The sequence below is a fragment of the Rhineura floridana genome, chromosome 1 (assembly GCF_030035675.1).
Source record: "Rhineura floridana isolate rRhiFlo1 chromosome 1, rRhiFlo1.hap2, whole genome shotgun sequence".
Taxonomy (NCBI): domain Eukaryota; kingdom Metazoa; phylum Chordata; class Lepidosauria; order Squamata; family Rhineuridae; genus Rhineura; species Rhineura floridana.
Genome location: NC_084480.1, coordinates 74,202,435 through 74,490,792, shown reverse-complemented (window position 1 = coordinate 74,490,792; position 288,358 = coordinate 74,202,435). Strand labels below are relative to the sequence as shown.

The 288,358-nt window shown below is 41.5% G+C and overlaps 7 protein-coding genes across 17 annotated transcripts in view; 2 read left to right on the top strand and 5 right to left on the bottom strand.

The window, feature by feature from the left end:
- Positions 1-71,830, top strand: part of MCC (MCC regulator of WNT signaling pathway) — a 387,038-nt gene extending 315,208 nt beyond the window's left edge. For all 5 annotated transcript variants that reach the window (XM_061624167.1, XM_061624176.1, XM_061624184.1 and 2 more), the window contains 11 exons: positions 12,500-12,646; positions 12,992-13,081; positions 15,543-15,691; positions 17,585-17,725; positions 18,582-18,682; positions 21,359-21,542; positions 35,008-35,242; positions 39,929-40,135; positions 44,043-44,140; positions 67,440-67,562; positions 67,931-71,830. In XM_061624167.1, the coding sequence (XP_061480151.1) occupies positions 12,500-12,646; positions 12,992-13,081; positions 15,543-15,691; positions 17,585-17,725; positions 18,582-18,682; positions 21,359-21,542; positions 35,008-35,242; positions 39,929-40,135; positions 44,043-44,140; positions 67,440-67,562; positions 67,931-68,111 (1,656 nt within the window). In that variant the 3' untranslated portion in view covers positions 68,112-71,830. The remainder of the gene's footprint in view (positions 1-12,499; positions 12,647-12,991; positions 13,082-15,542; positions 15,692-17,584; positions 17,726-18,581; positions 18,683-21,358; positions 21,543-35,007; positions 35,243-39,928; positions 40,136-44,042; positions 44,141-67,439; positions 67,563-67,930) is intronic.
- Positions 71,831-73,964: 2,134 nt separating this feature from the next.
- DCP2 (decapping mRNA 2) lies at positions 73,965-104,578 on the bottom strand. The gene is made up of 11 exons (XM_061624216.1): positions 104,383-104,578; positions 96,729-96,880; positions 92,072-92,199; positions 91,619-91,717; positions 90,816-90,968; positions 89,362-89,474; positions 89,115-89,222; positions 85,388-85,520; positions 84,524-84,625; positions 81,401-81,452; positions 73,965-79,196 (listed from the first exon to the last, which is right to left on the bottom strand). Exons 1-11 carry the CDS (start codon positions 104,433-104,435, stop codon positions 79,039-79,041), a joined length of 1,251 nt encoding a protein of 416 aa, XP_061480200.1. The 5' UTR covers positions 104,436-104,578; the 3' UTR covers positions 73,965-79,038.
- A 17,876-nt stretch (positions 104,579-122,454) lies between these two features.
- On the top strand, positions 122,455-141,620 carry REEP5 (receptor accessory protein 5). 3 transcript variants are annotated; one of them, XM_061624133.1, is made up of 5 exons: positions 122,455-122,831; positions 124,159-124,252; positions 137,006-137,144; positions 139,696-139,864; positions 141,240-141,620. In XM_061624133.1, exons 1-5 carry the CDS (start codon positions 122,714-122,716, stop codon positions 141,287-141,289), a joined length of 570 nt encoding a protein of 189 aa, XP_061480117.1. In that variant the 5' UTR covers positions 122,455-122,713; the 3' UTR covers positions 141,290-141,620. The 3 variants fall into 3 exon arrangements, with proteins under 3 accessions (XP_061480117.1, XP_061480127.1, XP_061480137.1); XM_061624143.1 differs by lacking the exon at positions 122,455-122,831 and adding an exon at positions 123,470-123,567; XM_061624153.1 differs by lacking the exon at positions 122,455-122,831 and adding an exon at positions 123,782-123,866.
- A 3,653-nt stretch (positions 141,621-145,273) lies between these two features.
- Positions 145,274-153,536, bottom strand: LOC133383418 (uncharacterized). Its single transcript, XM_061624084.1, has 4 exons — positions 149,832-153,536; positions 146,409-146,737; positions 146,067-146,296; positions 145,274-145,738 (listed from the first exon to the last, which is right to left on the bottom strand). The coding sequence occupies exons 1-4, from the start codon at positions 149,908-149,910 to the stop codon at positions 145,348-145,350; spliced, it is 1,029 nt and encodes a 342-aa protein (XP_061480068.1). The 5' UTR covers positions 149,911-153,536; the 3' UTR covers positions 145,274-145,347.
- A 96-nt stretch (positions 153,537-153,632) lies between these two features.
- On the bottom strand, positions 153,633-158,078 carry SRP19 (signal recognition particle 19). 2 transcript variants are annotated; one of them, XM_061624120.1, is made up of 5 exons: positions 157,883-158,078; positions 156,319-156,394; positions 155,740-155,811; positions 155,176-155,287; positions 153,633-154,135 (listed from the first exon to the last, which is right to left on the bottom strand). In XM_061624120.1, exons 1-5 carry the CDS (start codon positions 157,921-157,923, stop codon positions 154,002-154,004), a joined length of 435 nt encoding a protein of 144 aa, XP_061480104.1. In that variant the 5' UTR covers positions 157,924-158,078; the 3' UTR covers positions 153,633-154,001. The 2 variants fall into 2 exon arrangements, with proteins under 2 accessions (XP_061480104.1, XP_061480093.1); XM_061624109.1 differs by lacking the exon at positions 157,883-158,078 and adding an exon at positions 157,553-157,863.
- A 4,143-nt stretch (positions 158,079-162,221) lies between these two features.
- LOC133365813 (uncharacterized) lies at positions 162,222-167,398 on the bottom strand. 2 transcript variants are annotated; one of them, XM_061588521.1, is made up of 2 exons: positions 167,168-167,398; positions 162,222-163,775 (listed from the first exon to the last, which is right to left on the bottom strand). In XM_061588521.1, exon 2 carries the CDS (start codon positions 163,140-163,142, stop codon positions 162,537-162,539), a length of 606 nt encoding a protein of 201 aa, XP_061444505.1. In that variant the 5' UTR covers positions 163,143-163,775; positions 167,168-167,398; the 3' UTR covers positions 162,222-162,536. The 2 variants fall into 2 exon arrangements, with proteins under 2 accessions (XP_061444505.1, XP_061445365.1); XM_061589381.1 differs by having other exon boundaries at positions 162,222-163,446.
- A 12,513-nt stretch (positions 167,399-179,911) lies between these two features.
- APC (APC regulator of WNT signaling pathway) lies at positions 179,912-267,445 on the bottom strand. 3 transcript variants are annotated; one of them, XM_061624054.1, is made up of 18 exons: positions 266,930-267,445; positions 262,619-262,663; positions 239,609-239,761; positions 230,191-230,275; positions 229,356-229,557; positions 224,479-224,587; positions 221,602-221,715; positions 219,991-220,074; positions 218,057-218,200; positions 213,758-213,862; positions 210,624-210,722; positions 204,762-205,140; positions 198,356-198,451; positions 194,082-194,221; positions 190,444-190,521; positions 189,422-189,538; positions 189,026-189,240; positions 179,912-187,287 (listed from the first exon to the last, which is right to left on the bottom strand). In XM_061624054.1, exons 3-18 carry the CDS (start codon positions 239,741-239,743, stop codon positions 180,723-180,725), a joined length of 8,667 nt encoding a protein of 2,888 aa, XP_061480038.1. In that variant the 5' UTR covers positions 239,744-239,761; positions 262,619-262,663; positions 266,930-267,445; the 3' UTR covers positions 179,912-180,722. The 3 variants fall into 3 exon arrangements, with proteins under 3 accessions (XP_061480038.1, XP_061480056.1, XP_061480048.1); XM_061624072.1 differs by lacking the exon at positions 218,057-218,200 and having other exon boundaries at positions 266,930-267,444; XM_061624064.1 differs by lacking the exons at positions 262,619-262,663; positions 266,930-267,445 and adding an exon at positions 241,604-241,711.
- Positions 267,446-288,358: the final 20,913 nt, after the last annotated feature.

Below are 288,358 nucleotides of genomic sequence, written 5' to 3'. Positions count from 1 at the left end.
GCAAACTCATTACAGCGAGCTTCCGATGACTCTATAATGTCCCGAGGGCCAGAATGTAATAGCCCTCGGACAACTTTAAAAAGCTCTGCTGGGCGGCAGAGAGATGACTTGATAGTAGCAGCAAAATATTGCTTCTTTGCTGCTCTCACCGCTTCTGAGTACCGCTTAGTACAGGCCCTCACCAGTGCAAGATTGTATTCGCCAGGAGTTCGTCTCCATCTGCACTCAAGCCGCCTCCTCTCTTGTTTCATCACTCTCAGCTCCGGGGTATACCACGGAGCTGTATGAGCTCTACATAGGAGGGGGCGTGCAGGAGCGATCGTGTCAACGGCCCGGGTCATTTCCGTGTTCCACAGTTCAACCAGGGCCTCGACAGGAGCGCCAGTCTTCTCAGCCGGAAAAATCCCCAGAGCCTTTTGAAAACCCTCAGGATTCATCAGTCTCCGGGGGCGGACCAACTTAATGGGTCCCTCACCCTTGCAGAGGGGAAAGGCCGCTGCGAGTCTAAACTTCAACAAGCGGTGATCTGTCCATGACAAAGAAATAGATGAAAAATTCCCCAGCTCCAGATCACCCTCTCCATGTCCAGTGGCAAAAATCAGATCAAGAGTATGTCCCGACACATGTGTTGGGCCAATAACAAATTGGGACAGCCCCATGGTTGTCATGGAGGCCATGAAGTCCTGAGCCGCCCCTGATTTAGAAGCCTCGTGGTCTTCCTAGAAATCAAGACATGCTATTAGTATCCATAGTTTGCCTTTGTCCTCTTTAATAACATACTGATCTCTATCTCCCTCAAGTATACTAACACTTCTGTTTTTCCTTTGCCTTTGTCTTCAATACCAAAGGGAATGAAATGGCGTGTATCACATCCAACATGCTTGATTTCATCTCATTATATTATATGAGCTCTTGTTCCTATTTTATTCACGAGTTTCACTGGTGTGTTTGACACATTAGGTGAAGGTTTTTTTGTTACTTTTCATTTTATCTTCGTTACAACCATCTCTTCAGGGCTCTTTCAGATAATTTGGTACTATTACTTGGACACTCTTCTTCAAGGATGCCTCAAGCTACATAATAAACTACCAAAAAACTTCTCTTTTCTATGAAGGAGTGCTTCCATAGCTTTTGCTGTTGCAGTTCATAACCTTGAAGTTAATTTCTTCCATCTCCATTCTCTTAATTTGGGATCCCCAGTACTGTAATGGCAAATTCAGAAGTGCAGGGTCCCTTCATGATAGTCACGCCACTCCCCCTCACAGCCATGCCCCATTTTCCACTTCCCCTCATCGCCCTTGCTCCCCCTGACATCTCGCGAGTCCACAGTCCACTACAACAGACCTCCCTTGGAGCCAATCAGCATGAAAGGGGAGGCTTGTGTTAGCTACTGAGAACAGTCTTCTCAGTGGCTGAATCATCTCCTTTCACTCTAATTGGCTCCAATCAGCACAAAAGGACAGAACTCTTCTTAGTGGCTAACACACTTCCTTTTCATGCTGATTGGCTCATACATAGGGATCTAGCTGGGACAACTGCTCCCAAAAAGGTAACAGGTCTATGACCCCCTGCGATCCTGGATGACTACACCCCTGGAGGTCACCCCACTTCTTTTGGTCTTTAGTCATCATTTTGAATGCTTTCAGAAAATAAATTCTAAAGAAAATAATAAAATTGATTAAAGTAGCTAGCTTTGCCCCAGATAAAGATGCATTATTATGCCGCTAGAAGATGCTTGATTGGGCTTTGGTGGGTCTCATTGGAGAGATTTCGTAGCTGATATGCAGCAATGTGGAATATTTCTCTGTGTGACCTGGCTGGCTTGATCTGATGTACAGATGACAGTGCCCTGGAAGTGTTCTCTGACCCAGAGCACTTCCTTGGCAGCCCTGATACTGTCACCTGTAGGAGCGCACAGGTCTACAGCAGACTGACAATGGGGTGGGATTTATATGTGTGTCCTGATAGTATGAAGCAGTGGTTCCATCCAGAGTTCATATGCACAGCTACTGCAATTTGTGCAGTCATGCCAGCTGCATGTAAGGGCCCTATGTGAAAGCACAAGTTCATTCAGTGCCTACCTATTCCTATTGTGTTGCCAGCCTATCAGCAATATCAAATAGGTGTTACCAATACAGTAGGGCCCCGCTTTACAGCGCTTTGCATTACAGCGATTTGCTAATACAGCGGTCTCAATTAGACGCAATTAGACTAAAGCCCCTTTCATACGGCGCTTGTTCCGCTTTTACAGTGGTTTTCGGGCATCGCGCGCCATTCTATTAAATGGGTTCCGCTTTACAGCGGGGGTCTGGAGCATAACCCGCCATATGAGTGGGGCCCTACTGTAGTCCAAAATGGGCCTAAGCCATCCGTAGGGTTTTGCTATGAATAAGAAATTGCCTTATAGATGTGCATGGGGCAGATTGTTAATGCCAGTTTCTTAAGAACCAAATTAACAGCGTGAATTGTTCCTAGAAGACAATAAAATTTGTATGTAGACACTGGAGCCCTAGTGTAATGCTTGTAGCATTCCATCCCCACTGAGGCTGTACTAGAAGAGGCTCTGGAAATATCTTGGGAAGTCCCCATGTAGGCCATGTTTTACAGCTATCTAATCTTAAGGTTAGAAATGCTTCACTCTCAGGGTTCCCCCCCCAATTCTGTTCTTTTCTATGTGCGGAAACAGAGTAATCTCTTTTCCATGTTCACCTTTTGTCTCGAAACATTTTTCTCTTCTTTTTAGATGTGATGGATTATTAGATCTGCAAATCACGCTTTCCATTTATTCCTTAGCTAACTTTTCTTGGCACAGAAAATGTGACCTTCCTTTTTAAAGTTCTTTACAACAAAATTAATTTATGTGGCGAGAAATAGTTTCTCTTTTCTCCAGCCCTGCAGCCAGACTTGTGCTCTGCTTTGCTTCTCTTGCTTTCTCCCAGTAAGCTTCTTACACACTACCTCCCCACTTGCAGTGGCATTCCTCTTTTAATTGTGCCATGTTCCCTCATTGTCCTCCTTTAACCTGCACAATTCCTCTGCTGTGTTAGCTGAAAGTAAAATTCAGTCGTACTTCACAGCAGTTTTATTCTCCAACCTGAAAATTGTGAGCAAAAGAGATCACTCACAAATGGTTTTAACGAATGGTGCACTGAATCCATGGTTTTTCCCCTCCTCAGATCTGTCTAAATAGTTCACAGTTGACTATTGACGTTGCACCTTGAAATATCAAAATGTATAAGGCCTTTACCAACTTTAACATCAAAATATATAAGTCCAACACCGATACTCCTTGATCGGCAAAATCCTTCCAGGATCACCATTGACTTTCCATTTGTATATAATCTGCTGCCAGTGAACTCTGCCCTGTTCCTTTTTGCTATGCTTCAGCAAGCCCTGGCTTCTACCTTCCACTTTGTCCTGTCCATTTGACTTGAACCATAATTCTGTTGGGCAGAGAATTTCTTTAGTATTATATACAATTTTGAGTGTTTGGTTTATATTACACAGTACAAGCAATAATACACAGTTCCTTTTTCGTTTTCGTTTCCTCCTTGGGTTTTGTTTTGTGGGGGGAGGGGTACACTTGAGGTTATGTTTTCACATAGGAAAGAACTAGGGCTGATGGGGGTTGGAGTCCAACAGCATTAGGAGGGCCACAGATTCCCTATCTCTGCTGTAGAATTTCTGTTATCTGTAGTTTGGAAAGTTGCTCTGATGGTGGAAACTCTATTTACAGAGGAACTTTGGGGGCCAAGGAAAAGTTACCTGAGCTGCTTCTCGGCTGTGCACTGAGCAAAGGTTATTCAGTGGTAATCGTCTTTTTTGGTGAATGCATCAGTTCATGAGGTTGACTTTTTGTCAATGGATAAATTGAATTGAATGCACATCTGCATATTTATCACTATATCAATTGAGTACTATGTACAGTAGCTGAAGAGTAAATATAAATGTTTCAAATACAATCCTAATTCCATTATCTGTTTTGTTACTACTCTGGCTCGGAGGAAAGTAGGAAGAACTTTTTGAAGGTTAGCGTATAGTTATCCATTTGGCCTGCTTCATTGGTTTCCAACCTAGGGACCAGGACCCCCAGGGGAGTTGGGAAGTAATCCTGGGAGGCCATAAAGAGCCAAGAGATTAATTTTTAAAAAAAGACTTCATGTCGGCTGAAACAAACTGAGCAGATGCAAGTGACTTTCATTCCCAGCTCCTTGACCCTTCCCTCCTAAGGAGACCAGCTGCTGATTGCTCTTCCTGGGCTCCCATATCCTTCACCCCTTATGGAGAAGGGTAGCCCCAGCCTTTGAACACTGCAAGGACCGGTGGCAGTAGCAGCAATAGCAAGAGGAGCGTGTAGACATGTTAGAGATGGGGTCCTCATTTTCATTCCGATTTGATTGCATTCCGTCAAACAGGAATGCTGTTCAATTTTGCTCTGGCTGTTTCCACTTTTAGCTGATCCCACTGAAGTGTGTGTGTGTGGGGGGGGGGAGATTGAGATAACACAAGCCTAAATAGCCTCATTCACAAGGAGATTAAGGAGATTTTAATGAAGATTTTCTACCCTTTTAATATCTCTGTAGTTAGTGTAGCATGTTAAATGCTGACAGTCCTTTCTCTCTTGAAGCTTAGATTATTCCAGTGGAGGGGGTGGGTGGGTGTAGAGGAGTGGGGGGTTCTCCGGCCTCGCAATCTCTTCCAACCAACCACCAGACTCTGAACAGCAGCAGCAGCACACACTCCCCTCCCCATGCATTTTCCTGTAGCCCCACACAGGCCGTTACCAAGCTGAGGTGAAGGTGGTGTGACTGGGAGGGGGGGATGAGGGAGAGAAAAGAAGAAGGGAAAATCACTTCTCACCCCTTTGCCTCAGAAAGAGAGGAAGAGAAAGGGGGTGGCAGTTGAGGATTCCACCCTTATGCTCACCATCTACTCCCCTGTTCTCCCTCCCCTGTCACAGGACACCCTCCCTTTAAAGTAAGGGGACAGTCGGGGGGAATGAGGGAAAGAAGAGGAATAGGGCCATGTGTGTCTCTTTGAGGCCTTACTGCCACCACATATCACTCTGTGGAGGGGGTAGAGAGAAAAGGATGCACCTAGTTTGGAATGCAGCCCACTTCAATCCTTCTTTCCTCCCTCCTCCGACCCCCCTGCCCTCATGTTCCAAGTGCCCTTCCTTCCAGCCGCTGCCACCTCTTACTTACTGCCTTCTTTTGACTCACTGAATCTCTCCCCCACCCACAGTTTAACACACCTTTCCCCCCTCTTACCCTGCCCCCTTCCTTTGCATTATTTCTATCTCTTTTTCTTCTCTGACCATTCCCTATTGCCTGCCCCCACCCCAGCGCCCAAGTTTGCACCTATTTTGATTTTGCCTATAGGCTTGCATGAACCACATGTTTAAACTCTCTTCTGCCTATGTTTCTCCATGTGCATGCAAATCGTGATGCTGGCCAGAGTAGCAGGAGGAGCAACGATTAGTATGGGGGGGGGGTCTCAGAATTTTTTTAAGGTTACAGAGAGGGTCCCTTATTCATAAAGGTTGAGAACCACTGGCCTAGTGAAAGGTAGCAGCTTGCTTACTTTTACTCCTCCTGTCTTATTTCTCATTTATGCTTACTGTCAACCCACACTGTGCTCAGTTCAAGATTTTAAGTCGCTTGAGACCCAAACTAGACATGACAGTGGCAGCTTCATATGTTCAAACTCAGATCTGCCTCAGTCATTTGTGTGTGTGTGTGTTCTTTCAGGAGTAAAATGAGATGCTCTAGTCCAGTGCCCGCTAGACCCAGGATCAGGGATTTACATTGCCTTGGTATATACATAACACTAAGCCGCGTTTATTAAACCATAATTTAGTTAACCATTGTTCACTACAGTTGATTATCTGAACCTGGCCCTACAGCTGAACTATGGTTTATTAACTGTGGTTTCACACAGTTGTTAACAAAGGTTTGTTGGTGTTTTATAAACCTTGGTTACCTTTAATCATAGCTTAGCATTATGTGCAAATCCAGGCCTCCCCCATAACTATGGTTAAGGAGCCATTACTGCCCCAAAAGCTACAGACCCATGAGAGAAGAAAAAGCTCAAAATTATAGCCATTCTCTAGGCTGTGATGTAACAAGCCATGGTTTCAGTGATCATCTGTGAGATGCCTCAGCTTTAACCATGGTGCATGAGCTATGGTTAACATTAGCTATGAATTAATTACCTTATGTGTGAACTAGGCCATATTCAGGCTTTTGCTGACACTGGGCACCAACAGAAAACATACCGCTGGCTCGTCCCAGCTTCAGAGGAGGCATTCTTTGTGTTTCTTAGGGAGCTCCACCTGCATCTTCTAAGCTCCCCACTTAGCTCCCTTGTCTCCGATTCCTTGCCTATTTGCTCACTTTCACTTTCTCACCCACATAGTGGGATGGCGGCAGTGACTTTTGCTGCTACCAGCTCCCCCTCCAACTCCTCCCTCTCCCAGTCACAGTGAGGAAGAACACTTTTGCCTCTTGCTCACCCGTCCATACTTTTACTTCCTCAGTTACATGCCAGCTGGACCCAATAGAATGGTGGCAGCAGCTGCTCCTTCTCATTGCTATCCACTGCCATCTTGTTGGATCTAGAATAGAGATGTAAAATTTCCAGAAATTTTGAAGCCCTGGGGGGGGGAAACATTTTGGTGGGTTTTTTTGAGGGGGAATTTAGGGGGAAATTGAAAAATATGCAGTAGGGGCTTTGTTAGCACCCCTCGCAAATTGAAAGTCATTTTGTTCACTTTAGGAACATAAAATGTATTGTGTATAACTCTGTTTGCCTGTGAAATTGTAATATTTGGTATATTAAAAGTACTATTTATTCAGACAATAATAACAAATTGAAATTACTTTTTAAATTTTTTGTTATAAATTGAACTACAAGCTGCTGAATTATAAGGAACCTAGCATCTCTTTGGTTTTGCCAGTTTATGAGAAGTGGACAAAAACAATAAAAACAGAAGATTTACTGATTTACTTAGTAAGTTATTTACTTATTAATTTTTTATCCTGGCCTTCCTCCCAAAGGAGCCCAAGGTGGCAAACCTGCAGTAAAACAAAGATGATTGTTATGTATTATGAACATTATGTTCCTTCCAGTCCTCTAAGATGTTAAGCAGACATAAAGCACTCATTTCCATAGAAAGAGCAGAGAAAAGAGGGGGCAGGGAAACAAAAGACTCAATGAATACCACATAATATTGAATCAGTCTCTCTGTCACTTTATGCTTCTTTGCATTGTTCTGTACTTTCTTCCACTCCCAGTCCTTTGAGACCTAGTCAAGGGAACAGAAACGGATTAATCAACTATGCCAACAAGAGGAAGGCCACAAGCAAAAACGGCACTGAATCCTTCTTACTTCTCTTGTGTCAATGACAGTGCCTCCTAGAGGCAGAAATGTTTTAGTGTGCAACTCAGGACTTGCTTGTCCTCATGCACAGGAATTCCAGTGATTGGATACTATTCATAATCTTGCTTCAAAGTCTTCCTTTTGAAATTTTGAAAATTGAAATAATTTTGGGGCAGTAAATATATGAACACTTTGTCTTAAACATTTTGTTCATCATTTTAAAAGAAAATATTTGATAGGCCTAGTTTTGGCACAGAAACTGCCTTGGTCACCTTGTATGATGACCTATTTTGGGAGAGAGATAGGGAGTGTGTCCCTGTTAATTTTCCGTGATCTTTCAGCAGCGTTCAATACCTACCAAAATGGCATTCCTCTGGAACAGCTGTCTGAGTTGGGGGGGTACTAATTTGCAGTGGTTCCAGCCCTACTTGGATGGCCATCTTCAGAGAATGGTGCTTGGGGAATGTTGCTTGGCCCAGTGGGAGCTTTCAGTATGAGGTTCCGTAGGATTCAGTTCTATCCCCAAGACTGTTTAACATGTACATGAAATCGCTGAGTGGGATTATCTGGGGTTTGGGGGTACATTGTCAGCAATATGCTGATAACACACATCTCTGCTTCTCCTTTACATCTGCAAGTGTGGCAGTGGATGTGTTAGATCAATATATTGCCTTGATAATGGACTGGATGAGAGCCAATAAACTGAAGCTTAATCCAGACACCACTGAGGCACTGTTAAATGGGTGGTTCCCTAGACAGGATAGATGGGAACTTGCTCTGGATGGGGATTACAGTCCCTCTGAAGGAGCAGATACATAGCTTGGGAATGCTTCTGGATCCATTACTGTCACCTGAGGCTAAGGTGGCCTTGGTGGCGCACAGTGCCTTCCATTAGCTTCAGTTGGTGACCCAGCTGTGCCCCTATCTGAACAGGGACAGCCTAACTTCTGTTGTCTGTGTTCTAGTAACCTCTGAGGTGGACTACTGCGGGGCATTATATGTGGGTCTGCCTTTGAAGAATGTTTAGAACCTGCAGCTCGTGCAGAATTCGGCGGTCAGATTGTTGACTGCGGCAGGTCAGCCAGAACACACAACACCAATTCTGGCACAACTGCACTAGTTACCAATTACTTTGTAGACTCAGTTCAAATTGGTTTTGACATATAAAGCCTTATGTGGCTCAGAACCCCAATACCTTAAGGACTGCCTCTTCCCACATGAACCGACCCAGACCCTGCAGTTGTCATCTGAGGCTCCCATGGGAATTCTGAAGGGTGGCCTTTTCAATGTGTCCCCCCCCCCAAATAGTCATTGTAGATAATACTGAACTAGATGAACCTATGTTCTGATTCGGTATAAGGCAGCTTCCTATGTTCTTCATTAGAACCAGTTTTAACCATTAGTTGAAACTTGATTTGATGCTTATATAAGATAATTATCCATAAAATATATAGTACACTGTAGTAAATGTCTTCATTTTTGGATGGCCAGATGCAAAAAAAGAAGGCTCCAACATCTTTAATAGTGGTGTAGGAGAGGGAATTTCAGTAGGTATAGCTTGCATGACATGAAGCTCACATAGCTCACTCACAGGGCTGGCACCAGGCATGACTGGGCCCTTGGGCGCCAGCCTTCTCCAGGCCTGTAGCACCTGCCTGTATGCCCCACCTGCCTCTCCTGCTGCAGTGAATGCTTTGCACCCTATGAGCATGCCTATCATCAACCAAGATAGTGATGGGGGCTCCCCTAATGGGCTGATGCCTCCGCTGCCATCTTGGTTGATGGCAAGTATGTGTGCACTGTGCACAGCATTCACCACAATGGGAGAGGTAGGTGGGCATCGCGGGTCTGCACAGTTGTATGGGGGGTACCTGGGAGCTCCCTCTGTGATCCATGGCAGGGTTGGGAGTGTTTCAATAAACAGTTGGACATTCAAGGAAATTTCCCCATAAAACTGCATGTTTATTTCCCCCCCTTTTTTTTTTGGTTAAGGTGTTGTACTACGACCTGGGAGACCAGGGTTCAAATCCCCACACAGCCATGAAGCTCACTGGGTGACCTTGGGCCAGTCACTGTCTCTCAGCCTCAGAGGAAGGCAATGGTAAACATCCTCTGAATACCGCTTACCATGAAAACCCTATTCATAGGATCGCTATAAGTCGGAATCGACTTGAAGGCAGTCCATTTCCATTTTTTAATTTTTTATGCTAGTAATATAGGGAAGATCAGCTCTTGATTTCCCTTGTGGCACCAGTTGCTGTGCTGAAGAAGGCCTTTTGTTTTTGTTTGTTTACATATTTGTCTGAGGCAAAGCTTATGATCTTGTATGAAGAAATGAAATGCCATTTGGCTCTTGCAAGCTTTTTTCTTTCCTTTTCCAGTCCTAAACCCATTTTGAGGTCAGGTCTTCTTTATTCTAATAACTTTGGTTGTATGTTTAATTGTGTATAATAAGGACAGTGGAGCTGTTCAGCAACATTTGGGGTACTGAGTTACTAGGCTGATTTTGGGGGCACTTTTTTCCTAATTGACTGCATTTCTAGCATTTATCCACCCTGCAGTGCTGCATTTTATCTGTAGCTTCTAAAGTATAAATAAATTATTTACATTTCAATCACTTTGGGTTTTTAATGTGATGAGGTCATCCTAGGATGTTTCTTTACAAAGAATTATCTCAAACTACTTTATTATATTAAAACCATTAGCACAATATCCTGTATTTTCGATTCAGTGACCCAGTTCGGATGAACTTTCCTAACTTCATAAGCCATAGTTTATAAGTCCGGGAACAAGCATTGTGTTCAAACACTCCTCCCTCTCATCCTCTACTGTTGCACCAGCTTCAGTACTTGATTCCTGGTTTGTATCAAGCCAGAGTTCCCCATTAAGTCTGAACCATAAAACTCTGTTTTAATCCTAGTTATCAAACCAGAATAATAAACCAGGACCTTATTATGATGGGGGGAGAGGAGGAGCATGCAAGCCTGCTACTTGTTCCCTGCTTCATAAACCATGAATTATTGAAGACACTTTGGAATGCCATTTTATTCTAGTAGCTTTCCAGTGGACTTCTTGAGGCTTGCAGTAAATTTGTTAGATTTATTAGTGTTTTGAGCTTTGTTGTTTAGGCTCAGTTAGCTTACACCTGAGTCTGACTTTTTCAAGGACAGGTTCTGCTTTGTTTTTCAGGAACTGCATTTCTGGGGATGGTGTCTGTGTATGCACAGCGTACTTCGATATTCATCCTTTCTGTGATATAGTAAAGTCAATGTGTGTTTGCTTTTTAAATAATTCATCTTAGATATTGTTAACCCTTTGTTCAAGGATCTCCAGGAGCAGCCAGCACAATGGGGTGGTGCCATGCTGCTGCCTTCCCGGCTGCTCTCAGAAGGGTGGCAACATGACACTGGCCCACCACACCAGCCCCTCCTGAGAATTTTTACCTCTTCAGTCTCATTCTCCCTCCCATCAACCCTTCATGCAGATGTTGGCTGCATCAGTCAGACTTTTCTTGGCTCTGAATTCTCACTTTTCCCAGTTTGCCAGAGTAGTGAGAGGGGAGTCCATTCACTTGTTACATTCTGGAGGGAAATTTCTAATCCATACGATGGCTTGGATTTTCTTCACAGATCCCTCCCTCTTTGCCCTGATGCAGGAGAAGGAAATGAGTAGACTGGAATGTGCTGTGTTTATTTAAGCTTAATATCTTCTCAGTTATCTGATCTGTTTTGAAAATAAATTATTGCTTTGGGCCGATTATCAGGGATAGAATGCATTCAGATAAATATGGAACTGCATGGTTCACTTGCAATTTCTCCTTGCGTTAAAGGGGAAGAGACAGAGCATCCGTGTGCACTTGAGCATCTTACTTGGGTTGAGATCTCTCCTTAGAGGGTAATGAGTGTACAAGCCCCAAGATTGTTTCACCTCGTTGGACACACATGGAACTATTTTTAAAAACAGGAAACAGAAAGTAAGCTCTAAGCTAGAAGTCCATATTCTGTGAAAACTGTAACTGCCACCTTTTAATCATAGTAGGGCTGATAGTATTAGTTTTCCTTGCATTTAGCATTCTTTTTGCTGAATAAGTTGAATGCATAAAACAATTTCTGGCCATAATCCAGAGGCACACCTGTGGATTCTACATGGTTCATCAGTTCCCCCCCCGCCCCCAATGTTTTATTGCCAAGTTGCCTTTGGAGTGATGCTGTGGGGAAGGGGCACACACACACGAAAATGATTTGTGGTCTGGAAGGATTCCTCTGCTGAAACAGGTTCTTATAAAATAATTCCTACACCCATAGCTCTTGTGCATATCTAAATATGGTCATTACTGACTTTCCTCTTTCAACAAGCTTTTTAAGCAGAGACCTTATCCCAGTGTGCATCTGTGCTGGAATTGATTTTTAATATGTTTTTAAAGATGTTTTGTTTTAATATTTTTTAAGGATGCTTTTGTTTTAATATATTTTAAAGTCTGTTTTTATGATGTTTTGGGGTATTTTTGGTGCTTTTGTTTGCTCCTACTGGAAGGGCAGGATATAAATTTAATAATAAAGAAATACTGGTGGTGCATACCTGTATCTTTTGCTTATGCACAACATGTGCCTAAGTTCATGTCATTTTATTCATCTGAACTCTGGGGAGGCTACACTTGTGAGATCCCATACAGTTACTCCTTTCCTTTCTCCACCACAACTTTTGTCAGAATTAACTGTTCATGTTGCTGGGATGCCACACTAGAGTTGCGTAAGACAATAATGGATCCATTACTCCATCCCCTGGCATTTTTCTCTTTCACATATACTTTTTTGTGCTTCTTTCAGTGTTTCCATTGAATCTGACCTCAAAGCAAAGTTATTGATATGGACAGAAAGACAGATTGCTTTCAAGAAATATGTCTGTGTTGTATAAAACTAGGTAGTACTAGAAATTGCTTTGTAGCAGCCAAAGGATCAATGGAAAGCTTTTACATCTGAACTTTTCCAAGCTTTTTTTTAAAAAAAAATCAATAACCACAAGCTAAAGCAGAATTTGGCTACTGCAGCCAGTACTTCTCATTAGACTAAGTACAAAGGAAAACCAATGATTTTGTCTTAATATTGTGTGTTCTTCCAGGTTCGAGAACTGCAGACACGTTTACAAAGTGTCCAGGCAACTGGCCCATCGAGTCCAGGTCGTCTCACTCCTGCCAACCGTCCCATTAACCCTAGCACAGGTGAACTGAGCACAAGCAGCAGCAGTAATGACATCCCCATTGCCAAGGTGAGCCCTTCTGCATTGCTACAGTGCCTCTCATTATTTGGAAGAAGCAGCCTTTGCTGTGCACAGCTGCTGTACAGGCATGCAGTTAACTGGGAAGTATAAGCCAGAATGCCAGGGGAAATTTCAAGGATCCTAAGTGAGCCTGCAAACTTGAGTTGCAAGGAAACCTAAAGTGCTAAGGATGTTAAGCCTCTGTTACTCACAACACACATGCCAGTTTATATCAATCAACTTAACTTAGAATTTTTAGATGTGTCAAGAAGAGGAATATTTTGCGTAGTTGTGCAAAAGCTACACATGACACCTGCATCACTAATGTTTTGTGTTGGGTTTTTCCCTTTCTAGATCGCCGAACGAGTAAAACTCTCAAAGACAAGATCAGAATCTTCAGCATCTGACCGCCCAGTCCTTGGGTCAGAAATCAGCAGTATAGGGGTGAGTGTTAATACTAATAAAGGAATGTTTGAATTTTGCAGCAATATCTGCCTTCATCTTAAAGGAAATACAAATTCTATAAATACAAAATCCTTACATAAGAATTTTTATATATTGTTGTGCATCGCTTTGATATTTTACATGAGAAGGTGGTATATAAATACTCTTATAAAGTATAAATAAATAAATAAATAAGGGACAGCCCTGCTGAATTGGACCAGAGGTCCATCTAGTCCAGCATCCTGTTCTTATAGTGGCCAGCCATGTGCCCTCCCCACTTGTGCTCCCCAGCAACTGGTATTCAGAGGCACACCGTCTGTGATACTGGAGGTAAGTACATGATCATCATTGATAACCTTATCCTTCATGAATTTGTCTAAACTCCTTTTAGTTGGTGGCCACATACCTTGTGGTAGCAAATTCCATAGGTTGATGTGTTGTGTGAAGTTTATTCTGAAGCTTCCAACATTCATCGTTGTTGAATGACCCTAGTTCTAGTAGGAAAAACACTCCTTATACGGGATTTTTTGTTGCTCTTTTCTGCAACTTTTTCAGCTCTGCTATATTGTTTTTGAGGTGTAGTGTTCTATTTTCACTCCTTTCATAATGATCCCTAATATGGAATTTGTCTTTTTGGCAGCTGCCACATACTGAGTTGACATTTTCATCTGAGGATATCAAGCAACAACTTAAAATTAAGATGGTGTACACCCTAAGCTAGATGTGAGAGAATACATTCTTATCTCTTTTCACAGTACTTCCATGTAAAACATTCATAACTGCATTATTGGTTCAATTTTTTATCAGTATTCAAAGCAGCAAAATCCTTGTGTTTAGGGTTTCTTGGTTTTTGAAAGGATAGCACTTTTTCCAATCAATAGTGCTTGAACAACATTACTCTTCAAAAACTGCCTTGCTATAAGGAATTCCAGGAGAAAAACAAGATTATATCCTATGAAGCCTGGTTCGATATCTGAAGCCTAATTATTTTATAATTCAGCTGGTTGTTGAGTTTGTTTTATTGTTAGGATTATTTTTAATTTTATTATTATTATTATTATTATTATTATTATTAATCAATACCATCAACCGTGGTATTCTTCTGGAGCGGCTGTCTGAGTTGGGGGTGGATGGCACTGCTTTGTAGCTATTCTGGTTCTATTTTGATGGTCACTTTCAGAAGGTGGTGCTTGGGGAGTATTGCTCGGCCCCATAGAGCCTTCAGTGTGAGGTTCTGCAGAGTTCGATTTTATCCCCCATGCTATTCAACGTCTGCATGAAACCCTTGAGTGGAGTCATCTGGAGATTTGCAGTATTTTTGGAGTATGCTTCCTTTTTATTTATTTATTTATATATATATTTATATACAGTAGGGCTCCACTCATACGGCAGGTTCCATTCCAGGCCCCCGCCGAAAAGCGAAAACCGCCAGAAAGTGGGGCCGTACTCAGCTGTAGCGTGTGAGCTCCCCACCGTACAGCTGATCGCACGATCAGCTGTAGTGCAGGGAGCTCTAGCCGCCGTGCTCCAGCTGACAGCGATGAGCTGTAGCGCGCGAGCTCCGCATGCTACAGCTGATCGTGCCCTACAGCTGATCAGCTGGAGCACGTGATCAGCTGATATCTGTCAGTTGGAGCGTGGTGGCTGGAGCTCCCCGCACTACAGCTGATCGCCCCGCTGGCGCCACCGTATCAGTGGAACGCCGAAAAGCAGGACGCCGACAAGCGGGGCCCTACTGTATATATAGTTCAGGATCCCAGTACTTCGAGGACAGCCTCTCCCCATATGAACCAACCCAGACCCTGCATTCGGCATCTGAAGGCTTTTGTGTGCCCCCTCCAAGGAAGGTGCAGAGGGTGGCAACATGAGTACAGGCCTTCTCAGTGGTCCCCCCCCCCCGCTTATGGAACACTCTCCCCAGGAACGCACACTTGGCATCATCATTATCTATCTTTAGGCACCAGGCAAACACATTTATCTTCTCCGAGGCATTTATCTTTTAATTTTGGAGGGTTTTTGGAGGCCTTTTGATGTTGTAGCCTATTTTAGGAGGTTGGCTGTCCCAAATCCTTTTAAATTTATGTACTGTCTTTTTAACTTTCTATTTGTTTTAGTATTCTTACATTGGTTTTAATATTTTTAATGATTGTAAGTAACGTTGGGTTCACGTTTGTGAAGAAAAGTGACTAATAAATTTCATAAATAATCAAAATAACAAATACAAATTGTTTTGACAATGTGGATGCTTTCATGTGGGAAGTGATTCCCCTTTTTTGGCTCTGGAATGCTGTAAACAACTTTATTTTACCCACTCGCTCAAAGAGAGGAGTGAAACAGGCATGGTTAGCCTTCATGTGCTAGCATGCAGCTGGTGCACAGTCCCTTCTGCCTTTAAATGATGTTTGCTAACACCTTTCCATTAACACTCCATTATGCGAACTTAGCTCGACTTTCATTGCAGGTATCTAGTAGTGTAGCAGAACACCTAGCCCATTCTCTTCAAGACTGTTCCAACATCCAGGAAATCTTCCAGACACTCTACTCACATGGATCTGCTATCTCTGAAAGCAAAATCCGAGAATTTGAAGTGGAAACTGAGCGGTTGAACAGGTAAGATGAGAAATGTTACATGTAGAGTGGTGTTTTGCTTAGAGTGGATGCCCTCTTTAATTTTAGTTCAAAATTGGGAAAATCCAGCTGGATCATGTAGTCTTGGGAAAATCTGTGTTCAGTGTGAATAAAGTAACAAATAAGATTTGCTTGTCAGGATAACCATACAGCAATGCTTTGGAACCGGGCTTTCAGAGCACAAATCTTTTTGAGTACTTATTCATAGAAAACGTTTTGCATATGTATATAGGCATAGCACTAACTTACAAGGGAAAATTCAACATCTGGAAAACATATCATGGTAATCAGCTCTTACTTTCAGTTGATTAACTTGATTTGTTATCCCCATCATTTTGGTGTGTGTGAATTATGCTTGTGCTAGCTGCATATAAATGTGGAAAAATGTGATGAAAAGGAGAGCTTAATCTGAATTAATAGCTTTCTTTCAACAAGATAATTTAGTCATCAGCATTAGGCCATGAAGTAATTTGTTAGGATTTGCATATTATTCTACTGGTCTTAGCAACAGCTGGTGTTGTCTCCTGAGGAACCTGAAATACAGTTTTCAAGTTAATTTGTATAGATTAGTGAGATAATTTTAGCAGAGGTAAGTAAGTGCTGCTGGCATCATTGTACTTCTTCAGTGTTGACAGTCAAGGCAATGTATTGTATCTAAATATACAGAAATAATACCCAAAATGTATCATGTCCTGTTCCACCTTCTTGGAAACTGCACAGGCAAAGGTGCAGGGCTGATTGGAGGTGCATGCAAACCCCACGTTTGGTAGGAATATGGGTTTTTACCTGCCCCACACCTGTTGACATAGGGGAAACTTTTTTGTACAATTCCCTCCGAGAGCGAATTGTCATCAAGTCCCATTGCTCCTGGGGAGACTTACTCTACTCTATTCAAAGTGCATAGCTGCAGGAAATGCTGCACACTAGCTACACCAGCTGTGTGCAGCTGGATGACCGAGCTTTTTCAAAGGAAATATTTTTTTTACTAACTTACCAGGCAGAAGCAGTACTGCAGCCCTCTGACATCCCATAAGGGGATGCACAGGGCTGCCAGTTTTGAAGTACATTCTTAATCGGGATCAGGATCCATCCAGATCAGATCAGATGAGTCCACTTTGGAATCAGACTTCTGCAGGTTCTTTTTCCAGTGTAGGGCGGGCAGCCAGGGCTTGGCAAAATGACCTTGTGGATCAAATGGGAAGGCCCTGTGAGCTTAATTCAGCTGATAGTCAGGAGGCTGCCCACCACTGATCTGCATCACTGGTGTAGGGAGTTACACAGATTGCTTCCATAGCAGCCTCCTCCTTGCCTCTTGAAAAGCTGCTTTCGAAAAACTTCTCCAATTTTGAAAACCGTTTCAAAAGCAGTTTGTGATGATGCATCTAGGGAGCTGGTTGTGGGGAAGAATAAAAGCTGTAAGCTCCACTCTCTATGCATGAGCTCATGCACACATATCTGAAAGTAGTCTAAGGAACTCAGCCTGTGCTTCCTACCCAAAAAGATGAGTTCTTGATGAACTACTTGGGCCAAATAGCTTCCAAACTGGTTTAAAGCAAAAGAAAACCCAAGGTGGAAACAGAAGAGTGAGATGGGCATTAGTAAATACACTTTCATGACATTTGGCTATATAAGCAAGCTCCATATTGTTACGTTTTTTAAAAAATTGGGTTTTATTAGTGAAGCCCTCGTCTTCATAGAAGTTGCTCACACAGTCTGCAATATTTATTTTTTCCATGCACTTTCAGTAATGGATTAAAATAATTTAGCCCAGATTATCTTTCACATTTTAAGATGGAATCACTTGGAGAATGTTCAGGGCAGGTAGGACTGAGTTTGTGCTTTATGAAAGTTTAAATATGGTTTTCTTCTCCATAGCCGCATTGAGCATTTAAAATCTCAGAATGATTTATTGACAATAACTCTGGAAGAATGTAAGAGTAATGCTGAGAGGATGAGTATGCTGGTTGGAAAATATGAATCCAATGCCACAGCCCTCAGGCTCGCATTGCAATACAGGTATGTTGATGGAGAATGCAAGAGATAAAATAAATGAGGTAATACATTTTCTTGTGTTACTTGTTTGCTATATAGTAAGAGACTGCACGGTTTTGAACTACACAGAGTGTTCTGTTTTTCCTCTTAATTTTATTTACTTCTTTACTTTGTACTATTACGATTAGGACACTGTATTCAGCATGTGTTGGAGGAGATAGAGAGTAGGAAGACAGCTTTACATTTCATGCTCTGTGCTTTGGAGAAGCATTACCAGTTTGTATACATACATATGCAAGAAGAACTAAGCAAAGCTACATGCTTATAAGGGAAAAAAAGTGTTGCCAGCACTGAAAGTTGCCTTGGGGAAACTTAAAATGATTATCTGTTGGCGGTATCTAGAGGCTGAAGCAAAATACAGTAAACAAACCACCAAGTAAATATTTTCTGGCCCTTTAATGCACGTTCATCCCAACCATTGTTCCATCTTTTTGCTATGGCAATCTCTGATGTTTCAAGGGGAATGGGATGAGATTCTCCTATCTCAGAGGAAAATAAAAGCCTTCTAGACTTGAGTATCTCCATTCTGTGCAATGTCTGCACTGAAAGTGGAAGTTCTCCGACCCAAAGTTATTATTCTGTGTTTTGTAGTCATACCACCCTTTCTCTTACAATAGCAAGTCAAACTGTTAATTAAATAAGGTGGAGACTGGCTAGGGACACCATGCCTAGATTGCAAGAAGGTGCTAGTTTCCCAACAAGCAGAGAGAGAGGAAATGACATAGTTCCAGGCATCACTTCCCTGTTGCTCTATCTTTACCTATATTGTTTTCCTCTTTCTAAGCTGCATATCCTTACTGGATTGTTGTTGTTTTTCCAGTGAACAGTGCATTGAAGCGTATGAGTTGCTGTTAGCATTGGCAGAAAGTGAACAGTCTCTCATTCTTGGACAATTCAGAGCTGCAGGTGTCGGGTCTGTTGGTAAGAGCCCAATAAGTCACTTTCTCCCTAAATTCCATTCTGTACTTCATTTGCCATCCATCATCCTCAAAGGGTAAATTGCAACAATGAGTCCTCTCCTGACAGCTTAGGCATACACCCCCCTAGCTAAGCATGTTTGATTTCATACACAATCTCTTGACATATGGATTTTGAACTGAAACCCAAATAAAGCTGTAAGCAAATTGGAGTTGCCATAAACTGAAGGACAGTGCATTTCCTTTGAGGAAAGTTGGTGATCTAAGCTCTTGGTTCCAAACCCACAAAGAAGCATATAAAAAACTGAATAAAGGAGGCAACATAATTTGCATGTGCAATTTCTGAATTAATACTATTTAATTTGTATGACATGTTTGCCTCCCAACATTATAGATTTATAATTCAAATCAACTATTGAAGTCAACTGAATGATTTTCAGTGGTTTTAACGAAAGATGGATGGACACATGTATGTGAGAAAAAGTTAGCATTAAAACTTAGACGTCAGACACATCTTGGCACGCTTTCCAGTATCTTGTCAGCTTGGGCACATTTCTGCACTTCTTGTATTTTATTGTTTGTGCTAAAGGTCTCACTGATTTTGTAGAACCCTGTCTGTCAGTCCTGTGTGTCTTGGTCTGGGAAATTTAAAGGGGGTACACTGAAAGTGGAAGTTCTCTGGCCCATATTTATGTATGCATCATACAATGTTTTTGAATTGTTGGACTTATTATTTGTTTGACATGTTGTGAGCCACTGCAGGCTCAATTTTATGGGAAAGTGGCCTACAAATAAACAGACTATGATTCTGATGATCAAAAGAGCTCATCCATGATATGCAAGCTACCATTATTCTCCCCTTGTGTCTGTGTCAACATGTTTAGTGCTGTGATCCAGTGCCTTGGTGAACAACATACTCTAATTAAGAACCACTTTCTAGACATACTGCTGTAGCATGTAGAAAAAGTACATCAAGAAGGTGTACTTTTTGTTGTTATAGAGGAAGGAAATGTGTGATTTCACAATGAATGTGGCTCTTTCAACTTGCTGAAATGACAATTTGGTGTTTATAATCCAGGGTTGTAGGAGATGGGGGAAGCCTTCAGGAATTTGGGGGGGGGGAGGTTTCAAGCTATAGTGTAACATGGAAACTGCTTGTTTTAAAATCTAATTTATAGCACCAGCTTGTCAGCAGCCACTGAAATGTAATGTGAAAGCTTTTAAGGACCAAATGCCCAGCTGTCTTTAGTGTTACAAGATGGATGAGTTTCGGTATGCTAGAGTCAATGATCCACAGACGTGGTGGAGTTTTGTTTTGAGTGTTGTGGATTGGGCATGTTTTTCTTTATGAGGCAACGTATTTATCTATGAAATTGAAAAATTGTGTTTCTATTATTAAAATCCCAAAGAAGTGCAGATAAAAATTTAAATAGAAATTTTAAAGAGCTACTTAAAAATAATTTAAATGATAAAAGACATAAGCAGCAATAAAACGTCAGAGCAATTATCGACCTAAATAAAAACCAGCAGGAGATTTATTAGTGACTCACTGCAAATACATGATTGAGCGAGAAGGTTTTCACAATCACATAAAATTGAAGAGATGCCTTGCAGGGAAAGTAATAGCAAATACAGCTGGGAATATAGTTTCTGTTTTCTGCAGCCTGTAATTGTATGAGCTTGTTGAGGTGAATTTGCAGGAGGCAAGGTATGTTATGCCTTTTGTATTAGCAGTATGCATATGTGTTTCACATGGAAATGCATAGTGGATATTTGTGTTCCCTGTATCCTGGTTACACAAGAGAGGTGTAATTCACATTTATATAGGTGATAAAATATGTTAATATTTAATATTTTCCTACACCTTGAAATAGAGAAGGTCAGTATTTATATCGTAAGACTGCTTTACAGGAGGCCACAACAGCCAAAACATTACTTTGCTATAAAATTTGTAGTGTTTATTTTAAATTTGAAATGCACCAGCAACAACTTCTCACAAGTGCTCACACACAAACAAAATAAATATGTAGAATAAAATCAGAGCTTGGAAAAGTTACTTTTTTTGAACTACAACTCCCATCAGCCCCAGCCAGCATAGCCACTGGATTGGGCTGATGGGAGTTGTAGTTCAAAAAAGTAACTTTTCCAAGCTCTGAATAAAATACAATAAAACAAAAATGATGAAATGCTGCAGTTCTCATATGGGTTGCACAAAGGGATGGTGAGAAACAATAGTATGAGTGGATAACTTTTAAAGGACCAACCAACAGTTCTTTGCTTCAGGTGATATAAGAAGAGTACTAAAAAACAAAAGACAGCCTACATTAGGTGATTTAATCTATGGCCATGATGGTCCTTAGGCATGTGAATGCAGTTCCGGGTGCCTGTTGTGAACCCCCATTTGTGTGTTTAGCTTGCACTACTCTCATGTAGCTCCTACATTTCTCTCAGCTTGGAGAAGAAGGTGGGAGGGTCAGAAGCCATGCTGTGCATCAGGAGTTTACCTTTGGATCATGGCCTATGAGACTGTTATATTCCCAGTATAATTTTAGCAGACAACTAAGTAGGTGCTAATGCCCTAGTTGGAAGCACAGATGTCAGCTTAAGAGCCCATCTACTCATGTTAAAGCCTATTACCCTCTCCAGTACTGTATATCTCTGATCACTTGCTTTCAAACAGGGGACCAAACAGGTGATGAAAACATCACTCAGATGCTTAAAAGAGCTCATGACTGCAGGAAGACAGCTGAGAATGCAGCAAAAGCCCTGCTGATGAAATTGGACGGGAGCTGTGGAGGAGCCTATGCAGTCACTGGTTGTAGTGTGCAGCCCTGGGAGAGCCTCTCATCCAATAGCCACACCAGGTAACTACAGCTTATTGAATCTGTTAGTCCTCAGACCTTTGCTTTCAGAATGAAGTAGATTATGTTGTTTCTCCATTTATTTATCTATGTAACCTCAAATCATCCTGCTAGGTTGTATTGGTGTTAGAAATCAGTCCAGTGCCTCAGGGACTGAATTCTGTTCAGATTTTCAACAGGCTTCATCCCAAGAGAGTTTTGTGTAAGATTTGTTGTGTGTGGGTGATTCTGATCTATTTCATAAAGAGCAAACCCATACCATTTATTTTACTTGAGTGATTTCTCTGCCCTGTCTTTGTTTCTCATTCCCTCTTCTCGTTGAAACTTAAAGCATGTACTATATGAAGGCCCCACAAGTTTCCACTGAGTTTGCAGGGTTTTGCCTCATACTTTTGAAATGACCGCAAACTATGTGCGAGTTTCACAAATATAGCCATTTGCTATTAGAAGGAAAGATATAAAAAAGTGTTTTTCTATCAGCATTTACACCTTTAGCAAGCTAAGCCCAGCTAAATCTATGACTCTAACTGCAGAAAACAATCAGTGTGTGTTTAGAATACAATGAGAAATTTCAGATTCTAAATCTGCCCTTAGAACTACTTGTTCACTGAAGAAGTACGCAAACATTTTTCAGCCAAAATATACTTGTCTGCCAAATTTTGCCTCTCTTTAAAGGTAAGTGGCAGAACTCCCATTTGATTGATTTAGAACTATAATTTATGAATATTATGTACTTAATTAAGCTTATGCATTTAGAATATATTTTTACTGCATTGTGGCCTTCAGTCTTTAAAAAGACCGGATAAGTCAGTATCTATAAATAATAGAATGTGAATGACCATTATATTTTTGTATTGCATTTATATGCCACCTGTCTTTGGTGGAGCTCAGGGTGGTGTCCATGTGGTTCCCTGAGGCTCTTCCATCCAGGCACTAACAAACCTGCTTCACTTTTAACAAAGGTGCTGCATCATGTGCTCTAGACCAAAGGATTAATAGCTGGTGATGAAAAATACCACTACAGAGTACAACCGAGCAAAACCATCTAAGCCATTTGAATCTGTCTGCCAAACTGTATGCAGATAGTATAACTCAAGATGGTGGGTGGAACTCCTTTTATAAACATGGGGGTGGGAGTGGGGATGGGAAGCCTTTCTCCTTGGCAAGGACTTTTCATGTCAAAGTGAATAATCTCCTCTGCAGTTTGAAGCTCTTCAAAATGGGGGGTTGTAATGGAAGTGTTGACCCAGGCTTAACTGCAGCATCAGGAATGAGTTGCTGAATGTCAAATTGCAGAACACATTACTGGGAACAAATGCAAAAGCAGCCAGTAGTGACAAGGGGGTTAAAGACGGCAAAAGAGAGCAACCACAGCAAAATGAAAAGAAAGAAAAAAGCAGCAGCACAGAGGCTGTTACTAGTGAAGTGAATAAAAATAATAGCTAGAATTTCAATTTGTTGGGCTGGCAGCATCCCAGCAAGACTGCTAATTCCTGTGTGAAAATGGAAGAATAATCTTTGGCATATTAAGAAGTCATAATTGTTTTATCGGAGAAAACCTAGCCATGAAGCACACAAGTAGAACATACAATTGCCAGCATTTTAAAAAGAAAATAGCTGACAGGAGATGACAGGGGAAAGAGGCCGTGTAATGAGGACATGCTAAAAACAACATAGTGTTGCATTACACCATAAAGATGAACAGATTTCTTGTAACATAAGCTTTCATGGACTAGAGTTGACTTTGTCAGATGCATGAAGAAGATCCATAAAACTTAATGTAAATCTGTTCATCTTTCAGTTGCCACAAGACACTTTGTTGTTTAGCTTAGCATGTTGTACAAACTAGGGAATGTGGTTAAGCTCTCTCTTTGTTAACCATGACATGTAACCATAGTTTGTTCTTGACTACATATTGTGATTATGGAGAGAGCTTAGCTGTGATTCTGGGTTCAGACAACATGCTAAGCCAAACTTTGGCTTAGATGCCACACTAAGCTGAGCTAAAAGGACCAGCAAAGAGTAGAGTGGGTGCAAGCAGCTCTCTGGGAGCCAGCATGTTTGCAGAGTTCTAGTAAGCCATAGTTTGGTTTACCATGATATGTAGACCAGGCCACAATATTCCTATAGTAGCCCCAACCTTATGGTGAGATCCATTGTGGCATAGACAGGTGTCCACTCACACAACAGGGCTTTTTCTTGGTCTCCTCCCCCTGCAGTGTTCCATGCACCCCTGAAATCTATTCCAAAGGACCCTCCAGAGCAGATTTTGGGAGTACATGAGGGGCTGGAGGGGGTGGAGAAGACAAATTGGAAGTCCCATTGCACAAGTAGATTTCTGTAGTGCAAATGGCAAGACTTCATTGGCTGTCATCCTATATGCAGATGCAGAACAGTAAAAATGGTTAAGTCTCCTTGCATGCCAGTGGACTCTGGAGGTACAAAGTACTGATGAAACTCCCATCTAGTTTCCAGGAGCTGTATGTGTGCATGAAGCCAACCCTTTATTTATTAATTTAACAAAATTACCACTTGAATGTAGAGACCTCTAAGTAGTTAAAAAACACTTTGTTACACCATGGCCATAAGAGACATTTCTGTGCACTGCTAGTCATATCATAGCTATGAAGATCGTCCACATCTCCCAGCAAGGCATTCAGTAGCCCAGGCTATAGGTGCCCAAGCCTGAAGGGTAATTCTGTTGGAGTGAGGAGGCAAGCCCTTATTGTGTGAGGCTATACCAGGGTATGTTTGCAGCCTTTACTGGTGACTGCCAACTCATTAGATGGCATCTGGATGTATGAGAAGAAGCTGATATAATTAGGTACATCAGCAAGGCGGACCTCCGGGAGCCTTCTGCAGCTGTGCATTGATTGGTAGCTTCAGTGTAGGCACTATGTACCCATCTACCCAGACCCTTACATGCCTGTAAATTCACACAACCCAGTAAATTTAGTACATCCAGTAAGAGCTACAACAGTTGCCTTCTGATCCACATACCATAGGGGATGCTCCATGCCCCCACCAACTGTGACTGATGCAGGGCATTTGTGAGCTTGCTTTTTCTGGGCCCTGTACATTAAGGACAGAATCGTGTCACATCTGAAATTACTCACTATTTTTATTTTATTAAAATATTTCTGTTTCACCATTCTTGTGCAAAAGTACCAGAGTATTTACCAGTCCTGGTTTATTTAATAAATGTTAAAACAAAGGATTAGGCTTGGTTACAATGCAAACTTGTTGATGTATCCATTTCTCAAGAACACACTTCTCACAGGCCTCAGGGATGGAGGTGTTAAATCACCAAGATACTGCTATTTTTGTCTATTATATTTTGCTGTAACTGTACTCACTATAGCAGAAAAGATTGCTCTTGACGTAGGCTGTTTCAAATATGGATCCTTTGGCCCTGTTATATTTGTCCCTTGAGATAACTTTCTACAACCTGACAGGCTTGATTTAAGGATTTAGAGTGTTCCATGTTATTCATGTTTAACAAATACATGTACTACCTTTTGGAATATAAAACTGGGCTAAAACAGTAATTGCTTCAGTTAATGGATTAATTAATTACAAATTTAAAATGTTGATCTTGAGACAGTTTAGTAGAAATGGTTTAAAGGAAGTTATCTTTATCAACAAACTGTCTGCTGTATTGAGATACCTTAATTATTTGAATCATTCAGTTAAGCAATCAATGAGGTCCAGCATAGGACAGAAATCTGAACCTTTCCTCTGCTAATATAAAATGCAGAATTTGTACCACCTAGGCAAAGTGTATGATGTCTTAAAACCTGCTATATTTATGTATTGTTAATAGTAGGTAGACAACACTTACATGATAGCCAATAAATCCTTTATACTGCAGTGTATCATTCAGTTCAATTTTTAGAGGATTCCTTATAGGAGTATTTGTAAGAGCATGTCAAATGGAACATAGTTGAGGTCAGTACAAAGGCATTTCCATTACAACCTCTTATTTAGTTGTGGAAGATGAGAGCTGTGCAGTGAATTTTTATCTGTCTATCAATCTAATCTATCTATTATTGCCCTTTCAAAACAAAGGAGCCACGACTGGCAAGTGCATTAATAACAAAAATATTTTCAAATCAGTTTAAAACATTCTAGAAACAGTTTAAACAATCATGGTCTCTCAGCCAGTGATTTCAGGGATTGCCAGGAACAGGATCTTTCAGCCACCAGATGCCTGAGTAAACAGGAATGTTTTTAAATTCCTCCTGAAAGTCGATAATGAGGGAGACAGACGCACCTCAGCAGGGAGGGCATTCCACAGATGGGGAATCACCACTGAAAATGTCCTGCGGTGGAGCAGTGCCAACTGGGTAGCCCCCATGATGGCACCACCAATAAAGCGTTACCTGCTGATCATAGGGTCCAAGATGGTTGATATAGCACTGGGTTGGTGTGGTGCGGACTCACCTGCAGCTGCCACATGGTCCATCTTCTTTCCTACTAAGGAGAAGGCTGACCTATCTGGCAGCGGCAAAGATGACAACATCTAGGCATGTTGGCTGGTCCCAAGAAGAGCCAAACTCAGAAGAATGGCCCAATGCTGTAGGTCAGCAAAGCAGGTGTCCCCTTCTACTTAAGGGTCCTCTCATCCAGAATAGTGGGAGAGGCAAGATGAATGAAGGAGCTGCATCCTCCCTCCTTGTGTCAGGACTTAGGTAAGAAGGCACTATATTATTCCCCACCCACCTATATCCCAAGCCAAGCCAACACCACAGGGGTTACTGGGGGATGTGTTTGTAGCCTTGTTATTAATGAAAATCTAAGGCATCAAATGAAAAGCTCTGGTCTATGGTCTGTTCTGGGAAGATGCAAATGCGGGGCCCTTTTGGTGTAGAGCTACCCCCATATGAGATCAGTGACAGTTGGCTAGTTTTACATGCTTTTATTTATTATTATTTATTTATTATATTTATATCCTGCCCTTCCTCCCAGTAGGAGCCCACATGCTTTTAAGTCAGAATCACTAGATATAATGCCTTGCATAGCGGAAACTACTGCATGTTTGCACTAGCCTCTATCACAGGGGACAGGAAGATAAAGCAACAGTTCTCTTGTACCACAGCTGCTCTCTGTGCTGCACAGACTGATAATGATGACTTATCAGCAAGTAGAGATGAATCTGGATGGTGCCACTGTAGCACCTGCTGTGTGCTTAAATGCTAGCCAGGGCTACCTCCTCCTGTTTGCTGCAGAGATGGGAACACAAAACCATAGAATTGGTCCACAAGGAAAGGAGGGCTAAGGCAATGTTTGTCGTGGGCTTGTATGCAGACTCTAGGATAAGTGTATTTGTTTTCAGTGGTAGTTCAAATTTTCTACCCTGAATGGACATTGTTGTTCGCATAGGTTGCTATCTCTAGGTATTTTAGCTGCATACCCTTGTCTGTGGTCATTTTCAGCATGCTGTATGGTTTGTGATAAATTATGGATTCTGTTCAAAAAAGAATGCTTATGTGGTTGGTTACCTAGTGGCAACACGGCAAATCCTAGTCTCCATGAGCTAGAGGAAGCCCCCAGCTTTCAAAGCATCACTCTGCCTGTCTGTCCCTTGACCTGAACAAAACCTTATTTTTCAATAACTTAACTCAATGAACTACAAAAACAATTGTGCAGGTAGGAACCCGGCAGGGGTATGGGGGCTTTCCAGTGTTTTGCACTGTCTGTAGTTATCTACCTGTTGGACAGAAGTTGTCAGTGTGCCCTTGGTGCAGTGAGCTCCTGGCTGTTTGGGAATGTTTCCTTGAGGCCAAGGTGGCTAACCTGGACAAGCTGAGAGAGGCAGAGAGCTTTGTGGATGAGGCCTTCAGGGACATTATAACTGTGTCCCACTCCAAGGATGATAGCTCTCCTGCTATCAAGGAGAATAAGAGCCTTGGGAAAGGAGAGCGTCTATCCAAGGAAGAGAGAAATGATCCCTTAGAAGGGACCCATTCCTTGGGAGATGAGCAGATATCCTGTCATGCTGAGGATACTTCTCCAGGGGATGGAAGAATCTTCATAGTGAGTGATTTGATAATTAGGAACATAGCTAGTGAGGTGTGTGCTGGGCGTGCAGAACCTCAGGGTGATTTGCCTGCCTGGCACAAGGGTTGCAGATGTTGCCCGTTGTCTAGATAGTTTGGTAGATAGTGCTGGAGAGAAGTCAGTGGTCACAGTGCATGTGGGTTGCTAGGTAAGATGCCAAAAGCCAGGACCTCCAAGGTGTCTTTCCCTGAAATGCTGCCAGTCCTATGCACAGGGTCAGCCAGACAGGCACAGCTTCGTAAATGCGTGGATGAAATACTGGTGTCAGGACGAGGGGTTTGGATTTGTTAGGCACTGGGGAACATTTTGGGATAAGCCGGGCCTGTATGAAAGGGATGGGCTCCACTTGAACCAGAATGGGACCAGACTGCTGGCACTTAAAATCAAAAAGGTGGCAGAGCAGCTTTTAAACTGATTGAAAGGGGAAAGCAAACAGGAGCTGAGGAGAGTCTGCTTCAGAATAAATCTTCCCCCTTGGATAAAGACAAAAAAGATGAAATTTAAATGGGGTAGGCCTAGAACTAGGCATTGTGAGTGGAGGGGCACAGGATAGCAATTCAGAAAGGCAGAAGTACCACAGCCCAAACCAAAAGTGCCAAAGACACTTGAGGGGAGATACTGTATACAAGTGTCTATATGCTAATGCTAGAAGCCTCTGAACCAAGATGGGATGCTTGGTCTTAGAGGAGAGCATTGATATAGTGAGCATAACGGAAACCTGGTGGAACAGGGAAAACTAGTGGGATGCAGTTATCCCTGGATATAAACTATATCAGAAGGACAGGGAAGGATGTATTGGAGATGGTGTCACTCTATATGTAAAAGAGGACATTGAATCCAGCAATCTAGAAACCCCAAAAGAGAGAGACTCCTTCACAGAATCATTGTGGGTGGAGATACCCCACCCCAAGAATAATACTGGGGACGTTCTATCGCCCTCCGATCAAAATACTCAGAGAGAACTTGAGATGAGAAATGAAATCAAGGAAGCATCCAAACTAGGAAATGTAGTAATGGGTGACTTCAGCTATCCTGACATAGACTGGCTACATATGTGTTCCAGTCACAAAGAAGAATCAAAATTTCTAGATATCCTAAATGACTGTACCCTAGAACATGATCATGGAATCAACCAGAGGGACGGTGACCCTGGACTTAATTGTAAGTAGCACGCAGGACGTGGTGCAAGATTGTAAGTGTTGTCAAACCGATTGGGAACAGTGACGATAGTGCTATTAAATTATACATGTAAATGGTCAATTGCCAAGAAGATCCAACATGGTCACATTTGTCTTTAAAAGAGAAAATTTTCCAAAAATGAGGGGATTGGTAAAAAAAAAAGTTGAAAGACAAAGTCCAGAGGGTCTAATTACTCCAAAATGCTTGGGAGGTATTTAAAAACACAGTAATAGAAGCTCAACTGGAGTATATACCGCAGATCAGGAAAGGTGCCACCAGGGCCAAAAGGATGCCAGCATGGTTAATGAGCAGAGTCAAAGAAGCTACTCAAGGCAAGAACTCTTCCTTCAGAAAATGGAAGTCTTGTCTGAATGAAGAAAATAAAAAGCAACACAAACTCTGGCAAATCAAGAAGACTGTAAGGCAAAACAAGACAGTAAGGGATACGAAAAAAGAATTTAAGAAGCACATTGCTAAGAACATAAAAACTAACAACAAAAAATTCTTTAAATACATTAAAAGCAGGAGACCATCTAGGGAGGCAATTTGACCCTTGGATGACAAAAGTGTCAAACGTGTACTAAAGCAGGATAAGGAGATTGAAGAGAAGCTAAATAAAATTTTTGCATCTGTTTTCACAGTAGAGGATATAGGGTAGATCCCTGAACCCAAACTAACATTTGCAGAAAGGAACTGAGGCAAATAGTGATGATGAGGGATGAAGTTCTAGGCTTAACAGACAAAACAAAAACTGACAAATCACCAGGTCTAGATGGCATCCACTTTAGAGCTCTCAAAGAACTCAAATGTGAAATTGCTGGTCTTCTAACAAAAATAAGTAACTTGTTTCTCAGATCCACCTCCATCCCTGAGGACTGGAAAGTGGCTAATGTAATGCCCCAGAAATTACAGGCCGGTTAGCTTAGCATCTATCCTGGGGAAAATGGTAGAAAGTATTATTAAAGATCAATTAACCAAGCATGTAGAAGAACAAGTCCTGCTGAACCAGAGCCAGCATTGCTTGTGCAAGGAAAAGTCCTGTCTCACTAACCTATTAAAATTCTTTGTGAGTGAGAACAAGCATATAGATAGAGGTGATACAGTGGACATAGTGTACTTAGACTTTCAAAAAGCTTTCGACAAGGTACCTCACCAAAAATTCCTGAATAAGCTTAGCAGTCATGCAATAAGAGGAGAGGTCCTCTTGTGGATCAGGAACTGGCTAGGAAATAGAAAGCAGAGTGTAGGAATAAATGGACAGTTCTCCCAATGGATGGCTGTAGGGTCCCCCAAGTGAAGTCCCCCAAGGATCAGTATTGGTACCTGTGCTTTTCAACTTGTTCATAAATGATCTAGAGTTAGGGGTGAGCAGTGAGGTGGCCACGTTTGCTGCTGACACTAAATTGTTCAGGGTGGTTAAAACAAAAAGGGATGTGAGGAGCTCCAAAAGGACCTCTCCAAATTGAGAATGGGTCATAAAATGGCAAAAGAAATTCAATGTAAACAAGTGTAAAGTTATGCATGTTGGAGCAAAAAATTTAATTTCACATGTACACTCATGGGGTCTGAACTGGCAGTGACTGACCAGGAATGAGACCTTGAAAACATAGCGGATAGCACAGTGAAGATGTCAACCCAGTGTGTGGCAGCTGTGAAAAAGGCAAACTCCATTCCAGGGATCATTAGGAAAGGTATTGAAAATAAAACTGCTGATATCATAATGCTATTGTATAAATCTATGGTGTGGCCGCATTTGGAATACTTTGTACTGTTCTGGTCACCTCACTTCAAAAAGGGTATTGTAGAGTTGGAAAAGGTTCAGAAAAGGACAGCCAGAATGAGCAAGGGGATGGAGTGACTCCCCTATGAGGAAAGACTGCAGCATTTGGGTCTTTTTAGTTTAGAGAAAAGGCAAGTCAGAAGTGATATGATAGAAGTGTATTAAATTATGCATGGCATGGAGAAAGTGGATAGAGAAAAGTTCTCTCTCTCTCATAATACTAGAACTCGTGGACATTCAAAGAAGCTGAATGTTGGAAGATTCAGGACAGACAAAAGAAACTACTTCTTCACACAACACATAGACTATGGAATTTGCTCCTACAAGAAGCAGTGATGGCCATCAACTTGGATGGCTTTAAAAGAAGATTAGACAAATATATGGAAGATAAGGCTATCAGTGGCTATTAGCTATGATGGCTGTGCTCTGTCACCATCATCAGATGCAGTATGCTTCTTAAAACCAGTTGCCAGTAGCCGCAGGAGGGGAGAGTGTTCTTGCAGTCAGGTCCTGCTTGTGGGCTTCCCATGGACATCTGGTTGGCCACTGTGAGAACAGGATGCTGGACTAGATGGACCACTGGCCTGAACCAGCAGGCTCTTATGTTCTTATGTCTTCATCAGTTTGAAATCTAGTTGACCCCTTGATTGTGTAAGCATATCTGATACTAGCAAGCATTGTGAGTTTCTCATAACGAAGGATAGAAAAGTGTATTTATAATCTGCCCTTTGCCACATGGTCTCAGGGCGGAAAATATAACTGTAAAATACAACAGCATAAAATGTATTACGTACGTACTGCCTTCAAGTTGATTCCGACTTATGGTGACCCTATGAATAGGGTTTTCATGAAGCTGAGAGGCAGTGACCGGCCCAAGGTCATCCAGTGAGTTTCATGGCTGTGTGGGGATTCAAACCCTGGTCTCCCAGGTCGTAGTCCAACACCTTAACCACTACGCCACAACCACAGTTAAAACAACAATTAGATGTATTGCAGGAAGAGCTCCAGCCTTCATTTCACATCACTTCATCTTCCACAAAAGGCTTGGGTGAAAAGGTGCATCTTAAACTGCTGATGAAAAGCAAATAACGTCAGGGCAATAAGCACCTCAGAGGGGAGAGCATTCCACAGCCTGGAGACCACCAAAGAATATGTTCTCTCTCACGCCACCATCTCCGGTGTGTGAGGCAATGGTATTGCAAGCAGGGCTTCATCTGTTGATCTTAATGCCCAGGCAGACCAACAGAGGAAGAGATGCTCCTTCAGGTATTTGAGACCCAGTTTGTTTAGGGATTTATAAGTAAATGTAATCATCTTGAATTGGGCTTGGAAGTGAATTGGCAGCCAATGAAGATTTTTTACAATCAATGTAATATGTGTCTGGCCAGTGATTTATTTATTTATTTAATCAATTATTTGATTTATATCCCGCCCTTCCTCCCAGCAGGAGCCCAGGGTTGCAAATGCTCTGGCTGCTGGTTTCCCCACCAGTTACAGTCTCCAAACCATCTTCAAAGGCAGCCCCACATAGAGCACATTGCAATAACCATGTCTGGAAGTCACCAGGGCATGGATTACTTTGGACAGGCTTTCTCTGTCAGGAAAGGACCATAGCTGGAAATAGGTACTCCTAATCACTGAGGACTTGAATAATAATGCTAGGTCCAGGAGAGCTCCAAGCCATAACCTGTTCTTTCTAGGGGAATGCAACTTCATCCTGAACAGATAGTCCTGGACCCATTAGCCTATAATACATAGTACCTTCCATCTGGGTAAGATTCAGCTCCAATCCATCCCTTTGCAGCTTCCAGGCAGTGGTCCACCATCTCAGCTGCCTCTCCTGACTCAAGGAACATAGAGAGTTAGCTGAATGTCATCAATATACTGATGGCATCTTACTCCAAATCACCTGATGACATTTCCCAATGACTTCATGTGGAAACTGGACAGCATGTGGAACAAGATTGAACCTGGTGGGACACCACAAGTCAATTCTCATGGTGACAAGTAATAGTTTTCCAAAGCTATTATCTGGAAATGGCTCTGAAGATAGGAGTGGAGATATTTGTGACTGGGCAACAGTTGTCCTTTTGAGTCCAGGGATGTCCTCTTAGGTGTGTGGGGGGGTATACCACTGCCTCTTTAAGGACAGATGGCACTCGTCACCACCAGGCAATGAGGCATTCATTGTTCTGTGTGATTTAACTTTGCATATGAAAGTTTGGTTGACTAGTGAGCTGATAGAAAGTTTTTGGAAGCTTTGATGTGAATCTCTTGTGTGTTCTGCTTCTCTCCTCCCCTCACCCAACATCCCTCCTCTCTCTGAATTTATGAGACAAAATTAATTCATGTTCATAGAGAGCTTTGAGGGAAGAAAAGGTATAATGGAGGCTTTTCTTACGCCTCTGTGTTTTGTTTTGAAGGGAGATAGTACAGCTATAATTTTACTGCAGAAGGAATTTAAGGGAAGCACAACAGTAAAATTATTTGCTGCGGCTTCACATGTCACCTGTTATCCCTAGGAGGCACAAGGGACCAGTTGAAATTAGTAAGAAGCTGCAATTTAAAACCATGGAAAGGAGCAACTCAGGGAAGCCTTTGGTTCCCAGCCAATTCTGTATGTTCTCTTGGGCTACAAGATGCTTGAAGTCTTTGCAGCAGCCATGCTGTCTGGGGCTGATGGGAGTTGTAGTCCAAAACATCTGGAGGGCACCAGCTTGAAGAAGGCTGCTCTACAAGATCAATAGACTGTTTATCAGATGGACTTTTTACATTCAAAACTATCCGTTTTAGCAGTTGGAAAGGGATAACTAAGACCTCTTCATGGAGTTTGCCTTCATTCTTTGCCTCAAGAGCAAGCCACATTCAGCTATCAAAAACCATGCACAAGATGTCTGTTTCCCCCCTCCCTTTGTCAAAAAAAGACTGAAAAATACTGCAACCCAGTGCAGAAAGTGATTTATTCCCCAGCTGATATCTGAGATCATCCAGCATTCCAGACAGGCACAGCTAATGGATGACTTAACCCTCACCCAGCAGCTGATTACAGGTCCTCAGGAGACAGCAGGCAGCTTTGTTTCTGTGCAAGGCTGTAAGAAAAGCAGGCTTGTTCCTATCCCTTTTTAGTGTTGTTGTAATTATGTTGAAGAGTGGAATGTTAAGGAATGGGTAGCAGCATTGCAATTAACCTCTGCAAATCTTTTCTCTCTGGAAGACTGGAATGGCAGATAGACAGTAATGAAGTCTGCTCTTAGACTGGTCTAGAAGCTATATAATAAATATCTAACTTTTAAAAAAAAAAAAACTCATGTATGAAGTGAGACCAGTTTGTCCTTTTTTGTCCTTCCTAATTTGAAATTGTAACCTATGAAAAGGAATGTTGCATAAAAACAGGCAGTGGATTTTCCATTATCTTGTAAAATGGCCATGCTGGCTGGGGCTGATGGGAGTTATATTCCAAAATACCTGGAATCCATCCGGTTGGGAAAGGCTGGCCTTAAAAGCTCCCAAGATTGTGGCGGATGCAGTAAATACAAGAGCTGGTTTCTAAGCAGCGTCCAGGGCTTGAAACCTGTGATCCAACCATATCCTACGAGACCTGCCTTTAATCCATGATGTGTGAGAAGGGTGGCTCAATGGAAAGGCAACTGAGCACATGTTCAGAGGCATTTTCATCATTAGTTACTTCACATGTTTCATATCTGCCTTTGTATCAGAAAGTGACTTTAGGGCCAACTCTTGCTGACTCGTGGCTAAGATTAAATCCTGACTAGGACAGCCAGGGGCCTGTCTACACATGCAGCAGAATCAGGTGACATAATCCTGAGATGGTAGAGTTGACTGTGCCACTTTAAGATACAGGTGAGAGATGCCCTCTTTCAGTCCTGTCGCTGCCTGGTGGTTTTAAAATCCCATTAGGCAGAAAACGAACACATCAGGGAGAGACATTCTAGCCTAGCCAGCTCGCAGATGGGCTATTTTTTAATGTGCCGGAAGGTATGCAGTCGTGGCATATATAAGGTAATATTAAAAGTGTGATTTCCCCAACTGTAGTTTGAAATGGTGCAGTCCATTTTAACACCTTTTTGTGCTATATGCATAGACCGTGCCTGGGTTTAGAATTTAGGAGGAGGGTGAAGTAGTAGACTGTTGGTTCCCCCTTCCTGCAATTTGGATATAGGTGACTTAGGGAACTTCCTTATAACACGTCTGTCTAGCCCAGCATTGCTACTTGGACTGGCAGCATCTCTCTGGGGTTCAGACAGAGAGAGAGCTTTCCCATCACCTGGATAGGTCAACAGGTCTTAAAACATTTTTTTTAACTGATCAACAAAGGTTTACTTTTCTCCATGTTTGCCTTTGTGTTTAAGAAATAATTTGTTTGTGTTTTGTTTTTACTGAGCACTATTTGGACATACTATTCCCTAAATGTTTTTTCCTTCTTCTAAGTACTACTAGTTCAACAGCAAGTAGTTGTGATACAGAGTTCACAAAGGAGGATGAACAAAGGCTGAAGGACTACATTCAGCAGCTGAAGAATGACAGGGCAGCTGTCAAGCTGACCATGTTGGAGCTGGAGAGCATCCATATTGATCCACTCAGTTACGATGTCAAGCCTCGCGGAGACAGCCAAAGGCTGGATCTTGAAAATGCTGTACTCATGCAGGAACTCATGGCAATGAAGGTATTTCATTTTGTAACTTACAAGCTGTTTGGCTTCTGGTTTTTAAAATGTGGCTGTAGTATATCTGTTACTTGAACAGCATTTAATTTTTAGCAAACAACATTCCTTTCAAAACCTGGCCCAGAAGACCAGTGCCATAGAAGCAAGAGGACCGAGGGCACAAAGTTTAAAATGCAATGTACTTCAGTTCTTTGTAGCCAAATATTAGTGAGCCAACATTACCAGACACTGTGTTGAATATTGTATCCCATTTGTGCAGAATTCTATGATGTAACAATCATAGAATAGTAGAGTTGGAAGGGTCCTATAAGGCCATCAAGACCAACCCCCTGCTCAATGCAGGAACCCAAATCAAAGCATTCCCGACAAATGGCTGTCCAGCTGCCTCTCGAATGCCTCCAGTGTTAGAGAGCCCACTACCTCTCTAGGTAATTGGTTCCATTGTCATATGGCTCTAACAGTTAGGAAGTTTTTCCTGATGTCCAGTCGAAATCTGGCTTCCTGCAACTTGAGCCCATTATTCCGTGTCCTGCACTTTGGAACGATCAAGAAGAGATCCCGGCCCTCCTCTCTGTGACAACCTTTCATGTACTTAAAGAGTGCTATCATATCTTCCCTCAGTCTTCTCTTCTCCAGGCTAAACATGCCCAGTTCTTTCAGTGTCTCCTCATAGGGCTTTGTTCCCAGTCCCCTGATCATCTTTGTTGCCCTCCTTTGAACCTGTTCCAGTTTGTCTGCATCCTTCTTGAAGTGCAGAGACCAGAACTAGACGCAGTACTCAAGATGAGGCCTAACCAGGGCTGAATAGAGGGGAACTAATAGTTAGATTTGGAAACTATAGTTCTGTTAATGCAGCCTAATATAGCATTTGCCTTTTTTGCAGCCACATTGCACTGTTGGCTCATATTCAGCTTGTGATCAACGACAATTCCAAGACCCTTCTCACATGTCGTATTGCTGAGCCAAGTATCCCCCATCTTATAACTGCATTTGGTTTCTTTTTCCTAAGTGTAGAACGTTGCATTCATCCCTGTTGAATTTCATTCTGTTGTTTTCAGCCCAATACTCCAGCCTATCAAGGTCCCTTTGAATTTTGTTTCAGTGTTCCACGGTATTAGCTGTGCCCCCCAATTTTGTATCATCTACAAATTTGATAAGCATGCTGTGTACCTCCTCATCCAAGTCATTAATAAAAGTGTTGAAGAGTACTGGGCCCAGGACCGAACCCTGTGGTACCCCACTCGTTACTTCCTCCCAGTTTGAGAAGGAACCATTGATAAGCACTCTTCTGGAGCCAACTGTGGATCCACCTGATAGTTGTTCCATCCAGCCCACATTTAGCTAGCTTGCTAATCAGAATATCATGGAACACTTTGTCAAAAGCTTTGCTGAAGTCGAGATATACTATGTCCACAGCATTCCCACAGTCTACAAGGGAGGTTACCCAGTCAAAAAATGAGATGAGATAAGTTTTACAGGATTTGTTCTTCATAAATCCATGTTGGCTCCTAGTAACCACTGCATTGTTTTCAAGGTACTTACAGACTGACTGCTTTATAATCTGCTCCAGAGTTTTTCCAGGGATTGATGTTAGGCCGACTGGTGTGTAGTTCCCTTTTGCCGTTTTTGAAGATAGGGACAACATTAGCTGTCCTCCAGTCATCAGGCACTTCACCAGTCCTCCATGATTTCGCAAAGATAATGGAGAGCGGTTCTGAGAGTTCTTCAGCCAGTTCTTTCAATACTCTAGGATGCAGTTTATCAGATCCTGTCTATTTGATTAGGTATTCCTTGACCATTTGTCTATCAGTCTCAAGCTCCAATCTAATAATGTTGTATATAGTTTAATTCAATTTTAAATGCAGGTTTTTGTATGTTTTTATTATATGTATTCATTTTTATTTGTAAGCCGCCCTGAGTTCCAGCTTTGGAAAAAAGGCAGGGTGGTGATGATGATGATGATGATGATGATGATGATAATAATCCTGCCCCTTCTACATCATGTTTCCCAGGAGGGTCACATACCCTTTTTTGGGAGAAGACTGAGCCAAAGTAGGAATTGAGCAATTCTGCCTTTTCTTTGTCATCTGTTATCATTTTGCCATCCTCATTGAATAGATGTGCCACCATTTCTTTCTGTGTCTTTTACTATGGATGTACCTGAAGAAAGCTTTTTTGTTGCTTTTAGCATCCTTCACTAACCTCAGCTCATTCTCAGCTTTAGCCTTCCTGACGCCATCCCTGCAATTCCGTGATACCTGCCTGTACTCTTCCTTTGTGGCCTGGTCTTCTTTCCACTTCCTGAATGTGTCCTTTTTTGTTTTCAGGTCATCTCTAAGCTTTTTGTGAAGCCACACTGGCTTTTTCTGCTGTTTTCCCCCTTTTTTCCTTGTTGGAATTGCTTGCCATTGCGCTTTTAGAATGTCCTTCTTTAGAAACTCCCACCCATCTTGGACTCCTTTGCTCATTAGCGTGGCTTGCCATGGAACGGTACTTACAATTGTTCTGAGTTTATTAAAATCAGCTTTCCTGAAGTCCAGGGTGCGCGTATGGCTACTCTCAGCTTTTGCTTCTGTTAAAATCAAGAATTCAAGTATGGTGTGGTCACTTTTCCCCAGAGTTCCCGTAACTGCCATTTCATCCACCAAATCTTCTCTATTGGTTAGAATCAAGTCCAGGATAGCTGATCCTCTAGTTGCTTCCTCCACTTTCTGTAGGAGAAAGCTATCTCCAACACAAGTCAGGAATTTCTTGGCGGGGCCATGTTTGGCAGAATTTGTCTCCCAACAGATATTGGGGTAATTGAAGTCCTCCATTACTACTACATCATGCCTCCTCGAAACATTTGCAATTTGCTTTTCAAAAGTTACATTTTCGTCTTCTCCTTGATTGGGTGGTCAGTAGTAGACTCCAAGCACCACATTCCTTTTATTACTTGCCCTATTAACTTTAATCAGTCATTACCATCAGGTTTATGTCTCCCTCCCCCTTTAGGATTCAGTTTAAAGCCCTCCTGATGAACTTTTCCATGCTGTGGCCACTCTTCCCAGTCCTTGTGAGATGCAACCCATCACTTGCCAGCAGTCCATCTCCCAGAAAGCATAGCCTATGGTCCCAGAATCGAAATCTCTCACGTTGGCACCACCTTCATAGCTATTCATTCACACGAAGTATTTTTCTTTCCCTTTCTACTCCTCTTCTAAGTACTGGAAGGATGGATGAAAAAACTATCTGGGCCCCAAAGTCCTTGAGTTTCCCTCCTAGAGCTTCAAAATCTGATATGATTTTTTCATAGCTCCATTTGGCAGTATCATTTGTTCCCACATGGATGAGGAGAAAGGGATACCTGTCGGTGGGCTTGATGAGTGATGGCAGCCCTTCCGTCACATCTCTAATCTGTCCTCCTGGTAGACAGCATACTTGGCGAGTCCACAGAACTTCTCGGCATACTTGGGTTTTGATCCCATGCAGTAGGGGCTCTCCCACTACTAGTACTCTTCTCTTCTTGTTGTGGGGTGTGGTTTCCTTGCCCCTGCATGATTGTGCTTCAGCCTCTTGCCTGTTGTCGCACGGGGTCTCCTGTAATTCTTCCACCGCAGGCTGTCCTCTAGTCTCATCCTTGAATGGTTGAAAGTGGTTCCATAGTTCTACTGGTGAAGGGTATCTTCTAGCTCTTCTGCTCCTGTCACCCTTTCCCACAGAGTTTCCTCCACTTTGTTGTTCCTTTCCAAAGCAGTCTCCTCTTCTGCTACCACATGCTGTTGTTCTTCCACCTCCACTTCTCTTTGCTGCTGTTGTTCCAGCGTTCTGTCTAAGAACTCTTCATCTTCTCTTATAGTCCTCCGTGTGGCCCCCTGCCATTCCAGGCCTCTCACTTTTTCTTCCAACAGTACAACGAGCTTGCACTTGTTGCACGTGCATGCCATGTTGTTCTCAGGCAAGAAAATGAACATGGCACACACCTTGCAGGTTACAACCACTGGAGTATCCTTCCCGTTCATACTCTCTTCTACCTTTTGTTTCTTTCTAACTACTTGTTTTGGAGTGGCCTGTGCTTTGTTCTGTCCTCCTTCAAAGTAAACTTGAGAGTCCCACTGATATGCGGTGCACTGTACAAGGAGAATTAGTAATTTTTTTAATTTTTATTTATTTTGGGGGGGGGACCTCCCCCTTGGCCTCCCCTATCAAACTCCTTTGTCAAACTCTTGTTTGCTGTCCCTGTTCACTCGCTCTGTTCGCTCACTCTATGAAAGCTGGCTTGCTTGTATCTCCTCTCCTGTGGACCAGCTGAGACAGCTCCCTCCACTCTGCTCAGTTAGGAGTCAGGAAACAGAATGAAGGTCCCAGCACACACAGCTGCTGCTTGTTGCCCTCAGCAGTTCTCAGGCCACGCCCTTAAGCCAATAGCTATCAGGCCACACCCCTTCGAATCAAGCTGCTATGGAGACCTTCAGAGCACATGGCTTAGAGCACACGGCTTCACAGCCCTCTTGGCCTTTTCCTCACTACAGCTCCTTTGTCAAACTCCTGTTTGCTCTCCCTCTTCGCTCGCTGTGTTCACTCACTCTCTGAAAGCTGGCTTGCTTGTATCTCCTCTCCTGTGGACCAGCTGAGACAGCTCCCTTTGCTCTATTCAGTTAGGAGTCAGGAAACAATCTACCATGTTTTTCTGTGTCTCTCCACCAGGAGGAAATGGCAGAGCTGAAGGCACAGCTGTACTTGCTAGAAAAAGAGAAGAAAGCCCTTGAGCTGAAGCTGAGCAGTCGAGAAGCTCAAGAGCAGGCATACCTGGTCCACATTGAGCACCTGAAATCAGAAGTGGAAGAACAAAACGAACAGAGAATGAGGTCACTAAGCTCATCTAGTACCACCAGCAAAGACAAGTCAAGTAAGGTGAGGTGCTGTCGTAGGTCTTCGGATGATAGCTAATTAGAACCTCTGTGTTCAGAAGCAGTATCTCTCTAAATACCTGTTGCTGGGGAAGGTCTGTTCCCTTTATGCCCTGCTAGTGGACTTCCCACATCTGGCTGGCTACTGTCAGAAATGAAATACTAGTCTAAATGGACGCCATGGTCTGATCCAGCAGGGCTCTCCTTACATGTATATGTTTCCTTTTACAGACACATCCGTTTATTTAATTCCAGCGTGCCAACCATTACTACCCGCTACCTTTATCCTGACTCTACTGCAGGTGTGAAATGTTGACAGGCGAAATATGTTGACCTGTCCATGGTGGCTGAGGAGGAAGGGACTTCAATTCATCCACAGCCAGCGTGAAAAAGGAAGGAGATATCACTCTGCCCCTCCTCTGGCAGCCTGTTGCATTTCCATGTTGGCTGGGGAGGAAGGAGAGTTAGAACAGTTTTTCACTTCTTTTGCAACCTGCTGCAAAGACCCTTGTGGGTTGTATAGCTGCAGCTAGCAGCCACAGTGGGTTTGAAAAACTGAAACAACATGGATGTTTGGATGGGCAAACTAGGTTTTGAGTGCTAATACCTTTTTTGCAAAGCAAAATTTGCAAATTTAAGCCAGAAGGGTTTAAATCAGATAGGGGATGGCAGGGAGAGAACATCAGAAGATGCCTTGTACTGAAGCAGACCACTGGTCCATCTAGCTCAGTATAATCTACACTGACAAGCAGCAGCAGTCCAAGGATTCAGACAGGTGTTCCTGTCAGCTCTATTGTGGATTTATATATATATGTTTTTGTACCGATTTATGTGATTTTATTGTATATACCTTCTGTTGTACACCACCCAGAGAGCTATGCTAGTGGGGCGGTATAAAAATCTAACAAATAAATAAATAAAATAAATCTGGGGAAGCTAGGGATTGATCCTCTGACCTTCTACTGGGCCACGCCCCTTCCTCAACAGAAGGGAGTGCTCCTGCTCACCAATGGCTCTGCCCACAACCAGCTCCAGCCCCTCACACAGCTGGCATGCAAGTACTGCTGAGGTAGATATGGCCCTCTACAGAAAAATAAAATCCTCACTGTTGCCAACTGAGCATCCTTGGAAATGATTTCATTATATTTATAGAAGGGAGAAAGTAACTCTTGAAGTATAATTCTCTGCTCCCCTCGTTCCTGTTACCCTCTGTTAAGGGGAATATGGCAAGAAAAGAAACCTTGAGGAAGAATTGTCCTTGGGACATAATGGTGCCTGATGGCACTAGGACATTCCAGAACCCTTGCAAACAAGCTGACACTCTCACTGCACAACAGCCTCCCACGACTGCTGGAACCACAGGTACAACTGGCGCAGTGGAGGTACAAGAACATAACATAAGAAGAGCCTGCTGGATAAAGCCAGTGGCCCATCTAGTCCAGCATCCTGCTCTCACAGCGGCCAACTAGTTGCCACATCTCATCCCATGAGCCAGGCAGGAAGTGGGAGTTGCTTTGTTTCACTGACAAGTCTCTAAAGTTTAAGGCAACTTGGGAACTGTCAGTAAATTGTGGTTTTTAATCAAAAGCTGAAGCACACTCAAAGCCATCAGAGTCACGAGTGAAAGAGGTGGGAGACCCGGACACCTATTTTTAAGACAGTGGCAGCATAAGAAAGGAAGTCTAATCATGGACTGCTATTTGCTGGTGCTGTAATCAGGAGCAGAACACTATACAACATGCTGTTGCATTTTGTATATTTGCCTCTATATGTAGCAGGAAGTACCATACATTGATTGATTGATTGATTAATATCCCGCCCTTCCTCCCAGCAGGAGCCCAGGGTTGCAAACAAAAGCACTAAAAACTTTAAAACATCATAAAAACAAACTTTCAAACATATTAAAACAAAACATCTTTAAAAACGTTTCTTAAAAAAAGTTTTCAAAACATCATTGAAGATTAAAAACATTTTTAAAAAAGGTTTAAGAACATATTAAAAAGCAGTTCCAACACAGACACAGACTGATAGGTCTCAACTTGAAAGGCTTGTTGAAAGACAAAGGTCTTCAATAGGCGCTGAAAAGTTAACAGAGATGGCACCTGTCTAATATTTAAGGGGAGGGAATTCCACAGGGTAGGTGCCACCACACTAAAGGTCCGTTTCCTATGTTGTGCAGAATGGACCTCCTGATAAGATGGTATCTGTAGGAGGCCCTCACCGGCAGAGCACAATGATCAACTGGGTATATAAGGAGTAAGACGGTCATTCAGGTATCCTGGTCCCAAGCTGTATACGGCTTTGTGCACCAAAACTAGAACCTTGAACTTGGCCCGGTAGCAAATGGGCAGCCAGTGCAATTCTTTCAGCAGCAGGGTGACATGTTGACGACACCCTGCCCCAGTGAGCAGTCTCACCGCCGCATTTTGCATCAGCTGCAGCTTCCAGACCAAACTCAAGGGCAGCCCCACATAGGGTGCATTACAGTAATCTAGCCTGGAGGTTACCAGTGCGTGGACAACAGTGGTCAGGCTATCCCTCTCCAGAAACGGCCGCCTGTCTTACCAGCCGAAGCTGGTAAAAGGCACTCCTAGCCACTGAGGTCACCTGGGCCTCTACCAACAAAGATGTATCCAGGAGCACCCCCAGACTATGAACCTGCTCTTTCAGAGGGAGTACAACCCCATCCAAAGCAGGCATAGAACAAAAACATAGAACAAAAAGGTCCCAACAGCTGAAATATTAACATCTTAATGTCACACAATTTAAAAAATCCATTTTGAATGCACAATTGCTCATGACTTTTTAAAATAAGATAATATATTAATAATTCTGCAGCTTTTATGAGGTGAGGGTGTTGGGCAATGGGCAAACCAAGTATCTTTTATCAAGGGCAAAGATTGCTAAGGCTTTCCGAAAATTACACCCCATCGCCACCATTAGCCCCAAACACTTGAGGATAACTGAGCACCCTAGCTTGGGGCTGCTGGGACTATAACATCTCAGCTCCTGAAGCTTGCACATATGTGCACTGTTTGAGCCATAGCAGGGGGTGGAGGCAGGGCATTCCAGCCAGGCCACATCCCCTGGGCCTGGGCCTACCTTTGCCATCTTGTGCCAGATGTGTCAGCATTTCCTTTATTCCTTGCTCCTGCCACTGCTGATGTTTGAACTGGGGAAAAGGAAGTGCTGTCCAGAGAGCTTTTGTGTGTGCATGCATGTGTGTGTGTGTGTGTGTTGCTAGACTGTTGTCTTCTGCCAAGATAACACCATCTTATCCCAAAGCAGCCATCCCACCAAGAGATGAAAGAGCATTTTTGAAGGCCCTTCTTCCATCTCAGTTCAAAGGTCAGTGATGGTAGCAACAAAGAGGAAGAGGTGAAGATACAGTAGGGCCCCACTCATACGGCAGGTTCCGTTCCGGACCCCCGCTGTAAAGAGGAAATCGCCATAAAGCGAAACCCATTGACGATAATGGGACGCGTCACGTGAAAATGACGTCAAAGTGGCGCACGATGGAAAAAAACCTCTGTAAAAACAGAACAAGCGCCTTAATGCGGGGACTTTCCTTAATTGAAAGCTGCCACATTAGCGAATCACTGTAAAGCGGGGCCCTACTGTAAGTGGATTGCAAGAAGTGGAGAGAGAGGAGTGGAGGATAGCAACAAGAGTGGGATGGGGAGAGAGAGAGAATGAAGTATGGCTGTGGGGAGCATAAACAGGTACGCATGTGTGAGTATCAGTCAAATACATGAATACAGAGCGACAGTGCTATGTTAATGGTATGCGTGGGCAATGTGAACAGAAATGCATGGGAGTGAATGGGAAATGACCAGCAAGACAGTATTGCAAATGATTAAAAATATGTCTGAGTTTTTGACAACCCTTGCTTGCCATGCTTTATTTTGCAGGAATGCACAGATGGCACCACAGGATCGTTAACGCTAACTGAGGTGAAACCCTACAGTGAAAGTGAACTGACTACAGAACTAGCAAATGCTGTTAGGCGGTAAGCAAAATTTCTGCTTTCATGTAGAGAGAGAGATGTGATATTATTCTGGCTTTTAATCAGTCAAATGATAAGTAGTCACATCTTTGCATTTCTAGTGTTTTCTAAGAATACCTTTTCTCTTTTACTTTTCTGTAATGCTCATCAACACAGTCCCTTAGGTTTCTTCAAATCTCTATAGATAGGGAACTTAGTTATTGTTGCTAATTCCCATATCACACATGAGAAGCCAGAGGCATAAGAATAGCTAGCTGAGTTAATGAAAGACCACCAGGCAGACACATAGCAAATCTGGGAATAGCATTTTGATCTTGTATCATGTGTCACCTCCGTGAGATTAAACCCCTGCATGAATAAGCTTCCTAATAGTAGTACAAGAAGTAACTAAAGATAAGGAGTATGTCAACAGTGCAATAGGTATGAAGGAGTCCACATGGCCTCATCCACTTACACAAAGCATTGAGGATTGCCACAAACAGCAATCTCTTTTCATGTACCACCCCTTCTGATTATTTTGTTCATTAGTTTAAAAAGAAGAATAGAATAGCATCTACTCATCTTCTCTTCAGTACTGATTGAGCTATTTCATAAAAAGTGAATAATGCAATATAAATTTTAAAAGCCACAAGCTTAAAAAACAAGTAGCTGAATTATTACAGCAAATACAAAATAATAATAATTTTGTAAACAAGCCAGACATAGAACAGTGTTCCTGTTTGCCAGCAGCACTTCTGATAAACTCTTATCAGATAATATATGAAGTTATAAAACTGTTTAACAAATATAAAAGTAACAATTTACACAAGCTTGAGACTATTCACCCAAGAGCTTTTAAAGGACTCAAAATATTAAGTTGCTGAGCTATTGAATAAAATATATAATGTATCACTAAAATACATTATCCAATCTGGACCATTATCCAATCTGACACCAGTTTTTAAATAATGGATCCAGAAAATTACAGACCTGTCAGCCTAAGTTCCTTCCCAGATAAATTGGTGAAAGTGTGGTTAAGGGAGACTCGTTAAACACAGGGTGAAGAAAGTCATAATATAAAAGTGGGTTTGGAGCACATTCTTCAACTTGCATGTTGAAGAAGAAGAGACTGTTGTGGAGAGCAACACCAAAGCGGAGGAAGCTCCATGGAAAAGGGTGACAGGAGCTAGAAGGCACCCTTCACCGGTGGAACTATGGAACCACTTGAAGGGACTTGATGGGAGTAGAGGACAGTCTGCAGGGGAAGAATTACAGGAGACCCCAAGCGACAGCCAGTGAGAGGCTGAAGCTCAGTGAAGCAGAGGCAATGTAAGCATGCTCCACAACAAGAACAGTAGTGGTGGTGGGAGACTCCCTACTGCATGGAAATGAAACCAAAGAAGATCCATGAATTCGCCAGGTATGCTGTCTCCCTGGAGGACGGATTAGAGATGTGATGGAAAGGTTACCATCACTCATAAAGCCCACTGACAGATATCCCTTTCTTCTCATCCATGTGGGAACAAATGATACTTCCAAGCAGAGCTACAAAGAAATCATATTAGACTTTGAAGCTCTGGGAAGGAAATTCAAGGACCTTGGAGCCCAGATAGTTTTCTCATCCATCTTTCCAGTAAGTAGAAGTGGAGTAGAAAAGGAAAGAAATACTCTGGGTGAATGACTGGCTACAAAGGTGGTGCCAACGTGAGAGATTTGGATTCTGGGACCACAGGCTATGCTTCCTGGAAAATGGACTGCTGGCAAGTGATGGATGCACCTTACAAAGACTGGGAAGAATGTGTTTGGCCACAGCATGGAGAACTTCATCAGGAGAGGTTTAAACTGAAACCTAAGGTGAGGGAAATGTAAACTTGGCGATAATGGCTAACAAAGGCTTGTGCACAGCAAGGAGAATTGAGGGAACAGCTCTAATGGGGCCCAGTAATAGTCTTCATATAAATATAGGAAAGAAGCCAGGCCATAAATCACATGGTATTCAGTGTCAGGATGAACTTGAACTCTTAATACAGGAGAGTAAATATGACTTGATAGGTATAACTGAAACTTGGAGGGATGACTCCCATGACTGGAATGCAGAAATTGAAGGATAAAGTTCTTCGAAAAGAACAGAAGAAATAGAAAGAGAAATACATATCCCTGCACAGAAATACAGGAGGATGAGCTTGGTAGCTCCACCGAGAGTAACTGGATTAAAATAAATGGGGCAAGGAACAAAAGGAATATGATAGTTGGAGTCTACTACGGAACACCAAATCAAGGAGAAGATGAGGATGAAACTTTTGCAAAGCACATTGGCAAATGTTTCAAGGAGGCATGATGTAGTAGTAATGTGGGACTTCAATCACCCCAATATCTGTTGGGACACAAATTCTGCCAAACACGGCCCCCCAAGAAATTCCTGACTTGTGTTGGAGATAACGTTCTCCTACAGAAAGTGGAGGAAGCAACTAGAGGATCAGCTATCCTTGACTTGATTCTAACCAATAGAGAAGATTTGGTGGATGAAATGGCAGTTACGGGAACTCTGGGGAAAAGTGACCACACCATACTTGAATTCTTGATTTTAACAGAAGCAAAAGCTGAGAGTAGCCATACGCGCACCCTGGACTTCAGGAAAGCTGATTTTAATAAACTCAGAACAATTGTAAGTACCATTCCATGGCAAGCCACGCTAATGAGAAAAGGAGTCCAAGATGGGTGGGAGTTTCTAAAAAAGGACATTCTAAAAGCGCAATGGCAAGCAATTCCAACAAGGAAAAAAGGGGGGAAACAGCAGAAGAAGCCAGTGTGGCTTCACAAAAAGCTTAGAGATGACCTGAAAACAAAAAAGGACACATTCAGGAAGTGGAAAGAAGACCAGGCCACAAAGGAAGAGTACAGGCAGGTATCACAGAATTGCAGGGATGTCGTCAGGAAGGCTGAAGCCAAGAATGAGCTGAGGTTAGTGAAAGATGTCAAATGTAGCAAAAAAAGCTTTCTTCGGGTACATCTATAGTAAAAGACAAAGAAACGGCAGTACAACTACTCGGTGAGGATGGCAAAATGATAACAGATGACAAAGAAAAAACAGAAGTGCTCAATTCCTACTTTGGCTCAGTCTTTTTCCAAAAGAGGGTCTATGACCCTCCTGGGAAACATGAAGGGGCGGAATTCCAGCTTGAAATGGATAGACAAATGATCAAGGAATACCTAATCACTTTGAATGAGTTCAGAGTTCTAGGGCCCAATGAACTGCATCCTGGAGTATTGAAGGAACTGGCTGAAGAACCTTCGGAATCACTGTCTATTATTTTTGTGGAATCATGGAGGATGGGTGAAGAATCAGATGACAAGAGGAGGGCTAATGTTTTCCCTGTCTTCAAAAAAGCAGAACCTGGGAACTACAGAACAGTCAGCCTGACATCAATCCCTGGGAAAATTCTAGAGCAGACTATAAAGCGGTCAGTCTGTAAGCACCTTGAAAACAATGCAGTGATTGCTAGGAGCCAACATGGATTTATCAAGAACAAATCCTGACAGACTAATCTGATCTCATTTTTTGATTAGGTAACCTCGCTGGTAGACTGTGGGAATGCTGTGGACATAATATTTCTCGACTTCAGCGAAGCTTTTGACAAAGTGTTCCATGATATTCTGATTAGGAAGCTAGCTAAAAAATTATTTATTTATTATGTGATTTATATACCGCCCTTCCTCCCAGCAGAAATCCAGGGCGGCAAATTATGACTTGGATGAGGAGGTGCTGGGAATGCTTATCAAATTTGCAGATGATACAAAATTGGGAGGGATAGCTAATATCCTGGAGGAAAGAAACAAACTTCAAAGTGATCTTGCTGGCTGGAGCATTGGGCTGAAAAGAAAATAATTAAATTTAACAGGGATAAGTGCAAAGTTCTACAGACAGGAAAAAGAAACCAAATGCACAGTTATAAAATGAGGAATACTTGGCTTAGCAACACTACATGCGATAATGATTTTGGGATTGTTGTTGATCACAAGCTGACTATGAGCCAACAGTGTGATGTGGCTGCAAAAAAGGCAAATGCTGTTTTAGGCTGCATTAACAGAAGTATAGTTTCCAAATCGTGTGAAGTATTCGTTCCCCTCTGCTCAGCACTGGTTAGGCTTCATCTTGAGTTCTGCGTCCAGGAGGCAGACAAACTGGAGCGGGTTCAGATGAGGGCAGCGAGGATGGTCAGGGGACTAGAAGCAAAGCCGTATGAGAAGAGACTGAAAGGACTGGGCATGTTTAGCCTTGAGAAGAGATGACTGAGGGGAGATATGATAGCATTCTTCAAATACTTGAAAGATTGCCACACTGAGGAGGGCCAGGAACTCTTCTCAATCATCCCGGAGTGCAGGGCATGGAATAATGGGCTCAAATTACAGGAAGCCAGATTTCAACTTAACATCAGGAAAAACATCCTAACTGTTAGAGCGGTATGACAATGGAACCAATTACCTAGGGAGGTGGTGGGCTCTCCAACACTGGAGACATTCAAGAGGCAGCTGGACAAGCCACCTGTCAGGTATGCTTTAATTTCGATTCCTGCATTGAACAGGGGATTGGACTCAATGGCCTTATAGGCTCCTTCCAACTCTACAATTCTATGATTCTATGAACCCTGCAGCTAGATCATCTTCATAAACAAATGGTTGGATGTGTCAACTAGCAAGTGCAACTTGAGCACAAGCCCATCAGTCTTACTGCTCCTGCATTCACTGATGATGCCACCTCCAGCTGGTGAAGGTTAACAAAATGCCGCTTCGCTGGGTACCTAAGATGGAAGCTGTGACTGCCGCATCCAGCCACTCTGGGTCCCTAGCCACCTGGAAAAGGGAGATCTGGCCACAAGGGAGTGTACCCCTCTCTTGCACCCTACCACTCTCCATTTGATGCTCTTTCTGCCACCAGATAAGGAATTAAATAGTTTAAGAAGGCCACCCCTTATCGCACAACCTCCAAATTTCACTGGCATCTCTCTGAAGCCTCTTGAGGTACCACAGTATAATGGCTTCAAGCTTGGGTGGTTAAAATAAATAGAGACCACGGCAGGTTTATGAACAAATGTATTTGTTTGTCTCTTTGTTTATTAATTATTTGATTTATATCCCGCCCTTCCTCCCAGCAGGAGCCCAGGGTGGCAAACAGAAGTGCTAAGAACACTTTAAAACATCATAAAGATAGACCTTAAAATACACCAAAACAAAACAACTTTAAAAACATTTTTTTAAAAAAGCTTTTAAAACATCTTTAAAAAAGGGTTTAAAAGCATATTGTTTAAAAAAAACATATTAAAAAGCAATTCCAACACAGACTGGGATAGGTCCCAGCTTAAAAGGCTTGTTGAAAGAGGAAAGTTTTCAAAAGGTGCCGAAAAGATAACAGAGATACCGCCTGCCTAATATTTAAGGGGAGGGAATTCCACAGGGTAGGTGCCACCACACTAACGGTCCATTTCCTATGTTGTGCGGAATGGACCTCCTGATAAGATGGTATCTGCAGGAGGCCCTCGCCTCATTGCGCAATGATCAACTGTAAGACCTGCTCTTTCAGAGGGAGTACGACCCCATCCAAAGCAGGCAACTGACCAATTATCCGAACTCGGGAACCACCAACCCACAGTGCCTCTGTCTTGCTAGGATTCAGACTCAGTTTATTGGCCCTCGTCCAGCCCACCACCGAGTCCAGGCAGCGGTCAAGGGCTTGCACAGCGTCTCCCGATTCAGTAATCTCAGTAATGCACACCAAATTGGCACCTTCATCCACAATCAAATCATGGATGAGAGTAGTCTTATTGTATACCGATCTGGCGTTAAACAACACACACAGGTCAGTGGGCACAGCAGATGAGCCACGAGGAACCCATTCATGAGAGGAGTGGCAGCAAGGAATAAGGCGCAGATAGCCTTGAAGAGTTTACTAAAAGAGAAAGAAAAATATGGGACTTGAGGAAAGATATGCCATACAGGAAAAAAAATCAAAAATTTCAGAGCAAAATAACAAAATAGAGTAACACACCATCTACTTGTCCTTGTCTAAGACACTTGCCTAAACTCACCAAACTGTTCCTATATTATTATTTTTTGCTTATCTCCCAGGCTTACCAAGCTTTTCCTTATCATGTTGAGATCTACCTTGGTCTAAAGGTTTGTTGTCTGAGGAGGCCCACCTTGAACTAAAAAACTCCAGGATGGCTACTACTTCCTTGTCAATCATATGTCCCACCCCAGTAGGTCACAGAATGTCCTGAATGGTCTAGACTAGGCTGTGACTTTTCCACACACATGCAGTGGTAGTTACACTCACTGCCTTGGTAGTTGTGCTCTCAGGCCAGATCATGTGATCAGCCAGAGCATGTGATTTAACCCTATAATCCCAGATAAGCAAACAAGTAAAAACATGCATTCCCATAAAAAGCCATAGTCCAGATTAACAGTCCAAGACAGCTAAATCCACTTCCTTCACAGAAGTAGTTTCACTTTCTCCTGTCTCAGGCACCCAGCAGCAGTGGCTGGGGGGGCAAAACAGGTTGGCTTGAACCACCTTTTGTTTTCCTGGTATGTTCATCTGACTAAAAGTGGGTTTACAAGCTTTTTGAATGTACTTTAAGATTCCTGTTTATGTTACATCTATATGTAGAACAAATATCCTGAGAGAGTGTCAGTATGCTACCTTCATCATCATCATTCTGGAATTCTTGGGGGTACCAAAAAACAATGCTCAGTAAACATTGCATGCTTGGCTTTTCAAAAATCTTTTGTATTTATTTATTTATTAGATTTATATCCCGCCCTTCCTCCCAATAGGAGCCCAGGGCGGCAAACAAAAGCACTAAAAACACTTTAAAACATCATAAAAGCAGACTTCAAAATCTATTAAAACACAACAACCATTAAAAACATATTAAAACAAAACATATTTAAATACATCTTTAAAAAGCTTTTAAAACATTTTAAGGGTTTACAAATATATTAAAAGGCAATATTTATTTATTTACAAACACAGGAGCCCCCGTTGAGTAGATTAAGCCTCCCAAATTGCAGACAAACAGGTCCACTGCCTCAAAGCAGAGCAATGTAGGATTTTAAAAAAAATTAATTGGAGCTTTTAACGGTTACAAATATTCACAGCTCCATAGACAACAGTTTGGACCGCCTCACTTCTTGCCCATGGACCTTCTTGGAGGAAGGCAACCTCCATGTGCCAGTCAGATGTATGTATTCAGCCAGGGAACCTTAAAGATCATGCTCAATCTTGTTATGCTGCCATCTGTTGAATTACTCAATTACATCTTTTGTCAACTAAGTGAAAGTGAAACTTCAAGCTTTAACTCTGCAGAGAGAGAGCAGTAACCCCACTCTGCCCGACTGGGCCCTGCCCAGCCCCACACAGGAAGTGCTTGTGGGGGAGGGGGAGTGAGCCTGTGAGGGAAGCAGGCAGATTTCCAGTTAGACTGGAAATTCAATTTTGAAAATTAAACAGCAATTCTCATAAAATAAATTGGTTCATGCCCACATTTTAAATATTATACTCAGTTCTGGTCACCCCATCTTAAGAATATTGTAGACCAGGAAGCACAGAACAATCTAAAGTCATATTGTTGGGACAGTTTCCTATAAGGCAGGAATGGCTAATCCCTGATCCGTCCCTCCAAGAAGTTTTTGTCCTCCCCCCTCCTTGACCCTACCAATGTGGCTGCTGTTGCAAAAAGAAAGAAAATTAAAGGAGCCACAGCACTGTGGTGGGAGAAGCCCAGCATGCTAATGGGGATGCTAATCATCCTCTCCTCAGTCATCAGATCGATCATTTGAAAATTGGGGTGTTGGGAGAACCTACACATGAATTAGCTGAGGAGGGGGCCTGTGTGTGCTCCTGAGAGTGGAGTGGCCATACCCCCTGCTGGCATGCAGCCCCTGAATGGTTGTCCAAAGGTAAATGCAGCCCTTGTACTAAAAGTGGTTAGCCACTCCTGCCATAAGAAAAGGCTAAGGAGGTTGAGTTTTTGTGTGATGGTGAGAAGGACATAATAAAGATTTATGAAATCATGTGGAGCTAACAAATGCAGAAGGTTTTGCTTATGGACACTAGGTTTAGGACAAATCACATGGAATATTGTGTCATATACAGGGCTGGCACCAAACTGCAGCTGATGTGGGGTTAAAGAGGCCCAGCAGTCCCACCTCCAATGTTGCCGCATCAGTGCACTGAGGGCAACGGTGTGGGAGGTTGTGCGGCTGGGCCTATTTAAGCCCACACCACCTCCTGCATCACTGCACTAACAAGCTGAGAGTGTGTACATGCCTGCCATCTTGGTTGATGGCAGACACAGTGACGCTGGAGATCACACAGCTGGGTCTATTTAAGCCCACAGCGGCTGCATAGGGAGGTGTTGCATGGGAGGGTGGAGCTCCAGCATCAGGTCACGAAGAGTAATTTGTGATTGCAACTCACAACCCAATGCTGGCACAGATCACAGAGCGGGTCCTCCATCCTCCCAGCCCCAGCTGCAGGGGCCCTCAACCAGTGCCCGATCTGGCTGCCCACTGACGCCAGGCCTGGTGATATACATGAAGCGCATAATGAAATTTTGGATTTCTTTACACAGCATGTCATGGCAACCATTGCTTTAGATGGCTGTAAAAATGATTGCATATATTCATGAAGGGACTCACCTTATCAGTAGCTACTATGTTGATAAAATGAGGCCATCTTATTCTGAGGCAATATACTTCAGATTATTAAACGCTGGGACAAACAGATTTGGCTCCATCAATCCAAACAGGGAAACTATAGTTAACAGTTTTGGAACAAACCAGGATATTAAACCAAATTCAAACCATGGTTTAATATCCTGGTTTGTTCCAAAGCTGTTCAACATGGTTTCTCAGTTTGGACAAAATGGGAAACTGTAGTTCTGGAATCATCAACCTTTTTTGGACCAGTGGGCATATTTTGAGAGAGTGCTGAGTGCGCCATGCACAAAATGGAGACAGTACAGTCATGGCTGCTTCTACATACACACATGCACACACCCTCTTGTTTACCATGGGAAGTCAGCTATGTCCTGCTGATCCTGATTGTAGATACAGCTATTACAGGAACACAAACCCTGTTTTCCCCAGTGCCAGTCCTAAACCAAAACCTAGGCTGCTATCCTGTACACTTCGGATTAAGCCCTATTAAACCGAAAGACTATTACTTCTGAAGTAGGCATGTATACCATTGTATGTAAGTTAACTATACAGTGAATTCTTAATGAGTGCCTGGACATCAGCTCCCTCACAGCAGGATCTGTAAGTGCTTCATTGCTAGCCATGATGGCTGTGCTCTGCCTCCATGGCTGGAGACATCATGTTTCTGAATACCAGTTGACAGAACTGTAGGAGGGAAGAGTGCTCTTGCACTCAAGTCCTGCTTGTGAGCTTCCCAAAGGCATGTGGTTGGCCACTGTGAGAACAGGATGCTGGCCTAGATGGGGCATTGGCCTGCTCCAGCAGGCTCTTCTAATGTTCTTAGGAGACATGTCTAAATGTCTTTGCAAAGTTTTCACATTTTGCATTTGCCATTTGGGGAAGGGGATTCTTTAACATCCACCTGCACTTACCGTGTAGTGGTATTTGCATCAAATAACTTCTAGGGAGTACCTGATAACCAACAAACCTACCACATGAAAGATGCATCCTGGTTGCTATATAAAAAGAAAGGGCAAACTATGGAGATTCCAAGGACTACTAAAAGCAGGAAAAGTGCAGTGAAGGGGAGAGAAAAGCAGCAGCTGTTTAGGACCGCAGGGATTCCTATTGCTTGTGTTCAGTCAATTCACTTATTAGTCACAGCTCTGACTTCATTCATTGGCTAAAAATACTAACAGGTGGGATCAGCTAGGCTGGCACATAACACAGAAATAACTTAGAAGGGTACCTGGACATTTTGTTTCGTAACTTTCTTTCTAGGGGCTAGAGACTTCCTTTTTTTAACAATGAAAGCTCAGCGTCTGGGGACCCGCTTGACAAAGCCAGTGAAAGCCCTTGTGAAAGCCAAGGCACCCAAAGGTACCGGATTGGTGGCCCCCACTATATTTAACATAAGACTTCCTGTTTTCTTTGCCGGCTTGAACAAAGGGAAGAGCAATGGGGCTGTGTGCACAGGAAGGCTTCTTCATATCTCAGTTTATTAACCCTAGATATCTTCATCCTTGCCTGGCTATTGTGCTGCACTAGATAGAACTTTAGTCTGCCCTAGCAAGGCATTTCTTAAGTTTTTCATTTGAAATGTTGTGAACGTACAAGATCAGTTTCCATGATAGTCAGAAACAAAAACTGTTCAGTAAACCTTCAATAATAAGTGGAACATATTTTGAATTTTCATCCATTTTAAATTTTCTCCATGATTACTATGTCAAATTCAAATCGTGGGGCTTTGAGCTTGTTGTCAGTAATATATGCTTATATAATTTAAGTATGGACATTCAGAGAGATATAAAAAAGCAGTACATTCACAGCAGAATGTGTTGCAGTCACAGCAAAATTTCTGCAGTCATATCGTCTTCTGGATTTAAGAGAAAACACCCCAGGTTACTAAACCACCACTGAAAAACACATAGACACTCCACAGGAGATAGTATACAACTGAATTAGTTTTAAACCAATTCATGCTGGGAAGGTGTGATGAAATTTTTTAAAAAGTCTGTTTTTAAGAGTGACACTTGGAGACAGAATTCCTACATACTTGGGCACCCCCAGTATATTTGCATGTGCAATTATTGCTTGTGAAGCGCATGTGTTCATTTAATAGGAAAAATAATAAAATGGATTCCAAAGTGGTTTATTCCTTGTATTTAAGAGAGTTTTGTTCCATTGCCTTCTATGGAACTAAGCTAGTGTAAATTCTTCCTCTTAACTGGGCCATAAACTGGGGCTTTGTCTGTAGTATCCTTAGGGCAACCTTTTACTGTCACAGGCATTATGTTTACAACATAATCCTATCTTAGCATGTTTACTCAGAAATAAGTTCCACTGTCTTCAGTGGGTCTTACTGTCATATAAATGTCCATAGGCTTGCAGCCTAAATATATCAAATATCCTTACTATAGAATCAGTATTCCTCTTATTTTTTTTTGTTTATATAAACAGTTGCTCTTACTGAATATTTAGTAGTATTAGTGCAGTTACCAAAAAATTGTCCTTATTTGGACAGGGAGGACCAAAAACATAATCACAAGTTTTGCTTTTCAGGCCGGGTCATTAAATATCACCTCCAGAACCTTTGCTTCTGCTTAGTATCGCCTACCTCTGATATAAGGAACTGGACAAGAAGTCTGTTCCCTGTCCTCTGTCTGTAACATTTCAGTTTATTTGTTTTTGATAATAGTACTTCAAGCACTAACTAACAGAGATTGAACCAGGCTATGGTGTGAAGGCACATGAGGCCAGCTCCCTGCTGAAGCTAAGCAGGGTCAGTTCTGGTCTGGTCAGTGCCTGGATGGGAGACCGCCTGGGAACCATATGTAAGCCGCCTTGGGTTTCTATCATGGAAAGAAAGGCAGGGTATAAATGTAAAAAATAAATAAATAAACAAAGAGCCATAAAGACACTTTGCTGACCAAAGGGAGAGAGACTTTCTCTGCTGTGCTGGGAGTTTATTAGAATTGGTTTTCCATATAAAGGTTTACGAAAACCTTCAGAGAAGATATTAGGGGAAGACAGAAGGATTGAATAAAGGTATACGTAAAATTTGGACATGAAGGAGTGTACAGAATAAGGAAAGGATTGAAGTCATGGCATGTATATGAAATGTGCTTCTCACTACTAATTCAGCTTCCGTGCCCGCAGGGGAAAATATTGCTTTTTGGAGGAAAGGACTACAAGATAGCTTCATGTTGTTGACTGTTTTCAAATCAGAAAGTTTACATAACTAAAAAAACTGCTTGGAACTTGGCTTAGTAAAAACAGTGCTTTTAGAAATAGTTGTAGGGAGATCACTAATTGAGCATAGTGCCAGTAAAGTCCTGAGAACCTAATTAAGGTTTATAGCATCACAAATCCAGCACAGATCCTTTCCAACACCATATCTGTCTAAACTGATGGGTACGTGTGTGTACACAGACACACAAAATGACAGGAAGTATTTAAATGAGTTTACATTTTCTGTACTGAAGTCCCATCCCTGTAGGAAATCCCATTTGCGTGAAACAGCCCTTTAGAACCAAACTAGAGTAGATGCCAGCAGATGCATTTCTTTAACTGCAAATTTGCATCTTTGATCTGTCCCCCCCCCCGCTTCCCCCAAAGTGTTTTTTCCCCTCAGCTTGGCTCCCTTCCAACATCAGAGTCTTGTTTAGAGGAAAGCAACACTGGGAAAGGGGCTGTGAGAAGACAAGCCAGAGGCAGACGAGAGGGTTCCACACACCATTCCTCAAATGCCCTCTTTGCACTTAAAATTGGACTACCCTACCACCCATTTTATACCTGATTTAGACCATATGGGCAGGCAAGTGTGTTGCTGCTGCCATTATGTCTTATTTGATGCTTAGTAGGTATACATCAATGGTCTACCTGAGAGTTCTCATATTCCTAAAGCCACGTTAATAAAATTAGAATTGGCATTTTCAGGGTAAAGGTATATACTTTGACTAGCTGTAGAACTAATTCTGCAACAATGCACTGCTCAGCATGTTTACTCAGAAGTCAGTCCCTCTATATTCAACTGGATTTGCCCTCAAGGCAATAAGTGTGTTTAGCATTGCAGCCTAAATATTCTGTGGATACCTAGCTGATATATACCTCTTTGATGTTCCTTCATGAAAATGAAAAATACTAGGGGCTGTGCCCCTGCTCGCTTCACTCACCAATTCCCCCTATCCCTACCAAACCCCCCAGTCCTGCTCACCCCTTAGACTTTCCCCTTTCCACCTCATGCTACAAGAGCCAAGAAGAATGAAGAGAAAGCCTGGGGATTTGCTGCTGCTGCCTTTGCCACCACCTTTTCCAGGCCGACTCTTCATCCTAACCACAGCAGTAGATCACCAGGCCGGCCAGCTGCCTTCCTCCTCCTCATGTTGCTCCTCCTGCTAGGCCAACTCTTCATTGTAATTGGTGGCAGATCACCAGGCTAGCTAGTCACTATTTCTTGGCACCTTCCATCTCTCCTTGCTGCTACTTCTGGTGCCTGGGCTGACTCTTGTTGGTAATCAGTGGCAGTGGCAGTAGTAGTAGCAGCAGCAGCAGCAGATCCTCAGGCTGGCTGGAGAAGAGGAAGGCAGCCAGTAGCACTGTTGGCTAACCTGGATCCTGGGGGAAAGGGCCCAGAGGCTGGAAGGTGGAGCCAGCAGACTGGAGGGCTGCTGCAGTCTGTTCTGGCTGCCCTCCACTGCTTGCCTGGGCTGCCCAACCATAGCCTCTTGTGACACTGTAGTTTGCAACCCCACCTGTCTGCCAAACAAATCGTAGCATGACAGCATATGGTGCAAATATATATTAGAAGACTAGGCTGTTTCATATGCCAACTAGTTTGCTTTATGAAGTTACATCAGTGCTACTAGGTTTCCAGAATTGCTGGGTAAAGATCTGTACTTTTGTGTTTTCCGTAACTGCACACTAGATCATTTCCACTAGTATGAATTTATAAGAATCTCTTGGGTGGGGTTTCCATTGTGTAACAATGGACAGGCAGTCAATAATATAGTAATAAATTTTGAAGCACATAGTTTCCTGGGAGTAAACCCTATTAAACTTGGTGATGCTTACTTCTGACTGCATTGGTTCAACTTGGCTCTGACTGCATAGGTTGAGCATCAGCAAAAGGTTTCCAACCAGCTGAGATGCAATCTTTAGCTTTTAAGAAGAAATTCAAACAATCTTGTAAAGAAGTGTTATGTGAGCATGAAGTAGGAATCCCATCAAAAAGGAAAGAAGTATCCAGTCTCTGCTTATTTTTCTCATTTACTGACTTCCTCTACGCCAATAGTCTTCAACCCAGACAAGCATTTGGAATCCCATCTCTTAATTTTTACCATGTATTTGTATTGTGGTGATACTGCTGTTGCAATCCACTTTAGAACAGTCTGCAACCCAGTAGTAGCTCCTAACCCATCAGTTGAAGATCAGTGCTGTGTGTTGATATCACATGACTCAATGAAAGCCTCATCACTTTGCTCACTTGCCAGAGCTAGCAGGGTCCATTAGTTGCCCTGGTACTTTGGCAGATGTTATCATCACTCCCGCTCTTTTAAAACAAGAAGTCAGGAGCCTCACGTCCCAGCATTTCCCTTCCACTACATCACTGCAGACAATAGTTTCTGAAGTAAGCTATGTGTAGTAAAATACATAAATATCATAGTATGAATGTCTCTTGTGGTAGGAAAAAATGCTTGCTATGTATTTCAAAACATGCAATGTAAGAGTGCTTTCCTACATAATGGTCTTTGTGTGTGGGAGGGGAAGTACTGTTTGAATGAGCCTTACAGCACAATCCTATATATGTCTGTTCAGACTCAAGTCCCATTGAGTTAAGTGCCGCTTATTTCCAGGTAAGTGGATACAGGACTGCAGTCTTAAGCTCTTGAATAATTGCAGCATAGTTTCAGGAGGAATGCTTACAGTGCATTTTCCTTGCCATATATAGATGGTGACCATTTGCTTTGCAAACTTTTTTGACTTCCCCATCTTGCTTGACAGACGGGTCCTGAATAAATTCACCAACAGGTCAAGAGCACTTACAGCAGTTACTCCACAGGGAAAAGGAAATGAGAGAAATGTCCTGTAGGGAACAATCGTGCACTGGCAGAGCAGAGGATAAGATGACCTAATAGAGGGGTTTTTTGTGTGTGAGTGTGGGTTGTCTCAGATTTCTAGGATTCTATAAAAAATTGATGAGAAGAAAGGAGAGATTTAAAATCTCTGTTACTCATTTGAAACAGATAGGAGTAAAGGAGAATGCTCCCCCCTCCTTCCCGCACTATCTGCAACACAGGAAATTGTGTGTGTGTGAGAGAGAAAGAGAATCTATCCATACTTATTTGTTTAAAAATGCATTTAATGTTGTAGATGATTACCGAGTTTAGCAATAGACAATACATAGGTATTCAGCTTTACTTCCAGTTCAAATCAGGAACAGATCACTATTGACCAAAAGCCATTCCACTTGAGGGTGCATGAAGTGAACAATAGCATGAAGTGCAACAATTTCAGCTTAACTCCTGTGGACTAGTATCTTGGATCACTGAAGCTTCCATGCTGTTTGGCTAGCAGTCTTGTGACCACCTCAGCAGCAAGACCATGGAAATTGGTCTCCTGTACCAGACATTCAACAGAACAGGAAGCGGTACTGTTGACAGTGAATTACAAATCGCTATGGCTTAAAGGTGAAATTTTGACACTGAGATTTTTACCGTTATTGCTTTTCCCTAGTATTATATATAGCATCTTGTCTGTGCTCAAAACTATGCTCTTACTCATATTCAAAACAGCTTTGTGGGGTAGGTTATTGTCTTTGTTTTGCCAGTAGTGAAAACCGATGATAGCGACTTGCTTTGTAAAGCAGTGAGTTGTAGATTAGCAGTGTGATGTAATGACTGAAGCATCAGGTTTAGACATGGAAAATGCCACTTTCAGTAAGCTTGGGCACCTCACACACAGTTCAGCCTACCTCATAGGAATGTTGTGATGCAAAAATTCCTCTGAGCTCCTTGGAGGAAGGCTGGGATATAAAAGTAGTCAATAATAATAATATTTTTTTCAATCATCTGTCTACTGCATTACACTGGCTTGTGATTATAGTTTATCTTGGCCAGAGATATTTTTTTTTGTTTCAGAGCGATCCATTCAGATCTTTTCCTGCTCAGCAGAATAAGCTTTATTGGGTGGATGTGGGTTTTGCTGTTTTGCTCTAGTGCATTTTTATGAGGCTGGCAAAATCTGATCTCCTCTATTGTTAGGCACCACTATTCTAATTTTGGATTGCAGAACAAAAATCTTTTTATGTGCTTCTTTTTAAAACATACACATTTTGTGGGTATTTGGACCGGTTTGGCTCTCATCAGACAATTGATCCTAATGAGCACGATCCTCTCCTAAATCAGAAGAGGAAGCAAAAACAAAGACTATACTGTATCACAAACATACAATACCCAATTAAAAAGTGATAGTAATAGTTTGCACAAGGATGCCAACTCAAATTGTTTATTAAAGCAAATGCATTGCTCCTCCCAAAGCATTGTGTTCACAGCCTCTTGCCAGCATTTATTCCACACTTAGCTCTTTCCATGACCTAATTGCCATGTACATTAAACAGTGGGGGCCCTGGAGGCTCTGCTACAGTTCACTGCCATGTCCTGAGACAAACTGTAACAGCGGCTATAGAGCACTTCTGAAAATGACGTAGCTATGTGCAGAACACAGGGATTCCTGCTTTTTCATTAAACCCATCTTTACATAACCTTTCCTTAACCAAAGGGAGGTTCTTGACCCATTGAGAGGGTTGAGATACATCATACCTGTCTATGAAAATGCCCATATGACAATAAAAGGCTCCCAAGAGAGAAGCTTGTGCTTTATTTATTTATTTGATTTATATCCAGAATTTAAACTGCAAAATAGCATACTCTGTCTAAGCCAGGGCAGTATTTCACTTTTTAACAAATGATTGAATTGCCCTTGTTTTCTGAATTGTTGCTGAATTTGTAAAAAAAGTTTGAAAAATTCCTGCCAGATATACTTCAGAGAAGAATTTTGCAGATTGCTTTGTGGCATTATCAGAACGCTTGAACAGTGGATGCTTATATAAAAGGGGGGGGGGGTTAAGGAAAAGAGAATGATCTCTTTTCTATTCTTTGACACCATACTTTGATGCCCAGTTCATGTGCTGCTGGCAAAATAGTCTCTTGCTGATGTCCTGATGTAGCTGTTATCTTAGCTACAAAGTGTGAATGATAGCAGGGCGGGTTTTTCTTTTTTAGAAACATAAAAAGGCAAAGCTCTTTGTTACACAAGACTACCATTAACAAGTTTGCTGATGCTTCTTTGCGTGTGTTTGGTTTATATTGCCAGACAGGAGAATGAGCAAGTGCTTAGGATAGGAGCTGTAAATCAGAGGCAGAACATGGCCTTTCTATGCAGAAGATCCCAGGTTCAATCCCTGGCATCTCCCAGGGAAAGACTCCTCTCTGAAACTCTGGAGAGCCACTGCCAGTCACAGTAAGATAAAACTGAGCACAGTATAACTGACTTAGTATAACTATGTTCAACAGCATTATTATAGTTTAATAACACATTAGTGTTCGTTATTACATAGCACTACACAGTCAGTTACTCACCAAATTAGAATTGGCTGTTGCAGTAGTGGGTATATACAGGGAGAGAGATTTCTTTCGAAAGGATTTTGGGAAGCGTGTGATGGCATTCAAGCAATTTGTAGTTAATCCAGGTTTACAATTTACTGGCAAAATAGATTCCAAAATACATAGCAGGGCAATACCTTTATTAAGCCAACAGAGAATGAGACAAAATAGTGAGCATTCTTCAGAGTTCTCTAGAACTTTCCTTCAGGCTGAGCATAAAGCAAGGTGGTGGTGGTGGAGAAAAAAACTGGCTTGATGTTAAAGCTATAAAGTTTGCACTGATATCAGTTTTCAGACAATCTTAAGAGTGTGGGAAGAGGCAGCAGACTCCATTTTTATTTTTTTTATTTATTTATTATTAAACTTGTTAGTCGCCTATCTGGCTGGTTGTCCAGCCACTCTGGGCGACGTACAAGATAAAACAATACATAAACAGTTAAAATTTTTAAAAAACAGTAAAAACTAATCCGTCCCAAAAGCTTGCCTGAAAAACCAGGTCTTCAGGGTCCGGCGGAAGCTCATTATAGACGGGGCATGGCGTAGATCATTAGGGAGAAGATTCCATAGGTTGGGGGCTATTATTGAGAAGGCCCTCTCTCGAGTCCTCACCAGTCTAGCTGTTTTGACTGGTGGGATCCAGAGAAGGTCTTCTGAGGCTGATCTTGTTGAGTGGCATCCCTGTTGATGCTGGAGGCACTCCTTCAGATAAGCTGGACCACAACCGTATAGGGTTTTAAAGGTTAAGACCAACACCTTGAATTGGGCTCGGTACACAACCGGTAACCAATGCAACTCCTTCAGCACAGGAGTGATGTGATCTCTACGGCGGCTGCCTGCAATCAGATGCGCCGCTGCATTCTGTACCAGCTGTAACTTCCGAACCGTTTTCAAGGGTAACCCCACATAGAGCGCATTACAGTAGTCTAGGCGAGTGGGGATCAGGGCATGCACCACCGGTGGGAGCAGATGATTGGGAAGGTAGGGGCGTAGCCTCCGTGTCAGATGAAGTTGATACAGAGCTGCCCGGCTCACAGCCGACACTTGAGCCTCCATGGACAGCTGGGAGTCAAGAATGACCCCCAGGCTACGGACCTGGTCTTTCAGGGGCAGTCGTACCCCATTAAGCACCAGGTCTATATCTCCCAGCCTTCCCTTGTCTCCCACAAACAGCACTTCGGTTTTGTCAGGATTCAGCTTCAGCTTATTCCTTCCGATCCAGCCACTCACCGACTCCAGACGCTTGGACATGGTTTCCACAGCCAACCTTGGTGAAGATTTAAATGAGAGATAGAGCTGCGTGTCATCCGCATACTGATGACACTGACACTGCAGCCCAAATCTCCTGATGATTGCTCCCAGCGGCTTTATATAGATGTTAAAAAGCATTGGAGAAAGGATAGAACCCTGTGGCACCCCACAAGTGAGGGGCCAGGGATCTGAGACCTCCTCCTCCAGGGCTACTCTTTGGTATTTCCCAGAGACGAAGGAATGGAACCACTGCAATACAGTGCCCCCAATACCTAACCTCTGCAGGCGGTCCAAGAGGATAGCGTGGTCAACAGTATCAAAAGCCGCTGAGAGATCGAGGAGGACAAGGAAGGTGCATTCGCCTCTATCCCATGCCCTTCTCATATCATCTACCAAGGCGACCAAGGGTGTTTCAGTCCCATGTCCCGGTCTGAAGCCCGACTGAAATGGATCCAAATAATCCGCTTCTTCCAAGTGTGCTTGCAGCTGTTTAGCCACCACCCGCTCATGCCTTGCCTAAGAATGGCACATTTGAGACTGGGCGAAAGTTGTTCAAATCTTGAGGGTTCAAGGAGGGCTTTTTTAAGATTGGTTTTATTGTTGCCTCCTTGAGCGCTGATGGCATTACTCCCTCTTCAAGCAATGCATTTACCATCAGCTTGATCCTCTCTCCCAGTCTATCTTTGCAGCTCATAATGAGCCACGAAGGGCAAAGGTCAAGTAGGCAGGTGGTCGGCTTTAGAGTTGAAAGCACCTTGTCCACTTCATCAGAAGGAAGAAGCTGGAACCGATCCCACGCCACCGGCGCAACACTGATCACCTCTGGCTCACTCCCTGTATCCACAGTGTACAGAATATCGCTTTTAATACAATCGATTTTATTCGCAAAGTGTTTGGCAAACTCGTCACAGGAGACCTTATGTTCCATCGGTTCCGGAGCAACTGGACCGACCAGGCTCCGGACCACTTGGAATAGTCTCCTGGGACAGCACTCTGCAGATGCAATAGAGGCAGCATAAAAAGCCTTTTTTGTTGCCCTTATTGCCACATGATAGGCTGCAGCAGCAGCTCTAACCAGTGTTCGATCATCCTCAGAGCGAGACTTTCGCCACCGGCGCTCTAGCCGTCTCACCTCCCGCCTCAGAGTTCGCAACCGTGGGGTAAACCACGGTGCCGTCTGAGTTCTATTCAGGGGAGGGGGCATTTTGGAGCCACTCGGTTTAGTGCCCCGGTGATCACGGCATTCCAGCCCTCCACCAGGGCTTCAGCTGAGTGGCTGTGTGCTTGCTCCAAAGTATCCCCAAGCGCATTCAGGAATCCATGAGGATCCATCAGACGCCTGGGGCGGACCATCTTAATGGGCCCTTCAACCCCACAGAGGGTTTGCGGCAACAAAAGGTCCATCCTCACCAGGTAGTGATCTGACCATGACAAGGGGATGATGGATGTATCCCCAATTTTCAGACCACTCCCCTCTTCTCCCGAGACAAACACAAGGTCGAGTGCATGACCGGCTACATGGGTGGGACCCATTGAAATAAGGTGCAGCTCCCAGGAAGCCATGGTTTCCAAGAAGTCCCAAGGTGCTCCAGTGAGACTGGCCCCCGAATGCACGATGAAGTCCCCCAATACCAAAAGGTTTGGGGACTGCACCCGTACATCCGAGACCACCCCCAGCACCTCGGCCAGGGAGTCCGTCGTGCAGCGTGGTGGACGGTACACGAGCAGAATCCCTAAACTGCCCTTTGGTCCCAACCTCCAGTACATGCAATCTGCCACCTTGGTCTTATAGAGTGGGGGTCTGGTGAGAACCAAGGACCTTCGATAGATAACTGCCACTCCCCCTCCCCAACTACCGACCCTTGGCTGCTGTGCATACGAAAACCCAGCTGGGCACATGGCAGCTAGAATAGGAGCAGAAGCTGCATCCAGCCAGGTTTCCGTAATATATGCCAGGTCTGCGCCCTCATCCAGTATCATATCATGGATGAGGGATGTTTTTTGGGCAACAGACCTGGCATTGCACAGCAGCACTCGAAGGCCGGAGTATGGAGTCAAGCATCCCCCAGCTATCTGTTGGTTCCGGGCAGGTCTGAAACGAGGGACAGATATTACACATCTCTCTCTGGTTCCTCTTACCTGACATGACCTGCCCCTAGCTCCCCACCAACGTCTACCGCTCAGCCTTGGTATACATTGGCCTCCCACCCTTTCCCCCTCACTCCCCTGTGAGTAGCACATGCCCCAATGTCAGCTTCCGCCACCGTTAAACTACCCTCCCAAAAAGTAACTGGGTTGAATGGCAGCGCCGCCAGGTCCCTTCAGAAGGCCCTCCAACAAAAGGGAGGTGATGCTGCTTCGCACAGAGTAAACCCCCTGGGATTAAGGCCAGTGCCACGGGCGGCTGCAGTGTGGATCCGCCGCCAATCTTCTCCTTCTCCTCCTCCTCCACTGGCTTGATGAGGACCCGGCGGCAGCAGCGGCGAAAGTTCTCTCTCGTTGGCAGGCTAAGATGGACGAAGAGGCCGGCGACCGTATGGTGAGCGCTGTAGGCTGGTTGGAGTTCCACAGCCAGGAGCTTTCTCCTCCGGTTTGGAGAGAGTGCAGCGGCAGCGGCGAGGATTATCCAGACGTCTCGGCCTCGCTAGCCAGCTGGGCTGGATGGAGGAGCCGGCGGCCGTGGTGGGCGGTGCAGGTTAGTTGGACTCTGCGGGCAGAAGGAGAGTGGCAACGGCGGCGTTTCTCAACCCAGTGAGAAGCCGCAGTCCGAAAAAGAAAACACAACGGCCGCAACTCCCACTCCTCTGCCCCGCGCCCCGTTCCCCACCGACGAAAGCTCGACTCAGCCACAGCTCGAAAGGGAAACAAGTCGGCGCCGCCCGGTTGTCCTCCACCACTCCACAGATCCCTCTCTGCTCCCATAGATTATGCAACTCTCCTTGATGCTATGCAGACTTCATGTTATAACTAGAAATGCTAGGATGATTCCCAGTGTTTGGGGAATCCCAGTGGCAGATTCCCCATTTTTGAAAATTACAAAATCCAGCTGTTCTCCAGACCTGGGAAAGAGATCTTTATGAGAGCCTTGTTGAATCTATATGGGGTAAGAAACTGTTACGAAAATAAGCCTATCACTTTGAACAGGATATCACAAAGCAGCAAATCTTAGATTACTGCATTGCTCCAGGCTCCCATGTATCTTCCAGTACTCATCCTACTTTGAGATAAAGGGGATGTTTACAAGAGGTCTTGTAAACTTCTAGTTCAGGGTGGTTAACCTGTCATCCTTCAGATATTTGTTGAACCCCAACACCTTTTCCCTAAGAAAGGATTCTTTCTGGGTATAGAAGAGGCCACAAATATTCATCCAAATGTATTTGACTGCCATGTGCAGTCTTAAGAAAGGGACATTTCTCCCAAGTTGAATTAGGATTCTGACAACTTTTGGGGTATTTTTCACACATGATACAAATGTGTCTCATTGTTTATCTTATTCTTTATTCATTATTATCTCACCAATTGAGCCCCACTTCCTTGGCATACATGTTTAATAGGTTGACTAGTGATGATAATTTAGTTTAGGTACATTTCTAGTGCATCTTTTTTTTAAAAAATGCTGAAGTCCGTGTGCTTGAAAAAGCAGAATGTTTGACTGCTCCTTCTGTAGTAGAACAGTGCCACCCACAGGCCAACCTAGGACTGCACTCTTACTAAACTCACCAAAGTGGCTTGTGTTTTACAAGCTGCAGTAAGCAGTGTCAAATTGTGCTGGTTGATGCTTTATTTCTCAGCTTCTTCAAAGTGGCACCGGGCTCTCAGAGACTTTCTGCAGTGTGGTTGCTTTTCTTGAAGCCATTCCATGTCACTGATCTGTTTTCAAGGAGATAATTGTATTCCTCACTCCCAGACTTAGAACCATGGTCCATTTCCTCCTTTGTGACAATCAAAGCTTAAGTGCTTGCCTTCTCTAACAGAAACTGTAAGACCCTCTCTTCTGAATGCCAATTTCAGCCTTTCACAAATTTATTTGTGGGACAAAAACATGAGGTAAGAACTATGAGAACTCTCTAAAGCTGAAGTGTGCCTTCTCTTTGTATAATCAAAATAGACTGACTTGATTGTACGATCACACATGAGATGCTTTTCCTTTAGGAAGAGCCCTAAGGTGACTCATGTTCTAGATCCAAGAGACCTGACTGTAGATGTTTAACTTTGCGACCATCCACTAGCATGGGAGCTACTGCTGCAGGGATAACTTGAGAAAACTGGATCACACAGAAGAAATCTGTACTGTGGCTCCTTTACACATCAACCCTTGGGAAACAGGGTTAATACAAATATGGGCAGTAGCAGTGCCACTATGGCTTCCACAACTCCAGAGTAACACAAGAACATCTGCAACTTCCAACTGTGTGTATGCATTTCCTATCACTAACTTAAATTATTTAATATGCCACCTATCCTCCAAGGAGCTAAAGGTGGCACACATGGTTCTCCCCCCCCCCATTTTTATCCTCATAACCACCCTGTGAGGTAGTTTAGGCTTAGAGCCTGTGACTGGCCCAAGGTCAGCCAGTGGGCTTCATGGTTGAGTGAGGGTTTGAACCCCAGTCTCCCAGGTCCTAATCCACTCTGAACCACTATCCTACACTGGCTCTTCTTGTCCTACATGCATCACATATGAGATGGTAAATATTATGCTTTGTCCTTTTCAGAGAAAAGAAACTGAAAGCCAGAGTGCAGGAGTTGGTGAGTGCCTTAGAAAGACTAACAAAGAGCAGTGAAATCCGTCACCAGCAGTCTGCAGAGTTTGTTAATGACTTGAAAAGAGCAAACAGGTAAGATTTCAGATTTCTCCCGAAAATGGCAGCATACACTGAAATGGATTAAGTGATATGACTGAAAGTCATATTTTCACTGTGAACCACTGGAGTGTAAGTTATACAGAAAAGCAATATGCAAATAAAGTGACTATAATTCTGCTAGCATTCTGTGAAGCAGATCACAGTTTTGAGTTTATGCCCAAAGAAGCACTGAAAGCTGTAAAATCCTCTCCCTGCTCATAAGAGCTGCATGGCCAACTCGGGCGAGAAGCAGGGGCTACACTATCCAGCAAATAACAGAAAAATCTAGCTCTAAGATGTGAGTTTGAAGTTTTCACAAGAATACCCTTGAATGACCTTCTCTTGCTGCTTGTTTCCAACAGTAACCTTGTGGCCGCCTATGAGAAAGCAAAGAAGAAGCATCAAAACAAGCTGAAGAAACTGGAATCCCAAATGATGGCTATGGTTGAAAGGCACGAGACACAAGTGAGGATGCTCAAACAAAGGATTGCTTTGCTGGAAGAGGAGAACTCGAGACCCCATACTAATGAAACATCACTTTGAGCAGAGGGGAAGGTTTTTGTAAACAGTAAGAATCTTATGTGCCATTGCAAATTTGACTCCTTGAAATACTTGTTTAGGTGGTGGACACGGTGGTTAGTGCCTCAAAGAGAGGTTATGGCTTTGAAAATACATAGCCACAAGGAGGAGCCAAAAAATGAAATGCAGTTTTGGATGGCTGTGCATAATCAGATGGTGCCTAATGGTTAATGTACCTGTTTATCAAGGCTCCGTGTAATTGTTTTTTTATTTACTATTTCCCTTTTTTCTTCCTCCCAAGTTTTTAGGTCAGGAACACTCTTCTGTTCTTAGGCATCAAGCACTCTGTGTCCATTGCATTTTTGAGGGAATGTTTTAAAATGAGCCCCTGTGAGCCAGGGGGCTCAAGATGAACGGTTGCATTGCTCTCCAACCCATCTCCTCTACCTCTTTCCTGACATTCTCACCCTGCTTCTCTTCAGTGGAAATGCTAAGGCACTTCCTAGGGGGACAGTTAGTCATTTATTTGTAGCCAGATTGCTGCTACAGATCAAACCAAGCAACACCACCACACACCTGCAAGAGTGCCAGGCATCGAAGGAAGCATGGGAACTCTTACCTCTCCAGGTGGCTGGAGCCAATTAGCTCTGCATGCATGCAGTTAATGCTGCTAAGTGAGTATTTAAATGGGAAGTGGCCATGCAATTGCATCCACAGGCTGTTTCAAGAGGTTATGCAAAGGTGCTTTAAAACTCACATTTTTTAGTATGCTGGCTCAGTGCCTGACATCCTCCAATTTACTTGGGAACTGTGCTGTTTCAACCTCTTCTAGTCCAAATGTATTGGCAGGATCAACACAGGAACTCCAATGACTGGATCTCAAAACCAGGTGGAATTATTGGTGCTTCTTCTATGGTATATTTTTATATACCAGTTCCTGTTTGTTGCTACTGTTGCTGGGCAATCAGTCACGTTTTGAAAGTGCCCTAAAGATACACTGGTATATCAAATCTGATAAACTTGCCATTTCCTGAAATTTTGTATGTCAAGGGAATGTAATCTATATTCTGAGAATAACCACCCTAATTACTAAACGTTGGTACACGTTATTCATAAGAGGGTACATTACATTGTAGCAACTATACATTTTACAACACTGGACACTGTGGCAAAACTATATCACAAGACACCATTTACCTTTTGTTTTTCAACAAATGGTTTTGAGGGGCTGTTGTGCGAGGTGGGACGAAAGAGTACATTTTTGGCAAAATTTCCCTAAAACTGACTAGATGCAATTCCTGTACAGTGTCAAACTGATCAAATCATCAAGTTCACTTCAGCTTGAAAGCCTGAAAATCAGTTTGGTTATAAGGAATGTTCCTAATCAAATGAATGTAGATAAGCTCCCTAAAAAGTTGTGGTGTGGAGTCACTTGCAAAGGGCCCAGATATAGTGCTAGTTCTGTCCACTCAATCCTGTGTTTTATAGGGCTGAGTGGACAGATAGATATCAACAGGAATGGAGCAGGAGGCTACCCTAAAAAATATTTGCCTTTGTTTTAAAGATTAAACAGAGGCTAGCATGTCTCTTACTAAATTTAGCCAGTTCTTTATATTCTTCTTTAGTCATAAATGCAGCAATAACTCACTGGTGGCATCAAAAGAAGCAGATTAGATGAACAATAGATTGCCGTCTGGAAATCAAGGGAGAAAAATGTGCTGTTAGATTTTTTTTTCCCCTTGTACTGATTCGCTAAACACTTCTGATAAAGCCAACAGACCTAAGATCTTCTAGTGTTCTTCCATATATTTCACTGTAGCTGATCTTGGGTGCTTTTCTGGGCAGATTTTGGGCTTTTGCTGCTGTGCCTCTTCTATGTTGTAGCATTTTATCTGCTTTCAAACTAAGGAAAAATGTCAATGGGGTGTTTTGTCTGTCAGTATCTTTTAAGGTTTAGCTTTCAGGAAGTGTACATTTGAAACAAATATGTGAAAAATAATTTAAGTAATGCATGTTTAATTCATTTATACTTGATTTGTTGTCTGTCTTTCTGCTAATTGTTATTTTCTGATGCAGCACATCTGTCCTTATGGCAAACTTTCATAGTATAGGTGGGCAATATTGGTCATCCTTTGCTCTTCATCCTAAGTAAATTGGAATTTCTTATCAAAACTCAACCACAGCAAGACTGTTTCTCCAAATGAACAAAGTAATGCCATCACAATTGAGATTTGGAGAGGGTGCTGTATAACACTGACTGGTTCACATATTTTGCTCTTTTTGCCATCATTCAGCAGAAGTGGTGGTCTGCAAGTTAACTTTTTAAAATACAGGTTACTCATTCCCATTTTAAAGTTCATAAGTCCCTTGCATTACTTCAGATTCTTCATCATTTGGTTTGATTTAGTGGCCTCAATTTAAGCAATAGCAGTTAGTGTTTGTTCAAATTAATGAAAGCTTAATTTCTTTATTTGTGATAATAATGTGCAAGGAAGCAATTGATTATGTGCATTCCTGATGTCTCAATTATCCTTTTCATCACTTACAAATCTCCAGCATTCTATCAGTGACTATATTGTTCCTCCTATAAGGCTTATTTATAGTTCCTATCAGAAAAGCTTTACTGCTACCCTGTCTGGATGCTCTTCCAATCCTAGAGCCCTAATGCACCTTTGAAATCAAACAAAATCTTAGTTAGATATGCTGCCATTATAAGGAAAGCTGAAGTCTGAAAGTTAGTGTTCCACAGACAGACAAGGATCAAGCACAAAGGCAAATACTTCTGTAAAGCAACTATAATGACCTGTTGAAATGTCAGTAAAGTTAACAATGTAAAAGCTAGCAGTGCATCTTGAATAAGCAAAGTGTTTCAGTAGATCTCATCTTCACAGTAATTTGCTCTGTTGATGGAGGCAACAATTTAATTCAGATATCACATCAAACTAGAGTTATAGCCTTAACTACACCTCAGGAGTTAGCTGTCCCATAGAAAGGAAATTTGAAAACAAAACCAAATAAATAGCTCAAAACTGTGACTTGCTTAAATGTTTGGAAGCTCAAACAATTCCTCGGTCACTTCATCGCTTGCTGCAATACCTGAATTGAGCCAGAGTGAGCATCTTGCACATGCTATAACATCTTGCTTTCATTCATCAGAAATTATGTTCCAATTCTTTTAGCTAGCTGAAGAGAAGGCAGCAAATGTGCTCTTGGTTGTTTGGTCGCACAGAATCCTTTATGCCTTTCCTCTCTACTCTCTTAACAAGAGCATCCACAGTGAGAGCTCTGTATGTAGAAGTAAAAAATATGGCTCTATGCTGGTTCAGGCAGCCTTGGTGCCAACTTCAGGTGCAGCAAGGCCTTTCATCTATGGCCACTGCCACCCAAATTCAAGCACCTGGGGTAGAAACTAGTCCTTCACCCAGATACAACATAGCTATAATTGCATGCTTAAAGGCTGAGCAGTGACACCTTCTATGCTATTTGGCAGCTGTGCTATGGATCATCTTGGTGTATTGTCTTCTATGAATATCTATGAAATGATGTGAAAGATTTGCGTGATAGTGCAGGAACAAAAGAATCTCTTTCACTTGGATTTCAGTTCTGAATATTCTGGTCCTCCTCCAGTTAGGCTTCAGCATCAGAGACAAAATACTTTTAAAAAGTATTTTCTTCTATCACATCCAAGGAGGCCCAAAACTGTTTTTCAGTCCATCATCTGCACAGTATGGGACATTTTTTATCCTCCCACTATCCAGTTTTCCAGTCTTTAGTGCTCAAAGGTCTTACAGAGCCATCCGTTCTGATTAAACAAGCTATTCAGTGCTTGGGGGTGGATATCCTTGAATACAGATGCTTAAAGCGCAGGTGTGAAGCACTACATCAGTTATTTATAGCATTTTTATGTTCCTCTGCAGTTCTCCAAGTTGTTTTTTCTTATATCTTATTTCCCACTGCTTTGCTGCCTACTTGCTGAATAAGAATGGAACAGGGACATCAACTCTGATCAGTGAATGTGGATATTTTTAGGGACACCCCACAGTACATGTTACAAAGGACTGAGAGCTCCCTTCTGCCATCCTCAAGGTTTTTCCAGGTTTGGGGGTTTTTTTCTTCATGCTTTGGGGCATCTTCTAGGCTTTTTTCACCATGCCAAGTTTTATTGCTGTGGTTCCTGCCACAGAAGTTAGCCCTTGCTGTTTGCTGATCAGAAGTTAATTCATAAGACCAAATTCCCATTTTGCCAGTTCCAGCTTTCTCTCCAACCATGTACTATCCACAAATTGTTTATTGGACTCAAAGGGTTTTGAATATTAAATGCCCAGAGGTTGAGCTATGTTTATTGGCAAGACATTTGCCTACTAACTTACTAAATTTTCTTGAGTTCTTCTTCTACTTCTAGGAATGTTACCATCTAATCTAGATATTCTAGACCAGTTGGTTTTCTGTAGATATCATTTTGGAAGATAACCAGCATTTCCCCATAAACTTGAAATGAAGGAAGAATTGCCCTAATCTAGCATATGGCAAGACACAGATTGTTGTCATGTATGCATTTCTGTTGAACTGATGCATGCAAACAAGTGATGTAGTCACAACTTCTGCTTGCAGGAATGGAGTGTAGCCGTGTTTGAATAGCCAGCACTGTTTGCACTACAAGTGTTAATCACTTGGTTGGGGTAAGGTGGAGAAAAATAAGAACTGTTTTCCTTCCTCCCACTTATATACAGATGATTGGCACGAAGATGTAGATCCATGTTTCAGTAAAATACTGCAGGAATGTTATTTAAAGCACTTGTATGAAGCAGCAGTTTAGCAGTTCTCAAACAACCTTTCTAAGTGTGTTAAAAATAAAACAAACCAGCTGCTCCTCCAAAGGCACTACAGGAGAGTGGCCTATTAATTCTAAGTTTTTATGTGTGTCTGTGGCGGTGAGTGGTTTACCCTACCAAGAATGCTTACTTCAACAAGCAGTCACTTCACCTCAGGAAACATAATCAGCAGCTATAATGGCAGACTAAGACATGGACATCTCTACCACCAGTCTAGACTTCAAGGTGTTTAGTTTGATATCATAAATCTGATACTACCACTCAACAGCAGCGTAAATACCAAAAACTGTTATGCAACTGTTTTGAAAACCATCTCTGTGCCTAAGACATCAGGCAATGACCTGACACGATGTGTGTGCTATAATATCATGCTAAACAAAACTTCCAAAACTATCCATTAAATTGTGTTAAGTGGAAAATTTGTTTTAATGACAGATCTAGTCAGCTATTCAGTCATTTTAGTCTAAATGTGACATGTTAAGTTGTATTACTAGAACAGGTTTCTAGAAGTTGATGAGTTTATACGTTGCATGGAACATGTTCTAAACCTGTTATTTTCCAGTTAAGGTATAAAAACCTTTTACACCAGCTTGAATGTAATGTTATTTACAAAGCACATCTAATTTTGCATTAAACGTCAGTGTTCTGCTGTTTATAGTGGCATTTTTCACTGAAAACTACAATTTTCATTGGGTTTTTTTCAAAGTGCTTTAGTTCTTCAGGTGCTGTAAAATAGCTACTTTGTTTTATTTGATATAGACTTGTACAAACTGCATTTATTTATACAGAGGCATTTATAATACTTTTACAAATGTTCTTATATTCTGAATAAATTTCTACTGTTAAAAATCATTAAACCTTCAGGCTTATGGCCCACTTTGTGTTTTTCTTTTTTTAAAATCAAAGCTTACACAGCAATCTCTGCTTCCAGGACAGGAGAATGATCTCCTGTTACTATTTTTTTGTTTTGTATATAATACTGTGCAAATATTTCCCAGCACTGCACATTAAAGGGCTTCCCATTTGTTTACATGAAAAACACATGTAAAAATTAACTGTTTTAATAACAAATAGATGAACTGTACACATACTCAGTACAAAGCTCACATGACAGAATTCTTTTATGTTCTGTTCTCTTTTGGGGGGCTCCAAGTGCAACGCCACAATTTTTAACCAATGCTTCTCTCTCTTCACAATTCACATTGATACTGCTTCCACCTAGGTCAATGCTAGTTGCAACATGTCAGTGTGTTAGCCATGGCCCAGCTGTATTTTGCAGTTCAAAACAGTATTCACATTTCAAGGTATTACAGTTATCCAGAAGTCTAAAACTTAATATCTTATTAGTAAGCATTTTATAATATAAAAGCAGTATTTAAAAGCAAAAACAAACTGCTCAATGAACATACAAAAATGAACACATTAGCTTTCTTAGCACCTAACAGATCAACCTCAGTTTAAACTTACCCAACAAATGAAAAAGTTGTACCTACTTTCTCCTTTAACAAATAAAGCAAGAAATACACACCGAATACCTAGTCCATTGCTCCCCACCCCACCCCATTTAGACCAAACTTTCTTGCTCTCACAAATTTAAGCAGAGGAAATTAACTTCAAATCTAAAGAATGACTATGCTATTATCAATCTTACACATCTTCTCAAAGTTTACCCAGGATTTCTCTAGGTTTAAAGCTAGGCTGCTTAACCCCTGTATATTAAAGCATTGTGAATAATACAAGTTGTCAAATGAGATCATTACCAAATGCACACCCTTCTGCAGCCATGCCATTTTTCACACAACTTAGCAGTGAACAATCCCGTTTAAACATACATTTGCAGCCTGCTAAAGTTTATTTCAGTTAGAGACCATTTACAATGTTAAGTTCCATTAAATAGTTCAAATGTAAAGAATAATTCATCAACCACACAATTTCAATGTCACTTTTATAACATTGGTCCATTTAATAAACTTCATAGCTGAGAAAACATCTTTTTTTGTAAATGCCTATATGCACAATTATTAAACTGAACATGGGTGGGTTTTTACCTTGTGTAATCATTTTAATAGCAGCGAAGCTCTAGGAAGACTCATTTCATAACAGTAACTATACATAGTTTCCAAGTACAGTTCTAATATTTAACACCAAGTAGTTCATTTAGTTTTGTTATTCACACCACAGCAGCAAGAACCTAAAGAGTTGCTTTCAGCATGCCCAAGGGCTGGTATGACCCCTGCAAAAAAATTGTTCACTTTCCCCATTTGAAAAACAGTTATTTGCTATGTAGCATGGAGTGCTACTGCATAAAAAAGTCCAAAGCCTGCTTAAGTGCACAGAACAAGCTGTGTGGCTCTTTGGATTCTTGTAAAAAAATATTAAATATACAGATTTTAAAAACTGGCTGAGGAGTTCAAAACTAGTCAGAATGTTATGATCCTGAAGACGTCAAATTAAGAACCTTCATGTATTTTTTTATTGTTCTTCCTAAGTAGGTTATCTTAATCAAAGTAACAGTGAAATGCATGCTGAAGATAAGCATACAAGACATATTGCATCAATCAGTGCTTACAGCAGATACATAGTTTTAAGCCTGTTCAACTTTCAGCTACAAATGTTTAAAGAGCATACCAAAATTTCAGTAATAGGCAGTTTTTCTGTAAGGATGCCTTCACAGTGCACAGTAAATTGTCACATATAAATACTCTAGTGTAAAGAAATGTGAGCAGAACATTGAATTCCACACTTAAATTACAAGAACAGCTGTGCTCAGCATGCTTGGGCTGCACAGGAACATGCATAAACTCTGCCTAGTCAGCTAGAAAAGCTCCCGGACTCGTAACCGAGAGTGATCTCTGACTTAACACTGCTTCCAGGCAGAGGCAATGCAAATATCCTATGTCCGATGAGACAGAAATGATGGAACAGGAAGGAGGCACTTGTACCACCTGTCACTTCTACATCAAAGGGCTTGTCAGAAACTGCTCTAAGGACTTTGTCAGGAATCTGTCTAGCACTAGTATGCAGTAGCAGTTACATATACATAGCTTGATATGGGCAAAGGGCTACCATGCAGAACTTTCATGTGCTTTTTCTGCAGCCAGCCAATGTTTACAGCCATGTGAACAGGTCCCAAATTCAACAGAAATCAAAGGGACTTTTGCAACAGCTGTATAGCAGTATTCAGTATTACAATTCTGAAAAGCAAAGTGCTAACACCAGCAGGCAAATGTTTGAGCCTAAAGGCTACCTTAATCCCTCCAAAAGTGAAGCACAGCTAAATGTTGATTTCACCTCAATTCTGCTTTCTGAAAAGGAATTGAATACAAAAGCTTTCAATTGCATGCAAGTCTAATGGAAACAACAGACTTCATAAGCCACATAAAAAATCCTAACAGTGTAGCCATAGTTATAAAAAAGATCTAAACAACTCAGAGGCACACACACACATATATACAAAGCCACTGTCCTAGAAAGTCAGTATTGCAGTCCTAAGAATCCTGTTTAAAGGCTTTTGCCTGCTGAGCATTTTTTGCTTTTGTAGCAGAAATAATTTGACCTCAAAAGGGTCAAACAAGGAACACAATTCAGTTAGGTGCTGCAGACAGAAAGGCTTGCAATGTCTCTTTCTAAAACTTATGAGACCAGCAGCCACTATTCAAGCAGTGAGATCTCTCAAGATAATCTCAAATCCATTCACATATCATTTATTCCCATCTTTTAAAATGCCCACAGAGAAACAAAAATTCATTACAGATACCAAATTGCCTGTTCTTCATTGCTTTACAGAAATTATGTAAACCATATATGCCTGGACTTTGGAATACACATGCATAAAATGATTCATTTAAACACTTTGCAAGCAAAACAAGACATCCATACCATACAAAGTGAACAATCTGAAATGTTCACAGTGCAGGATACCCAGGAACCTAGTCTAGAAAGCAGTCATCTCCATAATCTAAGCCATGATAACAATAAAATTAAGGAACACAACTTTATGAAACATGGTATCTTGTAAAAGTGAAAATTATTGCATATTTACCATGTTTCTTTGCAACCCATTTTAAGGCTAGATTTATCAAACCTGCTAGTCTTCTATAGCTTCTGAGTAGCTCTCCATGAAGAAGCCCGACACTGTCTTTGCTGAAGAATTGCAAGATGGGAGTTAATATATCCAGAAGTTAGGGCACAACTTGCACACTCTTTAATACAAAGTTATTTCACTTCAGAGATTTTGTCAAACTGCTAGTACAGCTACTTAAGAGTTTGTCAGAAGAGAATCCATTTTATATTTGAAATTCACGTAACTGTGCCAGAGTTCCTCTTATTTATCAATGGTGCACCAAAAAGGAAGCAGCATAAACAGTAACATTCCTTGGAAATCAAGCTACACATCAGAAGATTGGCACAAGCAGTCCGAAAATGCAATTTGCAATGAATGAGAAGTTGGCAAGTTAGGCACTTTTATTGTTAAAAAGTCAATCTGCACTAAATACTGACCAAAGATCTCCCTGCTAAATAGAGATGAACAGGAAAAGTTGTGGCTCCATCACCAGCCCTTCAACTATCTTAACAAATCAACTGATTCAATGAATTCACTGATTTGAATAGATTCTGGATGGGGCTAGCAGGCATGTAACTACAAGGCAAGTCTGTCACGCAACAATTTTTTAAAAGGGCCAGTAAATAAAACTGGATTTAGTTAGAAATTAATTTGAGCCTCTTCCCCAGCTACAAAGGAGACTTGCAACATAGTAGTTATATGTAAAGTTTCCAGAACTGTCCTTGAGCAAGGGAGATTGTACAGGTTTTGCAGAAGAATAGGATGTGCTTCATGTCACTATGGAAACACAGAAAAGGTTTACTCTGTTCCCCAACTCAAACTTAAAGCCCACCTGGTTCAGATTGTAGAGATCTGAAATACTTATTACAGACTGTCAGTTCACAGTGCCAAGGTACAGGCAAGGCATGGAGAGAGACCATGAAATTCAGCAGCAGCTCTATAAGTGTCATGCCTTCTGCACAGTTGGACGGGGTTATTCTGTAAACCACTTACATTTTTTTTAAGATGGCTTAGTCTATTATATTTAAGATGTGTAGAGTTGAAAATTCCTCTTACATTCCTTGATGTAATTGTTTTCACATTAAACTGTTGTAGCTGTGTGCATTTGCAGCTACTGCTTTGACTCCAAACTCAATGTTAAATCAGATAGTCAAAATAAAGGGTATTACAAAACAATACAATTACAAAAATCGTATCTGTGTCACATGCCATTTGAACATGCTCTGAGTTCTCCCTGTACAGTACCTTAAAAGGTTAGTTTTTGTTCTGTACACTAAAATTATCTTCCCAAATGCACATTTTTCATGCTGCATATTCAAAGTAGTTGCAATTCTTCCAAAAGGAGAGAAACAACAAAATCAACACACACAAAACAAGTTCACCATGGCTGAATATCACCACTGTATCCTGCTGGGGATGGTAAGTCAATCATTGAGTAGAGTTCAGCTTTTCATGTCATTAATACAATTTTAAAACATGTCTTTTTTTTTAATCCAGTACAGTGCAAAAAGAGAGGTCAAAAGAAGAAATTGGTTTCAAAAGTCAGAAGATCCAAGGCAGAAGGATTCTGAACTAGCAAAAACACGTCTTTTTGCATACAAAGTCATAAAAGGTCTAACAATATCCAGAATACAAAACACTCGTGTCCTCAGAAGTTTCATGTGGGTTGCCACCGTGTTGCAACCTATCTCAAGCAAAAGTATTATTGTACATCAGAGCAAATCTAAACACAGAAGAGGTTAAGTTCATCACTAAGGCTAAAATACTTCTCTGAAATCTAAACACACAGAAAAACAAATGAAAAATGCCCTCTAATGCATAGTTAGGAACTAGCAAATGAAACATGGGAAAGCATTTTTTTTCGTTTGCAGGTAAAAGTTATACTGCATTTAAAGTGCAACACTGTGGTGTCACTTCCATATTGCAATGAGAACAAAGCCTTCCAGCCAATTGCTAGGTCCCTGCATTGCTTTAAAACCTGAGAAAGGGTAGAGGCTGGATTTAAGAAAGCTGCTCTAGGCCACGTCTCTGGCAGACTTGTGTAAATGAACAAGCATCAAAGGTCAAAACTTTTCATTACAGCATCATGGTCAAACTTGAAACTCAGAAAAGCTCTCGAGGAGAAAGTGAATTTGCAATGGCCATTGCATGACATTGATTGTCCATGTTCTAGGAGCTGGTCTTCACTGCCACAGCACATGTCATAGGCTGCTTCTGGATTAAAAAGATAAAACAAATATGTAGCAATGGCAATAACAAATCAAATAATCTTATTATTCTGATTAGCTCCATCTCTGCTACCGACTGGGCCTAGCTTAGATCTATCTATCTTGGGACAATAAATCTGGCTTCATCATTCTGAGAACAAGCATCTGCCAATTTGGACAGGTATTATGGGGCTGGGATATTACAGGATTGTTTAAATCAGGGATAGAAAAGCAACACCCCATTGGCTGGATCTGGCCTGCAGGGCTACTCCAACCAGCACACTGTCCTCTCCTCTGAAGTTCCGCCCACTCCTACTGTGTCCCAACACATGAAGAGATTTGAACACAGCACTCAGGGAGACAAGGCTCACATGATGGGACCCTAGTAAGAATCTCCCATGGGGTGTAGCAATTAGGCTGAGGGAAAAAAGTGTGTGTGAATGGATGTGCATGGCTGCACACATGTACGAGAGTGGAGTGTATGTGCGTGAGAGAGAGAAGGGTAGTGATGATACTACATTAAGATAACAATCACCACCACCCTCTCTTTCACAACGAAGGTGTGGGATGGTGATAATCTTGAGAGAAAAGGGGGGGCACTCTGGCTCTGTCTGCTACAAGCAAGTATCCCTTAACACATTACAAAATGCAGCTTTGGGTAGAAAAAAGGTTCCCCATCCCAGTTTAAATTGTAGTTTAATCCCTATCTACCAACTAAGACAGTGGTTCTCAACCAGCGATGGGACCTCCCACTTTAAAGAAAACTTTGGCAGAACCCTTGCAGTTAAAATCTTGTAAAATGAGTTGTGTTTTTAAAAAGGGAGGGAGTTGATTACCGGGAGAGAAAGCAAGGCAGAGCCACCCGGAATGTTTAAAAGCAGCAACTCTGGAAAACCTTGCCATCAGTCTCCTGCTCTCCTCTGATGGGAAAAGCCTTTGTTTTGTTTCTCGTTTTTAAGGCTTCAGCTCTTATCAGAGAGTTTTTATCTCATTAAAGGAAGAGCATAATTAACCCTTGCCACCAGGCTGCAGCTCAATGGAAGGTGCTAAGAAAGGGGGCAAGAGATTCCCCGGACAAGTGCTTGAACAGCACATTTTTAAGCCTGCAGCAGGGCAATAGAGGCAGAGTGGGGAACCTGGCTGCCCCACACCAAGAAGACAGGCAGTGGGAAGCTGCGGGAGTCTCAGATGAGCTCCACTGCTGCACTTGCTCCTCACCAATCTGCCCACTGGCTCGCCCCACCCCTGCAATGTATGCCCACGCCACTGGCCACTACTGAGACTTAACCCTTAGAAAGTGAAGCAAGAAGGGAAGGGATTCCCAGGACAATTGCTTGAGTAGTGCATTTAATCTTCATGGCTCCAGCTCAGAAGTTCCCAAACTGTTGTCCATGGGCCACCAGTGGTCTGCAAGCTTCATTCAGGTGGCCCATGGCATGTCCATATTAAATATTCATATTGATTTTTAATTGTATTTTATTGCTTATTTTATTCCTGATATTGTAATTTATTGCATTACAGCTTGTTGATGGAATGCAAATTGCAATACAATACAAAAATGCAATATAAGAAATAAAAGAAGCAATAAAGATACAGTTAACAAACCAACAGCATCTCTCACACTGCATTACAATTGCTACAACTGGCAGAAAAATCATTAAGTGGTCTGCCAAGGCCCTCAGCAATTTTCAGCTGGTCTAAGGGGTAAAATGTAATGGAAATCACACATTGTGTGTGCTTTCCCGCCATTACAACTTTTTCTTTCACGTGGAACCCAGGGTTCCACGGGACACAGTTTGAGAAATGCTGAACTAAGATAAGAAATCAAGATGTCTCACATCCTGGTTAGCAAGCATGGATTAAACAGTAATTTTCCAGTTGGGCTGTCCTTCAAATAAGTCATGATATCAGCCTGAATCTGCACCCATGGCTAGTTCTTGACCCTATAAACCATGGTTAAGTGGCTTGAAACAACTATAGCTAAACCAGGCTGCCTTTTGTTGCTCAATATACAACTTACAGTACACACTAAAAATAACCACTATATAGGTTACCTTCAGAAATTAGCATATGAAAACAAAGTAATAGTAAACAAAATTACTATTACATTTCCTCTCTGCCCACCTTCTGCAGAAAAATGCCACCCTGGGCTCATTAGGAGGAAGGGCAGGATATAAATCTAGTAATAAATAAATAAATAAATAAAATTACCTGTTTCAAAATTATCTTGAAGTCTTCTTGGGTGTAATTTCTTCTCACATTTCTGATTGAGAAGATAACTGTGTTACTAATCTCTCAAAACATAACAGGGACACAAGCTTTTAATATTTTAATATTTTATCTTTTGTTCGTAGAGATATTTTTTGTATTTATTTGTGTTTTGGTCAATGACCGCAATAAAGATTGACTGACTGACTGACTAACAGGGACAATCCAGCCATAGTTAAACACAACATATCTTTTTATTTCAATGGGAGAGTCAAACATGGGCTCAAATCTTTCCCATGAAAATAAATGTGTCAAGTGGTTAACTTTGACTGCTCTAAGAGCTTTATTATTCCACTTACTTACTGGACTTTTTCGCTAAACAAACGTAAGGAGATAAGACAAAAAATTACGAGTAGCAAGCAAAGACACAGCAGAGGCTGTTTTAAAAACATTGCTCTGAGACAGAGACCTGTACCTAAGCTAAAGTTCCTCACATCGACATACAGACCACCGCCTCAAGGCACCATCCATTCCTCTGAAACAGTCCCAACTCCTGCTGGCTCTCTCCCCCTCTTACGACTTCGCATCAGCCACAAGGGCTCAGCTTCTTTCGCAGCTCCACTTTGCAGCCAGAGCACCTTTTCAAGGATCCATATACTTCCACCAGGACTGCATTGTGCTACCACCACCTCACAGGACAGCTGCCGCGGCTGCTTCTCCTCCTTTACTCCAACAACTTTAAGCGGTCTCTTCCCCTCTACTGCTCCTCCTGGCCTCCCTCCCAGCAGAAGCCCCTCTCCCTCTTATCTAGTCCGTGATCCCTTTGGCTCTCTTGTAATGTGGGTATTCACAGGCCACTGCCTCCATTAGGTTCTGCCATTCATGCTCCCTCAGGCACTGCATGTGACTGGGAGAGGAAATGGTAAACTGTGTGGAGCCTTTTCCTGAACTTGAGCAGCACATCTCCAGCACCTAGGCCACCACTGGCATCAGCAATATGCATCGGGGAGAAGGGAAGGGAGATGTCTCTACCAGGCAGATTTTTCAGAATAATGAATTAGGTTGTGATGTCTTGAAGCCTGAAAAGAAGAATCTCTTCTGCAGGCCAGACTACGGCAGGATTAACACAACCCAGGAGCCTTTCACCACGTACAGAAATCTGAACGCGGGCCTATGTCCTCTGGCAACTCATCCTGTCCACTCTACCCCTTTTACTTTGCCACCTTTCCTAGCTAACACAGCCACTAACCTTTCCCTAACAACTTTTGCTATCCTCCAATAGGATTATTTTTGAGCAGCAGTCTAACAAGAGCCGCAGTCAAACACAGCAACTGCTGTACAGCATAAGATATTCTCCTCAACCACACCTGGATGTATCCAGAGAAAGTTAGGAGAGGAAACTCTTCCCTTCTTGCCCTTCAAACCCAGCCAAAAATTGGACAGGCCTCAGAAGCAGCAGCAAAAGTTCAGAAGCTGAGTCAGTGTCCAGGCTAACATTTTATTTGTCCATAGCCTGCCCTAAGCTGAGTATACATATCTGACTTATAAATCACAGGCCATGTTTATACAGCCACAAGAGTGGCTGTATATTATAGCCAGCATGGATTTTTCACATTCTGCAATGTTAAATTGAAAATACCCCTCCATGCCATTCTGCTGCTTCCCATAAACTCATTTCAAACCAAAACCTTTAAAACCTTACAGTCCTGAACTCAGAAACACGCTTAACAACCCTTTAAGTTTTCATGGCGATACACAAAATACTCAGAGAGAACCGAGAGTTCAAAGTGTAAAGCAGGGGGAAAAACAGACCCCTGCTGGACTTTTTTCTGTCAGTGATCTCAAAATTTGTTGAAATTAATTAAACTTCAGCCATGTTCACAGAGACCTGTAATCCTATTGCTGACTTTGCTCCATACTCTGACCTTCATCTTCTGCAGTTTAAAAGTTTTAAAAAATGCATAGTTGATTTTTAATTAATTAAAGAAATTTAACATTGACATTTATGATAGTGCAGGCATACTCAGTAAGAACCAACTGTCAGTGTTCTAAAAGCCGGACTAACAGATTGGCTAATCGGGGCCCCACCCATACCAGATATTTTTTCCACTTTAAACATTCATGGCTTCCCCCAAAGAATCCTGGGAAGTGTAGTTTGTGAAGGTTGCTGAAAGTTGTTCAGAGACTCCTATTCCCCTACAGAACTGCTGTAGCCAGAGCAGTTGAACAGTCATCCCCTCTTCTTAGAGAATTCTGGGGATTGTAGCTCTGTGAGGGGAATAGGGGTCACCTAATAACTCTCAGCACCCTTCACAAACTACAATTCCCAGGATTCTTTGGGGAAAGCCATGACAGTTTAAAGTGGAATAAATGTCTGGTGTGGATGTAGCCTGGGAAAGCTTTGGTTTAAATTTGGGTGGGAGACTACATTTGTCTGCTGTAGAATAAAAAGGTGAGGGAAACCCTGTTCACAATATTTTCCTTCTGGAAAGGAAAGGGGCTTTCCCTCTGCCCAGTGTCCACCCACCCAATCTGCTCCTGACACAGATTTCTAGGGGATGAATAATGAGACATATATACTTTTCTAAGTTAGATTCTCTGTAGAAACAGTAGTAACACAGGAAAGAAGCAAAGTAAAAAGAACACCAACAAACATACAAAAATCTAATTCTCCATCTTTGGAGATGGCACCACCACTCACCATATGCTCAGAGGCACAGGTTACCAAATTCTTCTAATCCGCACAGGAAGTGGATTGGACTGTGAAAGACCAACTCAAATTGTGTTTGCATTTTGACAAATTTGTAGGGCAGTACAATATCTCAGAGAGGAGGTCAGTCTGCTCCCCTGGTGCATTTACTATAGCTGCCCAATTTCCCTGCTTTTTAAAGTTTGATAGAAATATCTGTAGGCTATAGGTACATTCTTAAACCGCAAGGGGGTTTTGCCTATTAGTGAATTATAGCCAAAGCAGTTGAAAGGAATTTCCCAATGTCTGTGCTGTGAGGGCACCCTTAATGTGTAGCTCCAATTATCACTACCATGTTCTTGATGCCCTCTATGATTCTACAGCCTGCTCACCATTCAACGTTCTTTGCTGTTTTTATTTACCACTGACCAACTTACCAAAGTTTGGTTCTGTTTAGCTGGCTGACTTTGGACTCCATTAGTTCTCTTCTTTTGATTGGGAGTGTCTTGATATTGCTTTCTACCATTGCTACGTGGGTTCTGAGCCAAACCCACACAAAGAAAAAGAAGGAACTGCAGTTAATGATCCATACTGTATGCTTATACATATATTAAACTGAATAAAATTTGCTAACTGTATTACAAAGAAATGCAGTACATGTGTGTGCTTAGGAGTTCTCAGATTAATATGTACAGCCTATTAACACGCCCAGTGCCAGCAAGAGGCCATGTCAGGCACGGGGGCCCCTGTGGCCCAGAAGTGCCCCTCCTTAGTCTGGGGCTAGGAGGATGCAGCTCCTGTTCTGCAATCTGTGGCAGCATTGGGTTGCAGGGCATGATTTGTGGCCAGGCCAGCACTGCTGTGGATCACACAGCAGAAGGTCCCCCCTCCCAGGAACCCCCCCCCGAAGCAGCCAGTGCAAGCTTAGAGGCCCGGCAGCACCACCTATTGTGTCAGCATGCTGGCATGCACACACCTATTATCACCCTGCTGATGCCCCCACCATCTTGGCCAATGGTAGGCATGCGAGCTAGCACACTGACCCAGCAACACAGTACACGAAGCTGCCAGGCCTATTTAAGCCTGCACCGGCTACTTTGGGGGGGGGGAGACCACCATGACTGGGCCCACGGCAGTCTGATGCCCAAGGGGCCCAATCATGCCTGGTGCCAGCCCTGTCTATTAAGAAGCCCCCACTTAAGACATGAATTTGAAATGTTCAAAAAATGTAAATGGATGATCTATACAGGAAACTATACTTCACAGAATTTGAGCTAGCAAAAAATGTATTAAAAGCTCACCTTTAGTTTTGATGTTTCAGACATCTCAAAATGATTGTTATATGGCTTCTGTTGCAGTAACTGCCTATGCTTTGTCCACTGGTCTCCTGAAGGACCATCTATAGACACCTGCTGGCTATAATGGAGTTTGGATCTAGACCATCAAAAAATTAGGGGAGGGGGCTCGTTTAGAAAAGATCAAGAGTAGATTATGATCACAACAAGCAGAAATCTATAACATACTTTTATAACGTAACAGAGAGGAAATCTATAACATATTGGCCCCATCTGCACTATATATTTAAAGCAGTATCATGCCACTTTAAACAGTCATGGCTTCCCCAAAGAATCATGGCAGCTGTAGTTTGTTAAGAGTGCTGAGAGATAAGAGACCCCCTCAGAAATATAATTCCTAGAGTGGTTTAACAATCAGTTCTTCTCAAGGAACTCTGGGAATTGTAACTCTGTGAAGGGAGGGGAATGAGGGGATTGGTAAAAAGAAAGCTGAAAAACAAAGTCCAGAGGGTCACATCACTCGAAAATGCTTGGAAGTTGTTTAAAAACACTATATTAGAAGCGCAACTGGAGTGCATACCGCAGATCAGAAAAGGTACCGCCAGGGCCAAGAAGGTGCCAGCATGGTTAACGAGCAAAGTCAAGGAAGCTCTTAGAGGCAAAAAGTCTTCCTTCAAAAAAATGGAAGTCTTGTCCGAATGAAGAAAATAAAAAAGAACACAAACTCTGGCAAAAGAAATGCAAGAAGACAATAAGGGATGCTAAAAAAGAATTTGAGGAGCACATAGCTAAGAACATAAAAACCAACAACAAAAAATTCTATAAATACATTCAAAGCAGGAGACCATCTAGGGAGGTGATTGGACCCTTGGATGATAAGGGAGTCAAAGATGTACTAAAGAACGATAAGGAGATTGTAGAGAAGCTAAATGAATTCTTTGCATCTGTCTTCACAGTGGAAGATATAGGGCAGATCCCTGAACCTGAACTAACATTTGCAGGAAGGGATTCTGAGGAACTGAGACAAATAGTGGTAACGGGAGAGGAAGTTCTAAGCTTAATGGACAATATAAAAACTGACAAATCACCGGGCCCGGATGGTATCCACCCGAGAGTTCTCAAAGAACTCAAATGTGAAATTGCTGATCTGCTAACTAAAATATGTAACTTGTCCCTCGGTTCCTCCTCCGTGCTTGAGGACTGGAAAGTGGCAAATGTAACGCCAATCTTCAAAAAGGGATCCAGAGGGGATCCCGGAAATTACAGGCCAGTTAGCTTAACTTCTGTCCCTGGAAAACTGGTAGAAAGTATTATTAAAGCTAGATTAACTAAGCACATAGAAGAACAAGCCTTGCTGAAGCAGAGCCAGCATGGCTTCTGCAAGGGAAAGTCCTGTCTCAGTAACCTATTAGAATTCTTCAAGAGTGTCAACAAGCATATAGATAGAGGTGATCCAGTGGACATAGTGTACTTAGACTTTCAAAAAGCGTTTGACAAGGTACCTCACCAAAGACTTCTGAGGAAGCTTAGCAGTCATGGAATAAGAGGAGAGGTCCTCTTGTGGATAAGGAATTGGTTAAGAAGCAGAAAGCAGAGAGTAGGAATAAACGGACAGTTCTCCCAATGGAGGGCTGTAGAAAGTGGAGTCCCTCAAGGATCAGTATTGGGACCTGTACTTTTCAACTTGTTCATTAATGACCTAGAATAAGGAGTGAGCAGTGAAGTGGCCAAGTTTGCTGACGACACTAAATTGTATAGGATTGTTAAAACAAAAAGGGATTGCAAAGAACTCCAAAAAGACCTCTCCAAACTGAGTGAATGGGCGGAAAAATGGCAAATGCAATTCAATATAAACAAGTGTAAAATTATGCACATTGGAGCAAAAAATCTTAATTTCACATATACGCTCATGGGGTCTGAACTGGCGGTGACCGACCAGGAGAGAGACCTCGGGGTTGTAGTGGACAGCACGATGAAAATGTCGACCCAGTGTGCAGCAGCTGTGAAAAAGGCAAATTCCATGCTAAGGATAATTAGGAAAGGTATTGAAAATAAAACAGCCGATATCATAATGCCGTTGTATAAATCTATGGTGCGGCCGCATTTGGAATACTGTGTACAGTTCTGGTCGCCTCATCTCAAAAGGGATATTGTAGAGTTGGAAAAGGTTCAGAGGAGGGCAACCAGAATGATCAAGGGGATGGAGCGACTCCCTTACGAGAAAAGGTTGCAGCATTTGGGGCTTTTTAGTTTAGAGAAAAGGCGGGTCAGAGGAGACATGATAGAAGTGTATAAAATTATGCATGGCATTGAGAAAGTGGATAGAGAAAAGTTCTCTCTCTCTCATAATACTAGAACTCGTGGACATTCAAAGAAGCTGAATGTTGGAAGATTCAGGGCAGACAAAAGGAAGTCCTTCTTTACTCAGCGCATAGTTAAACTATGGAATTTGCTCCCACAAGATGCAGTAATGGCCACCAGCTTGGATGGCTTTAAAAGAAGATTAGACGAATTCATGGAGGACAGGGCTATCAATGGCTACTAGCCATGATGGCTGTGCTGTGCCACCCTAGTCAGAGGCAGCATGCTTCTGAAAACCAGTTGCCAGAAGCCTCAGGTGGGGAGAGTGTTCTTGCACTCGGGTCCTGCTTGCGGGCTTCCCCCAGGCACCTGGTTGGCCACTGTGAGAACAGGATGCTGGACTAGATGGGCCACTGGCCTGATCCAGCAGGCTCTTCTTATGTTCTTATGAGTTGGAGCCTCCTAAAAACTCTCAGCATCCTTAACGAACTACAGTTCCCAGAATTCCTTCACTGTTTAAAGTGGTATGAAACTGCTTTAAATGTATAGTGCAGATGGCATTACTGTTGCAATGACCAACTGACAACAATAAATGGAACTTCTAAGCCAGGGCAGCAAACCTTTTTCAGCCAAAGGGCTGCACTCTCTTCTGGGCAACATCTGGGGGCCCCATGCCATTGGTGAGCAGGGCCAGAGGCAAAAGTGGCCAGAGTGAGGAAAGTGAGATTTTGGCTTTCTGCAGTAGGCTAGTTTCTTCACACTCACACTTCCCTTTGCCTCATCCAGGCAAGCAAGAAGCATTTTCAGAGTTCAAGGACACATTTCCAGCCAGACAAAAACACTCAAGGAGGGTGTAAAACAGAGCTGGTCTGGGGTATGGCTCAGGAGAGGCTGTGGCTTGGGCAGAGACCCATGGGCCAGTTAGATGGGCCTGAAAGGCTGCATTTGGCCCCCAGGCCTGAGGTTCCCCATCCCTGATGATGTCAGGTGTAGGGCGGGTAAACAATAGTTTCATGGGCCAAATGGGAAGGTCTGGCGGGCCAATTTTGGCCTGTGGGCCAGAGGTGCCACACTCCTGCCCTACTGTAACTAGGCCATAATATGTGTTATTGAAATAGCTATACTATATATCCCTTCCACCCTTTCCCTTCTCTTCCTCTGCTGTTTCCCTGTTGTTGTTTTTTAAGGTATGGAATTTCATTGTAAGTCTAGTTATTTAACATCATCTGTACTAATCTACATTTCTGTAAAATAAAGTTTTTCCCCTTTATGGAACATTCCATCACAATTTCTCTTCCCTCCACTTAGATAGTAAGGACAACCCCCTATTTCCAGACAAATTAAACTTTTGGACAGGTAACTTTATTATTATTTATTTCATTAGTTGGGGTGTGTGGCTACTGGCAGATGTAAAATTGGGCTACTTTATTACCTCATTTTTTCTATGTTGGGTTTAGGTGGCGTGCTACTAGTAGATGAAAATCCATTGTCGCTATCAGAGGAATCTCCATACCGTCGAGAAAGCCAGTCTCTCAATGGTCTGTGGGGAAGTTAATATTGGGTCAGCAACATCCAGCTTCTTGGAGTAAGTTTTAGAATACAAAAAAAATGTGGGGGGAAAATCTTCAACACAGAAATGAAATATAAAGGATTGTTTTTTTCTTTCATCCTAAACACACCTGATGAAGGGAATGGCCATAAAAAACTTGTTAGGTGCCAAACCCAGCTTGGACTTCGGGGTCATGTCATTTCTATGGCAAGGCAATTTGTCAATTGAGAACCATTCAATGTTCTGGAACACAGAAAAGAGATTTCTTAATAATTCATAGAAATAATTATTGGGAATAATACAAAATAACTTTGCATTAGTCAGGAAACAAGAGCATGCTCTGCCAATATCAGAAAATTACTTTTCAACATTTTGTTCTGTATGTTGCACACCCATCTGCAATAGGAAACTTCAGGATAACCAAAAGAAACCTGATCTAGTTTACACACAATGCTAAATCAGTTGATGTTAACCATAATTAATAAGCCATTGTTAAAGCTGAGGCATCTGGCAGGCAATCACTTAAACATTGGTTTATTACATCACAGGTCAGTTAAAAGCAATAGCACCCAAGCCTCAAGAGTGGTTTCAATTATGCCCCACTCTTCATTCATGGCTCTGTATTTTTGGGGTGGTGACGTTTCCATAACCATAGTTACATGCAACACTAAGCTTATTAACCAACCTTGGTTAACAAGCAACCTTTAACCATGGTTAATAAACCATAGTTAAGCTGGTTTGGGTTCACACGTAACACTAGGCCATGGTTCAATAAACCCTGGTTCAGTATTATACGCAAACCAGGCCACTTAGACTTCAAATCACCCCAAATATGCATATGCCCTCATCCCTCTCCTATGTTCCTCACCTACAGATTGCAAACTGTGCAAGTTGCCTAGGGAATCACATTTTTCTTCATCTTTTAACACATAGAGCTTTACAGAAGTATTCCTAATGAGCAGGTAAAGGCTAAAATGGAATATACAAGTAATATGAGAAAGCACCATGCATTCTGCTGTTATAAAATAAATGCTTCCTTGTGAATCTAACAAGACAGCAATATAATACTAGTATCCTACATATCTGAATCGTACTCTAAAGAAGGGATGTAATAATTTCTTATGGCACTTGGATACTGGGGAGGGGGGGGAGTGGAAGCAAAAGGGTAGGAGAAAATGTTTGATGTCCAATGCACTACAGAACTCTCATGTCCTACATCAGGGAATTTCAGTTACAGGAGTTAAATCTTTTGTTACACTGTCTCTTCTTTCCTTCTACTGTGAGTTTTTTGCTGCACTTAGTCTTGTACAGATCATTATTTGCTCAATACCTGAGAATTCATTTTTGCTGCTCAAACTACACGCAAGAAGAATCTTCTTTTTAGATACCAATGTTTAATTTTAATGCTGTATTACCATGTGTTTTGTCACCTCCTATTTTATTGTATATGTTTTAAACTTTCTAGTTAAATCAATTGTATATTGGGTCTATGACCGTACAATAAAATTTGATTTGATTGATTTGATATGAATACCTGAGAATTCAACCAGACCTTACCAAAAAATTAAAAGTTCAAAAATTTACCCGAATCTCTCTCCTTGTTTTGGGATTAAATTTTGTGTCCTTTGGAATTCCTGGAATGATGTACAAGCGTGCCAGCTGATCATTTATACGTAATTCAATATAGTCATCTTTATTGATGTAATCTTTAATATCAAAACCAGTTTCTTCAAAAACCTGAAAACACACAGACCAGTGCAAAAATTAGGCACCCATATTTTAGGTGTAATGTAGCTAGTAATTATATATATGTAAATATAAAATGTTCTTGTTCCAGCAAGCAGTTTAAGGTAATATTTGGTTTTATTATGATTTTATTGTTCATGTATAGCTTGTTATGTACACCACTTAAGAAACGCAAATGACTAAGCAGTGTGTGTGTGTGTGTGTGTGTATTATATATATATATGTTTAAATAAAATTAACAGTTATTTCAACTTATAATTCAAAGGAATGAAAAGTCTGACTAATATTTTATATGTAGAAAACCAGACTTAATAATTACAATATGTGAATAAAAGTACAAGCTCTTCACTACAACTTTACACAAGTTAAGATGAAGGTCTATGAAAAAGCAGATATATACCTCAGAATTTTTCAAAAATATTCAGCAACATCTACAGCTTTAAGAAAAGCTTTCCCCCTCTTTGTAACCTAATCGTGAGATCCAGGAATGCTAGGATGGGTGTCTGGAATTAAACTATCCTCCACTTTTATCCCACAGCAGAGAGCAGCACTCATTGTGTTGCTTAATACTGTACATGCACTTGGTATATGAACGGAAACTGTCAGAGCCATCATTTTGAACATGAAAGCATCTCAGTCACCTCTCTAGCAGCACAGTCGTGTGGAGCCTCCTCTTTATTCACTTTCCCTTTTGGAAATCCCCAGCCAGACTTTGCTAAATAACCCTGGACCAGCAATACCTGCAAAATGTAAGCCATCATTTAAAGACATAAACAATCACTTATGAAGAGAAAGTTGGAGGAAGTCAACTTGTGGTAAGTACCAGCGATGTTGGGAAAGTTTAATATAAACAAGAATTATATACCAAAATAAATGGTAAGAAGAAAAATCCACACATTTTCTTATAGTGAGGAAAAGAACAAACAATAAATGTTATTCCATTATAAAACCAATGTTTACATTTAAAAGGTAGTGTTTAAAAGCTGTTGAAATATTCACACTTGAATAAGCTGACATGAAATGTTAAAATCTAATCCACTGTTCATTCCATTTTACAAGACAAAAAAAATCCTTCAGGTCAGTTTCACACTTACATTTTCAAGGGTCTCATCAAGAATAATGGCACCATAGGTTGGCACTCCCATTTTGTACTCTTTCCATTCATCTAAAACCTTCTGCACATCTTCACCTTGAGGCAGTAAAAAAGGGCAATGGCTGAAAAGTACAGGGAGTCAAGGAAATTCATTGCACCAGGACACACGTCATCACTTCTCAAATTGTATGACCGCATCTCTGTTGAATGTTTCCTTTCTTTCTGCATGCTGCCTCCAGAAAAACACAATCACTGATATTAATGGAAGAAATCTTCCTGACCTCTACACCACAGAGGTTTAAAAGCAATAGCAGTTTTAAGAAACAAGACAATCTGTAAGGGAAATAACTGAGGAAAAGCAAGTTTGTAAAAAGTCACTTAGGCTGTTGCCTGTTAAAGACTCTCTATAAGGCTTAGAGTCTAAGCAAGCACAGGGAAGCCTTTATAGTCTAGAACAAACTCCACCCAATTAAAGGCACATATGTGTAAACAGGCAAGCTGGGCACCCATTTTTAAAACCACACAGTTTAAGCTATGGAAGGAAAAAGGTCAGATATAGGACATGGCGAAGTCTGCCAGATCAAACTGCTAGCAGTGCAAAACTGGCCAAGGGTGGTATGTGATCCTGATGTCCTGAAGGAGGCAGCTGTGAGACCCATTCAAGGAACCAAAACCGAATCCTGCTGGTGTCAGTAGTAGTTGTAAGCTGATCTCCATCTCCCATTTTGCCTCTTTGTTTTTAGACAAGGTGCTAGAGCAGTAGCGGTCAGGCAATTCCAGGTGCTCTTAACATAAGAGCCATGCTGGATCAGGCAAAAGAGCCATCTAGTTCAGCATCCTGTTCTCACAGTGAGCAACCAGATGCCTATGGGAAACCTGCAAGCAGGACCACAGTGCAACAGCACTCTTGGATGCAGCTGAATATAGATTCATTTCAGCCTGGTTTTGCGACAGAACACTGCCTTGGTTTCCCTGCTTGATGACCTATGCAAGTAAAGGGACAGATGAGTGACACCTCTCTCTATCTATCTGGACAGTCTGTGGGTGGGAGGGTTCTCCTCCTTCATAGAATTTCTCCATGGGAATTGCCCCACACTGTTTTTCAAGGCTGAATTCCATCTTCTGTGCTGTTCAACATCTGTGTATCCCAGATGAATTCACTATCCCCATTAAAAGACAGCTCTCAGCCTGTGGTGTGCTCTTGACTTTGTCGCTGGGTTCCCAAATAGCTGCTGCAGCCCAGGATGCTTTTACCAACTTCAGTTAGTTGGCCAACTGAAACCACTGCTAAAAAGAAAAGACCTGCCCACTGTCATTCATGCCTTGGTGACCGCTTCATTAGAGAATGCACTCTGTGTGGTGCTCCCTTTAAAGACTGTCCAGAACCTTCAGCTAGCACACAACATCTCAGCCCAACTATTGCCGGTTAGCTTTGTTTCTAATTCAAGTCACTGGTAAAGCTGTAAAGGCTCTGAGTTCTCTCTCATATGGCATTTTCCCTCCCACTTCCAGGTGTTGAGATCTGCTACAGAACCTGTCCTTTTTTAGCATTAGGTTAATAACTAGGAGCAAGGCCCTTTTCTGTTGTGGCCCTGAGACCTGGCTATCTTGCTCTCTTCTCCTTTCAGAGATAGATGAAGACAATTTTCTTTTCTAGATCTATTTCAGTTGGGAGTCAGGCCTGGTTTTGGTACAGAAACCGCCTCAGTCGACCTGTATGATGGCCTGTGTCTGGAGAGACACAGGGTGTGTGCGACAGTGTTGATTCTCCTTGAACTCTCAACTGCTTGAGTATGGCATTTTTCTGAGACAACTGGATGAGTTGGGAGTTAGGGACACTTTATGTTGTGATGGTTCTACTCCTATTTGGACAGAAGACTCCTGAAGGTGGTACTTAGGGAATACTGCTTGACCTCATTGGTTCTTCACTATGGGATCAGTTCTGTCCCTCTGTGATATTTAATATCTACATAAAACTGTATATAGAGTCATACAAAGGTGTATTGTCATCAGTAGGTATGCTGGTCGTGATAATGGACTGGATGAGGTCCAATAAACTGAAGCTTAATCCAGACAAGACTTGCTAGTGGGTGGTTCTCCTGTCTGGCTAAATGGTGCGTGGCCTGCTCTAGAAGTAGTCACACTCCCTCTAAAAGAGTGGATCCATTGTTTGGGAGTACTCCTGGATCCAGTGCTGCCATTTGGGGGTCGGGGGCCTTGGTGCATGGTATCTTCCACTAGTTTAGGCTGGTGGCCCAACTATATCACTATCTAGACAAGGATAACCTGGCTGTAGTAACCTATGCTCTGCTAACCTCAAGACTGGATTAGTGTAATGCTCTTTACATGGGGCTGCCTTTGAAGACTGTTTGAAAACTGTGGTTAGCGTATACTGTAGGTGCCCTATGCCCGACAGGATTGAGGTGAACAGATAATATAGCATTGATCTTGGCACAGCTGTACAGGCTGCTTCTATGTTTCCAGGCCCAATTCAAAGTGCTGATTTTGACCTATATAACCCTGTACAGTTCAGGACCCCAATATATTTTGAAGCACCTCTACTGCTGTGAACCTACCCAAACTCTTCAATCTTCATCTGCAGCCCCTCTTCTGGGTGTCTCCTCTTAGGGAAGTTTGGAGGGGGGCAACAGAGGAAAAAGGCTTGTTCAGTTGCCACTCTCAGCCTGTGAAAAGCTCTCCCCCAGTGAGGTCTGGCTGGTGCCATCATTAACATCTTTTTGGCATCAGGTAAAAAAATCTCTTCTTCTAAGCATTTGACAGATTGATGACGACTTTGTTAGACAACAGGTTTTTCCTGCCAGTTTTTTGCTACTATTTTACTCTGTCTGTTGTATGGTTTCCATTGCAACATACAGTAGGATCCCACTCATATGGCAGGTTAGGTTCCAGACCCCCGCTGAAAAGTAAAATCCGCCGAAAAGCGGATCAGCTGTAGTGTGGGGGTCTGGAACCTAACCCACTGATCACACCAGAGGAGGAAGAGATCCGCTGTAGCGTGCTACAGCTGATCTTCCCCTCCTCCGGTGCAATCAGCTCGAGCGCGGGAGTCTGATCGTGCCAGAAAAGGAGATCAGTTGTAGTGTTCTACAGCTGATCTTCCCCTCCTCTGGCAGGATCAGCTGGAGCGCAGGGAGCTCCAGCCCCCCCTCCAGCTGATCGCCCCACTGGTGCCGTATTAGCAGAATGCCAAAAAGCAGGGTGCCAAGAAGCGGGGCCCTACTGTATTTTTTTTTCTAATTTATGTTCTGCTTTATTTTTAAAAAATTGTAAGTCACTTAGGGTGCAATCCAACTTGCATTTATGCCGGGCTGAGGGACGTTGGATGTGGTGGACCTCCAGCTAAGACAGCTGGGTCCTGGCTCAGCCAGGCTACGCCGGCATAAGTCCTTCATCCTGGCTCAGCCAGAGAAGCCCAGCCAGGCATAAAGGAGCCAGCAGAAGCCCTGCAAAAGGAGCCTTCTGGGGATGTGTCAGAGGAAGGGCGAGAGGGGCCATACCCAATCTCCAGGTCATTTTCAGCTCCCTCCCATGGCTGTCCATCGCGGCAGCCAGCATGCCAGGCAAGTGGGTGGCAGAAGGAAATATATATTTTGCCCTGCTGGCACAGCCAGCATCCTCCCCTCCACAAGGCCTCCGAGCAGCAGCTGTACGTGACGGCCCCTTCTGCCAGCTCCACCTCCTCTCCCACCGGCCTCCAGCAAGTTGGAATGCTCTGCGCAACCCTTTATTTTAGCAAGTAATTTATTACTATTATCATTTCTACTAGGCCTTTAGGGAATAGGTTACCCGTTTGCAAATATCGCAATTTAAAAGTAAAATATAAATATGGTAAATAAATATGGAACTTATTTTTTAAAGCCTGGTATGCAGCAGTACAAATCCTAACACTTGGTTGTGGCCAGGCAGGTAAGAAATAATTGCTTAAAGCATCCAGTGCACACACACCCCAAAAAACCCCTCATAAGCTGATGATTAACATTTTCCAATCTTCAATGCATAACATAGTAATAAGTATAAAAAAAATCAAGAATTTACATGCAATGCCTCCAATCCAGGGCTCTGTGTGCATTCCAGCATACACAGAGGCCTCCCAAACAAAATGGATTTTCCAATGCCCTTCAGTGGAAAGGGTAGCCCTTCCTGTATAAATGATGTCTGAAATTCTGTACCATTCCCTTCTCCAAGCATGTAGAAATTACATAATACGCACACTCAAATGGAAGCTCCAGAAGGCATAAAAAGTCACAGAAAGCACACATAATACACTTGCAGCAGTACTTATTGTGAAACACACCAGAAGTCCCAATTCTGGCAGCCCCTTGCCTTATAACCAATCCCACTGATTTCAAAGGCATTTACTCTTTCATAGCACAGGCAAATTGGGAGAGCACATGCTTTGCATGCAAGAAGTCCCAGATCCAATCCCCGGAATCTCCAGGTAGGGCTGGGAAAGACTGCGGTCTGAAATCTGGAGCACTACGGCCAGTCAGTGTAGACAATATTAAGCGGGATGAACCAACAGCCTGTTCTCTGCATCAGGCAGCTTCCTGGGTGACATTTAAGAACAAAGTTTCACTAGTTATGTTTTTGCACAAAGTTCACCCACAACAAATGGCATATTAATATAAAAAGGATATCAGCTTTAGCAAAATCTCTTATCCCACACTGAGGTAATCCTGGTGTGTTCTGCATGTAGAAATCCAAGTAAAACCAATGGGCAAGCTCAATCTGAAAACACACTCGGATGGCATTATCTCGTTCCTCGCTGGGAATGTGCAAAATAAATCGACTGTTGGGACAGAAAAAATAATTTTAAGCACTAACCTTGAAATGCGTGAAGCATAAAGAACTCCTGAATTACAAAGAAACTAAACACAAGGTCATAAATATATTATTTGACAACACCATCAGGGGAAATAAATGTGTATTTATATATGCATGTGCATATGTACACAAAAGGTGTTTAATCCATGTATTCAAGATCTAGGACATTTTTATGCTCAACTCCCAGTGGCCACCATGAGATTAGATTCCTTAAACTTCATGCAAATAAGTAAAAACTATGGATTATATAGGACCCTCACTTGCTTTCAAGTCTTCTGAATTCAGTTCCACTGAACGTTACCTGAAAGCTTTGAGGGGGTTATAAAAATGCAGGGATTTCCAAGTCATTTACAATACTCAACAATACCTATTTTTTATTTTGCTTAAAATATTTGTATGTTGCCTTTTCATAGCTCAAAGTGGTTTACAATGACTGCTAAAACATAAAAATGCAGTGTAAGAGGGAAATAAACATAGTGATCAAACAACAACAAAAAGTTAATGGACTAGCCAGCCAAGATTAAAGGCCAAATGAAAAAGCTGTACCTTACAAAGGTTCCTAAGTACTAATACGGCTGGAGAGTCACACACATCCTGAAGGAAGATGTTCAACAGCCTTGAAATTACTGAGGTAAAAGCCCTATTTCTGGCCATTATGGTTCATGTGTAATAGGTATCTGAAGCAGAGACCAATTAATGATGAAAGTTTACATACATGAGTCAGTGGGGAGAGGTGATTTCCAAGATATGGGGAGCCCAGGCCATGAAAGTTAGCACCAGCACCCTGAATCAAGCATTCTGGCTGTACATTCTTGCATCACCCATGATAAAGACAAGCACAGCCGCATTCTGCACTTCCAAGCCATTTTCAAGGGTAGCCACACACAGAGAGCATTACAGCAGTCAATCTTATGGATTACAAAATGTATGAACAGTGCTGCAAAATCTTCTCTATCCAAGGAGTGACATCTGTGCAATAAGCAAGCCAACAGAAAGCACTCTGAGCCACTGCAGCAATCTGCTTATAAAACAGCAGGACCCGGTTTGAACAGGACTCACAGACTCCATACCTGTTCTAATGGGAAAACTAACTGCATTCATCACAAGTATACAAAGATCCCACAAGCATCACCTCAGATTTGTCAATCTACCCTCATCCACCAAATCACTGCTTCCCAACAGTAATTAGGATAAAATGTTCCCACATACTTAAAAAAAAAAAGAAGGAAGGGGAGATTGGTAGCCTTGCAGTGAGCACTCTGCTTTTAAAAGGCATGCGCACAAAAGTTTCCAACATGAAGCCCCAACCCAGTGGGAGTGACTCAGCTCCCTCTTTCTATAGTTTGCAGTCATTCTAGAGCTGAGTGAGCCCGAGGAGATGGAGATGGAAGAGTTAGGAAATACAGAATATGTCGGTGTCAGTGACCTCCTCCTGCTCCTCTTCGGGCCCAGTGTCAGCGCTGCCTTCGGCGCTGGCAGGTCTTTGGGGCCGCGACCTGGAGTTTGTGATGCGTCGGGTGTCGGTGACAATGGGCCGCAGCTCCTCGCAGGACTCAGTGGACTTCAACATGGGCCACTCCAGCTTCATCTCACGCCGCCACGTGGAGCTCACCTTCTGCACCCCGCACTTCTACCTACACTGCTGTGGCAAAAACAGCGTCCTTGTCGACAGCACCTTCCAGCGCAGGGGCGGCCCGGGCCTCCAGCTGCCCCCGCATCCTTCTGTTCGCCATTTTTGGGATCCCCTGCAAAGCTTCTGAGACTTTGGGGGCGATTTGTGTGTGTTAGACCTTGGGTGAGAGCCAGGGTGGATGGGTGGAGTCCTGGGTGAGAGCCAGGAGATTGAGAGATGTTGAGTGGAGAAGTGCAAGGCAATTGTTTTAATGTTTATTTGTTAATTTGTATTGTGGCTTTACTGTATATTTTTATAATATTTGCTGTTGTTTTATCTTCTGTACACCGCTTAGACTTTTATATATATTAGGCGGTATAGAAATGGCTTAAATAAATAAATAAAATATTTAGTAACAGAAAAATTGAGAAGGGCCATAGCGTAGTGATTTAATACATGCTTTGCATACAGAACAGGTTCAATCCCTGGCATCTTCAGATAGAGTTGTTGCCAGTCAGCATAAATCCTGAGATAGAGAGACCACTCATCTATCTCAGAAAAACGCAACTTACTATGTTCCTATCTGATGTGATGACACTCCAAAACTATGGTATGGTGTCTACCAGAAGCTTCATAAGGATGTCATGTAGAAATCACTGCTCATGCTAACCCTTGTGAGATATCAGAACCCAATCTCAATAGAGCTGAGGTAGTATCCCCAATGTCTGTACCTACCTGAACAGAAACTTTCTGTACCTACCTGAACAAAAAAGAAGCAGGATCAGAGAACCAACTCTGAAACCCCACTGGAGAATAGGACATACTTTAAGACAGGGATGGCTAACCTGTGGCCCTCCAAAAGCTCCCTGTTCATAAACCCCACATTCGACATGGAATTTTGGGACAGCTATTGCCCAGTTACTAACATTGCTTTCTTGGTTGAGACAGTGGTGGCCATTCAGCTTCAGACATTCTTGGACAAAACAGACTACCTGAGTCTATTCCAGCCTGGGTTCAGGCCTGAAACCAGCCTTGCTTATCCTGACAGATAACTTGTATCAGGAAAGTGCAAGGAAGAGTATGACCCTGTTTATTGTCCTTGATCTCTCAACAGCACCTGATACTACTGACCACAGTGTCCTGCTGGTTTGGCTTGGTAGGTTGCAAGTCAGAATCAAATGATATGGTTTCTACCTATAGCGCCATTTCCAGAAATTAGCATTGGGATACTGTGTCTCGGCCCCATCAGTGATATGCTATGGATTCCACAGAATTCCATCTTGTCCCCAATGCTATTTAACATCTATATAAAGCTGCTAAAAGCTGATATCAGGGGATCTGGAGCAGAGTATTGTCACTATGCTGATGACATTCTGATCTATGTCTCTGTAACTTCTGAAACAGGAGAAGCTGTGCAGGCCCTAGAATGCTGCTTGGATGCACTGGTGGGCTGGATGAGAGCCAATAAGCTGAAACTGAATCTCAGCAAGAAAGAGGCCCTGCAGATGGGCAGTTCCTTGGTCCAGGAATTAGGGAGGTTGCCTGTTCTGGACAAGGTTGCAATCTCTCTGGGGGAACAGGTGTGTAAACAAGGGTGCTTCATGGAGAGGAGCACCTTTTGTCACCTTTGGTTACCAGCTATGGCCATTACTAGACAAGAATAACATAGCCACAGTGATCCATGCGCTGGTAACCTCAAGGTTCGACTATTGTAACCTTGATTCAGAAGTTGCAGCTAGTGCAGAATGCTGTGGATAGGCTGTTATGTCAGACAGCCTACTGTGTACACATTACATCAGTTTTGAAAGAGCTCCGCTAGTTACCTCTGGCTACTGACCCAAGTTCAAGGCGCTTGCACTGACCTAGTAACCTAACAGAAATTCAGAATGGAGTAATGCAAGAAATGGCCTTTTCACTATCAGTGTGGATTATAGAATTACCTCCCCTCTCAGTTATGGTTGGCACTTACTTATTGATCCAGATGCTGGAGGAATCTGCTGAATTGTTGTTCACCCTGTTGATTTTAGCCTGTTCTGTTATTTTGTATTTATTTTAATGTAACCCACTCTGGCATTGGATTGGCAACGAAGAGCAGGTAAGAAATGTTTTAAATAAATAAATATTCAGCATTAAATAGAATGACAAAACTGCTGTAAAGACCAGAGCAGTCAGAATCTTTGTTCAAACAAAAAAGCTGGTCTTGTGGAAGTCAATTTGCATAAAGGGTATCTACTACCTAATATTTACTGGAAGGAAAACCAACATGAGATGGGGAAAAGCCCCAGCACTCTAATCCTAAATTCTTCATTTAAGCCACATAAAGTGAAACTAGAAGACTCAGTCATAAAATACAGAGAGAAGACTCTCCCTTCCAGTAGCATTTCCCCATCCATACTTCATCATCTGTCTTTGAAACTCCTGCAAAACACAATTCCAAAGCTGCAAACCATGTTTGATGAGGACAGACCCAGAAGAAAAAGATTTTTCTAGAAGCACTATTTTAGGACTTTTAAAAGGCCCTTAAGCTTCTGTATTTACCAGATGCGGGCTCTTCACAAGGCAAAAACTCTTCCTACATGCACATGCTTTTCTAGCAAAGCCTGTGGCTGCAGACACTGATCAACATCTTTTGTGACAAAACAGCCCTAAATGCAATGGACCTACATGTAATTTAAAAAATAGCATACTTAACACAATGTCTCAGAATGGTTTCTCAGTTGGTAAAAAGCCACTTTGAAAATAAATATATACTACTTAAATAGAAAAATCATTTTTTGAAGTGACAAAGAAAAACACCTAAAAAAGAATGGCATCCTATCAGACTTCAGCCCTTATCTTAGAAAGACTTCACGAGCCACTGTTCAAGGCTATGCCCAGGAACTGTTAAGCAAGTTGGTACCAGCAAATAAGTTGAGGGCTGGGGGCGGGAAGAGAGAAAGATATGACAAAGACCTTTATTCTTTTGTTCCCTGAATCCTTTCTCCCCACCACTGAACTTCCAGTTCTCTTTCCACCTGTGATTCTTTTGGCCTCCCCATTTGCCAAATGCATCTGGAGGAAAGGACTGGGATCTGAGTACATGCACCACAGGATGCACATCCTTGAAACTGAGTTACCCCTGCCCAGAATTAACCAACCAAAGCTCTAAACTTTAACTTACTAAATTTACTGGCAAAAGTTTGCAAAAAAAAAACCCTCAAGAAAGGGAAATCTGAAGTTTTCCAGAATCAGTGGAGAGGTTAATAAAGGTTGACACACTACATCATGGAAAATTGCAGTGTATTGTTCATAAGATACAGATGGCAGAGATAGAAAGCATGTGTTTGCATATCGTAGTTCGAGTTTAACAACTGATCCTCGATACAGGGGAAGGGTTTAGCAGTATTTTGGACGACAAGCATTAAAGAAATTTGCCAGGTAATACCAGACTGAGCTCTACAGACACGTCAGGGTGATGTTAAAGGCAGAGGAGCTTAGCAGACATCATTTATTGCCTCCTGCCCCTTTGACATCACCCTGACATGCAAACATTAACCAAATGAAGTTTTTCCTAGTGTGGAAGCAAAATGATGTGAAAAGCATCACGTGCTTCCCCCCACCCACCCCACCCCACCCACCCCACCCCACCCCACACACTTCAGGGTGTTGTCAGAAGTGACAAAGAAGCCAGCAGCCCTTCTTTGAAAGGCAGCATTTTCAGGGCAGCAGTATCTTTGATATTCTCTTTTGCTCTCTCACTTTCCACACACACTCATTATCTTTAAGTACTTCACTGATGAGCTCTCCCTGTGAATACTATGCCAGGGGTAAACCAGGTATCCTGCATACAGATCCACTAGGCTGAGGGCAAAAGTGGCTTCCTGTGGTATATATAAAAATCTTGGGTGTTTGTTTTAAAAAGGACTGCCAGCTCTTCCCCAAAAGTAATAGTGTTGAGAGCTACACATGTATGTTGCTCTCATATTATGTCTGCGCATGAGCAGCTGAATGCAGTGCAGAGATGTCCGATCTATGTGTTTCAAGGCTGCTTGCTTCGTTTTGTCCTGCAGCCTAAAATGGGAGACTGGGCAACTGCACCTCTTCCAAGCCCAAGCTCAACTCCCCAAAAGGATCCTTTAAAACTGTCCCTTCACAGTTAAAAATACCACAGAGGGAGACAAATTGGCCTTGGAGGAATGCACATTCTTTGGTGCATGTTCTCCAAGCCTATTCTTCAGCCCCAAGGCTTTGGCACCCTGCTGTCTTCTCATTAGTCTGAGCACCCTCAGTGCAAAAGATGAGCAACATCTTCAAAGGTTTGTTCTGTGAGTCCACGACAAAACCCATAATATCTTTGGGGCTGAAAGGGTTAGAGGAGCAAGCTCTCTCAAAGCCCTTCCTCCCCTGCAGGGGCTAGAAAGGCCACTACTGCAGCTTCTCGCCTCTGTAGAGCTAGACCTCAGGGGACCCACCATAGCCCCTCTATTTAACCAAGCTGAAGATTCACACAGGTGCTGCTGCAGCTGTCCCCAGGGCCAACTCCATGCTTCAGAGTGGGACCACAGCTCAGCGTCACCTGCTTTCCATGCAGAAGATCCTAGGTGCAATCCTTGGCACTCCTAATTAAAAAGGATCAGGCAATAGGAGAGACTACATACCAAGACACTAAAAAGCTACTATTAGTCAGAGCTATGCTGCTATGTTCCATGAATGCGGTATCACCTGGGCTCCAAAGTAGACTTCTGCATGTGACTCTCCTCAGGCTGAGGTGAGAAATCACGGGTGAGAGGCTAAGAGGGAAAGGAAACATTTCCTTTGCCCTGCCCCTCTCCTTCCTCTCTTCACATTTTTGCAAACATCCACAATATTTAAAATAAAAATACTGCATAAAATGTATAGTTTTAAAAGGGGGTGAAGATATGACAAAAAAAGAACCAGGTATGCAGACCTTGATTTTTTTAAAGGGCCTATCGTTATATTTATTACTGCTCTATAGCAGAGGTTCCCAAACTTTTTTCCTACAGACCACTTGAAAATTGCCGGTGGTGTTGGTGGCCTACTTAATTATTTTTCTGCCAGTTTTAGCAACTGTAATGTACTGGGCAAGATGCTGTATGATTTCTAATTGTATTTTTATTGCTTCTTTTATTTCTTAAGTTGTATCTTATTGTATTCTATTGTACTCTATGGAATAAGATGCAAGCAAAAAAAGAAGCAATACAAATACAATTAAAAATCAATATATTTAATACAGACATGTCACAGACCACCTGAATGAAATCCATAGACCACAGACCACAATTTGGGAACCCCTGCTCTATAGCGAAATGTATCTCTGGTTGGGTTGAGTGTTTAAGGTATAAGGTGAGCTCACCTCGCCATTTAGAGGTTTTCATAGACTACTGCTATGTCGATTATATTTTACCCAGGTTTTGTTTTACTGTGTGTTGATATGACAGACAAGTTCTCGACATTTATTACCATCCTCTTGGCAGCTATAAACGGACCTGGAACATATTTTCCACCCAACTCAAGGTATAGATAGCTAAAATACACACACGCATCATAAGCGCACACACTTGAAAGTGGTCTACACACAAAACAACTCTCTCCCCTTCCCCACGTTAGTTCAAAAGGGTTCAACCAAAACCACCGTGTCAGATGCAATTCTACACCCTAGAGTCCCCTGGCGGGACTTTTAACCAAGGAAGACACCTCTGTCTCTCTGCCATCACCCGCACGGGTAAGATACCTGACGGGCGGCAGCTGCTCCCGCTGCTCCCAGCGGAGGGACTTCGGTTACTGACCGGGGAAGACCTGGGTCCGGTCCTACCCCACAACCGGCCCCCATGACGCTTCGGGGGCGGAGGTGTTACCTGCACAGGTCGTCCAGGACGCTGCTGGGAATGTCGGCCCGCTTGGTCTCCATAGGGAAGCAGCGCGGCTCATCCCGACGTAGCGGGGCCCACAGCAACGCGTGAGACGGACCTTCAAAAGGGGCGGGGGAGGGAAGAGAAGGGAAATGAAACAAGGCGAAGGGGAAAAGGCGGGACCACTCCCTTTCTGGCCCGTAGGAAGGAGGAGAAGGGGGAAGATAGGAAGGAGTCTCTCAGCCAATCATCGTAGCAAAAGACGGGAGATATTGTCCAATCAGCTGCCCGCTGCTCACGACGGCCAACGGAGGTAGCCAGTCGCAAGCAGGACCGTGAGTGACAAGAGCGGAGGTGAAATGAGGATTTTTTTCAGCACCAGGAGAAACGAGAGAAATGTTAAACCTCTGCTTTAACCTTAAACATCAGGGTTTTTAAGCTCCAGAGGCGGAGCTTTCGAGGTGTGATTACTGCGTCATATCCAAAATGATACTTGCCGAAGCATAAAACCGCCTGGAAGTTACACCCTATGACCTGGAAGTTCTTCCTTTTACTCGACTCCGACCGTGTGGGCTCTGCGGGTACAGTAGTTGGTCAGAAACGCACGCTCTGCACATGCTCAGAGAATACGTGAGACCAACTAACACTTATTAAGTTGAAGTTGAAGTCTCACGTTCTTGTCCAGCTCTCTACCTCTCACAATAAGCAAGATTCAGATTTGTAGCCGGATCAAGCCTATGGGGGGTGGCAAATGAGGGTGCCCCCCTCTAGAATTTTTTTTGAGAAGTTGTCTTTTTAATTTGTGACCTGACAGACAATGACAGTCTTCATTTAAAGAATGATAGCTTGTTTTTAAGTTCAGGAGCAAGGTAAGAATAGGACCCTCTGAAACATTCAGTTGAATAAGGTGGGGCAAATGTACAACAAAAGCCTCATCTGGAAGAGCTCCCTAAAGTCTGCCCACTCAAGACTTTCCCTGAATGAGGGTGGATTTTTCATGATCACAATCACCCTATAATTACTTGTGATCCTGAAAAAAACAGCCTGTATAGTAACATGACCCTTAAAGAGTTAAATATTACTTTGTGCTATACATAATAATTTGTATTATGGGCTAGAGTTAGACTCCACCCCTAGGACTTTCTTTCGCTCTGCTTTTCAGTTTCAGTTTTGGTTGTGCTGTCTATCCATCCACCAATAATTATGAATCATGATTATTTGCCTGAAGTAAGAATTTGCTTATTTTGCAGTTGTTATAATGAGTAGAGCAGGGTTGTGTGCCTATTACTAAACGGTGAAATAAAGATATAAGTGATATGAAAAATGGCTATCCTTTACTCTTTTATAGCACTCATATTCATAATCATAGTGGGTATTTTGTTTTATTATTTTTCTTGATTACTTGGTAAATGATGAAAACAGCCCTACAGGAATATTGCTGTATACACTAGAGTTAACTGGCTGGCTGGATACCTAGGCTGTAATTCAGGCCTAATTTCTAGTTTTCCCAATATGTGCAGCTTAGCATGAGGCTTTTTCAGGGTTTCTGGACAGAAAAATCAACCCAGCAACCAGTAAAAAAAAACAAATTCCAGTTGCTTTCCACAACTAGTTTCCAATTGTTTAGTTAGTCTTTTATATAGCAGCCAGTTAAAAGGTTTTCCTTTGATTGTCCAACAGAAAGGAAAATCTAAAGGCCAGGAACAAGACTAGAAGGAAGGACTCTCAAGGAGGAGTAAACAAACACACCCTGCAGTATTTTTTTTCTCTCAGCGCTTCCCTAAACTTGTAGTATGGACAAGTTTGTTTTTCGGGTGGGGTCTAAAACTGAGATGCCTAATGCATCATCAAAGCCAAGCTCAGAAGCTCACTGTCTTTACCAAAGTAGCTCAGTTCATGAAGAATCACAACACAGGTGAAAGGGACTGTCACTATAGGCAAAGTGAAGCTTTTGAGTATGGTATTCCTAAGGATCTCACAAAAAAGAATGAGATAATTCAACCGATTAAACTTCATTCATGTAAGTTAACACTCTGGATGGAGGAGGAGTGACGGGAAAGGTCCCTTCCCCTGCCACATCCTGTCCACCCGTGCGGGAGTAGTTGGCTGGCGCTATGTGCCTCTCCCGCCCAAATGCCCCACATAGAAATGTGGCTGCCCCACCTACCAAGGAAGGCTGGCTACAGGGCTAAGCCCAATCCTGTGCAGAGTTAGGCGTGCCTGAGTTCATTGATTTCAGTGAGCTTAGGCACATCTAATTACATAGGATTCATCAGGCTGTAAATATCTTAGCCCATCTGCTAGGCTTGTTCCATGATAAGAACTTTTCTGATATCTTTAAGAGCTTCCACAGCTCTGGCAAAGGCACATCACTCAAAGGATAGTAAAAAACGTGCCTGCTAGTCATATGTGGCAATACAGCTTTTCTTTTGTTAAGTAGCTGCACAGAAAGCCCCACCCCACAGGCACTTGAGAGGCCAGTATTTTAGAAATGCTCACTATTGTGGTTTGATCTGCAACTAGTTAAGGCCGCTCTTGTCATCAGAGAGAACTTGTTATTCCACCTCTCACTAATTGAACGTGTGTTAGCTAGATTTATCTATTACTATGGAGAGTTTCAAAGAAGAGACACTTTAATAATGTTGTCAATTCAGAAGTAACCTGTTGTGAGCTAACCTGGGAATTACTTCTAGGTTTAGAATTGCAACATACACACCAGGAGTAAACCCCACTAAACACAGACTGTCTTCTAAGGAGGCATGCAGAGGGTTAGTTACACGGGGGTGGGGGGGACAGAGGGGGAATAGGCTAATCTGAAAGTTATATTTGCTAAAGGTATTGTTTCCTTCAAGCTGCATCTGTTGGATTATGCATACAACACAGTATAGTCAAAAGCCTGAAACTACGGGTGAAATCACATACTTCTTGTAATAAAGCACTTGTAAATATTACTTCAGTATAGTAATACAATAGCTGTACTGAAGGTGGTGCTTGGGGAACATTGCTTGGCACCCTGGACTCTCCAGTATGGAGTTCCGCAGGGTTCAGTTCTGTCCCCCATGCTGTTCAACATCTACATGAAACTGTTGGGTGCAGTCATCCGGAGCTTTGGAGTGCGTTGCCATCAGTATGCTGATGACACGCAGCTCTATTTCTCCTTTTCATCTTCTTCAGGTGAGGCTGTCAATGTGCTGAACCGGTGCCTGGCTGCAACAATGGACTGGATGAGGGCTAATAAACTGAGGCTCAATCCAGACAAGACTGAGATGCAGTTAGTGGGTGGTTCTTCTGACCGGATGGTGGATGTCCAACCTGTGCTGGATGGGGTTGCACTCCCCCTGAAAGAGCAGATCTGTAGCTTGGGGGTTCTCCTATAACCATCTCTGTCACTTGAGGCTCAGGTAGCCTTGGTGGCACGGAGTGCCTTCTACCAACTTCGGTTGGTGGCCCAACTACGTCCCTATCTGGACAGGGATAACCTGGTTTCAGTTGTACATGCTCTGGTAACCTCCGAATTAGATTACTGCAATGCACTCTACGTGGGGCTGCCTTTGAAGACGGTTCGGAAAATGCAGCATGTGCAAAATGCAGCAGCCAGATTGGTAACAGGGACCAGACGGTCCGAATATATAAAACTGATTCTGGCCCGCTTGCATTGGCTACCTGTATGTTTCCGAGCTCTATTCAAGGTGCTGGTTTTGACCTATAAAGCCTTACACAGCTTGGGACCACAATACCTGTTGGAACGCCTCTCCCGATATGAACCCACCCGTACACACGTTCAAGATCAAAGGCCCTCCTCCGGGTGCCTACCTCCTCCGGGTGCCTACCCCAAGGGAAGCTCGGAGGGTGGCAACAAGGGAGAGGGCCTTCTCAGTGGTGGCCCCCAAATTATGGAATGATTTAGTTGACAAGGTGCGCCTGGCGCCAACACTGTTATCTTTTCGGCGCCAGGTCAAGACTTTCCTCTTCTCCCAGGCATGTTAGCATGTGTTTTTTAAATTGTTTTTATATTGTTTTGAATTTTAAAATTGTGTTTTAAATTGTTTTTAAAATATGTTTTTAAATTGTGTATTTGTTTTAATGTTTTTCATTGCTGTAAACCGCCCAGAGAGCTTTGGCTATGGGGCGGTATACAAGTGCAATAAATAAATAAATATTCATTAATATTCTTTTTATCTACTGACAGCCTGAATTCATTTCGTAGCATTACAGTGGCACAATTTTCAATTCAAAACCAGGGACTTAAAATCTCTAGTATGGATGTCACCTTTCCACACAGCCATGAGAATATGCATCATTTTGGTGCTATGTTCAATATATACCTGTTCTTTACATTCCAGATTATATATACACAGCAACCTCAGTTGATATTCACATATAAAAATATTTCTGTTTCGGTGGCAACCACCAGAGGGTGACATGCACTGTCTTAGTATTCAGGCAGTATCTCAATCTTCCTTTCCATCAATAGCGAGGCCTTTAAGAGAAAGCAAGCGGCGGTGGGGGAAGGTCTGAAAACAAGGCTATGAGTTTATATAATAGATAGCGGACCTAGTTAATAAAAATGTTTTCACTATAGCGCATCCTGTTTTTTTAAAAATCCACAAGTTATATACCTCCTCTTCTTACTAGCAGCCTGCCTTTGTTAGCATTTAATTATTTCATCATATTCGTTTGTATTCCCCTCTTTCAAGATAATCTTTCAAAGGTTGCTTATATTATGAGTAAAAACTACATAATGGTACAACAGCTATTGTCCCTATAGTCTTAGTTGGTGCAGGATTATTAACCTATCGTTGCCACTGACTCAACACTGCTCAGTTTGGTTAGCTGGACTTGATTCCCTATGCCTATTCTGAATACTGATCTTGTTTTCTTTGTTGTATCATTCATTGGTTGTCAGCCAACAAAGGGTAGCTTCTTGCTCTATTTTGCATGTAGATATAGTGACAAAACACACTGTGCTGTGTCAGTTGTGAAGGACACCTGTGTGAAGAGCCAGTGTGGTGTGGTTAGAGTGTTAGACTGGGACCTTAGAGACCCTGCTCAGCCATGAAGCTCACTTGGGCCACTCACTGTCTCTTAGCCTAACCAACCTCACAGGGCTGTTGTGATGATAAAATCAGGAGGGAGATAACCATGTTTGTACGCCACTTTGAGTTCATTGGCGAACATTGGGATATTAAATAAATAAATAAAGTAAGTAAGGTCTACTTGCCCCCGGAAATACATCTAATACCTAATTAGTTGCCACTTTACATTTGTTTGAATTTTAATTTTGTTCTTTTCAAACCTGGTTAACCAAAAGTAACACATTATATTCCAAAACACTCTTTGCTACTGTTTAAAGAGAAATAGAATATTATTTCTGAAAATATCACAGCTAATGACAAACCGTGAGTTTATAGTTACCAACTGACTTGGAATAAAAATTCCTAGCCTGCTCCTGTGCTTTTAACATTAGCTTGAAATCTGGTTTTGAAGCTTTTCACCTCATAGATATAAACATGAACACCTGCTCATGTCAGCAGAGCAAAGTGCTCATAAAGACACAGAAAATAGTATCAATATGCCTTTAATGGCCGCTTGGCATGCAGAAATTATGCAGGTAAAACTTTTCCAAGTATGGAGATAGTGTGATGGGGAAAGCTTCATCTGTTTACTCTCTGTATGTCACATTATATGACCAGCTAAAAAAGCTGACGGCACTGCTATGAGGAGCCTTGATAAAGACTAGTGTGGTGTAGTGGTTAAGGTGTTGGACTATGACCTGGGAGACCAGGGTTCGAATCCCCACACAGCCATGAAGTGCACTGGGTGACCTTGGGCCAGTCACTGCCTCTCAGCTTCATGAAAACCCTATTCATAGGGTCGCCATAAGTCAGAATTGACTTGAAGGCAGTACAATGCTCAGCTACTTCAGTTTCCTGTTCTGATAGGCTAACTCTACATGGAAATGGGCCAACACACACAATCATGGAAGGAACATATGCACTTTATACAATAAGTTGTGCATTTCTATGTGATGTGCATACAGTACTTACACAGAGGCAAGGATTTCAACCATGGCCATCATTGTGTCTGTTTTGACCCCAAGTAGGAAGATATGGCAATCAGAACTTTACAATATCACCTGTCTCACCAAATGTACTTCCAGGACAGCAGCAATACTATAATGTCCCTCACTGGAGGTTCATGATGCCAGCAAGCACTTCAGTTGCTATCATCACTTCCAGGAACTCTACAATTATGCCAAAAAAACCTCCAGATTGTGCCACGTGCATTATCATTTCAACTGTAAATGCTGACTCGCTGTACTTGTCACACATTCTAGGATGCTTGAAGAGAGGGATCTCTTTTCAGTTCTGTACTTCAGTACTTTGGAAAAGTAACCATCAAATTGCACAAGATAAATAATAATGGAAGGCACATGTGCGTTCTACAGAATTGAGCAAATATATAGGAATAAAATATCTAACATTCCACATTACAAAATAATCAGAAATCTGCAGAAAGTAGGTGGTGCAGGAGCACACAAATGAAACACAGTCTGCAGAGTAGCAGCTTTTGCTGAGGCTTCCTGTGTACCCTCTGCAACCCCAACTCTAACTTTAGCTCTGGAGTTGAGTATAAGGGATATGGGGTTGTGGAACAATTATGCTATGTTATCCTTCTTTCTAATAGTTATCTGGTGAGTGTCGACAGGAATTGAATTAAAATGGGGTTGCTGTGAAATAAGAGAGAGGTATTACCATGTTCAGGATAATCCCAAGGCTTGCAGAAGTGTACATTTTTTAGAGAAATCCAAAGGGAGCAAAAATGCCCTAAAACAGTCCAGTGAGGGGACAGAGTATGCTCGGTGGTTACAGAATGCTGAATGTTTACTGGAAGGAAAAATGGACAATCAGGTGAGGTGAGGGAACAGAATGGATAGGGAAGATATCTCATTTAGTCAACTCCTTTGCCTCAACTCTCCACTTTGTTTATTTGGCAATCTGGAAGGGAACTGCGGGAAGTTTTTTCCTTCTTCATTTCTGCCCTAGAGAAGGCTGAGTTACAGAACGAACTGCATGGCTTTACCAAGTAAATCAGATGTGGGGCACCACTGGCCCTAAAGATGTTGATGAACTGCAAACCCCATCGTCCCTGGCCATTAGCCATGCTTGCTGGGGCTGATAGGAGTTGTGCATCAGGAACATCTGGAAGGCCAAAGGTTCCCCACACCTGGACTAAAATAAGGCCCTTACTTAACTATTTGTAGAAGTGCCCTTGACTTGGATCACAGGGTGGCAGGTGATACTGTGTAAAACCCTAATCAAAGGAGGCTGCTTTCACACACAAGGAGAGGTATCACTGGCATTGGCTAGGATAACTAGATTGTGCTATAACACCAAATAAAAGCTGTGAGTTGAGCATTCCTAGTGACTATGTCCATTTGTACAAAGGAAGAGAAGGTCTGTGGGAATGGAACAAAGTCCCTTTGACATATCGTAAGGACATAAGGCCTGCTAGATCAAGCAAATGGCCCTTCTTGTCCAGCATCCTTTTGTCACAGTGGCCAACCAGATGGCTGTGGGAAGCCTGCAAGCAAGACCTGAGTGCAAGAACATTCTCCCCTCCTGCAGTTTCCAGCAACTGGTATTCAGAAGCATACTGTCTCCGAGTATGGAGGCAGCGCATAGCCATCATAGCTAGTAGCCATTGATAAGATTATCCTCCATGAATTTGTCTAATCTTCTTTTAAAGCCAACCATGTTGGTGGCCATCACTGCCTCTTGTGGGAGTGAATTCCATAGTTTAAGTAGGTGCTGTGTGAAGAAGTACTTTCTTTTGTCTGTCCTGCATGTTCCATCATTCAGCTTCATTGGATGTCCACGTGTTCTAGTGTTGTGAGAGAGGAAAAACTTTTCTCTATCCACTTTCTGCATACCATGTATAACCTTATACACTTCCATCATGTCACAGAATTGTAGAGTTGGAAGGGGCCTATAAGGCCATCGAGTCCATCCCCCTGCTCAATACAGGCATCCAAATTAAAGCATATCCGACAGGTGGCTGTCTAGCTGCCTCTTGAATGCCTCCAGTGTTGGAGAGCCCACCACCTCCCTAAGGAATTGGTTCCATTGTCATTCAGCTCTAATAGTTAGGACCTTTTTTCTGATGTTCAGTCAAAATCTGGCTTCCTGCAACTTGAGCCCATTATTCTGTGTCCTGCACTTTGGGACGATCAAGAAGAGATCCTGGCCATCATCTGTGTGGCACCCTTTCAAGTATTTGAAGAGTGCTATCATATCTCCCCTCAGTCTTCTCAAGGCTAAACATGCCCAGTTCTTTCAGTCTCTCCTTACGGGGCTTTGTTTCTAATCCCCTGATCATCCTTTATGCCCTCTTCCAAACCTGTTCCAGTTTGTCTGCATCCTTCTTAAATTGTGGTTTCCAGAACTGGACCAATGCTGAATAGAGGGAAACCAATACTTCACACGATTTGGAAACTATACTTCTGTTAATGCAGCCTAAAACAGCATTTGCCTTTTTTGCAGCCACATCACACTGTTCATTCATATTCAGTTTGTGATCAACAACAATCCCAAGATACTTCTCGCATGCAGCATTGCTGCACCAAGTATCCTCCATCTTATAACTGTGCATTTGGTTTCTTTTTCCTAAGTGTAGAACTTTGCACTTATCCCTGTTAAATTTCATTCCATTGCTTTCAGCCCAATGCTCCAGCCTATTGAGATCCCTTTGAATTTTGTTTCTGTCCTCCAGGGTATTAGCTATCCCTTCTAATTTTGTATCATCTGCAAATATGATAGGCATTCCCTGCACCTCCTCATCCAAGTCATTAATAAAAATATTGAAGAGCACTGAGCCCAGCACAGAGCTATGCGATACCCCACTCATTACCTCCCCCCAGTTTGAGAAGGAACCATTGATAAGCACTCTTTGAGTTCAATTCTGTAGCCAGCTGAGGATCCATCTGATAGTTGTTCCATCCAGCCCACATTTCACTAGCTTGCTAATCAGAATATCATGGGGCACTTTGTCAAAAGCTTTGCTGATGTCAAAATATATTGTGTCCACACCATTCCCACAGTCTACCAGGGAGGTTTCCTGATCAAAAAATGCAATAAAATTAGACTTGCGGGATTTGTTCTTGATAATTCCATGTTGGCTTCTAGTAATCACTGCATTGTTTTCAGATTGACCACTTAATAATCTGCTCCAGGATTTTCCCAGGGATCAATGTCAGGCTGACTGGTCAGTAGTTCCCACGTTCCTCCTTTTTGCCATTTTTGAAGACAGGGACAATATTAGCCCTCCTCCAGTCATCCGGCACTTCACCCATCCTCCACAATTTCGCAAAGATAATGGGCAGTAGTTTTGAGAGTTCTTCAGCCAGTTCCTTCAATACTCTAGGATGCAGTACATTGGGCCCTGCAGATTTGAACTCATTCAAAGTAATTAGGTATTCCTTGACCATTTGTCTGTCAATTTCAAGGTGCAATCCCACCCCTTCAACTTCACATTTCCCAGGAGGGTCATAGACCCTCTTTTGGTAGAAGACTGAACCAAAGTAGGAATTGAGCACTTCTGCCTTTTCTTTGTCATCTGTTATCATTTTGCCATCCTCACTGAGTAGCTGTCACCTCTTACTCACCTTTTCTCTAAACTAAAAAGCCGCAAACACTGCAACCTTTCCTCTTAAGGGAGTCGCTCCATCCTCTTGATCATTTTGGTTGCCCTTTACTGAACCACTATATCCTTTTTGAGGCGATGCAACCAGAATGGTGCACAGTTTTCCAAATGCCACTGCACCATAGATTTATTTATGTATTTATTTGTTAAATTTATATCCTGCCCTTCCTCCCACAAGAAGCCCAGGGAGGCAAACAAAAACACTAAAAGCACTTTAAAACATCTTAAAAATAAAAGAATTTAAAACATATTAAAACAAAACACCTTTAAAAAACAACTTTAAGCAATCTTAAAAAACAATTCCAACACAGACGCAGACTGGGATAAAGTCTCTACTTAAAAGGCTTGTTGAAAGAGGAAGACCTTCAACAGGCGCCGAAATATAACAGAGATGGTGCCTGTCTAATATTTAAGGGGATTTTATATTTATATAATGGCATCATTATTATTTTTTATTATGTATACATATGTATATATGTATATATATATATTGTATTTTATATATTTTAATTTATTTTAATGTTTTTGTGATTTTATTGTTTACAATTTTATTATACACGTTTGATTTTATTTTTGTAAGCCGCCCTGAGTGCCCTATTACAGGGCAGAAGGGTGGGACAGAAATATTTTAAATAATAATAATAAATAATCATGATACTGGCAGTTTTATTTTCAATACCTTTCCTAATGATCCCTAGCATGGAATTTGCCTTTTGTCACAGCCGCCACACACTGGGTCGACATCTTCATTGAGCTATCCACTACAAGCCCAAGGTCTCGTTCCTGGTCAGTCACTGCCAGTTCAGACCCCATGAGCGTATATGTGCAGCCGGTGCAGACGTTTTAAAACTGGTGTCACATGTTGTTGGCCATGTGCTCCCATCAGCATTCTGGCCGCCGCATTTTGCAACAGCTGGAGCTTCCAAACTAGGGCCAAGAGCAGCCCCACATAAAACGCATTGCAAATTCTAGAAGGGACAGCAGCTGATACATGTTGATCTACAATGCCTTTGTGGGCTCCTTGTCTTGGCCAGGGAACACGTACATTCTGTTTACAATTCAACACTAAAATAGAACTTGCTTTTGTACCATCCAAACGTCTATGGCAATGATTCTTGCAGTGCAATCCTATACATGTCCACAAAGAACGAAGTTCCGTTGTGTCCGATGTGCTTATTCCTTAAAATATAAGAGCCCTGCCGAATCAGGCCAAAGACCTATCTAGTCCAGCATTCTGTTCTCAGAATACGCAGCTGCTGATAGTAACCTTAAATGTATATGGGAAACCCACAACTAGGACCTGAGCACAACAGCATTCTCCCCAACTGTGATTTGCAGCAACTGGTATCCAACTACTGCCTCTGAATAAACTGATCTGTGAAACAGCAATGAACATATGAGAAAATTAAGGCCTGGTGTGATAGCCTGGCATATCACTTGAACAAATTATGTGTCTCTGTCTTTGTGTGGAGCACTCACTTGCATAAACCTGTATTGTTTTGGCTCCCCTTACGGCTGCAGTCCTAAACACACATATTTGTACATTCTAATTAAAACAATGGGATTTGACTTTCAGATAAATACATTTAAGATAAAGATGTTAAAATTGAGTTACAAATACATTGTTGGGCCCCTACTGATGTCAGTTCAATAGTATTGGCAGAGGTGGGTGGACATTATGAGAGCATTAAGGGGATATGTGGGGGTCAAATTCATTCCTACCCCATTTGTAGTTAAGGGGTACAAATCGTTGAGCTTATATCAGGGCAGGGGGCATGAAAAAAAGAATTGCAGGAGGAAGTCAAAGCAGATGAAAGTGGGTGAAGTTCTGTCAGTAATATTACAGCAAGTGGTCCTTTGTCAGACTCCAGTGATGGGAGCAGCGGCAGCTGGTGGCTCCATGTCAGTGGGGCAGTGGAATCCACTTCAGGTTTTAGTACAAACTTTCAAGGAGCTGTCCAAGATGCATCTTGGACAGCTTCTTGAATGTTCGGACCAAAGCCTGGAGAGGATTCCACTGCCCCACTGACATGGAGCCACCAGCTGCCACTGAGGTTCTTCTTCCCATTTAATAGATAGCCTGGCACTCGCTTCTTCCATAGACGCTGCCAAGTCTACACCATACATTTTTAATATGGGCATTTTCCCAGGCAAAGCATGGCAAGGGTCTGAATTCCATGCTGATGTCACTATGAGGTGTTCCCAGTATCTGAATATGACTCATGATGGAATAACTATTTTAATCCTTTCTTCTATCTATATAGGAAAGGGATCCGGAAACTGTTTGTTCATCCCTTCAACTCACAGAGAGTCATGGTGTATGAAAAGCAAAGGTGGCTGTATTTGTCTGGAAGAAAAATAATCCAAAATCCACTGTTAGGCACTACCTTTCATTAGGACCAACCAAAATGTTACAAAATAGCAATCACACTTTTGAGTTTAATAAAACTCTTCTTCATCAGGCTGTGCATTAAACAAATGGGTGGGGAGAGAGAGAAAAAAACTGCTTTTTTTAAAATATATGTTTATTTAAGTTTTAACATCTTACACAAACCTGAATAGAACAAAACATTAACCAATATCTAAAAAAGGAGGGGAGAGGAAGAAAAAAAGAGAAGAAAATAAAAAAGGGGGTAGGATAGGGGTAAAGCCCCACAAACATTGGGTAACCATACATTAGGAAAATACAGTAAACCAGCAGCCTAACATCAGCGTCCAGTAACTTCCATATGGAATAACCACTTCAGGAAACTATAATATCTGAATCATACTCATCCAAAAGACTGCTTGTGCCCCTTTAGGTTTAAATAGACACTTATCACTATTAGAAAATTTTAGAAGCAGCCACCATGTGCCCTCAAAAGTATTTTTTAGTGGAAGCTCCCTGTCCAGATGGCTTTGGTGCGTTAAGCGTTCCATAAAAACAAGATGCCACACCATTTGACACTAGAGTTCTATTTTGAGAGGCAAGGTAGAGCGCCAGTGTTGCGCTATAACTAATTTGGCAGCTGCTAACAGAGAAAAGATGAAGTCTTTATGTAGTAAACCCTGCATTTCCTGCGGTGTGATAAATAATAAAGCCATCTCTGTTTGGGGCCACAATTTGACCCACTATGGCTGTGACTTCCTGGAACACTGTGCTCCAGAACCCTGCCACAACAGACACATGCACCATATGTGGAAGTATGTGTTCCGTTCACGACAGCCACGACAGCAATCAGGTGCTATAGTCGGATTAATTCGATGTAGTTTCAAAGGAGTGCACTTCCACCTGACTACCACTGTCAATAAAGATTCTTTCACCCGCACTGAAATAGTGCGAAAAGGTGGTCTTCTCCACTGACTGTTCCAACTATTTGTATCTATTTCTTTGCCTATATCAGCTTTTCACAGCAACTTTAAACCCAAAGTCATCCCAAAGCGAACTGAAAAAAGACCCTCATATATCAAAGAAATTATCCATTTCAGGTTTTTACTAGAACTCGCACACAGTTCTTTATAAAATGTCAACTGTCAAGGAGGTCCATTTATGTGATACTTAGCAAATGATCAAACTTATGCTATCTGGAGCCAAGAAGGCTTTATTTCCCAAGCTTGAGCCACATTTGCTCTTCTGTAATAGGGAAATCATTCGCAAACAAATCTAGTATTCTATAAAGCCCGTTTGATTCCCATTGTTTATACTGATTAAATGTGGCCGGGTCTCAAAATCTGGGGTGCTCCAAAAATGGGAGTAGAGGTGAGTCTATAGTAGTTAATAGCATTGCCCATCTTTTCCAAATCAAAATAGTAGCCTTAAGATAAGGGTTCACAAGTTCTTGTAGCCTGAGCTCAGTTTACTGAAGGGTATAGCTCTAATTGATGTTTGCAATCAGGGTGCTTCCATTCTGACCCAAACCACTTCATAGTTACTCCTGATTATCTGCAGTAATTGCTTCAGATTACAAGCCTCATAATATAGTTGTAATTGAGGGACACCCAAGCCACCCTTTGCTTGCAATTGATACAGGAGAGTTTTGTTTATCCTCAAGCGTTTTCCAAAATTAATGGAGCCATTTATCAATTGTTGCCAACTAGCAATATCTTTTGGCATTAATATAAGTAGGAGCATTTGAAATAGGAACAAAAATTGGGGTAGCACAGCCATTTTTATTGCTGCAACCCTTCCCAACCAAGTGAGGTTTACCTTAGCCCACTTATAAAAGTCCTTTTTAACATCTTTGACCAGGGGCCCAAAGTTCTGTTTTTTAAGTTGTATCAGGTCTTTTGGGAGAACTACTAAATATTTAATACTACCAGGTTGAAGAAGTCCATATCTTGAGCTAATTTTTGTTGCATTTCCAATGGAGTAGCAAGACAAAGCATTGAAGACTTCTGATAGTTCACCTCCAGACCTGACACAACCTGAAAATCGCGAATAATGTTTTTTCAGTTCTGGTATTGCTCCAGCAATAACATCATCAGCAAACATATTAATGGTATGTGACTTGCCCCCTATTTTGATTCCCTCTGTAAGTGTACTCTGCCTTATTCTATTTGCTAATGCTTCCATAGCTAGAATAAATAAATGTGGAGATAAAGGACATCCCTGATGAGTTCTCCTTTGCAAAGGAAAAGGAGGTGAGTCCATACCATTAACTCTAACCATAGTGGAGACATCAGAATAAAATTGGTAAATAACATCCATAAACCTCACCCCGAAGTTCATTTGTTGCAATACTCCATATAGGTATGGCCATGTAATCCAGTCAAAAGCCTTGTAAATGCCCAGTGAAACAAAAACAATCTGATCTTTTTCATGTCTACTATGTTGCATCACATTCAAGGCCTGTCAAATAGAGTCTGCTATCTGTTGGTTGGGTACAAACCCCTGCTGATATTTTTCCACATATTGCCCCACCACCCTACTCAATCTATGGGCTAATATAGCAGGTGGAAGTTTCATATCTTGATTGATCAGGGCAACTGGGCGATACGATGTCAGATGAGTGGGGTACCAACCTGGTTTGCAGATTGTAATAAGTCTTGATGCTTTCCATGAAGATGACATTGAGCCTCCATCCATAATCTCATAAAGCAGCCAAAATAGGTGCTAAACTGTCCTGGAACTCCTTATAAAATTCCCCCCCCAAAACCATCCAAACCAGGAGTTTTACCATTTTTTAGCTTCTTAATGGCAGCCAATACTTCTTCAGTAGATATAACTTGATTTATCAGATCTACATGATCCTGCAATAAAGTTTTTAAGTACGAGCTGCCCAGATACTCTGCAAGACTTGGTGGGCCAGAGGCACTAGAACTATATAACTGAGTGTAAAAGGCCTCAAATGCTTTGTTAATAGCCTGAATTGAGTAACAAAGAGCTTCTCAAGCGTCTTTAATTCAACTTACATGGTTGCATTCCCTTTTCTTCTGCAAAGCTCATGCCAGCATCCTGGAGTTTTTATTACCGAATTTATGGTACATGTGGTTGGTGTAGATCATTGCAGCACTAACCCAATGGTCATCCAGAGCTTCCAACTCACTGCGTTTGTGTAGCAGCTGTTGAAAAATTTTCAAGTACCATGTTGTTTATGAGCATTCCCCAAAGTTTCAATTTCAGACAATAAGACCTGTCTAGCAGCTAATTTTGATTGCTTAAAAATAGAAGCTTCCATAATGCATTGTCCCCAAATAACTGAATAAATGCATACCACACTACTGCTGCACCAAGGTCTGGTGAGATGTTTTCTATGAGGCACTGGGTGATGACTTCTTGTAATCTGTCTTTGATTTCTTGCCTAAATAAAAGACTATATGATAGGCACCAGGAAAAGAGTTATGAACAGGTGAGTCCAGTTGTAAGGATATTGTGACTGGAGATACAGACACAGAGATCTGTCTGTCTGTATCTCTCTGTCTGTGTCTGTCAGACATAGATAGAGATCACACCCATTCCTGCCTCCATCACCTATTGCCTGAAGCATCTTGGGATGTGAGAATGTAGTTAATCCTTGAATAGGATTTATGCCTGAAAGAGAAATGGATGTAGTCCCTCTTCTTCTATGACACCAGACATCAATTAAGCTGAATTCTGATATTAGCCTAGAAATAGCTGTTGGGCCCTTCTGTCTTGTCAATGAGGATCCGCTTCTATCTAAGCGCTCGTCTATGACGGCATTCAAATCCCCACCAAGAATCACTGTGCCTTGTTTAAATGTTTCTAACTTATCCAACACCCTTCGTAAAAAGCATTCTTGGCCTTCATTCAGACAATAAAGAGAGCCCAATGTAATAACTTCTACTGTACCTCTGGCATAAACATAGTGACCCTCACAGTCTGTCAGTGTGTCCATGATCGTAATTGGGCATTTCTTTGTCAGTAAAATTGAGGCACCCCGTGCCTTTGAAGAGCCAAAAGAACTGCTCTCTTAGCCAGTGCCTTTGGATCATGTTTTTATTAGCCAATTTCTGGTGTGTTTCTTGTAAAAATATAACGTGCAGGTCTGCTGATTTGCTAAGTGTAGCTACTCTAGATCGTTTTAAGTGCAGTACCCAGACTCTTCACATTTAAAGATAATATCTTGAGTTTATTTGTCATCACTCTTAAAAGTAGAAAAAGCAAATTCATCTTTATGGACCTATTTGGCAAAAAGAAAGTGGAGGGAGAAGAGAAAGGGAGGGGGAAGGGGGGATAAACAGTAACCAAGTAAGAAACAATGGGGAACACCCAACAGAATGCTCATGGTGGATAACATTCCATCTCTGAGTGCCAGAGGGTATGTCAACAAGGGTCAATTGTATCAGCAAAGACACCTTAAAAATAATATTTCACATCTTATGGAGGCCGTTTATCTTTAGCAACATCCTCATGGTAACAGAGACATTAATATTGGTTCAATTTTTCTGTGGACCTAACATTGAGAATAGGAACAAATACAGATTCAGTCATTGTTTCTCAATCGATCTCTGTGAGATCCCCCTCTTTTATCTTTCTGCACTTGATGGTCTTCTCTAGAATCATGCATACAGGAACGAGCCTCCCCCCTCTTAATGGACCACTCATTAGCGATGGCATCATTGTCTGAATCCACCTCAGAATCCTTTAACTCTCTATACGGAGCTTTGTAAGCAATTTTTTAGCTTCAGTGTTAGTGGAAGCAGCTAAGACTTTATCTTTGTGGTGCACTATTAGTTTGAAGGGAAAACCCCATCTATAGGGCACTTCAGCTTGTTGCAGGGCTCCAGTTATCAGCCCGAAGTTGCACCTGCACTTTAACATTTCTAGGCTTAAATCTTGGTAAACGTGGATTTCTGCAGCTCCACATAGTAAAGTACAAAAATTATATAGCGCTTTGTAAATTGCCGCTTAAAAACTGTATTTCCCAAATCTTATGATATCTTCAGCACTGCTGCCATTTTGGGTCCTGAGACCTGCCACTCTATAAATTTGTTCAGTGACTTTTGAGGCAACATCTCCTGCCATTTGCAAATCTCTGAGCCATTGTAATATGTACTTACAAAGGGTAGCCCCCGCCTCTCCATCAGGCACCCCCCTCAAGTGAATATTCAATTTGCGATATTTATCCTCCTGCTCCTCCAAACATGAAGGCTATGTGTAGGTTGATGAAGGTTGGCCTAAAACATTTTGGTATCTGAAGTGAAGGACAAGATGTCACCTTCCCCATTCCGTGTACAAAAGCTGACTAGACTGGCAGCTGAATCTTACCTCAACACTGGTGATGGGACAGAGTTCTCCACTGCACCCACAGGCAGCAGGGTAGCTTAGGGGATGCAGAACAGGTCATGCAGCACACAGCTCTGTCCTCTCTGCCCCTTAGCATCTGCGTCCAGAGGCAGATGCCTCAGTCTTCCTAATAATAGGGCTGGCCCATACCCAGTGCAACATCATACAACATGCGCATCACCCTGACAAAAACCGAGTATCCTCTTGGCCCACCAAGTTGGGAAATACTGTAGAATTAAGGAGGGGGAGTTCATACAAGCAGCGACCAACAACTGACCACCTAAAAGAGAGCTGAAAAACACCACGTTGCTCCAAAGAAATACATTCAAATCCTGCATCAGCGTAGTGATTTTTCGTGTCTTCTTACAAGGTCTCAATGTAGCAAAGGCCAATTTGTGGATTTCAAAGGAGCGGGTGGGAGAAAAAGAAAAGGCTTTGCTGCTCAGTTCTGCCATAGCCGCCGCCAGCCATTCTGACGACGGTCTGGAGAGCTTCTGCGCTTTTTTTGTCTCGTTATATCACTGTTCTCGATCGGTCCGTCGGTCTCTCCGCCCGCTCGCTCATCCACTGCAAAGGCTGTGCCTGCCAGCTACTTTAAGGCCACAAGCCACTTGGGGTGGTGTTGGGTGTGGCATCTTTGCAGACTCCAGGCCGGGGGGGGGGGAGCTGCCGGATCGCTCGCCGAGGGCCGGGTTTCTGCTGACGCTGAGCGCACACACCTATCCCATGATGCTGTTTCTGACGTCTCTCGCCTTTCCCCTCCCCAAGCAAAGCAAGGCAGGGTTCGTCGCCTGGTGGTAAGGAGCAAGAAGCCTTTGTTTTTCCATTCCGGCTCTGCTCTTGGGGAAGACGAAACCGCTTTCTTTGGCTTCGAGGCGAGCCGGGAGCTCCGGGAAGAATCTCGCCACCATGGCCGCGTCCATGAGGCAGAGGTTCGACAAGTTCCTGCACGAGAAGAACTGCCTGACCAACGTGCTGGGGAAAATCGAGAGCAAGACTGGCGTGAACAGGTCTTACATCGCCATTGGTGAGTGCCGATGCTTCTCCGTGCCCAGCTCGAGGGCTGCCTCTTTCCCTGTTCTGCAGCCTCCCGGAGCCTCATGATTCTCAGTCTCTCTTCCCCCCCCGTTCCCCGCGTGCTTCCTCCTGAGGCTGCCATGCCAAACATCACACTGGAGGACCTGTGATGTTTGCTTTTGAAAAAGATAGAAAACGGGAGGGATTCCTGAAGGAGGAGGAGGAGGAGGAAGACCTCTTGATTTGAAACGGAGCGATGGCATTATGTTACTTTCTTTGATTGGAGCGCTTGCGTCCCGCATTTCGGCCCCCAAAGCCCCCCCCCCGTGTCCTTCAGCACTAATTAAAATGCAAATTCAAATCATTCTGCAATCTTCATAATAATGCTACTAAGAGGCGGCCGCTTTGCATCAGGAACATCCTGCAGCCCATTCCTCACCTTGGCTTATTTTGGCCTTCTGTTGCAATAGTGGGGAGGGGAATCTCTGTTCTCTTGCATTCCCCCATCCCGCTAATGCCCAGGATCCTCGGTAGCGGGTGCAAGAGGTCCTGAGCCTCACTCAGCACCTGTCTCGCTCTCTTCCGCCACATTTATGGCAGCAGGAGGAGACGCCGATAGGCAGCTTGCTTCCGCGGGGAGCAGGGGGAAGTGCGGGGGCTTCAGGCCCCGGGATTGAATATCCAACGGCGGCAGTAAATGGCTGGTCTCAGGTTACCATCGACCAGCTCCTCCTCCTCCCTCATCTGTGGGTTTTCTCCTTGAGGTTTCTCCTAAGCCGTGTTGTGCAAACACTAGATTTGTGTGTGTGGTTATAAGAACGTTTCAGTAGAGACGGGGACCGGGGGGGGGGGGAGAGAGAGAGACCCAAGTCTGCTTGTAATGGCTTTGGAAGGGGGAGTCCCGGGTGTTTGCTGAGAAATGGGGGGAGGGGAAGAGAGTTAGTTACTCCCACTAGATGGTAATTTTACTAGCTGACGTGTCTGGGCTGAACCCAAGTCTCTTGTTTGCATCTCGGATCTGGCATGTACCCCTTCGGTATTACAGGTTAGCTTCTGCCTCCATCCCCGTTTCCCTCCCTTTGGTGTGCGTTAAACTTCTAGGTAAACAGTGGGCAGGATGTGGTGCCTGAATTCCGTTTCTTTATGGTGGGGGCTGGAGTTGTTGGGGATTGAGCTCCTTGGAAGGAATTGATCGGTTTATTTCCTGCCTCTACCATTAAGAAAACACTTCCATCTTTATATAACTAGGCCCTGCCTTATTTTGTGTGTGTGTGTGTGTGTGCGTGCGCTTGTAGGCCTGCCTTCTGCCCTGACTGACTTTCTGCTTTCCCTCTCAGCCATTGTTGCCGTGCTGGCCATCTATCTGGTGATCGGCTATGGAGCATCCCTGCTTTGTAACCTGATCGGGTTTGCTTATCCTGCATACATCTCGTAAGTGTTCTGAGGGACAAGCCTATTCCTCTTTTGGTACATTGGGAGCTGCCTTTGACACTGATAACCCAAAGTTAAGGGGTGGTAATGCCACAGGTAATGTCATTTCTTCCCCACTTTCTTTTGGGTTGCAGATAGCTATCAAATCTTCACATTGGGAAGGACTTGTATAGGATTATTCTTAAGGCAGTTGTCTGAACTTGACAGGCTCCTGCATCCTTGGAGCTTGGTAGCCTCATTTATCTGGCATTAGTCCCTGAATTTGACATTATTCTCTTGCGAGGACCTTACTGCCATAAAGCTTTTAAGAATATCCAAGCTCTGTCTGGAATGAAAGGTTACCTTGGCAGTTTCTCTTGCATTGAAAATGTTGGCTGTGTTCCCTGAAATGCTGATGATGTCACTTTAAAATACTTTGGGGGTATTTGAGCAAATGCGTAGGCCTCTACAAAAAATTAAGCATTTATTTCAATAGAGAAAGTGCTTGCTTAACTTTGGGGAGGGGGTTGACTTCTTTACAACATGTAACCTTAATGCACATAAGAACAGGGCATTTTGCTGGATGCTGAGACACTGGGCTCTTATGGTGAGAACCTGATCAAAGGCTGAATGCTGTTAACAGCTTGTATGGGTTAGGAGGAGAGCCGCACCTTAAACATGATTGAAAAAAGACTGCAATTTTGCCAGGAGCATCTTGTTGTGAAATGAGCACTGAATTGAGTAAGAATGGCGAGAACTCTCATCTGAATACCCTGTCTAAGTGGTTAGTGCAGAGAAATATTTTGGGACTTGTGCTCCCTTTGCTGTTAAGTATGAACCATCCTCTGCATGCTCCTGAGCACCTGTACATTCCAGAAAAGCTAAAGGTGCTTTTTCACATGTGTGTGTTTTTATCCCTTAACTGCAGCATCAAGTGAGAACTTGTACATGTGAATGGTCAGCACAGATCAAATGCCACAAACAGCTGTGGCATCACTTCTCAGACAACTGAAGTTGCTTACATAGTCTGTTGTGAGTAACTGAATGCTGAGCTTTCATGATGTACATGCATGCATGAATTGATCTCAGGTGTTTAATCACCAGTTCTTTTACACACAAGCTGATTTGTGGCAGGTCATGAATAACTGGAGTGTGATGTTTTCACAAGTTTGCAAATCAGCCTTCCCCAATCTGGTGCCCTCCAGATGTTTTGGACTACAATTCCCATCATCCCTGACCAATAGCCATGCTGTTTGGGACTTATGGGAGTTGTAGCCCAACAACGCTTGGAGGGCAGCATGTTGGCTACACCTGCTCTAAATCAATATAATGTCATTTTAATAGTCAGTAACTTATACATGTGATAACATATGTCTCTCCAGCTGAATTAAAAATGTAGTGAGTGTTGTCCTTGGTAAAAGTTTCTAGACATTAAGGACCAAAAGAGATGTGATGTGAGAGATCTATGATTGGATATCCTGATGTCTTTTTCTTTGGTTAAAAGCCTCTGGGTGGGATTGGATCAGGGCCGTGATGGTGTTGTGAGAAGGGTGTTTAACCCTTTCATCCCACATTGCTTCTCTGATAACATTCACTCTGAAGCTGCTATTTGTTACTTTGATGAAGGTAAGACAACATGGGTTCATGTATTCTCTCCTCACCCTGGGATAATAGCAGCTTTGCTATACTGTCTATTTAAGTTGAAGAAATGGCATCGGGGGTTGGGGACAATCAAACCCTTCTCTCCCCCAGCACTGTTGTCACTTTAGATCCCAAACCTCGGCCCAGACACTTTTAACAACACCAGAAAAGATACCTGGAGATTCAGTTGTAGATTTCCCACTTTGAATCTAGTTTGGTCCTAAAGAGGGTATTATTGGGGGGGGGTCTCTCTCATAAATCTGCCATTTATGTTCATAAGCTGCAGCTCTGCAGTCCTGTGTCATGCGGTCTGCCAACCATTGCCTTATTTGTAACTTTCTTTGTCCATGGGCGTGCTTGGGATCTTTTGAGTGTGGGAACATTTCACACGTGCATGTTTGTCATATTTAATGACTTGCATGTATAAATGGGCCATTGTAGATCTGACATCAAGAGACAGAGCATTCATATTGTCCCAAATCCAGTGCCACTGAGTTCACTCACCTCACAACTTCCTAGTGCCAGTAATCAAGTCACATCTATATGTATGAACCAGGCAGTTTTTTCTTCTTGTTGCTTAAATACCATTGTCGTACAAGGCTATTTCTATAGCAATAAAAGGGTTCTAACTGGTAATCTCCCTTTCTGCTTCCAATGCCCAGTTCAGTATATCTGCATGCCATTTAGTATGGTATCAATTCTCTTCACATTATATGGTTTCATAATGGGTAAGATTAATAAAAAAATGTCAATAAATTTGCTTATGAAGAGTGACAAAAAAACCACATTGCATAAAAGGGTGAAAGACAATGCAGTCCTATATTTGTTAAGCCCCATTGGATTCACTGGGACTTTCAGGTAAGTGAGACAGAAAAGATACAATGGTTAGAAATGAGATGAAGGGAAGACAGACATCCTGCAATGCTGGTTCATACATAATAAAAGTCCCCATGTGAGAGAGAGAGACAGAGATACAGAGAAGCTTCTGGAGTGCCTTGTAGGGAGGTGGTGTATGTGTTTGAACTGGCACCTCCACATGAAATGCTTATGTGAAACTACAGAGATTTCTGTGATGGTGACAACTTGAAAAACTGCCTTCGCCATCACAAGAATATTGGTGGCCTCATATGCTGCAACCGTCTACAGGTATCCGTTCACTAAAACAGGGCCTCCATGTGAGCAGTCTTAACTCCAAGCTCAGTGGTGCGAGTGAGACACTTGTCATGTGTGAACTAGTGCACATTTGAAATCTTTCAGGATAAGACATCTGAGGACCAAAGTCAAATACTTGAATGAGCAGAGGCAGCTTCTCCCGTTTTCTCAGGTCTTAAATCTGACTTCAATTTTAAAACTACAAAGAACAAATCCATTCTGCAGAAGTAGACAATACATTTTTGTACAAAATTTGTGTGCAAAAATGTCCAGTAGAAACCAGCTATTAAGTGGATGTTTCCATGATCGTATTTTTAAAATCTGTTTGTTTTTCACATAGTAGTCATTCGCTAGAGAGAGAGAGAGACGGCCTCAGTGGCCTCTGTACTTTCTGCAAAGTTCTGTGTTCCTTCCCACCAGTACAAATCATCCTACAGTGTGCTCTCTGTTTATGGAAGGCTTGTTGTAGCAATCTGGTGAATTGAAACATTTTCATTTAACAGTGCAGGGCAAAAGCTAGTGAGGAAAATACTTGTCAGACATTCGTCAGAAGCACAGATATTTTCTCATACAAGTTTTACACTATATACAATCCTAGTTCAATATCCCTTGTGCTTCCAAGCTTTGATACAATAATGAAGACCTCAAAGGGGACTGGTGTTGGAAAGCAACATTCTTCAGGGGACAAAGCTTGGACAAAAGTCCCTATTTATCATTTGTCTTGGCTTTCCTTGGGCAAATATACACACTGCTGAAGTATTAATAAAGACTGACATGAGAGGACATGCATTTTTGGACACAACAGGCAACTTCATGTTTTGAATCAGTATATAAAAGTCAGTTCTTCTTATCTCTTTGCCCCCCCCCAGGCTTTCAAATGTTCTGTGTGAGGCTCTCTCCCAAATAACATCTTTTAAAAGTTGCTAAATCTTGCTTTGCAACATGCTCCTGCATCTGTTCCATTTTCCCCAGTACACTGACTTGAGGGTTGTCATATAGAATCATGTGGTGAACATTGTTTGAAAAGCATGTGTCAAATCAATGCAGTTAGTCCTTCCACCCTTCCCCCGCTCTGCCACACTTTTTGGGTTCTTTAAAAAGCCTTTTAGATATGACTAACTGTATTTGTGGTTTGATAAGTCACATGGTTTCCTGTGAAACCTCAGTAGAAGGCTAGGAGAGCCAGGGCGATCTTCCTGGAGAGTGTAGCAGTGGAGGGAAGGGTTAATCCCCCCCACCCCAGCTACAATCTCCAGGAAAATCACCCTCCACCCAACAATTAAGCTTGACAACAGCTAAAATGCTAATTGCAGGAGGGAATCTGTGCATCTGAGTGTGATGTATATATGCATCTGAATGCATGGGGGGGGCTGTACCACTTTGGCCACACCTACTTTAGTCTTGATCACACCCATTCTACACCAGCTGCATCTTCTGGATCAGCCTTAAAGGCAGTGTCAGACAGAGCACTTTATAGTAATCCAGTTTTGAAGTTATGCATGGGGCACTGTGGCCAGGCTATACCTATCCAGAAATGGTTATAGCTGGTACACCAGCCCAAACTGGTAAAAGGCATTTCTTGCAACTGTGGCCACTTGGGTCTCCAGTGACAATGTTGGATCAGGTAGCATCCCTAGACTACACACCTGTTCCTTTTGGTGGAAAGCAATTCCATGTAGAACAGGCAAATTAGCCAGTTCCTAGACCTGGAACCGCCCGTCTACAAGGCCCCCATTGTGTCAAGATTCACCCTCAGCTTATTGGCCCTTATCCAGCCCACCACTGTACTGAGATATTGTTGTGAAGTAGGAACGGAAGGTTACCTTTCTCACCCAAGTTGTTTTCCTGTTGAGAGTACCCCCCTCCATTTGTTAGTTGTCCTGCTAGTAATAACAATAATAATAGAGGTGGGATATCCAATCACAGATGTCCAGTATCGTATATTTTAGCTTTCATTCTCTTAGGTTGAAATCTTCTCTGCACATAACCGGGAGTAAGTCCATTGAACTTTCCAGAAGACATAGATTGCATGGATAGGCTGATTTATCATTTGCCTACAATGAATTTAACATGATGATGTGAACTGCTATTATCAGATACTTTCAGACTACAGTGCTTGCCGTAGGCATAGCATGTCAGTAGGAGGAGATGAATGAACCACAGCTTAGTGTACCTAGTGAAAATGCAGAGAGATCTCCATTGCACATAAGAAAGTAAAGCAGAAGTGGGTTACATTTTTAAAATATATATATTCCTACTCTGTAAACTGCAGGACTCAGCCTCCAGAATGCCAAGATGATGCCTTCCTTAATATTTGAGCCTGTGTTATCCAAGATATTTTAAGTTTGTTAGGTCTTAAATTGCCTGTCCGGATGATCCTAGCTATTTCTCAATCTTTTGCAAGACCAAACAGCGTTTATGGCATTACTTTGAGAATGTGAAGATGGTGCAAATACCCAGCCAGAGCATTGCAACATTGTTTGCTTCATCTTGGAGTTGCATAGCAGACCTCTGTGGAAAGTGCTTGCTTATGACCATGTGCTAATTTCCTTACCCCTGTAATGCATCTCACTGGGGTGTCAGACACTTTGTGTAAGAGATAGGACTAACGTTTTCTCCCCACAGTCAGCCAGTGCTGTAGGTTGCGACTCACTGATGAACTTCCTGCCCAAATTTAATGATAGGTGTCTCTGGTTTTGTCTCTGTAGTAGTGGAGTGCGATTCCTGTGGTGTTGTCTTCTGGGTCTCTGACCACATGTGTGAGAACTATTTTCCTCTCCTCACAACCTTTCCAGATATTGTATGTGGCTGCCTTGACATGATTTGGCTACCTAACAACACACCAGTCTGTGGAAGAGAGAAACAGCCTAGAGCACAACTTCCAGATTGCAGCCCTGAGGAATGCAGTAGAAGCCCTCTCTATTTATTAATTAATTAAATTTATATCCTCCTAGTAGGAGCCAAGGGCAGCAAATATAAACACTAAAAAATCATAAAAGCAGACTTCAAAATATATAAAAACAAAACATATTTAAAAATAACTTTTAAAAAAAGCTTTACAAACATGTTAAAAAGCAATTTCAACACAGACTAGGATAAGTTATCTACTTAAAAGGCTTGTTGAAAGAGAAAGGTCTTTAGTAGGTGCCGAAAAGATAACAGAGATAGTGCCTATCTAATATTTAAGGGGATGGAATTCCAAAGGGTAGGTGCCACTATACTGAAGGTCTGATTCCTATGTTGTGCAGAACAGATCTCCTGAGAAGATGGTATCTGCGGGAGGCCCTCACCTGCAGAGGGCAGTGATTGACTGGGCATAGAAGGAATAAGACGGTATTTCAGGTATCCTGGTCCCAAGCTGTATGGGACTTTGTACTCCCAAACCAGAATCTTGAACATGGCCCAGTAGCTAATGGGCAGCCAGTGCAAATTTTTCAGCAGCGGGGTTCCTTGTTGGCAATACCCTGCCCCATTGAGCAATCGGGTTGCTGCATTTTGCACCAGCTGCAGCTTCTGAACCAAGAGGTCACTAATCACAGATGTGAGGGGAGTGATGTACGTAAGTGGCAGAGTGCCTGTTTTGCATACAAAAAGTCCCATGTTCAGTTCATGGCAACTCCAGATACGGGTGATAAAGACTCCTTCCTTAAATGCTAGAAAACAGCTGCCAATCAGCTTAGACCAGGACACACAATTCCTTTTTTCTGTCAAGGACCATGTTCCCCCAGGAATAATCTGAGGGGCTCATGTTTGTGGTGGCAGGGCCCACAGCCAAAAGTTGAACGAGCCACACCTTTTCTCACGTCTCCTCCCTGCCCAGCAGGCTACCAGGGGAGAGACATATCACTCTTGCTAAAGATCGGAACTTGCAGGAGGCTTTTGAAGCTAGGCACATGGCCACATACAGCCTCAGGGCCATAGTTTACCCACAGCTGTTGTAGACTGTATTGAGCTAAATGGATCAATGGGTTGACTCTGTGTTGCAGATTGTACAGACTTAAGTGGTTGGCCCATGCAGTCCTCTACCACCTTGAATCATCTTTTCCTAGGTACTTGTGGTCTTGTGCCAAAGCTGTTAGCCCAGCACCATAGGAATCTCCTATACAGTGAGAGCCAGTGTGGTATTTATTGGTAGGGTAGGATATTATATTCTGCCCTTCCTCCCAGAAGGAACCCAGGGTGGCAGTGTGTTAGAGTGTTGGAAAAGCACCTGGGAGATCAGAGTTCAAATTCCCGCTCAGCTGTTAATCTTGTTGAGTGACCGTGGGCCAGTCACAGTCTCTCAAGCCTTCCTCACAGAGTTGTTGTGAGGATAAAATGGGGAGGGAGGAGATCCATGTATAACACCTTGAGTTCCTTGGAGGAAAGGTGGAATATAAATGTTGTCATTATTATTCTATTCATTGTTAGGCTTTTTTCTTTTCCTCAAGAAGAAGCAATACATTATTGGGAAGAATTAATATGTGTGACCAAATTTAAAACAGCATTTTAGTATAAGATGAGAATGAAAGGAGAAATCAGTCAGGAAACCCTGACCCACTTGTTTAATTTTGTACCTGTAGAACCTTTTTATTTTTATTTATTTATTTACATAAGATTGAACTGACTTGCCCTGCGGATTTCCGGACTCTCTGATAAATCCTTTTCCATTATATACATCAACTATTTTTGTATTGTTGGACAATGCCTAAATAATCCAGCAAAGCTAAAAGCATTTGAAGGCTCATGTAGTATAGAAAATCTCAAAGGTATCTCATGACATACATAGAACATAGAGGGAAAGCATGCCTGGATTAACTTTAAATACAGTATAAATGTGGGTCAGAGCTCTTAGAGAAAAAAGTGATCCTAATTGACCATGTCAAAAGGCTGGGACTCAAAGCAAATGAATATAATCCTCTAAATTCTGGAGTTTTTCTATGCCAAGTGCCTTAGAAACAGTAAGTGGAGACCCACAATCACTCATAATGGGTGGGAGAGGGCAGAAGCAATCTGTCTCTCACATCTGTCATCCTTCATTTCCTTCAAGGAGCTCTTCATACCAACCGAAGGAGAAAAGGTCCATAATTCTACTCGCTCCTCTTGCCGTGCTGAGTGTTTCCCAAGGTCAGGAGCAAGGGGAGGGTCCCCTTTTGGCTTCTCTACTAAAGTGCCCTGTCTACAAGGCTGGCCAAAATGTGTGGACTGCTGTTTATCAGATAGGTTAGACTGGGTCACCTCGTTAATTTTATGCCTCAGTGAAGAATATTTTAACCCAGATCTTCCTTTTCTTTCTGCAATGCCACACTGCCAGTGAGTGTGCCTCCCTGTTCACTGTGTCCCTGAAAAAGTAAATGCTTCATAGGAAGTGACTTGTAGGGAGAGACAGCCACCCTTTCTCCTTCCATCAAAATTGCATCCCCTGCTTTTCAGTGTCCTGCTGCTGATTTGGAGTATTCTCAAGCTGGCCAGAAACCCTTCTGTTCGGCTCACTGTGTCTCTAGCAAAACAGCTGCTGCCTATAAAAATATATGGGCTGATGGAGTACCATGCTTATGTGGCTTCTCTTGTGTTAGGCTGCAACAAACTTAATTGAACCTCATTATTGCTTTTTCTGGATATAGAAACTGAGAATGTTTTTGCCTAATTTCAAATTGCAGTTGTTGCATGTCACCTTTTGCCCACCAGGCTGTTTTGGGCAACCCACACATACCTGCCCTACACCCGATGGCATACACAACATCAGGGGAGGGGTAGGTAAAGGTGGGACTTGGCTGAAAGGGGCTTTGCAAGCCCTGCCAATTGGCAGCGCCTGCAAAGACCCTTCTGCAGCACCTAAGAATCACCTGGTTGTTGGGTTCTCTGGAAGCACTGTGCAAAGTGTTTTTCAAGTCCTGTCTGGAAATAAAAAATGCTCTATTTTTATAAGGAGCTCTTCTTTCCAAAGGACAGCAGGTAAATCCAAACTGACTGGATTGGCTGGCCCACCAGGCTGAAAAGGTTTTCCGCCTTTGTGATAAGCTATATATAGTTAATGGTTAATGGTAAATATTCTGGTCTGGGCTGTTTTGCCCCTCCCTGCAATTGCAAGGGGAAAACACATTATGATCCCTAGCTCAGTGTTATACTCCAGGATTGTGGTTTGTTTCATTCCCCAAAAAACATGATCTGTACCTAAGGTTTGTTCTTTACTTACTGATTTGTTTCACCCAGACAAACCATGATCCTTGGTTTGAACATAATACTAAGCCAGGGATAGTGGTATTTCCCCCTGAGTGATAGCGGGGCAGAACAAAGCAGCCCAGATCAGTGTGTTCACAGTGACCATGATTTCTCATGATGTGCAAACTGGGTAAGGACTGAAAGGGGAGGCTGTTTTTTTTTTTCCTGTTCAGTGTGTTGAATTCTTCTAAGTGTGGCCTTGATATCAGCCTTCTAATTTGATTTGCGTATAAGATCAGCAAAAAGACCTCCATGGCGGATAACCATTCCCACAATAAAATATAAGGCTGTGATTTATTGAGTTTAAAGCCTGCCTTATTCTTGGGAATAGCTGCTATAGTGTAACTAACCACTTGACATTAAAACAAGGCTACATTTACTATAAATTGTATCATATTACAGTACTTTTAGCATAGCCCAGCCTTCAGTCTGCTTGTTGTCCTCTGTTCCTTTTGGCCACACTGGATTGTTGTTCTTGAACATCAAGTTATGAGAACAGTTTGACTAATTGGAGCTACAATCCCAACTCATTTACTCAAGAGCAGTGCCAATAAATTCAGTGCTGAAGGCTAACTGGATTGGGATCTCTAGGTCAATGAGAGTCTGTTAATTTGAATTTTGAATTTGAATTGCAAAATGTTCCTCCCCCCAAAGCCTCCTGAACACAATTTGCACTCTCAAATTTGTTTTCTGGTTATTTGTCAAACCAAATTATGTTTTGAATGTTATGCTGTTAGAATCAGCCCCAGTGAACAGCAGCCTGGAATCATAATAGTTTGGGAAATGAAGGGTTCTCCATGGAGTTGGAGGTATAAATTAACAGGTTAAGTGATATCCTGATCCAGCAAGTCCCTGCCTAGGAGATTTATGCACTTAGAGAGAACAAAATGTTTCTTTGGCAAACATATTACACTGTGGCTGGTTTATTGGCAACCACTACTTGCCCCAGGTCAGCAGGCAAATCACTTGACTGCAATTGCAAGGCATCCTTGACCCATTCGTTTTTCCTCATGAGTCAATGGGAAAATCCTCCCTTTGATCTCTGTTAGACAACGTGTCGTATCACTGGAATAGGGCTTCTATAAAAGTGTGGTGGTAGTTGTCCAGAGAAAAAGAACTCAATCCAGTGTGTGCTATCTGGTATCTTTTCATACTCCAGAAGACTACTGTGGGATATACGTTTGTGATCCCTGGGGCGCTGGAACTTACACACACGTATTTTAGTAGGAGAGTGGGAATTAAGTGTCTGTGTAGGATTTCTCCCCCTCCCCCCATCCTTAAACCCTGTTCCGCCAGTTTCAGCTTCTGTTGTGCTTGAAGTGCTACATGTTTCTGTAGGCCAAACGTGTGCATTACAAGTTGGTTTAAGGTTCTTTTCAGATCTTTCCTGTCCCTCTCCTCCATCAAGGACTGGTTTTAACTTATTCACTGTGTTTAAATATAATTCTCTGAAAAACACTAGTAAGAACATGGACACTTAAAACAGGAACAAGCAAACACCTGTTAGCCAGGGAACCACCAGAATGCTCCTGTGTTGCTTGAAGCAGAAAAGCTATTATGAGAAGACGGCCAGAGGCCACTGACAGCTGCCTCGCAAACTCCCATACCTACATTTATCTTACGACAACAGGCACACATTTCACCTTTAACACATTTTCTGGAATGTCACATTGATTTAACTAAGTCTGTGTAATGCCGTGAACTTAAAACATATTAGCGCACTCCAGTCTGATGCAAGTTTTAATCCCCTTTCTTGCAACCCAGATCACATAATAAGAATTTGCTAATAACTTGATTTTACTTTGCACTGGGTTTTCCTATCTACTAGATATGTTAGCATTAGCAAACAGAATAATTACATACTTTGTCTGATCTTGAAAAGAACTGTGTTTTCCAACAGAATAATGTGGCATAAGTGAACATTAAAATAATTATTCATATTTAACAGGCAGCAGCATTATATTTTGGCTTTGACTGTGGTTAGTTCTCAATAGCTCTTGCTGTTTAGGTTGTTGTATTGTACCAAGGTGCTTCATAGCCTTTGAATATGGGGTACATTTCTTATTAGACTTCCTGAATCTGAGCTTGTCAAAGAGCCTCCTCTGGTGTGGAACTCCTGAGGTTTGTGAAACATGTGGAATCTAGTAAGCGTGTTTTAGCACTGAAGTGTAAGTCCTCATGACATCATTGGAAGAACCTCGTAACCTGTTCCTACTTATCCGCAAAGCTAAAGTGGTGAAAACAGTAGGTTATGCTACCACACTTAGTAACAAACCCATCCATACAAACAGATTGCAGAAGCGTAGCCATGTTAGTCTGTGGTAGCAAACAAAAGTCAATCTGGCACCTTAAACTACCAATTCCATTTAATTTTAATTGGCCAGAGTCCAACCACACGATTTTCTAAGACTGAAATAGATCCCATGAGGATCTATCAGAAAGTTCCTAGGATTCTATAGAGAGTAGTTGCTTAAATCTAGTAACATTGCTGTTGCAGCATGGTACAGAGTCATCAACTGTGATACTGTGCCAACACAGAAATCTTACGACTCCAGTGCTATGTGGTACAACTACTTCAGAGCTTAAGATCAGCTGCCAGCTTTCTTGCTTGCTGGCTATTAAATTGGCAAACAAATCCCCCCCTTAAGTCTATGGTTGCCTGTTGTAAAAGTAGAAGGTATACTCTGAAATAAACTCATGCATTTGGAAATATTGTCGGGGTTATATACTCAGTATCTTAGAAGTGCATCATTTTCTATATGAATCTGTTTATGATTGACATTTGGTCACTTCAATTTTGTATACTTTTGTATTTATATTATATAAAATGCTATAAAATTAATACTGTGCTTTGTCATTAAGTGGAAACATAAAATTCTTTATAACCATGTTAATTTCACTGCACTTCACATGTTACACAGTTGCAAATGTGCATTTGTTCCTGGCTATTTGGAGGCTATATTCCCATCATAGACTATAGCTAACAACACACTCTTTTCACAACTGCATGTTATTCATAACTGCATGTTACAGTGTGTTAAGCATACATTTTCAAAATGGGTGTATCTCTCATCCCTACTGATAAACGATAGCTCCTGTGAAGGGTGAGAGGCAGATGGATGGTATTATGTGCAGAGGAAGAGGTCTGCTGTTTGAGATGCCCTGGTGTGGCCACAGGAAGTGCCACCACTGTTCTATGGGCAAACAAACTGTAGTGAATGTTAAATAGGACATTCTAAGGGTGTGTTAGGGGAAGGTCATGGATCTGCAGGATGTTATGCCCCCTTGATCCCCCCCACCTTCCTAAATTACCTGCAAAACCACATCAGCCCTGGAGTTGGCCTAGCTTATCCCCCACCCCCATCGCTCCCGGTGGTCTTTTTTTTTTTTTAAAGAGAAAAATAAGAAAAAGCTGCTTCCTCCACCTTCTGCTGGCAGGGCTTAGGAAGTGGTAGTTCTCTGTGACAGAATTTCACCACCACCATATTAAGATTATTCTGTGGATTATCATTATTACTAGTAAACCAGATTTTGGTGGGAAAGTGATGTAGAAATTCTAAAAAGTAATGCAAGTTTTGTAGCCTGTTCATATCCCCAACTTGAAAATTTATACAAGTTTATATCTGAGAATCAAACATTATGTAAAAAGAAAAAAAAATCTAGGTCAGCTGCTTTTTATGTGAGCACTCAGATTTAGATTGGATACAACATAATTGAAGTAGAGCTGTTATCATGTGTGTGACCTGTAGATGGAATGAAACAGCTTACCTTTTCTTTCAGCATCAAGGCCATTGAAAGCCCTAACAAAGATGACGACACACAGTGGCTGACCTACTGGGTTGTGTATGGCATCTTCAGCATAGCAGAATTTTTCTCTGATATCTTTCTCTCCTGGTTCCCTTTCTACTACATGATGAAGGTTTGTTCCGCTTGCACTCCTGCTGTAGTCTCCAACAGTATCAGGAATCCCCAGTGGGTCTCTGATATTGTAGGAAAATGTCAGTTCATCTAGACTTCATTTGGCTTACCAAATGAAGTTGGAATTTTGTTAGTGGGTTCTGTAGTCAAAAACCTGGAAGTGACTACTTCAGCATGAAACGCCAGCTTGGGGGCAGGTGGAGTGGGTTTAGCCAAACATGGTTTGCCTCTAGTATATGCACTGGCTCTTAAAGCATGCAGTAAATTTGATCCACAGTAGTGATTTAAGGTTCTGGAAGGTTAGAGGTGTACAATCATGCAGGAGAGGAATGGCAGGATTTTCCTGATTCATACAAGGATGAAATTCCAAAAGGAAGAGGGGGAAATATAATTGGAAAAGTGAAAGGAGGATATTGACATCATAACTTCATGCAAATTTTCCTTTGCTACTGAGTTTTATTTGGTTTTTGAAAACCTAAACTGGCTGTTGCACTATTTTCTTGCTGCAGCTGTATTAGTGGAATCTTGCATGTCTTCAGAGCTGTGAGCTTTGTCATACAGACCCTCTGCCATGCAGCCATACAAATTTGTGCTATAGTTTTTAAGAACAAGGGACCTACTGGGTCAGACCAAAAAGTCATCTATTCCAGCACTTTTTCCCTGCCTTTCCCCACAGTGGCCAGACAGCTGCCTCTAAGAACCTTTGTATGTGGCTTGAGGGAAGTTGCACTACCAGTTTTTTAGTATCTAGTAATTTAGTACTGGGGACATATTATCACCACCTTGACCAAAATGTTTAGGGTGATCTTGAGATCGAGAATGAAATCAAGAGGGCAAATGTTGTAGTGACTTCAGTTGCTTTCACATAAACTAGTTACATGCATGCACCAGTCACAATAAAGAAGTAAAATTTCAAGATACCCTAAATGACTGTGCCCAAGAACAGTTGATCATAGAACTGACCAGAGGGGTGGTGACCCTGGACTTAATATTGAGTTCTAGCCAGGACCTGGTGCAAAGTGTAAGTGTTGTTGAACCAGTTGGGAACAATCGCCATAGTGCTATCAAATTCAACGTATATTTAAGTGAACAATTACAAAAAAAAAAAATCCAATACAGTCACATTTGACTTCAAAAGGGGAAATTTCCCAAAAATGAGGGGTTTGGTAAAAAGGAAGTTGAAAGGGAAAATGAAAAGGGTCAAATCTCTCCAAAATGCTTGGGAGTTGCTCAAAACAACAATAATGGAAGCTCAGCTAGAATGTATACTATAGACTGGATTAGGTTCCATCAAGTCCAGGAGGATACCAGTGTGGTTAATAACCAGAGTCAAGAAAATGGAAATTTTGTTGAAAGGAGAGAACAAAAGCAACACAAACTTGGCAAAAGAAATCCAAGGAGACAATAAGGGATGCCAAAAAAGAATTCTAGGAGTACATTGCTAAAAGCATAAAGACCAAGAACAAAAGTTCTTTAAATACATTAGTAGCAGAAGATCAGTAGTGGGGGGGGGATTGGACCTTTGGATGACAGCGGAGTCAAAGGTGGCTGAAGGAGATTGCAGAGAGGCTGAATGAATGTTTTGCATCTGCAGAAGATATAGGGCAGATCCCTGGACCTGTACTTTCTCTGGAAGGTAGTCTGAAGAATTGAGGCAACTAGTAGTGACAAGATATGAAATTCTAGGCCTTATTGACAAATTAATAACTGATAAATCACTTGTGGGCTTCCCATGGGCATCTGGCTGGCCACTGTGATCCAGCAGGGTTCTTTTTAGGTTCTTATGTTCAGTTTTTAAAATCGTGACACAGGCGTGCACTGTTTTTCTCACACAGGCACTTCACATATGCCCTCTGTCATGCAGACATACATATTTGTTCTTTAGCTTTTAAGAATAGAAGGGACCCACTGGATCAGACCAAACAGCTATCTATTCCAGTATTTTGTTTTCCACAGCAGCCAGACAACTGCCTCTAGAAAGCTTACATGCAGGATATGAAGGCAATAGTCCTCTCCTGCTGTTGTTTACCAGCAGCTAGTATTCAGAAGCATACTGTCACTGACCTCGAACATCCCATAGCCTTGGGCAGACATGATATCCTTTTATTAGCTTACTAACTGTAACTAAACCAATTCATGTAACTCCTAGGTACATGTTACACTGTCCCTTGTGGGGTTTTTCAAGTATGAATCACGTAAATAGCATTTATATAGTGCTTTAGAGAGTTCAAAGTGTTTCAAATGCACTATTATAATCATTACAACAGCCCTGCAAGGCTTTATTGGCCGCATGTTGGAGTGGAGGAGGCACCAAAGCTAAACTAGAGTGACACAGTGGTATAGAGTTGTAACCTATTGTCACAGCAGAGGTGAAATGCCTAGGATCATGACAAAAGGGAAATTCAAACGAAAGGACTCCTGATCAGTATCTGAGCCGTTCTGCTATGCTGGCTTGTTCGGACATCAAGATTACAGATCTTTCTATGCCACTAATAGTGGGCAGGATTATAATACATAATTTCCTGTTCCCCCTCCCTCTCTGTTTTGTGCAGTGTGGATTTCTGTTATGGTGCATGGCTCCAAGTCCCTCAAATGGAGCAGAACTTCTTTACCACCGAATTATCCGCCCTTTCTTTCTGAAGCACGAGGCTCAGCTGGATAATGTAGTAAAGGATTTGAAAGACAAAGCTGCAGAGACAGCAGACACCATTACTAAAGAAGGTGAGGTGAGGCCAACAGGGCCAATTTCTTCCAAAGATTTTTCTGCTCCAAGATAGTCTACTTTGTGGATAATTGTGATTTTGTAACTGGATTTGGACAAAGGCATTGAAAGGTAGAAAGGTGATGTAGTGAGACATGCTGTGGGATATGTGTCTGGTTTTATTGGAGTAATTTCTTCTAACCATAATTGACCATAATGAATAGCATTGGCTTTGACCTGAGCAGTGGAGACAAACTGCATGCTGGTCTGTGAATCCATGATTTTTACCATATAAGCACAGAATCTGGTACTAGATGCTGAGAATCCCAGCACCCATTTTTTCAAAGATAAATAACAAAGTCTCTAGTCCAGGGGTGAGGCCTTCCAAATGTGGTGTCGCAGCCCCAACCTGTGGTCAGAGATGATGGAAGTTGGAGTTTAGCAACATCTGGAAGACCACAGGTTCCCATCCTTGCTCTAGCCCTTGAAAGCTGCAACAAGGGTTCAAGTTGTATAGACTAATCCTAATGGATTCTCAAACATGGGAGAAGAAAGCAACATTTCCACTGAGCAAGCGAAGCATGGTTTCCTTAATCTTGTTGCTCTTCCCATGAATAACAGCAGAGGATGAACTATCCTAGGAAGCACATCTATGCAAATATATTTAATTTGCTTAATTTATATAGCTTACAGAATTTTGAGTGCTGGGCCACTAAAAAACAACAACATCAACACTCAGAATATAAATGGCATTTCCAGGGCTGCAACAGTTTCAGCTGCTTAGAAATCTGATGCCTGTTGACATCCACCCACAGTATCTGCCCAGTTGTCTTAAAAATGCATGTGCTGGCCCCTTTCATGTAGTCTTGCATCTCTAATCATTCAGTAATGCCATCATAGTTAAAACTTCACCTGAAGGATCACCTCCTTCCATGTTATTTACCTGGACTTTAAGATCAATTATCTGAGGCCCTTCCCTGCCAAAGTATGGCAGGTGGCTATTGAAGAGGGTCTTTTCAGTGGTGACACCTCTTTTGGAATGCCCTCTCCAGACTTAACTGACACCTCCCTTGTGGTCTTTTTACACGGGGCTAAGACCCCTTTATTTTCTCAGGCTTTCCAACTTTATTTTTTATTTAGTGATCTACAAATTCTTTGGATACTTCTGAAACTTTATAAGATTATTTTATTTTATTTATTAGATTTATAAGGAGCCCAGGGCGGCAAGAATTAGCAATCATTTTGTTACTGTTGTGAGTTTTGCTACATTTATTTTATTCTCTGCTGTTTTTATGAGTCTTTGTTATGACTCCTTGTTTTACTTCTATTGTAAGTTGTCCAGAACAATATTATTCTGCAGGATACAAATGTCATATTTTTTTCTTCTTCTTTCAGCTAAAAAAGCAACAATAAATTTACTGGGCGAGGAGAAGAAGAGCACTTAAATCAGTTAACTGGGAGATAAGTTTCCTTATCTTTTCCCTTATGCAGCTTGATGTTGTTGGGGACCGTGATATAGTAATTTGAATAATGTTGCCTTGTAAACATTTTTTATTTTATTAAAGGAATGTGTTGTAAGATTGCTTGCTTTTGCAGTTCTCTGTATTGAAAGTAAGCATTTTTATTTAAAACCAGTGCAGTGGGTAGCATCTAAAGCTTACACAGATTAGTTTGTCCATCTTCCAAGCTGAGATGGGAGATGTAAGTACCGTCTTGTCTTGCAGTTAACGTAAACTTTAAATAAAATATGCTCCAGGCTCTGACCATTACACTTTGTTTTTTTGTGCATGCAGTGTCCATATGTAAAAGTTCTGTATCATATTTGATTGGTTTTTACTGTAATGTAGAGTTTGATATCCAGATACAATGACACATGATTTCTATGCCGGTGGGTTTATGTGTATACAAGGACAATGATCAGAAAGTGTTATATTATGTATGCCCTCTCACACCCTTGCCTCCAACAGTGTTGTAAACAGTGCTGAAAGGTTATATACGTGCTGAACACCAATATTCCTTATTGTTGCACAGACAGTTTGTAATTTGAAGTATTTGATCCAGAGTATGTGTAGCTGTGCAAGCTGTGCTGAAAACACTGAAGCACTTCGTTGGTGGTGATGACAGGCCAGGAAGTTATTTGTCAGCATTGGATATACCAGTTGGCTGAAAGGGTTGAATGTACATACCAAATGAATGTTCATGAAGAGGGAATGGGGTACACTCCATCTGGGCCCCATCCTGTTTCATTTAACATGGTGGGTAATATAGGAGTACATGCTCTATAGCGGGGCCTCCAGATGTTACTGCACATGTGTGATTTGAGCTGAAGTATGCTCACAAACAGTAGCTTAAGATACAATATTGCTCTTTGGCAGAGGTTTCACTGCATGGCAGCTAACAGGTGCTCCTTGGCCCTTCTCTGTTATTTACTCTGGGCCTTAAAAAGCCTCACTCTTTTCTTTTTAATTAAATGTTCGCAGCATAAACAAAGAATGATTATGTGTCTTATAAAGAAAAGCAGGTAGATTGACACCTATCATGAGGGTTGCTACATATACTAGTTTTTTAAAAAAAAAATAAAGCCCCTTGATAGAGTTGTGGAGACAAGAGACATGCAGAAATAGTTTTCTATAGAATTTAGAAAACTTGAGACAGAATTTGAAAACTTGAAAAAGAAGTAATAAATACTACAGAAGCTAAGGAAAAGCAGTGGGAAAATAGGACACCAAGTCTGGAACAAAAAAAGGGAAGAATAAAACCGAGATGATTGAAAACACATTAAAAGAGAGGGCAGGAAAAAAGGCTGAAAATCAAGGCATTTTGTTTGTTGGAAAACAAATATAGTCTCTATAATGTATATGGAAGACACTGATAACAATCAGAATTAATATACACCTTAGATGTTTGGAAAAAAGTAGAGATAATTTGAAGAGATACCTAGTAGAATTTAAAAATATTTTATAGGTAATGAGACAAATGCTGAAATATATATAGACTCTGCCTCTAGGATAAATAGCAGCTATGCAAAAACTAAGGTACCCAGATATGTTAGTGAAATTTGTTGGTTCTGAATCTAGTTGTGGATGCATTTGAGTATTTCTGTTTGCAGACCTTCTACCACTAAAAAGGAGATGGATTTCTAATAAGAGAATTGAGTGAAGAAGGTGTAATGTAAATAGGGTGCTTTCATTTTTAGTGATGCTTCATTACATATGAGATCTGTAATCAGATAGTACAGGAAGCAAACCAGTTCATGGAAACACTAAAAAAAAGAAGTGGTTGCAAAAAGAACTTAGGTAAACAGAGCTTCTGCCAAAGCCAAAACATAGCTATACTGGCCTGATTTTAAACTGCACAAGCATAAACTCTGCTAAATTGTCTCTGTGCAACACCCATTCATTCCTATGGGGCTTACTCCAGAGTGTTACTCACTGGATTAACTAGAACATGGTCCTTTGACATCTGCTTTACAAGCAAAGGTAGAATGAGCTCTCTTCAACTTTCTATTTGTAGGAAGGAAACTATTCCTCACCTCTAATGAATATAAGTACTGCCTTGCCTGCTTCAGTCAGAACCATCTAGGCCAACACTCAGTCTTTACCACTGAATGGTCACATGCCCTTGGAAGCTTGTAAGTAAAACAGAATGGCAATAAGCAGCACCTATCGTTTGAGCCTACGATTTGGTAGCGAGACAGACTGTTGTATTTATTTTGGTTTTATTCTTAAACTCATGGCAAGGCTTCTCTATACAGATTATCTAAGCTAGTGTTCACCACTATGTCTTGTGGTAATTAATTCCACTGCGTAGTTTTCCCCCTATTGACTGCTGGCAGAATGTGTTACTTATGCATATCAACAGAGAGCTCATAACAAGATATGGAGCCAATTGCAGGGGTGGGGAGAGAAAGAATTGGACCTTTTACTTAACACAGATTTAGTAGTAGGGAAAGGCCAGACTACCAGAATGTTTCAAACTTAATGTGTAGTACAAACTCTTTTGCTGTGCATTCAATCAAGTATGTAATGTAAAGTATGTATTATACTGCTGATAAAAGACAGGTGAATGCAGCTCTGGCAGTCACACACTGGTTGCTTTACATGTTTCTCAGTCAAGTTTGTTTCGTGCCAGTGGAAGACCTATAAAGTGTTGGCACTACCTATTATAAAAGTAAAACACAATCGCACTAAAGGTCTAGTCTAATGGAGGAACAATATAGTTAGTGCAACCACCTCTTACCAGGTGTTCCTAGTCTGAAAATAATTTGTGCCAGCCTTGTACCACCATGGAGTTGATAACAATATAAGCTTAACTAGAATAGATGGTAAGCTTCATCTCTGTTCATGAAGCATTTAAAGCCAATCTGAGATTTAGAAAATGTTAACATTTTAGCTGCAGAACAGCCTTACATGCTATGACATTTCTATTGCATTTGTATGTGCTTTGAGTAAATTTTGTGGAAGCTGAATTTATTAAATGGTGCCATTATGTGGAATGTTGGGTAGATCAACAAATTATGACATCAGACTATCAAGGCAAGGTACAAAACTTAAAATATGCAAGCAAGTGTAGATTTTTAAAACTAAGATGGCTTATCCTTACATAGAAAGATAATCTAGTTAAAAATATTGAAAGGTACCTCTTCAATTTGTGGCATAGCAGAACAGCATTGGCAGCCTTACATCAGTGTTTCCATCACCTGCAAACAACTGCACTGAACTTGATGGAGCCAAAGTTATGAACTTTTGACAAAATGTACCCTTCAGCAGAAGAGGGTGGAGGCAATTTGTAGATTCTTCCTTCCCCTTGCAGCTACCTGTTCCTCCCAGATATCTACTGTAAAGGGTTAGAGGACTCTCTGGAACTATGAGGGAGGCACAGGGGGGAATCAGTAAAATCACCTTACCCACACTTCCTTTAGCAGGGGTCTCTGGTGGATCTCTGTCCCCCCTGAGAATGGAACGTGTTCTTCTGTTTGTAGAAAGGCAAGTTAGATCCACAGACAAAAATTCTTGGCAAGCACTGGGAAAAGTTAATATACCGTACCAGTTTGTGCTGAAGATGTAATGTACTTAGAAGAATGCAAACAAATAAAGAACAGTATCTTAAACTAATGTGATGTTTAACATTTCTTCAGAGCTTGGAAGATTACTTTTAAAAAGTAATAAATTACAGTTACAATTACTTGGCCCAAAAAGTAGCAATTACCGTTACAATTACAATTGCTCTGAAAGTAACTGATTACGTTACTTTTTCTCAAAAGTAATCACTACAATTACATTTCAGTTACTTTTTAAAAAAAACTCCTACGAGGTGCTGGCCTTGGCTGCTGCACATCTAAGAAGCCTAAAACAATATTAAAAATAAACACACACACACAGGGGGTAGTAGAATAAAAAATTTTATCCATAAGATTAATATAATGGCATAACAGAATCTCACATCCCCCCAAGCAATGAAGATACCCCAACTCTTGAAATCAAATTTTACACTTGAAATGCTTTTATAATATGTTTCTGTTATGTCTCAAAAGAACAAGATGCTCAAAGAGCATGTCAGACAAGGAATGTCTTTTTACAGTCATTACGTTGCCACCAGTACTGAACAGGCATTCTACTGCGGCGCTTGAAGGCATGCCTGTGTTGTGCTGCAAAAAACACCGCAGCACACGTGGAAAGCCATGGAGTGATGACACTTCCCTGCTGGGAGACCTCAGGTACCTCACCAGTTCCTCCTTAGCAGTGTCCACTGCTGACTTCTTGCCCTGGGGCAGAAAGTTAAAGAAGTCATCTTCTAAGTCATCTCCTTCCTGGTCTTTATCTGAAGACTGATCACCGTCCTCATTAAGTACACCCATCTTTATTTCAGCTTTCAACAAGGGTTCCATTGTGTATCTAAGAAAGAGAGAGGATATGTTAACATATATGTTAGGAAACCATCATCTGCTCTTCATTTCCTGATGCTTGTCATGTCCCCTGGTTCAGGGTCCAGCCTGAGCCTGTGGATGATGACATGGAAGGTAGGAAGGTGACCAAGTCACCACACACATGGGGCAGCACAGCAGACCCTTAAGGATTACCTGCAGCAACCCAAGGTTGTGATGAGGAGCCCCAGGAAGAAAAGGCCCAGCCCCTGCCTACCACCTTAAGCCCTCTGATGCCTCCCTTGAGACAACATTTCCCTTGGAGTAATCCACCCAAAGGGCTTCCCTAATGTTCTTACTTGTTGGTATGGGTGGTGGCCTGACACGATTCCAGCCGATCTAGTTTGAAGCGAGGGTGTACGCAGGCTGCCAGAAGAAGCAGATCCCTGCCAGATCCCCACCTCTCAAGGGTTGTCTGCTGCTGCTTCAGCATTTTGGGAGGAGGGGTGTCACGCATTGGTTCAGGAAGGCCACGTCTCCTTGCCTTTATTGCTTCTTCAATTGCTCTCAGCTTCTCAGGGTGTGCCCTCTGAGGAAGAAGAACAAAGCATGAATCCAAGAAAAAATGGAAGAGGAACTTCACAATTTAAACATAAATAGACAATGGACACTCTTTGAGGACCAGCATGACAAAGGCTTACCTCAAAATGTTTCTTCACATTGGATGAGGAGGAAACAGCTGATCTCAGATTTTTGATCCTTGGAAGGCAGTAATTGCATCGTACAACAACATTTTTCCCACTCTGGCTCACAAATGTACAAGCTTTCTCAAAGCCAAACCATGGTACTTGCTGTTCTGCAGATGTGGCTGTGGGCAACTGGCACTGCTTCATGCCCTCCTCCTCGTGCACAGGGCCTCCTTTCTGAACCTCACTTTCTAGTTTTGCCTCCTCAGGATCAACAAGCTGTGACGCAAGTGGCCGCACTAACTGACTGCTGCTCTCAGCAGCAAAACCTGCAACAGGCGTCTCTGTAATAAACAAGAGATAATGCTCCTATGTGGGTGAACTTCAGCTGTGATGTGCCCCCATCTCTTCCCCATGCTGCAAGATGCCCCAGTCAGAGTGGAAGTAAGCAGGTCGATAGCACAATTAAAAGAGATCCTATTTGCATCATTTTTGCTCACTAAATAACCCTGCCTGGGCCAGTCTAACCTACTATCTCACAGGGTTGTTGTGAGAACAAAATGAGACTAGGGTTCAAATCCCCACATAGCCATGAAGCTCACTGAGTGACCTTGGGCCAGTCACTGCCTCTCAGCCTCATGAAAACCCTATTCATAGGGTTACCATAAGTTGGAATCAACTTGAAGGCAGTACATATATTTTTTATTTTGAATATGATGATTATGATAATAAATATGCAGCATTTCAAATTAATTCTGTATGAGAAGCATTCCATGCCAAGCTTGGAAAACCAAGGATGAGGTATAAAATGTAGACAAAAATACTTTTGACAAAATGCCGTTTATCTTTTATATATATGAGCCTGGGTAGGGAACATTTAATCTAGCCTACTTGCTTTCAGCAAGAAGGGTTAAGTGCCTTCAGGCTAGGGCAGTCACCAGAAGGCCACAGCAGAGACAAAGGAGCCTAGTGTTGTGGAGATGTTAGATGGGAGCTTTGGGGAGTAAAGATGGAGGCTCCTGAAGGCTGCAATTCTAAACGCACTTACTAAGGGATTAAGCCCCATAGAACTCAACAAGACTGACTTCTAAGTAGATATAGTTTGGACTGTGCTATTGGTAAACCTTGACTAGGGTTCTTCTGCAAAGACATCCATATCCAAGCAGGGTTGGCAACCCCCTGCCTGGAATACCCTGCCCTTATCTTTTAATGTGGCTGCTCCAAATGTTTTTACAGATTTGACCCTTTACTTCAGAAAGAGGTCTGAAAAATGAGTAAGAGTAAGAAGTATCTTTTAAAATTGTTCTTTTCAATTCACTCTTGAATGAACATCATACCTAGGGCAGATCCACACCATTCCTTTAAAGCACATTCAACACCCATTTGAAGCACATGAATCCCACCACAGAATCATGGGAACTGCAGTTTGTTAAGAGTGGTGAGAACTATAACTGTGAGGGGGAAATGACACTTCCCAGAATTCTTTAGGGGAAGTCATGCGCTTTAAATGCGAGTTGGATGTGCTTTACACATATTGTGTGAATCCGCTTAATAAATTTTGCCTGCATGTAAATTGTTTTAATTAATTTTTCAAAATGGAAATAAGCTATTAAGTGTAGTGGGTGACCATGGGCTACTCACCATTTCTCAGCCTATCTGCCCCTCAGGATGAAAACAATGGAGAACCATGACTACCCCAAGGCATACTTAAAATGTAAAGGAAGTATTGTACAACCATAGTATGCAATTGGATACTTATAGGGACACAGCATGACAAAACTGGGTGGAAGTAAAAGTTCTACACTTAGGAAAAAGAAACCAAATGCACAGTTATAAGATGGGGGATACTTGGCTCAGCAGTACGACATGCAAGAAGGATCTTGGAATTCTTGTTGATCACAAGCTGAGTATGAGCCAACAGTGTGATGTGGCTGCAAAAAAGGCAAATGCTATATCAGGCTGCATTAACAGAAGTATAGTTTCCAAATCATGTGAAGTATTAGTTCCCCTCTATTCAGCACTGGTTAGGCCTCATCTTGAGTGCTGTGTCCAGTTCTGGTCTCTGCACTTCAAGAAGGATGCAGACAAACTGGAACAGTTTCAAAAGAGGGCAACAAGGATGATCAGGGGACTGGAAACAACGCCCTATGAGGAGAGACTGAAGGAACTGGGCATATTTAACCTGGAGAAGACTGAGGGGAGATATGATAGCACTCTTCAAGTACTTGAAAGGTTGCCACACAGAGGAGGGCCGGGATCTCTTCTCAATGATCCCAGAGTGCAGGACACAGAATAATGGGCTCAAGTTGCAAGAAGCCAGATTTCGACTGGACATCAGGAAAAGCTTCCTAACTGTTAGAGCCATACAACAATGGAACTAATTACTAGAGAGGTAGTGGGATCTCCGACACTGGAGGCATTCAAGAGGCAGCTGGACAGCCATCTGTTGGGAATGCTTTGGTTTGGATTCCTGCATTGAGCACGGGGTTGGACTTGATGGCCTTATAGGCCCCTTCCAACTCTACTATTCTATGATTCTATGAAAATATTTATATAAGCATGACTATCAAATGTTTATTTATATAACCTGTAAAGATATTTATAGCGCAATCCTATGTTTGTTTACTCAGAAGCAAGTCCCAATGTATTCAATGGGGCTTACTCAACCAGGGAAAACTGCAGCCTCAAGTGATAAGGAACTTGTTCTTTTAACAAGTCCTTTAAGTTGAGAGCTTATCCCAGTCTGCGTCTTGTGTTGAAATTGCTTTTTAATATGTTTTTAAACTTTTTCTTAAAAAAAATGTTTTTAAAGCTTTTAAAAATGTTTTTAAAGATGTTTTGTTTTAATATATTTTAAAGTCTGTTTTTATGATTTTTAAAGTGTTTTTAGTGCTTTTGTTTGCTGCCCTGGGCTCCTACTGGGAGGAAGGGTGGGATATAAATAAAATAATAAAAATAAATAAATAAACTTCATTTTTTTAAAAAATGAGTATTAGTTTCCTACATAATAAAAACTGTGATAAACCCTGCCTAATTTCTTTAAAAATAGGGTTGGAGGGAGAGAGATTTACAACACAAACACAAGTCTGCACTTTACTCACAATCATGAAAGGGCGGGGTTGCAGCCAGAGCTTTGAAAAGTTACTTTAAACTACAACTCCCATCAGCCCCAGCCAGCATGGCCACTGGATTGGGCTGATGGGAGTTGTAGCTAGAGCATGATCTGTTTAAAAAAAAGTTGTGCAGGGGGGGTTACGTTTTGGTGTATATCTCGGGAATTAGACCACCTAGAAACTTAATTTTTTTTTTAAATTGAAGCAGAGAGTCCAGAGAGTAAGGGGTGGTAGCCAGAGAGCCGGAGCCCCCCTCCAAAACCAGATACTCCAGCCGAAAACACACACACCGGGGCACACACACACACAAATCATCATCACTCACCTCCACAGCTCTTCACCATTCTGCTGCAGCCTTCTCCTCCGTTGTTGTCCGTGCCCTGGCTTTTTCCTCCGGCGTCCATTTTTTCCTCTCAGAGTCAGACGCTAGCAGGCTTCCCCTGCCTATTCATCTCTTCCCTCGTGCCTCCTAACACAGATCACGAGGGAAGAGACAGTCTGCGCAGAGGTCCAATCAGTGTGAGGCACATGTCTTGTGTTAACCAATCACAGCCAGTAGCTGACTTCCCCTTGTTCCCGCCCCCAAGTAACGTCCAACCTAACATGGAAACGTTAAAGTTGAAGCTGAAAAGTAGGGAAATTACTATTCGTTCCGTTACTTGCCAAATGTAATGGAATTACCCACTCGTTATTTAAAATTGTAACGAATTAAAAGTAACTCGTTAAAAATAACGAATTACTTCCAAGCTCTGCATTTCTTCACAGAATGTATTCACACTGCATGTAGGAAAACTTGAGTAATAGGAGTTATGAGAACATTCATTTTCATCCAATATCCTATTGCAAAAACTACTATCAATGAGCACATAAGGAGAGGACATAAACCAGGGAGAGGACTGGTGGCCCTCCCAATCTTGTTCACCTACAACTGCCATCATCCCCGACTATAGCCATGCTGGCTACGCTATAACTTATGAGAGTTGAAGTCTAACAACATCTAAAGGGCTACATAAAGCCTATACTAACAATGCTCATTAATACTTTTTTATTTCTTAGGATAAAATATTTGTATTTATTAAAGACATTTTATACCTCCACCTTCCTCCTCCAGTTAGGAACAAAAGTAAAAGCAACTAATTTATATCCCACCTTTCCTCCAAGGAACTCCTGGTGGTGTACATGATTCTCCACCACCCCATTTTATCCTCACAACCACCCTGTGAGATAGGTAAACGCTGAGAGACAGTGACTGGTCCAAGGTCACTCAGGGAACTTTGTGCCCAAGTGGGAATTTGGACCCTGGTCTCTCAGGTCCTAGTTACCAAGCGTTTAACAGTTTTGAAATGTCTGCTCATGCTTCTCAAGATGTCAAAGCAGCCACAACTTATGGTGGCCCTGCTATGATGGACTGAAACATCAATTTTTCATCCTTCCACAATAGAGAATTCAAGCAAGGCCATAATCATAGTATCTTGCTCAGCCCCAAATTCTAATGTTATTTTTAATATAGAACAATCAGTTATTTTTACTATTTCAGGTAAGAGTCACATAGTATCATAGATGCTGCTGCTACAGTCTGGGGTTAATTCACAAACTCCTACTATAGCACTTGCCCTTGTCTTAATAACTCAGCTATTTCTTCAAACTGACTACTTTTAAACTTTTAATTTTATAGAAAATGGAGGGCACTGTCTTGTTTGTTCATTATTAATGTATTAATTGATGTTTAGCTTCACAGGAAACTTTTACTATTCACCAGATGGTGGAAATCCTGTTTACATTAACTGACCATAACTTAGCCAACAAAGCAAGGCACAATCTGCCAGGAAGCTCAATAGGTAGTTTCAAGGCCTAATTCTGCCTCCCCTAACAACTCTTTTGTAAAAGCAGCTTTTGCCAATAAAGAAGCAGTCAGACCTATCTCATCCAGGAAGACTCTATTCAGTGTTCTCACACTATCATTTGAGTTGATTTTTTAACTTAAACACTGTCTTACACACAGGGCTGGCGACCCAGAGGGGCTCCTCCTTAGGATGGGAAGTTGGCGCTCCCCTTCTGTGACCTCCAGCAGCGTTCGGTCTTGCAACCGGACCCTGCCGCAGATCGTGGAAAGGGAGCTCCCAGACACGCCCCAGTGCGGGCTTCAATAAGCCTGCCCGCATGCCCAATCAACCTCTCCCATCAGAGTGTATGCCAGGAGCACATGCCTGCCATCATCCAAGATGTGGGCGGGGTCTTCCCTAAGGGGCTGATGCCCCCTCCGCTATCTTGGTTGATGGCAGGCATCATTCACACAGCATGAGGGGTAGATGGGGCATGAGGGTGGGCTTATTAGCCCTGTGCCACCTGTATGAGGGGTGTTGAACTATGGCATCACAGGCCTGGGGCCAGCCCTGCCTACACATCAGCCTTGTAATGCTAGGCTGTAAAAGGCAGTCCTATTTTTAATCACTTTGTTTTTCTAAAATTGCCTGTTCCTTGATGCCTGCATCACAGTTATCACTAATACACCTTTTTCATGTTATGGGCCTGGGCCTGATGTGACAAAGCAACTTTAAAATCACATCGGTCTAAACATGCTCTACTTTACCGATTTAAGAGGAGTTCATATGGAGACGGCCTAGAGGTTAGAAGTCTGCCCTGAGAATATTCTGCAATGACTACAAATGCACATCCTATCTTGTAGAAATACAAACAGTCCAGCGAGGGTTAGTAGCAACCCTGGCACACACAAGAATAAGTTCAAGTCAAGAATTGTGATATTTGCTGAAAAGAAAGAGCGCCGAAGCCCTTCCATGATAACAGCAAGTTACAAAATACAGCATTTTCTGTGAAAGTAGAAGGTATGAGGCAGTCCTTAGTGTCAACTGGACGTTTTGGAAATATGACAATAAGAAAGCAGTATTTGCAAGCATGACTTCAACCTACTTAAAGACTAGGATAGTAGGCAATTTAAAAAAAACTGGCCATCAGGTCAGGAAACAAGAATGAGCCAAACAGAGCTTGAGAGACTGATCAAGTATCTTTAGCAATGCTGCCATCTACAGGAATTTGGCAAAAGTTTCATAGGTTACAAAAATAAAATCAAGAACTCTATGGGTTTGATATTTAGGCCTAAATCATTGGTCTTCAGTTGAAAGGTCAGGACCCACTACTGGGTTGCAGTCTGAATTAATGTGGGTCACAACTGCAGCAGTAAAACCACTTCAATCTATGGTAAAAGATTAAGAAGTGGGTCCCCAAATGCATGTTTGGGCTAAAGGGCCCAAGCTCTGTAAAAGTTGAAGACTAATGGGCTAAACTACACAAAATACCATGAAAGCTGCAAACTGGAGCAGGACTGTGAATAATGCAATATATCTGATGTGACAGGTGCTTATGTTGCCCCATTCAGAATCTAAATGCTTTGTTAAATAGTTTATCAACCCAAATGTGTCATAATTATGTGATGATCTAATCAATGTAGGGTCTCAGTAGTAACGGAGTATTCAAACTCATGTAAAGCAGAGAAAAAATATATGTTTTGGCCTAGAGAGCCAGTGTGGCATAACGGTTAGAGTGTTGGACTACAACCTGGGAGACCAGGGTTCAGTCCCCCACACAGGCATGAAGCTCACAGGGTCACCTTGGGCCAGTCACTGCCTCTCAGCCTCGGAGGAAGGCAATGGTAAGCCACCTCTAATACCGTTTACCATGAAAACCCTATTCATAGGGTCGCCATAAGTCGGGATTGACTTGAAGGCGGTCCATTTCCATTTTTCCATTTGGATTCTCCAGTTATAAGAAGTTTCCCTTTATCAATTTTTTCTAAAATACATTATGCTGTAAACATTGTGGAAAAAGCATCAAATATTTCTAAAATTATAGACAGTTTAAAAAGACTACTGCTAAATGTGCTAATCTGACTGACTGTAGTTTGCATTTCACATTCACTAAAAGAATATTCAAATTCTATACAACAATTTATACAAGTGCTACATCTTCCCCAGTCATGAGGGAGCAACAGATTACTTAGCTCTCTCTATTGTAGAATAATTTAGTTGTAAATTTATAATAAAATAAAATTTTAATATACCAATTAAGATCAGTTACTTTAGGAAGTTTAAAATTGTCCTTTCTAAACAGGTTAATTCAAAGATGGAATTTCCTTTATTTTCATAATGGGGGGGGGAATCAATTTGGGAGCTCCATACAACATATTCCACTGTCATCTTTACCAATCTCAATCTAAGCCAACCAGCCTTATAAAGTATTAGCTGCATGCATTTTAAATGAATTTTTACATACTGAGAAGACAACCTCTTTTGCATTTGTTGCAAGTACAAAAGTAGGTATTCCTAGATACCACAAATTGATCAACTGCATTATTAAATGCAGTCCAGTCCAGGAAACAATGAAACAGCTTTGACAGTTCTTTGTTTCTTCAGCATTCAGGTAAGATGTCAATGTCTTTCATCCATAGTTATCTTGATATATCATACAGTGCCAGTCACTCTCATTTCTTCTTCTTTCCTTTTCCTTTTTTACCTCCCTCTCCTTGCTGTAGATTCTGGTCACTGCTTCCCATTTTCTGTGTCCTTGTTTTTAGTTTAGGAATTGTTTCTGCTGCATATAGCATCACTGCCTTACCTAAGGAGCGGACAGAGAAAGAAAAAAGGAGTGAGAAGGAAAACCCTCCTGTTTTTCCACCACCACTGCTGCCCTTAAGAGGATCAACTGAAAGCTACAAAGGAAGCCACCAAAACTAGTCATTAAAGCAGAAGTGGAGAACCTTTTTCAGCCCAAAGACCACATTCCCTCACAACTAACCTTTTAAGGGCTGTATGTCAGCAGTGGCTGTGACCTGAGCAAAATGTGAATGGGGTTCATATGCACACCCCTTCGCTACACCCTCCACCCCCCTCAAGGAAACTCGCATCGCCAGAGCCTTTTCCTCATTTCTTCGTTGCATTAAAGGAGAATTTTACATACATAAAAAAGTGTTTATTGCAATTACTTGACACTATTTTGCTTGATAGCCACTGTCGCTAGGTTAACAAAAGTAGAATATAAATCAAAAAGGAACCAATGTAGCAGAAACATACTACGAAGTAAAGCTTTGTTAGCAATTGATCATCCACCATATATACATATCAGTACAGTTGTCACTTCCGTACTTTAACCCAGAAATATTATTTGAAATAAAAGTTATGGAGACCATGTTTGCATTTCGACTTCCTTCATTAGGGTACATCTATTGTATTCAGTACCATTTTGTTTTAGACTTACACAGTATTTGAAAATGCTCAAGAGTTCTCACATTTGAATTGACAAAATTTGTTTTTTTTTTAAAAAAACCTTGTGCATATGAAACACACCAAGCCCAAATCAAGTTTGAGAGATGTTGGGGGGGGGGTGTCTTGCAGAGAAAGGTGCCAGCAGTCGAGCATGTGTGTAGTTTTCACTACAGAAACAGCAGTCCTTGGGTAGGCAGTCACATTTAGCTGTTAAGATTGCAATACTGGCCCTAACTGCTACGAAGAGACCCTTCTTGTAAGGAGAGTTTTTGCAGACACACACACACAATTATGTGACAGCTCTAGCGTGCATGTACACAGACACACTTTCTAGTCACCTAAATTTAGGAACCTTTATTAAGAAGTTTATGTAAGAAACTTAATCTCACTCACGTGTTGGAAACTGAGGTTGACATGGTTTATCATCTTCTGTCTTGAGCTGAATGCGCACTCTACCTCTATACTGTGCATCACGGTTCCACTCCCTGGGATACATTTTGTTTTTCTAGCATTTGGAAAAGGGGTTAGAATTTTATAAGCAAGCATAGTTCAAAATACACATACACGGTGACTGAAATCTGTAGTGGAATTACTATTAAGACCCCCTAAACTCAGTGAGTAAAAATGCTTTGATTTGAACTATGAGTTTCAACAAGAGTAAACCTTACAAAAGTTCTGTAAGGTAGGCCATTATTCCCGTATCACTGACTGAAAAGTTAGATTGCTGAAGACAATCCAGAGTTCATGCTAACATCAATTTTTAAGAGGGGATTTCCCAGGTCATAGCCAACTCTTAAATATTATGGTGCATTACTACAAACCTTTTCAATCTATGGTTCTCTGACTGCCATTAACACTGAATAGGTATATTTTGTAGTACATACACTAAAGTATATAGACATATATACTTGGGACATATTCTCCAACTACAATGGGAACTAAAATTTATCATATTACCTCCAAAAGTACATTAAGTCCAACTGCTGCACATACATCTTGGATTTCTGTAGATGTTGGATTTTCAACTGCCTAGAAGTCAGACATTTTTAGTTACTATCAGGTGCAGCTAATTTCTTTTTACTATAAAGAGCCTTTACTTATTTACTTAATAACTATAGCAGTAGCTTGGTAATATCAAATTATTGCACCAACATTAGCCATAAAAATATGGAGGCAACAACCTGTGCATTGAGCTGATGAGCAACATCCAATAAGAACACAGGGCTACTGACAGCAAGACACTGTAGCAGCTATAACAAAGACTCTGGGAACTGAATTAAGAAATTGTACGTTAGGCTTTTTTTCCTCCTCAATCTTCCTCTAGATTAATTTTATATATGATATGCAGCTGTATGTAAATAAACAAATTTGAAATTTCTTTACCAACTTTACTGACGTTACTAATACTTTCCCCAATACTATTATTGATGTTGTATTATGTTTTTATGTTGTATATTACCATACTATATTTCCTATGAAAGTGTGATTCATAAATATCTAAATAAATAAAATGTGACACCCGCCATGTCAAATTACTTTATCAAGAGGTATTCTTCTTCCTTCTGCTATTGTCTTCTTGTTATTTATATAGGCAGGATATATACAGATGAACCTAAGCCAAGAGAAAAGCAAGACAAGTTGGGAGCTGCTACAGTATGTTTAGAATAATATTTATTATCCCACCCTCAAGGCCCATGCTGAGATTTAACCTGTGCTTTCCCTAGGTTGAGCCAATCAAGGTGGAATTATAGTTGCCAAACAATGGCACAAGCAACTTTTTAAATAAAATACATTTTTCCTCTTCATCAGACGACAAATAGCAGTTACGAAGCTAAAGGCTTAGGGTAGTTTTTTTCTTCACCAAAGGCTGCAATATTAAAAAAATTAATAAAGTAAAACTTTTAATCAACTAAAAAGATATCTCATTTATCAGGCAGTATAAATATTGTATCGTATACACCAATAACAATCAGTTCTCCAAATGCTTAACCTTATATAATAAAACAGCACCATCCACATACAAGGAGGCATTGGCAGGATTAGGGGAACCTGAAGGTTTACACGGGGGGGGGGGGGAGGGGGGGAGACTCAAACCAGTCTAGTTAGGACTCAGCTCGCTTTATGGCCACTGCATGGAGACAAAGAATGGACCCTGAAAACCAGGGAGGGGGGATGGAATAGAGTAGCCTGGAAAGGTCCTGCCAGGCACCCTGAACAGGGACACTCCACACTGCAACACTATGTTGCAGTCTCATTTACATGGTTGTAAATACACTTGCTCGTAAAAAAACTGCAGATGTGAATCATCATCTTAAAAGGGATACTCTCCACTCCTTTCACACAAGGGGAATATATCTTTTAACACTCTGCTGTTCAGCTGTGGGGTTGAGACCTAAAGCTGGTTGCAACAGTAGAACTATCATCATACAAATATATGGTAACAAAAATTAGTAAGTGGGTGGAATCCCCAAATGCATGTTTGGGTTAAAGTTAGGTACCGGTTCTTAAACGGCTCAAGACTACTACTATAAGAGAATGCTTAATACCACATATATTTATTTTATTTTTATTATATTTATATCCCACCTTTCCTCCCAGAAGGATTATACGCATATTCTCTAAAAAGGAAGTACCTTTCTGAGTTCAGAAACAGTTGCAAAATTAATCAAACAGACAACTTTACTAAAGCCCGTATGATCAAATATATTAAAATTAATTTTAACGAGGTGCAGCTGTATTTCTCCTCCAGCAGTGGCTGCCACCCACCCACCGTGTTGTTAAAGGGCTGTCGCAGAAGCAGAGGACCAAGAGCGACACCACCAAGCGAAGAACAGCCATGTAAAAGGCAACAAGCACCCTCTCTTCCCTTCCTCGGCAACGCGTTCGAGCGCCAGAACCTGGACACACTCTCTGCTGGGGCCCTCCTGTCAAAGGGAGGTCTCGTCCCACAGTCTGAATTACCGGCCCAGACACTTCCCCGTGAACAAGCCTGCGGCCCATGAAATCCCCAACCCAGAGCCGGCAGAACTGGCGGGGAACCGCCAAAGAAAACCCGTAAGCGGGGACCCGGGACCTCCTCCTCTTCCTCCCCCCAAGTTACCGAGACTTATCGTTGGGCAAGGAGGAAGCGGCCCAAGCCATGGTGTCCGCGCCAGCAGGCCGGCAGCGCCTATCGGCTCGGCTTGAAAGAAAAGCTCAGCGATAAACCATCAGAGCTGCCACGGGGAACGGGAAAAGAGGAACTGGACCGGACATCCCGCCCTCACGCGGCGACGTTCTCATCTTCCATAGGGTCATAGGGCCATCTTTCAAAAATAATGAGCATATACCTCCTTGGTTTTGAGTAAGCCAATGGGAGAATTAGTGGTTGCGTGTATCGCGAGACATTCAACAAGCGGGGCTAAACCACAGACCATAGAGATAAGAAAAGTAGAAATACAATTACTCATGTCTGGAGATCGTTCCGCCCCCCCTTTCTTTTATTTCCTACTCCGTGTGGGGAAGTGCCCCTTTAGAATTTTAGCATGGCTGTGACAGACTAGAAGTTTCTCACCAGCATAAAAGATAACAACAGAGCAGTTCTGTACATGCCTATCTATATGTAAGCCCCATAGAGTTGAACGGGGCTTACTCTCATGTAAGCGGGTATAGAATTGTTGCAGGCTAAGAGTTCGTCTAAATGAGGCTAGTGAAGGCTAGCAGGACTAGTACCACCGGCTGGGCCAAGGAAGTGATAAATGCTTCCTTGAGTGAGGGAGTAGTCCCTAGTAGTCTCAAGGAGGCAGTAGTGAGACCTCTTTTAAAGAAACCTTCCTTAGACCCAGATAACTTGAACAATTATAGACCGGTGGCGAATGTCCCCTTTTTGGGCAAGGTTCTGGAGCGGGTGGTCGCCGCTGCCAGTCAGCTCCAGGTGCTCTTGGATGAGACCGATTATCTGGATCCGTTTCAATCCGGTTTTAGGCCTGGTTTTGGCACTGAAACAGCCTTGGTCGCCCTGTGTGATGACCTCTGTCGGGAGAGGGACAGGGGGAGTGTGAGTCTGTTGATTCTCCTTGATCTCTCAGCGGCGTTTGATACCATCGACCATGGTATCCTTCTGGGGAGACTCGCGGAGTTGGGAGTTGGAGGCACTGCCTGGCAGTGGTTCCGCTCCTACTTGGTGGATCGTCGCCAGAAGGTAGTACTTGGGGAACATTGCTCGACACCTTGGACTCTCCATTGTGGAGTCCCTCAGGGGTCGGTTTTGTCCCCCATGCTTTTTAACATCTACATGCAGCCTCTGGGTGCCATCATCAGGAGTTTTGGAGTGCGTTGCCACCAGTACGCTGATGACACGCAGCTCTATTTCTCCTTTTCATCTTCTACAGGTGAATCTGTGGACGTGCTGAATCACTGTCTGACCGCGATAATGGACTGGATGAGAGCTAATAAACTGAGACTCAATCCAGACAAGACTGAGACACTGTTGGTGAATGCCTTCCCTGCCCACATGGTGGATGTTTACCCTGTTCTAGATGGGGTTACACTCCCCTTGAAGGAACAGGTTTGTAGTCTTGGGGTTCTTTTCGATCCTTTCTTGTCTCTTGAGGCGCAAGTGGCCTCGGTGGCAAGAAATGCGTTCTACCACCTTCGGTTGGTATACGCCCCTATCTGGACAGGGATGACCTCGTCTCAGTTGTTCATGCTCTGGTAACTTCTAGGTTGGATTACTGTAATGCGCTCTACGTAGGGCTGCCCTTGAAGACGGTTCGGAAGCTTCAGCTAGTGCAAAACGCAGCAGCCAGACTGCTGACGAGGACCAGCCGGTCAGCACATATAACACCTGTTCTGGCCCATTTGCACTGGCTACCCATTTGTTTCCGAGCCGGATTCAAGGTGCTGGTTTTGACCTATAAAGCCTTACACGGCGTGGGACCGCAGTATCTTGTGGAACGCCTCTCCCGCTATGAACCGACCCGGTCACTTCGCTCAGCATCTAAGGCCCTCCTCTGGGTACCAACCCATCGGGAAGCCCGGAGGACAGTTACTCGATCTAGGGCCTTTTCTGTAGTGGCCCCCAAACTGTGGAATAGCCTCCCCTAAGAAGTACGCCTGGCGCCGACGCTTCCATCTTTTCGGCGCCAGGTTAAGACCTGGCTATGCTCCCAGGCATTTTAAGCGTTTAATGTTATAACTTTAAATCTTTTATTTTTTGTTTGCTGCTTATGTTTACTGTTGGTAGGTTGTCTATTGTGATATTCTGTATTTTAATCTTTTTGTACACCGCCCAGAGAGCCACTCGCTATGGGCGGTTTAAAAATGAAACAAATAAATAAATAAAAATACAAAAAGTCATGAATTTTTGAGGGGTTTGCAGAAAACTGCCCAGTCACAGCTACACCAAAATCCTCCATTGCTCAATTGTTGCCATTGTTTTCTGTTGTGAGCTCTCACGTCCACTGTAGGAGTAAAACATAAATTAATTAAATGCAAGGGCCTGTGTGCATCCGATGTAATCTTGTATGGCAGGGGTGCATTGATTCAACCTATGATATGAGTCAATGTGCTTGATATGTCCCAGTCTGCATCTGTGTCAGAATTGTTTAATATGTTTTTTAATAATGTTTTTAACCTTTTTTAAAGTTGTTTTTTAAAATGTTTTTAATGCTGTTTTGTTTTAATGTATTTTAAGATCTGTTTTTATGACGTTTTAGTGCTTTGTTTGCCACCCTGGGCTCCTGCTGAGAGGAAGGGCGGGATACAATTAATTATGTGCTCAACACTCCCCCTCCCAGCACATATCAAAGTGGGCAAGGCCAACGGGGAAAAGGGGGTGTGGCGAGAACTGCAGTTCTCAAGTCTGCCTGCAAAAAGCTTTTCCACCAGCTATCTGTACTCTACCTTGTTTGAAATCATTTTATCATTCATTCTTAATTTTTTAAAATAAAATAAAATAAAATGGTACACATCGGCGGGGCTTGGGTGGCTCACAACACCTTTTAGCATCACACTGAGTGACCTATAAGAGCAGTCAGTTAATTTGAAAATATTTTTAAAAAATTAAAAGGATAAATTTGAGTGGGGAGACTTGTGGGGCCAACAAAACTTTTTGGCATCACAGCATTGTAGCAGGGAATCTACAGGAGCAGTCAGTAAAAAAAAGTTGATGAAGATAGGCACCATAAAAATGTCTGTCATCATAACACAGAAGTGGTCAGTAATTTTTTTAAAAGCCTAACAAGTATTTAGCTTTAAAAAAAAATTTTTTTTGAGGGAAGGTATGGAGAAGCCAAAAAACTTATTTTTTTTTTTTTGAGGGGAGGTAATACAACCCTAGGTTTCTGTGGGCAGGTGCCATTTTTGAGTATGTGGATGAAGGCTTCTGTAGCTGGCATTAGAAAAGGATGATGTGGTAGTAATGTATTATTTGGATCCATTCCATCCTGGCTTCAGGCCTGGCCAGTGCTCTGAAAACTGCCTTAGTCGCCCTGGTTGATGACGTGTGTTGGGTGAGATCTTGGGGAGGGGGGGGGAAGCAACACTGCTAGTTCTCCATCTTTCAGTATTGTTGACCATGGTATCTTCCTGGAGTGCCTCAGGGAGAGAGGGGTTGGGGCCCTGTACTTCAGTAGTTCTGGTCCTACCTCCCAAACCATTTCCAGGAAGTAGTTAGAATGCCACCATTCAGCGCTAGGGTGCTGTCCCATGGTGTTCTACAGGCCCCATCTTGTACTCTGTATTATTTAACATCTATATGAAGCTGCTGGGAGTGATCATCAGATTTGGAATGGTGTCTCAGCAATATGCAGATGACAACCAGTTCTGTTTCTGTTGCATCTGAATCAGGATTGACAGTTGAGGTGTTAGACCAATGCTCAGAGGCAATGATGGGCTCGATCTGGGCCAATAAATGGAAGCTGAATTTATCTTAAAAAGAAAGAAGTGTTATGTGTCCTGAGTTCCCAAGTCCAGGAAAAGATAACTTATCCTGAATGGGATTGCACTCTGCTCAAAGGAGCAGCTCAGTGGGCCTTGGTGGTTAGGAGTGCCTTCTGCCAGCTCCAGTTGGTTCATCAGCTACAGCCCTGTTGGACAGAAATGACATGGATATGGCACTCCATGCTCTGGTAACTTCCAGACTAGATTATTGCAATGTGATCTACATGGGTCTGCCCTTGAGGACTACTCAGATACTTCAAGTGGTCCAAAATGCAGCAGCCAGATTACTGGCTAGGGTTCCTTTTTTTTTTTACAATAATTTTTATTCAAATTTTCATAAAACATACAAAACAAAATCATAAAACATTCAAAGACAAAAAACAAAACAAAACAAAAATGATTAAACAAAAAAATAAAATGTTGACTTCCCATTTGTCGCAGATCAAATCAGTTATAGGTCTACAATATATAACAATCCTGTCTCTTAAATTATATTATAAGATCACTTTCCTCCAGTAGTTATCTTAATTAATCATCAAATCTCATAAACATTACTTTATTCTTTCCACAAAAAGTCAAAGAGAGGTTTCAATTCTTTAAGAAATATATCTATCAATTTTTCTCCAAATAAACATGTCGATTAATCCATCTCAATAATAATAATCTTATTGTCATAACCATAGTCCAAATAAACATATCGATTAATCCATCTCATCAAAATCTGTTAGGTCCAATAATTTCAATAGCCATTATTCCATTATCCATATTAATTCCATCTTCCATCTTCAATAGTCCTGTTAAGTCCAGTAATTTCAGTGTCCAATCTTCCATTATCAGTATTCCATAATAATCTTGCTGTCATAGCCATAGTCATATAATAAGAGTCTGATGGGAATTTCCTCTATCCCAAATATTTTCTTGCCATCAATTCTGAATAAGTTGCTGAAATATTGTTGTAAAGTCATATCTCTGTTCTTCTTTTTTACAAAATGCACTGGCTCATCTCTTGAGAGTTTTTCCATTGTCACATGGCTGCAGTTAATTCCATAGATTTTCTCTATATCAAGCTCCATCACGTCATTCCAGTCCAGAAGATTATCCAAGCCATTGATAACTTTATCTCTAATATCTTCATTAATTTCTTCAGAGATAACGTTAAATTCCAAACAGTAGATTTTATTTCTAATATCCATAAACTCCAGATCTTTTTCCAATTCCACATTTGTTCCAATCTCCAGGGCTTGTATCTTCCCTTTATTTTTTCTTTTCTCATCTCTGATCTCATTCTCCTCTCTCACAGGATCCCCTATTTCTTTAAGCTCCTGCGTCATTTTGCTCAGTTCAATTTTCAGCTCCTTACTGCCCTGTCGCAGGGTTTGTTTCATTATTTTCTGAAACATAATTACTTCCAGATTCTCAGCCACTTTCTTGATTGCCATTTTTAAAACCACGAAAACAAAACAAAACAAAAATAAAGAACCACTTCTTATTTCAGCAACAATTGGGTTAATATTCCAGGCTTGATGACATCACAGTATAAACAGAGCAGCCTGCCTTATCTCTCTATGTTCAAGAACACAAAACAAATTTAGTTCCCAGCATCAAAACAGTTAGTGGCGTCGTGAAGAAGCAGATTCGTCAAAATAAAATAGACCAAAAAGAGAATAGTCCCAGACAATATAATGTTCCTCGGAATAGAAATCCCTCTTCTGTTTATATCTTTAGAATGCACTTCCAGGACAGCTTTTTGCAATAGAAACAGAGATAAGCTGTTAATTTCGTGAATAACAGAGAAGAGTTATAGCTCACCCAGAAGTTCTTTAAAGCTGATACATTTGACAAATCTCTTTTTGCTGCAACAATTTAAACCAAGTAAAAAAAATAATAGAAAGAAGGGTGCTTGCCTGTTAGTCCGTTTTCTCTTTGAAGAAAAGATAAACGTATCGCATTAATCAGATAGAGCTTGTTCGGAAGTCCGTCCGGCATTGCTGGCTGGACCTTTTCTCATAAATTAATGAAATCCAGTCCTCCCAACAAAAACAGGCTTTTGAGGTTGATCTCTACGTTTCTCCCTGCCCGGGAGAAATTTCATCAGTCAAAAAAAAAATGTTCTGACTAATTTATATCTGAATAAGCTTCTTTTGAGGCGGGAGCCCATCTCAAAAGCAGGCACAAGCGAAGTCACCCTTCCCGGAAGTCATTACTGGCTAGGGTTCCATTTAAAACTCATATAGCCTGTTTAAAACAGCTGCCTTGGTTGCCAGTTTGTTACCAGACCCAATTCAAGGTGTTCACATTAATGTTTAAAGCCCTAATAGGTTTAGGCCCCATTGCCCCAAATATCTGAAAGAGAACCTCCTGCCCTACAGACCCTCTTGGGTATTAAAATCAGCAGAAAGATGGGGTGGTGGTAGCCTGGGAGAGAGCATTCTCTGTGACAGCTTGTAAGTTGTGGAACTGCTTCCCCACAGAAGTGCATTTGGCACCTTCTCTACACAGTTTTCATCACATACTGAAGACACATCTCTTGACCCTTGGCTTTGAGACTTAAGACATATAGCTTTAGGACCTACCCTATCATTGTGGTTGTAATTTGTTTTGAACTGTTTTTAATGTTATATTTTAAATTATTTTGACCTGCTCAGGGACCTTAAGGTGAAGGGCGGGTTACTACTACTACTACTTATACAGCCATGAGTGGCTGTATACTATAGCCAGCATGGATTTTCTGCATTCCGCAATGTTAAACTGAAAATACCCCCATGCCAATCTGATGCTTCCCATAAACTCATTTGAAAACAAAACCTTACAAAACTTATAGTCCTGAACTCAGAAACACTTGCTTAACAACCCTCTCAATTGTCATGGTGATACACAAAGCAGTCAGAGAGAATCAAGAGTTCAAAGTGTAAAAAAAGGGGGAAAACCCAGACCCCTTTTGGACTTTTTTCTGTCAGAGTTCTCATAATTTGTTGAAATTAATTAAAAATCAGCCATGTTCACAGAGTACCTGTAATCCTATTATTGACCTTGCCCCATACTCTGACCTTCATCTTCTTCAGTTTAAAAATTAAAAATGCCTGGCTGACTTTTAATTAATTTAAGAAATTTTGCATTGAACTCAATGATGTCAGGCATGCTCAGTAAGAACCAACTGTCAGTGTTCTAAAAGCCAGACTCACAGCTGCTGGGCTTGCCTAACCGGGGAGCCATACCCACACCAAACCTTTATTTCACTTGAGACAGTCATGGCTTCCCCCAAAGAATTCTGGGAAGTATAGATTGTGAAGGGTGCTGAGAGGAGACTTCTATTCCCCTGACAGAGCTCCAGTAGCCAGAGTGGTTTAACAGTCAGCAGCTCTGATTGAGGATCTGTGAGGGGAACAGGGCATCTCCTAGCAACTCTGAGCACCCTTCACTAACTACATTTCCCAGGATTCTTTGGGAGAAGCCATGACTGTCTAAAGCAAAATAAAAGTCTGGTGTGGATGTGGCCAGGGACAGCTTTGGTTTAAATTTGGGTGGGAGGCTACATGTGCCTACTATAGACTAAAAAGGTGGGGGAAACACTAAAAAGCAATGATACTGTTCACAATGTTTTCTTTTTGGAAAGGGGCTTCCCCTCTGCCCAGTGCCCATCCACCCAATCTCCTCCCCTCCAGGTCTGTTTCACTTGTCCTAAACATTATTGTACAGAAATAAATCCCATTGAACTCAAAAAAGTATGCAAATGATCAAACCCACCCTCCCTTCTCTTCCCTGCTATCCCCCCTCCCTCTTACCCCTTCCCTCCCCCTTCCTTTGCCTCTCCCTCCCCCTTCCCATCCCCTCCTTCCCTTCTCTCCCCCTTCCTTTGCCCCTCCCTCCCTCCCCCTTTTACAACAGCCCTTAAAAAATTCTAATGAAATACTTTTGCAGAAGAGCCTTTTAACATTATGCTCTTACAGTGTATTCCTATGCATGTTTTTACTCAATAGTAAATCCAGTCTATGCAGTGGAATTTCTTTTCAAGTAACTATGCATACAATATGCCTTAAGGATTTTTGCCAGGGAAGCGAGCAAACCTCATTTTGCATTCATAGCAAGGCTTTGCGTGTGAATTTCACTGGATGCCTTGGTCATCAAATGTTACTGCAAAGAAATGACACCAGGCACACCTGTGTAAACTGTAATTGCTATTTAAGATGTTAACAGATAATGCTGACACTGGGGAAAATGGGATACACCCGTTTCACGCTGCTGCAGTCTGCTATGGTTATGGCTCTATATAAAAGTTCAGCTGTGCTGAGAATGTAACATTAACGTTTGTCTGTGGTTACAGGTGTCAGTCACGCCAACTGTCAATGAAACATATAAAATTATGTTTTTAAAAAATACATGTCAGTGCAGGAAACAGAACATCAAAGGCTGCATTTAAAACTTACATAAACATAGAAGACATCAGTTTGCTTTAACATTCCAAATGCAAATTCCTGTATGCTTGACTCTGCATTCTGTGTTGCATTGCACTTTACAAATAATTCCTAGACCTCTCTCACAAACTTTGTTAAGTATAAAGAAGCTTGTGACACCCTAAAAAATAACAGTTATGGCAACACAAGTTTTTGTGGATTATGCATAATACATTTGTTAGCTTTTAAGGTGTCACAAGATTCTCTATATCAGCCTTTCCCAACCAGTGTGCCTCCAGATGTTGTTGGACCACAATTCCCATCAGCCTCAGCCAGCATTGCCAATGGTCAGGAAAGATGGGAATTGTGGTCCAACAACATCTGGAGGCACAGTGGAAAGGCTGCTCTATATTAACTATGTTTTCCCAGTCAGGTAGAGGTTTTACTGCAACCTTAGAAAACATTTTCTTAAAATCAAGTGTCAAGTTTTGTGGATGTTTTATTACAAGCAATAATTCAACATATACAAAATATCACAATTCATGTAAGCACATTTTATTCCTTGGCCACAATACAAAAATCACAAAAGCCCCCCCCCCTCCTATATTCCTTCTGTTACATATTTTCCCCAGATTATCTTTGACAATTCTCTGTAATATCCAGTCAGTCATCTAAATTAAGAGCAATGCCAGATGTGCCTTTTCACACTGTCCAAGTTAATTTTTTTTTGTTTTGAATCAATAGTAAAACTCTACCATCTTTCTCACAAATAACTTTATAGCTTTAACTTTGTCAGAACAAAATTTTTACAAGGAATTTTATGCAGCCTTTTTTTTTTTGAAAGCTATTATACAGATGCATTTTACTTTTACTTCTGCAGCTGGGAGACCGCTATACTCATGTAGACTTCCCACATGGTTTAGATCCTAATCACTGTAGTACAGCAGCCTCCCTGCTGCAGAAGTTCAGCCTCAATGCATGGAGAGTGGGAAAGCCAATAAGCACATGAAGGGGAAACGTGAGGGAGGGTGCCAGAGGAACAGGGCTAACATTTAAGGGTAATACGTACATACCTAACAGTTTTCATGAATCCAGTTGCTGCAGAGGCCTAGTTTCCTTTGAGAAAGTGCAAATCTACCAGATATACACAATTCAACAGGTAGACACAAATGGGAAGCTGCTTTTGTTCTTCAGTCAGATGATGCCTTGGACTCTTCAGAGAAGTTTCAACAGATCAACTGTGGGTAACCTTTGGCCCTCCAAATGTTGCTGGATTTCAACTCCCATCATCTAATGCTTGCAAAGGATGATGGGAGTTGTAGTTCAACAGTATCTGGAAAGCCAAAGTTTATCCACTCCCACAATAGATGACTTTATAGGTGACTTGTTTATTTTGTAGAGTGGTCCTGGATTGCTAGGTCTGAAATCACTTCTAATCACTCGTTTAGAGCTAAAACCACATTGATATTGAGGCAGATGTTGCTCTGTCAAGGCTCTAGCAGACAGCAGTTAGCTCACAGCAAAATATATACTTGTTTTTGAGCTTTTCTTAGTGCTCTGAATTTATTCCATCAAAAGGCTAGAGATTGTATAGTGTTTGATAAAGCTAAGAATATTGAAGCATTGCTTTGTGGATGTACCTCTGAGCATATGGCAAGTGGTGGCAAGGGGAAGAGATTGGGTGGGTGGGCACTGTACAGAGGAAAAGCCCTTTTCCTATCCAAAAGGAAAACATTAACAGTATCATTATTTTTTGTAAAAATGCAAACACAATTTGGGTTGGTCTTTCACAGTCCAATCCACATCCTGTGTAGCTTCAAATAATTTGGTAACATGGGGTTTTCCCCACCTTTTTATCCTCAGCTGACACATGTAGTCTCCCACCCAAATTTAAACCAAAGGTGTCCCTGGCCATGCCCTATTCCCCTCACAGAGCTACAATCACCAGAATTCTCTGGGAACAGGGGCTAACAGTTACTCCATTCTCATCACTGGAGCTCTATCAGAGGACAGGACCAACATCGCTCAGCACACTTCACAAACTACACTCCCCAGGATTCTTTGAGGTAAGCCATGACTGTTTAAAGTAGAATAAATGTCTGCCTTGGGTGTGGCCCCGATTAGTCAAGACAAACAGCTGTGAGTCTGGCTTTTAGAACACTGACAGTTGGTTCTTACTGAGTATGCCTGCGCTATCATAGACTCCAATGTTATATTTTCATAAATTAAAAACTAACAATTTTTTAAACTTTTAAACTGCAGAAGATGGAGGTCAGAGTATGCGGCAAGGTCAGTAATAGGATTACAGGTACTTTGTGAACATAGCTGATTCTTAATTAATTTCAACCAATTATGAGACCACTGACAGAAAAAAGTCCAACAGGTGTCTGGATTATTTTCTCATTTTTGACTTTGAACTCTGGTTTCTTGGTTTTGTGTATTACCATGAAAATTTAGAGGTTGTTAAGCAAGTGTTCCTGAGTTTAGGACTATAGGTTTTGTAAGATTTTGTTTTGAAATGAGTTTATGGGGAACAGCAGAATGGCATGGGGGATATTTTCAATTTAACATGGTGGAATGTGAAAAACCCATGCTGGCTATAGTATACAGCCATTCCTATAATAAGGCTTGTGTGTTCTCTGCAATTGTCTGCTATCAGGAACCAAAACTAAGAAACTAATTAAGATCTTGTGTCTTTTGATTTCTAGAAACATGTAAGACAGAATTAAGACACCATGAACATACATATTATGATATTTTAACCTATTACTTATATGGGAGCTTAGGATGCATTGCATGACAATAAAGTTGCAAAAGCATGGATGACAGCTGCCATATTTGAATCCATAACGTTACAGCCTTTTTACCAATTGGAGCTGGTGGAAAACATTCTTGGCTATCACTTCAATGTAGATACAACAATAAATTCAAGAACAACCAACAGATGACAAATGGTGACCAGCAGAATCCAGAACCAAGCATCATCTATGATGTGGGTTTTCCTGTTCTGGGATTGGGTGGGAGGACAGTGCTGCACTAATTTCCAAAAACATCTAGTCTAGGCAAATATCAAAAGCACTAAAAGTCCTCTTTATTGAAGCACTCCTGAAGGCTTATTATGGTAAGACCATACTCTTGCTTTCATAAATGGGTGTCTTTATTGATCACAAAGGAGGTGATCAAACAGGGTCTTTCGATTAAGGTAACTTGTGATTCTTTGGTCATGCCCCTAAAAGCAATTCATATCACCTAGTTAAATGCCACCTTTGCAGACACTCTCAGGTCCCAGCGTATGGTTTGAAGGCACTTGAGACCAGCACCCTGCTGAACCTAAGCAGAGTCAGGTCTGGTCAGTGCTTGGATGGGAGACCACCTGGGAACCATATGTAAGCTGCCTTGGGTTTCTATAATGAAAAGAATGGTGGGGTATAAATAAATAATGAGAAAGTGTCTCACGCAGGAAATATGGTTATCAGCAAGAATATATTTAAGACATGGGAGCTGTTACAGGAAAATATCTAAAGCTACAATCCTGCTCATACCTCAAGTTCCACTGAGTACAATGGGACTTCTGAGTAAGATGTACATAGGGTTGCATTGTAAGGGACACAGATGTTTCTCTCAGAAACCTTACATTTCTTTTTAAAATGTGCATATCTATTTAGGAATAAGCAGTAGGTAACATACCTAACATATTTTACTTCTGTTTCTACCCTGGTTCATAAACTTAATGAAGACGACAAACTGTCTTGATTGACTGAATGTTTAACCTGTAAGCTAATTATGTTGTGTTTAAGAATTATTCTTAAACTGTATTTCTGTATAGTGAATCTTTTAGTCTTATGCATTCCATTGCAGTTTTGTGAACTTTTCTGGTATATTTTTAGGATTTTAAAGAAGGTTGATGTTTGAATTGCATCCAAGCAGAAGTAAAATGGCAACCAATGTTATACCTCAAAAACCCTTGCACAAGTTTGCAATGCTATGCTAAGCAAGTGCTAAAGCAGTTCTCGTGCTTCTGCAAACTCTTGCACAAGGAAATAATAATCTTTCCTTCAGCTCTTCCGTGGCAAAACAGGTCTCCTACATACAGAAATGCATCTTTGGATGCAACCCATTATCAGATATTTCTATTACTGAAATGATTTTTACAATTGCCTCTGAAAGGTTGCTGCAAAGTCTCAATAAATTCTTTTTAAAGACAGACCTTACAAAGTCCAAGCTACATTAGAAGCTAGATTGGCAGAAAGCTGAGATCCCATATATTTCACAATCTTCTTTCATAAAAGAGAGATTGGAAATAGGATTGTAACTAATCAAGGTGTTGATAAGCAAATACTGAACTGCATGTTTTCAGGATTTTGCAGAGACAAAACTATGACAGAATGTTAGACTTTGACTAAGAAGAACTGGGTTCAAATCCTTCCCAGTCATGAAACTCACTAGATGCCCATGGGCAAGATGCCATCTCATCCTATCTGTCTCACTGATTTATTTATTTATTGCATTTGTATACTGCCCCATAGCAGAAGCTCTTTGGGTGGTTTACAAAATTACAAACATTAAAAACAAATATACAAATTTAAAAACACATTCTGAAGACAAAATATAATCCCCGGTCGTTGCTGTGTTCTTTGGACATATCTCTCACTGGACTGACTTGACTTCATGGCAGTAGTCAAACTTTGAAAGCCAAAAATCCTGCTACAAAAGTAGAAGACACTTCCACTCTTGCAAGGTTTCCCCCCCTTTGGCTCTTTCCTTCTCTCCTCCAGCCCCGCCAGCTCCCTGTGCCACTACAGCAGTGGTGGGGAACTTGAGGCCAGGGGGCTGAATGCGCTTCAAGCCTCTTTGTCCAGCTCCTAAGACTCTTCCTAGGCCACACCACTCTCTGGCCCCACACCAACTGCTTTTGCTTGGCTGGGATGCAATACTACCACTTGCTTACCTGGATGGAGATGCAGAGGGGGGTGCAGAAACCTCTCGCTTTTGCATGGCTGGAATGCAGTCTGCTGTACAAAGGGGAGTCACATCTTTTGTGCCACAACACTGTGCCTGTAGTCCCACCTATTGTTTGACTCTGGCCCTGCCAAATACTGGCATGCAGATCCCAGAAGCTTGCTGATGAGAGAATCCAAGTCTCAGGCTGAAAAATGTCCCCTATCTCTGTCCTTGAGGGTCACTGACCCTCTAGAACCCATTTGGTCTGCTTGTGTGTATGCATCAGCAACTCCCCAGAGGAAAAATGCCTTTCACTTGTGCAGCTAAATCTCTAGGTCTGAGTCACCATATACTACTTAATGAATACCTTTTTGCCTTCTAGTTTCTCAACTCTTTCTATTGGTATTTTGGGGGGGGGGCAGGGAGTGAAGAGGAATAAAAGGATGCCTCCAGGCAAGAATAGTAGCATTCAAGGAGCAAAAGTAGCAAGCAGGGATTTAGCAAAAAATAAAGACCACTGTGCTATATGCAGAAAGGGATTATAAATTAGGTCAAGGATTTGGACAGAGGTATTGTGTGGTCTGAGTGACATCTGTGGTGCATGGTGACGAAGCTATGGAGAGAGGCAAGAGCTATGAAGTGAGACAAGAGAAGGCCAGAGAAAAAGTTGCAGAAATCAAGGCAGGACAGGACTAGGCTATGAACCAACATTCTGACAGAGGTGGCAGAGAGGAACTTCTCTCGTCCTATGCAATTGGACGTCACTGCTTATATACATTCATGCTAGAAACTCACCGAGGTGTACAAGCACCATCTACACAATTTAAAAGTTAAAGGGTAATCTGTGGAAAATTTTGTTCATGTTCCTAGGTCTCACTAGACTTCTCGAGTGGAACTCAAGAAGTAGGGCAGTGATGTAGGACAAGTATGGGTTGCAATCAACAAAGTTGTCCCATTCATGCAAGGACTCCCATTTGTGCAAAGGAATTTCCCTTCCCTCTCCTTTCCCTGAACCCCTTGCCTCTATGCCAGAGGGTTTGGAGAAAAACCCAGAACAGAATTGAGGGGGCAATTTCCATTGCACAAGAGGAAATCCTTGAGTGAATAGGACAACTTCATTGGATACAACCACATCTCTAATGCCACACATGGAATAATTATGCGCAAATTATATTTATTTCAAAGTTATTGTTTATTACAATATTTCAGTGTCATATCCAACTGAGTCTCTCTGATGATAGAAGGCTCTTTGATCCACTAGAGATTTCCTTGAGCAGAAATGGGGTGGGTGGGTATTTTTGCTGTTTTCCCTTCCCTTTGCAGCTTCCAAATCTGTTCCAGATTTGACAGACCCTTTGGACCAGCATGGGAGGTGGCACAGTAGGGGTGTGTGCAAAAATCACCCCCCTTCCCACTCCAAGAAGCTTCAGCTGCATCGAAGAGCGTTCCACCAGCAGATGGACACACCTGGCTACAATCCTCAGTTCTGGTATTTTCCAGTCTCTCAAACATAAATTGCTAGCCAACTTCACAGTTCAATTAGAGTAATCATAAAGGAAACACATCTTTATAAATAACACAGCTCTACACACTGCTAAGGTGCAATCAAAAATACGTTTTATATAACATTGCAAGTAATAAAAGTTGTGCATAGCAAGACAACATTAGCATTAACATAGGGCTATGCTGTTAAGAGAATGATCACAGTTAGGACAGCAACACTAGGCCTGAATATCCAGCATATTTTGATGTTATGGCCTCAGCTTGCTCGACTTGTTACAGCTAGGAAAACAGGCAATAATGAATAGGGGAGGAAATGAGCCCCCATATTTTGGAGCTTTCTAGGAAAATGTATCTTTAATATTTAATCTTATAAGCACACACATCTCTCCTCGAGTTAAGGACAAACACTGCACAAGATTTGTGCTCATGATCTTTCTAGAAGGAAATGTAATCAAGAGAAATGGCTCATACAGGAGTTTATTATAATCCCACACTAAAATTCACTAGAATTAAAGCTGAAGGTTGATAAACCAAGTATATTTAGACTTCGTATTTTCTGGAAGTTCCAAATAGCAGCTATACCAAATGTAGTTTCCCAAATATTTTGTTAAGAGGAATTGTCCTTTTAAGACCACCTGGATTCAATCAGTACAATTTCAGTCCTACTTGCTAATATTTTAATATCCAAATATAAACAAATTAACTGTGCACAGCAAGTCTGAACAAGCAATTATTGTTTCAGCTGGTGCATTGATTGTCACACTGTTATTCTGCATACAGCTAGGGCAAATCCCAAGTCACCAAATCTTCCCACTTATTAATCATTAATTGGACTAATACTATTGGGGGAATGAAATCAACAATTAGTTTAGAAGAGGAAATGTACCTGAACATTTTAAATTCCCTTGTATCAAGAAAATGGAAACTTAGTTCTAATTAACTGGCTGAAGGTAAACTATATGGAGGTTAAAAATAATCTGTGCTATACAACTCACATTTCTCTAGCAAATTCACTGTCAAGTTTACGACCATGTTCCTTCCATTTTCAGTAAGCTTTTACATTCTTCATCTTTGTCATTCTTTCATTAAACACACCTGCTGATCAGAATGTCGATGGGGATGCTTAAGCAAGTGAAGCACATGCCAATTTCTTTAGCTAATGGGGATCATTCTACTCAATTGAGAATGAGACGAATTAGAATTCCTTATAGATTCTTCACTGAATCTAAAATAGAATGCATCACACAACAGTGAGCATTAATTCAAAATATTTGCTTGTTTTACTGTAATGTACTATACAGAGAAGCTCACCATTACAAACTCCCCCCCCAAACACAAATGTGTTAAAACTCAGCTGTTCAAAAATTGGCTGTATTTATAATGTACACATTTGACAGAATCAGAGGAATACATCTAGCAAAGCTATGCTGCTGAACGACCATGTCTTACCAGACTCTTTTCACATTATGAAAGCAAATCTTTTGATGTTTTCCAGGGAATTCCGCTTCCTAAACTCTCAAAAACATGGGAAGTAGTCCTTAGAAGCAGAACATAATTTACTACATATGCAGTCAGATTGCATATTTGTAGGTCAAGCTTTCCCAAAACAATCTGCTGTAGGGGAAAGGGAACAATGGATGCTTAAAGCTTTGCTTCCTTGAGTTTTCCAGCACACAGTTTGAAAACTTTGTGAATGTTTTTGCTCTTGTATAGCCTGAGGTGCTCATTAATGTTTATCTGGCAGGAATGGCTGGAGATAAGAGAAATCTGTAAACACTGATCAACTATAGATGGGACAGGGACAGAAGACTGACAGAGTGTTGACACACATTCCAACTAACAGCTGACCAGTGCTGAAAAATGAATATGCATGTGTCTTTAGTTTACTCCAAGCAGAACGTTATTTGCAAACATGCATTTCTGTATCGATTTCATTTTCTGGATTGGGGCAAAAGCAGTGAAAGTGCTAGAATCTCCTAATTGGGGGGGGGATCTAAATGCTGCACAAAATCCATAACTCATTTTTTTTAAAGGAAAAGATTGTAATTGTTCTAATTCTTTGAATTTTTTTGACACTAAGGATTTGAAGCCTACTCTAGCTTACCCAGAATGTAACTATCATTAGGACACTTATATAGACAAACCTTGAAGTGTCTATATAACTGACTTAATTATTTTGTGAAGCACACTCTAGAACACTGACATAATAGAGCTTGATATCTTGAAAGACAGAAACCTCATCCAGACATTAGAACTCAAAATTATGGTTCAAACAAGAAGATTGCTGAAACAGGTGAATATATGTACTCTGTTCATAGCTAATATTAATACTGAAATTTTAGTTGAAAAAACCAGAAGTCTCAAATATGCTGAGTTGCTATCTAGCCTAAAGCTTTAAGCGTGATATATTTCAATGGTTAAAATACACAACCATTTTACACAAATACTTGGGTAAAATAGTATTTTACACAAATACTTAAACTTTAAATAAATGGGAGAACTTAACTCTGCCTAGATTGTGCACAATATGATTTTCACAGCGAGAACCTGGGAAGGCTGTAGCTCAATGGTAGAACACATGCTTTGCATATAAGAAGGTCCCAGGTTCAATCTCCAGGTAAGACTGGGAAAGACTTCTGCCAAAAACACTGACTGGAGGGAGCTCCCCAATGTAGACAATATTGAGCTAGATGGAACCAATGGCCTGAAAGACAGCTTCGTAAATATCAAACTACAATTGATTTTTTTTCATGTTCTCGCTACAGGAGTCTTGGTTATGCTCTTCAATGTCAACATTAGGAGAGATTTTTAAATTATATATATCAAAACAAAATTTTCATTTTGAATCCCAGCCTAGGATACAGTGCTGAAAAGACCTTTGATAAAGCATCTGACAGTGGCTCTAAGGATAGTGATTTTAATGCAAGGATTTACACTTGCACAATGGAACTTTTGCCCTCTCTCCCCCCACAAGTCCTTCCCAAATCTGCTTCAGAGGGTTGGGGGAACCTCCAAAACAGATTTAAAGGGGGCATGGAGGGGAAATGTTCCACTGCAGAAAACAATCTTTACTTAGTGCTATACTGCATACAAGCCTTTATGTATACATCATTTAAGCTGAGACAACATGGTAGTGGAACCATTAGAACGGATGTACAATTAAAAATGGAACAAGTTACAGCTCAATGCAAGATTGTTGGAATATCAGAGTATAGGTGGGATCAGACCATCTGATGTTGCTCTACATTGTTTTATGGTGGAATTTTAAGGAATGCACGCTTTATTTAGAAAAAAATGACATAACACTGGGAGGAACTGCAAGAACTTTAGATATGAGAATTAAACTTCAAAAAGGACTTGCATAAAATAGAATGAAAGGAACAACACTGTTCAATTAAAGGCACATTTTAAGTATTAAATTAAATCAATTATATACAGGGGAAAATTGAAAATGTTTTGAGAATTATCTGATCACAAATTATGAGATCAAAGTTTAACTCTGTTACAAAGACTCTAATGATAGGTATGTAGATCTCTCCTATTAATATGGCTGGGCAGACCTACATGCATCATTAAAAGGTACAGGCCATATTGGGTTGCATTAACAAAAGCATTTTAGGCAAGACACACAGGATTATATTCAACTAAGTCCTACTCAGAGTAGGCCCACTGAAATTAATGAACATAAGTTAGTCATGTCTATTAATTTCAATGGGTTTACTCTCAGTAGGACTAGCACCGAATACCAACCATACAATTAATTCATTGTTCCATTTTTCTTGGTACGCTCATCTTTACTGGAATTCTAGATCTAATTCCAGATTCCATTGTTATGAATGCAAACAAACGATAGTAAAGGTTAAAGCATATTGATGGTAAGGAGGAACAATATGATCAACTATAGCTACTGATTCACAGTATATATGTATATACGAGACTGAAAAAAGTTAGTGAAAAATTGCTCTAAAGGAACCATTTAAAGAGAACTTGAGGAGTAAAAAATCATACACACAGAGATGTTTGTTTATTTACTGGTGTGTTGTTGTTTTTTACGAAAAAGCATTTGGCCAGATTAGTATTTTAGCCCTTTTTTAGGAGGAGACTTATATAAATAGGGACTTTTAACATCCCTTCTTGACCCAAGATTTTGGAGACAAATCATGGAAGTTACCATGAAGAAGCTTAATGATACATCAAAAAGATAAAGTGGATTTTTCCATATAAAATTTGTCATGACATTTTGGTCCAGAGTGGAACATTTTTAAGAGTGCTACGGACAAGTAATAACGGTGTTGTGCATTCACCCTGTTTAGAGTCTAAGGTTTGAAAATTTGTTTCTTATACTTGAAAGGAGTGTTTGTCCAACAGTTAACAACAGATAACGTAAAATGGATTTTATACTGAAGAATGAGACTAACTCTGAAAGTTGGCATGGTAAGCAAAGGTCTGCATAGGGCATATTAACCATCTGGCCCTATTAAGTATAGTTTATCATCCTCAGATTCTATTTTACATATTCTAGCTTTGTTCAAAAATACCCATTCTTGCAGATATTTAAAACTAACTAGAAGTAGAACCAACTATGGCCAATCTGGAATTTGCAATTACTTGTCTATCTCACTTAAGAAAGCATTAAGCTTACCTATGAAGGATACACTTAAATATCCTGTGTTTTGTTAACAGCAGTTGTTTATTTATATGTAGCACACACATATTGATTTTTGGACTGAACATGCTCACTTTGGAAGTGTGACCCAATGGGCAACATTGAGGAACTGAGAACTTTAGCCCTGAAATCATACAACTAATGCAGTTATAAATTGATTTGTTAAACACAAAGCTCCAAATTAGAATTTCTTCATTTTCATACATTAAAAATATACACAGAAATTCAGGTTAACTTCTCAAACATGTTAACAGTCAGAAATATTACTTTGAAAGTGAGTACCTCAGATCTCTGAAGTCATGGTGGGTTTGTCAGAAAGATAAAAATGTATCAGAACATTGACATTACATAATGAACAGTAAAGGATAGCTTACAAGATTCTGAGAAAGTATAGATTTTAAGAGATACATAACTTGGAACAATAAATTATTTCATTTAAGAAGCAAGTTAACCACAGTTCAATGAATACTCTTAAAAGGAAAAGTATGGGCAATAATAAGCTTAAAACACAGATATGATCACAAGCTTAAAATCAGTATGTCCATGTGCCACATACATGGAAACTAAAGACACACTTTACTATAAAAAGACACAGAGAGGGGAAACACTACATTTTGCACATTTCTTGTTTTCCTGGATTTTTTCTTTATTTTATTTTTAGGTTTGTCAAATTATTAGTTTATTTCAATGGAACTCTTGGCTTGTACAGTGACTCACACATAATCAAGGGAATGGAAAAAAATAATAGAAGTTCCAGAGCTGGGGTAGGAAGTACAAAAGCTTTAAGAGAGTCAGTCGAAGCTTAAAAAAAGATGTTTTGAGTTTCTTGACTTAGTTTTGGCCATACTGTGCTGTGCATCAGTCTTATAAACTAGTGAGTACAAATTTAAGAGTGTTAGTGACATCAAGTTGCCATTAAAGCTTGGTAGTCAACAGCAAAGGATATATGCAACTCCTTTGGTGGATTTTCTCCCAGCTGTGCTCCCCATTTTAACAGCTGATGGAAGGGAAAGAAAATGAATCATACTGATGAACAAATACTGATCTTGTTTATTGGTCCATATTGGATACTGTACATAAAGTACATTTCAAAAGACACCTTAATGATACATTTATGTATCAGATAGGCAGGGATCATGCCCACATAAGATATTCTACCAATATGGTATGCCACTAAATATGCCCACTTAAAAAGGCAAGGAAGAAATAGTTTTTGATGAAGAATCAGAAATAACGAGTTGTGTATGTTCTTATACAAGACATTTTGAGGTACATCCTACATATAACCTAACTTATTGTTATGATCTTAATAGTGTAAACTGGTCTTTTAAGCCTTATTGGATTAATCAGATCATCTATGTGGCATTATTAAATTGGGGGAGGGGGAAGAATGGCTGTGTCTGTACATAATGCTAAATCATGGTTTAGAGTTAGGAGGATGAGCCACAGTGAGCCATGGGCTTGCATACTGCCTTTCTCCCTTTGGTGTTGCTATGAGGACTGCAGAAGCTTTCATTTCTGCTTTAAACTAACAGCCGAACATTTGTTGTGACATCCAGACCCAGACAAACTGCAAATTGGCTTAACTATGGTTAGTGGAAACAAGCCAACTTCAAACTATAGTTTATAAAGCTGGCTTGTTTTCATTAACCATAGTTAAGATTGACCACAGTTCAGGATTAGGATATAACACTAAACGGTGACCAATCTAAAGCAAAAACTAAGCTTTTGATTTCTCCTGCACAGCCATGCCAGACAACAAGGCGTGTGAGCTTGCTACATCATGTCTTCTCAACATCATGATTTACACTAAGTATAAACTGGACCACTGAGTTGTCTGAAAATGCATGTTATTTGTTAACACTACTTTAGTCTACTATAAAGAGATTAATATCTGCTTACATTGGCATATTTGATGATATTTGTCAGCAGATTCTGAACCCAAACAAATACCTGTATGATTGTATTACTGGAAACCAGCCTGAGAGACAAAAACTGACTTGCTTACTACTGTTTAAGTAACCATATGCACACGCATTTTGCTGTTTTTGAATCGAGGCACTTAAGTTTATCAGAGTACTTCTGTTGTAAACAGTCTAACGAAGGTCTCTTAAATCAAAGCATATGTGAATAAAAATTTAGTTTATCCAGAGTGGTTTAATGTACAAATATTATTTTCTAGTAAGACACTTGAATTTAGTTTATTAGTCTCAAGGAATTGAAAAAAGAAGCCAAACATACACTTGAAATTAACTTCCAATCTCAAATTTCCCCCAAGTTTTTTCAGAATTTAAAATTTTTTATTTGTACACCAAATAGCACTCTAAGCTTGTACAACGTGAAAACTATGCCTTCTGGCATTAATATATATTTTTATATGGAAGTACTACTTTTAGCCTCTTTCTGTGCCTGGAACCAATTAAGATCTCAACTAAAAACTCTAAATGCTCTATCTGAATGCCGCAGCTTTACATGAGTCTATTAACAGCAACTATAAACTGAACCAGTGTGTGACTGTAATAGGCAATGGTTGCAATCCAGAACCATTATAATTGATATTACTATTTCTTCTGGCTTCAGCATAATAAAGATTATCCCCAACAAACCTTTTAAATGCATTAATACATCATATGAAGAGGATTTCTCAAAAATACCAAAATTAAACATTGATTTCTTATGTACTCCAAAAGTAACACACAACAAAATGTACATATCGCAATAATTTATTCTGAAATGTTCATTTAGTTTTGTTGAGACCTTATCCATGTCTCATTAATAAAAGAGCAGCCATCTCACCTCAAATACCAGAATATACAACAAGTTACAGCATAGCAAAAATCCTACCTACTGTCAGTTAAAATCTAGTTCTGGTAAAATAATTTTGTTCAAGGTTTACACTTACACAGATTTCCTTTTTTTCTTCTTTTCAGAGCACAAAACCAAAAGGTAAATCATTACACCATAACTATCTATGCACATTATGTGACCACAGAAATGCTTACCATCATTTCAGAAAATGAACCATCAGTTCTATCCATGCAGAAACAACAGGCTTGTTCAGCAGAAACCATATTACTGTGAATTTCACAGCCACATGATTAATTATAAGGTTAGGTGGCATCACTTTTTTTTTTTGCATAAACACCAATTTCTCCCTGATGTAGTTTAGTCATTTTGCAAATCCAGAAATGAGTGATCTAGCAATAGATTTCTCTTTTAATCTCTGTTCATCTTTCCTGAAAGATTTCCCCACCAAAACAATTAAAGGTATGGGATGTTAATTAAATATATGTAAAACATACTGTACAAATATAATAACTTTAGCAATTTTATTGCTAAATTATCAATTGGGACTCCCTCAAATATTATCAGTGAAGACAAAGAATATCAAATATGGCTTCCAGAACAAGGACCCTCTACAAGAAAGAATCAAATCTATTTACAAAAAGAAAACCCCCTATCTTGTATAGTTTTATTTAAAAGTTCCACATATAGCGTAACAGATCAGAATTTTTTTGTTAAACAGAAGTCACCAGGTAGGAACCTGAATGGCGCTTAGGACTTTGAGCACCACTTGAATCTGTGCCTTCAGTCTTTGAATCTCGTTTTTTTGTGCTGTTATTTACTGGTGTTGGTATCTGAGATGGCCGAGCAGAACTGGAACTATTATCCACACTGCTTTTTCTGGGGCTTGGATTATAATTGAAAGGAGTCACTCTTGCTGCGACAGTACCACTGGGTGAACTGTGTTTGCTGGAGCTGCTAGAACTGAACGGTGTACGCTCATTAACAGTGTTTTCACTAGTCTCTGGGGCAGGGACAGGATTGCTTAGTAAAAGTTTTGTTTCAGTTCCTTTCTTGTCTGGACTATCTATTTGAATAAATGAATTCAGACGATTTTCTAAACCTACAATGCGAACAGGGACATTTCCATTCCCTGCATTTTGTTTTCCATTAAGATCTTTACAATTCACATTCCCTTTCTCTGAAACACCGTCAATAACAGGAGGACTGTTTCCTGTGGGAGATTTTCCAGATCTAGGATTATTAATAGGGCAGTCTTCAATCCTCACCCACACATCCTCTGTCTTTGAGACAGCAGGTGCCATCTGGTAAATGAGAGTTTTTGAATCAGCACCATTGGTAGCACCTGATGAGGAATTCTGAGGAGTTGTCATTGTCTGAGGAATTTCATTTTCTTTTATCTTCCTCCAAGTACCTTTTGTTGGTGCTTGATTCTCTTTAGATTGCTTCAGTCCAGAAAAAGAACTCACATGTTGCTTTTCATCCTCACTCTTTGCCTTCTCACTGGATTCTGAAGAAGCTGAAAGTATTGAGGAAGAACTTCCAGTCCTTCGCCAAGTGCTTACACGAGGAAGTGATGAGGAATGCTTACTATGCTCACGCTTCCATGTCCCTGATCTGTTAATTGGCAGCCTGGAAGGACTCTCTGAGTGAGACCGAGTTATGTCATGCCGTTTTGTTGGTCTCCCATCATTGTATTCTAAAGAAGGACTCAGGCTAGGAGGCAACTTTCGCCAACCACCAGCTTGGATGGTTGAATGAGTAGAGAAAGACATATCAGGAAGTGACGGACTTAAAACTGGGGTCTGTATTTGAGACTGGATTGGAGAGTCTGGTCTAGGAGGAGACAAGGACTCAAATGAGGCAGACTCTTCTAATTTCCTTCTTAGAGTAGGACTTGGAGTTTCTTTAATAAACGTTGACTGACGTACCAAAACAGGTCTCTCTGATCTATCAGATTCACTCCCACTGGATTTGGTTGATGACATTCTAGATATATCGGCCTTTTTGTTTGATCCACTAATACCAGAAATTTGGTTTAATCCTTTTGAGGCAGATTCACTTCTGGGAATACCACTGGTACTTTTGGGCAACCCTGTCTGTTTTCCCACAGTTTGCTGACTCATCTGTCTGCCTGGTGATGTGTATACCATTCTTCCAGAGCCAGAAGACTTAGTGGAAGCCGTACTCGGAGAGGATGTTCGTGGCAGTTGGGACAGCTTGTTAGGAGGACTTATGCCATTTCTCCCGGGTGAAATTGAATTTCGGCCAGGAGATGGCAGCGGTCTTGTTAAGGGCTGCTGTTGTGGTCTGGAGGGTGTAGAATCTCTAGATCCTGATCTAGAAGGTCCTTTACTTGATCCACTCTGTTGAGATGGTTGTCTGGATACAGGGCTTGGCTCAGATTTTATGGAGGGTTTGGTGACTCTGGGAGAACTAGTGGAACTCTGGTTTTCATTAGGACTTTTGGATGTTGCACTCTTTAGTTGAGGCCCTTTTTTAGAAACTGGACTTGTACTTGAAGAGCTATTTCGAACTCCAGGAATATGAATCATTGTCCTACCACGGGAGATTGAGGGCATATTTGTTTGCAATGGCTGTTTCAAATGACTTGTAAGTTCTGAATTAGAACGAGCTTTACCTGTAATCATACTTTTATACACTTTCTTTCCCCCTTTGATACCTTTATTTTCACACTCTTTCTTTGTTTCCAGTGTACTCTTCTCTCCTGGTTTGATAATTCGTGGACCCTTATTACTAGTAAAAGGTTTTTCTTCTTGGTCTGGTGTAAGATGAAAGGGTGAGCCTAAGGAAATTCCAGATTTTAATGAAAGAATTGAATCAGAGTCTGACGATGCTTGTCTAGATAGCGATGCTGCTGCAGCAGCTTGATGTAAGCTGCTAACTATAGAATTTGCACCTTCTTGAATAGCCTTCCAGTCAAAATTCTCTGAATCTGGTGAGAAACCATGCTCTGAATCAGGCCTTTGTATATCCTTCAAATCTAGCGTCAGGTCCTCTGCCAAAATGCCGCCCATATTTCTAGAGCTATTTTTTTCACTGTCCCCTTTTGTTCTTGACGGTTTTTTCTTTTTAGGCATGGCAGAACTAATACATTCCTGTAGAAGATCATCTTCTGAGTCAATACTGAGAGAACTGAGGGAACTGTTTCTTGAAAAGCATACTGGAGTATCTTCAACATGAAATGATTTAGGAGCATAGCCAGAAACTTGTGGCCTACTTGATTCTATCTGTGCATCAGATGGTTCTATTTGTTCTATAGATTCACTTTCTTTATTATTGTTGTTTTCTTGATCAATATCACTGAGAGAACTAAGAGATGAATTACGAGAGAAACAAACAGGAGTATTTTCTATTGCAAAATTTTGTGTTTTCTCATCTGAAGCTGCAGCCCTATCTGAAATCTCTTTGGATGACTGAGAGAAAGGTATTTGTTTCTGCACCAGATTTTTGGGTTGATTTCTTCCTGTTGGAGTGTGTTTTTGGCACGCTTGTGTTCTACTGCCTGACTGCTGGTTTGAAATCTGTTCTGTATTGCTGTTGGATTTAATTTCACTTTCTTTTCCCTTTCTCAGTTCTGCCTTTTCCCTTGAAAGATCCACATCGTCATCAAAGTCTAGAGAACTCAAGGAGTCATTTCGTGAAAAACAATATGGAGTTCCCTCAATTGGAGTGTAATGATGGGGGGAATCAAATGCAAAGCTTCCTCTTGTACGATCTTCATTATTTGGAAGTTTATCATTGAACTCCCTTGAGTTATTTTTAAGGTTCTGTTTCTTTGTATCTTTGTTGTCTGTATAGGTCCTTTCACTACTAAAATTACTTTTTGGCTCTGTGGTTCTTTGTAAGCGTGCTCTGTACTCATTACTTTGGGGTATAGGTTTTACTGGTGATGTTGGTTTCTTTTTCTCAACTTCTAGCTGACTTTTAGTACTTATTGATGAGGATGTAGATGCTTGCTGGATTTGATCCATTATCTTTTTCACTCTGAAAGGTTTGTGGCTCTTCCCTTTTGGCATAGCAGAATTAATGCATTCTGCAAGAATATCATCACCTTCCTCTGTTTTGTCATTGCCCAGCACAACAGGAGTCCCAATTGACTTTTTCCCCCTCTGCGCATCATCTGTATTTCTGCCTTCTGTGGGAATGGTATCTCTTTTTTCAAACTCAGCAGATTCCATGCCCGTACCAGCAGTTTCTGTATTAGCCAATTCATTTGGTGGCGATTCTATTGTGAGATCACTCAGAGATGTAGCTGTTGAGAAATTTATTGGTGTTCCCTCAACACAATACACACATGGCATATCATCTCCAGGTGTAAAACTAACATGCTTTTGGGAATGTAATCTGCTTTGAGAAGGCAGAAGTTTATATACAGGCAATTGGCTTGGTTTCCTAGCTACAGCTGGAGGTATTTTTGAAGCAGTTATCTGTGAAGGCTTTTTGGCTTTATGTGAAGATTTTGTAGGCATAGCAGAAATAATACATTCCTCTAATATTTCGATATCATCGTCATCTGAATCATCCAGGATACCTTTTTCAGTTTCTGTGGGCTTCTCCATCTTTTTCTCTTGATTATCCTTTGTATCATTTGGCTGTTCTGATTCATTGCCATGGTCGTTTTCATGTACAGGGGGCATTATTCTCAACTCTACATCTTTCTGTATAAATGGTTCATCAAGACTCAAAGCACTTAGGCTTGATGAACAAGAAAATCCATCTGGGGTACTTTCTGTAGCAAAATGTAACAAAGTGTCTGCATCTTGCAATACCTGTACTCTTTGAACAGCTGTATTTACAGCTGTTTGTCTTGGTCCAGACTCTCTTTTTTCGGTATTGGGTATTTTAGTTTTGACTGCTTCTCTCTTTACTTGGGTTACTTGTGGAGGGGGTGGAGTTTTACTTCTGCTTGGTGGCATTGTTTGCCCTGGACTATCTGGAAGGTCACTTGGGCTTATAATACCACTTACCATCCCACTGCAAGGCTCACTCTGAACAGAGCTAGCAATTGAACGGCTCTCAAAACTATCCAAGGAACTTACAGAGGTACACCTGCTAAACATGAGTGGAGTCTCCTGCACATAATGTTCTGGTGGGCTCTTAGGAGTTTGAGCACCACTTTTTGAAGGAGATTTGGCACCTGAGGAAAACTCTACAGCTTTATGTCTCGCCGAATCAGATGGTGATAGACTAGAAGTCTGAAGTCTATTTGATTTTGTTCTAATGTGCTGTGAGATTGGTGAGGTTTCATTTACTGTACCTGCTGCAGACAGACTCCCACTATTTTCTTTAATTCCTGCTATCTTCAGAGAGTTATCAGTATCCCCTACCCGTGTGGCTTGATCACGTCCTGTTTCATCTTCAGCTGATGACAAAGATGACAGAGAGCTACATCTTGAAAAACATATTGGTGTATCTTCCACACAATAGGTTTGTATTGTTTCTTGGTTGATGGAGGGTGCTTTGCAAGACCCAGATTTCTGAGTGTGACCCGCTCTACTTTGAGCAGAATTTGGATGAAGCTGGTTAAGTCTCTTTGAGCCAGCTGAGGTTGATGTATTTCCACTACTTGATGAAATATGGTCTGTTTTAGAACTCTGCACTGATGGACTGTTTGAAAAAGAAAAAGATGGCTTCTGTGCAGAAGAAGGAACATCTGTTGAATATTTTAAACTGTAATCAATAGGCTGATCTACATGATGCTCCTCTTCATTGTATTTTATGCTATAATTAGTTGGATGATCTTCTTCCTCATGCTGTTCCTCCTCTGAGTAACGCTCACTATAGTTAGTTGGCTTATCATCCTCATAATCATCAACTTGACATAAGGACTGGCTCACTTTTGGATTTATTCCATGACTGCAGGCAACTCTGTTTTGTTCTGAACTATTAGATTCTCTTGATCTGAAAGGTGACACACACTCTGTCTGTCCAAAACCTGACTGGTAATTCATGTGCTTATTATCACTATTCTCAGTGAACACAGGATATGCTCCACTTTGACTTCTGGACTGTCTTTGTTCGTTCTGCTTTATTTCCTCTTCTATTACATGTTTGGGTCTTGCCCATCTTTCATTTTGTGACGGACTTTGCCTACCAGAATTTAATTGCTCATCAGAATATTTTAGACTATAGTTTATCGGAGTGTCTAGCTCTCCATCATTGTCATCCATATGGTTAGCACTGTGTATTTTATGGGCTAAATCAGCAGGGTACTGTCCATAACTGCAAAATTTACTTTCCTCATCTTCAGAATAAGATTCAATAGGCTTCATTTGTCCTCTTTTACCATACCCATCACTGCTACTGACACTATTTAAGCTATCATTAGAAGCTCTCTTATACTCCACTTTCGCATAAGGCACAGGACATGTCCTGTTCTCAGATTTAGGAAAGTTGTAAGTATTTGTATGAGAGTGGGCAGCAGATGTTCTTCTTAAAGCATTCCTATCATCTGACAAACAATGCATTTCAGTTACAGATCCATTGCTTCTCTCTTCTTGTGAAATATGCATGCTTGTTACTTCTTCCATCACTTTGGAAATTTGGGCAGCAGCAGTAGAAATCTGCATCCCTATTCGTTTAGTAGAGCTTCCAGAATTTTCTGTTGCTGAATGGTAGCTACTTAATCCCATTGCACGCTCTCTATCCAAGCTCCTGTCTTTTTCGGACCGAGAACTCTCTGTATTTCCTCTGCTTGAGGAAGAGGAGCTTGGCAATACTGTAGTGTTTAAATATGGTGAAAGGACAGTTACGGTACCACTATTAAAATTCTCTGACTTGCAAACTCCATCTTCATGTCGATTAGCATCTAAAACATATTCACTGTACAGATTCTGTTTATGTCTTTGCTTATTACGATGAGATGTTTTGGGACTTAAGTTATCAATGTTGTCAAAGGTCTCAGATAAATGTTGAGCATCTAACTCTGCTTCCAGTGCTTTTTGCTTTCTGACATGAAGAGATGGTAAGCTTGAACCTGGAGACATGATGTTAGCATCTTTATATTTTGCAGGTCTGTTTGCCATTAGGTTCCTTAAAGCTGCAGCACTGCCCATGGCTATCATCTTGTGCTTTGAATGTATGAGATTTTTGAGCATACTAACAGCTCCCATGTCCCATAGCGCTTCCTGGTCCTTTGCATTCCGTGCAGAGAGGTTCCACAAGGTTCCACATGCATTACTGACTATTGTCAAACTATGAGATTTCAAGTGATGCAGCAAGGTTTGCAAACAGCTGTTGTCTCTTAGAATTTGCCTGGAATTAAGAAAGGGGGGGGAGAAACACATCAATTACAATTTAATAAATAAATAAATAAATAAATAAATAGACAAACAAAATTAATGTTTATGTCCTGCTGGTGTTGGTGTCCTTAAGCCAGCCTCTCCCAACGAGTGTACCTCCAGATGTTGTTCGACCACAACTCCCATCAGCCTCAGCCAGCATTGCCAATGGTCAGGAAAGAAGGGAATTGTGGTCCAACAAGATCTGGAGGCACACTGGTTGGGAAAGGCTGCCTTAAGCATATGTTCAATATTATCAATTCACTTAAAGGCCAGGATCCAAAGACAACTATTTGTGTACACAAACATTTTGTAGGGCAATATGGGCACAAGATGCCCCTACTTTACCCACCCTGCTTCTCATAGCAAATTGGGGTAATAGCTTTGATTCTGGCTTCGGCAATGTTTCCAAGGGAAGGGAAGCACTTACCATGGTGGTGACGGAGATGGCTTCCTGTTCTTTTCTCCCCCACTCAGTTTAAAAGTTTCCAGCATGGCAGCAGGAAGCTTCTCTCCTGTCACTACTTAAGCCAGCGGCAGCGTTCAGAATTTTAATTAATATTTCAAAAGGGGGAAAAAAGTGGTGGAAGGACATTAACCAACTAAGTAATTAATGAACTAAAATAAGGTTGATAGTAGAATGGACTGTTGGTTTCACCTGAAATATGATTTTCCTATTATGTCTTTGTCATCAAGTAGTCTGTTTTTTTTAAAAAAAAATCTGTTTAGAGCTTCTTCTGTCTTGCTTCGTGCCTGACTTTGTGACCAGAGACTAAAGTGGGCAGCAAAACCGAGAGAGAAGGCTGAGGGGAAGTGATGAAGGCCTCAGCAGCTTGGGTGCCTTAGAAAACTGGGAGATCTAGGGCACCCCCCCAGGGTACCACACACACATGTGGGCACAGAGCTGCAGGTGTGAGCTCTGGGAGGAAGGAGAGACCTTCAAGAATGCTCAGGGGAGTCACCGTTGATAAAAACTATAGGGTGCAGGCATAAGCTCTGGTGGCGAAGAAGCCTTAAAGGCTGCTAATGGGAGCCGCCACCAGACCTAACTGCTGCAAAGACGGAGCTGGAAGTGAGAGCTCTGCAAGATCCCAAGCAGAGGATAGTCTTGGTGCTGCAGCTGAAACTTGGGTAGACAGCCGAGCGACAAGAGAGAAGAGAGGAGGCCGTAGCCGCAGGGCCAAGCAGCAGAGAAGAATGGAGGAGACTGCAGCCACAAGCCTTGGGTGGGTGGGTGGGTGGAAGGAAGCTGACCAATGGGGGCTGAAGGAAAAAGCATGTCAGTGCATCAAAGACAGGCATAAAGCAAGACAGAAGAAGCTCTACTAAGAGCTTTTTTTAAATAACAGAAAAGACTACCTGATGGCATGCTAACCAGAAAAATACAAATACCATTATAAAAATAATGCGTATTATGTTTTAATATTATCTTGTTTTTGTAAATATGTGACTGATTTGGGTGAAAAGCAGTACAGAACTAAAACGCTACTTCACTAATTTTACACAGAACATTCTTAATGTGCAGCCATCTGAGCTGTGGGCTTTTTACAATAACACTGCAACAACAATTCAGCATGCAACAACATCAAGTATAACTTTGCTCATAATAGATGCCTCCTTCATTATCATTTCTAGTAAATGTCACCTGCTAAACCAGCAATTTTGCATAAAATATAAAACTTACGGCTTATGCAACTAGATGACAAACTTACCTGTGGTCCTCATTTGTAGCAATCAAGCTGGAGACATTACGTAGTATTCCCCCTCCACTTTCAATGATAGCTAAAGTATTTGTTTGGCTCCGGTAAGTTAGTGTGCCGACTAAAAAGGCAAGAGCACCATCCACAGCACATATATCAGCTTTATTCTCAGTGCAGTGTGCTGACAGATTCCATAAAGCACTCAATACACTTTTTAGGGTAGATTCCTGCAGAGACAGCAAACACACTGAATTATTTTTGGAATGCAACCTTAATCCAAATGAATTAATGGGTTTCTTTTTGTTTGTTATTGGAAGGAGAAGTTGCACTTTTCTTCTAAGAACAAGGAAACCAAAAAAATAATTATGGATACTCAAATATTGAAAAATATTCTTTTACATATGGCACCTTTTTAACTTCCAAAGCACACTCCATCAATGCTTTCACACTTCCAACCTCACGCAGCGTCTTCTTACTGTTCACATCTGCTCGCCAAGACAAATTTCTCAACACACTTGCAATGACCTGTAAAAATGGAAAAATTAAAAAGCTCGATCTGCTTTATACACCTTACAGTTTTCTATCCTCTGCTACTTGCAGACTGCCTGGAAACAGATTAGGATGCGTGATTTCCATGATAATAAGCTATGTGATGTATACTATTTTTTAGTTTCAAATTTAATTCAAATCAGGAGCCTAAATCTTCATTTCAAATTCTGTTTTACATATAGTTCCACAGATGAAACGTTGTTCTGCTGAGTAATATTTTGAGAATTGTTTTATGCATCTGTGGTAATATTACGTATTTTATTTGCACTTTACAAATATTTTCATTGTGCATGCAAATAAGTCGTAATCAACCTGAAGGCACACAACAACAACATATTTGTGTTGTGCAGAAATTTGCATCTAAATAACTGTGCTTTTTTCTTTTAAGAAAGGTTTGGATCCAAACATGGCAACTGCAAACTGGAGTATAAGACATAATATACATACATGTCTTCAAATTAAAATATCAAATTAAGGACTTTCAGACTATATGGACCAACTGATACCAATAAGCATCCTGGTATAACTTGTATTAGATAAAGGGACACATGAAATAGGATATATACTTGGCCTTCCTAATCTTAACATTAGAAGTTGTATAGCTCTACTAAGAGGTGCCCAAATCATGTTTCTCTAATCGAAAAATGAAATACGGACTACCATGTCGCCAAAAGCAGATTAAGATAATGTTAATAAATGTGTGCTAACTTCGTTTGATCTTCAAATTTCTCAAAGTACATAGAAAACATTAAGAAAATAAAATGTGGGGAGGTTTAGAAAACTGAGAGCCAGAGGAGAGTAGACCAAGGAAAGCAGACTCAAATAAATAGCAACATATGTGCAATACACAGCGGGGAAAATGCTCCACTAATAAGATTTACCTGCTGCAAGTCTTCACTTTCAGATTTTAACTGGGCAACAAGAGCTCTCATGCAACCTTTCATGGAACACAATGTAGCCTGATCCAAAAGAGAGAATATGGTGGAACAAATTACTAATCAGTATTATGACAACAGGAGGTCACATGTTATTTTTTAAACAGCAGAATTAAAGGACATAAAGCATGAAAATTATTTCTATCTTGTTTTTCTGCACTAAGTGCACTCAAGGCAAGTAACAAAGCTAAAACAGTAAGTACACAATCGGACACATAGTAAAACAATACAATAATAAGTAACAGTGGTTTAAAACATTCTTAAGAGGGAGGCCAGGTTTGTTTCATTCTAGCATATGTTTGACTGTCTTCACTGCACACTAGAAGGACTTATTTAGGCAACTTATTCCATAATCTGAGCATTTCAACGGAGAACGCTCCACAGCGCAGCCCAGAGGGCAAGGGCACACAAGGAGGCCCTTTGTAGTGGAATGGAATTCTCATGCAGGTTCATATGGGAAGAAACCCCAGTCAGTTTATGGATTTAAAAGGTCAACAACAGAACCTTGAATAGTGACCCAGTGTAATTGGTACAAAATCAGAGCAATATGCTCCGATCTCCTTGGCCCTGCCAAAACCCTGGCAGACCCATTGTGGGTAAGTTGAAATTTCTGAACTGTTTTCAATGGCAGTCCCACATGAAGTGCATTACTGTAATCCAACCTAGAGGTGACTAGCACAGGAGTGACTGTGCCCAAATCTGATTTCTTCAGGTAAAGACTCTATTGGCTTACCAGATGGAGTTTATAAAAGGTGCTTATGGCCACTTGAACATGTAGAAGTGATGGATCTAGGAGCACTCCCAAACTGAATTAACTCCCAGATAAGTGATATTTTTCTACTTACCCATCCTAGCATGCAACAATAACACCTAATGGGTCTAGAGGAACATCCAGGACAAGAGAAAACACATAGATGTTTATCTTACCTTCCCCTTATCCGGCTTGTCCCTTCCCCATCACCAGATTTCCCTCTGACCAAGGCCAACCCTAAAGTGGTAAGCCTCTCTTTGACTGGTTCCCAAGACACATATATTGATTTCTGTCCCAGATTTCAGGACATAAATCCTCTCAAAGTGGCCTACAAGTTAACATTCTATTACATATTCTAAAAACATTCCCACAAGGCAGTTGATGGCAGACTGCCCTGAGGTGAGGGGAGGAGAGAGAGGAGGAGTCTCGTCAGAGCAGACCCTGAGGTGGACTTTGGTTGCTTCCCTTTCGCCCAGCAGTTACATACATAAACATGCATATGACAAAGACTAAACATTCCAAATAGTAGCACATTCAAGAATTGCAATAAAGCACAGGGGTAAAAGTACATTAAATTAATTCATGAGCTATATAAAATACCTTTAAAACAGGCAGCAAAGCAGAACACTAAAATATTCCTCAACAATAGCAACAGGACAAGAGTACAGAGTATAATCTAATAAAATCACACAGTGCCAATTTAGGGCATCCATTTTCCAAAAACTGATTAGGCAGTTTCCTAACAAAAAAAATTCAATCTATCAGAAATCTTATTTAATTTCTGGGATACCTAGATTCTAGACTCTCACCTGAGATTATCAAAACATATTCAATGCCATTCCTCTTTTCCACCTGAAGAATCGGAGACAGCCTACTGTCCCTTCTCAGTTAAAAATGGGGTGAAACTTTTGCGCAGTAACCAAAGGGTTGACTTTGACATTGCTCCTTTTGGTGTCACCCCTTCTCTGTTGATAATCTACCACCTGTGTTAGGTCAGGGGAAATCTTCCTAGAGGTGGAGTCCCAGTGGTTGGGTGTCAACATCTGCTGGGAAGGTGTGGGTGGGTGGTCCTCTTGGCAGTGCCAGCTATAGGAGGAGTAGAGGGCCTAATGTAAAAGTCAAACGTATCTCCTCTTGTCCCTCAGTTTTTGGCAGCTAATCTGCTGCTGCAACTGCCATTGATGTTCTTGGGTCTGGGGAAAATTCCCCTCCCCAAGAAACGGGGGTAGAGTTCCAGTGGCTGGGTGTCAACTTCAGTTGGGGGATGGGGTTTTCACTGCCCAGTCATATGTTCCAGATGTCTCCTCCTGCTCTCTGCAGCAGCTATAGAAAGAGCAGGGAGCTAGGTGTAAAAATCAAACATAGCTCACTATTCTTCCTTTTTTTTTTTTTTATATAGTTTTTATTCAAATTTTTCCAAAAAACAAACAAAACAAAGTAAGAAAAAACATAACAATACTACAACAAAAAATAAAAATAAAATGGTTGACTTCCGATTTGTCACAGATCAGCTATAAGTATATAATATACATCAAACCTGTCCCTTAATATGTACATACAGAATCCCTTTTCTCCATAAGCTGTCTTAATTAATCATCAAATCCCAGTATCATCATTTTATTTTGATCTTTCGACAAAAAGTCTAAGAGAGGCTTCCAATCCTTAAGGAATGTATCTGTCGATTTTTCTCTAAGTAAACACGTCAATTTATCCATTTCTACTAAGTCCATTAATTTCAGTAGCCATTCTTCCATTGTTGGTATTGATTCCATTTTCCACTTTTGTGCATATAATAATCTTGCTGCCGTAATCATATATAATAATATTCTTCCATATTTCTTTTCTATTTGTTTATCCATAAAACCCAGTAAAAAAAATTCTGGTTTTGACTGAATATTTATCTTTAAAATTTTTTGCATCTTCCTACCTATCTGTGCCCAGAATAATTTCGCCTTTTTACATGACCACCACATATGATAAAAAGATCCTTCTTGTTGTTTACATTTCCAACAAACATTAGAGACATTACTATACATTTTTGACAGCTTTTCTGGAGTCATGTACCAACGGTACATCATTTTATAAAAATTTTCTTTAAGATTATAACATAATGTAAATTTCAAGCCTTTTTTCCACATATTTTCCCATTGATCCATTTGTATGTTATGACCAAAATTTTTTGCCCACTTTACCATGCACTCTTTTACTTGTTCTTCCTCCATATCCATTTTCAATAAAAGTTTATACATTTTTGCAATTATGTTTTCATCATTTGTATACAAACCTATTTCAAAATCAGATTTACTTATTTCAAACCCATACATTTTCTTGTCCATTTTATATCTTTCTAACAATTGTAAATAGGCAAACCAATGAAAACTATATCCTTCCTTTATCAATTGTTCTCTCTCTTTCATTGTGTATTCTCCATGTACATTTTCTAATAGTTCTTGATAAGTTAACCATTTCTCTTTTCCAGACATTTCTCTTCTATAAAACGCTTCTTGACTTGAGACACATAATGGTATTTTCGAATAAAACCTTGGTTTGTATATAGCTCACTATTCTTCCAACTGATATTTAACTCCACTACTACTGCTGTTGCCATTGTGCCAATTGAAATGACACCCACAAAAATAATGAAATGCTGTTCAGCATAGTTCAAATGGTTAACTCTAGCAGACTTAAAAACAATCAAGAAACAGAACTACACTTTTCTGTCCAAACTCAGCTGTAGTTTCAAATTAATGTCAATAGCCCTTTATATATAGAAAAGCTAAAATCTCAAAGTTCTTAATATTAAAAATATTAAGCATTAAAAAAATTAACCTACCTTATTTGCTACATCTCCAAAAGTTAAATTTGTCAGAGCCATTCCAGCATAACGCCTCAATGTGACACTGTAGTGGTCATTAGTAAGCCCATACATTTCACAGTCCACCTGAAGCAATTCTGCAATGGCCTGCAATCCTCCTATAAAAATAGTTGAAGTGTTTGTAAAAAAGAATTATTTTTCTAAACCAATGTATTTATTCTCCAACGCCAAAAACAAAGCAAGGAAATAATTACATCCATACTATATCATACTACATACCACATCAACTGAGGACTGGTTTTAAAGACCAGGAATATTTCGGGAAAGTATTAAGAATCCAAAGAGAGCAAACATATTTGTTCCAAATCAAACCAAACCTCCTATCTCTACACACTGCATTATCCAGTTTAGGATAAGAAATACTGGGCAGTATCCAACACTCCCTTTCTGCTAGTGTAAAAGATGTGTGCTAGTAGAATGGAACTTTCCTCTCCATCCTCGTGTGCCCTCAAAATCAGCTATGGAGAAGATATTGGGGCGTGTGGGGGGAGAAGAGGAAATGGAAGTGCCGCTGTGCCAGCATGTTCATGAGAATATAAGAACAGCCTGCTGGATCAGGAAAATGGTCCATCTAGTCCAGTATCCTGTTCTCACAGTGGCCAACCAGATGCCCATGGAAAGCCCACAAGCAGGACCTGAGTGCGAGAGTGTTATCCCTTCCTGTGGTTTCCAGCAACTGGTATTCAGAAGCAAACCACCCCCAATTACAGAGGCAGAGCATGGCCATCATGGCTAGTAGCCATTGATAGCCTTATTCTCCATGAATCAGTCTAATCCTTTTTTAAAGCCATCCAAGTTGGTGGCCATCAATGCCTCTTGTGGGAGCGAATTCTATAGTTTAACTATGCACTGTGTGAAGAAATATTTTCATTTGTCTGCCCTGAATCTTCCAGTATTCCACTTCACTGGATGTCCACAAGTTCTAGTGTTATGAGACAGGAAGAAAAACTTTACCCACTTTCTTCACGTCTTGCATAATTTTATACACTTTCATATCACCTCTTACTCGCCTTTTCTCTAAACTAAAAAGCCTCAAATGCTGCAACCTTTCCTCTTAGGAGAGTGACTCCATCCCCTTGATAATTTTGGTTGCCCTTTCCTGAACGTTTTCCAGATCTACAATATCCTTTTTGAGGTGAGGCTACCAGAATTGTAGAGTATTCCAAATGCCGCTACATCACAGTTTTGTATAATGGCCTTATGATATTGGCAGCTTTATTTTCAATACCTTTGGAGTGATCCCTAGCACGGAATTTGCCTCTTTTACAGCCACTCTACAGTGGGTTGACATCTTCATCGAGCTATCCACTAAAACCCCAATATCTCATTCCTGGTCAATCCCCACCAATTCAGACCCATGAGCATATATGTGACAGTATGATTTTTTTCTCCAATATGCATAATTTTTTTACAGTGAACTGCATTTGCTATTTCACCATCCATTCACTCAGTCTGGAGAGATCCTTTTGGAGTTCTTCACAATCCCTTTTTGTTTTAACAACTCTGAAAAATTTAGTATCATCGGCAAACTTGGCCACCTCACTGCTTACTCCAGCTCTAGATTGTTTATGAACAAGTTAAAAAAGCACAGGTCCCAATATCGATCTGTGGGGACTCCACTTTCTACAGCCCTCCATTGGGAGACCTGTCCATATATTCCTACTCTCTGCTTCCTGTTTCCTAGCCAGTTCCTGATCCACAAGAGGACCTCTCCTCTTATTATTCCATGACTGCTAAGGTTACTCAGGAGTCTTTGGTCCTTGTCGAAAGCTTTTTGAAAGTCCAAGTACACTATGTCCACTGGATCACCTCTCTCAATATGCTTGTTGACTGAAGGAACATTCTCTGAAGGAAGCCTTCTTGCCTCTAATAGCTTCTTTGACTTTGCTAGTTAACCATGTCGGCACCCTCTTGGCCCTAGTGGTACCTTTCCTGATCTGCAGTGTACACTCCAGTTGAGCTTCTAATATTGTGTTTTTAAACAGTTCCCAAGCATTTTGGAGTGATATGACACTCTGGACCTTGGCTTTCAGCTTCCTTTTTACTAATCCCCTCATTTTTGGAAAGTTTCCTCTTTTGCAATGAAATGTTACCAAGCTGGATTTTATTGGCAATTGGACATTTACATGTATGTTTAATTTAATAGCACTGCAGTCACTGCTCCCGACAGGTTCAACAACACTTACATCTTGCACCAGGCCCTGGGTGCCACTTAAGATTAAGTTCAGGGTTGCCGCTCCTCTGTTTGGTTCCATGATCAACTGTTGAAGGGTACAGTCATTTAGGCTATCTAGGAATGTTACCTCTTTGTCATGAGTGCAACACATATGTAGCTAGTCAATGTCAAAGTAGCTGAAGTCACCCATTACAGGCGGGCCCCGCTTATACGGCAGGTTCCGTTCCGGACTGCCGCCGAAAAGCGGAACCCGCCGAAAAGCAGAACCCATTGAAGATAATGGTGCGAGTTGCGCAAAAGTGGCGCACGATGAGCAAAAAATGCCGTAAAAGCGGAACAAGCGCCTTAAAGCGGGGACTTTCCCTAATTGAAAGCCACCGCATTAGCGGAACGCCGAAAAGCGAAGCGCTGTAAAGCGGGGCCCGCCTGTACTACAACATTTCCTAGTTTGGATACTTCAATTTCATTTTTTATCTCCAAAACTCCCTGAGCAATTTGGCCAGGGTAACGATAGAATGTCCCCAGTACTAAGTTACTTTTGGGGCCTGGTACACCCACTCACGATACTATGGAACAGTCTGCCTTTTTTAGGGTTTCTAGCTTGCTAGATTCAATGTCCTCTTTCAGATATAGAGTGACATCACCTCCAATATGTTCTTCCCCGTCCTTCCAATATAGCTTATATCCGGGGATGACATGTCCCACTGGCTTTCTCCATTCCACCAGATTTCAGTTATGCTTACTATATCAATTCTGCTCTCTGAGACCAAGCCTGCACTCGTTTGGATACAACCCACTCAATCTAAACATTCAAAGATACAGTATTTTTCCAATGTCTTATATGCAATTGTCACAAGTGTAAGAGCTATGGTGGGCGGTTGGCGGAGACTGGTGGAGTTTAAAAGGACTTTTTGTTACTAGAAGAATGAGACTGAATAATGTCATGGGTGGGCTGGTTCTAGTAGCTAAGTTGAAATTGTGTTACTTCTCTTCTACTTTTGCCATATTGACTAGTTGTGTAATAGGATTGTTACAATGTGTTATGTTACATTTATAGTGTTGGTATGGTTTTTGTGTTGCTGTTACATCTGCCATTTCTTTTTTCTCTATTATTGTTGTATTATTTCGCTTGAAATTGTTTTTGCCATTGTTTGACTTGCTGTAACCTATTTCATATGCAGTGTGTTTTTGTTTTCCTTTTTGTACGTCGCTTTGAGTCCTATTTTTGGAAAAAAGCAACTAACAAATGCTATTAATAAATAAATAAATAAAATAAGAGCTAAACAACATGCAGAGGATTGTGCTGCATCTGGTGTAACTATGCTGTACTGGTACAATATTCACAACACTATTTAAAAATCATAAGAAATCATGCACTGAAAGACTAAGATCTGTATCTTCTCAACTGTGAATACCATCAGGCTGTCAAAGTGTATAAAGTGGTAGCTAATCCATATGAAGTGATACTGAGTATGTACTCAAGACACGTTTGGTCCACTGTTCCTAACAGAAGAAAATACAAGACTGGTGCTTCTTCAATTTATCTGTAGCCATATATTAACAACTGACAGGATGAAGGACCTCTTTTCTTGGTCTATTCAACCTACTCTCAACTCTCTGGCACATGTTTTAAAGCAGTGTTCCCCAAAATCAAGTGGGCATTCTACTACAGCCTATGGACTGTGTGCCAGACTTTACCTGAGCGACCTGAATTCCAATCCCTGCTTAATCATTAACCACTTGGTAACCTTAGTCAATTAATACTCTTGGCCTCATGAACCTTATAGTGATGTAGCAAGGATAAAGGGGGATCACATATGCTGCTCTTAATTCCTTGGAGGAAGGGCAGAAGGTTGATAGGATGGACAAAGGGCTCTTTCCCCTCACTGATAGATGACCCATCTCTTCCTTTCTCTGTGCACTGGTTGAGTTAGGATGCCTTCACAAGCAATATTAATGAGCTTCCTGAATTTTCCTGATAATAATGTGAGGCAATGAATTATTTATTAAAAGATTTATATTCCACCTTTCAGGACAGACGTTAAACTGGTCTTACCAAGTTCATTCATTGCATGCCTGTGCTCTTCATCAAATGAAAGCTTCATTAGAACACATACTGCCGGACAGATCTGATGGTCAACTGGAGCTGGCACTGTATCAGAACAAGGAAAATGATTACTATTTGCTTCATCAAATAGGTATTTAACAAAACTAAATTCAGAGGTCATGTCTTAAAGCTGTTTTAGACAGCTGACAGGCAGTCTAATTATTGCCTAAGTATGTAGATTTTTTCTACATAAAAACGTTTGAAGCGCTAATTAGTTATCCAGTGTAGTAGTAGTGAAGACCAGTCAATGAATGACACAAGGAAATCAATTGCCACAGGACCCATGAACCATAATCACTTCCATGTACATTAGATTCAGATTCAGTTTCATGCAGCTGCCAGCAGCGGTTAATGACAGAGACTTCCAAGCCTGGTTATATTAGGTGGGAGGAGGTGGTACTGAGCTGGGTGTTCTGCTCAAAGCACAAAACTTTGGTACTATTTTCGTTTACTACATGGATAAAAGCCCCATGCAGGAAAAAGCAACCTTAAGGAGAACGCAACAGAATTCTCTGGAACTCTGTAAGATGATGTCAGCTTACTATCACCCCCCACTTGAACTACCCTTGCATATATGAGCAGAACTGTCCCTGGGAACTTCAAGCACACCAACTAGATTACAAAGTCACATCATCAATAACTCAGAACCTAACATATAAATTACTGAAGAATATAACAAAGCCAACAGTAAGCTTTCATTTGTTGATATGTAGATGCATATTTTTCACTAAGGCCACTAACGTGCACTATTTGCAAAAATTACAGAGTAGGGAAGGCAAACAGTCCTGAGTCAATGTCTAGATGTCATTTCAGACTGGATGAAGTTTAACCATTTGGAACTGAACAATAACAATAAACAATTATTCAGCACATTAAAACAAATATAGCATCATGACAGGTTAGAAGTTCTCCCTGTCCTTGATGGGATTACACACAATGGCCCTGTACAAAATGGACAGACTCCACTTGAACTGGGCAGAACCAGACTGTTGGAGCTTAAGATAAAAAAGATGGCAGAACAATTTTTAAACTGATGGTGGGGGGAAAGCTGACAGGAGCTGAGAAGGGTCTGGTTCGAGACTAATCTCCCCCCTGGAATGAAGAAGAAAAAAATTAGGAAAATTAAATGTGGATGTGTAGAACTAGGCATGGTGAGTGCAGGGGCACAGGATTGCAATTCAGAGAGACCAAAGCACCATAGGGTGAAACGCAAGTGAAAAAGACACTTGAAGAGAGAAGCTTCCAATCCAAGACGGGAACCTGGACTGCTTGGTTTTTGAGGATAGTATTGATATAATGAAGACAATAGAAACCTGATGGAATAGAGAACCAGTGGGACACTGTTATCTCTGGATATAAATTCCATAGGAAGGACGGGAAAGGTGTACTGGAAGTGGTAACACTTTGTATATCAAAGAGGGTATTGAGTCCAACAAGCTAGAAATCCCAAAAGGGGCAGACTCCTCCACAGAACTGTTGTGGGTGGTGATGTCAGGCTCAAAGAGTAATTTAGTACTGGGGATATGGCAATTGTACCCTGATCAAAGTGCTCAAGGAGATCTTCAGATGAAGAATGAGACTGGGGAAGCATGCAAAAAAGGAAATGTTGCAGCAATGGGTGACTTCAACTACCCTCACACAGACAGGCTACAGAAGCATTCATATCACAATAAAGAGGTAACATTTCCTCAATACCCTAAATGACTGTACTCTTGGTCATGGAACTGACCAGAGGAGCGGCAACCTTGGAATTAGTCTTAAGTGGCACCCAGGACCTGGTGCAAAATCTAAGTGTTGTTAAACCAATTGGGAGCTCTGACCACAGTGCTATTAAATTAAACATACATACACGTTTGGATTACTGTAATGCGCTCTACGTAGGGCTACCTCTGAAGACGGTTCGGAAGCTACAGCTGGTGCAAAATGCGGCTAACAAGAACGAAGCGATCGGACCATATAACACCTGTTCTGGCCCGCTTGCACTGGCTTCCAATACGCTTCCGGGCCAGATTCAAAGTGTTGGTATTAACCTACAAAGCCTTATACGGCGCGGGACCACGATATCTGTCGGAACGCCTCTCCCGTTATGAACCTGCTCGTACACTACGGTCTGCTATGAAGGCCCTCCTCCTGGTCCCGACCCATAGGGAGGCCCGGAGGGTGGTGACAAGATCAAGGGCCTTCTCAGTGGTGGCCCCCGAACTATGGAATAGTCTCCCCGAGGAGGTGCGCTTGGCGCCGACCCTATCATCCTTTCAGCGCCAAGTTAAAACCTTTCTCTTCTCCAAGGCATTTTAATTTTTTGTTAATGATGGTAATGTTTGTAATTTGATCTTAGTTATGCAGTTTTTAGATTGTGAAATTTGATTTTAGATTGTGATGCTTTTGTATTTCCGGGTATTTTATTGTATTTATGTTCACCACCCAGAGAGCTATTGCTAGTCGGGTGGTATATAAGTTTTAAAAATAAATAAATAAATGTAAATGGCCAATTGCTAAGAAAATCCAGCTTGGTCACATTTTACTGCAAAAGAGGAAACTTTCCAAAAATGAGGGGATTGTTAAAAAGGCAGTAAAAAAGCCAAAGTCCAGAGGGCGAAATCACTCCAAAATGCTTGGATAAAAACACAATATTAGAAGATCAACTGGAGTGTATACTGCAGATCAGAAAAGGTACCACCAGGGCCAAGAGGATGTCAGCATGGTTAATGAGCAGAGTCAAAGAAGTTATTGGAGGCAAGTAGAATGAAAGTCTTGTCCAAATGAGAAAAACAAAAGGGAACACAAATTTTGGCCAAAAAAAAAATTGCAAGCAGACAAGAGAAGCTAAAAAAGAATTTGAGGAACACGTTGCTAAAAACATAGGCAAACAACAACAAAACGTTTACATTAATAGCAGGGGACCGTCTAGGGAGCAGGTTGGACCTTTGGATGACAACTGAAACAAAACTGTGTTAATGGAGGATAAGGAGATTGCAGAGAAGCTGAATGAGTGTCAACAAGCATACAGAGGTGATCCAGTTCACATAGTGTACTTGGACTTTCAAAAAGCTTTTGACAAGGTATCTCACCAAACACTCCTGAGTAATCTTGCAGTCATGGAATAAGAGGAGAGGCAAATGAGATTCAACGTGAAGTGATGCATATTGGAGCAAAACATCTTAATTTCACATATACGCTCATGGAACCTGCACTGGCAGAGACTGACCAGGAACGAGATCTTGGGGTTGTAGTGGATAGCTCAATGAAGATTTTCACAGCTGCTGTGCACTGGGTGGGATCATTAGGAAAGTAATTGAAAAGAAAACTGCTGACATGATAATATAGTTATACAAATCTTTAGTGCAACCACATTTGCAATACTGTGTACAGTTATGGTTACCTCACCGCAAAAAAGATACTGTAGAGTTGGAAAAGGTTCAGAAAGGGTAACCAAAATGATCGAGCTGGAACAACTACCCTATGAGGAACGGTTGCAGCATTTAGGGCTTTTTAGTTTAATGAAAGAGCGACAAAGAGGCAACATGATAGAAGTGCATTAAAATGCGTGGCATGGGGAAAGCAGATGCAGGAAAGTTTTTCTTTCTCTTGCATAACATTAGAACTCATGGATATCCAATGAAGTTGAATGCTGGAAAATTTGGGACAGACAAAAGGAAATACTTCACACAGCGTATATTTAAGCTATGAAATTCACTCCCATAACTTGGATGGCTTTAAAAGAGGATTAGACAAATTTATGGAGGATAAAGCTATCAATAGCCACTAGCTCCATAGTTGGAGGCAGTATGCTTCTGAATACCAGTTGCTGGAAACCAGAGGAGGGGAAACTGCTATTTCCATAGGCATCTGGGTGGCTGATGTGAAAACAGGATGCTGAACTAGATGAGCAATTGGTCTGATCCAGCAGGCTGTTCTTATGTTCTTATGCATTACAAGAGGAGGTTTGCAGTTTGGGGATGCTATTGGATCTAGTGTGGCTTTTGGATAGACAGCATCAGCTGCTGAACACCTGTTCCAATCTATTTATAGTGAACTGGCTTGGAACAGGATTCAGCATGTATCATCCATGTCTTGGAAACTTGTTTTGACTACTTGAACGTACTTCACCTGGGATTGCCCCTTGAAGATGGTTTGGAAGCTACAGATAGTGCAGAACAAGCTACAGGGCTAATTTCTCCACTGCATAGGCTGCCTATATGCTTCTAGGCACAGTTCATAATACTCATAACGATATTCAAATCCCTAAATATCCTGGGCTCAGGTTAACTTTAGCATATTCCTCCTTGTTAATTAAGATCTGGCAGCAAGGCACTGTTCTATGTTCTGAAATTAGGGGAACAGACAGAACTCCACACCAGACCTTAGCCCCCTCTCAGGTCAGAGGGCAGAACTGGGAGCCAATCCTGGTCTCTGCTCTTGGACCCAGGAGCCTCAACTCATCATAGGGGAGCGTTGACGACTTGTCTATCCCTCCTTGCTCCTCACCCCCAGACAAACTACCATTCTTAGCTTTCCTTCTTCATTAGTCATGCTGCTGCTAAATTTCTTCCCTCACACTTTCTGTCTGGCCTATACATAGTTCTCCTTTTCTTACTCAGCATAATCTGTTTATAAAGAAAAAGCTGCCCCTCCTGCTTGTCTCATATCTCTGCTTTCCAACCTCCACTCACATCCAATCCACCTGGCTTAATGTCAGTCAGCTGCCATGGGAGGGAAGTCCAAGTGTCTTGCTATATCTCCCAGATTCACCATAGTACAGCTATGCTTTGTATTGATGTGCTGAAGAACTGACGTACATTGTTATTATGTGGTTTTATTTTATATGATATGTAGTTGGTTAGTGAGTTCAGATGCCGATGTTGTCAGAGAATATGGTGTACAAGTACTGCACAAAAATGGCTGAAATTTACTCACAAGAAGTGAAACTTTCCCTCTTATATTACACTGAAGTGTAAAGAGTATAAAACACTATTGTTATAATGAAAACATTTAGCATCACACTAAAAGATTCTTGGCCAAACCTGGATCAGTCAGAAAGAATGTTATTTGTACCTTCCAACACATTACCACTTGTTCCTACCTCAAACTCAGTATTTCCAGAGACTAGCCTAGTATAGGAAAAGTAGCAGGAAACAATTATATTAAATAGTAAATTATAGTTGTATACATCTCTTGGATTACATCCAAATATAATATCAAATATCATAGAATCATAGAGTTGGAAGGGGCCTTGTAGGCCATCGAGTCCAACCCCCTGCTCACAGCAGGAAATCCACAGCTAGAGCATCTCCCGCAGATAGCTGTCCAGCCTCTGCTTGAAGACATCCAGCGAAGGGGATCCTTCCACCTCCCTAGGCAGTCGGTTCCATTGCCGAACTGCCCTTACTGTCAAATTGCTGATAAAAAATAGCTTTGTTGTTTTGTAGGTAGGGATGATTCTTTCCTTGCATTCTTATACAAAATGACCTGATCTGCACCCCTTGAATTGATGCACTTCTCCAAGTATTGCAACACAACTCTCAGAAATTAAAATGCATCAAAATTCACTTTTAAATACATATTGAGGGATAATTACTACTACTACTTTTTATTCATTACCAACCCTCCACCCTAAGGTCTCAAAGCAGGTCACAACTATTTAAAATACGTTAAAAACAGTTTAAAACAAATTACAATCACAAAACTAGGCTGGGTCCTAAAAGAGTATGTCTTCAGCATTCAATGAAAACTCTACAGTGAAGGTGTCAGATGCACCTCTGTGGCAACAAAGTTCCACAACTTATAATGCAGATTGAACCATTAGTTCTCACCTGTAAGGTGATTTTACTGGATGCCAGTCCATCACGTGGGTAGTAATCTGTCATCTGACTCCAAGGACAGGAAATGCGCTGACGCTTGCAGCTTGAGGGGGCGTCGCTGACTTGCAGACCCCAGTTCATTTCCTGTCTGGTCAAAGACAGACGTATCAGAACTACTCTCCACGTGAGTTCTCACTGATCCTTTACTTTCCGATTTTTTGTTCCCTTTTTATCCAGGGCGGTGGGGCTGAAGACCCCTTCCCCCCTTTGTTATCCCGTTTTCACCCGTTTCTCTACTTTTCATCCTTCTAAAGTTTTTTGGCGTGAACGGGCGCCATTTTGACTGGCTCCGCTGGGGTCGCGAATTATAGGAAGAACAAGCAAGAGTGACATGGACCAATATAGGCAGTTTTGCCCATCTTAATTGGATCTCACATAAATTGCTTGTAAATGTTGTTCTACAAAGGACTCAGATTCAAAGCCGTATGTTTCAAAACCATTGTGAAGTGTTTTCATGCTATCAGTAACAACTTGAAGCACTGTGACCAACATACTTGGATTTTTGTCCTGGTCCATGCCTTGATCATGTGCTTCTTGCCATTCCCAACATGTTTCACAGTAAGCTCGGATTTGTTCTAGAAGATGGAGGACACGTATTTCTCGCCTGCCTCGCTTATCATCAGGCTGCGAGTGAATGATATTATGCAGTGCTGCACTAGCTCTGGCTCGGGCCTCCTTGCTGCCCCGGGAGTTTCCCAACAACACAGAGTCTTTATCATTGCCATGTAGAAGTTGAATAAGGAGGGGAAGACATCCAGACTGGCGCATAGCTATGCAGCTGTCCTGGGAGCTAGACATGGCTAGCAAAGTTCGTGACATGTCATCTTTATCATGAGTACCCAACATTGACAACAAGGAATACACCATTTCAACCTGCAAAATAAGTTTAAAATAATGTTACACATTTTTCAAGTGTAAATGATGGCATATGCCACCAATATTTTGGTATTGCTTCAAATAATTGTGAACCATATTGGTCTTTAGTTATTTATTAAATTAAGCACATTTTTGTAGCAATACAACAGAACAAAGGCATCTACAAAAGTTAGAAGCATTTAAGAACTTCATTGGTTTTAATGATCAAATGTTTTGGTTGAGAAGGCAAATTTAGAGTTATTTTAAATTTGTTTGTATCTATATGAATATGTAAAAGTTATTTTCTAGAGAGCCATAATCAAAGTGATTTTTTTAAAAAATCTTTGCTCACTGAGGATGAATGCTACAGGAATTCAGCCTATGGGCCAAATTTTAAAATACTCAAGATATAATAATTACAGGTACTGTATTGCACTATTCTTAAGTAACTAAAATAAAATTAACTGAAAGCAGTTAGAACTCTTACCAATTAGTGAAGGATTCACTGTATTCAATAAATCTTGTCCATACACAAAATAGGCCATTCAAAAACAATTATGCATTTTCAGAAAAGCTTAACAATCTCCTGAAACTGATAATTTAGCAGCAATCTAATGTCACATCATGAAACATTAGTAATAAGCTGCTTTAATTGTCCCATTCTATAATGCTTAGCACTAACTAAAAATTGCCAGAGTTGCTAGATATTATACATGACTTAAGTCATTTGACATGCTGAATATACAAGTACAAACTGGACAGCTGAAAACATCTCAAGATCCAAAAAACCCCGCAGAGTTAAAGACATTTCTCATAGAATGGACTGCCCGGTTGAACAGGGGAAAAAAGGAATCAGCGGTTAGCAATGTTTTTGGGCCCATGGGCAAATTTGGAATTTTGGAAGCTTGCAGTGAGCTTCCTCCAACAGAGGAAGTGCACACACACAGTCAGCCCTCCCTCTCTCTTCTCCTCTGCCCCCCAGAACAATGCAAAAGAAAACTGTACAGTTCAGTTTCTTTAAGACATCTCTAGCAAGGGGTTGGTTGCTGATACTCTAATACATGTTCTGGCATAGTGTTAGCAGAGGAACTCTTAGGCCTGACCCTATTGGTTTGGTACCAAAGAATAAGAGCCAAGCTACATCAACTATATTGCTTCAGACTAAAGGGAAGGAATCCAATGTTTTAATATTCCCAACACATACAAAGCTCCCATGCATACTAAGTTAGTAAGTCAAGTTTCCATTAGTAATTAAGATTGGCAATATAGTTACAGAACTGGTTCAAGGATTCTGTTAGGATCCTGTCCAACGCAGACCCTGGGGGAGACCTCTTCTAAGAAAAAGGTGAGACTCTATGGACAGCCTTAGTACAACTGAGGTCCTAGAAAAACCCACAATAGCCCACAGGCAGCCTCAAATGTCTTATCTCATGAACATCTCATCTGCCACTCCCCCCAAGTAGCCTCTGGAACAGTATCCTAGGCCTGCCTTATCCCTATCCTCCTTCTTTGCATCCAGACCTCAAGAATGAAAATGGCAGCTGATCCAATGGGAAGTCCAGAGTAACCACAAGAGTGCCTGGTTGCCAGAAAACTAAGCAGAGGTATCTTTCACGAATGCAGCTCTGACCCATAGTAGAGCATTGCTGAGAGGAGATGCAGCCTCCCAAAAATAATTTAGCAGCCACGAGAGTGGCTGTATACTATAGCCAGTGTGGATTTTTCACATTCCGCAATGTTAAATGGAAAATACCCCCCATGCCATTCTGATGCTTCTCATAAGCTCATTTCAAAACAAAACCTTACAAAACTTATAGTTCTGAACTCAGAAACGCTTACTTAACAACCCTCTCAATTTTCATGGTGATAAATAAAACAGTCAGAAAGAATTGAGAGTTCAAAGTCTAAAGAGAGAGAGAGAGAGAGAGAGAGAGAGAGAGAGAGAGAGAGAGAGAGAGAGAGAGAGAGAGAGAACCAGATGCTTTTTGGACTTTTTTCTCTCAGAGTTGTCATAATATGTTGAAATTCATTAAAAATCAGCCATGTTCACAGAGGACCTGTAATCCTATTACTGACCTTGCCCCATACTCTGACCTTCATCTTTTGCAGTTTAAAAGTTAAAAAAAAATGCCCGGCTGATTTTTAATAAATTTAGGAAATTTTGCATTGAACTGAATGATAATGTCAGGCATGCTCAGTAAGAGCCTGCTGTCAGTGTTCTAAAAGCCAGACTCACAGCTGCTTGGCTTGGCTAATCAGGGGGCCACACCCACACCAGACTTTGATTTCATATGAGACAGTCATGGTTTTCCCCAAAGAATCCTGGGAAGTGTAGTTTATGAAGGGTGCTGAGAGGAGACTCCTACTGAACTGACAGAGCTCCAGTGGCCAGACTGGTTTAACAGTCAGCTGCTCTGATTGAAGGTCTGTGAGGGAAACAGGGTGTCTCCTAGCAACTCTCAGCACCTTTCACTAACTACAATTCCCAGGATTCTTTTAGAGAAGCCATGACTGTCCAAAGTGAAATAAAGGCCTGATGTGGATATGGCCAGGGACAGCTTTGGTTTAAATTTGGGTGGGAGGCTACATGTGCCCGCTGCAGAATAAAAAGGTGGGAGAAACCCTGAAAAGCAATGATACTGTTCACAATGTTTTCCTTTTGGAAAGGAAAGGGGCTTCCCCTCTGCCCAGTGCCCATCCACCCACCCAATCTTCTCCCCTCCCTGCTCCTCCTACCCTCCCTGCCCCACCCCCAGGTCAGTGTTGGACTATGACCTGGGAGACCAGGGTTCGAATCCCCACACAGCCATGAAGCTCACTGGGTGACCTTGGGCCAGTCACTGCCTCTTAGCCTCACAGGAAGGCAATGGTAAAACCACCTCTGAATACTGTTTCCCATGAAAACCCTATTCATAGGGTCGCCATAAGTTGGGATCAACTTGAAGGCAGTCCATTTCCATTTTCAAACATGATTGCACAGAAATAAATCCCACTGAACTATGCAACTGATCAAACCCACCCTCCCTTCTCCTCTCTCCTCCCTCTTGTCCTTCCCACCCCGCCAATCTCCTCCTACCCCCTCCCCTACCCCCTGTCAGTTTTACCAATCCTAAGCATGATTGCATGGGAGTAAATACAACTGAACTCAATAACCATGCAAATGATCAAGCCTGCCCTCCCCTGCCCCTTCCTTTGCCCCTCCCCTCCCCCAATCCCCTCTTTCCCCCTCTGCCCCCTGTCCACTCCCCTCTGTTTCTCCTTCCCTCTCCTGTTCTCTCCCCCATGGTCAGTTTTACCTATCCTAACCATGATTACATAGGAGTAAATCCCATTGAACTCAATAAGTATGCAAATGATCAGACCTGGCTTTCCTCTCCTTCCCCTCTCCTCTCCCTTCTTCCTCCTTCCCTGCCCACTCCAGCCATCCCTCCCTCCCCCCCGGTCAGTTTTACCTATCCTAAGCATGACTGCATGGGAATGAATCCCACTGAACTCAATAAACATGCAAATGATCAAACCTGTCCTTCTCCTCCCCTCCCCCTCCTGCCTGCTCCCATCCCAGTCCTCCCCTCCGCCCTTCCTTCCTTCCCTCCCTCCTCCTCCTCTCCTCCCCATACCCTGTGGTTAGTTTCACCTATCCTAAGCATGATTGCAGGGGAGTAAATCCAACTGAACTCAAATGATCAATCCATTCTCAGCAAGCTTACACAGGATCCCATTTCTTACCTCCCAGATTAAAAAGCAGAGAAATTCACTAATAGGCAAAAAACCTTGTGGTTTAAGAATGTACTTATAGCCCACAGATACTTCTATCAAACGTGAAAAAGCAGGGAAACTGGGCAGCTATAGTGAATGCACCAGGGGAGCAGGAGACTGACCTCCTCTGAGACTGAGCTACAAATTTGTTAAAATGCAAACACAATTTGGGTTGGTCTTTCACAGTCCAATCCACTTCCTGTGTAGCTTGGAAGAATTTGGTAACATGTGCCTCTGAGCATATGGTGAGTGGCGGCAACACCTGCAATCAGCCCAAATAATAGAAACAAGACATGTGCTGTGCTGATGTTGTTTTAGCAGGGAAGAAGCAACATTATTAAGACAGTTGACATAGTTCAGATAGTCACGTTAAATATGTCTGATTTACTTCGCAATTTTAGTGTAGTTTCCTATAGGAAATCATTTTCTTTTGCTTCTGTTTCTGTGAATATGTGAAGTACAGCAACACTTTGCAAAATTTACACTAAAAAAACTCCAAAAACAACTGGAATAATGGCACTGACCATTCTGCAGAATATTCTCCAGTGGACATCAGGAGTGTCTCAGTTTGCACAAGATAAAACAGTGGGAGGTGAAATAATATTCTAGAAAAATTCTAGGTGTGCTCTATGTTTTTAATTGACCCTGCCCACCTTGCCTTAAATGAAGGGATTTAAACATAGCGGACTGAAAACATGCGTCTTGGGCAGGCTAACTTTGTTTTTTTCCAACAGCTAGAGTTATTCCTGAAGTAGCAACATACTGTAATCAGTCTGATTTTACATCAAACTGCAGTTTCAGATTCAACTGTTAATGCACCCAAAATAGAAACAGAACATAAACTCCAATTTGGAACACAAAAGGCTGTCTTCACCTTCATATGACAGTGACTAATAAAAAGGCTTTGAAATTAATAAAAATTTCTAGGATAAATAATGAGAAATAAATGTTTCTAGATTAGATTCTCTGTAGAAACAATAGTAACACGAGAATGAAGCAAAGTAAGAAGAACACCAACAAACATACAAAAATGTCATTCTCCATCTTTGGAGATGGCAGGTATTGCCACCACTCACCATATGCTCAGAGGCACATGTTACTAAATTCTTCCAAGCTACACAGCAAGTGGATTGGACTGTGAAAGACCAAACCAAATTGTGTTTGCATTTTGACAAATATGTAAGGCAGTACAATATCTCAGAGACGGGGTCAAGGTGCCTGTTCCCCTGCTGCATTCACTATAGCTGCCCAATTTCCCTGCTTTTTAAAGTTTGATAGGAATATCTGTGGGCTACAGGTACATTCTTACACCCCAAGGTTTTTTGCCTATTAGTGAATTGCAACTCAAGTACATTAAATACAAAAAATAGCAGCACCAGAAACATAGCAACTTAAAAGCAGCAACAGCTTATACAAAACCTCTAAAAGCAGCAGATTACCAGACATTAAACACTTTTTGAAATAAAAATAATATCAATAGATTCTAAAAACAAGTGTGCCCTGTGGATGTCCACTGGAGGGGCATTCCACAATTTTGGGGACAACACTCAAAAGGCCCTGTCTTTTGTACCTAGTACCCTGTTTTGGTTAACAACTGGATGGAAAGGAAGCCTTCTTTCATTGTAAAGGTTCATAGTAAAGTTCAGATAACTTTGACTGGAAATATGAATATTAATATCCTTTATCAAAAATAACATTTTAAGTGTAAAATATGGTGTTAGCAACCTATGGCAAACTTTGGTTACCTTTGTACCTAGGTGACTTGTCAATCTTCGAGGAACAGAGTAATTACTGCTAGAACTCATAACACTTGATGTCTCATGATCCATCCGAGTAGCTGACCCCTAAAAGCAACAATTTGGTGATAAAAGTGTTCAGCACAAAATCATTTTAAAATGTTGGCACTTTCGAATTCAACACAGTTTGGAAATTAAGCTTACAAGTCAACAAAAATCTAATTGGGCCAGTACAGAAAAAGCATAATCATTACTGAGTTACAAATGCAAGCCACAATAAGGTCCCTTTCCCCCCCCACCAATGAAATGAACAGTAACCATCTAGTTGTCACAAATTAACAGTGTAATTTACATAGGGGGAAGTGTTCTATTCACAATGTCATGTTTATGGGGAAGGTTTTTTCCCTTCAACATAAACCAGCCAATTCTCTCTCAAAGCTGTATTAAGCCACCAGATGGTATTTCCAAATACCATTTCAGCATGTGCCTACAAGCCCCTCTCAATGCTTCATCACACCAGCTGCTCCTTCCAGTGTCCTCACAGGTAATAAAAAGACTACCTAAATTTCAGCTGATTTGTACAGCTGTTACCCAGTTAAAGGGACTTTAATATATTTAGGGCGGTATCCAACTAACACATCCTGTCAGCACAAGAATCTATACTTGTGCAATGGACCTCCCCACCCCCCAAAAAATCTGTTGTGGGGTACCCCAAACCCTCAGGAGCAGATTTGTGGAGAGCATGGGACACTTAAAGGAGACGGGGAAGGTTCTGTTGCACACGAATAAATCCTTGTGCTGACGGGATGTATTACTTGGATACCGCCCTTACTGTTTGGCTTTTAAATTATCAAATATGTTTAAATTACTGCAAAACTAAATGAAGATGCCTCTTTCAAGGATTCCAAAGATGACAATTTTTCCTAAACATTAGATGGGTTTTCCCTTAGATCTGCAGACAAAGTGAGCACGTTGTAAGTTTCTAATATTTTTCCTAATTTGACACAGGAAAGAAGGAATGCATCTGAGTAGCCAACACATTAGTAGGCTCTTTCAGATTCCTACATCCCAGATGTTTTGCTTGTTGTCAGCCTCTAAATTTAAGCTAAAGACTCCATACTGATCCCACCAATTAGCAGTTTAACAATTTTTACTATCCACTTTTGGTGCTCAATAGCTAACTTTTAAAATGATCTGTTAAGAACACCCATATGTGAATCTTGTGCCTTGACTGGCTACTTGCCTGCAAAGTGCCTTTCAAAGCTCTCAGCAAGGTGAGACAACCAGCCAATTGTTAGGGCTTAATGAAGCTCATTGCAGAGCCCTTTGCACAGTGAACAGGATTGATTGACCTGTACCAATCCCCATCTCTCATTAACAGTCATTCTCACTATCTTCTGCCCACCGAACTTGACCCTACTTATATATACTCATACTATTTTCTCTCATTAACCCAACCAGTTCTGCCGCATTCCTACCCCATTATCTTCACCTTGTCTCGTGCTACAGATCTTATTCTGTTCCTGTGAACACATTATAAGTGGATTTTCTCTTATAAAAAATGAAGTTCATTTATATCCACCAGCTAACTTGGATACATCCACATTTCTACAAATTTAATTTGCTCTCGCCAAATGCAGCAGAGCAGAAAGCATGCAGAACAGTTCAGTCATGCAGAAAAAAGGGTTGCCTTCTGAAAAATACTACAGTGGGCAAATCTTCAAACATAACATTGCTGATTTGACTACCAAAACCGTTTGGATTGACTAGAAGTTTTTTGCATTCTGGTAATCTCCACTGCCACAAGATAGACTGACCTGAGCTCCAGAAATAAGATACTGGTGCCCAATCCATTAAGCCTTCTCTCCCTGGCCTTGCATAAAAAGTAAGTAATCCCTAGATGTCTCAGAGCAAGACAGATTGAATGACTCATATCCATAAAGCCAGCAGTGGAGGGAGGCGGGGAGAGAGAATAAGATTAATACTTTAAGCACCATTTTTATGAGGAAAATTCAGAGTTGTTCTAAACACAAAATCTACAGGGTTAATTTTTTCCTATATTCACACCAAGCTCATTGGCTATAAGCCACTTTCCCATCCATGAGTTTATCCACATTAAAGTTCCCATTCATATCAGAATGAAACATATATATTTTTACAAGGTGCGCCACAGCTTATTTAACAGTAAGAATTGGGTTTTGCTGATTTTAAAGAACAGCTGAAGTTTTCATTATGATTTAGAGTGTAGTGCTTGGCTATTACTCAGAAAAAGCAGAGAAAATAAATCAAAATATGTTTTAATGCTCCTTGCCACTCAACTCTGAGCAGTCTCAGTGACATTAAACAGGATATTGTAGAGTAAGAGAAATGCAGTCCAAATAGGTTAAATTTGACATTATTTTGAAGTATAATGCTTTTGTATTATACAAATAGAAATAATGAAAAAATTATACAATAATTTCAGTTAATGATTCTAAAGCATACTTGCATTTTATACAATTCTCATCAAAGCAAAATACAAAATCAGACAATATCCCACTCTAAATGAATGATAAAAATGTTCCACACAAGATAGAACTAAACATTCAAATTAATATATATAGCAAACCAACAGCAGCAAATAACAAAAAATAAATCCACTTCCAACGTAAATAACAATCTGACCAATGGTAATTTGTTATTCTAGTGGTTTATAGGACACTGCTTTTCACAAAAATACAACAAATTTACTATCAGAAATTTCTATTTCAAAACCATAAAAATAATGCAGCATTAGTAGCCATTTTAAAATAGTATCAAAGAAAATTCCTTTCATTAAAGATATCTTAATTTGCAAAAAGATGACAAAATCAAAGTTTAATTTGACAGGCGTATGTGCTCCTTTCCCTCTAAATTACACATAATGGGAATTTGACCACATATTGTACTAGCTCACAGTGTCCAATATTTAAATTTTATTTAGAAAAATCCTTTGTAACAGATTAAAGAACATTTGTCTCCTCCAGTGGCAAGACTTCTCTGATTTAGTGCACGTGAAGGAATTCATTCAGGCATAATTATACTGCCATAGCAGAATTAATATATACCACTCACAAAAGCACCATATGTTGAAGCATTGTTTATAAATAAAATGCTGGTTTTACCTGACTACTGCCAGCAGTTGCCACACCGATTTCTCCTGCTCCTTGACCTTCATTTTGCCTCTCTGATTCAAGGGAGCCTCCATCATGCTTGCTTGGAGGTGCCCTCTGTCAATGTAAGAGTTTACAGCATTATGTATAGAAATGGAGTACAGTATCTCTCACAGCTTAAAACTGTGAATGCGTTAATGCTATAGCTTCAGAAACCACTGAACTATGCTCTATATTTCATAACCTCTAGCCTCAATAATTAGCAGGCGAGATCAAGTGCTTTAGGAAAATTGCAGGATGAAAGTGAAGCATGTCCTCTGAGGATTATAGCCCTAGAAGACAAAGGATTTGCTGTGAGATACAAAACACCATCCTCCACCAGCTGTGCTCACATCACTATCAAAAATGTAACAGAATTGGAGCAAACAACTGTCTTCTCTGCAATGTCACATGATCTGTGCATTTACTGGAGACTATGACTAGAACAGTTACAATATTACTTATGCTTTGCAATCAAACAGAACCACCTTTTGGGCAGATAGCCCAAAATACACATAATACATCAGTTTCATACTATTGGCTTATCACAATTCAGTTACAATGTGACCAAAGCTGAAGCATCCATCTTAACAAGAAAGAAATTTAAACAAGTCGTTTGTCCCTAACCTAATAATTCTCTAACTTGAATAAAACTGTACAGCATAACTGCCTTGGGCTCCTTCTAGGAGGAAAGGCAGGATATAAATGTAATAATAAATAATTAAAACAAAAAAAACCAGTAATTTTTGTTCTTACAAAACCAAACTCACATACAGAAAACGCAGATTTTTTTCATAGTATCTTCACTTACACAGGTAGTATGATTATTAAAAATACCCAGTGACTCAAGTACACACAGAAGTGCATATAGGACTATATGGAAAAGTTCCTATAGAACATAGTTTTAAAGGAATCACAGTCTCCACTATATAGAACAGGTTAGATTCATTCTGCTTACAAACATTTTATGGGCCTGTTCATTCCAAGAAATTCAGTCCTATATCAGACTGTGTGGATCTATGGCTGAAGTTAATTGCAAGAACTAAACTGAACATGGGATTCTAAAATAATATTCTGGGGCACAGAATAATCCACACTATAATCCAGTATGTTCAATTTTTCTGTCTCCGACTTCATAATACTACAACTAAGGGATATCCAGTGAAGATTCAGGACAAACAAAGCAAAGTATTTCTTTACACAGTGTATAGTTAAATTATGAAAATCACTCCCACAAGAGATAGTGATCGATTTGGGCAGCTTTAAAAGAGGATTAAACAAAGAGAAAGCTATCAGTGGCTAGTAGGCATGATGGCTACATTCTCCCTACACTATAGGAGGCAGTATGCAATACTATCAGTTGCTGGAAACTGCAGGAGGAGAGATTGTTCTTGTACTCAAGTCCTGCTTCTGGACTTCCTACAGACATCCGGTTGGCTGCTGTGAGAACAAGGTGCCACACGATATGGGCCTTTGACTTTATCCAGAAGGTCTTTTCTTATGTTTTTATTTAAATGCACTTGAGTCACACTTTTATCGTATGTGACACTACATAAAGTTAGAACTATATTTACAGCAATTTATCAATTATATTCCAGTATGAGCTTTTATTCCAAATCACCCATCAAGCAGACATGACTTCAAACATTCAGAAAGAAACTACTGAAAATAACTTAAGTATCAGAAGTCAAACACAAGTGGCATAGGCACTAACCCGATTTAGGCAAGTGAAAAAATGAAATAAAGCCAGTGGAATCTTGTTCTACGTTGAAGGTTCTGTGTTTCAAAAAGGCAACACTGCATTCATGACCTTGTGTATTAGTTCCCCATCCAATTCATAGGAAATGGAAGTTGCCTTATATATAGTCACACCATTGGTCCATCTAGCTAATATCTCGCAAGCAAGCTCGCTCAAGGCTTGAGTTGCGGTCCCGTGCGCGTTTATTTGGGAGCAAAGCCCTGTGATTTCACTGCGGCCTTCTACGGCGTGAAGATGCGGGAACGGGGCTCTTTACGTTCCGCGACGATTTCACCGTTCCCTTGTTAGGACGGCATACACCCTCAGGTTGCACAACTGTGCTCACTTATCTACGAGTAAGCCCCACTGAGCAGTGAAATTTATTGCTGAGTAAACATGCATAGACTTGCGCTTTGAAGCCTCTAGTCTAGTCCTCTAGGCTTGGGTAGGGGACAAAAAGAGAACAAAAATGGTTCCATTCTGTGTCCTGACCACTCGGGAAAACAGTACATTACAAAATTTGTAATTAAAACTTGGATGTGCCTTACGGCAAGTGGTTGTATTTGCTATGTCTATGGGGGCACCCTAAAAGGCATAAGGCTCAGCATAGCTTAACTTTGCATTTTAGTATTTTTAATGTTTTATTATGTTCATAATGTTGAAAAGTTGTTTTTGCTTATATTTATGTCCCTGTTTTATTATTTTTTGTTATTAGGAAATTGTTTTTGCAATTGTTTTTGAGATGTATTTTTGTTCACCTTGTTGTAAGCTGCCTTGAGCACAATTTTATGTGGAAAGGCAGCATACAAATAAAATGATAATGATAAATGATAATAATAATATCTATGCTGACTGGCAGTGTCTCTCTAGGGTTTCAGACAGGGGACATTTCCAATTCTACCTCAAAATGCCATGGATTGAACCTGAAGCTTCTGCATACAAAGCAGATGCCCTGCTATAGAGCTATGGGCCTTCTCCAAGTTCACCGATGATAGGGTCAAATGACCATTCATACTGCCTATTATCTGATTCCGGCCAAATGTCAGCAGTCCATGAAATCATGACGTCTTTTAAGTGGAACTCTAGCTTTTCAACTGCATCAGATCTTAAAGCAAAAGCAGCAGAACACGCTCCTTGCTCACAAGATGGGAGGGCTCTGGGTACCAAAATACCTGAAAATACACAGGTATCACATGTACTGCACGTTTCAGGTCAATGGAAAGTTAGCCTTACTGTGAAATGTCTTCCGGTCAGCGGAGCATACAAGAACAGGTTAACTCTTCCTGAAAGCAGAGTCAAAAAGGACTTTTTCCCCAGTAGCCAGCTGGAAGGGAACCTTTCTTCAACTTCCAGTCTGTGACAAAGCCCTACCAGCAACAGGCTGGCCACTTGTGACTTGCTTACTTTGTAACTGTTAAAACTTGAAAACTTTTAAGTATCGAACAGTAAAAAAAAATGTTAGAGGGGAAAAGGAAAGAGGGCTGTCGTGGGAGGTCCTCTCTACCGTGGCCTTATTACCACAAAATGCCGGGAGAGCTCCCTCCCCCAATTAGATTCGAATGAAAGGGTGGGGCTCTATGCTCCACTTTCCGTTGACCAGAAGAACACTTCACAGTAAGGCCAACTTTCAGTTCTCATCTGCCACTCCTGTGCCCCCAGCTTAAAGGAGGCGAAAAGTGATTCTGACTTCCTGATGCCTTGATGGAATCTATGTAGACCCGGAGGGTGTGCTTGACATCGAGTTTGTGCCATCTTTTCTCCGTACTCCAGACCAGGTTGGGAAAGAAACTGGAGAATACAATGTCCTGGGCTTTGGGGAGAAAGCTGGGGTTGGGTCACAGTACAACCATGTTGGGATGGACCATGCACAACTCCCTCTTGATTGAAAGAGCTCTTAGTTCCCCCATCCACCTGGTCGACGTGAATGCCACCAGGAAGATAGTTTTGAGTGTGAAGACTCTGATGGTTATGGATCTGACTGGTTCAAAGTATGGGACTCTGAGTACTGGGGTGAGATCCCAATGAGAGAAATCTGTGTGTTACTGGGAAAGACAGGGGGGTCACCACCCTAAGAAACCTCTTGATTTTGGGAAAAACACTGCCTAGGTCCATTGGTTGCCTCCTGAGAGTGCTGGAAGCCAGTCCTTAATCCAAGGTCAAGCTCTGGTCAAGCTCTGCCCTCCTACCTTCCCTGGGAGAAAAGAGTGAGACATGTGGCCCCCAGCCCATCAGACTGACATTGGTTGCATTGATTGCAGCAGATGGCACTTTGAGAGTGAGACCTATCAAAAGGTGAGCGTCTTGCACCACCACTGGAAAACTGAGACCTCTTCTGTTATCTGAACTGTCCAGTTCAGTTGTCGGGCAATTTGATCCTGTAAGGGTTGAAAGAGCACGAGAGGGCTGTGGCATGGAACGGTGCCCAGTGAACTGATGGAACAATCATGGAAACCTGAAGCCTGGCCAGGTCCACCAGAGGAGACTGAAGGGAGGAAAGGCAGACCAATACTTGGATCTATATTTTGGTCACTCACTCCTGTAAGAAGAAGATCTGACTTTGTGAGGTGTCCAGGACTATCCCCAGGTGCTGTAGCAGTTGCAGAGAGCTCTTGTCTGTTGACCACGAACCTCTGTGCTTCCAGATAACATAGGGTGGTGTCCACATCTCCCCTGGCTCTCTGAAGAGACAACGCCCACAATAGAAGATCATCAAGATATGGATACACGTGCACTCCTTGAGGGCAAAGGTGGGCTACCACTGCCACCATGACTTTGGTGAGCACCTGAGGATGTGAGGACAAGCTGAAGGGCACAGCCCTCTCCTGAAATTGCTGCTTGCCATGTGCAAAGGTTGGCTACCTGCAAAAGATACCTGTCTGAAATCCTACAGAACCATTACTAGTCAATGTAGACCTGGGGGGAGGGGGGACTAGATCTGGCAAGCAGGTCAGATCCTGGGTTCCTTCAATCTGTGAGCTACTTTGACAGGTGGGTGGAAATCCATCCACCTGTCAATCACCTGATGTCAACATGCAATTTATCTCCTTTGTAGCATTACAAGCTGCACTCCAAAAGAAAATCTAAGCTAAGTGAGGCTTGATGTTACTGATTATCAGCTGTTAGGCAGTGACTTCAAGCCTGCTTTCTGCTGAGATCAGCACGGGGAACTCAGGTTGTGCAGTCAACCCAGCAGGCTTGGAGTCATAATTAGGTGGTGACATCAAGGCCGCTGGAGTTCCCCATGCCCTGCTTTCGGCAGGGGTCAGCTGTCCTAACTAGCATACCCCACGGGGAACCCAGTAGCACAGCTGATCCCATTAGCTGATTGGTGGTGAAAGCAAGCCTCCCTTGCCAACGCACAATCAAGAACGCACTTTGAAGTATCCTGATTGTGCACTACCAGCAGTGTCTCTACTAACCTGCTAATGGGTAAATTTGCTGTTTAAGCACTTGTCATGGGAATCCCTAGTCCACCGCTCAGCACATTCCATTGGCAGTAAGAGTTAGATGTGATGTTTCTTTCAAAGTGCGGGAACGATAACTATTCTCTCTGATAAGAGTCCAAGCCTTAAAAATGAGAACTAAAACAAAGGCTTCTCCCATCAAAGGAGACCAGGAGTGTGACAGCAAAGTTTTTCAAAGTCTCAACATTGTTGCTTTGAAAAGCTGCTGCTCTGACTGGCTCTTCCTTCTTTGTTCTCTCAATAATCAATTCCCTCCCATCCCCCCTTTAAAAAAAATCTAAAAAGATTTTATTGCAAGGGTTCTGCCAAAGTTTTGCTGAAAGTGAAGGGTTCTGCCACTGCAAAAAGTTTGAGAACTACTGGTGTAGACAATCCTGTGTTAGATGGATTAATAGTGTAACTCAGAATAAGGCAGCTTTCTATGTTCCTATGAATATTAGGACCTCATTACAAAACCTTTAACACTTCATTGCAAACATGAAACATAATAGAACAGCTAGCAAAGAGTTTCAGACTCTTACAATAATCCAGAAGACAATAGGTGATCCTGAAAATCTGAATTTTGAGCATTTCCCTCTCAGAAGCCTAGATCTGCTATTTTTGCTCCTCCATGTTCATAAAGCAGTCTGGAACTTGGCATAGGAATTCTTCAAAAATGGTGAAGGAAAACCTAGGATTACCAAGCACTGACTACTTTGAGTTTCTCTCCTACGATGAGGTCCATGTAGATTCAAAGCAAGAGGCAGTTGTATTTTATTTCTTATTGATCTGTTTAATCATGTGAGCTGCCTTGAGTACCTCATACTGGAGGACGAAAAGCAGTATACAAATCCTTTAAATAAAGTTCTTTCTTGATTGAAGCAAGACAATATTGCTCAGCCACAGGTGACCAACCATAAGGAATTATTGATTACTTATACAGAATGCGCTCCCTGTTAGTCAATTCTACTTATTCGTTTTAAACATGCTTGCACGTAAATAAAGAGCACAAAACAAACACTGACCTCTGCTTCCACGACTTGTGACTGCAGGAGCTGTCTTATACGTAGAATATCCTTCTCAATTTGTTGAATTCTAGCTACTCTCACCTGGAACAATATGAAGTGTCAAGTGGTTACAGGGGGAGGAAGCACCAATACATGGCTCACATTTAGAAAGTGTATTAACTTGGTACATAGTACCAAGTTGTCAGAAAGTACAACACATGCTAGGTATTGCCAGAACACACTGAATTCAAAATCTTGTCCCTGGTGCTAGGATTTGGTACCCTTAAGTAAGTTAAGGTCAACTGTCTACCTGACTCTTCCAGGTATAAACAGGAATTAAATGAGGTACAGCCAATCTACATGTTCCTTTCAGATGGAGTCTTATTTTTCAGTAGCCACAGCCCTCCATTACTTATTATTTATTCCTAGCCCTCCTCCTGTTGCTATACCAACCCTTGCACTTCCAATTTACAAGTTCAGAATGGCTGAATAAGATAAATATGAACAAGCCTTTTCCTCGCACATGCATCCTCTTTGCTCTTCCCTGTGTGTCTGAATACAATGCAGATGTTTCTAATTAGTCTTCTGTTTCACCAGCTGCCCCCCCAAAAGCCACTCTAGAAGGTTGCACAGGTGGGCTACCATTAAAAGACAAGACTAGAATACCCCACTCTCCAACTGGGAGTTTTTCATCCTATTTTGGATCCAAGCCAATTTCTGGATTATTGGGCTGTTATTCCTCAAATAAAGTAAAATACCTGGTACAGTTCACAGCGCCCCCGGATACTCCTAAAGATCCCTCATACTGGTGATACTATTAACTTTACTGTGTTTTGCTTCTTTTGTTTTTTTACATTAGAGTTTAAGTTGTGGTTCTCACAAGCGGTGCAACAGGTGGAGGCTCATACAAAAATTCTCCATACATAGAAAATTAGAAGTCAAGTTTCTAGCCTAGTATTCTCACTGACATGTTTTGTTTTAAAAAAACCTTCCATATGTGGTGCTACTCAGTCACATGAGCCCACACCTGCAAAGTGAAGTGCTGAAATTCAGACACAGGTTGATAACCTTGTTGCCCACCTCCCCACCCTCAGCACTTAGGATTTTCAAAAGCTCCATTGCTGCCAAAAGATGCAGTTTTCTGAGGGATCTATCCTTCCAACTGTCCCCTTCCTGAGCAGTGTGATTTCCCCCTGACACAAACGTGAAAAACCATACCTCTAAATAGCAATTAACCTTTGTAAAAGCTCCCACTGATGCCTAATTGCTGCAAGGGGGGCAAGGCCAAGGAGGAAGACAGCAAGCATGGGTGGGGAGGGGGGAGAGAATGGCGTGTGTAAATGAATGGATGTGTGTGAAAAAGGAGCGACTGGATACCTCTGCCCCACCACTTTTAGTTCTGGTCCCCCACCCCTGGCATGCAGCGCCCAGAAGATTCCCTATCAGGGAACACAGCTTCCTCATTCTTGCTATAGGAGAAGGAATATTATTTGGAGAGGCTGTCATAAATTTAAACTATAATCTTTTTAAAGCTGATACAGATGGCACAGACCATCTTCCCATTGATTCATAGGGTCGCCGTAAGTCGCAATCGACTTGAAGGCACATAACAACAACGAACATAATTACCTGTGCTCTCTTCTCCATGTCTTGGCAAGTACCTAGCTGTTCTTCCATGGCAGCTCTAATCTGCCTTGCCTCATACTCCAATTGTCTTCTAGTCATATCTGTCTGCAAGGAGAACTAGAACCAAACAGAACAAAATACTTCATGAATGTCTCTTGCTCGACATGACAAACACTGCAACCAACACTGGCAGAAGAGGCCATTCATAAAAGGAAATCTATAAACATGTAAAAGACCATATTGGCATGCATTCTCCCCCCCCCCCCGCAATGTAATAAGACACCACCCTCATGTCTGCAACTTGCAGATCCTAGTGCCCCTCCCAGTTCCTTCTTGAAACTTCTTGGGATGATGGATGGACAGATATAGAAGAACACAGTCAGGGAAGGGATCCTTTACACGTTCACAGTCTCTCTTTAGTCTCATCTTTCTTTAGTTTTGTGGAATATGGAGAATATATGAAGCTACCGTGCCTTGCAAAAGTAATCAGACCCCTGACTAATGCTCTCATATTACTGAATTACAAGTGGTACATTGTAATTTTGTTTTGTATGATATTTTATTTTGAAACACTGAAACTCAAAATCAATTATTGTAAGGTGACATTGGTTTTATGTTGGAAAATGTTTGTAAGAAACAAACTGAAACATGTTGCTTGCATAAACATTCAACCCCCACACACTGATATTTGGTAGAGCCATCTTTTGCTGCAATAATAGCTTGAAGTCTTTTGGGATAGGTACGTACCAGCTTTGCACACAGCGTCAGAGGATCCTGGCCCATTCTTCTTGGCAGATTCACTGCAGCTTGTTCATGTTGGTTGGATGGTACTTGTGGACTGCAATTTTCAAAGAGCGCCACAGATTCTCAATAGGATTGAGTCAGGACTTTTGACTGGGCCATTGTAGGACATTCACCTTTTTGTTCTTGAGCCACTTCAGTGTTGCTTTGGCCTTGGGCGTAGGATTATTGTCTTGCTGAAAAGTGAATTTCCTCCCTAGCTTCAGTTTAAGTGGACTGAAGCAGGTTCTCTTGCAGTATTTCCCTGTATTTTGCTCCATCCAGTCTTCCTTCAATTTTAACAAGATACCCAGTCCCTGCTGATGAGAAGCATCCTCCCAGCATGATGCTGCCAACACCATACTTCACTGTAGGGATGGTGTGTACTGAGGGAAGGGCAGTGTTGTGTTTGCGCCTCACATAGTGCTTTGAGTTTTGGCCAAAAAGCTCTTTCTCGGTCTCATCTGACCACAAAACCCTTCCCCACATTGCAGCTGGGGCACTTCCATGCTTTTTGGAAAACTCCAGATGTGCTTTCAGATGGTACTTTTTGAGCAACGGCTTCTTTCTTGCCATCCTCCCATGCAGGCCAGTGTTATGCAGAGCTCTTGATAGAGCTGACTGGTGCACCATTACTTCACTCCTAGCCACTGAACTCTAGCTCCTTCAAAGTGATGGTTGGCCACTCTGTGGCTTCTCTCACAAGTCTCCTTCTTGTTCGAGCACTGAGTTTTGTGGGACGGCCTTTTCTTGGCAGTGCCTGGGTGGTGTGATGCAGCTTCCACTTCCTGATTATTGATCCAACTGTGCTGACTGTGATATCCAAACACTTGGATATTATTTTGTACCCTTTTCCTAATCCATGCATTTATATTACATTATCTCTCACTTCTATAGAATGCTCTTTGGTCTTCATTTTCCTTCATATCCACAGCCTGACCAATGATCCTTGAACAGTGGGGGTTTTATCCTGACAATGTGAATGCAACTTTAATTGTTTACAGGTGGAGGTCAATGGTAAGGTAACTGTGTCCTCGATAGGGCAATTTCTTTCATCTGTGTAAACTGGGAGCTTCCACAGCACAGGGGTTGAATACTTATGCAAGCAACATGTTTCAGGTTATGTTTCTTACAAACATTTCCCAACATAAAACCAATGTCACCTTAAAATAATTGATTTTGAGTTTCAGTGTTTCAAAATAAAGTATCATACAGAACGAAGTTACAATACCATTTGTAATTCAGTAATGTGAGAGCATTGGTCAGGGGTCTGATTGCTTTTGCAAGGCACTGTATATAATCCATAAATTGTTTTTAATACTGAATGCTCAAGATACAGCGAGTTACAAATTTAAACAAATTTAAAAACCAACAAGGATGCCTTGAGACCTTGGATACAAATTCAAACGTTCATATTTTTAGATTTGTTTTAAAAAAAGGAGTTCTCAATAAACTAGGCATTATGCCACACTCTTGAATCCAGATAGTATATACAGATTTAGAGAATACACATAATCCTGAATCATACTGTGGTGACAGCTCATCCAGAGATAACTGGCTAATCTCCCAACAAAGTCTAACAACATAGTCTATAAGGCACACTAGTCATAGTTGCAGGTTGGTGTAACCTAGAGTTCCTCAAATTCAGTATCATCAGGTTCCATTGTTATTCTAGGAAGCAGTTTTATTTAAGGAAAATGAAGACTGCCAAAAATGGTTAATGATGCATTATTCCATTATCCAGAATGATGGATAAAAATTCTACAGTACTCACTCTTAGGGTTGGGATGATGGACCAAATCTTGTGGGTGTGTTCTATGTTGCTGCAGTGGGAGGGGTGAGTTGCCCAAAATTGGGCAGCAGAATCTTGCAAGTGCAAGTTTCCTCTGCTCAATTTTGAACTATTCCCTCTTCCCATAGCAGCCCCATGTGACACATCCCATGATGTCTGGTGGGCCCCTATCCCCACCATCTGGAAAGATTTCTCAGGGGCTGCAAGGAAGAGGATCCATTGTGTGAGCTTGCCTTCTGCTGGAGCAACCCATTTAAAAAAATGGGATCTAAATTATATTGGTTGTATGAGGCATAATTACCACTTACATTTTCAGTAAGAGGAAGACTGTCTATCCTCTTAGTCAGATTCTGGAGCTGAGCATAATACCAGTCTTTCTCTTTTTCTTCCTTCTCAAGCTCAGCAAGCAAGAGAGATCTGTAAATGAAGAAACAAGTATTAGTCATTAAGCTCTATTTGTTACCAGAAGTTGGCTAAGAGCTGAAAAAGTAACAAACATAAAAACTCTTCAAAATCAACAGAGAGAAATAAATGTGACTTCTGTTCACACAATGGGGAAACGAGTTTGAGAGCATTATGCCATTTTATGTAGGACAAACGATAGCTGGGAGCGCTACAGTTTAGTCAAACAATTTTTGCTGTATTTTATCTAACTAGAAATGAAATGCTCATGGTTTGATACAAATCATCTGAGTTAAATTGCCTCCTACTGAGCCAGTTCAACAAATATACACATTTTAAGCACACTAGTGAATTGACTTTACAGCTATGCTTCCATAATTCCTGATGCTCAGTTTTCAGCCTTCATTAGAGGCAAAACTGTATGAAACATACATAAATTCATTTATATGAATATAGGCAGGGGGTTAAGGAAATCATAAATCTCCTGAAAATAATCATTGTGAAGTTTAGTAATTTATAAACTAAGATACAAAGGTAAATAGTAAGGTGCAAAAGAATATTTTGGTTTAACTGAAGAAACTAAAATCCAGCATCTTAAATTCTGAAATACCAGAATGATATCAATTAGATCAACTCTGGAATTTCTCTGGAAACAAAAAAAAATCTTGAAATTTTCTAGTGTTTTGATGCCAGAGAAGTTGTAGACATAATTAAGAGATTGCCTTAACTTGTATACATGGACTGATTACTTCTGTTTGACTTATTTATGAAACATAAAGCACCAGCCTCCAAAGATTACAAGAAAAAAAAAGAAAGGGAAAAAACTTATAAGCAATCCAGAGCAACACAACTGAGTCACATTCTTTTAAATACCTGGGAGAAGAAGAGTGTCTTAACTAGATGCTAAAAGAAGTCAGTGCCAGCATCAGGCAGGCCTCACTCAGAAGTGCATTCTACAGGTAGGAGACTACATCTCAGAAGACCCTTGCCCCTGTTGTATCCTCAGTATCTCTCTCAGAGGGGGCACCCAGACACAGGTCTTCAGAGGTACTCAGGTATATTATTATATAAAATAAAAACTAGATATTAATACAGCAAGATCAGCAGCAATAAATGATTTCAGCTGCCAAACATCTATGCTTCATTTGGTAAAAACAGATCAAATTAGGTTTCGAAGAGCCAATAAAGCATATGGGATAGAGGGGTGGACTTGGATGAGGGGGAACTTGGATTTAAATTCTCACTCACTGGCTGACCTTAGGCAAGCTACTATCTATCACCCAAGCCTCTCTCATGGGGTTGTTGTGAGAATAAAATGGGAACACTCCATGTACGCTCAAATTCTCTGGTGGAGAGACATAAGTTAGCCCCAAACACATGGCAAGTGGGACAGCATTCCAAAGCCTCAGGTCTACAACAGAAAACCAACCTGCTGCTGTTTCTACATCTTTCAGCAAAATATACTGTCATAATGAAGCCATTACTGTCATAATGAATCACCTTTTAAAAATGAACTCTGTTAACCTTGATAAATCCATTTGCTGGAAAATATACCATAATCTCGTTTAGATCCAACAATCCCTGTTCATAAGCACCTTGTTTGTAAGAAAGCTCTTCTATGAGTGTGCCAAGTCATGTCTAGTTCCCCCAGTCTTCCCTCTGCAGATCCTTACGTACCGAAAAGCCACTCTTGAGAAATGAAGGACCCTCCATAGTGACATACATTATATATGTATATACATGTATGAGAGAGATTGCAGCTAAAGGACACTGCCATTCTATGTCTTCTGCTCATGTATGATGACCTTTGGATGCAAGACCTTGCTATTTGCAATTATTAAATAATTAATTGGTAACTATAACATTCATATATATACATATTCAGAAATAGCCTCAATGAAGTTAATGAACTTTACATATTAACATTTTATTTTTTTTAATTGTTTTTATTGATTTCATAGTAATTTAACATGAATAATATAATGATACAAAAAGACATCAATTTAACTTTAATACCCTCCCCCCTCCCCCCACTTTAGAGCCAATTCCTGTTTTGATTCGGTTTATGTGCTATGTTATGGAAAGTATATTGGTAAGTATTGGTATACAGGTGATTATTGTAGTGAATGAAAATTAAATACAATATTAACATGAGATGGTTTAAAATTGTAGGAGTATTATTATTCGTTTAGGAAAACCAGATAGTTTTTGCAGATGAAGAAAGCTGGGTATGTAGGTCTCGTTGTGAGGTGTATTCCATGTAGTTCCACCATACTGACGTGAACAATTCCGGTTTTGCAGCACCTCTTAGAAATCGAAGATGCAGCGTGATTTTGTCCAATATAGCTATCGTCCATATTTTGTTGAACCAAATCTGCAAGTTAAGTCCATCTTGATTTTTCCAGTATTGTAATATTGTTAGTCTCGCTGCTATGAGTAGTTTACATAGCAGATGTTTTGATTTTAATGTTTTGTTTTCATCTTTGAATAAAGATAATAAAAATAGTTCTGGTGTTAAGTGTATTTTTTCTTTCGTAATGTTGTTAAGTTCGGTATGTACTGAAGTCCAAAATTTTTTGATCTGTGGGCAACTCCACCATAGGTGGAAGTATGTTCCTTTCTGATTGCATCCTCTCCAACATAAGGGAGATGTTGATGAAGATATATGAGAGAGTTGTACTGGTGTATAATACCATCTGTGAATTGTTTTCAGCATAGTTTATGTGTTGCAGAAATTGTTTTGCTGTGTTTAGAATGAAAGATTGAAGACCATTCAGATGTTTCTAGCTGATATCCCAGATCTTTTTCCCATTGGTTTTTCAGACCTGTCAGTTTTCCCATATCAATTTCTAGTAATATTTTATATAGGTTAGAGACTATTCCTTTACCAGAGCGACCACTATCTAGTAATATTTTTTCAAATTGTGTGATATTTTTAGTAGCGTATGTTTTGATTTGAGGGTCCTTTAGGGTAGTTTGTAATTGGTATGTAAGTAACCAATCTAAGTTCCAAGATGGAATATCAATTTTTAGTTGTTGAATAGTGATTGGGTTACCTTGTGGGGAAAAATCTCTCAATCTAAAATAATTTTTCTCCTCTCCTATTTCTATATATTTTTTCAAGAAGTCATCTCCTGCTTTCGGGTAAGCAGGTAAGGGAGTTAAAGGGGAGTATATTGAAGATAATTTTAATTGCCATTGTTTCCAGATGGAGAATGTGGATTTTGTATATGGATTATTAATAGTTTTAATCCATGCGTGGGTGATTGGTAAGAAGGGTAGATTCCAAATCTTGCCTTTCGATAACATATTTTCTTCTAATCTAATCCAAGATTTTTTTGATTTCATTATGATGAAGCTAAGTTGGCGAAGTTGAAATGCTATGTAATATAATGTAAATTCGGAAGACCCCCAACCTCCAGAACTTGTGTGTGTGTAAAAGGATGTCATTGCTAGTCTTGGTCTTTTATTTTGAAAGATGAAGTTATTTATCATGGTTTGCCATTTGCGAATAGTGGTATGTGTAATAAGAAGAGGGAGTACTTGAAATAAATAAAGAAATCTGGGGATTATTTTCATGCGAACGGTCGCTATTCGGCCTAATAGGGTTATATTGAGTTTTTTCCATTTATTGAGATCTAGTTTCATTTTTCGTATTAAAGGGTAATAATTAATATAAAACAGTTTTGATGTATTTTTGGGAATTAAAACTCCCAGGTATCTAAAAGCAGAGTTACATATATTAATTCCCAGTATTTTGCGGGTGGTCAATTGGTCTTGAGGGCCAACATGAAAAAACATTATAGAGGATTTGTTGAAATTTATTTTAAGACCAGATATTTCTGTAAATGTTTCAAGCATCAGTTTAAGTGCTGAGGCTGATTGTGATGGGTTTCCTAACATTAATGTCATGTCATCTGCATATAAATTTAATAGATGTTCTTCGTCAGTCGTATTAATTTTATATCCCTGTATTTGAGCATGTGAGCGTAATTTCATGGCTAGAGGTTCCAGAGCCAGAGCAAATAGTAATGGAGAGAGAGGACATCCTTGTTTCGTGCCTCTTTGTATTATTATGGGGTCAGAATCCAGATTATTAGTGCGAATTACTGCAGTGGTGATGTCATATAATCGATTAATCATGTTTAGTATCCTATTTCCTAATTTATATTTATCTAGTACTTTAATTAGGTAGTTCCAGTTTAAACAATCAAAGGCCTTGTATATATCTAAGGATAAGATGGTTTTTTGTTTGTTTTGGCGTGATATATGATGTTAAGCAGTCTTCTGATAGGACACATTAACATTTTAATTCAGAGGTTGGGGGTGCAATAGTGAGTCCAGATTTCCAGCTAAGCAAATTACTGGAAGGAAATAGTGAGTTCATACATAAGTCAGATCCCCACTGACTACCAATAAGGGAAAGAAACATGGAGCTCCTGTGGTTTCAGAAGATCCCTCCCATCTAGAAGATGTGTTGACATGGGTAGTTTTTGCTCAGTACAGAGATCTACAAGAAGAGCAGCAGACTGTTCACTTGCTGATGCACATTTGAACCACCACTTTTGCAAAGCATTTCATTAGTGCAGATTTTGTTTAAACATAAAAATTTGTGGAAATGGAATCACACAACAAATTTCTTCAAATTATCATGCCAGACACAGGACTGGAAATGTTTTTGTATGCCCCCATTCCTCAAAAAGGAAAGGGAAACCTAAATTACATATTTTGCTTAAAAGTTTCACAGACTGATGAACAACAAACAACTAGGATGAAAAATTACCTCTCTTTCTCTAATTCTTCTAGATAGCCAGTGCTCTCTCTGCTTCCATTCATGAAAGCTCTTCTGGGAAACGATGCCGTAGGAACAGGGCTGCACTCTCCCGATCGACTAGAAACTGATCCTTCCCGGCTTCCATATGGACGCATGGATATCTTTGGCCTTAACTTCACTCCAGGGTAGTTATTGCTGTCCAAGTTTAATTCTGAATAGAAAAAGAGAAAGTGCTGAATCAATGACATTTTATATTATTATTTATTTAATTTATGTCCACCCTTCCAGAAGGAGCCCAGGGCGGCATCATATGTAAAAGCTATTTACATCTTAATTTCTCATATGACCTTTTTTTTCCCCCTAATAAAAACAGATGGAACAGGTAGCAATTGCCCTTATAAATTCTAAAGGCAAAATGTTATGCAAATAAATCAGAATGAGGAGGGATTATTATGACTCTGAGACCAGGATAATCAAACAGCAGTCTATGGGCAAGATCCCCCTCTACCTGAAAGTATTTCACCAAACCCCTTGCAGTCCTACCAATTTTTAAAGCATAACACAATGTTTGCTTAGAACCCCCTCATAAAGGAAGATGATTTTTTTCCAAGCTGTAAGAGATAATATGGTTAACACATGAAATGCCATGGCTATACTTGAATGTATAGTATATGCTTCATAGCTATAAGGCCCATATTGCTAGCTGACACCTGCACTAGGTATAACTGTCTGTCAAGTGGAAAGCTTATGTGGAAAATATACTTTTAGACCATCTCTGTTCTAAGATAAAGAATTTTTTATAGCAACAACTTTTGACAAACAGGCAGTCTTTTTCCACGTTTACCTTTAAGACGTTCCAGGAAATCAATCTGTCCAGATGAAGCCATTGCCTCATCTTCAATACTTCCTTGCAGCTGCTTCAGCACCTCCTAGAGAACAAGCAGCAGTACTTTTAAGAAAACCACACCACAATGAACATCTATTGACAATAATGGACCAAGAAGTACTCCCACAGTATATACCTATTCCTTCAGAGGGAGTTCAACCCCATCAAGAACAGGTAACTGACCTTTGTCCCAGAAAGAAAAGCCATATACACGCAGGGCCTCCCACATAATACACAAATGCCACAGAATATCAAGTTAAGGATCAGATTTAAGAAGTCTCTCTCAGATATACATTTCTGAAATTTGTTTGTATGCATTTGGACAACACTTAAGGTATCAAACTAAATTTTGCATGATAGTTCCTCAGATCAAGGGTCAGGTTTTCATCTACATTTGGATGCAGTTGAACACCTTTTTGAATCAAGATGGTGGAGTGAACCTTTCAAAACTGCCTGGATTTCTTGGTTTCTTGGAATTCCTGAGCAATGCTGGGCACAAGGCTCTCTACAATATATTAAAAGTAGGAAAACAGTGCAAAGGAAAAAAAGAACATAACAAATGGAACAGTGTTTGATGGATTAGGAGAGGCCACTAGGCTTTCAGGTTCTTAATGCTCAATGGCCTATATAAAGGGGTTTGCAAGACTTTCCATTGCAGAAGCTCTATCAAAAACTAAAACAAATAGAAAAGCATGGCCACAAGGAAAAAAGTTCACAGGATTCAAAACTTAGTTGACTCATCTTTTTAAATTGCTTTCATAAGAAGCAGAAGACATAATGAATCCATAAGCAAATAATTAAAATAATATCCCTCAGCTTTTTCCGTGATCATAGAATCATAGAATAGTAGAGTTGGAAGGGGCCTATAAGTCCATCAGGTCCAACCCCCTGCTCAATGCAGGAATCCAAATCAAAGCATTCCCGACAGATAGCTGTCCAGCTGCCTCTTGCACACCTCCAGTGTCGGAGAGCCCACTACCTCTTTAGGTAATTGATTCTATTGTCGTATGGCTCTAACAGTTAAGAGGTTTTTCCTGATGTCCAGTCGAAATCTGGCTTCCTGCAACTTGAGCCCATTATTCCATGTCCTGCATTCTGGGATGATCGAGAAGAGATCCCGGCCCTCCTCTATGTGACAACCTTTCATGTACTTGAAGAGTGCTATCATATCTGCCCTCAGTCTTCTCTTCTCCAGGCTAAACATGCCCAATTCTTTCAGTCCCTTTTCACAGGGCTTTGTTTCCAGTCCCCTGATCATCCTTGTTGCCTTCCTCTGAACCTGTTCCAGTTTGTCTGCATCCTTCCTGAAGTGCGGAGACCAGAACTGGATGCAGTATTCAAGATGAGGCCTAACCGGTGCTGAATAGAGGGGAACTAATACTTCACACGATTTGGAAACTATAGTTCTGTTAATGCAGCCTAATATAGCATTTGCCTTTTTTGCAGCCACATTGCACTGTTGACTCATATTCAGCTTGTGATCAACGACAATTCCAAGACCCTTCTCACATGCCGCATTGCTGAGCCAAGTATCCCCCATCTTATAACTGTGCATTTGGTTTCTTTTTCCTAAGTGTAGAACTTTGCATTTATCCCTGTTGTTTTCAGCCCAATGCTCTAGCCTATCAAGGTCCCTTTGAATTTTGTTTTTGTCTTCCATGGTATTAGCTATGCCCCCCAATTTTGTATCATCTGCAAATCTGATAAGCGTGCTCTGTACCTCCTCATCCAAGTCGTTAATAAAAATGTTGAAAAGCACTGGGCCCAGGACCGAGCCCTGTGATACCCCACTCGTTACTTCCACCCAGTTTGAGAAGGGACCATTGATAAGCACTCTGTGAGTACAATTCTGGAGCCAACTGTGGATCTACCTGATAGTTGTTCTATCCAGTCCACATTTAGCTAGCTTGCTAATCAGAATATCATGGGGCACTTTTTCAAAAGCTTTGCTGAAGTTGAGATATATTATGTCCACAGCATTCCCACAGTCTACAAGGGAGGTTACCCAGTCAAAAAATGAGATAAGATTAGTTTGGCAGGATTTGTTCTTCATAAATCTGTTGGCTCCTAGTAACCACTGCATTGTTTTCAAGGTGCTTACATATTGACTGCTTTATAATCTGCTCCAGAATTTTTCCAGGGATTGATGTTAGGCTAACTGGTCTGTAGTTCCCTGGTTCCTCCTTTTTGCCCTTTTTGAAGATAGGGACAACATTGGCTGTCCTCCAGTCATCCGGCACTGCAAGAACATCATCTATAGACTCCTTTCAGAATTAGAAATAAAGTTTTAGCAAAAAAAGGCACGTATCTTTATCCACAATGGCTCTCTGGTGATTTCCAGTTTTGTTTGCTTTTTTTTTTAGGAAGTGTCTGCTGCGTCTTAATGCTTTCACAGTGTGCAACATATATAAAGCAGAAGTAAAATACATTTTCTACTTCCAAAAGGAAAACTGAAAACCAATTTATGCATATTAGAATCCAAATTATTGTTACAGGAATCATATTCATGTCCTAAAAGCAAATTATTCTTGCAAAGCATTCGTATACTAGTCTTTTATAGACACACAAAAAAGGTGGATGCAATTAAAGCATTTAAGCCCAAAGTTACATTGCAGAATCTTAACTAGATGTTTGTATAGTGTGGGTAAAATATCTTTTTTTATTAAAAAAAAAGAAAGAATGGTATAAGCCCCTGCCCCCAACTTTAATTCCCCTTCCAGGATATTATAAGCTGTTAGGTCTTCAAACTGGTCATTCCCTCCAATTTTGTTTCTTTTCTCCTTCAGTTGACATCCTCAACATTCCACAGGTCCTGGAAGGCACCAAGAATAAATTGTTTGTTGGGTTGTTTTTAAAAAAACTTTTAGTATATAAATAATATTATTCTGCACTATGCAAGCTTTGCTAATGGAAAAATGCTTTTACCCATTTTCAGCAACTCCCCATTCCTACAGCATCATCCATGCCACACTTTCTCTGTGCAAAAAGGCCTCCCCAAACCATAGGAGAGGCTTTTCAAATGGCACTGGGCGCCCCACTTTTTTCCATTACCTGTTCTTAGGCAGCTTCAACCCAACATTTACATGAAGAAGTAGCCTTGCACAGATCCATAAGCAGGGCACAATCAGAAGGGAAATTAGGTTGAGACAGAGTAGTACTGAGTATTGGTATAAACCTGGGGTTGGGAACCTGCAGTCTGAGGGCCACATCCAGCCCTCAGTGGCAAACAGCCTTTCAGACCCTGCAAGCCAAACTCTTATATTCTGGACTGCCCCTCTAGGAATTGCTTCCCCTACTGCTCTGTCTGCTTGTGCATGAGAGAAAGGAACAGATAAGGGATGGGGCGGCACAAAGAGAAAACGAGTAATGCAATCCTGCAGTTTTGGCTCTGGATCTACCCACCATTCCTTGGTTACAGCCCCAAACTGACTTTCCTGATGGGTCAACAGCCCTTCACAGGAAAAAGATTCCCTATCCTTGGTATAAACCCTCAGCAATATGTTAATATTGTTATATCTGCTACTGCTCACCCACCATTCCTGTGTACCTGATCACCAGATTCTAGATACTTGGGCATTGGGGGGAGGGGTAGAAAAATATAAATATGTGTACAGTAGGTAAAAAAACACCTTTGCACCTTCAAAGTTCTAAACATACACCATATGTCTAGTGTGTCTAATTCTGCTGCTAACCACCACAGCCTTGACTGGTTGACAGAGCAGATACACTGTGGTTCCAATTTTAGAAACTGTCTTGTAGCCAGAGTATGACAATCCATTGCCTGCATACCATCCTAATTGCCAGTTTGTTTGGATGTTAGTGCAGTCCTCCTGCTGATCCCCAACTCATATACCATCTCTTGACTTCTCACTGATTTGCTGCCTATGCCTTACAAATGCAAGAAACAGACCACAATTTCCCAATAAATTCTTATTTTCATTCCATAAATAGAGCTGGCTTTCATGAACACTTCCATATTAAACCATAGCTTACTCTAACCAGGACTCTACAATGTTTTTTGGCTGGCCTTGTCCATGAAGTGAAACGTTTTGGTCGTCAGGTTCCTTCGCCTATCCTGCTAGCTTGGCAGAGGCACCCTCCTCTGTTCAACAGAATCCAAGGAAGCCCCCACTGTCAGTCTTTCCTGCAGGACAGGCAGGTGGGGAGCATTCCAGGTTTGGACACTATTCCATGGAAGGACCTGGAGCACCTCTGCTAAACAGAACTATTAGAAGTGCACACTCCGCCTCTCTATCCTGTGGGAAAGACAATGAGAATGCCAACACAGCTGATGCTGGGTTGTGCCCCTCAGATTACCAGCACTGAGCAGTGAACAAGGAAGGTCCCACTTTCCTGCTTCAGGGAGGACAAAGTGTCAAGAAGCTTGCTGGTTTGGCAGCCAACTTGACCATTCAGCTGCTAACCAGCCCCCAGCGTTCCTCACAAAATTGGAGTTGGGAGGGTGAAAACAGCCATGCAGCTGCAAGAGTGACCCTCACTCACTCCTGCAGCTTCAGCCAGGAGGAAAGCTGGTTGCTCTTGACACTTGCCCAGGACTGGTGACATTTGCCAAGGCAAACAATCATGTCAGAGTGTGTTGCCAAGGCAGAACATGTTTCCATTGATTTAAGAGTAGTGATTTGCCTTACACAGGCTGCAATTATTATGATTTATTAGAAACTCTAGAGCCATAGCATTAATATACATAGTACAGACCAAGAGTGGACAGACTTCAGGTATGCAAGATCTAATTTGTTTTTATAAGAAGTCCAAGATCCACCAACTGGAGCCAGGTGCAAAGGACATGCACATAGAATGAAAGAATTATTCATCCAGGAATTTGTTTTGAGCCCAGATCTGAATTGAGCAGTCTTTCCATACAAAAACCAGCTCTTGGTTACCCTCCCTGCCAGCTTTCTTTATTTCAACAATATATTTTTGGGGGGAAGACAACTGAGTCAGAAGTCCTTGCTCCCAGAGATCACCCAGAGATCTATCAGTAGATCCTGATCTGCCTTCTGCCCTTCCCAGGTACAGACACAATGATTATGTTATCATCATGCTACAAAAAGCACACCAGAACATAAGTTTAAATAATCTAGGAAGGTATTCTTCATCACTTCATTTGGTTGTCATGTTCTTCAGCCCAGCAGGTTATGATGCTTTTAAATCATCCAGTTTGGTGTTTTTTTAAACAAGGTCTTAACTGAACTACATTTTCCCCTGAATTTTGCACAACTGTATTTCAGAACTGTCATATTCTACACTACAGTTTGGTATTACTGGCATCATCATAAATCACAATGATGTTAGGAAAAATGGCCACATCTGAAGTCATTAGCAATACCTCTATCATTCACATTGCTTCAGAATAGGCCCTGATCTCCCACTATGTAACCCATCCTGCCAGCTACTAATTTATTTATTTAATTAATTGATTTATAGCCCACCTTTCCCCCCAGCAAGAGTCTAGGGTGGCAAACAAAACACTAAAAACACTCTAAAAACATCTTAAAACAGACTTTAAAATATATTAAAAAGCTTTAAAAATATTTTTTAAAACTTTAAAAACACCTGAAAAAGCAATTCCAACATAGACACAGAATGGGATAAGGTCTCAACTTAACAGCCTTGTTGAAAGAGGAAGGTCTTCAGTAGGCACCAAAAAGATAACAGAGATGGCACCTGTCTAATATTTAAGGGGAGGGAATTCCAAAAGGTAAGTGCCACTACATTAAAGATCGGCTTCCTGTGTTGTGCAGAACGGACCTCCTGATAAGATGGTATCTGCAGGAGGCCCTCACCAGCAGAGTGTAGTGATCAACTGGATATATAAGGTGTAAGATGATTTTTGAAGTATCCTGGTCCCAAACTGTATACGGCTTTGTACACCAAAACCAGAACCTTGAACTTGACCCAGTAGCTAATGGGCAGTCAGTGCAATTCTTTCAGCAGCAGGGTGACATGTTGGGAATACCCTGTCCCAGTGAGCAGCCGCGTCGCTGTATTTTGCACCAGTTGCAGCTTCCGGATCAACCTCAAGGGCAGCCCCACATAGAGTGCATTACAGTAATCCAACCTGGAGATTACCAGTGCATGGACAACAGTGGTCAGGCATTCCCGGTCCAGAAACAGCCACAACTATCTTAGCCAAAGTTGGTAAAAGGCACACCTAGCCACTGAGGTCATCTGGGCTTCTAGCAACAAGGATGGATCCAGGAGCACCCCCAGACTATGAACCTGCTCTTTTAGAGGGAGTATGACCCCATCGAAAGCAGGCAATTGACCCATTATCTGAACTTGGGAATCACCAACCCACAGTGCCTCCCTCTTGCTAGAATTCAGACTCAGTTTATTGACTGTCACCCAGCCCACCACCGAATCCAGGCACTGGTCCAGGGCTTGCATGGCCTCGCCTGATTCAGATGTTACAGAGAAACAGAGTTGGGTATCATCAGCGTACTGCTGACATCTCGTCCCAAATCTCCTGATGATTGCTCCCAAGGGTTTCATATAGATGTTAAACAGCATCAGGGACAACTGCCAGGGGCTGAAATACAATCACTCAATGCTATTCTCTGAAAACGACCCTTGAGGTAGGATCAGAACCACTGTAAAACAGTGCCTCCAATACCCATCTCACCAAGTCAACTCAGAAGGATACCATGGCCAATGGTATCAAAAGCTGCCAAGAGATCAAGTAACAATAACAGGGTCGCACTCCCCCTGTCCTCCTGATAAAGGTCATCCATCAGGACGACCAAGGCTGATTTAGTCCCATAACCAGGCCTGAACCCAGATTCGAATGGGTCAAGATAATCTCTTTCATCCAAGAGTACTTGCAATTGCTGCACCACATCCCTCTCAATCACCTTCCCCCAAAAAGGGGTATTTGCAACCAAGCGTTAGTTGTCACAAATCAGTGGGTCTAGGGTGGGCTTTTTGACGAGTGGTCGGATCACCACCTCTTTCAGGTGGCTGGGACCACTCCCTCCCACAAACACTTGTTGACCATACCCTGGATCCACTCGGTCATACCCCCTTGGCAAGCTTTAATAAGACAAGAAGGACAAGGGTCAAGAGGACATGTTGCTAGTTGCATCATTACAAGCAGATTACTTGTCCAGATTGTCTGGCCACATCAACTGAAACTGATCCCAAGAAGTTGTAGCAGACTTTGCACTGGACATCTTCACTAGTGACTACAGTAGATTTGGATGGGGCATCAAGACTGCTACAGAGGTGAATAACTTAACCCTCAAAGTGCCTTGCTAACAATTCATAGTGGGCCTCCGAAGGGTCTAACACTCAATTTCCTGGAGGAGACCCCTGACAATACAAAAAAGCTCCACTGGACGGCTACTTGAGGATGCAATGGAGGCAGAGAAGTGGACCTTCTTTGCCACCCTCATTGCCACACAGTAGGTATGGTTATGATGTTTTACTTGTGCTCAATCAGCCTCACAGCACATCTTTCACCTCTTGCACTCTAGCCATTGTCCAGCCTATTTCATTGCCCTTAGTTCACTCATGTAAGCAACAAAGAGGCATGGGCCAACTCAGAGAATGATTCCTATAGCAATATAGAAAGGCATAGACAATTCAAAAGGCAATGCAGGACCAGGACACCATGGGGAGTCTTTGCTGGTCCCAGGCACTTCATCTTTTCCCTGTGGATTTGGGACTGAAAGATTAAGAAGAAGTGTGGGTGCACTGAATCTAAAGTTTTAAGCAAGGACAATATGTGGCACTGCACCATCATCATCAGTTTATTTTGCGGTCATTGACCCGTCTTGTTAGACGCATAAAATACAAGGGGTAAAATAAGACAACAGTATTATCTTGCATATATACATAAGATAAAAATATAGAAATGCTTATCCTAAATGATCTGAAGGCGGATTCGTTGTGCTGCATACATAAAATTAGCAACTTTCAATGTAATTCCTTTGTTATTTCCTGTGACAAGAAAACGTACCTTGTTATCAGGGGTCATCAGAGCAATACTTTGCAATATGTTCGCTAAAAACTTAAAACGTATAAAATCATACATAGGACAGATTAAAATAACATGAGCAAATGTTTCGATAGTATCTTTCCCACAAGGGCACAAGCGTTGGTCATAGGGAATCCCCTTGTATCTTCCCGAAAGTATTGCTGAATGTAGGGAATTAAATCTAGCCCTGGTGAACGCTGAGCGAAGAGTTGGAACTTCAAGGAAGTCCAGATAAGAAGCATGCTTAAAAGGTTCAAATTCCAGTTGGAAATATATGGGTGAACAGAATTTTTTAGCCTCTGTAATGGCTGATTGGAAGTTAATATCCTTGAACCGCGTACGAATGGCAAGTTTGGCCGAGGGTAAGGTTTGGGTCGAAAGATATTCGGGAGATAAACCTATCGTATAGAGTTGTTCTTTATATTGTTGTTCCAGCTGGAGGTATGCGTGTCTCCCCAGATATAAGTTAAGTAACCCGGGGGAGGGTCATACGACACTCTGCCCCAGTAATTTGAGGCAAGCTGCCATGCATGGCATTCAATAGAGGGCAGACCGGCTTCAAGCCTGAGGGCAGCTGCCGGGGCACATCTTGGTAAACCCAATGTCTGACGCAAAAAGGAAGAGAGAACCGATTCTATTGTGGAATTAAATGCTTGAATCCAGAGTTGTGTTCCGAATAGTAATTGGGGAATGATTTTGGTCTGAAATACCTGGATTATAGCTGGTAAGTATCTTCCTCCTTTATGGTAGAAGAAACTGAGAATTTTTTTAACAGTAATGCGTGCTAGAATAACAGCAGCTTTTATATGAGGAGCCCAGCTTAAAGATGAATGAAAAATGATACCTAAATATTTGAATTGTGACACTAAGGTCATGTGCTGTCCATTGACTGTCCAAGTGCCTGAATGTCGGCGTCTAGAGAAGACTAGGATTTTGGTTTTTTGGTAGTTTATAACTAAATGGTTCTGAGTACAGTAGGCCATAAAGACTCTAATTAACCTTTTTAATCCAATCTTCGAGAGTGAGAGGAGGGCACTGCACAACATTTCTGTTCATGGGATACATATCTGAAGGCATCGGCCTTACCTTCCAATTTCCTTGCTTTGTAGAGCTTGAGCCTATATATCTCAAAGCCACATTTAATGTGTATCATATGAGCTTCCTAAACAATGTATTGTTCTCTTGCAGAGGACTAAGCACAAGAATGAATTTATAGCCTGAACTTTTGGAAGAAATTGTAGGGTAAAAGAACAATAAATAGGGTCCTATAAGAGATGAAACAATGGTATCAATGCACAAGGTTCACTTCTATGGGAGACATTTGTGAGACTATGATCTGGGCCAACTCAAAATATTACTTAAGTTAAATTATTTTTATACCTTCATATTGGATGCTTCAGTTTCCAATTTTGTAAGGTGATTTGAATTATCTTCAAGTTCTTGTCGAAGGTTTGAGTTCTCCATTTTTAATGCCTCTACTTGTTTTAACAACTGATCATATGACACTGCAGCCATTCTGGGCTACCCCAGGACCTACAGAAAACAGAGAAAATTGGTTGGTTCATTTGTTCCAAGAAATGTATTGTAAATTTTGTGAGAATGTTTGATTAGGACACACAATCATTTCCCAGCTGAAGAACATGGAAATCCAGTGGTTCCCAAACTTTAGGAATTAGTTAACGGCCAGAAATATTTTAACAGGTTAGTCATGCTTATACATTTCTATATGTCCATCTATTTAGTAAGTTTTATTCAGCAAAGAACTTCTAGGCTTAATATTTAGTGAACTAGAATCATGCTGAGTTTGAACTCCAGAAAAGTCTATATGGCCCAAAACCTCAAGGATCAATTCCTCTAAAGCAGTGGTTTCCCCCATGGCCCACTTCAAAATTACAGAGGGTCTTGGTGGACCACTTAATGATTTTTCTGCCTGTTATAACAATAGTAATTCCATAGAATTACAATTGTAACACAATAAAATACAATATATGAAATACAAGAAGCAATAAAATAAATAATTAAAAATCAATATAAATATTCAATGTGATGGATGTGTAATCTCCCATCTTCAACCATAAATCCACAGGTATGTCATGGACTATTTGAATGAAGCTCATGGACCACAGTTTGGGAACCTTTGTTCTAAATCACCTTAAACAGGGTTAATCTTGAAGATATCGCAGAAACTCCAGCTGATGCTGTATGCCATAACCCATATCCAACTTGAGGTGGCAAGGCTGGAATAAGGGCAGCCAGCTAGGCAATAGCTGTACTGATTTCCAGTTAATTTTGGACTCACTTCAAGTTACTGGTATCAACCTCTAAAGCCTTTCAAGGATTGAGATCCCAGTATCTCAGAGTGCATCTCTTCTCATATTAGCCCTCTTGCTGCAGCTTGGTCAAAACATTCGCCCTGGGCTCCTACTGGGAGGAAGGTTGGGATATAAATCTAATAAATAATTCAAATAAATAAATAAAATGTATTGTGGCAAGCCTCAAGGTTTACAGTCCCCAATCCCCACTTTTCCTCCATCAAGCATGAGGAGTATGAAAGCTTCTGATTTCATTTCTCATTATATACAAGCTCAGAAAACTGTGATTTATTCCAACTCTGTTTTTTTAAGTGTTTGATATCCTGATCTGTTGAGTTAAACAAGCCACAGTTCCAGGAGTTTGTAGATCACAGGAAATGAGAGCTCTTCCCAATCCTCCTCCTCATGTGCAAAGGTAACAGTGCAAGCCCAAGGCTTGAAGTGGTTCATTTGTGATTTTCTAAGTCATGGTTTAGAATCATAGAATAGTAGAGTTGGAAGGGGCCTATAAGGCCATCAAGTCCAAGCCCCAATCAGTTTAGATGACTGATCACACAGTTGCCTGATAAAGACAATCAATTTATTTAAGCTTTTTATAGCAAGGTATCAAGAAAAACAGTATTCATATCCCAGGCATTAAATATCTCCCAGACTGTGAAGGGTTTTCAAGAATAAAACCAGCACCTTGAACTGGGTCTGAAAACATAGCAGCAGGCAGTATAAATAATGTAAGATAGGCTGAATATGTTCATCCCTCTTAATGTTCATGAAGAAGCAGGCAACTGCATTTTGCACTACCTGAAGCTTGAGTCTTCTTCAAGGGTAGCCCTATATAAGAGCACATGACAGTGATCAAGCCTGGAAGTAGCAATCCTCTGTGCCTGAGCAGGTTTGTAGATAAACCTATACACAACAGATACACTTGATCTCTAGCATTCACAGTCACATGCTTAACAATATGAAGTGCAAGATACAAAAATACTCCAAAGCTCAGCTCCTGTTTAGATAAGGAGATGACACCCAAGAGTTCATCACATTAAGCCAGCCTCTGCCAGTGTCTCACCAGTATCACTTTGGACTTGACTAGAGCCAGCTTCAGAATGTTTGCCCTTGCCCTTCAGACAATCATCTCCAACCAGTGGTTTTGGACTGAGTCAGCAGGTCCTGGATGTTTGGTCATAGAAATGTAGAACATCAACGTACTGATGATGCCTCACTCTAAAGCAAAAATGGGTCACTCTTCAGCCCAAAGGTCCTATTTCACAGTGCCAAGCCAACATTTTTAAAGGTAAAGCAACATGAGCTTCAATAGCAACATGGTGAAAGTACAGGGAATAGGGATCACAGCATTTCTCCTTGGCTAGGATAAAGAGAAGTTGAAGTGCAAGTGGACATTTCCCCAATATATTTTGTTAAAATGTCTCTAGAAGGGATGAGTGAAAGAGGACTGTAGAAAGATGAAGGTTAAGAGTATGGGAAGCACTGAAGCCAACTCTGGCAGAGGACACAGAAAAGCATATACGTCAAGAACAATCTAGCCTGAGCCTATTGCATAGGATCAGGCATAATGTTAATTATAAATAAACAAAGCAATCCATCTTAATTATGAGTCATAACAAAGGATATTCTGGATTCAACCAACCCTATCCTAACACACAGGCAAATTAACCCTGTTAAAATCTTGTGTAGTCAAGCCTTAAAAAAGGAAATGAATGAAAGGAGCAGCACTGTCAGTACTAGCAGTAGAACATTTCACCTTAGCTACCGCTTAACAGAATGTTTTTCTCTTCAAACTACACTTTGAGGCTTTCATCCTTAAGTTTGCACTTTGCTGAATTAAAAGTTCAGAGACCAGCATAGTCGGTTGTATTCAACTAAGTCCTACTCAGAGTAGACCCACTGAACTTCATGCACCCAAGTTGGTTATGTCTATCAACAGTCTACTCTGAGTAGAACTAGCACTGAATACCACCCAATGAATACACTGGAAGCCAGAGACTGACGTCCACAATAGACAAATCTTAGTGGACTTATTTATACCACTGTGAAGACCTCAGGTTAACAGTCTTTATACATAAAACAAACTCTTTACTGTACAAATTTCTTAGCCATATGACCATCTTGAGAGCCAGTGTGGTGTAGTGGTTAAGGTGTTGGACTACGACCTGGAAGACCAGGGTTCAAATCCCCACACAGCCATGAAGCTCATTGGGTGACCTTGGGTCAGTCACTGCCTCTCAGCCTCAGAGGAAGGCAAAGGTAAACCACCTCTGAATACCGCTTACCATGAAAACCCTATTCATAGGGTTGCCATAAGTCGGAATCAACTTGAAGGCAGTCCATTTTTCCATGACCATCTCCCTTGACCAACGCACTATCCACTGGCCAACACTCATCAGAAAAATCAATCTGTGTGCACTCTACTGTACACAGACAGGTCAAAACTGCATTAATTTGTTAATCACAGTGCATTCAGAAAACCTTTTAAGAGCGTCTGCATTTTAGCAACATAATTCTGACTTCACATGAATCATGTGCAATACAGCCTCAATATAGTAAATATGCTCAATACAACCTAGAGATGATTCAAACATTCTAATAACCATGATGCTAGTTTGCTTATAGCCAAATCTCTTGGATGCTTCGTATTTGTGTTTTAATAATAATAATAATAATTTAATTTATGTGTCGCCTATCTGGCCTGTGGCCACTCTAGGTGACGTACATCTCGGTTACAATAAAATACATCATAATAATACAATACAAACGATAAAAACTATGAACAATGACAGTTCAGAGTAATGGGCAATTTGTCATAGAGATTAACCCTCCCCGGAAGTCCCGAAGGCCTGTCTGAAAAGCCAGGTCTTCAAGGCCTGGCGGAATATATTCAGGGATGGGGCATGCCGAAGATCATACGGGAGGGAGTTCCAGAGAGTGGGGGCCACCACTGAGAATGCCCTCTCTCTAGTCCCCACCAACCTAGCTGTTTTAGTTGGCGGGATTGAGAGAAGGCCCTGTGTGGCTGATCTTGTCGGGCGGCATAATTGGTGGCGTTGGAGGCGCTCCATCAGATAAACTGGGCCGAGACCGTGTAGGGATTTAAAGGTTAATACCAACACCTTGAATTGGGCCCGGAAAACAACTGGAAGCCAGTGCAGGTCGAATAGCACTGGGGTGATATGCTCCCGGCGGCGACAGTTTGTAAGTAGTCAAGCCACCGCATTTTGTATAAGTTGTAATTTCCGGACCGTTTTCAAGGGTAGCCCCACGTAGAGCGCATTACAGTAATCCAAACGAGAGGTGACCAGGGCATGTACCACCAATGGGAGCTGATGAACAGGAAGGTATGGTTGCAGTCTACGTATGAGGTGTAATTGATACCAAGCTGCCCGACTCACTGCCGAGATCTGAGCCTCCATGGACAGCCTGGAATCAAGAACAACCCCAAGGCTGCGGACCTGGTCCTTTAGGGGCAATCTTACCCCATCGAACATCAAGTCAATATCTCCCAACCTTCCTCTGTCCCCCACGAGTAGCACCTCGGTCTTACCGGGATTCAGCTTCAACCTGTTCCTTCCCATCCATCCACTCACGGATTCCAGGCACTTGGACATGGTCTCCACAGCCAACTCTGGTGAGGATTTAAACGAGAGATAGAGCTGAGTGTCATCCGCATATTGGTGACACTGCAGCCCAAATCTCCTAATGATTGTCCCCAGCGGCTTCATATAGATATTAAATAGCATGGGAGAGAGGATAGAACCCTGTGGCACACCACAATTGAGAGGCCAAGGGTCTGAAACCTCTTCCCCCAATGCTACCTGTTGATGCCTATCGGAGAGAAAGGAACGGAACCACTGCAGTACAGTGCCTCCTATTCCCAACCCCTCCAGGCGATATAAAAGGATACTGTGGTCAACAGTATCAAAAGCCGCTGAGAGATCGAGGAGGACAAGAAAGGTGAATTCTCCCCTATCTAATGCCCTCCTCATATCATCCACCAGAGCGACCAAGGCTGTTTCAGTTCCATGTCCAGTCCTGAAACCCGATTGGTATGGATCCAAATAATCCGTTTCATCCAAGTGTGTCGACAGCTGATTAGCCACCACTCACTCAATGACCTTGCCCAAGAATGGTAAATTTATTTATTTATTTGTTAAACTTATATACCGCCCGGCTAGCAATAGCTCTCTGGGCGGTGAACATAGGAAATACAATAAATCACAATATGATACAATAAAACAAAAGACAGTCTAAAAACAATTACAGCAAGATTTTAAAATTAAATTAACATTAAATTAAAATGCTTCAGAGAAGAGGAAGGTTTAACTTGGCGCCGAAAAGAAAACAGTGTCGGCATCAAGCACACTTCCTCGGGGAGACTGTTCCATAGTTCGGGGGCCACCACTGAGAAGGCCCTAGATCTTGTCACCACCCTCCGGGCCTCTCTATGAGTTGGAACCCGGAGGAGGGCCTTCGTAGTAGAACGTAGTGTATGGGCCGGTTCATATCGGGAGAGGCGTTCCAACAGGTATTGTGGTCCCGCACCATATAAGGCTTTATAGGTTAATACCAACACTTTGAATCTAGCCCGGAAGCATACTGGCAGCCAGTGCAAGCGGGCCAGAACAGGTGTTATATGCTCGGACCGCTTGGTTCTTGTTAGCAGTCTGGCTGCCGCATTTTGCACTAGCTGTAGCTTCCGAACTGTCTTCAGAGGTAGCCCTACGTAGAGCGCATTGCAGTAATCCAAACGCGGGGTTACCAGAGCATGTACCACTGATGAAAGGTCCTCTTTACTCAAATAGGGACGTAGCTGGGCTACCAACCGTAGTTTTAGTTCTTGTAATTTACCTTTGAAAGTTTCTTCAAAACAAAACCACAAACTTGCATCTTTTTAAAATGTCATTTTAACTTAATTAGCTTTGTAATCAGGAACTCATCTGGTTGACTGAGATGAGTAAAAACAGCATCTAGGTCAAAGATAGGGAACTTTAAGCCCATGGGCTAAATGCAGCCCTTCAGCATTCCCTGTTGAGTCCTTGTGATGTTCACCAGGCCACATGTTGCAAGTCATCCTAAAGAACTTCTGCCTGCCTGGAATGTATTCTTGAACTGTGGCAATGCCTCTTGCTTGCCTGGATGGAAGATGGCGCCTCCTTCCCTATAAACCTCCTCTGGTGTTGAGATCAGCAGAAGAGTCCCTCTTGGTAGTTTCACTGTCCTCAAAAGTTCCGAGGGGTGTGCTAGGGAGAACATTCTCTGTGGCAGCCCCTAAGTTGTAGGATTCCCTCCCTGCAGAGATGCATCTGGCACCTTCAACTTTCATACGCTGACGATGCACCTCTTCACCCTGGCTTTTGACACTTGAGATGTGTATTTTATATTTTTAAGACCTCCTCTAGTTTTGGATGTAAATTTGTTTTCAACGGTGCTTAGTAACCACAGGGTTTAGTGTACTCTTTCCAGTTTGCCTGTGTCAGCAAAAGCGGTTTTGCGTCCATACAGCAACCCAAAGTGAAAATTGGTGAAACTGATGCAGATTCCAGTCTCTGGAATCAGAGGACAGCCAAATGGCAGCTCCTGCTCAGCTATCCCACCAAACGTATGCCTTCCAGAAGGAAATCAAAAGAGGCAGCTTCAGCATCAGTGCAAACAGTGCAGAGAAAAGCTCTGCAGAAATGCTTTGGCATTCACGATAATCCCCTGTAGGCAAGAAGACAAGGAAGCTGTGGTCCAGAAGTACCACATCATTTTTAAAATAAAAAAATGTATTTTATACTGTTGTGATCTGCCCTGGGACCTGTCGGTAAAAGGCAGGTCACTTTTCAAAAAACTGACTTTGGCATGGCTGGAATGTAACATACTTGGTCCACCGTCTTTTGCCTCTGGCCCTTCCTCCCACTAGCATACGGTCCCTACAATAATGCCGCTGAATGGCCCCATAGCCAGGGACCCCAAAAGTCTGCTCACTCAAGGCTTTCCCTGAAGGTGCATTTTTCATGATCACAATCACCCTATAATTACTTATATGACGGGGTTCCCAGATGTTTTTCCCCATGGACCACTGAAAATTGCTGAAGATCTTGGCAGATCACATAATAAGTTTTCTGTCCATTGCAGCAACTGTAATGCACTGCGCAAGATGTTGTATGATGTTAATTTTAAGGATTAAATGGAACTGCTCTGATTTTCTAGTAGTAACTTTGTTTTAATTTGTTATATTTTTTGTATGGTTGTACTGGTTATATCCAGAGCTTGGAAAAGTTACTTTTTTGAACTACAACTTCCATCAGCCCCAGCCAGCGCATGCTGACTGGGGCTGATGGGAGTTGTAGTTCAAAAAAGTAACTTTTCAAAACTCTGGTTATATCTATTGTTTACCGCTCTGAATTTGGATTTTTCCGAACTAGAGCGGGATATAAATCTGCAAATAAATAAATAAATTGTATTTTTATTGATTCTGTTTTTTATATTGCATGACAATTTTAATTCTATGGATGAATATTAAATGTGATGGATGTGCCTGCTGTGTTAAACAAAATTCTTTGATGTTTGGTGTGATGCTAGTCAACTGGAATCTCAGATTCAGCATCCTTTCGGCTTCTGTACGTGAACTTGAGATGTGCTGAAAACCCAGGCTGGTTAAGACTTTTACAGTAAAATCCTCTTGAAAAGTCCACAAAGCATGTCAGATAAGCTGTTACCTGTCCCTAATTCATGGCAATCCTTTCAATAAAATTTATCTAACTGGCTTCTTAACATAGTTCCATTTGTTCCCCCACTATAATTATAATTTGACATTAAAATACCCTTAAATGGCCCTCAAGTTCAAAACACTAGTGCCATGAGCATATGGAACAGAAATGGGAGGAATTTACTGGAAATTAGGTAGGTGGCTGGGTGGATTTGATTGCAAAAAGCAAGTCATCTGATCGAGAGGTGGGAAAGGGCTGAAAAGGCTGTACTCAGACTATTCCAAAGATATGATCTGATATCTAGAAAAATCAGGGCCGGCCCCAGGCATGCCAGGGCCCTCGGGCACAAGCCTGCCCCGGACCACAGCGCTCCCCTTCCACAATCCACGGCAGGATCACTGCTATGTATTACAGGGCGGGAGCTTCGGAGCCCCTGCCATTCCCTCATTCAACCTACCTTTCTTGGCTGTGTTGTGTGGCTGGGTGCGCAAGGTACCCTTAACCAAAATGGAGGCTGAGGTTTCCCTAAGGGGCTGAAGCCTCTGCCGCCATCTTGGCTGATGGCAGGGATGTGCGTGCTTAGAAAGGTAGGTTGAGTGGGGGCTCTGAAGCTCACACCCTGTGAGACATTGTAGTGATCCTGCTGCAAATCACGGAAGGGGAGCAGAGGGGCCCCTGTAGCCCCAGCAGCCCTCAGCCAGGGCCCCACCTGGCCACCCTTTGGAGCCAGCACTGAGAAAATCTTTCTCCTTTGCCCTTTCCCTTCCAAACATTATCCCAATTTTGTGTTTCTCCAGAAACCTGATCATGCAGCTGATCCCTTGCATATTTACTCAGATATAAGCCTCCCCAAGATCAGTGGTAGATACACATAGGACTGCAGCCTTAGAAGCTTAGTCTCATGCATCTTTACTCAAAAAAAAGTCTGTGTTCATATGGTGCATACTTGCAAGTAAGGATCATGGTCTGCAATCTGGAAATCTATATTGGTTTACTCCTCCTTACCTGGTGTCTTTCAATGATACCACTCATATGACCGAGCTGTTGAGGAGGAAAGGAGACTTATGCTTTGGGGGGCATTAAAGGGGCTATTAAACAGGAAAGGAAGCATGGAGAGTATAAGAGGGGAAGGACAGCAGCTGCAGTAAGAAATTGAGAGCACTGTTTTGTCAAGCTCATGCTTCTGTTACTGACTCTGTTCCTGGACAGACCCTTCGCATGCACAAACCGCCAAAGAGAAAAAATGTGGGAATGGCCACCAGACTAGACCTCAATCCTTACAAGGGCTAGTGCAGCTAGGGCTGGGTAAAAGAGACACTATCTCCTCCTACACATATACCTGGTGAAGAGCAGCGCAGGGGCCCAATCCTGTGAGGTATCACTTCACAAGAGCCTTCCCTGTAGGGATGGCTCTTGAGAAGCAGCACCCTGCAGCCAGTGTGGAGGCTTTGGTCCTGAGACCTGCTGCTTTTTAAGAGCCTTCCCTGTAGGACTCTGGACAAGCAACATCCAGGGATGTAAAGCCCCCTTGCACTTGGTTGGAGGGAGTATCTTTGCAGGCAGCCTGCTGGAGCTTCTCCTCTCATATGATCACTTGTTTTATAGGGGTTTAAAATTCACATTAATGCAATCAGAAAGGGGAAACGAGAAGAGGCTTCCATTCATCTCCCCCCCCAAAAGCCCCTCATGTGAGCCCTGATTAAACATGCAATCAGAAGAGGAAAAGAGAGGCTGCATGAAGGCACTTGCAAAGGAGCATAAGCCTTCCTGCTCAAGTCCCGCCCCCTGACAATCCTGGATCACAGAATCAACAGTTCAAGGCGAAGGCTAAGAGATAATGAAGAGCAGCTGCAGCAGCCGCTGCTGCTCTGCAAAGACATGCCACAGACCGCTAGCGTGAAGCTTATAAACCACCGATGGTCTAGGGACCACAGTTGGGGAACTTCCGACTTAAGTGATCCTGGAAAAAACAGCCTCTATAGCAACATGATCCTTTAAGTTCCTATTAGAATTCTGTATTATGGGTTAGACTTAGCATCTACCCCTTGGACTTTGCTTTCCTTTCCTTTTCAGTTTCATTTGTGTTTTCTACCCAACCAGAAATAACGAAACGAACCATGTTTCTTTGCCTGCACTAAGTAGTAAGAGTTTGTTTATTCTGCAGATTATAATGAGTAGAACAGAACTGGGTGCATATTGATACAGGGTGAACTAAAGAGATAGTTTTAAAGTGCTCTGACAAGATATCTACCCTAAGGTACCCTTTACTCTTTTAAATCACTCAATATATTCACAATCATAGTGGCATTTTTGATTGATTGATTGCATTTGTATACTGCCCCATAGCTGAAGTTCTCTGGGCAGTTTACAATATTCTTCTTTTGCTTGAAGACTTGACGGCAAAATACTCAAATGACAAAACAGCCCTAGAGGAATAGAAACACTGCTGTGCACACTAGAGGTAGCTGGCTGGTTGCCTACCTAGGCCTAATTTCTGGTTTTCTCAAAATGTGCAGCTCAGCATAAGGCCATTTCTGGGTAGAAAAATCAATCCAGCAACCAGTAAAAAAAAAAGCCCTATTGCTTTCCACAATTAAGTTTCTATTGCTTAGTTAGTGCTTTATATAGCAGCCAGTTTAAAAGTTTTCCTTGAGTGATCAACAATAAAAAAAATCCAGATCAGGAACAAGATTCAAAGGAGGGGTTAATATCTTTTGGCATCCCCTTATCCACTGTATCTTTAACATCCTCTTTTCTTATGGAACAAAAAATATGCCTGTCATTAAATATCTGGTGTTCATACTAAATTTTCTATTAACTTGATTTTTACACAGTCCATTATGTGAGTTAACAAACATTCTTCATGTAGGAGAAGTGAGAGGGAAGGTCACTACCTTCCCCTGACCTGGCCCTCACATTCTCTCAGCCAGTGTGTAGGGGCAGGGCACTGGCTGATGCTATGTGCCTTCCCCCCCAAAAAATGTCCCACCTAGAAATGTGCCTCTCCCCCCCCCAAAACAATTCCCCACTTAGAAGTGTGGCTGCCCCACCTAACATGGAAGGCTGGTTACAGGGCTGCCCTGAATAAGATTCCCTACCACTGATCTAGGTGTCCTGATGGGATCCAACTGCAGCTGCATGCAAGCTCCTACTCCTTTGGTAGCACAAACGGCTGCAGCATCTGTTCACTTATGCCTCAGTCATGGGGGGGGGGAAGTACATCCAAAGTGAGAGCAGCCCTAACTTGCTGTCACATGCTGCAATGAGGGGAACACAGTGTATGCTATGAATACTGTTTCTGCAGGGTCTCATCTCTCAGTCTCTCCCATAACAGACACTACACAGCCTGGCAGCATTGATATACAACTCTGATGTTTCCCAGAAGCACACAACAGCTGCTGCAGAAGCTCTCTCTGCTGGCACAAAGAATGGGAGAGCTCATACACAGCAGGCAAGGGTGTACAGTTTGTTCAAGTGAACAGAAGTCAACAATATTTAGTTTTAAGGCTAACTTATGGGTAAGGGGGTCTCAAACTTTGCCTCGCAAGTGCCCATGTCAGAAGGAAATGTGAACTACTTCAAATGTGCCTATGAAGAACATGAAGCCACAAAGGGCCACTCAGGCACCTGTTAAAGGATAGTTTGGAGACAGGATGAGTGGGACAGGAACGCACATGGTTCAGGTAGGAATCCTAAGCACTCCTATTTCTCCTTAAGGTGGTATGGTTCAGATACTGGAACACATGTAAAAGTATTAAATCACTCATCACAAAAAATAACCATACAAGTGATCCAACGAAGTGACCTTCACATAACAGAACAATTGAAAATAAGTTATATTTGCAGGTCTCGTCAGCAATTGTTAAGTACAGTGTCAGGAATGCCACCATATAGTAATCCAACACCACATTGATTTCTCTTTCTCATTGGGCCCTATTATTATAGCAGTATGGTGAAACTAACTGAACTAAATGTCTACCACAAATACTTTCTATGGGTATGTTTTGTATATTGAGAACACACCATGAATTATCAACCAAATCCACTCATCAAGACAAGTGAAATTTAGTGTACTAGCTTATGTAGGCTTCATCCTTGTGGACCATAAGACTAAACTATATGCTACTGTCATTTTAAAGAGAATATCTTCTGCATATACCTAGTTTGAAATGATAATTGGAAAACAATCCAAATGAATCTCTTTACCACAACTGCTATTCCAGATTTTTTGCCTCCCCCAGCATCTGCAGTTATTAAATAACTGCAAATAATTCCACCAGAGTTTACCTTTTCTGAAATCACACCTTGTTGGTTTTTCTTGTCACATACTCAACTTTAATTGCTACTTGTGTCCATATGCCTGAATTGTTAAGAGCATATTTAACAGAATGCATTCCATCAGGATTACCAATTTTGTTTGATGAATCTGAAACTGCATATATTGATAGATATTTTAAGGGAGTCCAAGTAGTCACAGACCTACTACTATCTTTGATATAAAAAAAATTAGCCCACTAATAAAAAACTGAAGACATCACTAAAATTATACATGCTAAGCAGAAAAAATGCATTCTTGCTATATATAGTTTCTGAAGCCCCATTATCTCCATCAGTAAGCAAGAATGTTAAGTTGATATCTTTAAAACACGACAAACAACACTATTAAAGTACACAATTTCTTTTTAAAAAATGTCATGAAAGGCTGGCAAATATAACAGCTCTCAAAACAATTAAACTACAGTTTTAGCATTTCTGGGCAGAGTAAATACAATACACAATTACTCATTAATTTTCTGGCTGATCTACAGAAAAGGCAAATTATCCATAAAATACTGCCTGCTATTTATATTATTGAATATGAATGTAAAACTTATTTCTTCTACTTTAATTGTTTTGCTGCTATATTATTTCTAATTCTGCTGACACTTAAATAAAAATTCAATTTTTCTTCCACAGTGATGCACCAAAACTGACCAATTATTACACTTAAAACAGCATCTGACAGAAAAAGGAGCCACTACTTCATACATAATTAATTAAGACTACTAATAGTATCCTGGACTGGATAACTCTCAGAATCTCTTTTGATGATGAATAGATCAAGTTTAAAAGTCTGGGTGGATGACTGGGTGGATCCTTTTCTTTCATCTTGATTTTATATTTCAGCATTTGCTTTTGTGGATTGGCAACTGCTTTATTGCATTCCTGGGTGCAGCAGTGCAGCAGAACCTCTCGCCTCTATGCAGCTTTTTCCTTTCAGTAAAGGAGCAGAAGCTGCTGCAGTAAACTGCAGAAATGCCAGCAACACATCATGTCACTAAACAAAGGCGCTGGGATTTTGCAGCATTTCCAGCAGGGAGTCTTCATGGCTTTGCAATATTATGCATTCCATCCAAAAGCAAATCTTAACATTTCAAAATTACAATAATCCATTCTCTACAATACCTTCCACATCCTCCCCCTCCAGCCTTTGCATTGTGGGGTTGTTAGATTCAAATCAAGGCATCTCCTCTGCTGCTTTGTGTCCCTTTTTCTGGCTGCTGCTACTGTGACAGAAGGGAGGAGGAGGAGAAGGGAGGATTTCAATGGGCTCAGCTCATTCCTCTAAAGCGATGAATGTTTCATTCTTTGTTGCCCTTTATCCATCTCCTAAGATACTATTTTCTCCTTGTTTCTATGTGAAACCTTTAAAACAACCATTTTTGTGCTACAAAGGTTTCTTTTTTCTTTCGCTACCAAAGCTTGCCACCACCATATCCTCTCAATCTGTCAAAAGCATGGATCACAATCCTAGGATTCAGTTCCTAGTTTCCCTCTGTAAAAGCTAAAAAGCAGTCGCATGGAGAGAGAACCAAGCTACCTTCCCTAACAAATATCATGCAGCAGCCAGATAGGGCGCATCATCCTCACAGATACTAATGCTCAGTGCTCATTTCCGACAAGAGTACAACATTAACATTCACCTACCCCATCTCCGACGCCAACTGCACCTCCATTCAGTCTTCAACACCCAGTACCCTCCTGTATTCTCTGTCTGCGCTAGAGCCAGAGCCAATACAGCTACATTCCAGTCACGTGTGCACCGAGCCCAACCCAGCCAATGGCCCTGATCACATCAGAGAATGTAACATAGTCTTGTTTTCATCTTTTTCTCCTACCTACCCCAACTTTTTTCAATTTTCTGTCTGGTCCATCTAACAGGAGGGAAGGGAAGAGTAACTTATCAGTGAGAACAAGACAGGGCACCAATCTTTACACAGCAAAGAGGGAAAGGAGAAAGTGAATGGGGTCAGGGAGAGAACAGAAAGAAAGATGCCCAGCATCAGTTTCTCTTTTTCCCATTCAATTGAACAATTTTTCTTTGTATTGAGATTGGGTTTGCTGTCTAAAATGCTAAGCAATGAATCAAGATTAGTATTTATACGTTAACAGTAACTGATAACAGACACTTGGTTGTAATTATGGAAAGAATCAGTTCACATGATAGGAGAGAGGGCTAATGTAATTCAGATCTATTTTCTGTAACTGATCATTAAGAGACGTCTAATTCATTTCAGTTCAAACTGCAGGATCCTGCTTTAGGGTAGAGCACTGAACAAGATGACCTTCAAATCCCATTCGGACCTCTACGTCTATGTACTAGTGGTAACAGATAGAAATACACAGGGGAGGTGTTGAGCAGGAAAACTGTACATTATAAAGGTAGTTTCATTCCAAATTTCAGCTGTAGTCTAATTGCTATTATATTTTTATGAAATGTAAACACTTATACAGGATTTAACAATAAAACTTTCTATTTCCCACTTAAAGAGTTTACATTCACTATGAACTAAAGTGTTTTTTTAAATCTAACAATGTCCACATTAGCATTTTTGTTACAGGTAAGAAAATTACTAATGTTGCTTGCAGTGTTCATGCAACAACCACATCACTTGCCTCAATGCACACTGTATGCATATGCACACAGGAAAAATGAAGCTAACGTGGGTCATGACATTTGCAGCCTAAAGCTGCAATCCTAAGCACACACATAGGCAGAACTTATTTCTGAGTAAACACGCATAGGTTGCTGTGTCAGTCTTAACTAATAATTAAATATAAAATAGAAATTATGAATCTAATAGGAAGGCAGGTATTGCTGACAAATATATCTGAAATATATCCTTTCAGAGGAACAGTGATTAATGTCAACAGCATGTCTCCCTTCCTGTCTGAATAGGTGGCAGACTACTGTTACATACTGCAAAGGACAATTTAAATTTGACATACAAGTATCATGCAAGTATCTCAGATGTGTAGTTCTCTGCAATTCAGCTGGCTTAAGTAATTTGTTTTCATGTTATTATGCCTATTTACACTAACTCTCTCATCTTATCTAGTGATTAAAGTTGTCTGAGCAAAGGAAGAGTCACTATTCTAATAAAAAACGCAACATTTCCCCAAGTTTAGAAAGGAAATCTGTAGACTCATCTGTTTCCCAGAATGTTACCTCATAATATGAAAGGCAAATTTAGGAACAGATGTCTCATGACCTGCTTCCTTAGTTTCAGGCAGTTTTCACATTTACAACCTACATTTTTAGTTAATGGTAATTACTGCAAAAGTGAAAATACAACAATGCTTTTGTCTCTAGAACTAGTAATAGCAAAACTTAAACAAGTTATTAACTGTCATACTGAGCAAAGGAGAGTATGATGTCTTTCCTGCTTTTGTCTAATCCAGACCACTTGGGAAGAAGTGCAAGGGCAGCCACTGCAAATGTGTGAATGTTCTTCCTGTTTGAACCTGACACACTGACAATAAAAGAATGCCATCTGAGTGTGACCATTGAAATAAAATGGAAATATTATTTGCTTCACAGAATGAGCTACAACTTCTGATTCTTCAGTATTCCAGAGTAAACCATATGCCCCCATAACAGTTATACTTCAAGTAACGAATACATTGTTGAATACCACAAAAAAAAGTTATGCCTAAGCTGCTGGAAATGGGGAACTTTTTTTTTGTACCATGGAGCTAAACACCAAATTAGTCCAGAGTGCACGTAATTTAAAAAATCACTGCATCATTCACTTCCTCATGCTCCTAGGATCTTGATTCCCTGTTATTCCCTCCCTTGTTTGTAAGCTGTTTCCCAGTGGTTGGGGCTGAATGCTGGCTTTGAAAGGACATGAGAAATACAGTTACTACTAAGGTTTTCAGACATTCCACTATTAACCACAGTCATGCCATGACAATTCTACCAACTCCAACACCCATGGCCAGAACTTTATTTTTACAGATTCACATACTGTTTGTTCCTTCTACATACTGTGGCCCCACCATTAAGGCCCTGTGCTGTACATGTAAAGCAAGATTCAAAACATTCTGTATATCATTTTTTCCACTTATAGGACTTGTATTTCCTCTCCAGCAATTTGTGTGCTCCATTTTTTTGTAACCTGAGCAAGTCTTTTTCTCTGCCAGGAAGATGTTCAAGAAAATGTCACATAAAGAAAATATTAAGTCATTCATTCATTCTTACATTGAGAATATTACTGTATTTATAAAATATAATCAAAACTCTTCATATTTCCACAAACTGAAGACATGTTGACCAAACCTTCACTTTAAAAAGAAAAACAAATTCAAAATGTGATTAAATGGTAGAAAATGGAGTAGTAAGCAAACAGAAGCCAACAATGGATTGGCTCTATTCTTCTCATGAGTAAAGCTCTGCTCATTGGACACTCCTCTGAAGGAAGGGGAGGATTTTTGCTGATTCTTCCTTCTCCATCATTTTCTATGACCCCTGAAAAGCTGCTCTGGAGGATTGGCGGATCCTCTGAAACAGCATGGTAGCATTTGGAGCAGCAGGGAAATCAGGAAAAAAACACCCAAATAGCTGAAGCTTCTGCTGGACTGGAGATCCAATCCAATGACATACAACCCATATATTTAAAAATAAAAGAAAAACAACTGAACTTTCATAACTAATTACCAATAGACTGACTTGCTTAAAAGTGGGATATATTATCGTGAAAGAACCAAAAGTCTTATTCAGTATTTACTTAACAGAATTTGTATACTGCTGAATTATAAATAAAACCTCTAAGCAATTTCATCATGATCTTCTTTTGCATGAGGTATCTTTCCTAAATTTGCAGTGTTTCACCAAAATTATCTCTAGGAATCACATTTCCTAAAGGCACATAAGGCCAGCTCCCTGCTGAAGCTCAGCAGGGTCAGGTCTGGTCAGTTCCTGGATGGGAGACCGCCTGGGAATGATATGTAAGCTGCCTTGGGTTTCATGAAAAGACGGGGTATAAATGTAATAAATAAATGATAATAAATAAATGCTATTGGAAGATACGAATTCATTTCATTTAGTAACCTAGACTTTCTTTCAGCCAACTTGTTCTTCAAATATTAGATTACCTCCACTCTACAGTAGTTAAGCAGTTTGAGACAGAGAAGTCATCATTTTATAAGTTCACATAAATGCTACATCACTCAATTAATCCAACACACACGGAAGAATACTAAAGCCACATCAAATCAATGCATATGCTTATAGAGTGAATTGATACAAAGAATCTGAAAATAAACTCATGCATGTAGAATACTACTTCTGGACATTTAGTAGTAAGATTATTCTTCCATTAACAGAAAATAATCCATCAAAAGTTTAAATATCCATTTGTTGGATTTTTGAATAAAGATGATCAAACAATAGCCTCTTACTCATGTTTTTTAGACATGTTGTATTCGAGTATGCTGTGAATTAAATGCCATAATTTAATTGATTTTAAAACTTTATTAAAATAAAGCCACAATATCAGTCTACTTACAAGAGACTACAGAAATAAAGCTAACATTGATCTTTATTACTGTGTATGTTTATCAAGTTAATATAAAGTTACTGAGGACTTTGTGAACCAAACTAAACACTATTTAAGACCTAAAAAATCAAGACATTTTGTTTCCCAGTAAAACAGAGCAGTCTAAAGACAATCATGTACAGAAATCTACTTTTTCATGCAAATAAAGCAGTACACAAATCCATTGCTTAAAGAGGATGACAAGCACTCCTTTCCCATTCACTTCACTCTTTTCAAGTTATTGCACTTGAAACATTTTTTTTGGAAAAAGCTTCATGGACCAAGTCCAGTTCTCAAGGTCTAACAATGACATTTAATTAGTGGGCTGTCACTTGAACTTGCATCCAAACTTTTGTGAAATACTCAATTCCACACTAATTCAACATTGTACAGGTCTAACTAATAGAAAACCAATTCTTAGCATGTCCAATAAAAGCAAAGAATTAATGTTAGTATAAAGTAATTTAAACATTTATGCTTATAATCTACCCCATCATGCACAATGCATAGTCCATTTTCAAATTCAGACTGTAAACCTAAAGTAATTCCACCCAAAGTGTGTATTTGTAGAACAACCAATGCAAATCCTGGCTCTAGAAGGCAACATGGTCAGGCATCTGCTAGGGGCCCAACTTTATTGCCATTCTCACTTTGTGTAGAACACTGAAAACGGTCAAAGACAGTATGAGAAAATTTTCAGTTTGCACACTCCATCTCTTTCAGATCAAGCAGTGAAAGCAGTTCGTGCCCAAGGGTCCCCAAAATGTTGAAGTTATACTGACCAATACACTGGTTCAACATTTTAATGTGACATTCACCACAGCCAAGAGTTCCCCAAGATGTTAAATAAGAACAGTCATATAGGTAATTGTCACTTCACCACTGAGCAGTGGTAGTCTAAATGAATGGAGGGATGGGATGCACAGGTAGAAAGAAAAGAGTGGCCTATGAACCCAGTGATAGTCTAAATGGATGGAGGGGTGGAATGCAGAGAGTACTGGAGACAATTCACTTATATGTTATACTGTGGAGATCTTTTCGGTGCCACAAAACCTGTTATATTAGAGAAACGCTACATATCTTCTATCATACATGAACTTGCTGGAAAAGGAGTACAACTCACAACCTAAAGGGTTTACTCCTAGGCAAATATACACGCGACTCTCATTGTTTTGGGGATATTTTCTATCTAGCCAAATATTTTTATCCTATACTTCCAATTCTCAAGAACTTTCAAGGTGGCTATCAACTATGTATCCCAAAGAAATGCTAGATTCAACAATACAGGGTATTTTATGGTGTTATGTAGTAGCTTTGTCACCTTTGCCCCAAAAGGTCTATTATACCTACCATCCATGAAAACAAATTACAGTCCATTTAGGCTACATAATTGTTGTAATTTCTTTGTAACTTTTTTTATTGGGGAGCGATACATAAATTCAGGAAACCTAGCCTAGATAAATTATTATTGACTGTTGTTGTTATGTGCCTCCAAGTTGACTATGACTTATGGCAACCCTATGAATCAGCGACCTCCAAGAGCATCTGTCATGAACCACCCTGTTCAGATCTTGTAAGTTCAGGTCTGTGGCTTCCTTTACAGAATCAATCCATCTCTTGGTTGGCCTTCCTCTTTTTCTATACTTCCTTCTGTTTTTCCCAGCATTATTATCTTTTCTAATAAATCATGTCTTCTCATGATGTGTCCAAAGTATGATAACCTCAGTTTCATCATTTTAGCTTTTAGTGACAGTTCTGGTTTATTTTGTTCTAACACCCAATTATTTGTCTTTTTCGCAGTCCATGGTATCCGCAAAGCTCTCCTCCAACACATTTCAAATGAGTTGATTTTTCTCTTATCCACTTTTTTCACTGTCCAACTTTAACATCCATACATAGAGATCTGAAATACCATGGCCTGAATGATCCTGACTTCAAGTGTTCAGTAAATTGAATTAATTTAATTATTTCATTATATTGGAGGGGTACTGAAACCATATCAAACATTGGCATTTTGTTACTAAATGGCCATCTAGCATTATATATAGCAGTGTGCCCACACAACAAATACACAAACAGAAGAAATCACAGGTACTTTTGCTACTTTCTCCTGCAGTGTTCCATTTTTTCTACTCTCGGAGCAAGCAAATTCTTCTCCTACCCCAAGGTGGGGCCCTTCCCTTCAGTTATTCCTTCACAGGCCTCCACCTCCAGAGGATGAGATCCTCTCTTTTACGGCTGGCATTACACCCATCATGCCCTTCTTCACGTTAGCAGTTTCAGATAAGGTCTTCTACAGCTCATACTCGGAAGCAGACATGGGTGAGAATTTTGATGAAATCATAACTAGAATCAAACTCCCTGATAACTTGCAGGTCTGTTATCTTTGTGGACAGATCCTGAAATCGGTGAATTTCCGCTGTCCGTCCCCCCTCCTGGATTTTTACCACATCAAATACAAGTTAAAACTGATCAGTCTGTTTGGCTTGCTAGCTGAAATTGACTAGGAGAAGGGAAGGAGAAGTGTCCCTAATTGATCAACCTGTCTTTGCTTGCTAATTCCATCCCTCCTGGTGCCATGTGTGCAAGTGAGCATGTGCGCATGAGTGTGTGAGGTGTATTAGGCAGAGAGGGGGCACAGTGAGTGGCTGCATCACAGGTGGTGGAGGCATGTGCTCCAGGCAGCATATGGGCTAGCCAGGACCAGCAATGGAGAGGCCATCTGAGTGGGTGGGGGAGGGCAGAGGGACAGATAGACAGAAGGACAACAGAGGACTATGATGGTTGGATGGATTGACCAACGGGCAGACAAGATAGTGGAGGGAGAGCACTGAAAGCTGCTTTCCTCCTTTCCAAAAGGAAAACACCCTGTCTCTCTGTGCTAAACTGACTAGCCTTAGTCACAGAGGAGGATGAGACGAAGCCACTTTCCTGTCAAAAGATTGATACTCCCTTTCAAAATATATTAATATTGATATTTGCTGGAAGAAAAAATCACACTGGTAAAAGCAACGGCTAGCAGGCAAAGAACATTAGGTTGACGGAATGCTTTTGAAACAGCACTGACCAATAGATCCCATCCCTACTCAGAAGTGCATTAATGAGCACACATAACTCTTTAAGTTAAAGCATACAGCACACAGTACATCTAGACTATGCCATTCTGAAATGGCATTACTGAAAAGGTAGGGGAATGACGACCTCAGGAAAGTGAGGGCACCAGACAGGACAGAATGACGACCTCAGGAAAGTGCACACACACGTTGGAGTGTATTATTGGTAAAAGGCCTATAAACAATTAAGGTTCAGGAATTCTGGAAGTGTGAATCAAAACATTACCAGGACCGTTAAAGAGTGAACAATTGAGTTCCTGAATGCTGCATATTCCATTGTCTCAGACTGGAAGATGGCAGGAACAAGGACTGGAGGAGGAGGAAGAGCAAACGTTTTGGGGGGAGGAACTGGGACAGCTGGAGAAAAAATAGCACAAAGACATGCAGGAGCCAAATCAGAATATCCAGAGAGTTTTATGAAGCAAAGGAGGAACAGAAATCTCACACAATTCAGAAGGTGTGCAAGATTTCATTAAGCAATGCTGTAGTGCAAAAACTTCAAGCTGCTTCAATTTGATTTCCAGGCACTTGTGACCAATTCTGCAAAAGCTCTTTACAAATGTGAAGTATGCAAAGAGTACAAAATCAATAAAAGCAAATGAAAGCAGTGTGGATAAAATATATGGTATTACCAATGCAAGCGGAACTATACATCTCAACACAAAGCAAACTAATTATAAAATGTGATACAGGTTATGAAAGAAGAACCTGGCTGTAACTGAGTTTTTTTGCAGAGTTACATGTGTATATGTAGGACTATAACACAGGGATTGCATTTGCTTCCTACCACCACCATCCTCTTAGGTTTGGACATTATGCTAAACCACGGGATTGCAGCCGATAAAGTAATTGTGCTCAGGGAACAACTTCATAATGGAACTTCCTTTCCTTTGCTTGCAACCTCATCCCTACAATCTGCTCGGGGAGATCCCCTAAACCTTGGAAGATATGGGGAGAGGAGAAGCAGGGAAAGTTCCATAATGCAAGCAGATGACATGCCATGAACATGATGACTTTACTGGATACAACTCCATGTTTATTAAACCATGGCTAGCGGTATGAACACTGAACAGCAGTTTAACTATGATGTGTTTACTGCCAACAAGTCATAATCTGAAGCCATCATTTGGTGTTGGCTTACAAACCTTGGCTTGTTTTAACTATGGCTTGGCATTACATGTGAACCCAGAACTCTTCCAAAACCATGGTTTGTTTGATGACTTTATCCTACAGGCATGAGGCAAGAGCAGCTGGAAAACACATCAAACTTTGGAGAAACAAGCCATGGTTTGCATAACTGTCTGTGGAACAACTCTTGGTTAGCCAGTGCATTATTAAACAAACCATGATTTGGCAAGCACTGTGTGTGAACCAGGCCTCAAGATGCATCACATTTCCAGGCACACTAAAATTCTCAGCTTGTAGATGTCAAGAATACCTGATATCATAGTTACTTTTCTACCCAAAAATAAAACGTTCTGTTCTGAAACTACTCCCTTGGGATATGCTTATCTTTAATGGATTCTTTTATGAAGGGGAAGAGAAGCAGGATATCAAGAGAAAACAGGCCCAGGTGTCAGAGTATGTTAAGGGACCTTATGACCTTCACTGAACTAAGATTTCCTGACTCATTAGGAACCAAAGTCACTTGGTAAAGCTCCTTAGTAAAACTGAAGACTAATATGTACAAGATCTCTAACAAAATAAATGAGGTTTTAACTCTGTAGAAATTATCTGTTCCACATTTAAATGTTTTCAACCATTTCTATAAGAGCTAAAATCATGTAATTTTAGTTCTTTAAGATTTTAGTATTTAACAGGTTAATGCACACCACGCAACAAATTCCATATCTTCATTACACCACATATGCTGGAGTAAAGGACAACACTCTCACACAAATGAACAAAGATAGAATGGTAGAGAAAAGCACATATATCACTATCCACATATTATCTTTGCATAAGATTGTGAATAGATACACTTGTGTATAAAGTTTCATTGAAATAAAACGTACTTCCAGAGATAAATTTCAGCGGATTTCAATTGGTAAATAGGCCAAGGGTGACAATTAGGCTTCCACTATTACTAGCATTAATAAGATAACATTCAAATATTGGGTCCAGAAGAACCAGTCTACAAATTACATTCTCTACACAGGTTACTACTACATAATTCTTCATGCCCAGTTGCATTATTTAACACAAACTGCCACATGGAACATCCTAATAAGGAGAGCTTCTACAGATGCCTTCAGCAACAACTGTCTCTGGTGTGGAAACTTTTCATGTAAGTTACAAAAACGTGCATCATGCAGAAATAACAGCTCCAGTGTTGGAACCATTCATGGGAAGAATTATTCCAAAGAAAATGCAAGCAAGAGTAAAGCAATTGAGATCTACTCACCAAGAGGAAAAGTTAGATTGCTCCAGTCTCCATACAGTCTGATATCTAAGTAGACAAAACAAACAGAAAAATTAACACCACAAACACTGACTGGTTCTATAACATGAATGGGGAACCTAAGCCTCTCCAGAAGTTCCTAGGCTATAAATACCATCTCCCCCGACTACTGGCTGGTGCTGAAGGGAGCTGCAATCCAAAGTATCTGGAAGACACCAGACTGAGGAAGGCTGCCCAATATCACATGGTTAAGAGAGTAACTAGTACTCACTGTTTTTTATTACTGAAGGCTTATTCAAACATCGCTGTTTCTGGCATGACATGAAAAATGCTTCTTCTTACTGGTAGCTCCATGTAAGTGCTTGACCCTAAAAAATGACTTAGAAGTACTTAAATTGGATAAATGTTTACCATATAGACTACCTCAATTGCCGAGATAGACTCCACAAGTACACAAAGCCACCAAAAATGTACAGTGCTGCTGCAGAGGCTTTCTATGCAATTTGGGTAGCCTACATGAATGACACAACTGTAGCATACAAGTGTTAGCCCCACCCCCAATAGGAACAAAACAGCTGAGACCAAAAGTATATCTAGTCCAGCATCTTGTTTTAAGTGGCCAGCCAGATTATCTATGTGAAGCCTGCTAACAGAACCTGAGTGAAACTGCACTGTCCCCGCTTGCGTTTCCCAAGTATTCAGATCTGTGTCTACAACACAGCTATCACAGATAGTAGCTATTGATAGCCTCATTCTCCTTTTAATCTAATCTCCTTTTAAAGCCATCCAAGTTGCTGGCCATCACTATTTCATGTGGGAGCAAAATCTATAGTTTAACTATTAAAAGGGCTCCTTCTGGGAGGAAGGGCAGGATATAAATTTATTATTATTATTATTATTATAGAAGTCAAAGACATTATCAGGGAAGTATGCAAAAACACAATACCTCTAGTTAAAAAGAGAAAAAGACCTTAATGGATGACTGAAGAAACTCTTAAAATGGTTAAAGAAAGGAAAGCAAAAGCAAAAGGAGATAGTATAGAATCACGGTCAGAACCCTAAGTGCAACAATACAGCGACTAGTATGTAGGGAGAAAGAGAACTATTACAATAGTTATTGTATAGAAATAGAAGAGGACAACAAAAAGGGAGGAACAAGAGCCCTATTCCAAAAGATTAGAGAAATTAAAGGGAAATTTAAACCAAGAGTAGGGATGTTGAATAATCAACAGGGGAACACACTGAAGGAACGAGATGAAATAGAAGGCAGATGGAAGCAATACACTGAAGAACTAAAAGAGATGCAAGGATGACAGATTCATTCATGGAGGAACCGTATGATGAAGAACCAGAAATTTTGGAATGCGAGGTGAAAAGCTGCTCTTAAAATACTTGGAAGAAACAGATCACCAGGAACAGATGGCATACCAATAGAGTTGCTACAAGTTACTGAGAAAAAATTTGTCAGCAAATATGGAAAAGAAAACAATGGCCCACAGACTGTTCAATATATATCCCAGTTCCAAAGAAAGGGGATTGCAAGGAATGCAGTAATTATCAAAATATCCCATGCAACTAAAGTAATGCTCAAGATTCTACAACAGAGGCTCTTACCGTATATGGAGCGAGAAATGCCAGACGTCCAAAATGCATTTAGAAAAGGAAGTACCAGAGAGCATATCGCAAACATACATCGGATAATGGAGTGGAGCAAGGAATTTCAGAAGAAAATTACCCTGTGCTTTATAGATTACAGCAAAGCTTTTGATTGTGTAGATCATGAAAAACTATGGAATGCTTTAAAAGAAATGAGGGTGCCACAGATAGTCCTGATGTGCAACCAGTACTCTAGACAAAGGGGCTACTGTAAGGACAGAATATGGAGAAACCGATTGCTCCCCAATCAGAAAGGGTGTGAGACAGGAATGTATTTTACACCCTATTTGTTTAATCTATATGCAGAACATATCATACAGAAAGCAGGATTGGACCAAGATGGAGGTGTGAAAATTGGAGGAAGAAATATCAATAATTTAACGACACCATACTACTAGCAGAAACCAGTAATGATTTGAAACGAATGCTAATGAAAGTTAGAGGAAAGCACAAAAGCAGGACTACAGCTGAACATCCAGAAGTCTAAAGTAATGACAACAGAAGATTTATGTAACTTTAAAGTTGACAACGAGGACACTGAACATGTCAAGGATTATCAATACCTTGGCACAGTCATTAACCAAAATGGAGACAATAGTCAAGAAATGAGAAGAAGGCTAGGACTGGGGAAGGCAGCTGTGAGAAAACTAGAAAAGGTCCTCAAATGCAAAGATGTATCACTGAACACTAAAGTCAGGATCATTCAGACCATGGTATTCTCAATCTCTATGTATGGATGAGAAAGTTGGATAGTGAAAAAAGTGGATAAAAGAAAAATCAACTCATTTGAAGTGTGATGTTGGAGGAGAGTTTTGCGCATACCATGGACAGTGAAAAAGATAAATAACTGGGTGTTAGAACAAATTAAACGAGAACTATCTTTAGAAGCTAAAATGATGAAACTGAGGTTATCATACTTTGGACACAATGAGAAGACATGATTCACTAGGAAAGACAATAATGCTGGAAAAAACAGAAGGGAGTAGAAAAAGAGGTAGGCCAAACAAGAGATGGATTGATTCCATAAAGGAAGCCACAGACCTGAACTTACAAGATCTGAACAGGGTGGTTCATAACAGATGCTGTTGGAGGTCATCGATTCATAGGGTCGCCATAAATTGTAAGCAACTTGAAGGCACATAACAACAACAACTATGCAATGTGTGAAGAACTTTCTTTTATCTGTCCTGAATCTTCCAATGTTTAGCTTCACTGGATGTCCCAGAGTTTTAGAGTTATAAGAAAGGAAGAAAAGCTTTTCTCTATCAATTTCCTCCACACTATGCATAATTTTATACACCTTTTGTCATGTTTCATCTTACACACCTTTTCTCTAAAATAAAAAACCAGAAATGGTGCAACGTTTCCTCATAGGGAAGTTGGTCCATCCCCTTTATCATTTTGCTGGCCCTTTTCTGATCCTTTTTGAGCTCTATGGTATCCTTTTTGAAGTCAGGCAACCAAGTGTGGTCTCCTGTGGATTTGCACAATGGCATTAAGATATTGGCAGTTTTATTTTTAATCCTTTCACTAATGATCCCCAACATGGAATTCACCATATTCATGATGCTATCTAGCACAACCCCAAGGCCTCATTCCTGGTCAGTGATTGTCAGTTCTGACATCCCTTTGAGTTTACGTGAAATTAGCATTTTTTGTCCCAGTGCACATCACTGTACACTTGCTTACAATGAATTGCATTTACCATTTTACTGCCCATTCACACAGTTTGGAGAGAGACTCCATAATGTAGACACATTTTTCACCCGTTCCTTTCGGGGGCTGCAACATTTGTATTACACCGAACTCAAAGAATCACTATTTCATTATAATTACATATGGATTTAACATGGCAGATGAATTAAATTCTTTAGGATAGGAATGCTAACTTCAGTGACCAAGCTGCACAGAGCTACAATACCAATGATTGTTGCAAATTTGTTATTGTCACAATCTGAGCTACTACATTCAAAACTTCATCCAAGTATACTGCTCTGATTTCCACAACTTCTGCCAATAGTACATACAGTTAGAGGAAATCTGAGGTGTTTGAGACTCATCTGCTTGTTACAACCTACTCTCAATAAATGTCTCCATGCAGTTTTTCTCCTTTGTGATCCATTGTTGCTTACAGTGGAGACCTAAACCCTCAATGATAACTCCATCCACAAAAAAAAGAACGGATGTAGCAGAAGGCCTATCCTGTTTCCTACAGTGACCAACCGGATACCTATGGGAAGTTCACAAACAGGACATGAGACCCCCTACCTCAAAGTGGAGGACCCCAATCCACCAACTCCTCAAGAAAACGCAAGTCCATGGGCCACAGATTGTTACCAAAGTCGGTCTCACCAAACAATAAGCTCTCGAAAACTAGGAAGGGGCAGAATTCCCAGCCTGGCAGACAATGGGGCAATGGTGTCGGCTACCCCGTAGAGATGGGAGGTTCTGGAAGACGGAACGCCCCTTAAAAGCCTAAATCTCTGACCCTCTTTGGCTGGCAATTGAATAGCAAAGGCTGCCTATAGCTCAGCCTAGGAAAAGGAGAAAGGCACCAAAAAAGGCAGCGGTCTACCGTCGCTGCCACCGTGCCCGCGGAAGAGGTGCGTGCCCGTCTACAGACTGACGCCGGTCTCGAAGCCGCAGCAGCACACTTACCTGCCCGCCTTTTCACTTTCCACCCCCAGCAGCGCCGCAGCCGCCGCACCTTCCCGGACTCTGTCGCTACCTCCGTCGCGGCCGGTGCTCGGGGGACTTGGCCCCACCACGAAACAGGGAGGCAACCGCCCACACATGCGGGGCGCGGGGAAGGCCCTGAGGGACACGATCCCCCCTTTACAGGCAGCAGCAACAGACGAGACGGGAGCTGGTCCCCCTCGTCCCGTCGCTCCGATTCCTCATTCCGAGCTGGGACGGAGATGAAGAACCCCCGCGCTCCTCAGTTCCACTTTTGCTTCAGTTGGTACCAGCCCGCCTGCGGCCTTTGCCCTCGACACACTTGTACCTGCTACCGTCACCGCCCCCCTTCCCTTACTCCGACTTCCCGACCAGCCTCCCCACCGCCATCTTGCTTGGGGAGACTACTTTCAGACGCATGCGCAGCGAAAGGAATCCCGACGCCACTAGAGCCCATGCAGTTTTTGAGGTAGACCTAACTAGAACGCGAGAGAAGAAAAAAACCCGACGCGCCTGCGCTGAAGAAGGTGGCGTTCGCTTTTCATACTCTTTCACACCTGCTGAGAGAGAGCAGCTGGGAAAGGGGCGGGGCTTGGGTGTATCCGTGGGTTGACAATGAAGGAGGCGAGGACCAGTCTGGAGTTAGGCTTGAAATATGCACAGATTGTCAAGGCTCTCCTGCAGAATTTGAGAGGGCGAAGACATAGGGAACACCACGTGGGAGCGGCGGTAAAACTGAAATTGCAGTATAGTATTTCAGCCACACACACATAAAGTTTCAAATGGAGTTTTCAGAATAAAGCTGCGGAGTTGGAATTCATATGCAGATATGGCACTATCGAAATTAGTCTGAATTTAGATTGTTAGCCTACACAAAGTAATTTTATCTCGTTTACGTACACGCTATCAGCTAACTTGTGTAATTGGGAGCGGCTCATTCGTCGCCCTGGTTGGATATTTTATCTTTTCTCTGAACCTTGTGTGCACTGACTACATAGCAATTGGACATACCAGGGATGTAGTCAGCCAGAGTCCTAGGGAGTCTTAGACCCTTCACTTTTTGGAGAGCAGGATCCCAATTTCTCCAGCAACCTTTCCTGCTGATTGGATGCAATCAGAGTGAAAGGAAGCAAGATACTGCCGAAGCCCTGGTCAATCTCTGGAATACAGAGGTGACCCGGCGGTAGACACTATTGCTCCAAAGTGCCCTCTCCCACCAAGGAAGGCCTATAATACACCTTGGTTTACTCAAACCTGATTTTATGCTTTCTACGTTAAATTTTACCTGTGTAGTCCCTTTAGTACCACTCCCTATATATATATGTATATGTGTGTGTATATATAATATATATTGTATTTTATGTATTTTAATTTATTTTAATGTTTTTTGTGATTTTACTGTTTACAATTTTATTATGTACGTGTTTGATTTTATTTTTGTAAGCTGCCCTGAGTGCCCTATTACAGGGTAGAAGGGCGGGATAGAAATATTTTAAAATAAATAAATAAAATAAAATAAGTTAGCCACTGAGTCTTCTCAGTGACTAACACACTCTCCTTTCATGCTGATTGTCTCCTTAGCTTAGGATGTCTGTTGTTGTGGAGAAGGTGTGGGGGGGAAGGACTGAGGAGTGTGGAGATGGCAAGGAAGAGCAAGGAAAAGTGGGAAAGGAGGTAAGGGGGGGAGAACTTGAGCCAAAAGAGTCTCTCTGCTGCACGGCCTCCAGTTTGTGTGTTAAAGATCTTATTCTCAACCCAGCACCAAAACAAAAAGAGAGGGGATAGAGAAGATATGTGGTTTTGTTGCAGCCCAAAGCCAGTAGTAGGGGGGAGGAGGAGAACAGAAGAGAAAAAATACATGGGGGAAGGGGAGTGTGTGTGTGTTTGAGAGAGAGGGTGTTTCAGTTTTTAATGTATGGCATGGTGAAATGCAAAAGAATATGCCTAAGACTGCAGTCCAATACACACTTACCTAGGATTAAGTCCCATTGCACCCAATGGACCTTACTTCTGAGTAGACATGTATTGGATTGCAGCCTAAGAGTGTGTTTGCATGTTGTGCAGCCAACAACAGAAGTTAGGATCAGGAATTTCCATGCTTAAGTGTCCTCCTAAAACTCATAAGCTCTGTCCATATGCAGTTAGTATGACAACCAAGAAGGGAAACTCAGCAGAGGAAGTTCCTTACCTTACAACATCTTAGTACATTTGCCCATGAACATGCACAGAAAATAGTAGATGTAGCTGAAAGGCAACACGTAGAGATCTGTATAGATTGTTGCAATACATCACTAAGGGAAAGTACGCCAAACTAAGTAAGAGACTGAAAGCTCATTTTATTGTGTAATCTTATAAAGGTGTATAATCTTAGAAGGGGGTATGGCTGTGTGAGGCAATGGTGTAACTATCATGAAGGGACCCTGCACTTCTGAATTTGCCACTACACTACTGGACATACGTATCTCTTTTTTTTGTAATAAAGTCCCCCTTCTGTCTGTACCCATCTTACATACCAATAGTGCCTTGTATACCATCTGATATACCATAGCAAACTGTGAGTCGTTATGTAGCAAAAACAGCATCATCTGTAAGCCTCTAGGTGCAAAGCAAGAAGGGAGAACCTGTTAGTTTGGTAAGAGTGGTTTAGGTTTATTTATTTCATTGAGGTGCAGAGCATTCAATTACGGTTTGGTGTCAGCTGCTATTATGAGTGTTGTTTGATATTGGCTGATGTAAGGGATTAGTGAAAAGGGGTGTGTAAAAAAAAGCCTGAGAAATATGTAAAAGTATATAATTCTTTAGAATTTTATATTTATATCTTTACTTATAAGGGAGATACCAACAAGCTTGGGCAAAAGCCAAGGTTTGCAGAAGTACAAAAAGTATGTAAGGAAAGAAAACTGGGAGGGGGGAGGAAATCCCTCAAAACAACCCAATGAGGACTGAGCATGCGCAGTGGTTACAGAAAGTTGATGACTGTTTGAGGGAGGGAATGGGGACTTGAAGTGTCCTGGCAGAGGCCATAGCTGACTGGCACACTGAACAGAAGCACGCCACACAAATATTTTGTTAGGGGTCCCACATGGATATCTGCCAACTGGGATATTTCATGCATCTGACACAGTGGGCTTTAGGCCACAAAAGCTTATGACACAGTAAAAAGAAGTCAATAAGGTGCTACAGGACTCTTCTTTAGTAGGCAGATCCCAGTTCTGTTAAATCTGTGTCTAGATACATTTGACAGACACATTTAAGCAAAGGCATCATCCCAGAAAGAAAGGAACATCTGCCAGTCAGTGAGAAGATTATTTGTGAAAAGAAAGCAGATACTGATATTCCACCCTCAGGCATTTCAATATGTCATAGTTTTGCTGCTATTGACGCAACTTAGTTCTTTAAAAGAGGTATCTCCCTTCTTCACTGGCAAAGACATGATGAATAAGAGAGAGAGGTACATTGGTAGTACCTACCTCTGGTTTCGTTTTGCTATAAAGATGGATCTTGATCTCAATTTCATGCATGTTGAGTCAAATAGAGCAGATGCTACTCAAACTTTTCTGGGTGAGAGCAATACTCAGAAAGATACATCAGATCTTAATCACTTCCCAGCTTTATATATTTTGTTGTTTAGAGAGGAAATTGTTGTTTTGTTCTTTAAACTCTTTTGGAATTTGGCATTTAGATTTGCTAAAACCCTGCTAAATTGATTTATTCTGGGGAACATTTGTTAATGATTCTTGGGTTATTATTTTGTCAAACATTGTTAAGACAACTTCTCGATTGATTTTTCTATTTTCACTGCTTGCAGCAGTGTATGATTATAGGATTGAGGGATTCATCTGAATGTCCTCTAGGAGTCCCATCCAGTCCTGTGATCTTGTAGATGTGAGACTGGATTTTGCAGAAAATGAGCCTCCTAAAGAGTTCAAACCAGTTTCTTTGTTAAGCAAATTGCCCTGGCCAGGTTCTTTGCATAATTAAGGAGTACAATAATAATAATAATAATAATAATAATAATAATAATAATAATAATAAATTTGTGTGTCGCCTATCTGGCAGATAGCCACTCTAGGCGACGTACATTAAAATGGGATAAAATACAATAGTATCAAATGCAGTCACATTAATCTCAATAAATAAAATACTGGACAGTCATCAGTACATTTATAAAAACATTTACATATACAGCATATAATAGATGACAAAATCATGGAGATTAACCCATCCCAAAGATCTCAAAGGCCTGTTGAAATAGCCACGTCTTCAGGGCCTTGCGGAATACATCCAGGGAAGGGGCATGTCGGAGATCAAACGGGAGGGAGTTCCAGAGAGTGGGGGCCACCACAGAAAAAGCCCTCTTCCTAGTACCCACCAACCTAGCTGTTTTGGTTGGTGGGATTGAGAGAAGGCCTTGCGTGGCTGATCTGGTCGGGCGGCATAATTGGTGGCGGTGGAGGCGCTCTTTCAGGTAAACTGGGCCGAAACCATACAGGGTTTTAAAGGCTAATACCAACACCTTGAATCGGACCCGGAAAACAACTGGCAGCCAGTGTAGATCAAATAACACCGGCGTAATGTGATCACGGCGGCGGCTGTTGGTAAGTAAGCACGCCGCTGCATTCTGTATAAGTTTCAATTTCCGGGTCGTTTTCAAGGGTAACCCCACGTAGAGCACATTACAGTAGTCCAATCGAGAGGTGACCAGGGCATGTATTACAAGTGGGAGCTGTTGAACAGGGAGGTAGGGTTGTAGCCTACGTATAAGGTGTAACTGATACCAAGCTGCCTGGCTCACGGCCGAAATCTGAGCCTCCATGGACAGCTTGGAATCAAGAATGACCCCAAGGCTACGGACCTGGTCCTGTAGGGGCAGCCTCATCCCGCCAAACACCAGGTCAACATCTCCCAACCTTCCCTTGTCTCCCACAAGTAGTACCTCGGTCTTGTCAGGGTTCAGCTTCAGCCTGTTCCTGCCCATCCATCCACTCACGGATTCCAGGCACTTGGATACGGTCTCCACAGCCCCCTCCGGTGAAGATTTGAATGAGAGATAGAGCTGAGTGTCATCCGCATATTGGTGGCACTGCAGCCCAAATCTCCTGATGATCGCTCCCAGCGGCTTTACATAGATGTTAAATAGCATGGGAGAGAGGATAGAACCCTGTGGCACACCACAATTGAGAGGCCAAGGGTCTGAAACCTCATCACCCAATGCTACCTGTTGATGCCTATCGGAGAGAAAGGAATGGAACCACCGTAAAACCGTGCCTCCCAATCCCAAACTCTCCAGGCAATCTAAAAGGATACCATGGTCGACGGTATCAAAAGCCGCTGAGAGATCTAGGAGGACAAGGAAGGTGAATTCTCCCCTATCCAATGCCCTCCTCATATCATCTACCAGAGCGACCAAGGCTGTTTCAGTTCCATGTCCAGTCCTGAAACCCGATTGGTATGGATCTAGATAATCCGTTTCATCCAAGTGTGTCTGCAGCTGATTAGCCACCACTCACTCAATGACCTTGCCCAAGAATGGTAGATTCAAAATTGGGCGAAAGTTGTTTAATATTTGGAGATCCAAGGAGGACTTCTTTAAGATGGGCTTTATAATAGCCTCCTTGAGGGCTAGTGGCATAACACCCTCTTGCAAGGATGCATTGACCATTGCCTTGATCCCCTCGCCCAATCTCTCTTTGCAGCTCATGAGGAGCCACGACGGGCAAGGATCAAGTAGACAAGTGGTAGGCCTTACAGATGAGATCACCTTGTCCACATCCTCAGAAGGAAGAGGCCGAAATCGATCCCATTTGACCGGTTTGCAACTGGCCAACTCTAGCTCACTCACTGTATCCACGGTGCATGGAATCGAGCTCCTCAGGTGCTCGATTTTATCAGCAAAGTGCTTTGCCAAATTGTCACAGGAGGCCTTGGACTGTTCCAAGGGCTCCTGAGCAACTGGACCGACCAGGCTTCGGACCACCTGGAACAACCTCCTGGGACAGCACTCTGCTGATGCAATAGAGGCAGCAAAGAATCCCCTCTTTGCTGCCCTTACCGCCACCTGGTATTGCTGCTCTAACCTGTGTCCGAGCATCTTCAGAGTGCGACTTCCGCCACCGGCGCTCTAGTCGTCTCACCTCCTGTCTCAAAGTACGCAACCGTGGTGTGTACCATGGTGCTACTTGAGTTTTGTTCAGGGGGAGAGGATGTTTCGGAGCCACTCGGTCTAACGCCCCGGCAATCCTCTCGTTCCACTCCATCACCAGGGCTTCGACTGGGCTACCTTCAGCAGGTTCCAATTCCCCAAGCGCCATCAGGAAACCATCTGGATCCATCAGGCGCCTGGGGCGGACCATTCTAATAGGACATTTACCCCCGTGGAGGGCGTGTGGCATCGAGAGATCCATCTTTACCAGATAGTGGTCTGACCATGACACGGGGGTAGAAGAAATAACCCCTAATTTCAGCACACTACCCTCCTCCCCTGGGACAAATATAAGGTCAAGAGTATGACCGGCTACATGGGTGGGCTCAATATTACTAAGGCGCAGTTCCCAGGAAGCCATGGTTTCCAGGAAATCCCGAGGGGCTCCAATGAGAGTGGTCTCGGCGTGTATGTTAAAGTCACCCAGAACTAACAGCTCTGGGGACAACATTCGCACATCCAAGATCACCTCCAGCACCTCGGCCAGGGAGTCTGCCGTGCAGCGGGGTGGGCGGTACACGAGCAGGATCCCTAAACTGCCCTTCGAGCCCAACCTCCAGTACATACAAGTGACTGGTTGCCACAGAAACTGTCAGATGGGCAGAAGGGGGACATGCCTCCTCCCCTGTCCTGGGTGGAGATGGTGTGTTGTGGAGGAGAACTGGCAGGCTTGAACTTGGCTGGGAAGAGATGCAAAGGGGCTTGTCTTGCTCTCTGTGCTGACTCCAAATCTATGGTTTTATGGGGAGCTAGAAACCTAATGAGCAAGTGAGATCTGTGGAATGTTAATGCTCTGAATCTTCCATCTTACACTCAGCCTGTATATATGTGTAAATAAAACCATATATTAAAGATACCACAGCCACCAGTGACCTTCATTCCAAGGAAACCAAACCCAAGGTATGTACAGAGACCACTGAGATTTCTTACCGTTTGAAGATAGTTGTTATGTGCCTTCAAGTTGATTACAACTTATTGGCGACCCTATGAATCAGTGACCTCCAATAGCATCTGTCATGAGCCACCCTGTTCAGATCTTCTAAGTTCAGGTCCGTGGCTTCTTTTATGGAATCAGTCCATCCCTTGTTTGGTCTTCCTCTTTTTCTACTCTCTTCTGTTTTTCCCAGCATTATTATGTTACCTAGTGAATCATGGCAATTATAATACAATGAAAACCACACAGAAATATAACACAAATCACCAGCTATTCTGGAAAAGGTTTTGTTATGTGCCTTCAAATTGATTTTTACTTATGGCAACGCTAATCGGCGACCTCCAAAACCATCTGTTATAAACCACCCTTTTCAGATCTTGTAAGTTCAGGTCTGTGGCTTCCTTTATGGACTCGATCCATCTCTTGTTTGGCCTCTGCTCTTTTTTTACTCCCTTTTGTTTTTCCCAGCATTATGGTCTTTTCTAGTGAATGAGAAGACATGTTTCACATAATGAGGTGTCCAAAGTATGATAACCTCAGTTTCATCATTTTAGCTTCTAATGATAGTTCTCGTTTAATTTGTTCTAACACTCAATTATTTGTCTTTTTCTCAGTCCATGGTATGCGCAAACGTCTCCTCCAACACCACATTTCAAATGAGTTGATATTTGTCTTATCTGCTTTTTTCACTATCCAACTTTCACATCCATACAAGAGATTGGGAATACCATGGTCTGAATGATCCTGACTTTAGTGTTCAGTGATACATCTTTGCATTTGAGGACCTTTTCAAGTTCTCTTATAGCTGCCCCACCCCCCAGTCCTAGCCACTTTTTCATTTCTTGACTATAGTCTCCATTTTGGTTAATGACTGTGCCAAGGCACTAATAATCCTTGACAAGTTCAATGTCCTCGCTATCAACTTTAAAGTTACATAAATCTTCTGTTATTATTTTAGTCTTCTTGACATTCAGCTGTAGTCCTGCTTTTGTGCTTTCCTCTTTAACTTTCATCAGCATTCGTTTCAAATCATTACTGGTTTCTGCTAGTAGTATGGTACCGTCTGCATATCTTAAATTATTGATATTTCTCCCTCCAATTTTCAAACCTCCTCCTTCTTCGTCCAATCCCACTTTCCGTATAAGTTCTGCATATAGATTAAACAAATAGGGTGATAAAATACATCCCTGTCTCACACCCTTTCTGATGGGGAACCAATCGGTTTCTCCATATTCTGTCCTTGCAATAGCCTCTTGTGCAGAGTATAGGTTTTGCATCAGGACAATCAGATGCTATGGCACCCTCATTTCTTTTAAAGCATTCCATAGCTTTTCATGATCTACACAATCAAAGGCTTTGTTGTAATCTATAAAGCACAGGGTGATTTTCTTCTGAAATTCCTTGGTCCGTTCCATTACCCAATGTATGTTTGTGATATGATCTCTTGTACCTCTCCCTTTCTAAATCCATTTTGGATGTCTGGCATTTCTCGCTTCATATGGTAAGAGCTTTTACTGGAGAAGATTGGGGTGGTATAACAGCATAAAACCAAGCTGTCCCAATGCCGCTACAAAAAAAATAGAGTATGTATCTGTTCAAGTGTATGCAGGTGTTATAATCAAGATACATTTTGATTGTAATACCTGCACTTGAGCAGATACATATTCCACTTCCTGCTACGTTCATCTACTACAACCACTTACTTGGGAATAAGTTTTACTGAACACAGTGGGTTGTGCTTCTGAGCAGAACAAACATGCATATGATTGCATTGCATTGCAAATATAGTTTGACCTTCAAATGCTCCCTCCACTAATCACCTTATGTATTGGCCAAGAACAAAGGCTATCATATGTTATATGGTACAATCCTCTGCATACCTACTCTGAAGTTCCAAGGAGCTCAAAGAGGTTTACTCCCAGGTAAGAATGTATATAATTGCAACCCTAATCTATGACTGATCAGAAACTTGAAACAAATAAAGTATTAACTGATTTTGGTCACCTTCCATTCACAACCACCCACATGTTTCATAAGGTTGGTGTCCATTTTTACAGAACAGGAAGTTGTTCTGAGAACATTTTTTTTCATGCATTACATCAGACACTAGTTTGTCACCAGATTATGCATTCAGTAGCAAGAGTAATAGTACTGGCTCTCTAGTGTATACATATTGTCACATTGTTGTTGTTATGTGCCTCCAAGTCGACTACGACTTATGGCGACCCTATGAATCAGCGACCTCCAAGAGCATCTGTCACGAACCACCCTGTTCAGATCTTGTAAGTTCAGGTCTGTGGCTTCCTTTATGGAATCAATCCATATCTTGGTTGGCCTTCCTCTTTTTCTACTCCCTGCTGTTTTTCCCAGCATTATTATCTTTTCTAATGAATCATGTCTTCTCATGATGTGTCCAAAGTATGATAACCTCAGTTTCATCATTTTAGCTTCTAGTGATAGTTCTGGTTTAATTTGTTCTAACACCCAATTTGTCTTTTTTGCAGTCCATGGTATGCACAAAGCTCTCCTCCAACACCACATTTCAAATGAGTTTATTTTTCTTTTATCCGCTTTACTGTCCAGCTTTCACATCCATACCTAAAGATTGGAAATACCATGGTCTGAATGATCCTGACTTTAGTGTTCAGTGATACATCTTTGCATTTGAGGACCTTTTCTAGTTCTCTCACAGTTGCCCTCCCCAGTCCTTACATTTGGGAGATATATCTAAATGTGCAAAGCTGCTCCAAGTCCTTGGCATAATGCAAAACAAAACAAAAAGTTTAAATAAATGTAACTGTTCTTTTTCCAGACTTAATCTCAAATACAAATCTGAGTTATCACCAATAGCCTACATCCCACCATAACAGTTCTACAAACCAACACAATAAGCCTTAGTAATTAGTTTAAACAGTTTGCCCTGGAATTTGTGTCCATTTATTTTCTGGATGTTTCTGGAGTAATCCTTTTTCCCCTGGAGTCATCTGAACATTCATCTGAATATGCTTTAACTTGATCCTCAGTTTAAATATTCCAGATGCCAAACTACAGATAAAGTCTTTTGAGGTTTAGGGCATGTTACCATGCGATCAAGTGCCTAAGGAGGCTTGGTGATGAGTAGATTCCCTAAAATGAACATTAGAACAATTGGAGATCTTAAATTATATGGCTTGGATTAGAATTCACTAATAGGCAAAAAAACTTGCAGTTGAAGAACATACCTGTAGCTAACAGATATTGTACTGCCCTACAAATTTTAAAAATGCAAACACAATTTGGGTTGGTTTTCCAGTGTAGCTTGGAAGAATTTGGTAACATGTACCTCTGAGCATACGGTAGGTGGTGGCAACACCTGCTATCTCCAAAGATGGAGAATTACATTTTTTTATGTTTGTTGGTGTTCTTCTTACTTGGCTTCTTTCCTGTGTTACTGTTGTTTCTACAGAATCTAATCTAGAAGATTTTATTTCCCTCGTTATTCATCCTAGAAACCTGTGTCAAATTTATTTTTATTAATTTCGAAGCCATTTATTGGTCAATGTCATATGGTGGTGAAGACAGCCTTTTGTGTTTCAAACTGGAGGTTATGCTCTATTTCTATTTTGGGCGCTTTAACAGTTGAATCTGAAACTGCAGTTTGATTTAAAATCAGACTGATTACAATATTTTGCTACTTAAGCAATGACTCTAGCCGTTGGAAAAAAACAGATTTGGCCTGCCCAAGATGCATGTTTTCAGCCTGCTGTCTTTAAACTGCTCCACTTAAGGAAAGGTGGGCATGGTCAATTAAAAACACAGAGCACACCTAGAATTTTGCTAGAATATATTTCACTGAGACACTTGTTGAGACTACTTTTAGCACCTGCCAAAGCAGTGTGTTGCTCACCTCAATTCCCGAGTGGAAGTGCGAGCTGAGGAGAACCTGATTGACTGCTGGGATTTCGGCCAGGTATCAAGTAAACACACACACACAACTTCTTGATCAAAAAGTGACCTCAAGCTCACACAGGCACAACAGCCAGGCAAGAATAAAGGGCCTCGTTTATTTTTACTAATGCCAATATATAGTTTCTATAAGCAAAACATCAACATACATCAATAAACAGAATGTAACATATGAGACAAGTAACAGACCCAGGCCACATATCACTTGCTACGTATCAGATGTCAGGATGTTCTTCCTTTGGATTCGGACTCATGAGCAATATGTTCTAAGATAAGGGCCTGGGAGTGGGGGTGTTTTGACACTTTGGGGGTCATAAAACAAGCGAACATATACATGTAGCCTGAAAAGGTCATTTATCAGTAACTCTATATGATCCTATTACTACGTCTCTAAGGGAGTATACAGAGAGAATTCAGAAAGCAATACAAGCCTCTGATTATTTACAAGACAGATACGTTGGTGAGAATAAAGTACAAGACACTTGAAATGTGAAAACAGTCAAGGACAGCAGAGTGCTTATCTCTTCAAAACATTGCTGTGGGCTGGTAGGCACCTTCAGGGCTAAGTTCCCAGGAAAGGAAACGAAACTTAGAGCAGCTGTGCCTCCCCTCCTATTCCATCAGAGTTCCATCGTGCTTTGCAACTTTGGTTCACAAACCTTGCAAGCGCCTCCGAACCCGTTGTGGGCCCAAAGGTGGATTTATTCCTAACAATTCCCCCCTTTCAGCGCTATTCGACGTCCAGCGTCCAATAGCTAGCTGTCTCATGTTAGCAAGCAGAGAACGTGGGTAAAAGGTGAGGAAAACACCAGATGCAACAAATTGAGTTCCCCTTTTGCCATGCGTGATCAATGAGAAAAGAAGAAAAAGAGACTCGGCGTAAGGAGACCCCATACACGTGTGTATATAGCTGCATGTGTGCTTCTAATTGACACTAAAACACTAAGGCTCTTTCTAACAAACAATGGGATTCACTGTGGGTGGGGGTGTATACGCCAAGGAATAGGATAACATTTATGCAACAGCGTTTAACTCTGCCCTTGTTTTCCTATGCACAAAACCTCTGGAACGCATCACCAGCCATGCCATCAGGTGGGGGTGTGTGAGAGTTGGGGTGGGAGTTATAGCTCTTGGCCTTGCACCTCCTAGAGTCCACTTGAACTAACATGGGGTTAGCCAAGCCGTACCACTCCCCCCCTCTTTGAAATGTAGATGTATACATCCTTTCACAGTTCTGCCCCCGGGCTCCAATGCTGACTTCCAGTCGGTGTAACTGTGCCATATGAGATGGATACACATTACAAGGGCCAATTAGACAAAGATCAGAATTTTCTGAAAAACCAAAACCACCACAACAGGGTGCAGTATAAGGTTGAAACCTCCTTTGGCGTCCTCACCCCAGCCAAACAGGGAATTCCACCATCCATGTGCCTCTATCTGTGAGAGCTTATCTATGATATGAGTGACTGCATGACAATCATGTGTTATCTGACGTGTAACTTGCACTCCTAAACACTGCACTTTTCCTAACCATTGTTCTGACAGAATGGGAAAGTAAACAAATGGGCCAAAACTCTACGCTGATGAACCCCACATCTGAAATAGCCAAATTCTGTAAACCCCCTGTTACGAAATCACTCAGAGGGATTTGAAAAGCAAAAACATCCTAGGAGCAAAACAGCCATAACATATAAATTATGAAAGGAAAAATAACAACGGTCAACACATCCTTAAAGGACAATACATAAATAATTACATTCATAATAGACATAAAACAAGTATCATGGTGTTGAAACATACTGTGGGATGGCTTGCACAAAGTTCATCCTCTGGAAACCAGCTGGTCATGTTCAGTGAAAGCTGTAACTGAACTGTGTATGGTTTGCCGATGCTAGGCAGAAAAACTTGAACAATGAAAAGAATAATCATTCCCACTCCCCCAGAGTGACTGTGATAAAGATTGCAAGCTTGCACAATGTGGGACATCTCGCCAGAAGAAATAGTGGTGTCCATTTCAGGTTGATGGCCAAAGTAGACCTGCCAGTTTCTGTAGCTGGGGAAGAATGAAGCAGGCCTCTATGCTGTTATTGCAGCGAATGCAGGAGGATGGCGCATCAGTTGCATAGCTATGAACTGGCCCAAGGCGTTGGTACCGGCTTCATGTCAGTGATCTGTGAGGCTCCAGTCAAAAATGCCTGCAATAAATCTCCTGTGACACACACACAAAAAGAAAACGTCCCTTTTGGAGAAAATGCTTAAGAACATAAGAACATAAGAAGAGCCTGCTGGATCAGGCCAGTGGCCCATCTAGTCCAGCATCCTGTTCTCACAGTGGCCAACCAGGTGCCTGGGGGAAGCCCACAAGCAGGACCCGAGTGCAAGAACACTCTCCCCTCCTGAGGCTTCCGGCAACTGGTTTTCAGAAGCATGCTGCCTCTGACTAGGGTGGCAGAGCACAGCCATCACGGCTAGTAGCCATTGATAGCCCTGTCCTCCATGAACTTGTCTAATCTTCTTTTAAAGCCATCCAAGCTGGTGGCCATTACCGCATCTTGTGGGAGCAAATTCCATAGTTTAACTATGCGCTGAGTAAAGAAGTACTTCCTTTTGTCTGTCCTGAATCTTCCAACATTCAGCTTCTTTGAATGTCCACGAGTTCTAATATTATGAGAGAGGGAGAACTTTTCTCTATCCACTTTCTCAATGCCATGCATAATTTTAAACACTTCTATCATGTCTCCTCTGACCCGCCTTTTCTCTGAACTAAAAAGCCCCAAATGCTGCAACCTTTCCTCGTAAGGGAGTCGCTCCATCCCCTTGATCATTCTGGTTGCCCTCTTCTGAACCTTTTCCAACTCTATAATATCCTTTTTGAGATGAGGCGACCAGAACTGTACACGGTATTCCAAATGTGGCCGCACCATAGATTTATACAACGGCATTATGATATCGGCTGTTTTATTTTCAATACCTTTCCTAATTATCGCTAGCATGGAATTTGCCTTTTTCACAGCTGCCGCACACTGGGTCGACATTTTCATCGTGCTGTCCACTACAACCCCGAGGTCTCTCTCCTGGTCGGTCACCGCCAGTTCAGACCCCATGAGCGTATATGTGAAATTAAGATTTTTTGCTCCAATATGCATAATTTTACACTTGTTTATATTGAATTGCATTTGCCATTTTTCTGCCCATTCACTCAGTTTGGAGAGGTCTTTTTGGAGCTCTTCGCAATCCCTTTTTGTTTTAACAACCCTGAACAATTTAGTGTCGTCAGCAAACTTGGCCACTTCACTGCTCACTCCTAATTCCAGGTTATTAATGAACAAGTTGAAAAGTACAGGTCCCAATACCGATCCTTGACGGACTCCACTTTCTACAGCCCTCCATTGGGAGAACTGTCCGTTTATTCCTACTCTCTGCTTTCTGCTTCTCAACCAATTCCTTATCCACAAGAGGACCTCTCCTCTTATTCCATGACTGCTAAGCTTCCTCAGGAGTCTTTGGTGAGGTACCTTGTCAAACGCTTTTTGAAAGTCTAAGTACACTATGTCCACTGGATCACCTCTATCTATATGCTTGTTGACACTCTCAAAGAATTCTAATAGGTTACTGAGACAGGACTTTCCCCTGCAGAAGCCATGCTGGCTCTGCCTCACCAAGGCTTGTTCTTCTATGTGCTTAGTTAATCTAGCTTTAATAATACTTTCTACCAGTTTTCCAGGGACAGAAGTTAAGCTAACTGGCCTGTAATTTCCGGGATCCCCTCTGGATCCCTTTTTGAATATTGGCGTTACATTTGCCACTTTCCAGTCCTCAGGCACGGAGGAGGACCCGAGGGACAAGTTACATATTTTAGTTAGCAGATCAGCAATTTCACATTTGAGTTCTTTGAGAACTGTCGGGTGGATGCCATCCGGGCCCGGTGATTTGTCAGTTTTTATATTGTCCATTAAGCCTAGAACTTCCTCTCTCGTTACCACTATTTGTCTCAGTTCCTCAGAATCCCTTCCTGCAAATGTTAGTTCAGGTTCAGGGATCTGCCCTATATCTTCCACTGTGAAGACAGATGCAAAAAATTCATTTAGCTTCTCTGCAATCTCCTTATCGTTCTTTAGTACACCTTTGACTCCCTTATCATCCAAGGGTCGAATCGCCTCCCTAGATGGTCTCCTGCTTTGAATGTATTTATAGAATTTTTTGTTGTTGGTTTTTATGTTCTTAGCAATGTGCTCCTCAAATTCTTTTTTAGTATCCCTTATTGTCTTCTTGCATTTCTTTTGCCAGAGTTTGTGTTCTTTTTTATTTTCTTCATTCGGACAAGACTTCCATTTTCTGAAGGAAGACTTCTTGCCTCTAAGAGCTTCCTTGACTTTGCTTGTTAACGATGCTGGCATCTTCTTGGCCCTGGCAGTACCTTTTCTGATCTGCGGTATGCACTCCAGTTGAGCTTCTAATATAGTGTTTTGAAACAACTTCCAAGCATTTTCGAGTGATGTGGCTCTCTGGACTTTGTTTTTCAGCTTTCTTTTTACCAATCCCCTCATTTTTGTGAAGTTTCCTCTTTTGAAGTCAAATGTGACCGTGTTGGATTTTCTTGGCAATTGGCCATTTACACTGTGGTCACTGCTCCCAATCGGTTCAACAACACTTACATCTCGCACCAGGTCCCGGTCCCCACTGAGGATTAAGTCCAGGGTTGCCGTCCCTCTGGTCGGTTCCATGACCAACTGATCTAGGGAATAGTCATTTAGAATATCTAGAAACTTTGCTTCTTTGTCATGACTGGAACACATATGCGGCCAGTCTATGTCCGGGTAGTTGAAGTCACCCATTACTACCACCTTTCCTAGTTTGGATGCTTCCTCAATTTCATATCTCATCTCAAGGTCTCCCTGAGCATTTTGATCAGGGGGACGATAGATCGTTCCCAGTATTAAGTCCCTCCTGGGGCATGGTATCACCACCCACAACGATTCTGTGGAGGAGTCCGCCTCTTTGGGGGTTTCCAGCTTGCTGGATTCAATGCCTTCTTTCACGTATAGAGCAACTCCGCCACCAATACGTCCTTCCGATATAGTTTATATCCAGGGATAACCGTATCCCACTGGTTTTCTCCATTCCACCAGGTCTCCGTTATGCTCACTATATCAATGCTCTCCTCTAAGACCAAGCACTCCAGTTCTCCCATCTTGGTTCGGAGGCTCCTAGCATTAGCGTACAGGCACTTGTAAGCAGTGTCTCTCTTCAAGTGTCTTTGGCACTTGTGGTTTGGCCTGTGGTAATTTTGCTCTTCTGAATTTATATCCTGTGCCCCTGCTCTCACAATGCCTACTTCTAGGCCTACCCCTTTTAAAATTTCATCATTTCTTTGGTTTTTATCCCAGGGGGGAGGTTTATTCCGAACCGGACCTTCCTCAGCTCCTGTCGGGTTTCCCCCCTCAGTCAGTTTAAAAGCTGCTCTGCTACCTTTTTAATGTTAAGCGCCAGCAGTCTGGTTCCATTCTGGTTCAAGTGGAGCCCGTCCCTTTTGTACAGGCCCGGCTTGTCCCAAAATGTTCCCCAGTGCCTAACAAATCCAAACCCTTCCACCCGACACCATCATCTCATCCACGCATTGAGACTGCGAAGCTGGGCCTGTCTGGCTGGTCCTGCGTGTGGAACCGGTAGCATTTCAGAGAAAGCCACCTTGGAGGTCCTGGCTTTCAGCATCCTACCTAGCAACCTAAATTTTGCTTCCAGGACCTCACGGCTGCATTTCCCCATGTCATTGGTGCCAACGTGCACCACAACTACTGACTCCTCCCCAGCACTGTCTACCAAACTATCTAAACGATGGGCGATATCCGCAACCTTCGCACCAGGCAGGCAAAACGCCTTGCGGTCTACACACCCATCACACACCCCACTGTCTATGTTCCTAATGATCGTATCACCCACTACAAGGATCCCTCCATCCCCTGGAGATATATCCTCGGCACGAGAGGATAGCTGCTCATCCCCCAAGGAATGGGTCCCTTCTAAGGGATCGTTTCCCTCTTCCTCAGCTGGATGCTCTCCTTCCCTGAGACCATCGTTCTCCATGATAGCAGGAGAGCTATCATCGTTGGAGTGGGACACAGCTATAACGTCCCTGAAGACCTCCTCCACACACCTCTCTGCCTCTCTCAGCTTTTCCAGGTCCGCCACCTTGGCTTCAAGAAAATGAAGTCATTCCCGGAGAGCCAGGAGCTCATCGCACCGAGAGCATACCCACGACTTCTGTCCAACAGGCAGATAGTCGTACATGCTGCAGGCGGTGCAAAACACTGGAAAGCACCCACACCCCTGCTGGCTTCTTACCTGCATAGTTTTGTTTAAGGTTTATTACGTCAATGGGTTGGAGACTGCGGTTTAGTTGAAGTCAGGGAACAGACGGGCAGAGTGGGGGGCCCTGGCCTCCACGCCCTGCTGCCGAACTCGCTCTGCTGCTTAACTCGCCTTGACGGTTTGTCAGCTGGGGCTCCCTCTAGCTCGTGGAGCAGGCTCCCTCGCTAGGGTGCTCTGACTTTATATGTGTGCTTCCTTTACAAAACATTCAGCGCAGGAGATTAAATATATATAAAAAAATATATTCATGGCCACATATGAGTCTTCTGGACAAAAGTGGGCAAAAACCAAAAAGTGTGTTGCAACTAACAATTTTAGCTGCTTTGCACCTTGCATTGAGTATTCCCACTAGTAGTGAAAAAAAGATGTAATTAAAAGGTTTCAGACAGAAGAACACATAATGATACTACACATTCTAACTTTCGAGTTTCCCTAGCCTCTGGCCATGTACAGATGTTGCCCAAGAAAGTAGCCACGAAAAGCAGCCTTTAGGAAGAAGGGGGATTACTTTGCAGCTTCTACACAGACTGGAGAAAACAACTTTAAGAAACTTAATAAGAGAAGGGAGCTCCGGAGGAATTAAAATCTTGCACAGAGGAATACAAGGAGAGAGAGAAAGAAAAACAATTTGCAGCTGCATTCTTAAATTACCAAAATATACTTATGCTTTAATTCAGACAGTAGAAAACTTCTTAATTTCTTAACACTATACCAGAGTGACAAAAGGGAGATCCTGAAGGTTCTCCTCTATACCCATGTAAAAACAAAACGAACATTGTTAACATTTATCAATCAAGACAGACAAATGAAAACCCATAATAAAAGGAGATTCCTGGCTTCTGCTTCGTCCTATAATCGGAAAGGCAAATGGGATAAAAAGATTAGACTTCTGATCATATACAAATGCATAAAGAAAACCCTCAGTCCGCGCATTTATCAGCAGAAAATCTCGGGTCAGTCAAGAACTGATTCCTATAATTAAATCATGATTTATATGCATGGAAACAACCGCAATCACACAATGAACAGAAAGATATAATAGAATTATACCGGGCTGCAAGGGGCAGCGGCTGCGTTGCTCTTTTGGCTTTTTACCTGTCAAATGGGGAAAAGGAAGGAGGGGTTGCACTTTTAAACAGGCACATACACAGAGAACAAGCTGCAGTAATGAAAACTAAACCCAGTACTGGAGCAAAGAAAGAAAAGGGACTCTGACATTCTAGAACAGAAATTATTCTCTTTTCTTCTCCCTAAAACAATCCACTAATTTGCCCAAGACATTTCTTACCCATCACGACTGGCTCTTTAACCTTTTCACTGTCTACGTAGCTCAAACCTTCTGTCTACATCCTGTATGCCTCAATCTTACAACTGCCCCCATAGAAACTGGGGTTCCTTCCACGTACCACCCTTCATTAAAGGTGATGTCACTATGCTTTTGCCTGCTGTAGGGAAGCCTAAAACTTCCAGGACCATCTCTGTACTCCCTTTTCCTCACCCTCCCCTTCTCTCTCTCTCTTAATCACTTGCTTAAACAAACAGAGCAAATCTCTTCACACTAACTTAACAGATTGCAAAAAAGCTACTAAAGGAACAGATTAGGTTCTTTAAATCCTGTGAAAAACAAGGACAGCAAGCAGAAATAGTAGCATGGATGACACAGCTGATCCAAGCAGCAAGAAAAAACAACAACAACATGTTTTAGGAAGCAAGTAAAGGGAGGAAAGTTCCCTTATAACATTCCCACAGAAAACCTTCACACAGACACTCAAAGAAACCTTCACACATATCACCAATTCACACTTGAATACTCAATTCAAACACATCTATTTAAACAAAATTACTCCTAATACCACTCTTATTTCCTGGGAGAATACTACAAACCTTACACACCTGGGAGCCTGACAACTGACTCCATTCCTTAAGATTCCATTCCAACCACATCTTGTGCTCCACCCCCGTCCTGGTTTAAGGGAGACAGGAGAGGAGTACGTGATTGACAGAAATGGGATGGAGGAGAGAAGACGGGAGGTTGAGGGGAGGATTATGGAAAAGGAAGAAAAAAGGCAGAAAGGGGTAGAGCCACGGGGGTGAGAGGATTAAGAAAGTGGGGTAGAGTTCGCAAGAGAGCAGGGTGGAGGTGTCTCTTGCTTTTGAAGAGGGCGTTCGCAAGCGTGTTAGCCGGCCCTCAGGTTCCCTCTCCCAACCCCTCCCCGTTTTCAGACCTCCGCCTCTGTTTTGTGTGAGAGACTCCGGTCCTTGAACGGGATCATTCTCAGACAGCACACCACCGACCTTTGGATGTGGGTCAGATGCCTGCCCCGATGAGGAACCACCGCCCTGAGGTTAAGGTGGAGGGGCAGATGGAATTATGGTGCAGCCAACAGGCTGCTGTCTGGGGGTTTCATCAGTAAAGTAAATGGGAGGGGGATCATTGCCGGGTACAGACCTACCAATCATTACCTTGATGCCAGTCCATTTCTGCGACCCTGCTTGCCACAGGAGCCAGAAATCCAACTGCTCTGGGCAGTCCTTATCTAGCCACTTCCTAACCCCAGACAGGCATACGGCATCAAAGGATCCATCCCGTGGCCCCCGGTGTTCGGGAGCCCCGACCGCGGTCACCTGTGTCCATTCCCTTGCACACAATCTTACCATGGTTTTCTTTTCATCCCTGCTTCCTTCGTCTCAGAACCTGCGCATAACACTTAAGGGGGTCACAACATTGACATAACAAGACTTACTCCGTCTCTGTCCCATGATACTTGGCAGAAAACAAAACTCCTCTGCTATGCCTTACCCCGGTGGCACCGCTGCATGTCTCCGAACACCGGCTGAGAGAAATCTCTCCTGGCGCCTGTCGGTGTTCTGGAAAACCTGGCACGGAGCCCCTGGGAGCGCACTTGATCCCGGATGAGCCCCCAGTTGTTGAGACTACTTTTAGCACCTGCCAAAGCAGTGTGTTGCTCACCTCAATTCCCGAGTGGAAGTGCGAGCTGAGAAGAACCTGATTGACTGCTGGAATTTCGGCCAGGTATCAAGTAAACACACACACACACAACTTCTTGATCAAAAAGTGGCCTCAAGCTCACACAGGCACAACAGCCAGGCAAGAATGAAGGGCCTCGTTTATTTTTACTAATGCCAATATATAGTTTCTATAAGCAAAACATCAACATACGTCAATAAACAGAATGTAACATAACATATGAGACAAGTAACAGATCCAGGCCACATATCACTTGCTACGTATCAGATGTCAGGATGTTCTTCCTTTGGATTCGGACTCATGAGCAATATGTTCTAAGATAAGGGCCTGGGAGTGGGGGTGTTTTGACATTTTGGGGGTCATAAAACAAGCGAACATATACATGTAGCCTGAAAAGGTCATTTATCAGTAACTCTATATGATCCTATTACTACATCTCTAAGGGAGTATACAGAGAGAATTCAGAAAGCAATACAAGCCTCTGATTATTTACAAGACAGATACGTTGGTGAGAATAAAGTACAAGACACTTGAAATGTGAAAACAGTCAAGGACAGCAGAGTGCTTATCTCTTCAAAACATTGCTGTGGGCTGGTAGGCACCTTCAGGGCTAAGTTCCCAGGAAAGGAAACAAAACTTAGAGCAGCTGTGCCTCCCCTCCTATTCCATCAGAGTTCCATCGTGCTTTGCAACTTTGGTTCACAAACCTTGCAAGCGCCTCTGAACCCGTTGTGGGCCCAAAGGTGGATTTATTCCTAACACACTCCTCATGTCCCCTGGAAACTATTCTGCAGAATCGTCAGGGCCATTATTCCACAATTGTTTTTGGAGCTTTTTTTTAGTGTTGCACAGTGTTGCTGTACTTCACATATTCACAGAAACAGAAGTAAAAGAAAATGAATTACTATAGGAAACTGCTAAAATTGCAAGGTAAATCAAACATATTTAAAGTGACTATTTGAAGTATATCAA

What these genes read in the sequence shown, in the direction of transcription:
- APC (XM_061624054.1), bottom strand. Translation starts at nt 239,743, where the DNA reads ATGGCTGCAGTGTCATATGATCAGTTGTTAAAACAAGTAGAGGCATTA. An exon ending in CAGATCTTCTTCTTACAGGA is followed by an intron (nt 213,863 to 218,056) that starts GTGAGTGACCAA and finishes TTACATTGACAG; the next exon opens with AGGGCACCTCCAAGCAAGCA. An exon ending in AAAGTGAAGACTTGCAGCAG is followed by an intron (nt 189,539 to 190,443) that starts GTAAATCTTATT and finishes CCATTTTTACAG; the next exon opens with GTCATTGCAAGTGTGTTGAG.
- REEP5 (XM_061624133.1), top strand. Translation starts at nt 122,714, where the DNA reads ATGGCCGCGTCCATGAGGCAGAGGTTCGACAAGTTCCTGCACGAGAAG. An exon ending in CTTTCTACTACATGATGAAG is followed by an intron (nt 137,145 to 139,695) that starts GTTTGTTCCGCT and finishes TGTTTTGTGCAG; the next exon opens with TGTGGATTTCTGTTATGGTG. An exon ending in AGACACCATTACTAAAGAAG is followed by an intron (nt 139,865 to 141,239) that starts GTGAGGTGAGGC and finishes TTCTTCTTTCAG; the next exon opens with CTAAAAAAGCAACAATAAAT.
- LOC133383418 (XM_061624084.1), bottom strand. Translation starts at nt 149,910, where the DNA reads ATGGACGCCGGAGGAAAAAGCCAGGGCACGGACAACAACGGAGGAGAA. An exon ending in AATGGTGAAGAGCTGTGGAG is followed by an intron (nt 146,738 to 149,831) that starts GTGAGTGATGAT and finishes TGTTTATTACAG; the next exon opens with AGACGCCTGTTGCAGGTTTT. An exon ending in ATGTGAAGAAACATTTTGAG is followed by an intron (nt 146,297 to 146,408) that starts GTAAGCCTTTGT and finishes CTTCTTCCTCAG; the next exon opens with AGGGCACACCCTGAGAAGCT.
- LOC133365813 (XM_061588521.1), bottom strand. Translation starts at nt 163,142, where the DNA reads ATGGCAATCAAGAAAGTGGCTGAGAATCTGGAAGTAATTATGTTTCAG.
- SRP19 (XM_061624109.1), bottom strand. Translation starts at nt 157,782, where the DNA reads ATGGGCCGCAGGCTTGTTCACGGGGAAGTGTCTGGGCCGGTAATTCAG. An exon ending in GACAGCCCTTTAACAACACG is followed by an intron (nt 156,395 to 157,552) that starts GTGGGTGGGTGG and finishes CTCTTGGCTTAG; the next exon opens with GTTCATCTGTATATATCCTG. An exon ending in TCAACCTCAGTTTCCAACAC is followed by an intron (nt 154,136 to 155,175) that starts GTGAGTGAGATT and finishes TCCGCTCCTTAG; the next exon opens with GTAAGGCAGTGATGCTATAT.
- DCP2 (XM_061624216.1), bottom strand. Translation starts at nt 104,435, where the DNA reads ATGGAGACCAAGCGGGCCGACATTCCCAGCAGCGTCCTGGACGACCTG. An exon ending in CTAAACAGAACCAAACTTTG is followed by an intron (nt 81,453 to 84,523) that starts GTAAGTTGGTCA and finishes CTTCTCAATCAG; the next exon opens with AAATGTGAGAAGAAATTACA. An exon ending in TCAAGATAATTTTGAAACAG is followed by an intron (nt 79,197 to 81,400) that starts GTAATTTTATTT and finishes TTTTTAATCCAG; the next exon opens with AAGCAGCCTATGACATGTGC.